The sequence below is a fragment of the Neoarius graeffei genome, chromosome 15, assembly GCF_027579695.1.
Source record: "Neoarius graeffei isolate fNeoGra1 chromosome 15, fNeoGra1.pri, whole genome shotgun sequence".
In the NCBI taxonomy this organism is placed as follows: domain Eukaryota; kingdom Metazoa; phylum Chordata; class Actinopteri; order Siluriformes; family Ariidae; genus Neoarius; species Neoarius graeffei.
The window spans coordinates 54,808,263-55,096,620 of NC_083583.1; the positions used below are offsets into that span (position 1 = coordinate 54,808,263).

Consider the following 288,358-nt stretch of genomic DNA (forward strand, 5'->3'; position numbering starts at 1 on the left):
TTAGGTTAACTGGTGACTCTAAATTGAGCGTAGGTGTGAATGTGAGTGTGAATGGTTGTCTGTGTCTATGTGTCAGCCCTGTGATGACCTGGCGACTTGTCCAGGGTGTACCCCGCCTTTCGCCCGTAGTCAGCTGGGATAGGCTCCAGCTTGCCTGCGACCCTGTAGAAGGATAAAGCGGCTAGAGATAATGAGATGAGATGAGATGAGATACACCATTAACTAAAGCCGCCACATATTAAGCGTGTGCCGTGTCTGTGTTAATCGATGTGTTTATCGGCAGGACCGAAAATACCGAAGAATTCCGAAATCACATCGTGTACGAGTCAGGCTGTCGGTTTTTTCAGTACTGCGCATGCATAGAACACATCTCGTTGAATATTGCGGTAATCACATTATCAAATTCAATAGATGTGGCCACATTATCGCCCATTTAAACACGTGTTTTTGTTGTTGTTTACATCTACATCTGCCAAAGCTACGCTGCGATGTGGAATTTTCTGAAAGGTGTACAGAAACCGCCAGAGACGGGGACAAAGCGACCTCGGTCTGAAGAGGAGAAAAAGGCCGCCGATAAAGCGTACGAGAAGGAGAAACGACAAAGGACTTATAAGCAAACGTGGGAGCAGGGTAGGCCTTGGCTGCGATACGATTTTTATGGAATAATTAATTTTTTCAAGTTGATTCCTGGTCAATATGAAGCTCCTAATGCTTTCTCTCTCATAAATGGTTAAATACAGAAAGCATGTTGGACATATTTTGGGTGCTATAGTCATGATAGTAAGTATATTTGTTTTCAATACTCACACCAAGTTGCCAAGTTTTCCAATATATTATTATTTGTTGATATTATATTATGGTGCCCTGTGTTGTTCTCATTTATGTATTTAACAACAGTATCAAAATACTCGGGTCTTGAAATAAATGCACATTAGTCATGAACAATGGTAACTACTCTCTTTTGGGTTATTTTTGACAGAAGTAAAATTCATACATGAACAAATTTTGGCTAGTTGATTTTCTGTTTGGCGAGTTATTTTGGAAGGGAACTAGTCTGGCTGGCTGGTGAAAAAATATATGAATTTCTAGGGTGTGTGTGTGCGCGTGTGTGTGTGTGTGTATATATATATATATATATATATATATATATATATATATATATATATATATATATATATATAAAACCCAATGGGGCGTGCTGTTCCAGAAAACATCATAACCATCTGTTTCCCCACCAGCCTTTCTTTGTTCCTCTCTCTAAAAGTTAACAAAATGCAGCTTGCTGTGATTGTTACAGAGACACCAGAAAGTGCAAAGCCCTCTCAACCTGAAGGAAATGCAGTGACAGGAAACCCCACCATATCATGATTATACAGTTTTCTTTGTTAAATAAAACACTTTTTTAAATCAGTTTATTATTATTTACTCACCACAGAGGTCCCGGTGATTGAGATGCTACTATAGAGCCGATAATGCATTACAATAAGTGCATTAATATCATCGTGTGATCTGCCTTACAGCTGGCACTACAGTCAGAGCTGCTGTCATCTAAAATGAATCAACACCTTCTGACCAATCACAACAGTTTTGAATTATCCCATATTTTCAGAATGTAATGTATGAAATAATTCCATAAATCTTTTGGAAAGGCTTTGCAATATGAAGGTACTATTTTCATAACTTAAGTTAGAATTATAGTAAAAATAAGATCATTAAAACCATGTTCATTCATCTCATTATCTCTAGCCGCTTTATCCTTCTACAGGGTCGCAGGCAAGCTGGAGCCTATCCCAGCTGACTACGGGCGAAAGGCGGGGTACACCCTGGACAAGTCGCCAGGTCATCACAGGGCTGACACATAGACACAGACAACCATTCACACTCACATTCACACCTACGGTCAATTTAGAGTCACCAGTTAACCTAACCTGCATGTCTTTGGACTGTGGGGGAAACCGGAGCACCCGGAGGAAAACCACGCGGACACGGGGAGAACATGCAAACTCCACACAGAAAGGCCCTCGCCGGACCCGGGGTTCGAACCCAGGACCTTCTTGCTGTGAGGCGACAGCGCTAACCACTACACCACCGTGCCACCCTATGTTCATTCATATGTCAGTGAAATGATATGTGCAGAGCAGCAAGATGCCAGAAGGAAAGAGTTCATTTTCAAACTTCAAGGCCACAACACATGTAATATATTATAGAGAAGGTCAGGAGAGCTGGGCATCTCATACTTACTCCAGTATCTTAAAGAAAGTACACGATATGGCCAAAAGTATGTTGACATCTGACCATCACAGGCATATGTGGTTCTTCCCCAAACTGTTGCCACAAACAGAGTTTGAAGCACACATTTGTACAGGATGTTTTTGTATGCTGTAGCATTACAATTAGCCTGGCCCAAACGTGTTCCAGCATGACAATGCACCAGTGCACAAAGTGAGGTCCATGAAGACATGGTTTGCCAAGGTTAGAGTGGAAGAAATTGAGTGTCCTGCACAGATCCCTGACCTCAACCTCAACCCTACTGAACATCTTTGGGACGAAAAGGAACACTGACTGCACCCATTACATTATTGGCATTTAGCAGACACTCATTCATTGCAACATACACAGAGCAGCCTGGGGAGCAGTTAAGGGTTCAGTGCCTTACTCAAGGACACTTCAGCCATTCCTGCAGGTCCAGGGAATCAAACCAGCAACCTTTTGGTCTCAAAGCTGCTTCTCTAACCTTTAGGTCATGGCTTCCAACATCAGTGCTTGACCTCACTAATGCTCTTGTGGTTAATGACACAAATCGCCACAGCCCAGCCGTCTTCTAAAATGCACTGGAAAGCCTTTTTGGGAGAGTGGAGGCTGATAAAGCATCAGTGAAGCAAACGAAATATTAATGGCCATGGTTTTGGAATGGGATGTTGAACAAGTATATATATGAGTGTCATAGTCAGGTGTCCATTCTTTTAGGCCCACTTTACACGGGGACGGTATAAAACAAAAACGCAAAAGTCCGTTTTCGTTCTCACTTTTTTCCGCGTCTACACGACCGTTTTCAAGGAGGAAATCTGCGTCTATATGGTGACGCATAAATGTCTCCGCTATGTCTGCACGCATGCTCAACATCTTCCGTCTTGTCTGATCTGCACATCTGCGCCGCTGTTCTGTCAAGTTATCCTACCAAGCCTACTACACATGCGCGAAATCCAGGAGGGTAGGAAAATTCAACAGTAGTTTTGTCCCACCGATCAGCTGGGCTGATAGAAAATCGGGGAGAATTTCACGCATTTGCCGATTTTTATGTTTTGTGCGTATTGGTCGAGTCTTTGGTCGAGTCAAATAATTTGTAATGACTTGTTTTGAATAATAAAACGGTCTGTATGCGAACTTGCTAGGATAACTTTACAGAACACCAGTCCGGCTGAGGTACTGTAGTGCTCGAGGGAGGAGCAGGAGCAAACCGAAACTCTTTTTTTTTTTTAAAGATTTTTTTTTCACCTTTATTGGATAGGACAGTGTAGAGACAGGAAATGAGTGGGAGAGATCGGGAAATGACCTCGGGTCGGAACCGAACCCGGGTCCCCGGATTTATGGTATGGCGCCTTATCCACCTGAGCCACGACGCCCCCAAACCGAAACTCTTTTAATCTGCCTTTATTAAGTAACACTCACTCCTGTTTTGGTGAAGAAGAGAAAAGGCAGTGTCCATCTCAGCGAAATAAACCCGTTCGGCTGCTAGTTTTGTTTTCAGTCTCGGGTTTATGGTTTCACGAGCGGTTTGAATAGGCGGCACGCGCGTGCGTGTGTGTGTAACTTGGCGACACCAAACTGAGGAGCTCGAGCCGGGCGGGTGAGCAGGAAAACACATCTACTGCATTAAAACACAGAGCAGCTTGAAGGTCCGTTGGATCGATGTAATCAGACATGCTCTTACTTTTTTACTTACTTTCTTACTTCCCGGGCTGGCATGTACAGTATATGACATATGTATGACGTAAACGCGTACCCGACGTGAGCAGATCCGAGCGGAGTTTTGCGTATTGGGTAGTTTAGACGGATATGCAACGGGGGCCGTTTTTAACTTATCCACTTTGGAGGGTGTTTTCAATTTTATCCGTTTTTCAGCCTCGGAAACGCCGTCCCTGTGTAAACGAAAGGCACTTCTGATAAAATATTTAGTCGTTTTTACCCGACAGCGTCCTCGTGTAAACGGGCCCTTAACCATATAGGGAAAGGGAAGGGGAAAGGTAAAGGGGAGGGGAAGGGAAAGGGGAGGGAAAGGGGAGAGGAGGGGAAAGGGGAGGGGAGAGGGGAGGGAAAGGGGGAGGGGGAAGGGAGAGGAGGGGGAGGGAAAGGGGAGAGGAGGGGAAGGGAGGGGGAGGGGGAGGGGGGGAGGGGGAAGGGGGAGGGGGGGAGGGGGAAGGGAGAGGGGGGGGAGGGGGAAGGGAGAGGAGGGGGAGGGAAAGAGGAGGAGGAGGGGAAGGGAAGGGGAGGGGAGAGGAGGAGGAGGGGAAGGGAAGGGAAGGGAAGGGGAGGGGAGAGGGAGGGGGAGGACAAATATTAATAGGAAAGGAAACAAAACAGAGCAGCCTGGGGAGCAGTTAAGGGTTCAGTGCCTTACTCAAGGACACTTCAGCCATTCCTGCAAGGCCAGGGAATCAAACCAGCAACCTTTTGGTCATGGCTTCCAACATTACTATTGTTTTTAGGGTTTTAGGAAACGTCCTAGTGCTCACGCCATACCAGCAGGTGGCGGTAGTACACCAGGCTGTTTGCCAAACGCCATAAAACTAAAAAAAATAAAATAAAATAATAATAATAATAAATGGGGAGAGGAGAACGAGATAATTGGAATAATTTAGTATCTGTTTATTTATTTATTCATTCGTTTGTTTGTAAAAAGCTAAAATCCGTCTACTCGCTCCTGTACAGTAGATGGCAGTATTCACCAAAAGCCAGTTGCAATTCTCAGACAAAGAAGAAGAAGTAGCAGGATGACGACGCGATGATGAATCTCCGAGCAGGGGCAGGGTTACATGCGGCCGGGTGAGCTCGCGCAGTTACGCTAGAGCGAGTGAAGCAGCGGAGTGCAGCAGCTGAGGCGGCCGTTAGTGTGAGTCCTGTGGGTAAAGCTTTATAAACCTGGGGGTGATTTATAACACTTGTTATATGAAACTTCATTTTGATGTCCAAGTTATTATAAGAGTTAATACGAGTCTTTTTTTTGGTGGCTAACAACGGAGCGCCTCGAGATAAAGGTCGCTAGCCGGCTAGCAAACAATGCTAGCGCTACAGCGGCGGGTTTGTTAGCTCCGTGCCGCGCGCGAGCAGCGTTTATCTGCTGGAGTCTCGCGATAAAGAGCCGCCGAGATCCAGAGCGGAGCGAGACCCTGCAGCCGAGAGCTGGGGTCCGCGTCACAACTAGCCGTGTTTGCTAGAATGTTCCGAGAGTCCGTTCACTCGAGATCAGCTCACAGCAGCCGGTGTTCATTCCGGTACCTTCATTCCCCCCCCCCCCGAACGCATTAAACCCCATCAGGGCTCAGTGGGGTTTGTTATTTAGCTAACTAGCTAGCTGTGGATTAGCCGTGCTAGCTGTGTTTTCACACCTCATGACATGAGTTCATATTGATTTAAAGATCACAGCTAGCTGTCAAAGTTCAACTCTGTAGCAATGTATAGATTGTTTTTGTTTCTTTCTTTTCAACACCCTTTTCTTTGGAAGCCTTCACACAACGTGACTTTCATAATGAGTGTTTTTCTCAAAAGTGTGACTTAATATCTCAACCTCATTATTATAAGAAATCTTTTCATGGTGAAGGAAACAGGCTTCCATACTTTTCAGCTTTGATGATGATGATGATCTTTTGGCTGCTCCCGGATGTTTCGTCTTCAGCATCCTTCTCTACCACACCTGCCACTTTCATGTCCTCTCTCACCACATCCATGTATCTCCTCTTTGGCCCTCGTTGTTTTCATGTGCCTGGCAGCTCCATCCTCAACATTCTCCTTCCAACATGCTCTGCTTCTCTTCTCAGGATGTGCCCATACCATCTGTCTCTTCTCATCTCATTATCTCTAGCCGCTTTATCCTGTTCTACAGGGTCGCAGAGCCTATCCCGCTGACTACGGGCGAAAGGCGGGGTACACCCTGGACAAGTCGCCAGGTCATCACAGGGCTGACACATAGACACAGACAACCATTCATACTCACATTCACACCTACGGTCAATTTAGAGTCACCAGTTAACCTAACCTGCATATCTTTGGACTGTGGGGGAAACCGGAGCACCCGGAGGAAACCCACGGAGAGAACATGCAAACTCCGCACAGAAAGGCCCTCACCAACCACGGGGCTCGAACCCGGACCTTCTTGCTGTGAGGCGACAGCGCTAACCACTACACCACCGTGCTGCCTCTCAACTCTGATGATGATAAATTTTGATTAAAGCTGCAGGGAGTGATGAGTGCCAGCCCTGATCAAACTTGTTGCTGACCCACGATTCGACTCCTCACATCTCCAGGAACAGTGTAGTCAGGATTAGCCTGATGAGCCCACTCGCATTTGGATAAGGGAAATGGCACAGTGAGGATCCTCTTCTTGGACTTCTCAAGTGCCTTCAGTACCATCCAGCCCCTGATGCTTCAGGACAAACTGAACAGGATGCGAGCGGACCCCTGCCTGGTCACCTGGATCTCCAGCTACTTCACCGTCAGGCTGAAGGACATCACGTCTGACACTGTGATTAGCAGCACCAGAGCACCCCAGGGCACGGTGCTGGCCCCTCTTCTCTTCACCCTGTACACTGCAGACTCCTGCTACAACTCAGAGCTGTGTCACATTCAGAAGTTCGCTGAGGACACAGCCATCGTGGGGTGTATCAGGGACGACAGAGAAGAGGAGTATAGGAGCCTGGTGAGGGACTTTGCTGTTTGGTGCAACAGGAACTATCTGCAGCTCAACACCTCGAAGACCAAGGAGCTGGTCATTGACTTTGGGAGGTCCAGACCAAGGTCACGACCAGTTCTGATTGAGGGAGTCGAGGTAGAGGCTGTGGCTGGACAGGACTTGTACAGGAAGGGACAGAGCAGGCTGTACTTCCTGAGGAGGCTGCGGTCCTTTAATATCTGCAGGAAACTCCTGTGGATGTTCTATCAGTCTGTGGTCGCCAGTGCCCTGTTTTACACCGTGGTGTGCTGGGGGGGCACATCCAGGTTGGACAAACTGATCAGGTGGGCCGGCTCTGTGGTCGGCATGAAGCTGGACTCTCTGGTGACGGTGGCAGAGAAGAGGACTATGGACAAACTACTGAACCTCATGAACAATGCCAGTCACCCTCTGCACACCGTCATCAGCAACCAGAGGAGCCTGTTCAGTGACAGAATGCTCCTTCCTAAGTGTAGGACTAACAGACTTAAAAACTCCTTTGTCCCTCACGCCATCAGACTGTACAACTCCTCTCTGGGGGGGGGCAGTAGCCTAGCCTGACGATAAGCAATACTGGACAATGTGCAGTACCTCTCCTGCTGGACTTTTTTCATTTTTAAAAAAAAAATATATTTGTATATGTAAATACTTTAATTTATGTAGAAGTTTTTCTCTATTTTCTATTCTGTTTGTCCTGTAATGATGCTGCTGGAATTTTTAATTTCCTTGAGGGAACCCTCCCAAAGGGATCAATAAAGTTCAATCTAATTATACTGTAATCCACTGTATTGCTGATTTTCAGTTACATTTTTAAGTGTTGTCTCCTTTATCTGTTCATTTGTCTTTCAGTTTTCCCCATAAATACCTGGAGAGGTCCTAACCTCCAACCGACAATGACAGATACAAAGCGTCTTGCTTACTCCGTTATTCAGTTCCTCCACGACCAGCTTACGTCTGGGGGCTTGTCATCAGATGCTCAAGAAAGTTTAGAAGGTACATCTTGAAAGATAGAGGCACAAGTTTGTTTGTTTGTTTGTTTGTTTTTGTTTTCGTAATACGGATGTGTAATTGCTCTTGAAACTGCTTTCCAGTTGCCATCCAGTGTCTGGAGACTGCATTTGGCATCTCAACCGAGGACCAGAGTTTAGCAGTTTGTCAGACTTTGCCAGAATTGTTTGCAGCAGCAACTGTCAAGGTACGCTATATGGATAAAGGTCTGTGGACAAATGACCATCACACCCATATGATAGTGCACTATGAATGCTCTTGTGGCGGAATGGGCAAATCCTCACGGCTACAAAATCTCATCGAAGGCTTTCCCAGAAGACTGGAGGTTGTTATAATGGCAAAGAGGGAATAAATCCGGAATGGCATGTTCACTAAGCGCGTATGGGTGTGATAATCATATATATTCTGATATCCACAAGCTTTTGGTTGTATAGTATACACTAAGCCCTTTTGCAGTATTGCCCAGTTTGTTCAGGTTTACTGATGGTATGAGTTTTGTATGTGATTTTGCAGGTAGCAGATCCACCTCAGGTTAAAGTTACCTCAGCCAATAGTTCCCCTACAGAGGATCAGCTAGCAGAGGCAGAACAACTTAAAAGTGATGGTATGGACATAAAATCCGTTGTTACCTTTTGAATTTTTTTTTTTTAAACTGTGTGCTCAACTGAATGTTGCGTTAAAGCATTACAAAATGGTTTTAAAAAAAACCCCAAGGAAATAGTGTGGTAGATGTTGGGAAATAGACCTTGTATTAGGTGAAAGTTTTGGCAAAACACTTTGGCAAAAGCAATTACCAAATATTATTATATGGCACAAGCTACTTCTGGTAAAATCGTGCGCTCTGATTGGTTCCTTGGCGGGCAGAATTTTCTCCAAATGCCCGTGGGTGATTTACTGACTTTCTTTCCAAGTAGCCGGCTTTCAGCGTTGCAAAAAAGATTAACTTTTTTTTTCGTTTCCGGTTGAGAGTACGTCGTGCGTATTCTGGCTGCCGCTTCTCACCAGAGCTTCTTTTTTTTTTTTGTATTTTTATTTTCTTTTTCTATTTTTATTTATTTTTTGTGTGTGTTTGTGTAGTTTGATGTTTGTTTGAGTGTTTTGTCCGCTGGTTGTGGTGTAGCTCCGGACCCAGTTTTGGGCGTTGGTTCCCTCCAGGCCTTGGTTCGCCGTGGGTGATGCCTGTGCTCCCAGCTATGGACTGCAGTGAGTTCGTTGCTCATTTTACATCGTGGTTGTCCAGCGCTCTGTGCTTTAAAGCTTGGCGTGATGTTCCGAGCGATGTTGCTCGGTGGTGTCGCGGCGGCTGTGCAGGCGGTTTGGGACACACCAGCGCTCTGCGTGGCGGAGCTTCTCTGCTCGCTGTGTGGATCCATGGCGTGGTGCTCGAGCGATGTTGCTGACGGCGTCATGGCGGCGGTGCTGGAGATGTGGGACTTGTTTTCGTGCGCCTTTTGGTGGGACTGTGGCTGCTACACCACGGGAATTACATCCTGACCCCTACTTGGTGGACTTTTTATTTTATTTATTTATTATTTTTATTTTCTTTATTTTTTTTCCTTGTCTATAATTGTAAAGCGTCCTTGGGTTTCTTGAAAGGCGCTATATAAATCTAACTATTATTATTATTATTATTATTATTATTAACTGGAAATCAAAAATGGCCCAAAGACAAACGAATCACCGGGTTATTCAAGAAACGAGCAACGAAGAGCATTCGGAAACCGCTAACAGAAATTCAGTTTTGAAACCGCTAGCCGTTTATTCTGCATGTGTGACTCAACTACGTTTGAAATATAATGTGACTGAAAGCAGCGTCATGCCTCGTTATAATGACCGTCTATTTTAATCCCAGAGGGGGGGAGCCATATAATAAATTCTTTAACCTCATCTGCTCTGTCTTTATGGGAAAATATCAGACCTCGGTCTTTTTGTCCGGGAAAGACCTCGGTCTGATATTTTCCCGTAAAGGCCTCGCGCTCAGTTAATAATAAAGAACAAAATGTATGTGATGCAGGTAATGACCAAATGAAGGTGGAAAACTTCAGTGCAGCAGTGGACTTCTACTCAAAAGCCATTCAGATTAATCCACAGAATGCAGTTTACTATTGCAACAGGTAATGAATGCCTGATGCTTCTTCAAGCCAATGTCAATATTAATGGAGTTATGTTGTGTAGATAAAAGCCCTGTGGTGTTTTGTGGTCTGTAGAGCTGCAGCTTACAGCAAACTCGGGAACTACGCTGGAGCAGTTCAAGATTGTGAGCGTGCAATCGGAATTGATCCAAACTACAGTAAAGCATATGGACGAATGGGGTAAGACGATAAGTAACTAAACATTAACTACATATCTACCGCTGAGCCGTACACCCTTGTTTTTTGTTTTTTTTTAATAATTCTTGCAGTGTTTGCCTTTGTAGTACTTGCCAAGGAAATGCAAGTCATGCCTCAGATAAACTACATATTTGAGTAATCGTGTTCTGTAGCGTTATTAAATCAACTCCGGTAAGCTTGTTTTGGTTTCGGTTAGTCACGGATGTATGATCATACCTTTTTTCAAAATGCGGAGATCTTAAAACGCTTTTCTGTTGAATAACGTTTCAGTCATGTTTTTACTGTAATTTCATAAAGCAGTAACATTTGTAATGTCCTACAAATGTCTCTGGGGAGGAAAAGCTTGGAAACATTGACTGTTTGGAAAGCAAAACGTTCATGTCTGCCAGAGCACAACAGTTTTATAGGCATATTTGTTATGCATTGCCTCGGCCTATGCGTGTCATTACTCACATCTCCCATAAAGCCAGTACGAGATGGGACAGTACCGTCACGTATCTTAATGTGGTGTCACGTATTTTCTTATATTTGCCTTCCGGGTTTTTATATGCTGTTCCGTCCCATGTATAACAAGTGTTCCATCCCGCAGTATCATTTTTGTGACATTTATTTACATGATTTTTTTTTTTTCCCGCGGTGCAGTTTCCATCAAATCCTGCGCTCTGATTGGCTGGCGAGGAGGTCCGTATCCTATGGTACGGACCCCGGTTATGGACCTCTGGCGACTCACTCATTCACAACAACAACAAACATAGTAGAATTTTTTGTCAATATTTATCTTTTTTTTTTTTTTTTTTTAAAGATTATCAAAAATCTTATAAATTTTTGCCAGCATTTCTCAGGAGAATAGCATTAATTTTACAGCATGGATAGCGATAACGACAGTCTTCACAGCGAAAGCGAGTTTTACTACCCTGAGGAAGAAGAAATAAAAGAAAACATTTCAGGAGAAAGCTAAAAACCTCTAAAACTCTTAACGCCGAGCAAAAACATGGCTGAATCCTGAATGACTCCTATTTGTATAAATAGGGGACTACATAGGCGGCAAAATGTAGTTTTTTTTCCTGCCATGGAAGTGCACTTGTATACCGAGGAGGAAGCTATTGGCATTACAGCCGTGAATGAGGATTCAAAATGACGGTTCGGCTCGGTTTTCCCTTTCGGGCGCTCTCGTTTTCTGTTAGAATTTGGAAAAGAAAAAAATAAATATATTATTTACCAGCTTAAGGTTGATCCATATGGTGAAATACCGTGACCTCGGCCTTGAATACTGACCTCGGCCCAGAGGGCCTCGCTCAGTAGTGGTATTTAACAATACGGACCTCCCAGCTGGTAAATAACGTGTGTGTGTGTGTGTTTTTCCAGTTTCAGAGATATTCGTCATGTTCGCCATTTTATTAACCGGTACTTGCGTTAGTCATTCTGCGTTAGTCATCATAGATGAACCTGTCCTGTCACGTATGATAAAGATCAAAGAAAAACAATGTATTGTTTAGTTGTTTTGTTGTCAAAACATATAACTTGACTATTTATTCATCTATTTTACAATTTCTTGCCTCTTCCCCTACTTCTACCTTTTTATTTCTTCAGCTGACATTGTGTACATTACAAGTTCTTATCTTTTTTTTTTTTATCTGTGCTTCTGTTTTATAACCCACGTTTTCACGATCAGTATGAAACCACATTTTAGTCAAGATGGCGCTCGTTCCGCCACACGGGATTTCTTTGTGACGTCACGCCGAGGTATATTCCGTAGTTAGAGTTCCGGGCTTTTAGATCAATTTCAGTTGAAAATATCGTGAATATAACATTAATACAATGTGACGGGATATAATAATACCAGATAATCAAAGAATACATGACAGTGATACGTATGAGTACAAGATGTTAAGTATGAAACCCCTGAATATTTAGAAAATGTAACGTTATTGTAACGTCCCGTTCCGGTTCATACTTTACGTACCGGGTTATGGGAGACACCTCATTATCTGGTACAAGTGAATGAAAATGCACAAATTTGGTCAATTAGCAGTTTTTTGTTTTAATGAATTAAATTGAAATGTCTCTTATGTGCATATTCCCATCTATACCGAGATTGTTAACGACCTTAAAAGTTTTCAGCCTTGTGTTAATCTAGTATATTACTCACAAAATGGTACAGACCGGAGACGGAAATGAAACTTGATCTTCTTTTTCAAATTATGTGGAGGTACTTTTGGAGATGTTAAGTGTAGGCAGTGTAAGCTTGCTGACAGTTCTGGCTTCGTTATTATCATGAAAAAGGAATTAATTGAAAGTTATTTATGAGCTTTTTAGTAAAGTTGTGAGGAAATATTTTCTGGAAGCCAAATCAAATAAAAAAAATCTCATGCCAGGTTTACAAATGTTTCAGTATTGCAGCTTTTCTTTGTACTCTTATGATAAGGTGCTAATCAACTATAAATCGCCAAACGTGCTCATGGCACAACTGATTTACATTTAAAGGCTTTTTTTTTCTTCCCTTATGTACGAAAATAAGTATGTCATTGTCAAACAATCTAACAGTCACTGCCCATGTACTTCCATGCATCCTTTATGTTGGCATGGATGCGAAGCCAGACATCCACTAGAGGGCAGCTCAGTCAATTTTCTGGACACAACAAACACGTTGACTGTGGAGGAGGGTGTAATAACGGCCCTGTTAAGAACTGTTTGTCCCCGTGCCATTTTGAAAATTTCTTTGTGTCTGCCTTGGCTACACTACTCCCATGAGTTCCAGTCATCCAGCTCCGTGAGCTCAATGACACCGGCAAAGCTCACAAAGTATGTAAGTGACAACTAACCGGCGAAACAGCATCTCCTGTGCATAACGTGTCCCTTAGCCATCACATCAGCTTGCACAGGCACACACCAAGTCTTCCTCCTGAAATACACTACCATTTCTTCTGTTCGGATTAAATGGCTAGTCTTAATTTACGAATTGTTTTCTTTCAAAGTCGTTTTGTGAAACTCGTTTCATAGTAATTTCCTTTACGTTTGTGTGTGTGTAATTGATTTCAAATCATTTAAACCTGAGAACCTAATCTCATTCATGCATATATCTCATCTCATTATGTCTAGCTGCTTTATCCTGCTCTACAGGGTCGCAGGCAAGCTGGAGCCTATCCCAGCTGACTACGGGCGAAAGGCGGGGTACACCCTGGACAAGTCGCCAGGTCATCACAGGGCTGACACATAGACACAGACAACCATTCACACTCACATTCACACCTACGGTCAATTTAGAGTCACCAGTTAACCTAACCTGCATGTCTTTGGACTGTGGGGGAAACCGGAGCACCCGGAGGAAACCCACGCGGACACGGGGAGAACATGCAAACTCCGCACAGAAAGGCCCTCGCCGGCCACGGGGCTCGAACCCGGACCTTCTTGCTGTGAGGCGACAGCACTATTTATTTATTTTAGTGGTATGCAAAAGTTTGGGCACTCCTGGTCAAAATTACTGTGAATAGTTAAGCAAGTTGAAGATGAAATCATCTCCAAAAGGTGTGAAGTTAAAGACGACTCATTCCCTTTATACTTTTAAGGAAAAACAATTTTTTACGCTACGTTCACACTGCAAGGCTTAATGCTCAATTTCGATTTTTTTGTGAAATCCGATTTTTTTGTGAGGTCGTTCACATTAACAAATATATGCGACTTGTATGTGATCCTCAGTATGAACGAAAAGCGACCTAAAAGTGTTCCGCATGCGCATTGCAGGATACGACGACGTCACACGCAGTGAGCATGGCCAGTGTTTACGGAAGTAAAACCACCCGGTTGCGGTATGACCCATCCAATCTAGCTTGAATAGCTGCATCCCCCCAAATGGAAATCAGCTCCCTAACCTCTGCGTCCATTGAGAAGATTCAGAACCTTCACAGCCCGAAGCGTCCCTCGCATTGATGTCATGCGCAGGGGCGCAGATACGTTTTTTGAACTGGGAGGGACAAAAAACTGGGGGGGACAAAGCTGCCAGCAAACCAACCCCGATATGCCTGTCAAACTTGTTAGTAACCATAGCAACCAAGCTCGAGCTCGCAACCTGTGCAGTCTGCGCAGCTCAACCAACCGAATATCAGTCTTTGTTTTATGTGAGTTGTTGCAACTATGTATACACTGCCGTGCACCTCAATAAACGGAATGGTAATTAGTCTTTTGATTTTTCCGTGAGGTTTGCCTTATACAAAGAAAGACAGCATAGACGTTTTTTCCTCCCTATAAGTGGGGGGGACCGAACGAGGTGAATTTAAATCTGGGTGGGACGAGTCCCACCCTCTATCTGCGCCCGTGATTATGTGCCATGTTGTTGTAACTTTTTTTGAGAGACCCGCCGCCTACTTCAGCGCAGAATAGTGACGTTTGTGGCTTGTTGATGACGTGTAAGTCGGATGAATGCGACCTGGCGGTTCAGACTGAAGTCGCATATGAAAAGAGCGGATAGGGATCGGAATTAGGACCACATATCCAAACGGCCTGGGTCGGATTTGAAAAAATCGGATCTGTGTCGTTCATATTGTCAATAAAAGATCGGATACAGGTCACATATGGGCGAAAAGATCGGATTTGAGTCACTTCAGCCTGCGGTGTGAACGTAGCCTTATTCTCATCTTTTACATTTTCAAAATGACAAAGGAAAAGGGCCCGAAGCAAATGTTTGGGCATCCCTGCATGGTTAGTACCTAGTAGCACCCACTTTGGCAAGTATAACAGCTTGTAAACGCTTTTTGTAGCCAGCCAAGAGTCTTTCAGTTCTTGTTTGAGGAATTTTCATCCCTTCTTCCTTGCAAAAGTCTTCCAGTTCTGAGAGATTCCTGGGCGGTCTTGCACGCACTGCTCTTTTGAGGTCTATCCACAGATTTTTCAATGATGTTCAGATCAGGGGACTGTGAGGGCCAGGGCAAAACCTTCAGCTTGCACCTCTTGAGGTAGTCTATTGTGGATTTTGAGGCGTGTTTAGGATCATTATCCATTTGTAGAAGCCATCCTCTTTTCAACTTCAGCTATTTTACAGATGGGGCTATGTTTGCTTCCAGAATTTGCTAGAATTTCATTGAATCCGTTCTTCCCTCTACCCGTGAAATGTTCCCGGTGTCATTGGCTGCAACACAACCCCAAAGCATGACTGATCCACCCCCATGCTTAATGGTTGGAGAGGTGTTCTTTTCATGAAATTCTGTGCCCTTTTTTTCTCCAAACATACCTTTACTTGTTGCTACCAGAGTTCCGTTTTAACCTCATCGGTCCACAGGACTTTTTCAAAACGCATCAGGGTTGTTTAGATGTTCTTTTGCAAACTTCTGATGCTGAATTTTGTGGTGAGGACGCAGGAGAGGTTTTCTTCTGATGACTTTTCCATGAAGGCCATATTTGTGCAGGTGTTATTGAACAATGTACCACAACTCCAGAGTCTGCAAAATCTTCCTGAAAGTCTTTTGCAGTCAAGCGGGGTTCTAATTTGTCTTTCCAGCAATCCTACAAGCAGCTCTCTCTGAAATTTTTCCTGGTCTTCCAGACCTTATCTTGACCTCCACTGTTCCTGTTAACTGCCATTTTCTTAATTGCATTTCGAACTGAGGAAATGGCAACCTGAAAACGTTTTGCTATCTTCTTATAGCCTTCTCCTGCTTTGTGGGCCTCAACCATTTTCATTTTCAGAGTGGTAGGAAGCTGCTTAGAAGAACCCATGGCTGCTGATTTTTGGGACTAGGTTAGAGGAGCCTGGGTATTTATAAAGCTTTGAAATTTGCATCGCCTGGCCTTTCCTAACAATGAATGTGAACAAGCCATAACCCTAACAAACTAAGGTCTGAGACCTTGATCAAAGTGATCGGAGTGCTCAAATCTCCTAGGGTTCCCATACTTTTGCAAGTTACTCCTTTCCTTTTTTCACTCTAAAATTGTACACCGGTATTGCTTAAAATGTTGAAAAGTGTGTTTCATCTTTAAAGTGCATATTCTGGACCAATTTCAGGGTTTTTTTTTATATGAAAGTATGTTGCTTTACACACTCATCCAGAAGAGTAATTTTGCACAAGGCCATCTGTCTACAGCAGAAAAAAATAAAATAACAAAACACATCTGGAAAAATCCCAAGGGAGTCTGGAGCCAGATTCGTGACGTCACCTGCGGAAGCGCCAGCAGGCTGCGCGAGCTTTGCATGGTTTCAGTGCACAGCCTGTGTAGACCAAGCGCTCCCATTTCTCTCTCATTGTCCGGTCTTTTGGGAAACGATGAGCACTAATCCCATCAAGATTGGTGTTGCTACACCCTCCTACGATACATCTGTTAACCATTTTAATAATTATGCGATTACGTTGAAGAAATTTGCAGAAAACCACCAGGTCGTTTTCTCATAAACAAACCGGCGCTGACGTAGGATTCAGAGGGAGGCGTCCCGCACGCGATGTCACGAAAATCAGTGTTTCCCAGGAAATCCAAATGCCAAGTTTTTTCAGAGGCGGACCAATTCGCCTCAAATGGCTCGATTTCAACTGAATTTTTCTGGTATTGTGCAAGGTAAAAAAATTGCAGAGAATGCAGAATGTTACAGATATTTGATCAAAGTTTAATATAAAATAGGAGAATTACATTGATCTTGCTCCTGAATTTACCCGTGATATGCACTTTATGCCTTTTTGGAGTTCATTTCCTCTTCAACTTGCTTAACTGTTCACAGTAACAGTAATTTTGACCAGGGGTGCCCAAACTTTTCCATACCACTGTATAACTGCAGTAACTCATGCCAGTTATCTTTTGAATCCTTTAAATTGTCACAGTGAGCGATGTACATAAATTGTGGTGTTCTCGTAGCTCATCTTTCTGAACTAGCTGGATTTTCATAAATACCACATTTTGTGTGAATGCTTCCGTAAACGATTTGTGAATAATTTCACTCCTGTTCAGTTTGAGAAATGAGGCCCACTGTGTTTACTGTCTGTCTGAGGGTAGTGCCAGTGGATTGTTGAATTCTTTTGTGTACAGAGATGTTCATGCTTTTTTTTTTTTTAATATAAAGGTTTCTTTCATTTTCATGACTCGTGTTTTTATATGGTTTATTAATTCTGTGATGCAGTTAATTTCTTGTATTTGTGTTTCATGAGTTGAAGATGTGTCTGTGATAATGTTATAAGATCTGTATTATATTTTCTTGTAATCAGGTTGGCGCTTTCGAGTTTGAACAAACATAACGAGGCTGTGGGCTACTACAAGAAAGCTCTGGAATTGGACCCTGAGAACGAAACATACAAATCAAATTTGAAAATTGCTGAGCAGAAAATGAAAGAAACGCCAAGCCCAGTGAGTTCTCATAAGTGCACATTTACAATCAGTTACTGGGAATCGGAAAGGACTGTTAAATTCACTGCCTTGAGTTTTTCTCTCTCGCAGACAGGAGGGATGGGCGGTGTTGACCTCGCTGGTTTGCTCAGTAATCCCGGTTTCATGAGCATGGTGGGTATTTTTCCCCTCACTGAGAACTACACTGTATAGTCAGAGGTTTGTGAACACCTGTCCTTTACACCCACGTGCTTTTTAAATATCCTGTTCCAGATTTAGTCCCTGCTTTGCTGTTGTAATAACCTCCTCCCTTTTGGGAAGGATTTTCTCATTTTGGAGCATGAGTGTGGGGATTTGGCCTGGGGTGCGTTTGGCGTTCCAGTTCATTCCAAATGTGTTCACTGGGGTTGAGGTCAGGGCTCTGTACAGGCCACTCAAGTTCTTCCATGTCTTACTGAAGCTTGCTTTGTGCTAGAGGTCTGCGCGGGTCGGATTTTTCAGTCCCGCTCCCGCCCATGCCCGCATTGTGCAGTCCCACTCCCGCCCGCGCCCGCAAAGAATTATGATTTTCAGTCCCGCGCCTGCCATATTTTGTCCCGCTCCCGCCCGCAAATCCCGCATGATGCAGACGTTCGCGTTATTTCTCAGGAAAGTTCTTGTCTTGACACAGCGTGATGATGCCTCGCCCCCTACTTTGAGTGGATTTCAGCATAAATATCTACAGCTGATGTTATTATTTACCTTGTTTTGGAATTCAGCATGTACTGTCTCTAATAATAATAATAATAATAATAATAATAATTAGTGCTGTCAAGAGATTAAAATATTTAATCGGGAATCTCACATTTTTATTATATGAGAAACCATTGCAATTCTTTGATCAGCATAAAAAAGTGAATGGGCTTGCTTTGTACCAATGGTGTATGGTTTTTTTTTTTTTTTAATTGCAAAGCAGAGTTAGTAAGAGAAGTGAATTGATTTATTGCTTGAGTTAGTCTACAACTTCAGTCAGAGAGACATGTTACACAGTGACGGTAGGCTTGACTCAATGCTATCCCAGAAATCGTTCCTGTAATATGCAAATTTGGCCGCCTCTGATTGGACAGCCAAATTTGCATATTACAGGAAGGATTTCTGGGATAGCATTGAGTCAAGCCTACCGTTACTGTGAAACCTGTCTCTCTGATTAAAGTTGTAGACTAACGGAAGCATTAAATCACTTCACTCATGGTTCTCTTGCTAGCTGGGTGTGAACTGTGAGTCATTAGAGTGATCCATGGCAAATTTATGATGCTATTTCTCTGGCAATCTGACTCTCTCTGCAAATTTAGGCGTCTTAAAATGTTTTTATTAATGCCAAATAAAATATCCAGCACAAATTATATATGATATACATAAATTAATTTATACATTTCATTTCAAACACATTTTTAGTTAGTAGGACTGCAGCTTATCACCGCTCCTGCCCACGCCGCATATGTGCGCTCCCGCCCGCGCGCGCATATGTGCACTTCCGGTCCCGCCCGCAATTAGCTTTCAAAATTTGTCCCGTGCCGCACTGCTTTGCGGCGGGTCTCGCGGGACTCCCGCGGGAGTGCAGGGCTCTACTTTGTGCACAGGGACGTTGTCATGCTGGAACAGGCTTGGGTTTGGCTAGTTGTAATACTGCAGTTATGGAAAAACACTGTATATATAATTGTCTGCTTGAAACTTTGTGGCAACAATTTTTAGGGAAGACGCACAGCGAGATGTCCACAAACTTTTGACCATATAGTGTACAGTATATCCAACAACTGTTGGAGACAGGTTGATAAAATTACTAATGTGTGTTTTTTGTTTTTCAGGCTTCTAACCTGATGAATAACCCACAAGTACAACAACTGTGCGTATGATTTTTTTTTTTTTTTTTTTAATTTAATGATTTTATCTGTAATGAGCCACTGACTGACACATTGATCATCATCAGAATAGTGGAACAGACGATTAAATAAAATAGTGCTATACTATATCGAATGAGGAAGGCCATTCAGCATTCACGGTCCAGCGCACTGCTTCAGCTCATAAAAAGTGGAATGAGTTAAAAACTGTACTCTCAGATCGTCAGATAAAGTTGTCCACACGTGTAAAGTTTCTAGCCGCTTGTGTTCGTAGTTGCCTCACCTACAGTACTCAGGCATGTTATCTTAATGCCTCACAGCTGGCAAAGTTGGAATCCACACGGATGAATTTTTTCAGAAAACTTGCCCGCAACGGCTTCAAGAGTGTTAATCCTGAGTGTTAAGACTGATGCCCCTTTTCCACCAAAGCAGTTCCAGGGCTGGTTCGGGGCCAGTGCTTAGTTTGGAACTGGGTTTTCTGTTTCCACTGACAAAGAACTGGCTCTGGGGCCAGAAAAACCGGTTCCAGGCTAGCACCAACTCTCTGCTGGGCCAGAGGAAAGAACCGCTTACATCAGCGGGGGGGGGCGGAGTTGTTAAGACCAACAACAATAACAAGACCGTGAAAGATCGCCATTTTTAAGCGACGAGAAGCAGCAGCTGTACAAACGCAAAGTCATCCATTATTATTGTTGTTGCTGCTGCTGCTTCTTCCGTGTTGTTTTTGCTTTGATATTCATGCCAAGGTTTATGCAAACGTAGCGACATAACTGACGTATACAGCGACGTAATGACGTGGCTTCCCTTAGCACCGCGAGCTATGGAAAAGCAAACTGGTTCTCAGCTGGCTCGCAAGTTGAACGAGTTGTGCACCAGCACTGGCCCCGAACCAGCCCTGGAACTGATTTGGTGGAAAAGGGGTATAAGAGGTAGCGGTAGAATCCCAGCTGTAGAGGAGGACGATGTCAACTGGTGCTACAAATACACTAACAACGATATACTCTTCCTCACCCGCTCCTTGTCAATCTGTACGTTCTACCTTACTCAACAGCTGAAGTATATTGCTCATGTTACAAGACTTTCTAATTCTGCGCTGCAAAAACAAATACTGTTCCGTTCTAACAACAAGCCGTACACTCGTAACATCTGGACAATCTATGAAAAATTAACTGGACTTGCCTCAGTCCAACTACAGAGCGAGATGCAGAACAGAGGTTCCTGCTCTTCTTGGATGAGAGAGAGATGCACCGATACCACATTTGTGAAAACCGATACGAGTATGAGTACTATCATTTCAGTACTTGCCGATACCGAGTACTACCGATACTGTTGATGTGTTTAAAATATAATTTTTCAAAAATTGCAGCATTTGAATATTTAATAGGCCTACTTTATCTATTTCCCGTGGATGTTGTTTTCTAACTGGAGTGATCATGCACACGGGTTCACATTGACAATCTCCGCTGCTCCAGAAGCGCAGAGTAGCCTTGAGTCCACGTCACACAGCCAGACAGCGCCTCTTCACGGTAGCGCTTATCTTTTGCAACATTGTTACAATAATGTTGCAAAACCTAAGCGCTGCTGCGCTAGGCCTACTAGGCCTACATAACAATGTTGCAAAAGAAGCGCTACCGTGAAATGAAGAGGCGCTGTCTGCTGGCAGTGTAACGTGGACTACAAGGCTATCTGCGCTTCCGTGTGCAACCTCTCTCGATTGTCGCGCAACATTCACTCCCAGAAAACTACACTCATTGCAAACAGCCTACACAAAGAATTAAATATTTAGCTGCTGCAATTTCTGAAAAAGGCTGCTATTTGGATTAGATTACAATGTCCAACTTTCGAAGTCAAGAAAGACTTGCACTCTTGCAACATGTAAGACCGATTGTTGATGAAGGGAGGAGAGAGCAGTGAGTTACCACATGCAGCGTGATCATTTCACTCCGCTGGTCACTTACCCCCTCTATCATCGGCCTTCCGCAACATTGCGGTCTTGGTTGACTTAAGGGTTGTTCTGGTGGTGCGCTTAAACTACTCCAATTACATTTAGCAACAAGACAAGGGCGTGAAAGGGAGGAGCAGTGACCATCGCAACATCACAGAGAGCGCACAAGATAACAGTGGCGGCCGGCGACGATGTATTATTTAATTTCCATCGCCAGTAATGCAGACTAAAATATGCCCCCCCCCTCCTCTCATGTGCGCACATCCTGCTGTGTGCTGCAGGAGAGTTGAATGCTTCGAGCACGCTCTTGTTCAGTCGCAGAACTTGTTAGGCAGATGCTGTTGCTGTCCATTCGCAACATCGCGTCCCATGCTCGTGGAGCTCCATACCTGTAGATGGGACGTCAATTTCCTTGGTCTTAGCGTTGCCCTCAACTGAAACAAGTTGGAAAACTCAATCAGCCATTTCTTAAAGCTCTCTCTCTCACTCTTAAACTCTCCCGGTTGGACTCGTACTTAAAAACTCTGCCGGTTGGATTCACCTATACAAAAATCCGATTTTCATTTGTTTGTTAGTGAGTAGCCTGTCCTACAAAACCCTTACCTAAGCGAATAGCCAACATTAAAAAAGGACAACGTTGGGGATCTTAGCGTAGGCCTATCTGCGTATGGCAGCGAAAGGGAGTGGAGTGTGGAGAGATGTTTAAAATGACAGTGTTGGGGAAAGATGTTGTGACGGCACTGTTTCATGACTACGCAAACACATCTTCGTCATGGAAAAATGGGTTGTTGTCGAACAATTTTTTTTGTCTTCTGACGAAATTAGCCTACGCTCAATGCTTGAGATTTACAATTTTTTTCCTGGGAGAGGCTTTTTTTCCTCGAACGGACGCTGGCAAAAGGCGCTTCACGGAACACTATCGGCGCATGGTATAGCCTATCATATTATGCTCAAGCCTGAGCTCAACAATGCTTCAGTTTTTTTTTTCTCTTTCGAATGGAACAAAAAGCGCTGCGGGGAACATTGGTATCGGCGCATGGGATCGGCACTGGTATCGGTTCATGGTATCGGCAACTGTTTGACAAGTACGAGTATGAGTATATTAGTGGAGTATCAATGCCGATGCCAGTATCGGTATCGGTGCATGTTTAGGATGAGATCCTGGGCACCCAACCTGCTGTAGCAGCAGATGGGGAACATTGACGATGAATGCTGGAATTGGCTATTACATTGCAATTATGATTAGTGCTATTATTAAAGTGCATATCACGGGTAAATTCAGGAGCAAGACCAATGTAATTCTCCAGTTTTATATTAAACTTTGGTCAAACATCTAACATTCTGCAATTTTTTTTATCTTGCGCGATACCAGAAAAATTCAGTTGAAATCAAGCCATTTAAGGCGAATTGGTCCGCCTCTGAAAAAACTTGGCATTTGGATTTCCCGTGAAACATTGATTTTCGTGATGTCGCGTGCGGGACGCCTCCTTCTGAATCCTACGTCAGCGCTGGTTTGTTTATGAGAAAACGACCTGGTGGTTTTCTGCACATTTCTTCAACGTTATCGCGTAATTATTAAAATGGTTAACAGATGTATCGTAGGAGGGTGTAGCAACACCAATCTTGATGGGATTAGTACTCATCGTTTCCCAAAAGACCGGACAATGAGAGAGAAATGGGAGCGCTTGGTCTACACAGGCTGTGCACTGAAACCGTGCAAAGCTCTCTCAGCTTGCTGGCGCTTCCGCAGGTGACGTCATGAATCTGGCTCCAGACTCCCTTGGGATTTTTCCAGACACATTTTTTATTTTTTTCTGCTGTAGACAGATGGCCTTGTGCAAAATTACCCTTCTGGATGAGTGTGTAAAGGGACATACTTTCATATAAAAAAAGAAAATTGGTCCAAAATATGCACTTTAAATGCTTACATGTGGCTAATGCTCAGGTTTTGATTTTTGTAACGCTGCTCTCTGATCTGTTCAGGGTGTCAGGAATGATGTCTGGATCTTATGGGCCTATGGGTGGCACTGCAGCCCCGACCACAGGACCTCCAAACGACATATCGGGCCTTATTCAAGCGTAAAGCTTACACGCCTCTACTTTTCTGAGCTAACACATTTAAATTGCTGATGTACGGTTTGATGGAGCTTTTCTATTGAGTGAAATGTGTATTTTATTTGCACAGCGGCCAGCAGTTTGCACAGCAAATGCAGCAGCAGAATCCGGAGCTCATCGAGCAATTAAGGAGTCAAATCCGGAGCCGGCCCCCGAGCGCAAGTAATGAAGAGCAATGACACTTGAAGTGGTAAGACTTATTTCTGTTTAAGTGGCTTTTTTTTTCCCCATAGTGCATATTGGCACTCTTGGTTTCAGAAAAAAAAAAATTGTGGTTAATTACAGTAACTGGGTCTCCCACTGAAACGAACGTGTAATTTAATTGAAGGGGTGGACCTTATCAAAAATGGTCAATTTTTTTTCCAACCCTTGCTACATTTACTTTGTGCAGCTTATCAGCACTGAGTCTATTTTAAGGCTTAACCCTTTGGTGACTGACCCCTTGAAAATGGTTCCTCCAGGAACCATGACGTTTCAGTTGTCAAGACAACGGAAAAACTAAAATACAAATACAAGAGCATTTTGTTTTGTGCACAAGAGCATTGTGACGTATCTTTCTGTTTTTGTATTTTAGTTTTTCCGTTGTCTTGACAACTGAAACGTCATCGTTCCTGGAGGAACCATTTTCAAGGGGTCAGTCACCAAAGGGTTAATGAGATTAGAGAATACAGAGCAAGAAATCTGAGACTCCTCAATATAGGCTCTCTCCACGTTCTTCCGGGTCTTGGGTACTCTCATGGACTCGTCTCCTCTTCAGTTCATGCGACAGGTTTTCATTTAGGTTGAGGTCAGGGGACTGAACACTTGTTTCAGTCATCAAACCATTTGTGTGTAGAGTCGGCTGCATCATTGTCCTGCTGGAAGATCCAACCACGCCTAGCTTGTTAGCAGAGACATCCAGATCTTCAATTAAAAGCAACTGGTACTTCAAGTCCGTTGTTCTTTGTGTCGTAACAAAGTTTGCAGGGCTTTTAGAAGGGAACTCGCCCCACATCTAACATTACAGTACGTTCAGACTGAAACGACCCATATCCGATTTGTTGTGAAATCCGATTTTTTTGTTAGGCCGTTCACATTACCAATTATATGAGACTTGTATGCGATCTCCAATATGAACGGAAAACGACCCAAAAGTGTCCCGCATGCGCAAATTGACACGTAATAAGCACATCTACGTAATACGTAAACCAAAAAAAAAGCGCACTCTTCAAGTTTGCAAGTAAAGCATGGAGATGAGGCGAGACCTGGCGATGTGGTTTTTGTGGCGGCGGCAGAACTCCCACAATAATCTGATTAATGTGGGCAGCAGACTAATGAGACCGAAGGTGTCAAATTACTGGAAATTTCCAGAACAATCTTATCTTGTAATACAGGATGGTTTAAGTTATAAATCAGTTATAGAAACTGTTTTATTTAATCAGGCTAACAGATCAACATCCAGGTCCCTACCAAATCCACCATTAGCTTGATCAATTCTATAAAAGTCTATTTAAATTCTGAAAACTGTACAAATGTTGTTGTTTTCCACCAAAGAGGCGGGATTAGCCAACGCAGAATAGTGACGTTTGTCTCTTGTTGATGACGTGTAGGTCGCATGAATGCGACCTGTCCGGTCAGACTGCAGTCGCATGTGAAAATAATGGATATGCATCAGAATTAGGACCACATATCCAAGCGGCCTGGGTCGCATGTGGAAAAAAAAAAAATCAGATCTGTGTCGTTCAGATTGTCAATAACAAATCGGATACAGGTCGCATATGGGCAAAAAAATCGGATATGGGTCGTTTCAGGGTGCAGTCTGAACGTAGTCATAGATCTTCCACCAGCTGTAACAGTGAGTCAATTACCCTGTCCACACTAGGGATTTTGTACCGACCGATACAATACTACTTTCGTACCGCAACACCTGTCCACACTAGCAACTATACCGGTACTGTAGTGGCATAACTGTATCGGTACGAAGCCCACAAATGTATGGGTTTCGTACCGGTACAGTATCGGTACTGTAGCGCTTCGCTGTAGTGTGGACAGATGAAGCGGTTCTGTATCGATACAAATATAATGCGCATGCGCAAAGAACCATTCCTACGTCTTCTGGGTTATTCATACAATACGCACGTGCTTTCCAGCTGTAAATAAAACGTCAAAATGGCTCAAAACGACCGTGGAGCTACATGGAGCAAAGACGAAGTTGTTTGTTGAAACACACGTTTGATGAAACACATTGTTTCATCCGCCATATTCTCGGAAGGAAGTTACTCGGTAACCACGGAAACATTTCGCGCACTCGCATTTCAACTACCATGAAAGAAAACCGCAAACATTTCTTGCTAGTGTGGACAGATGCACTAAACTGTACCGCTATACTTTTGTATCGATACAGTTATACCACTATCGTACCGGTATATATGTGAACACAGCTAATGTTGGCAAAATGCACTTTAAAAAAAAATCTCATCTGACCATAGAACGCAGTCACAGTTCCTGTAGTGTCGAGTGAACTCCAAGTGCTTGGGTTTTTTGGTGTAGGTTATTTTTTTTTTTCTTCCCCGGCATGCCTCTCAGATTGATTGATTGGCATGGAGATGATATCTAATTGTAGATCTGGAGACCCACGTTTGTTGATCCAAAATGGCACTATCTTCTGCAAATCCACTGTGATCCTTGGAGATTTTTTTTTTTGGGGGGGGGTCTCTTTTAACCAGCCTCTTCACTTGGCACAGGGACAGAATCCACTTGCATCCTCTTCCAGTCAGGTTCATTACAGCTCTGGTTGTTTGTAAGCGTCTTAGCTCTTGCCTCAAAGTGGATAACATTTTCTGTTACGTAGCTATTTTTATACCCATAGCCTGATTGATTTTTATTTATTTGAAATGAAGGTTGGCACAAGTATAAATTGGAACATGCTTCAGGTACATAATCATAAATTGTTGAGGAGAGCCAATATTTAGCTGCTTTTTTTTTTTCAAGCTATCTTTTTTCCAAAGGTGCGACTAGTTCTGAAGCGGAGTACATCTATACATGTTTGAATTAATTGACAGGTTTGTCAGACATGTATTATTAAAGGATAAATAATGCACAGTGCTGTTTTTCTCTGTGAACATTTAAATAAATACCCGGATACCTCTGCCTTTGTATCTAAGGAAACTTAATTATATAAATTGGGATAAGCTTAAACCAGTTTTTCATGCTCGATAATATTGAGATCACTAAAGGTCTGGCTGAGTTGACTTGTAGCATTTGCATCAGAGGGTTTGTGGTAAAATACAAATCGCTGGGGGGGGGAGAAGGCTCAGATATCAGTTTATTTAGTAGTCGTTTAAAGGTGTGCTGCTCAGGTGCTATTGACGGATTGGAGAAAGATTAACTTGCATTAGAGAAGTGGAATGAGGAAACTGTGTGGAGGAAAAGGGAACTGACCTTGACCCTGAACATAACATTCCGTCAGTGAAATGAGCGTGTGTGTACCTGTTGTAGGTGCAATAGGCTTATCAAATCAGTCTCATGTAGAGCCAATGATTTTCCGTTTCAAAATCTGGCTTTTTCCGTTTCGGACAATGAAATTCCGTTTCACAATTTCAGTTCAAAATTTGTTTTGTTTGGTTCCAATTTAGTAATTCTGACAGGCATAATTTTACTTGGGTTTCAAAGTATTGCATCTCTAGACACAAATGGTCCTTTGCATGATGAAGTCATTCATGAAAAAAAAATATAATAAAACAATTACACTGACCGTAAGCTGATAAATTGCATTAATAAAAAAAAAATTAAAGTGGGATCATGGATTGAGACAACTCAAAATACTTTACTTGACATACTGATAACAGATAAATCAAGAAACTAGGATCACCGTTAACTAAAAACCCATCTCATATATAATATATGCAGTATAATAGCATATATATAATATTGAGAGTACTGATAAATTAATAGGGATAAATTAATATTCAGTAATACTTACTGAGCCTGTAATGACAATACTCATAACTGACCGTTTAAAAATATTACTCTCTCTCCATCTTTTTTTAGTACACCACAAACTCATGAAACAGTTTCCTAACGAAACACAGAACACACTCTCAAACAGACTAGAATAGTTTAACTTTGATTGTAATGACAGTCCTGAATATTCCTTGCAGATCAATCATTGGGCGCTCTCAGAGTACCTCGAAACACTGCTCGATATCGCCATTATGATGGAGCATCATAAGTTGTTTAGTGTCGGTCTCCGTGAGACTGAATCTTCTGTCATTTAGAAGATGTTTATACATGGAAAAGGAGCGCTCAACGTCCACACTCGCCACTGGCAACCATATTAATTCAGATTATAACCTAATAATGGAATTATAGGCTATAATTAAAAACTAGCCAGAAATTAATGAGTAAGTTCATCAGTTTTACATTATTTAATGTAATGAACTAGGATGCATTCGTTTCTTTTTCGTGGTCGCCATTCTGGTTGCGACCCGGCTCATTGGCTGGCTAGGTGTGCCACAAGCCAATCATCGACAAAGCTGCCTTGACCGGAAAGGCATGTCTGCTTGGGTGTTAGTGGTAGTTACGCAGAAGCCTTCTGCGGCAGTTACACTTTGACACGTGAGCAATGTTGAAAAAATGAATACAAGCGCAGATGTACTAAAAAAAACCATTATTTCCAAAAATTCCGTTTGGCAGTCAAAAATCCGTTTCGCTATAAAAATTCCGTAATTTCCATCCGTTTTCCGTGATCGCAGAAAATCATTGGCCCTACTCATAAAAAGGGATCAGTTTCATAAATTCATTAATCATTAATTCAAGTGTCTAATAATAGTTTATAGCTAAGCTATTAAAATCAGTGGAATAACTTGATGTTGATATAGTTTAGTGAGTATTGTAGCTCTAATGTAATATGTTTACTCTAGATCTGTAACATTCATATAATAACCAAATGGGTGAAGGCAATTAGAATACTTGTTTGGCAGAGGTTGGCACTCCGTGAATGTTGTAGCAATAGACAGGACACAGTTTATTCCAAAGATGCCATTTATTGAAATAGCTGACATGAATTGGCAAACTAATACTAATCAGATATAGCAACAATGGTAGCCAAGGAATAATTCAATATAAATGGTGATAGTGTATACAAATAAGAATCAGTAGTGTATATGATAACTAAAGCACTAATGGTGATCAGAAGTAATAAGCTATATGCACGTTTACAGTGTAGGGGCGAGTGGATGTTAAAATGTGATGGGGAAATCACGTGTGTGAGAGTGAATGGAATGCGCGAGCCTTGTGCTAGGCCTCGCCCAAAGGGGAATGGGCCACAAGGAGAGCGCACGAGGGAGAGAGGGCGAGACAAAGGATCTGTAGTTTAAAAACTAGTCTCGGCTAGGCCTTAAACCCAACTTCTACTCAACCCTTAAGGCCTCTGCATGCTCTTGCGACAAGGCTTTCGCAGACCGTTGTAATTTATCGTTGAGCGGGGAGTAATAGGCGTGCGCGATGTTATTCACTGCCACAACGCAAGGGGGCGCGAAGTCACGAAATCGCTAGGAGTAGTTGGTGGGTGTGGTTAGTGGAGTGTTTATCCTCTGGTTCCTTATAATGACGAGAACTGGAGTCGTATAGATGTACGTACTTCCTCACTTCCTCGATCAACCGCTCTTCGTGCTGCTCCATCTTCGCTCGTGTTTTTAAAAATGGCGGTCGTGAAAACAAACCAAACCGGGAAAGTAGGGAAGCGGAAGTGCGTGTACAGCGGATGTAGAGTGGACCAATCAGAGCCCTCTTGTCTGCAACGCTGTCTGCGAGGCTTCTGCGGTGGTCACAATTTTTGGGAGGTGCGCGCAGAGCGTCTGCGAAGGTGGGGGGGCTACGCAGACACTGTCTGCGACGCTATCTGCGAGGACTGGGTTGTCAGCATAAATTGGCCTTTAGCTACTCCTGAAATCCCAATGTTGAGGAGTGTAGTGTGACAGAGGGCGTTAAAGAGAGAGAGAGAACGCATGCACGATCTAACTAAATACAGATAGTAAATAAAGCAAATTAAACAACACGCGGTCTAAGACTGACTTTCATGTGAATCAAATGTGTACATTTAAACCGTGAATGAATTCAAATAAACAACACTCTTCACATTAACTAGCCACAACTAAGACTAACAATTGCCCAGATACCAGCCTTACTTGAGATTGCTCTTGCTTGGCAACCGAAAGTGCGCCGTCTGTTATCCGAAGACAGCGCGGAGCGCAGGTCCAAGGAGGAAACAGTTCTGTTCTTTTTACTTTTACAGCTCGTCAGCTGAAGATCTTCGGTGTCCCGTCAGTCATCCAATGATCTGGAAGGAATCTTGTTTGTACAACCCCAATTCCAAAAAAGTTGGCACACTGTGTAAAACATAAATCAAAACAGAATGTGAAGATTTGCAAAATCATGGAAACCCTATTATTTCATTGAAAATAATACAAAGACAACATGTCAAATGTTGAAACTGAGAATTTTTATTGTTTTTTGAAAAATATATGCTCATTTTGAATTTGATTTCAGTAACACATTTCAGAAAAGTTGGGACGAGGCAACAAAAGACTGAAAAGGTTATTTAATGCTTAAAAAAAACTAATTTGGTTAATTGGCAACAGGTCAGAAACATGATTTGGGTATAAAAAGAGCATCCCAGAGAGGCGGAGTCTCTCAGAAGTAAAGATGGAGAGGGGTTCACCGCTCTGTGAAAGACTACGTGGGCAAACGGTGCAATAATTTTAAGAATAACGTTCCTCAATGTAAAACTGTAAAGAATTTGGGGATCACATCATCTATGATGCATATCATTAAAAGATTCAGAGAATCTGGAGAAATCTCTGTATGCAAGAGACAAGGCTGAAAACTGACATTGGGTGCCTGTGATCTTCAGGCCCTCAGGAGACACTGCATTAAAAGCAGACACGAGTCTGTAGTGGAAATCACTGTATGGGCTCAGGAACACTTCAGAAAACCATCGTCTGTGAAAACAGAAAACGGCTTTCTGCACATATTAAAATTGCATGGCTCTGTAGTAAAAGAGTCTGGGTGCTAAACTGGCCTGCCTGCAGTCCAGACCCCTCTCGCATATAAAACATTTGGCGCATTATGAAGTGCAAAATATGACAAAGGAGACCCCGAACTGTTGAGCAGCTGAAATTGTATAACGGGCAAGAATGGAACAACATTTCTCTTTCAAAACTGCAGCAACTGGTCTCCTCAGTTCCCAAACATTTACAGAGTGTTGTTAAAAGTAGAGGTGATGCAACACAGTGGTAAACATGCCCCTGTCCCAACTTTTTTGAAATGTGTTGCTGACATCAAATTCAGAATGAGGAGATATTTTTCAAAAAACAATAACATTTCTCAGTTTCAACATTTGATCTGTTGTCTTTGCACTATTTTCAATGAAATATAGGAGTTCCATGATTTGCAAATCATCATATTCAGTTTTTACAGTTTACATAGCGTACCAACTGTTTTGGAATTGGGGTTGTAGTTCGTTGACATTTGAGAAAGGGAGACGGGATCCGGTCGCCTTTTCTCTTTTAAAATACTGCGTGGGCTGCAGTAACTAACCGGTTCAGTTATTATTGCAACTATGCGAAGATCAAATACATTGAACTTCGGCTAAAGGTCCGGTATCAATAGCTCGTTCTTTGTCCTTTGTTCTCCTGTAGCACAGATGCAACGATGTCTCTTTCACACATGGAAACCCACCGCCAGAGAGAAGGAATTTTTGCTGTGTTCACACTTGTACCGGTACGAAAGTGGTATAACTGTATCGATACAAAGTATACCGGTACAGTTTAGTGCATCTGTCCACACTAGTGAGAAATGTTTGCAGTTTTCCTTCACGGAAGTTGAAATGCGCGTGCGCGAAATGTTTCCGTGGTTACCGAGTAACTTCCTTCCGAGAATATGGCGGATGAAACAACGTGTGTGTGCTTTTTGTTGTCAATGTACAGTCTGTATTTCTGGTGGTCATTTATTCAGTCGAATCGTTTAAAACGCGCAAGGCAGTTGAGAAAGAAACAAAGAAAACGAATCTCCGTTCTTCACTATTTTATTCAGCGAAGACATTGATTGAGGTGCGTGACTTTGCGCATGCGCATTATATTTGTATCAATACAGAACCGCTTCATCTGTCCACACTACAGCGAAGCGCTACGGTACCGATACTGTACCGGTACGAAACCCATACATTTGTGGGTTTCGTACCAATACAGTTATACCGCTACAGTACCACTATAGTTGCTAGTGTGGACAGGTGTTGCGGTACGAAAGTAGTTTCGTATCGGTACAAAATCCCTAGTGTGGACAGGGTATATGATTCCGCCGCAGGTTTTAAGCGCAGTCGTGACGTCACTGTATTTGGTATCCAGTATCATCTCTGTATCCAATACCATTACAGGGAGTCAGAAGAGTGGGCGGAGATAGAACATGGCATCGAGTACAGGGATTGGTGTGTTCAATGCTGTACGGTGAAAGGGGGAAGATTACTATGGCTACGGCATGGCAGCCCCCCCTACACTGTGGATGACGAGCGCAAACTAAATTCTGAAGTGTATCCTGACTGCTGAAAGTAGGGCTACATTTAAATTACAGGCCTCATTGTTCAATTCTGATTTTTTTTTTTTCTCTTCTCAGGATGGATTTACACATCTTGACAGTTCACATTGATAATTACAAGTGGCCTGTATGTAATGTGAATGCCTCCGTCCTCCTAAAAGGCACATATGCACACACTGATATGTTTTTGCACGAGTCATCTGCGTCACTGACAACAAAAAAATGTCGTTTGTGAGACGGCTCATGGTACTGTATTAAAACCGACTAACTGGATGCAATAGTATCTAGAGTGCATCATGTTTTGCTCTGGAGGACGGCGAGCAGTTTGTCAGCTGTACGTGATCAGTTCAAGAAGGTGAAAAAAGCCAGACGGCCAGCTTTTTCTGGTTTTGAAGCTATTGTAGCTTTCCTCCATCGTTGTTTTGCCATGCTGCTGAAGAAGACCGCGCTCAGCGCCTGCGTATAGGCAGAAAGCCACATGACTTCTGATCTGGCTGTTCTCATTCATGTCGCATGGCCACAAATCGGACGCATATCCATTTTAGCATCTTGCATAAACGTGACTGATTTGAGAAGATTGGATTTCTGTGTCCACGCGGCCATGAAAACATCAGATCTGTGCCGCATTAAGGCGGAAAATCAGATTTGAATCACTTCAACCTGGTAATGTGAATGTAGCCTCGGTAACCCTGCACCTTGCAGCAGCACAAATACCCAGAGCCAAGACGTGGACTGACCATGGTGATGTGATGTGTACTGACTAAAGACCATCAGGCTCCGTTTGATTTACAAATCTTAGGCAAAGGATTTGAAACTAAGTAACTGTAGATGGTTAATGTTCCAAATATCTCTTGGCTCTATTGAAATAGTTGCACATTCAAGTGGTAATTTGCAGGTATTCAGAATGATGTCATGTTCAACATGCAAAGTAGGGGCGGGGGGGAATAAGCGGACATCACTCTGCTCGTCTCGTTAGCAACAAGTGAGCCTCCTAATTTTGAAGAATGATCTGTTTCTCCTTCCTCAAACATTGACCCATGTAGTCAGTGTTGTAGCTTTAAAGGAACAGTCCACCGTACTTCCATAATGAAATATGTTCTTCTCTGAATTGAGACGAGCTGATCCGTACCTTTCCGAGCTTTGCGCGACCTCCCAGTCAGTCAGACGCGCTGTCACTCCTGTTAGCAATGTAGCTAGGCTCAGCATGGCCAATGGTATTTTTTGGGGCTGTAGTTAGATGCGACCAAACTTTTCCCCGTTTTTCCTGTTTACATAGGTTTATATGACCAGTGACGTGAAATAAGTTCAGTTACACAAATTGAAACGTGGTGATTTTCTATGCTATGGAAAGTCCGCACTATAATGACAGGCGTACTAACACCTTCTGCGCGCTTCGACAGCGCATTGATACCTTCACTCCTCTTCGGGCGGGCGAATGCCCTGGTCTGTCCGCCCTGTCTAAAAAAAAAAAAAAATGGTACAACTCGAGCCCCATGGTAAAATTGGGACTTTGTCATTTTTCTGCATGAGGCCCATGGTAAAACCACACTTCCAGGAGGGGCTGCCATCTGCCTCCCAAGCCGGCCGAGAGCGCTCCTCGTCGGGCACGGCCAGGCGGGCGAATGCCCTGGTCCGTCCGCCCTGTCAAAAAAAAAAAAAAAATGGTACAACTCCGAGTGAAGGTATCAATGCGCTGTCGAAGCGCACAGAAGGTGTTAGTACGCCTGTCATTATAGTGCGGACTTTCCATAGCATAGAAAATCGCCACGTTTCAATTTGTGTAACTGAACTTTGTTTCATGTCACTGGTCATATAAACCTATGTAAACAGGAAAAACGTGGAAGAGTTTGGTCGCATCTAACTACAGCCCCAAAAAATACCATTGGCCATACTGAGCCTAGCTACATTGCTAACAGGAGTGACAGCGCGTCTGACTGGGAGGTCGCGCAAAGCTCGGAGAGGTACGGATCAGCTCGTCTCAATTCAGAGAAGAGCATATTTCATTATGGAAGTACGGTGGACTGTTCCTTTAACAAGAATGTTACTACTCTATGAACACACTATCCATTGCTAATGTGGTAAATGACTATTCTAGCTGCAAATGTCTGGTTTTTGGTGCAATATCTCCATAGGTGTATAGAGGCCCATTTCCAGCAACTCTCACTCCAGTGTTCTAATGGTACAATGTGTTTGCTCATTGCCTCAGAAGGCTAATGGATGATTAGAAAACCCTTGTACAATCATGTTAGCACAGCTGAAAACAGTTGAGCTCTTTAGAGAAGCTATAAAACTCACCTTCCTTTGAGCAGATTGAGTTTCTGGAGCATCACATTTGTGGGGTCGATTAAATGCTCAAAATGGCCAGAAAAATGTCTCGACTATATTTTCTATTCATTTTACAACTTATGGTAGTAAATAAAAGTGTGACTTTTCATGGAAAACACAAAATTGTCTGGGTGACCCCAAACTTTTGAACAGTTTGGGGTATGTATGTTGTTTGATTTTATAGTAGATACTGTGTGTGTGTGTGTGTGTGTGTGTGTGTGTGTGTGTGTGTGTGTGTGTGTGTACAGTATAACTTCTCTAAAGGTAAAAAAGTGATTGTGTAAAAAGCTGAGACTTCAACATTGTTTGTTTATTCAGTTTTGATTTAAACAAGCAGACGTTCTGCAAGTGAACTTTATAGTCTGTGTGCTATATACAGAGCTCTATCAGTTTTGGAAATATTTAATAATAAAAAGTCAAGGGTACATGATTGATTGATTGATTACATTTTTGACTGTGTGCATATCAAAGTCAGGAACATGGGTTCTAGTAAACTGTTTGGGACAAATTGCTGAATGAATGAATTGACATGCAAGAAGTAACTGGGATTAATTGATTGATTAAATAATTACTAAAATACATTTTGTTAAACAAGCATATAATTTGGTTCAAAAACATTCTTCCTGATGATAATTCTTGCTCCTTCTTCTTCTTCTTCCCTCCCCTCCCCTCCCCCAATAGGTAAAGAATCATCGTGAGGGACACAGAGAAGACCGGCTTGCTTTTTCTTTTTACCTTCTTTTTAAGATCTATCATATTTACAAGTCCAGGGACTAAACCAATTTGACATCACAAGGAGCGCATGTGTGTCCAGCTGTCGTCCTCCCTGCATTGCCTGTCTTTGAAGAAACCAATGTAGCCAAAATTTTGAGGTCGTATCTGGCCACCTAGATGCTAAAAAAGCCTGTATGGATGTACAGAAGCATCACCCTGGTTTATTATCATCATTTCTGTGTAACTAATACATGATCATGGATTGTCATAAGTCACTGTTTTTCATGGACTGGATCAACACAGAGCGATTTCCAGTAATTCTGCAGTAACAAGCTGTCTTTGTGAGCAGAAGAGTTTGTAAAAGATATGTACACTGTTGATATGGAAATTAAATGTCAGATTTCAAATAGGATATGATTGTTGAGATTGACTGACTGGGGGTTGGTAAAGATACTGCTGCAATTTCAGAGGTCATATTCTGATCAATTTGGATTAAATGTTGACTCCAGATGTAAGAGGATAGGACGGTCTGGGAGTAGAGGGAGGTGGTGGTGTAATTTCTGCAATCTCTCAAATACAGTGGTGCTTGAAAGTTTGTGAACCCTTAAGAATTTTCTATATTTCTGCATAAATGACCTAAAACATCAGATTTTCACACAAATCCTAAAAGTAGATAAAGAGAACCCAGTTAAACAAATGAGGCAAAAATATTATACTTGGTCATTTATTTATTCAGGAAAATGATCCAATATTACATATGTGAGTGGCAAAAGTACGTGAACCTTTGCTTTCAGTATCTGGTGTGACCCCCTTGTGCAGCAATAACTGCAACTAAACGTTTGCGGTAACTGTTGATCAGTCCTGCACACCGGCTTGGAGGAATTTTAGCCCATTCCTCTGTACAGAACAGCTTCAACTCTGGGATGTTGGTGGGTTTCCTCACATGAACTGCTCGCTTCAGGTCCTTCCACAACATTTCGATTGGATTAAGGTCAGGACTTTGACTTGGCCATTCCAAAACATTAACTTTTTATTCTTCTTTAGCCATTCTTTGGTAGAACTTGTGTGCTTAGGGTCGTTGTCTTGCTGCATGACCCACCTTCTCTTGAGATTCAGTTCATGGACAGATGTCCTGACATTTTCCTTTAGAATTCGCTGGTATAATTCAGAATTCATTGTTCCATCAATGATGGCAAGCCATCCTGGCCCAGATGCAGCAAAACAGGCCCAAACCATGATACTACCACCACCATGTTTCACAGATGGGATAAGGTTCTTAAGCTGGAATGCAGTGTTTTCCTTTTTTCAAACATAACGCTTTTCATTTAAACCACAAAGTTCTATTTTGGTCTCATCCGTCCACAAAACATTTTTCCAATAGCCTTCTGGCTTGTCCACGTGATCTTTAGCAAACTGCAATGTTCTTTTTGGAGAGCAGTGGCTTTCTCCTTGCAACCCTGCCATGCACACCATTGTTGTTCAGTGTTCTCCTGATGGTGGACTCAAACATTAACATTAGCCAATGTGAGAGAGGCCTTCAGTTGCTTAGAAGTTACCCTGGGGTCCTTTGTGACCTCACCGACTATTACACGCCTTGCTCTTGGAGTGATCTTTGTTGGTCGACCACTCCTGGGGAGGGTAACAATGGTCTCGAATTTCCTCCATTTGTACACAATCTGTCTGACTGTGGATTGGCGGAGTCCAAACTCTTTAGAGATGGTTTTGTAACCTTTTCCAGCCTGATGAGCATCAGCAACGCTTTTTCTGAGGTCCTCAGAAATCTCCTTTGTTTGCACCATGATACACTTCCACAAACGTGTTGTGAAGCTCAGATCCCACCTGACTCTAATTTCACCTTCAAATGAACTGCAAATCCTAGAGGTTCACAGTTTTACCACTCACAGATATGTAATACTGGGTCATTTTAATATTTGTGTCTCATTTGTTTAACTGGGTTCTCTTTATCTACTTTTAGGTCATATTTATGCAGAAATATAGAAAATTCTAAAGGGTTCACAAACTTTCAAGCACCACTATAGGTCCCAACAGTGTTGGCTGGGTTGTATATTTGTCTCTGCAGTATGCGCAGTGGACTACAGAGGGCGCAGAAGCCTTTATACCACGCCTCATGAAGTGCACCTATGTAGGGAGCAAGGAGCGGTTTGGTATTCAGCCCTACCAGCGATTAGGAACAGGGCAGGTGATTGAACAAACGGAAGTACCCGAGAAAACGCAGGTAACCGAGCGAGGAAGAAATAATATTAACGTTATTCAGTATAAATGGCTGTTTAGGAGAAAAAGTAAACAGTAAGTTGCTGTGTTTGTAGCTTTGTATAGCTGTGAGCATTAGAGCTCGGTTTGAAAACATGGCTCATGCTGAGAGAGAGAGAGAGAGAGATAGGGGGGATTCTGCTTGTTTATCCTCACCAATACCAGTTTTAAATAAAATAACAGAAATGATGGTGATTAAATAAGTGTGACTTGCTTTCCTGTTTCTTCCTGATCAGTCAGGGATTGAGAAGGTGTGATGGAGGCTGTTCATGTTCCAGCCATGCTCTCACTGTTCTCATAAACTCCCTGCTGCTGCTGCTGCTGTGAATGTGAATCAACATGGAGATGGTTGTAGCTAAGATCCTGTGCCTCTTTGGCATGTTTGGCCTCATGCTGGCTGCCATCCTCATCCCTGTTCGAATGATGCAGTCGGACCTGGACAAAGCTGTGAGGTACAGAAGAGCAGTGGCCTTCAGTAACTCGTTTGGAGGTGGTGTGTTCCTGGCCACCTGCTTCAATGCACTTCTGCCTGCTGTTAGAGATAAGGTGAGTGTCACCAGAGCAGTACTGGGTAACACCCCTGTTTGCTCTCAGAACAACTGCATGGAGTGGATTCCACAAGCTGTCAGAAATATTACCGTGACATTCTGGTCCATCCATGCCCATGTGAATGTATTGCTGCACACAGTGGTGCTTGACACAAGTCCTAAAAGTACAACCCCGATTCCAAAAAAGTTGGGACAAAGTACAAATTGTAAATAAAAACGGAATGCAATAATTTACAGATCTCAAAAACCTATATTGTATTCACAATAGAACATAGACAACATATCAAATGTCAAAAGTGAGACATTTTGAAATTTCATGCCAAATATTGGCTCATTTGAAATTTCATGACAGCAACACATCTCAAAAAAGTTGGGACAGGGGCAATAAGAGGCTGGAAAAGTTAAAAGTACAAAAAAGGAACAGCTGGAGGACCAAATTGCAACTCATTAGGTCAATTGGCAATAGGTCATTAACATGACTGGGTATAAAAAGAGCATCTTGGAGTGGCAGCGGCTCTCAGAAGTAAAGATGGGAAGAGGATCACCAATCCCCCTAATTCTGCGCCGACAAATAGTGGAGCAATATCAGAAAGGAGTTCGACAGTGTAAAATTGCAAAGAGTTTGAACATATCATCATCTACAGTGCATAATATCATCAAAAGATTCAGAGAATCTGGAAGAATCTCTGTGCGTAAGGGTCAAGGCCGGAAAACCATACTGGGTGCCCGTGATCTTCGGGCCCTTAGACGGCACTGCATCACATACAGGCATGCTTCTGTATTGGAAATCACAAAATGGGCTCAGGAATATTTCCAGAGAACATTATCTGTGAACACAATTCACCGTGCCATCCGCCGTTGCCAGCTAAAACTCTATAGTTCAAAGAAGAAGCCATATCTAAACATGATCCAGAAGCGCAGACGTCTTCTCTGGGCCAAGGCTCATTTAAAATGGACTGTGGCAAAGTGGAAAACTGTTCTGTGGTCAGATGAATCAAAATTTGAAGTTCTTTATGGAAATCAGGGACGCCGTGTCATTCGGACTAAAGAGGAGAAGGACGACCCAAGTTGTTATCAGCGCTCAGTTCAGAAGCCTGCATCTCTGATGGTATGGGGTTGCATTAGTGCGTGTGGCATGAGCAGCTTACACATCTGGAAAGACACCATCAATGCTGAAAGGTATATCCAGGTTCTAGAGCAACATATGCTCCCATCCAGACGACGTCTCTTTCAGGGAAGACCTTGCATTTTCCAACATGACAATGCCAAACCACATACTGCATCAATTACAGCATCATGGCTGCGTAGAAGAAGGGTCCGGGTACTGAACTGGCCAGCCTGCAGTCCAGATCTTTCACCCATAGAAAACATTTGGCGCATCATAAAACGGAAGATACGACAAAAAAGACCTAAGGCAGTTGAGCAACTAGAATCCTACATTAGACAAGAATGGGTTAACATTCCTATCCCTAAACTTGAGCAACTTGTCTCCTCAGTCCCCAGACGTTTACAGACTGTTGTAAAGAGAAAAGGGGATGTCTCACAGTGGTAAACATGGCCTTGTCCCAACTTTTTTGAGATGTGTTGTCATGAAATTTAAAATCACCTAATTTTTCTCTTTAAATGATACATTTTCTCAGTTTAAACATTTGATATGTCATCTATGTTCTATTCTGAATAAAATATGGAATTTTGAAACTTCCACATCATTGCATTCCGTTTTTATTTACAATTTGTACTTTGTCCCAACTTTTTTGGAATCGGGGTTGTAGATAAAGAGAGCCCGGTTAAACAAATGAGACACAAATATTAAAATGACCCAGTATTACATATCTGCGAGTGGTAAAACTATGTGAACCTCTAGGATTTGCAGTTCATTTGAAGGTGAAATTAGAGTCAGGTGTGAGTGGGCACTCTGTTTTATTTAAAGAACAGGGATCTGATCTTCACAGCACATGTTTGTGGAAGTGTATCATGACACAAACAAAGGAGATTTCTGAGGACCTCAGAAAAAGCGTTGTTGATGCTCGTCAGGCTGGGAAAGGTTACAAAACCATCCCCCTCCACAGGAGTGGTCGACCAACAAAGATCACTCCAAGAGCAAGGCGTGTAATAGTCAGCGAGGTCACAAAGGACCCCAGGGTAACTTCTAAGCAACTGAAGGCCTCTCTCTCATTGGCTAATGTTCATGAGTCCGCCATTAGGAGAACACTGAACAACAATGGTGTGCATGGCAGGGTTGCAAGGAGAAAGCCACTTCTCTCCAAAAAGAACATTGCTGCTCGTTTGCTGAAGATCACGTGGAAAACCCAGAAGGCTGTTGGAAAAATGTTGCATGGATGGATGAGACCAAAATAGAACTTTTTGGTTTAAACGAAAAGCGTTATGTTTGGAGAAAGGAAAACGCTGCATTCCAGCATAAGAACCTTATCCCATCTATGAAACATGGTGGTGGTAGTATCATGGTTTGGGCCTGTTTTGCTGCATCTGGGCCAGGACGGCTTGCCATCATTGATGGAACAATGAATTCTGAATTATACCAGTGAATTCTAAAGGAAAACGTCAGGACATCTGTCCATGAATTGAATCTCAAGAGAAGGTGGGTCATGCAGCAAGACAGCGACCCTAAGCACACAAGCCGTTCTACCAAAGAATGGTTAAAGAAGAATAAAGTTAATGTTTTGGAATGGCCAAGTCAAAGTCCTGACCTTAATCCAATGGAAATGTTGTGGAAGGACCTGAAGCGAGCAGTTCATGTGAGGAAACCCACCAACATCCCAGAGTTGAAGCTGTTCTGTATGGAGGAATGGGCTAAAATTCCTCCAAGCCGGTGTGCAGGACTGATCAACAGTTACCGCAAACGTTTAGTTGCAGTTATTGCTGCACAAGGGGGTCACACCAGATACTGAAAGCAAAGGTTCACATACTTTTGCCACTCACAGGTATGTAATATTGGATCATTTTCCTCAATAAATAAATGACCAAGTATATTTTTCTCTCACTTGTTTAACTGGGTTCTCTTTATCTACTTGTGTGAAAATCTGATGTTTTAGGTCCTATTTATTCAGAAATATAGAAAATTCTAAAGGGTTCACAAACTTTCAAGCACCACTGTAGTTGCTGTATATTTATGTGGTGAATCTCTTCTACCAAATCCCAAAAGTGATCCACTGGATTCTGTCGAAGCCCATGCATTTTCTCATAATTATGACGTGCATGAGATCCGTCCAACATCTATACCGCGTAGGGAAACTGGAACCAATCCCAGCTGACTTTGGACAAGAGGTGAGGTACACTGTGGGCAGGGCGCTAATCCATCACACAGCTGTCATACAGAACATCCTAAGTCTTAATTATGAAATATTAAGTCACAAATATGAGACGATAAGTAATGAATCTTCTTTCGGCTGTTCCTGTTAGGAGTCATTACAATGGATAATATCCCTCCATCTCGTCCTGCTCACGGTATCTTTTTCTGTCGCACCAACTGTCGTCCTTCACCACATCCATAAATCTCATCTTTGCTCTTCCTCTTTTCCTTCTACCTGGAACTCCGTCTCCAGCATTCGTTTCCCAGTATACCCTGGACCTTTCCTCAGTATGTGTCCAAACCAACTCAATCTCCCCTCCCTCGCTTTGTCTCCAAGCCATCCTATATGTCCTGTCCCTTTTAATATACCTATTTGTCATCCTGTCCAATTTTGTCACTCCCTATGAAAATCTCAGCTCTTCAGTTCAGCCTCCTGTTGGTGCCAAGTTATCAGATAGCAAGTCATAATTGTGAAATCAGGCCATAAATATGGGACACCAAGTTATTATGAAGTCATAAATATCAGATATGAAGTCATAATTGAGTGTCATAAATCTAAGATATTGAGTCACAAATTTGAGATACGAACTCTTATGAAATGGGAAGTCATAATTCTGAACTATAAAGTCCTGATGATAATTATGAAATATCAAGTCATAAATATGGGATGGATAGAGCAAAATTTTTTGGTTCTAAGTTTAAAATGAGATTTATATGGTCATAATTTCATGCTAGTCATGTATCAAGCAAGGCATAATGAGATACCGTGCTGTAATTTTGGAACACTTGGTCATAATTTATAAGAAAGTTAGTTATAACTGCTTGCCTGCGACCCTGTAGAAGGATAAAGCGGCTAGAGATGATATGAGTTATAACTGCATGGTATTAAAGGGCATATTCTGGACCAATTTTTTTTTTTAATATGAAAGTATTTCCCTTTACACACTCATCCAGAAGGGTAATTTTGCACAAGGCCATCTGTCTACAGCAGAAAAAAATAAAATAAAACGCGTCTGGAAAAATCCCAAGGGAGTCTGGAGCCAGATTCGTGACGTCACCTGCGGAAGCGCCAGCAGGCTGCGCGAGCTTTGCACGGTTTCAGTGCACAGCCTGTGTAGACCAAGCGCTCCCATTTCTCGCTCTCTGTCTGGTCTTTTGGAAAACGATGAGTACTAATCCCATCAAGATTGGTGTTGCTACACCCTCCTACGATACATCTGTTAACCATTTTAATAATTACGCGATAACGTTGAAGAAATTTGCAGAAAACCACCAGGTCGTTTTCTCATAAACAAACCAGCGCTGACGCAGGATTCAGAGGGAGGCGTCCCGCACACGACGTCACGAAAATCAATGTTTCCCGGGAAATCCAAATGGCAAGTTTTTTCAGAGGCGAACCAATTCACCTCAAATGGCTTGATTTCAACTGAATTTTTCTGGTATTGCGCAAGGTCAAAAAAAAATTGCAGAGAATGCAGAATGTTACAGATATTTGACCGAAGTTTAATATAAAATAGGAGAATTACATTGATCTTGCTCCTGAATTTAGCCGTGATATGCACTTTAAGTCATGAGTATGAGATACAAACCATAACTTCCAGATGCACGGTCATAATTATGAAAAGTCATAATTTTGTAGTGAGAAGTGGTGATTGTGAGATTTACTGCTTATAAACCGTGCTGTCTAAGAGATCAAACCTGGAGTGTAGGCAGGCCTGTGTACGTACGTACGTACACACACACACCCCGTCCAAAAATACCAGCTTTAGTTGTTTAAATAATTACAGCTTTTTGTGTTCAAGTTTGGTTTTTTCCTTTCCATCTTGTATTTATGACTTGGTATTTTGAAATGAATTATGGCTTAAGTCATGATTGAGCTATCGTATCTCAAAAGTATAAAACAACCATACAACCATATGCAGAATTTATATATATATATATATATTTTTTTTTTTTTTTTTACACTAACTCTGGGAGCTTTAAAGTGCCATTCCACCATTGGATGTATTCTTTGGCATAAAATGCAATATATTTTATGACAACATGACTAGACAGAGAAATCTTTTAGCTTCAAAATGATATATCAAACATAATTTTTTGACAACGACAAGTATATTAATTTTGCGACCAAAGTCACCTACCCTTTTAATTTCCGCGCGGTAGTGAAACGTGATGTCATCGGCAGGTTCCCCTTCTTGTGTACCACGTGTCGGTCTATTTTTAGACCAGGAAACCCCCAAAGTGAGAGTCATTTCTCCTCGTATATGGGGGCCAAAAAAATTGCGAAAAATTGAGTTAATCTTTCAGTTAGCTAGATTTATTGGTATTAGCTAGATTTATTGGTATTATTTTTATCGCGTTCTATCCGCCATTGCTGATAATATGTGCCACGTCACATGGTACACAAGAAGGGGAACCTGCCGATGACATCACGCGCGGAAATTAAAAGGGTAGGTGACTTTGGTCACAAAATTAATATACTTGTCGTTGTCAAATTGTTTGATATATCATTTTGAAGCTAAAAGATTTCTCTATCTAGTGATACCATTTATATATGTTGTCCAAATATATTGTATTTTATGCCAAAGAATACATCCAATGGTGGAATGGCACTTTAACGCTAAACTTTGTCTCTCTGGGGTAATTTCTGTATTTTTGTGTCACTTTCCCTTCACAATGATGAGTCAGAAGATGGTGCTGTTAAATGGATGGCATTCATTCCAGTCAGTTTGACTTCCACAGAGAAAAACAAAAGAAAAGTGTTTGCTAGCAAACAAAAATAAATAAATAAATGGAGCTACGCCTTTTCTCTGTGGCTCACGGCACCACCTCCTACCCAAGCAACAATACTGATAACATTGTACCCACTGTACAACCTGAAACATTGACCCTTTGCTGTCTACTCTGCTGTTTTTGTAGAGCTCCTATACAAAATGCGTAACGGCTGGAACATCTAGTAATATAATCGGTGGTAAACGTCACTGGATGCCGTGAGTGTAATATGTAGGGATGATATTTTGCACAAGGCAAAATATTCGTCCTGGGTGATGGATAGAATCCTATAAACGAAGGTTGTCTGAGTTTGGAAAGAAAATATTTATCTTTTTAAATATTACACTGAAATCATCCAGGTGAACGACATATTCCGACAGTGATGAACTTTTATGTGGTTAACTGTTTCTCAACCAAATTGGTCAAGCAGCGTTCCGGGAGTGATTTATATTTTCTCTAACCGCACTGAGACATTTCATGTGTCTCACTCCTCTGTGTGTCCGTGTTCCCAATGTAAAAATTCCACTTCCTAGTTTGAAACAATTACTATTTAAAAAAATAAAATAAAATTTTAGTGGCATCAGCAGCTGACATGGTAAACAGCTTTTTTTCAGGAATATAACTTTTGGCTTACAGTGGGGCAAAAAAGTATTTAGTCAGTCACCAATTGTGCAAGTTCTCCCACTTAAAAAGATGAGAGGCCTGTAATTTATCATAGGTGAGAGACAAAATGAGGAAAAAAAAAAAATCCAGAAAATCACATTGTCTGATTTTTAAAGAATTTATTTGCAAATTATAGTGGAAAATAAGTATTTGGTCAATAACAAAAGTTCATCTCGATACTTTGTTATATACCCTTTGTTGGCAATGACCGAGTTCAGACGTTTTCTGTAAGTCTTCACAAGGTTTTCACACACTGTTGCTGGTATTTTGGCCCATTCCTCCATGCAGATCTCCTCTAGAGCAGTGATGTTTTGGGGCTGTCGCTGGGCAACACGGACTTTCAACTCCCTCCAAAGATTTTCTATGGGGTTGAGATCTGGAGACTGGCGAGGCCACTCCAGGACCTTGAAATGCTTCTTACAAAGCCACTCCTTCGTTGCCCGGGCGGTGTGTTTGGGATCATTGTCATGCTGAAAGACCCAGCCATGTTTCATCTTCAATGCCCTTGCTGATGGAAGGAGGTTTTCACTCAAAATCTCACGATACATGGCCCCATTCATTCTTTCCTTTATACGGATCACTGTTCTTGTGATCATTTTGACCCCACGGGGTGAGATCTTGCGTGGAGCCCCAGATCGAGGGAGATTCAGTGGTCTTGTATGTCTTCCATTTTCTAATAATTGCTCCCACAGTTGATTTCTTCACACCAAGCTGCTTACCTATTGCAGATTCAGTCTTCCCAGCCTGGTGCAGGTCTACAATTTTGTTTCTGGTGTCCTTTGACAGCTCTTTGGTCTTGGCCATGGTGGAGTTTGGAGTGTGACTGTTTGAGGTTGTGGACAGGTGTCTTTTATACTGATAACGAGTTCAAACAGGTGCCATTAATCCAGGTAACGAGTGGAGGACAGAGGAGCCTCTTAAAGAAGTTGTTACAGGTCTGTGAGAGCCAGAAATCTTGCTTGTTTGTAGGTGACAAATACTTATTTTACCGAGGAATTTACCAATTAATTCATTAAAAATCCTACAATGTGATTTCCTGGATTCTTTCCCTCCATTTTGTCTCTCATAGTTGAAGTGTACCTATGATGAAAATTACAGGCCTCTCTCATCTTTTTAAGTGGGAGAACTTGCACAATTGGTGGCTGACTAAATACTTTTTTGCCCCACTGTAAAATATGAAAGCTCATCAGATGAAGATGAAAAGGAAGAAGGGAAGCCATTTTTACTGGAAGCACCTTTAACCAGGATGTATCCGTCATTGTTGGCTCACTAGCTGGTGTGCTGTAAAGTGAGTGGCTTCTTCACGATCTGTTTCTGCTAGTGGAGCAAAAATAAGCAGAACGTTTGGCCATATGTCCAAAATGTCACTTACCCTGGGTTCTGAAAAATATTCTCCACTTTTTTTCCCTTTGAAAAATAGTCCAATAAATATTCACTTTTTCCAAGTGCCTATTTTTTCCTTAAGGCCCCGTCACACTTATTCGGAATTAGCAGGAATCAAGCAGAACCAGCCGGAATGAAAAATTTTTCAAAATTCGTGCCACATTCGGGCGGGAATTTCAAACTGACCAACATTCTTACAGCTTTGTAAGAATGCCATTCGAATTCTTAGAATGTGCTTCGAACCCGCCTCGAATGATTCTTGCACATTCCGGGTGTATTAGCTTTCGAATGCAGTTCAAATGTAGTTGGAACACAGTAGGAATACCTAGAATGCAGTAAGAATGCACTTCGAATGCCGTACGAGTACAGTTCAATTGCTGCCCAAATACCACCCAAAGTCTGGTTGGAAGGTGCCTCGAATGCAGTCAGAACGCTCCCGGAATAGCCACCGAATATGTTTTGAACGTCTAAGAATTCAAAGAGAATGCAGCTCGAATACTTGGAATGTACTTCAAATATCCCGGAATATACGAAGAATTTTCATTCTAATGGCATTCCGGCTCATTCGAGGGACATTCTGGCAGGATTTGAAGTGGTTTGCCATTTCGATTTTTCCCTCGAACGCGATCGGAGTGTTTCAAATGCTGTTGGAATGCCGTAAGAATATTTAGAATGCAGTTAGAAGACACTTCAAATGCCGTTCGATATTTCTCCTCTTCGAATGCATCTCGAATGTTTTGAGCATGAGCAAAACATTCGGGCCGGCCACAAGAATGGGCCCGAATGTTTAGAATGCACTTTGAATATCCCGGAATATACAAAGAATTTTCATTCTGACGGCATTCCGCCTCTAGTGTGACTATACCCTTAGTTACCAACTTATCAAAGTTGACCTAATATAGATTTATACCAATTAAACTCACAATTCAAATACAGTGGTGCTTGAAAGTTTGTGAATCCTTTAGAGTTTTCTATATTTATGCATAAACATGACCTAAAAGTAGATAGAGAACCCAGTTAAACAAACGAGACAAATATTATACTTGGCCATTTATTTATTGAGGAAAGTAATCAAATATTACATATCTGTGAGTGGCAAAAGTATGTGAACCTCTAGGATTAGCAGTTAATTTGAAGGTGAAAGTAGAGTCAGGTGTTTTCAATCAGTGGGATGACAATCAGGTGTGAGTGGGCACCCTGTTTTATTTAAAGAACAGGGATCTATCAAAGTCTGATCTTCACAACACATGTTTGCGGAAGTGTATCATGGCACGAACAAAGGAGATTTCTGAGGACCTCAGAAAAAGCGTTGTTGATGCTCATCAGGCTGGAAAAGGTTACAAAACCATCTCTAAAGAGTTTGGACTCCACCAATCCACAGTCAGACAGATTGTGTACAAATGGAGGAAATTCAAGACCATTGTTACCCTCCCCAGGAGTGGTCGACCAACAAAGATCACTCCAAGAGCAAGGCGTGTAATAGTCGGCGAGGTCGCAAAGGACCCCAGGGTAACTTCTAAGCACCTGAAGACCTCTCTCACATTGGCTAATGTTAATGTTCATGAGTCCACCATCAGAAGAACACTGAACAACAATGGTGTGCATGGCAGGGTTGCAAGGAGAAAACCACTGCTCTCCAAAAAGAATATTGCTGCTCATCTGCAGTTTGCTAAATATCACGTGGACAAGCCAGAAGGCTATTGGAAAAATGTTTTGTGGACGGATGAAACCAAAATAGAACTTTGTGGTTTAAATGAGAAGCGTTATGTTTGGAGAAAGGAAAACACTGCATTCCAGCATAAGAACTTCATCCCATCTGTGAAACATGGTGGTGGTAGTATCATGGTTTGGGCCTGTTTTGCTGCATCTGGGCCAGGACGGCTTGTCATCATTGACGGAACAATGAATTCTGAATTATACCAGTGAATTCTAAAGGAAAATGTCAGGACATCTGTCCATGAACTGAATCTCAAGAGAAGGTGGGTCATGCAGCAAGACAACGACCCTCAGCACACAAGTCGTTCTACCAAAGAATAGTTAAAGAAGAATAAAGTTAATGTTTTGGAATGGCCAAGTCAAAGTCCTGACCTTAATCCAATCGAAATGTTGTGGAAGGACCTGAAGCGAGCAGTTCATGTGAGAAAACCCACCAACATCCCAGAGTTGAAGCTGTTCTGTACGGAGGAATGGGCTAAAATTCCTCCAAGCCGGTGTGCAGGACTGATCAACAGTTACCAGAAACGTTTAGTTGCAGTTATTGCTGCACAAGGGGGTCACACCAGATACTGAAAGCAAAGGTTCACATACTTTTGCCACTCACAGATGTGTAATATTGGATCATTTTCCTCAATAAATAAATGACCAAGTATAATATTTTTGTCTCATTTGTTTAACTGGGTTCTCTTTATCTACTTTTAGGACTTGTGTGAAAATCTGATGATGTTTTAGGTCATATTTATGCAGAAATATAGAAAATTCTAAAGGGTTCACAAACTTTCAAGCACCATTGTATGTGTACAGATACAGCTAGGTCTCTCCATTACATATAACATTTGGGCTCCACTCCAGCCTCTGATGAGAGAGACTTGATTTTGGGTTCCCTGTACGCCATCAAGCTAAAATAAACCTGTTTAGTTTGAGCTTCCTTAAGGTTATTTTAGCAAAGAGTTAATCGAAAGAGGTATTCGGACTAGCCTGGGCCCGCCCATCCTAAGTGTGACGCAACACGAGGGCCTGTTGCGAGCTTAGTCTGGCCAGGCAAGCTATCTCCAGCATTTCCAAGCTCCCGAAAAATCGGGAGCCAATCAACTTTGAGCATCTCCAACGGCCCTGGGTAGAGGCGTGTTCAAGGCAGTGACGGAGTAGAACTGCGACCGGAAGCCATACATTGTTTACAGAATCATGCTGTATTGAAAGCATTCAACGGGAAGTTCTCATTGAAAACGGAGCAAAGAGCAGCCCTGGAGGTATTTATTGAAAGGAAGGACGTTTTCGCCTTGCTCCCGACCGGCTTCGGTAAGAGTTTAATCTACCAGTTAGCCCCGCTAGTAGCCAAATCAATGGGGCTCAGCGAGAATCCTATCGTCGCGTCACATACATCAGAGGAAAGAGTGATGTAATTGGTTTAAGCTTCGTCACAGCCTTTTCTGGCTTCGACCAGTAGCAAACTGAGGCATTTCAGGGAGGCGGGTCAACCACGCGCTTTGGGAAATGGTTGGGCTGAATATCTTGGCTAGACCAATAGCTCGGAGAGCTTTGCAGTCGCGTTAGCCAGACTATATTCGGACTCCCTTTAGCCTTTATCTAACCAGAAAACTTAATTTACAATTGAACAGAGTCGAGAAGAATCTTGGAACAACCAACAGTGAAGGAATCCGAATTTCCCGTCGATTTACAAACCGAACACAGAATGACGACACGCGTTTTACATCATACGTTAGCCCAGGAGCATTTCTCTTCAAGCTATTGAAAAGGCCAGGGGCTAAGTCAAGTTTTCCTGGGGCTTGTATTTTTTAAGGGAGATTGGCATAGATAGGTTGGGGAGGTCGTATCTAACTTTACAAGAAACCTCATCACCCCCCCCCCTTTTTAAATTACTGATTTTTGCACTGCTCTTTTTAATGTATGTACTTCATTTTCAGTCTTATTATTAAATTAACACCCATAATGTCTCAGGAAACTGACTCGTGCCAGTTGTCTTTAATATCGCTTGTAAAATTAATCATCAGTTTAATAAAAATATCATTTCTCACTCACATCTCTCTCCTTTAGGACCACAAAGATACCAGTTTAAAGCTAAATTATTACATTACAACATTCAAGATCCCAGATGAGATCCAAGTCAGTTTTCTTCTATTAATCTTACTGTTTTTGAGGGTGAAAATACCCGGGTGATGGGGCCTAACAACGCCACAGCGTTAGCCACGGGGACTCAATACGCCATACTGCCCGGAACATAGCTCCCTTCAGTCGCTTGCTGGCTGACAGCACTTTCACTTTGGCGTTTGTTACGGACACTGTCCGACGTGCTCGGGGACAGTCGGGGCTCTGAGCGTGCCTCCCCCATGGCTGTTTCAGCCCTTTAATCATCTTCAGTGCTTGAAGAAGCCCCGCCCTAAAAACTTCATCAGCTTCGACTGCACCATTGTTTGGTTCATGCAGAGATAATTACACCACCACACCATGCCGATTAATTCGCACTGCGATTTGGTCAAAAGCTTGGCACTTATTTGGTCATTGTGTAGTCGATTTTTATTGGTCACATGCTTGTTGTTTACACCAAGATAACTTTTCTTTTAATGATGACATACATTTGTCACGGTGACGACTGCTAGTAGTTTTCTCTTCGTCACTGATGGATTGTTAGTCAATGATGAGCACCAGCAGGAACCCTGCTTACCCGATGTTAATTTCTTGAAATTTCTACAACTATTCACGCTCTCAATCGTGTGGTTATACTCACTATTGACACAGCTGTGATTAGCTCCAGCACTGATATTCTGTTTTGACCACACTCGGTGTTGCTTAATTACAGTACTGAGGGTACAGTGAGTCTGGGAACTTTATCCCATCTGAATAATACTTGTAGTCTCAACATGTTCTGTTTATCTTCAGGTGGAGCAGATCTTAAAACTGCTGAAGATCACCACCGACTACCCATTGGCTGAGACCATGATGATGCTTGGCTTTTTCCTCACCGTATTTGTCGAGCAGGCTGTGCTGACCTTCAGGAAGGAGAAACCATCATTCATCGATCTTGAGACATTTAATACCGGCGGCTCGGAAGCAGGCAGCGACTCGGAGTATGACACACCATTCATCGCTCCAGCGCGGAGCTCGCATCATCACTCACATCACCACTCTCATCACCACAGCCATTTCAACCCAGCAGAACTAACCAGAGCGGGACCACTGCGGCTTGCAAGCCTCGTCCTGGCTCTGTCCGCTCACTCAGTCTTCGAAGGCCTTGCCCTTGGGCTTCAGGAAGATGGTGCTAAATTAGGAAGCCTTTTCCTTGGAGTGGCGATCCACGAGACCCTCGCCGCCATGGCTTTAGGGGTCAGTGTGGCTAAAGCAGGACTGCAGCTTCGGGATGCCAGTAAGCTGGGCATCACAGTCAGCCTTATGATCCCCATCGGCATTGGCCTCGGAATGGGGATCGAGAGCGCCCAGAACCTGGCAGGAAGTATTATTTCTGTAGTGCTCCAAGGTCTGGCAGCAGGCACGTTTCTTTTTATTACTTTCTTTGAAATTCTCTCCCGAGAGCTGGAGGACAAACACGATCGGCTCCTGAAGGTGCTTTTCCTCGTCTTAGGGTATAGTCTACTGGCAGGTCTAGTTTTCATCAAGTGGTGATGGATTTCAGTGGCTCCCAAAGCAGTCGATATCGAACAGGTTTTGCTTTTTGGAGCCGTTAACCCTCCTCACTCCCATAACCAAAGGGCCAGAGTTTCCTGAATGTATTCCTCATCTTAAAGTACTATGCCTATGAAGTCATACACTGGATATCCAGAAGCAGTAGCATATATCCAAAAAATTATAATGAAGTGATTTATTATTGTGAGCGTAGTTGAAGGGTTGCTACTGTAGATTATAAATGGTAGATGTTATGGAGTCATTTGATGCTGGATGGCTTTCTGATAAACATTGGAGATGGACCATAGTCACCATTTGATCTGTTTCCAGACTTGATTAAAAGTTTAGCCTCTGAGACAGATATTCTTGTATCTCTTAAGTGTTAGGCACTAAATAAGAGATGGCGATACTGCAGGGGTTCTCAAGCGTTTTGCAGCCAGGAACCCATTTAACTTTGAAATAAAACTCACTGATCCCCTCAACATAGACTTATGAATAGTTCAACTATCCAAAATATTTGTTTAAAACGTGCAAAATATTAGACTCTGTATTTAAAAATGGGGTATTTATTTACACCAGTGGTTCCCAAACTTTTTTTTTTTTCTCTCAAGCCCCCCCTTTGATGATATAAGAACATTGTAAGCCCCCCACCCCTCACCGTACCCGCTCCCACCCACCCCAAATCTATCGCACCTTTTTTGTTTTGAATAAATTGAATAATATATAAACGCTATGAGTGATTCCACGCTTATGGGTACTGAAATGGGGACATGAACTTTATTTTTAAAAATTCACCTAAAACCATTTCTTTTTTTACCATCAGGTCACAAAACATGTAATCTTTAATGAATGATATGTTAAAAGATAACTTTAATTTTCTGAGATGTAATAAAAACATATTTATACGCCAAAGTCAGAACGTAACAGAAGTGTTGTGGACATATAGATTCTCAGTTTTAACAATGTAGAATTACTTTTTGAAACATAGGAAGGTGATGTTTTAGCAAATATAATTAATAAACGTGTAGTAGAATAAATATACACATTCTTTCAATAAGATTAACATGGTATAGAGCTAGATTGTAATTAATTTGTAACAGACGCGAGATGGACAATCGTAACAGAAGTAATGTAACAGACATCATTTTGGAACTCATAGGCTTGACTTTGGCATATAAATATGTTTTTATTACATCTCAGAAAATTAAAGTTATCTTTTAACATATCATTCATTAAAGATTACATGTTTTGTGACCTGATGGTAAAAAAAGAAATGGTTTTAGGTGAATAAGTTCGTGTCCCCATTTCAGTACCCATAAGCGTGGAATCACTCGTATAAAGATCTTTTCTTTCTAAAATATGTACATATCACTTCACATTTCAGTTTTTATTGTTTGTTATGCTGAAAACTAGCAATACTAACAAACTTTTTAAATTGAACTCTAGTATTCATTCAGACAGTATTACATTCTTGAATGTGTGTTCAGGTAAATTTAACTTCATGTTTTAACATTTAATTGAGGAGCAGTGCAACACCAACAAATTCCAAACTGAAATGAAAACCTGATGTGCACGCTATTTCTGCAGTGACCTGCATCAACATCATTCAAAGTGTTACATATGAATCGGTGACTGGTGCGGGCTTGCTTTGTTTTGCAAATTTTTTTCAAAGCGGGGTTGCTGTTTGGAAATAGCCACTCTCAGGCTACATCCACACGACAACGGCAACGAGATTTTTTTTTTTTTTTTTTAAGTGGGTAAAAAAAATCGCGTCCACATGGGCAACGGATCAGTAAAATATCAGGTACATATGGCAACGCAACGCTTGCTGAAAACGATGCAATACACATGCCACACCTATATGTGCGCTGTAAGACGGTCCCATCGGAGACACCAGAACAATAGAAGAAGTAGGACGCATGCGCATAAACCCCTTCTTCTACCCGGCGTGAAGCACTCACAGGAACAAACACACAACAACAAGAAGATGGCTTAATTTTGCTTCAATAATGCGAATAAACTTGGCAGCGACTGCAGCACTGAAACTACTACTACTCTGGGGACCGCCATTGTTGCTGTTGTTACGAATGATGCGCGCGAGAGTGCTGCTTGTTCTAGTCATGTGGTTGTGACGTCATCGTAAACAAATCCGTTCTACTCATCCAGACGACTTCGCAACGACGCCGTTGCCAGATTTTTCCACTCTGGAAACCGTTCTCAAAAAATATCGTTTTGGGGCACCCAAAACGCCAGTGCCGTGTGGACGCCAGGCCGAAACGATAAACAATTTTATCAGATTCACCTGAATCCGTTGCCGTGTGGACAGGGCCTCAGTTCATGGTCAATGTTCAACTTGGATCTGTATTTGGTCTTGATTGCAGCAACTGCAGAAAACCCTGTTTCACATAAATAGGATGTGGCAAAAAGCAACAGTATGTCCATCGCTCTTTGGCCAGGTAGTGGGTAGTCTTTCTCCCAACCAGTGAAGTGGATGTGAACTGTAATCTCTTTCTTGAGTCAGATGTCATGTCAATGTACTGTTCTTCCTCTGTGGCACTGAGGTCTGCAGGTACAGTTGCTTGAAAGGGGTCTCGTATCCAGTCATATTTTGCAGAATCCTCAGGGAAGTACCTCTGAAAGTGCTTCTGCAGGGCCGAGATATGAGCCTTCATACATGGAAGAATTGTATTTTCCAGCTCATTTTTGTCAAGGTATGCTTTCAGGTTTTCAAATGAGTCCATGTTTCCCTCTGCAAGCCTTCTCTCCCACACTTTTTTTTTTTTTGGTGAAAGAAGTTTTGTCTGTGAGTTGTGGAAGATGAGTGTTGGTGCCTTGCAACTGTAAATTCAGTTCATTTAGCTTCTGAAATAGGTCACTGAGATAGGCAAGCTTTTGTAAGAACTTTTCATCATGAAACTTGCGGGCAAGGCCATGCCCTTCTTCAGTCAAGAAAACTCCAATCTCATCCTTCAGTTCAAAAACCCTGGACAGAACCTTCCCTCGTGAAAGCCATCTACACTCACTGTGCCACAACAGAGCTGTGTGCCGAGATCCCGTTTCTTCACATATTGAAGATAAGAGTCTGGATTTCAGGGGTCTGGTTTTTATGTAGTTGACTGTTGTGATGACATCTGTCAACACCTGAGTTTAGCTCAGGACTTAGCTCTTTGGAGGCAAGTGCCTCTCTGTGAAGCAGGCAGTGTGTCCACTGTGCTTTGGAGGAGACGCGTCTGATGAGAGCTTGCAGTCCGCTGTGTTTACCAGCCATCGCCTGAGCCCCGTCTGTACAAACTCCCACACAGTCCTCCCACTTCAGGTCTGCCTCTTTCAGATATGTGTCAATAATTTGGAAAAGTTCTTCTGCAGTGGCTCTGTTAGGGATATATTTGCAGAAAAGCAAATCCTCTTTCATATCTTCCTCGTCAATATACCTGACGTACGTTATTAACAGACTGTCTTTATTACTGTCCGTTGCCTCATCCATTTGCAGCGCAAAACGACCATCTTTTATCTTTTCAATAAGCTGCTCTGACGTATCTGCAGAGAGGTCACTTGTACGTCTTGAAATAGTGTTTGACAACGGGATAGTTTTCAGTTTACTGGCAGTTGATTCATCAGTTAGAGTTGAAACCATGTCAATAGCTGCGGGTAGTATTAACTCCTCCGCTATGGTGTGCGCTTTTTCGCACTGGGCGACTCTGAAGGCTACCTTGTAAGAAGCGAGTTGTGCTTTCGCAGGGACAGATGCACTTTGGACAAAGTGACTCTGCTGGACACGACAGTTTTCCAGTTTCTTTTTAAAAAAAATCAAGGTGCTTGTTCACATGTTCGGGGTGGTGGGTTTCCAAGTGTCTTCATTTTATTGGGCTTTAGACTGTCGGCCGCTAGTATTTTTAGAGACACAACGCACTGCGGTCTCTCTTCTTGGCCGACCACAGTGCTTGTAAAGCCTAGGGACAGATATTCCTCGTCATATTTTCTTGTTTTTACCTTTTTCTTTTCCGTTGTTGTGGGGGTCGCATCGCTTGTTACATTTGACTTGCCATCTGATTTTCGCTTTGCGCCTGTCACAAACCTGTCCATCTTTACTTCTCACTCTACTTTTCACGTCGTCGTCTTCTACGGTTTCTGCAGAACAAACGTCGCTCGTTGTTCTTGTTTATTTTGTTGCGGTTTGCAAACCCAGTGAAGGTAAGTGCATTACCGCGATTAGCTGGACTGGAGTGTATAGCAGGAGATCCTTTGATGCCCCCCCTAGGGGTCGCGCCCCCCAGTTTGGGAACCACTGATTTACACCATAGAGCTTTTCGGTCCTTAAATTTCCATGAAGAAAACGCCGGTCCAAGTTGAAATTGTGTATCGGCCTGCTTAGTTCTGAGTTACCCATCCAGTTCAAGTCAAACTGGGTAATATACTGTAAACAGGTGGTGCTTGAACGTTTGTGAACCCTTTAGAATTTTCTGGATTTCTGCATAAATATGACAAAACAGCATCAGATTCTCACACAAGTCCTAAAGGTAGAGAACGAGAACCCAATTAAACAGTTGAGACAAAAATATTATACTGTACTTGGTCATTTATTTATTATGGAATATGATCCAATATTACAGATCAGTGAGGGGTAAAGGCCAATTTATGCTGACAACCCAGTCCTCGCAGATAGCGTCGCAGACGGTGTCTGCGTAGCCCCCCCCACCTTCGCAGACGCTCTGCGCGCACCTCCCAAAAATTGTGACCACCGCAGAAGCCTCGCAGACAGTGCCGCAGACAAGAGGGCTCCGATTGGTCCACTCTACATCCGCTGTACACGCACTTCCGCTTCCCTACTTTCCCGGTTTGGTTTGTTTTCACGACCGGCATTTTTAAAAACACGAGCGGAGATGGAGCAGCACGAAGAGCGGTTGATTGAGGAAGTACGTACATCTATACGACTCCAGTTCTAGTCATTCTAAAAAAAAAAAAGTTCTAGTCATTATAAGTAACCGGAGGATAAACACTCCACTAACCACACCCACCAACTACTCCTAGCGACTTCGCGCCCCCTCGCGTTGTGCCGGTGAATAACATCGCGCACGCCTATTACTCCCCGCTCAACAATAAATTACAACTGTCTGCAAAAAGCTATCTGCGAAAGCCTTGTCGCAAGAGCATGCAGAGGCCTTTAGAGTATGTCAGTCTTTGCCTTCAGTATCTGTTGTGACCCCCTTGAGCAGCAATAACTGCAGCTAAACATTTCCAATAACTGTTGATCAGATGATCCTGTACAGCGGCTTGGAGGAATTTCAGCCCATTCCTCTGCAGAACAGCTTCAACTCTGGGATGATGGTGGATTTCCTCATGTTAACTGCTCACACAACCTTTCTACTGGATTAAGGCCAAGACTTTAAAGCAGATACGCAGAACCTTTATTTTTAATTACGTTTCTGAGTGGATAGTTCCATCTTGTATGCTGCGTAAATGGGAATAAAAAAATATATATTTTTTGAGAGTTAAAATCGACTGCCAAGTTGGCATTCGAGCTGAGCCAGCCAGCCCTGAGTGTGTGACATCACAGCAGTAACCGGTTTTAAGGCCGAGGCCTTTGACAGCTATAGACCAAAGCCAGACTCGGCAGGCAAGAGTGGTTGCAATGGCCTCTCCGTTCGGATTTATTGGAGATTCTTCGGATTCCTCAGATAGTAATACATCTGACTGTGATGGTCCTGAAATTGGAGTGTGTACATGCTGCTGCTATACATGTAGAACCGTATCAGCTCAAACCATCGGAAAGTGAATCCTATAGTAACACGTCAGCCACAGAGGCCCCCGCCTTACGAAATAAAGCCAGAGAACAAAACCATCTCAAGAATTGGATGGAATTGAACTGACAGTCTCATGTGACTCTCATTTAAAACAGGATAGGCGTGTTAACTTGTGCAACATGCATGCATTTTCACTGATAAGGCTAATTAAATAATCAGATGAACTGAGACAATCACATTCAAATTAAATAATCTTATACTGGTAACTTAAATACACAATACATATTACATGTATTAATCTAAATGCTGGTAAACAACAAGTGTTATGTAACCAAATGAGTCGCATCTTACCTGTCTGTGTTCTCACTTCTTGAAGGCTGACCTTGTGGCCGATTGTTTTGAAACGATCTGACTTTCAGTTCTTCGTTCATTCGTTCATGTTACTGCTGAGGCGAGCAAATCCAGCAAGGGGAAAAAAAAAGCGGAGGAATCTGACGACTGGTCCACTCATTCTCCATATTCTCCATACTGAGTACTCCGCCATTACTGCTCAGCTCACACTCCGGGAGAACTGGTGCAACTGAATTTACTTTCCTTTTCTTGTAGTTTTCTTTTCCTTTAATTGTTGGTACTGCACCCTCTTTCAGTATGGGCTTATAGCCAACGCTCCTCAAGAGATCAGAGGTTTCGTACGAGTCCTCAGTAAAACGTGCCCGTGAATTTCTTGCAAAACGCGTCCAAATCTTTGCAGTTTGAACATTCTTGGGCCATGAATGCAACATAAATCCACCTTCTGTCATGTTGCTGCATCCGTCAGCAGCACATCTATGTGACGGTGATAAATTAGCTCAAAATGGAGGCTCGGAGTTGCAGTCAGCTCTGTGTTTTAGTATAGCGGAAATGGTGAGGAGACCGATAGACTTCCTGCTGTGATGTCAAGGTCATTCACTCAGACTGCTACCTATATTTATTTTAATCGTAAAAATTACTATATTAGATTTGTTAACGCTTAAAACTATTCCTGTGCCATTCTTAAGGTCTCAAGGCATTTATAAACAAAAAGTGAGGTCATGGTTCTGCGTATCTCCTTTAACTTGTGTTTAGGATTGTTGTCTTGCTGCATGACGAGCTTTCTCTTGAGATTCAGTTCACTGACAGATGTCCTGGATTTTCCTTTAGAATTCATTGTTCAAGCAAAGATGGTAAGCCGTCCTGGCCCAGATGCAGAAAAACGGGACCAAGCCATGATACTACCACCACCATGTTTCACAGATGGGATGAGGTTTTTATGCTGGAATGCAGTGTTTTTCCTCCTCCAAACATGATGCTTCTCATTTAAACCTAAAAGTTCTGTTTTGGTCTCATACAGCCACAAAGGTTTTCCAGTAGACTTCTGGCTTGTTCATGTTATGATTTTTTTTTTTTTAAGCAAACTGAAGGGGGGTATCGGTGTTCGTTTTGGACAGCTCTAGCTTTCTTTCTCCTTTTTGCAACTGTGCTTTACACACCATTGTTGTTCAGTGTTCTCCTCATGGTGGACTCATTTCATTATCTCTAGCCGCTTTATCCTGTTCTACAGGGTCGCAGGCAAGCTGGAGCCTATCCCAGCTGACTACGGGTGAAAGGCGGGGTACACCCTGGACAAGTCGCCAGGTCATCACAGGGCTGACACATAGACACAGACAACCATTCACATTCACACCTACGCTCAATTTAGAGTCACCAGTTAACCTAACCTGCATGTCTTTGGACTGTGGGGGAAACCGGAGCACCCGGAGGAAACCCACGCGGACACGGGGAGAACGTGCAAACTCCGCACAGAAAGGCCCTCGCCGGCCACGGGGCTCGAACCCGGACCTTCTTGCTGTGAGGCGACAGCGCTAACCACTACACCACTGTGCCGCATGGTGGACTCACGAGCATTAAAATTATCCAACGTGTAAGAGAGGCCTTTAGTTTCTTAGAAGTTGCCCTGGGTTCCTTTGTGACCTTGCAGACTATTTCACGTCTTGCTTGTTGTTTTTTGATCGCTCCTGGAGAGGGTAACCATGATCTTGAATTTCCTCCATCGGTCTGACTGTGGATTGGTGGAGTCCAAACTCTTTAGAGATGGTTTTGTAACTTTTCCAGCCTGATGAGCATCAACACCTCTCTTTTTCTTTCTTCAGAAATCATCTCTGTTCATGCAGTGATGCACTTCCACAAATGTGTTGCGAGATCAGATTTTGATAGATCTCTGTTCTTTAAAGGACATGGGACATGAAACATAAATGTACGCTATATCAGTTTCTTTCCATTAAAAATATGAAATAATTGCATCAACAAATACAAAATTATCTATTAAATTCAGCAAAATCGTTATATTCGTGATTATATGGCATTTCTGCTCGAGCTCTGATATGCATATTTTACAACCGGAAGAGCCGCTGTCACGTGATCATGCGTCACAAAAACTTTCGGGTACAGCACAAGCGGGTAGATGAATATGGAGAAGTGTGAATCGTGATGATGACGAATGCGACAAAATAGTTTGTGTCTTGGATGACAAGAAAATTGTTTCGTTTTTAGTGTTTAACGTACATTGAACATCATGGTGTATTGCGACCTCCCAGTCAGTCAGACGCACTGTTACTCCTGTTAGCAATGTAGCTAGGCTCAGCATGGCCAATGGTATTTTTTGGGGCTGTAGTTAGATGCGACCAAACTCTTCCACGTTTTTCCTGTTTACATAGGTTTATATGACCAGTGACATGAAACAAGTTCAGTTACACAAATTGAAACGTAGCGATTTTCTATGCTATGGAAAGTCCGCACTATAATGACAGGCGTACTAACACCTTCTGCGCGCTTCGACAGCGCATTGATACCTTCACTCGGAGTTGTACCATTATTTTTTAGACAGGGCGGACGGACCAGGGCATTCACCCGCCTGGCCGTGCCCGACGAGGAGCGCTCTCGGCCGGCTTGGGAGGCAGACGGCAGCCCCTCCTGGAAGTGTGGTTTTATCATGGGCCTCATGCGGTAAGGATTAGTATTATAATTTTGGGTGTATCAATTATTGATTATCATAATTCTGACTCGTTTCGCCTGTCGTTTTGAATGTTTTCATCTCGGACTCTGGAAGCATTGTATCTCAATCAATCTCGAAAAATATCAGCAAAAAAAAAAAACTAGCTTGCAACGGACTTTAGCTAGATCTATGATGAACTTTCAATGTATGATACAAAAATAATACTTCTTTCAACAGATCATTAGCCTTTGAGCAGAATTGTTTTTAACTTACCAGGATGTGTTGTCCAGCCGACCGCTTTCAGTTTCATGAGGGCTGAATGAACTCTCACTCTCAATCATCTGACCCGTCAGAGTAAAGACAAGATCCATGTTCATGTGAATTTCCAGCTATCGGTTCGAATTGATAGGGTCTAACTTCACATCTCTGTGAAACATCGGGAATGTCACTGTCGATGGTGTCCATTTCGGTAACCTGTTTACATTAGATTCCCAAGCGCTGGCTCCTTAAAGTTTTTGTGACGTCACGGGTCACGTGACCACTTAGCTAATTAACGAATCCTTGTTTTACGCTGATGTATAAAAAAGTTGAATGTGATGATTTTCACATTTTTGACGCCCTGCAGTGATTTAGATGGCATTTCTTATGTCCTTTATACATAATTATACCCAGAAAAAATCCATGTCCCATGTCCTTTAAATAAACCAGGGTGCCCACTCACACCTGATCATTATCCTGTTGATTGAAAACCCCGGACTCTAATTTCACCTTCAGATTCACTGCTAGTCCTAGAAGTTCACATACTTTTGCCTCTCTCTGAGGTGTAATAATTTTGGATTATTCTCCTCAGTAAATAAATGACCAAGTATAATATTTTTGCTTCATTTGTTTAATTGGGTTTTTTAAATCTATTTTAGGACTTGTGTGAAAATCTGATGCCTTGGGGGTCATTTATGCAGAAATATTAAGTACCACTGTAAATAGTGTATGATGATATATGAACCAAATAATACACTTAACAAATTTGATAATGGAGTTTGGGATTTCCACTGCTATAATAAAAAAAAAAAGTTGAACCCTGACTTTGCTTTCCAGACCCCACTTTGAGACTCCGTAGTTTATAAGCATGTTGCATAGGTGTCGGAAAACGCAGTGCCGCAGAAGTCTCTGGGAAGTTTAATTAAAAGTCGGCGCTCAAGTGTAGTTCCACATTTGTTATTTTCTATTTTTGTGCGTCTTCGTGGTTGTGGTCTTGTATTTATAAATGAATCTGTTTTGCTTTAAGATTCTATAATATGACCTTGATTTGTTGTGTAAACTCAGTTCGTTTTAATCGTCATTTTTATTTCTACTGCCATTTTAATTTCACCTGTTAAATGCAGTGTAGTACAATATTTGCCAAGTACATTTCTAGGAAAAAAAGGGTTTGGATGAAAAGCTTTCTAAAGGGAAACCTTCTGTTGTCGGATTTGATATAGAACTATTTAAGGGTTCCTGTAGCAAGTTCGACTTGAGAACTGTCTGCAAAAATGGTCAGCTGAAATATGGCTTGGAGATTAGAACTGCTGGAACAGAACCGTTTGCCATTTTTGTTTGTTTCAACAAAATTGTGAGGAACAACTTCAATTGAGACGTTACTCAACTGACTTTCTCCTCTAGGGCTAATCTAATGATGATTCCCTTTGACTATAACGGTAACCAATGTAAAATTACAGCGGTATCTTTTATAGAAAAGATGGACCAGATCGAAATTCGAATCTAAACTTTTCTAAATCACATGCAGGGTTCTGTAATTTCATCTGCAAAGTGTCGGTGTGTCCGCAGGCTTTCATTACAGCTAAATAGGAGGTACGCTTGATAGCTGATTGGAGACGAAGGTGAACTGATTAAACAAGTGGAATCCTGCAGCTGTATCAGCCCTATGTGGATGAGCTTGAAGACCAATGAATAGACGTGTCGTCCTCATTCATCTTAACAAGCTAAAATTAAACACGTGAAATGTGCCAGGCTTCGTTAAACTATGAAGATGATGTGCATGTACACACCAATCAGCCATAACATTTAAAACCACTGATTGATGTGAATAGCATTTGATTTATTTCATTACAGTAGCACCTGTCAAGGGGTGGGATATATTAGGCAGCAAGAGAAGAGTCAGTTCTTGAAGTCGATGTGTTGGAAGAAGGAAAAATGGGCAAGCGTAAGGATCTGAGCGACTTTAACAAGGGCCAAATCGTGATGGCGAGATGACTGGGTCTGAGCATCTCCAGAATGGCACATCTTGTGGGGTGTTCCCGGTATACAGTGGTTAGTACCTGCCAGAAATGGTCCAAGGAAGGACAACTGGTGAACCAGCGCCAGGGTCATGGGTGTCGAAGGCTCATTGATTGGATTCGCATGGGGCACAAAGGCTAGCCCATATGGTCCAGTCCCACAGAAGAGCTACTGTAGCACAAACTGCTGAAAAAGTTACTGATACTTTTTCATACGAGCTCCATCCGGAACACGGAGAACCAAAACCGTGACATAAATCTCTAGGTCACTCGTAAGGAAATCGATGAATTGTTGTTTTAATAAATTTGGGTACTTTTTTGTGTCGACTTGTAATAAAAGGAACATAACAGGTTGGCTTGAAGATATGAAGTTTATCTTCTCGTATTGAAGAAAAACTCGCATTTTTCATACGAAGTACACCTGAGTGACACATTTCGCTCCAATGATGTCGCTCCCAGGGTTTTCCCGCTGACTGGACGTGCGTTGTCAAAATGGCAAACTGGTTCAAATTGAAATGCTTTTGATTAACTTGCTTTTTTTTTGTGGATGTGTCTATATAATATAAAGAACATTACACGGTGGTGCAAAGATGTGAAGTTTATCTTCTTGTTTTGAAAAATATATCACTCACTCACTTGTGAAATATACATTCACCACTCAAAGATAAAGTTCAGATCTTCACGCCACTGTGTAATATCCTCTATTTATCTCTATATCTGATGTGGTAGTAAAATGTATGCAACATCTTCATAGTTTAATGCATCTCATCAGTGTGTTGCCATGAAAAGCATCTCCGTGCTTACACAGGCAATATTACTTTTTTTTTTTTTTTATATATAAATGTGAAAATGTCCATTGGTGGTGGTGCGTTTTTTTAACATGTTGGGTTTTTTTTTATTTCTTTGTTGTTGCTGCCAAGTCCTGCCTATCTACGAGAGAGATGGTCACACTGGTTTTTCAGTCAATTTGCTTTTTTTTTTCTCTAAAACTAACACTGATTTAGGTCTAAAAACTGTTTTGTGCACAACTCGGTGTCGTGCAGTTGTAGTAGCATTGCTGCTGCCCCTAGAGGCTTCACCACGGTATTACATCCTACCCAGGAATCGGCACCGATATTTCGGTTGTTGGTTCAGAAAACTAAGCAACAGATATAAAAATCCACTTTGATAATTGTTCATAAATTAAAATGATTAATCAGTCATTGCCACAGTAATTGGATATGCTAGATGCAACCTTTTTTCTAAAATCCTCCAAGCATCAAACTTTCCCGGTTCAGAAGTTTTCCCTGGGTTTTCCTAGAATATCATCAATATACGCGATGTGTCATTAATTTCATCAGCATATTAACCTAATGCAATATATACAGTGTTAGTATGAGCTCCATGTTCCAGCAGGGATCTGTTGACAGTAACGGTATTTTAACTTAATGTTGCTCAACTTAAAAATGGACTAGGTGTTACTAATAGTTGATCAGAAAGCTGAGAATTACATGAAGTTTGCTTCAGGTAGCTAAAGCACATTGCGTTAGGCATGTTGTAAATGAAATGGATGGATAAGAGTGTAACTTATGTTGCTTAGAGGTCTCTCTTAAGACACTCTGTACTTTTTAATACATTTTCTACACTTCATTGAAATTATCAATTTCCTGTTTGAATTTCAGGATGTTTTTCGTCTTAACACATCACGTTGCTGGGGTGTATCTCTAAATAAAACATATTTGATAATGAATTAGTGTGTGTTCATGTTGTTCTGTTGGGTTCCCCCCCCCCCCCCCCCAATGGTTGTTTTGTTTTTAGTTTAATATTTAGTTTCAAGGATTTATTTCATGTCTGGAAGTGATTATGATCTGCAGTGTTTAATAAAGATGCACAGCAACAACTGGGATTTAATGGAACGGTATGTAAGGAACAAAACGCCACATGGCATGCTGTTATTGGAAAATAATCAATGACGTGGTGGTGTGATGCAGGCCAACACAGAGAGGTGCTTATTATTTTCTTAAAACAGCACATTTGTGATTTTTTTTTTTAAATTATTGTTTTAAATAGTAATTGCAACTTTGTATTAATTAAAGAAAGGCTACCTTTTTTTAATTCATTTGTAGTTACATTTTGTGTTGCGGAACATCTGTGAAACTGGTTAGTTCTCGCTATGACTTGCATTATAACAGCTATAACACCGGAAAATTTATTTTTCCATCCATCCATTATCCGTAACCGCTTATCCTGTGCAGGGTCGCGAGCAAGCTGGAGCCTATCCCAGCTGACTACGGGCGAAAGGCGGGGTACACCCTGGACAAGTCGCCAGATCATCGCAGGGCTGACACATAGACACAGACAACCATTCACACTCACATTCACACCTACGCTCAATTTAGAGTCACCAGTTAACCTAACCTGCATGTCTTTGGACTGTGGGGGAAACCGGAGCACCCGGAGGAAACCCACGCGGACACGGGGAGAACATGCAAACTCCACACAGAAAGGCCCTCGTCGGCCACGGGGCTGGAACCCAGAACCTTCTTGCTGTGAGGCGACAGCGCTAACCACTACACCACCATGCCGCCCAAATGTAGTATTTTTATTTACAAAAGTGTTGCTACCAGAGAACTTTTTTTTTTCGCTGATCATGACGAAGCTTTTTAAACTGGACACAAATATAATTTCACATTATTTCTAAAATTATGACATAGGAATATTGAGAAACACAAATTTGACACTTGCTGAATGTGTTTAATTATTTGATAGTGCTTACGTAAAAATATTCTGTTGCTAATTTGCACTTAGCATTTGTGAAAGCATGCTTCTCATTGAAGTGTACAACAAATTTAACTTTTTTTTTTAAATATTATGGCCGGGCGGCACGGTGGTGTAGTGGTTAGCGCTGTCGCCTCACAGCAAGAAGGTCCTGGGTTCTCCCTGTGTCTGCGTGGGTTTCCTCCGGGTGCTCCGGTTTCCCCCACAGTCCAAAGACATGCAGGTTAGGTTAACTGGTGACTCTAAATTGACCGTAGGTGTGAATGTGAGTGTGAATGGTTGTCTGTGTCTATGTGTCAGCCCTGTGATGACCTGGCGACTTGTCCAGGGTGTACCCCGCCTTTCGCCCATAGTCAGCTGGGATAGGCTCCAGCTTGCCTGCGACCCTGTAGAAGGATAAAGCGGCTAGAGATAATGAGATGAGATGAAATATTATGGCCCCTGGCCCGACTTTAGTCAGCAGGGGCATTATGATTTCGCTATGTCTGTCCATCTGTCTGTCCGGAACACTCACACAACTTTTTTACTGTTAAAATTGACCTACGTGCACCAAATTTAATTGTGGGGTCTATCTGGGGGTGACCGAGCATAAGTTTGAACAGTGGCGAGATTGACATATTTGACCTACTTTTAACTAGGTCAAAGGTCAGGAAATATGAACTCATAACTTTTGGGATGTTTTTATCCATCGTCACCTACCAAAGGTGATTCAAGATTCATGCAACTTTAAACTGGGTCATAGATTTGAAAATATGAACTTGCATAACTTTTTAGTGCATCATTCTGGATGTGACCTCCAAATATTCAGGAAGTTTTCCTAAAGTAACAATTAGATTCTCTATCAAACTGCTCAGCCAGGGGCATCTGTGTTCCTTTGAACACGCATTTAGTTGGATCCTAGTTTCACCGCTACTGTTTTTCCATCATTGCAATGACCTGAGATCTTTCACCAGGTTCATCACTGACTGCACCAAGATTTGTACAGAACAGAAGTCCTCTAAATGTGAATGCAGAAACTGAGTCTTTAGTAATATGTTGAACCCCATGGTTTTGTATGCTTAAAAGATTTGGTCAACCAGTTTGGTGTTCCAAAGTTCCTAAGACAATTTTGCAGAAACATTCTTGAAAGCCTTCCATGTGTTTCTGTCCATCCTGCAAGAAGTTCTTCAATCTGCTGGTCATTTATGACTTGTTTGGTTTCTGGACCAAAAAAAAAAAAAAATCTTTCCTTTATCGTGGCATCAGTTTTAGAAAACCTTTATCTCAGCTACTGAATTCCTTCACTTTCCTAGTTTAATACTTTCATGAAAAAAAAATTACTCAGCCCAAGTTTTATATAAAGTGAGAGGCTATGTGGTGGATTACTGTGGGTCCTTCAGAGGTCAACAATTATTTAATGTTTTTTGCACATCAAGAGACGTTTCCACACCAGCCTTGCAACCAGACACTTAGTATTTCTGGTACAGCTCGTCAACAAACAGCCAAGAACCACCTAGAAAGACGCGATTTGACTGTTGACCAACTACAGACCAGCGCTTTAACACACAAACAAAAGTGTCTTGTTTGCTCACCACTGGCTACTTCAAACAAACCTCTTGATTAATCATTAATAAAAGCTTCTGTTATGTTTTCCCCTCAATGTAGTGACTATCAATTGCTAAAATACTTATTTTGTACAAATTTTTTATTTTCCTGCTGGAAATTGGCCCATGGAAGTGCAGAGAACCAATCAAATTCCAGCCTTCAACATTCTGAAGCTTGTGGCCAGAAAAGTGGACCAAACCTCTAGCTACTGAGATCACAGTCCTGGGGGGGGGGGGGGGTCTGGCCAATCTTTAGGTCCTGAAGTCACCCAACATGCAGATACAGAGTGATTATAGTATGCTGAGGTCCAGCAGGCTCTCAGCTTCCTTCCCAGTCTCTGTGGGATGATTGCCAATTATTGTCAATATAAACGGCTTTCTCACATATGGCCCTTTTCCACTACCCTTTTTCAGCTCGCTTCAGCCCGACACAGCTCGCGTTTCGACTACCTCCGAACAGCACGACTCGGCTCACTTCAGCCCTGCTTAGCACCCAAAACTCGCACGGTTTTGGAGTGGGGTTGAAGCGAGCCAAACCGAGCTGAGTGAGGCTGGGGGCGTGAGCAGACACTCCCCGTGCACTGATTGGTGAGGGGGAGTGTCCTCACATGCCCACACACGCCCCGCGAGCACGCTGGGATCTGTCAACACCGTAAACCCGGAAGAAGAATAATTAGAATTTCTGAAGCCTTATGCGCCTCGCCTCATCTATACGCTCTTGCCAGTATCTGTTGGCATTGTCGGTGACAACAAGCCACAGCACCAAGACCAGCAACACTAACAACTCCGTGTCCTCCATGTTTATTGTTTACTATCCGGGTCGTGAGACTACCGCTTAAAAGATCACTGATGTCACTGTTTGCGCCGCTAACGACATCACGTAACGTCCACCCACTTTCGCTAACTCCACCCAATGTGTCCACCCACTTCCAGCCAGCATGGTTCAGCGCGGTTGTAGTCGAAATGCAACTCCAATAGCCCCACTCAGCCCGACTCAGCCACGTTTGTAGTGGAAAAGCGGCAATAGTTGTCTTCTACGTGGAACAAGGTTTCAGTCAAATGCTGACCCCCATCTAACAAATAATCAGTAGGAATGCTGGATCAGTAATTACTTATTTGTGAAATTTTTGGACCATAAGGATCATAATTTTTGCAGCTATAATAGTAATTAGTAATTAACCGCAAGTTGGCCTAGTGGTTAGCGTGTCCGCCTCTCCATCGGGAGATCACAAGTTCTACTCACGGTCAGGTCATACCAAAGACCATCATAAAAATGGTACCTTCTGGCAAGGCATGCTGCAATACAGATGCGAGTGGGGAGTCAAACTCTCACGGTTACCAGAGGACTAGCCCCCCACTGTAACCCTAGCTATGTAATTTTTGTATCTGCATGTTGGGCGAGAGGCCGAGGGCTACGGAAATGGAGATCGGCGCCACATGGTGTGGGAAGGACTTTGATTTTGAATCAGTAATTGGAAAGTTGAAGCTGTTTGTGAAGTGAGTGGACCCCTGAGCACTCTCAGATTTCCCCACAATCAAAGGTTAAATGTGCTGTAGGGTTTGACACTGCTCACAGCCAAATGCCATGGCATGGCAGACAGTAAACAGGTGATAGATTACAACCACTGAGCTGTAATCCTCTTAGGACTGTGTTCTCCCAGCTGTATGGCGCCACGTTTGTCTAATCCTGTAGTAGAGAAGTTTGCTTACAACACTACAGCATGGAGGAGTTCCTGATCCCCGAGGATGCTCACTTCGAGCACGGCTTCTTCTCTCCGATCGGCTCTGGGCAAAACAGACTGGACAGTGTCAAGAACTTGCTGCGTGGTGCCTTCACCATATACATCAAGGACTATGTGAAACGGAATGGGCTGCTGATTCTGTCTGTACTCGGAGTGTTTACAGGATGCATTCTTGGCTACATACTCAGGGGATATGAACTCTCCACGCAGGTATGTCAAGAAATTAAAATGTTCCAGACCTACTACTATACGACAGCTACACACAAGGAAATGGATAACTAAAGTCTTCATAGATATTACACTTAATGCTGAGTGAATTTTACAGTGATTAGCATTTTACTATGGCATGAAGAAGCTGTTCAGCTGTTTACTGATGTTTGCACCTTGTCTTTCCTCTTCTTGGTAAGCAAAGTTACCAAGCCTGGGTGACAAAAGCTGCCCAAAAACCAGCTCAATGTCAAAACTTGAATTTCTTTTTCAAACCCAAGAGGTCTACTCTGCTTTTATCATAACTATTACTAACTATTTGCAATTTACAAAGCCACTTAATACAGTACATATTTAAGATGCATGACCAACAAGTGAGACATTTTATCTATTTCTAGTTATGTTTAATATTGTGGAAAGTCTACAAATGAAGTTCCTATTATCACTTACATTCCAGGCATTTAGCAGGCACTCTTACCCAGAGTGACATACGTACAACATTCCCAAAGCAGCCTGGGGAGCAGTTGGGAGTTAGGCGCCTTGCTCAAGGGCACTTCAACCATTCCTGCTGGTCCAAGGAATTGAACCAGCAATCTTTTGGTCCCGAAGCTGCTTCTCTAACCTTTAGGCCATGGCTTCCCCATTACAACTGGAAACTGTTCTTCCCTCGCCAGCCTTTCTTTTTCTCTCTTGACATTAATAAGATATTAAAGTGTATCTTTACAATGCACTGATGTGGCACAGTGGTGTAGTGGGTAGCACTGTTGCTTCCCAGCAAGAAGGTTCTGGGCTTGAGGCCAGTGGTTGATGGGGGCCTTTCTGTGTGGAGTTTGTATGTTCTCCCCATGTCTGTGTGGGTTTCCTCTGGGTGCTCCAGTTTCCCCCACAGTCCAAAGTCATGGGGTTAGGTTAACTGGCTACTCTAAATTGCCCATAGGTGTGAATAGTTGATAGGAATAAGCTGCTATAATAATCCAGTGGAAGGCAATGGGAAGCCACTATTGTAATTCTTCCCTAGTAATGGACATGCCATCAGGCAGACCGCTAAAGAAGAGAACAAAGCACTGAGGCTGGAGATTCCATCCAAAAATGTTAAAGATTGTGCTACATCAACAATTAATTGTATAATTTCCAAACAGGACCAATTTTATATCAACCTAGAAACTATTTTATTTGACCAAAACATCTTTCTGTTTTTGAAGGCAAAGATTTATCTTTCGTTCCCTGGCGAACTCCTGATGAGAATGCTAAAAATGCTCATTCTTCCCCTGATCACCTCAAGGTAATGTTTGTTTAAAATGGCATCGTATCAGGACTGGTTTTACACTGATAATTAATTTACACTGATTTGAACCTGTCCCTATTTACTGTAGTTTAATGTCAGGCCTGTCATCAATGGAATCCAAGGCTTGTTGTGATATGGGCTTGCTAACTGTGACCTATTACCTGTGGACCACCTTTATTGCTGTGGTGGTTGGCATTGTACTGGTGGTGATCATCAAACCAGGCTTTGCAACTGACATGGAGAGCACCAGGCTGGGAGGAGGTCCCGTGATGACCTCAGCAGACGCTCTGCTCGACCTCATCAGGTATAGTATACTGAGTGACCTGAAAAGTTCAGCTTTGTTTCTAAAAGTAGGGGGTTTTTTTCATCAGGGAGCAACATACAATTCCCTCCACAATTATTGGCACCACTTGTAAAGATTAGTAAATGGGTTAGGAAAAAAACATTGTCTCATGAAGTCGCTTCATCTCATGCTGAAAAAATGAGACAAATCCAAACTTTAATTGAAATAAATTTATTCAGAGGAAAACAAATTGCTCATCAATAAATAATTTTCAACAAAAACACGTGCCACTATTATTGTCCCCTCTACATTTTATACTTTGTACGACGACCTTTGCCAGTAAAACAGCACTGAGTGTCCCCTATAACATGATGACTGGGTCGTCACTGGATCTTCCAACAGGACAATGATCCGAAGCATAATTATGTCCAAATCAACACAAAAATGGTTAGCTGACCAAAGACTCAAGCTTCTGCCATGGCCATCTCAGTCCCCTGACCTGAACCCCAGTGATATACCCCAGTTGGACATACAGAGCAGGGCATCTGAGACCATTCCTCTTTACACAATCTCTCCAGATCAGCCAGGGTCCTTGGCCCTCTCTTGTGCTTTCTCCTCTTCAGCTCAGCCCACAGGTTTTCACTGGGGTTCAGGTCAGGGGACTGAAATGGCCATAGCAGAAGCTTGAGTCTTTGGTCAGCTAACCATTTTTGTGTTGATTTGGACATATGCTTCACATCATTATCCTGCTGGAAGATCCAATGATGACCATCATTTCCTGGCAAAGGAAGACAGATTTTGTTTAAAATGTCCTGGTATTACATGGAGTCCACGATGCCATGTACCCTAACAAGGTTTCCAGGGCCTTTGGAGGAAAAACAGTCCCAAAACATCACAGAATCGCCACCATATTTTACAGCTGGGATCGGGTTCTTTTCATTATAGCCATCCTTCTTTTTACACCAACCCCACCTTGAGTGTTTATTGCCAAAAAGCTCCATTTTTGTTACATCAGACTATAGAACATGGTTCCAGTCAAAGTTGTAGTAGTGTTTTGTCAAACTTCAGGTGCTTATATTTGTGGTTAACTGACAGAAAAAGCTTTTTTTTTTTCCCCCTGGCCCCTTCCAAATAATCTGTTGGCATGGAGGTGGCATCTGATTGTGGTTTTGGAGACTTGGAAACCCCAAGATTTTACTTTTTCTTGTAATTCACCAACAGTGATCCTTGGGATTTTTTTTTTTGCCTCTCTTACCATCCTCCTCACTGTATGTGGGGCAAAATAAACTTGGGTCCTCTTCCAGGCAAGTTTGTAACAGTTCCAGTTGGTGTCCACTTATTATTATTATTATTATTATTATTATTATTATTGCCCTAACAGTAAAAATGGGCATTTTCAGGTGAGTAGCTATTTTTTATAACATTCCCTGACTTATTACATTACAGGTATTTAGCAGATGCTCTTATCCAGAACAATGTACAAGTGCAAAAGTCAGGTACAAGAATTGCTGAACTTCTAGACAAGAAAGTTCTAATGCTAACTGAATAAGTGACAGAATAACACTTAGTGTAATATTTTGTTGAAGTACCAACAAGGAAACCAAGCCAACCATACTAATGAGCTGACAAAGTACAACTATCCATCCATTATCTGTAGCCGCTTATCCTGTCCTACAGGGTCGCAGGCAAGCTGGATCCTATCCCAGCTGACTATGGGCGAGAGGCGGGGTACACCCTGGACAAGTCGCCAGGTCATCGCAGGGCTGACACAGAGACAAACAACCATTCATATTCACATTCACACCTACGGTCAATTTAGAACCACCAATTTTTTTTTTTCCGGTTGAGAGTACGTCGTGCGCGTTCTGGCTGCCGCTTCTCACCGGAGTTCTTATTTTATTTCTTTTTCTATTTTTTTCTTTCCTGTGTGATTGTGTAGTTTGGTGTTTGTTTGAGTGTTTTGTCCGCCGGTTGTGGTGTAGCTCCGGACCCAGTTTGGGGCGTCGGTTCCCTCCAGGCCTTGGTTCGCTGTGGGTGATGCCTGTGCTCCCAGCTGTGGACTGCAGTGAGCCTGTTGCTCAATTTACATCGTGGTTGTCCAGCGCTCTGTGCTTTCACGCTTGGCGTGATGTTCCGAGCGATGTTGCTCGGTGGTGTCGCGGCGGCTGTGCAGGCGGTTTGGGACACACCAGCGCTCTGCGTGGCGGAGCTTCTCTGCTTGCTGTGTGGATCCACGGCGTGGTGTTCGAGTGATGTTGCTGATGGCATCACGGCGGCGGTGCTGGAGATGTGGGACTTGTTTTCGTGCGCCTTTTGGTGGGACTGTGGCTGCTACACCACGGGAATTACATCCTGACCCCTACTTTTTATTTATTATTTATTTATTTTTCTTGTCTATAATTGTAAAGCGTCCTTGGGTTTTTTGAAAGGCGCTATATAAATTTAACATTATTATTATTATTATTATTATTATTATTATTATTAATTAACCTAACCTGCATGTCTTTGGACTGTGGGGGAAACCAGAGCACCCAGAGGAAACCCAAAGTACAACTAAAAAGAGAAAAATAAAACTCCAATGGCTAACCCCAGGCTAGACAGTACACAGCCTGGGTTGGTCGAGACCGCTATGCAATTACACAATGGGCAGGGAAGAAGGGGAGAGGTGCAACCTGAAGAGGTGGATCTTCAGTCTGTGCTTGAAGGTGGTCAGGGAGTCAGCAGTTCTGACCTTGATGGGAAGGTCATTCCACCAATGGGGATCCAGGACAGACAGCAGTCTTGAGCGGGCTTGGCACAAATGGAGAGGAGGAGGGGCCAGGCAACCAGTAGCAGCAGAGCATAGGGATCTGGCTGGCATGTGGGGTCGGATCAGTCTCTAGAGGCATGCTGGACCTGACCCCTTGACAGCCTGGTAAGCTAGCACCAACATTTTAAATTCAATGTGAGCTGCAACAGGTAGCCAGTGAAGGGCAGCGAGCAGAGGGGTGACATGGGAAGAATGAAGGAGGTTGTAGACCAGACAAACTGCAGCATTCTGGATGAACTGCAGGGGTCTGATGGCAGATGCTGGAAGGACCAGGAGTTGAGTAAGTGGTGAGGAAGGGGCGGATCCTTCAGATGTTGTTAAGGAAAAATCTGTATGTCCGGGTCGCTGCAGTGATGTTTGCTGAGGAGGAGAGTCTGTCGTCAAACACCACCCCAGGTTCTTTGCACTGGGTGAAGGTGACAGAGATGTCCCCCAGAGAGATGACGAAGTTCAGAGGTAGAGAGGATGGAGCGGGAATGTAAATCACCTCCATCTTGCTTGGGTTGAGTTTCAGGTGATGGTTCTCCATCTAGCTCTGGATATCATGCAGGCAAGCAGAGATGCGAGTGGACAGCTGTGTGTCAGGAGGAGGAAAAGAGAGAAACAATTGAGTGTCATTTGCACAGAAGTGGTAGGATAGACCATGAGCAGAGATAATTGGGCCGAGAGACTGGGTGTAGAGGGAGAAGAGAAGTGGACCAAACACTGAACCTTGAGGGACACCAGTGGTAAGTGGGCATGGTGCCAATACTGGACCAGACCAGATAACCTGGAAGGAGCAACCGGAGAGGTAGGACTTGAACCAGTCCAGGGCTGTCGCGCAGATCCCCAGAGCTGATAAGGATGGCAGAAGGATGGGGTAAAATTCATCAGAAAGGTCGAAGAGAATCAGGACAGAGGAGAGGGAGGCGGTGTGTGCTGCATGAATTGCATCACTGATGGAGAGACAGTCTCGGTTGGGTGTCCAACTTGGAATCCAGACTGGTGAGGATTCAGGAGGTTGTTCTGAGAGAGAAAAGAGGAGAGTTGGTTAGCAACAGCACATTCAAGCATCTTTGATAGGAAGGGGAGAAGAGAAACCAGGTGGTAGTTCTGGATGACAGAGGGGTCTAGGGTGGTTTTTTTCAGCAAAGAGATGATTTGTGTGTTCTCTTGTCTTTCCCATGTTGATTGATGAATAAGGGAATTTGGCCTCTGTGTCACCTCATATTTGTTCCCCAGTTAATCAGGAAGTGATGGATTACAGCTCGAAAGTTACGACACACTTCAATCAACTCACAAATGTACAATTTAAATGGGAAACAGGCTTCAGTTACATTGTGTTCACTAGAATTCCCAGGGGTGCCAATAATAGTGGTGTATGTGTGTTTGTTGAAAATAATTATTTCTTTAGGGATTTGTTTTTCCTCTGAATAAATTTATTCCAATTAAAGGTTAGATTTCTCTCGTTTTTTCAGTGAGATGAAACTGCTTCACCAAAAAGTGGATTTTTTTTCTAACCCTTTTTACAAGAGGTGCCAATAATTGTGGCGGGCACTGTATGTGCCAACAGGATGTCTGTATTTCACTCATAAATTCATGCAGGCAAAACACTGAGGCTAAGCACCAGGGAGATATGGACACAGCATACTCTAGCTAGCTAACATCAGAGGCCAACGCAGGCACAATAGACATTTTCTCATCAATGTACACTATATGGCCAAACATATGTAGACACCTGAACATCATATCCATATGTGGGTCTTCCCAGTTGTCTAGAATGTATGACGGCATATTACAGTTTCCTTTCACTGAAACTAAGAAGCCCAAACCTGTTCCAGCATGACAATGCCCCTGTGTACAACACGAACTCCATTGAAGACATGGTGTGCCAAAGTTGGAATGGAAGAACTCGAGTGTCCTGCACAGAACCCTGACCTCAACCCCACTGAACACCTTTGGGATGAACTGGAACATCGACTGAACAACAGGCCTCGTCACGAAACATCACGGCCTGACCTCAGTGATGCTCTTGAGGCTGAATGAGCACATATCCCCATAGCCACACTCCAAAATCTATTGGAAAGCCTTCCCAGAAGAATGGAGGCTATTATCACAGCAAAGGGGGACTACATCTGGAGTGGGATGTTCAACAAGCACATATGGGTGTGATGACTACGTGCATACAAACCTTTGGCTGTATAAAGAGGCCTAAAATAGTTATACCATTCATCTTATGATATAATATCACATGACCCTTGAAATTGGTGCATTGGATAAATAAGGGTTCTTAGCCAAAATGGGTTCTATATTCCCTTTCTGGCAGGAAAACACCCTGTTGAAGGGTTCTACACAGAACTAACTGTAAAACCCTTGAGTTTTAAATTCTCCATTTTTTTTCTCCTCCTAATCCTTATGACAAATCTGTTAAAAATCCTCTAACAGGTCATTTCCTAATCTCCGTACATCTATCTTTTCAACTAATTCCTGGGATGCTTCTAGATCTGCAGAGTCCATGTCATCCTTTCCTACACAATCCAATTAAAGCAGAAGGGTGGTTGAGTTATTTTTAGTAATCTGTACAGAGAACTGTTACAGGTTTAGGTAAATGATGGTGATGGCTGCAGAGGATCCTCTCATGATGACCAAGTTGGCTTGATGTTTAACTCATGCCAGTATGCTAACCAATAACTTCTATGCTTTACTATACAATTCTGTGTTTGTCTGAACTAACTGTAAGATGTGTTCTTTCCCTTCATTTGTAGATAGGTTTTGATCTGTCTGTACTGAAGGAGGTTGAATTGACAAAGTATGATCTAGAAACGTAGACCTCTGGCACCTAAGAGTTTCTGCCTCACGGATCAGTCCTGGAGCAAACAGTCACCGATACAGACACAGCTGCTCAGAGATGTTTCTCAATTTATTGTAGGACAAACATGAGTATACACCGATCAGCCATAACATTAAAACCACTGACCGGTGAAGTGAATAACATTGATTATCTCGTTACACTGGCGCCTGTCTAAGGGTGGGATATATTAGGCAGCAAGAGAACAGTCAGTTCTTGAAGTTGATGTGTTGGAAGCCGGAAAAATGGGCAAGCGTAAGGATCTGAGCGGCTTTGACAAGGGCCAAATTGTGATGGCTGGGTCTGAGCATCTCCAAAATGGTACATCAGTACGCAGTGGTTAGTACCTACCAAAAGTGGTCCAAGGAAGGACAACCGGAAAACCAGCGATAGGGTCATGGGTGTCAAAGGCTAGGCCATATGGTCCAATCCCATGGAAGAACTACTGTAGCACAAACTGCTGAAAAAGTTAATGCCGACACCTTTCTATTTTAGTCAGCATTAATTTTTTCAGAAGTTTGTGCTACAGTAGCTCTTCTGTGTGATTGGACCATATGGGCTAGCCTTCAACACCCATGACACTATCGCTGGTTCACTGGTTGTCCTTCCTTGGAAACAAAATGAAGCAGAGAGCAGAATGTGTGAGCGAAGATAAATCTCAAGGATTTAACGAACCAAAACAAGTAGCAATCAGACCAGCCTGTACCAGCTTCAAGCATACCAAACATACAGTGAGGTCCATATATATTTGGACACTGACACAAGTTTTGTTTTTTTACCTGTTTACTGAAACATATTCAAGTTATAGTTATATAATGGACATGGACATAAAGTACAGACTTTCAGCTTTCATTTGAGGGTATCCACATTAAAATTGGATGAAGGGTTTAGGAGTTTCAGCTCCTTAACATGTGCCACCCTGTTTTTAAAGGGACCAAAAGTAATTGGACAATTGACTCAGGCTATTTCATGGGCAGGTGTGGGCAATTCCTTCATTATGTCATTCTCAATTAAGCAGATAAAAGGCCTGGAGTTGATTTGAGGTGTGGTGTGTAGGTGCAATTGGTAATTGAGTGATCAATCTCATTAAATCTGAAGATCTCATTAAGTCATTAAATCAGTCTCATTAAATAATACCATTAATTTTGATGCTTAATAATAAATTACCAAACAGCTAAGTTATGGTATATTCCAAATTATTATGATCACTTACCGTATTACATAACTCGTATGCACCTTGGAATTCTTTGAGGTTGGGTACTTCAAAAATATCGGAACAACAAATAAACACACAGTTTCAATAATTAATTGAATTTATTATAAAGATAAAAATGGATAATAGCAGTTGGAATCATTATACACAAATATGATATGGTGTGTGTGTCTGTGTATGTATATATATATATATATATATATATATATATATATATATATATATATATATATGTGTATACTGTGTGTGTGTGTATATATATGTATATATATATATATATATATATATATATATATATATATATATATATATATATATATACTGTGTGTGTATGTATGTATATATATATATATATATATATATATATATATATATATACACACACACACATATATAATGTGTGTGAGGCCTTAGTGTTTCTAAGTACAGCAAGAGAGTTAGCTTTGGTTGCTAATTGAGATGTGTTGGCCACGTGTGGAGACACAGATTAGCCTTGTGTCGCTAGCTAAGACAAAGGAACGCTAGCTAGCATGTGTTTGTGTGTGAGCCTGTGGCCTAAGCAAAAAGGTTAGCCTAGCTTGCTAACGAGACAAAGGAATTAGCCGTGTGTTTAGCTAAGGTGGGTTGTGAGGCCTGTAGCCACGTGTTTCTTTTTTTTTTATGATTCACTGTTTTTTATTTAAGAACAAGATCCCAAGATGGGAGACAGTAACATTACAAAGTCAGTGATCAACACCCACCCCCAACCCCCCACCCCAACCTTAGATACACATCACATGACCCAATAAGTCATAAATGAAATAAAAGAAAGAGTTGACTAACAATAGTCAAAGCATGATATTTACCTTATGCTATAATGACATCAAATATCAAAATGGAAGAAGGAAAAAAAAAAAGGGCATGTGAGATATTTCATTGTGCATGATTTGCCAATAAGTCTGTAACCCCCTCTGCCGTTTTTTCCCACATTTGTATTGTTGAGACTCTTGCCCCATGGATTCTTGCCGTGGATAATTCCATCATTATAACATCTTGAAAATACAACAGCCACTTTTTAATAGGAAGTTTGTGTGGGGGAAGCCACCTCTGAACAATGAGTTTTTTCGCTGCTGTTAGGCCTGCAAGCCACACTTTCCGCTGTCTCTCTGTACATTCAAACTGTGAGTCATCATTCAGTAACAACAAGCTTGGTAGTAAAGGAATATCTAATTCTAATAATTCAGACAAAATAAAAGTTACCTCTTTCCAAAAGAACTGAACTTCCTCACAATCCCAAACCATATGTTTATATGTACCTGGAATATCTTTATTACATAGACTACAGCATAGACTCTTCGTGTGCTTCACATGGAACCTATCAATGGGTGTCCAGTATACCCTGTGACAAAACTTGAAATGAATCAGCTGATGATTAGGGTTCTTTGATGCACTGAAAATATTATCCCATACCCCTTTCCAATCTATAGAGTCTGTCTCTAAATCGCTTTCCCACTTAGCTTCTATTGAAATGGTAAAGTAGGACAATTCTAAGAGCCATCTATATGAAAAGGTGACAAATCCTCTGCAGGGAGAGATCAGTAATTTATAAATAACCGGGTGAATTTGCACATTTGAATCCCATGGTACCCCATAGGCACGTAATGCTGACCGCAACTGAAGATAGAGGAAAAATGAAGATTTAGGAATATCAAAAAGTTGACAAAGATTTTGAAAACTCATCAGTCCATCCCTGTTATATATATCACCCAGTGTATGAATACCACAAGAAACCCATGACTGAGATTGAAAAGGCATCTTTCCAGAAGTCAGACCATGATTATTCCAGAGAGGAGTGTGTGTGTTTGCTTTCTTGTCATATCTAACCTGTTTTTCTATTCTTCTGAAATTTCTAATTGTATACTGTATTATAGGACCAAAGTCAATATGTTTAGTTTTAGACAAAGTGGAGAATAACACATCTTGGAGTCTTATAGGATGCACTAGGCCTTCTTCAATCTCCCTCCAAGAGGTTAGTGACGATGAATCTAACCAAATTTTCACCGGACGCAACTGGAAAGCTTGATGATATAATTTGAAATTTGGCAGTGAGAGTCCCCCATCAGACTTGTAACGTTGTAAAGTGGAGAAACGTATTCTGGGGTGTTTCCCATCCCATATAAACCTGCGTAAAAGCGCATCTACTCTTTTCCAATAGTTAGTCGGAGGTGGCAGTGGAAGCATCATGCTAATAAAATTTATTCGAGGCAGGACATTCATTTTTATTACAGAGATTCTAGTTTGTAAGGAACCTGACATTTTGCTCCAAGTGGCCAGATCCCGCTGTACATCTTTGAGTATTTTTTCATAGTTACATTTTATCAGTTCAGGGAGTGATGTCTTAACATTTATACCTAAATAAGTTAGCTCTAATTTTACAGGAATCACTGAGGGTATTGTAACGTTCTTGGCCATGTTATTGAGTGGCATTAAAGCAGACTTGTCCCAGTTGATTTTATAACCAGATATAGCCTCAAATTCATCAAATACGGGGAGTAAACCATTGAGTGATTTCTGCAAATCTAACATATATAGGATAATATCATCCGCAAACAAGGATATCACATGCCTTGACCCCTTGATTTGGATAGGTGTAATAATCTGATATTGTCTGAAATACTGTGCTAACGGTTCAATGGACAGAAGAAATAAAGCAGGAGAAAGAGGTGAGCCTTGACGTGTACCTCTAGAAACTGAAAATGGATCAGAGTGTAGGCCATTTGTGCATACCATCGCTGAGGGGTTTCTGTATAGAACTTTAACCATATCAATAAACTTTGATCCCAACCCAAATTTATCCATAACTACCCACAAATAATCCCAACTGATTGTGTCAAACGCTTTAGCTGCGTCTAGTGACAGAGCTGCACATGGGGAATCCGCCTCATGAGAATGATCAATAATATGGAGCAAACGACGTATATTATCTGCAGCTAATCGTCCCTTCATAAACCCTGTCTGATCAAAATGTATGAGCTTTCCCATATAATTATCCAATCTTGAGGCTAATATTTTGGAGTATAACTTGAGATCAGAGTTTATTAAAGAAATAGGCCTATAATTGCCACATTCAGTATGATCTTTGCCTTTCTTTGGTAGCAGAGATATGAGTGCGGAATTCATATGGTCATGAAAATAACCCTGGTCCACCGCTGCATGTATGGCCTCCAACAATACTGGGCCTAGGCTGTCCCAAAACTGTAGTAACAACTCTGGAGGTATACCGTCCGGCCCAGGTGTTTTTCCCCTGGTCAGACTTTTCACAGCTTTAAGGAGCTCTTCTAGAGAAATAGGTTTACCCAATTCTTCAGAGTCTAAATGTTCCAAACAAGGGATATTTATGGCATCCAAAAACTTATGGCATCTGTCCAATTCAAACGTTCCAGTAGAAGAATACAAGTCCTGATAAAACGACTTAAATAATTTATTTATTTTTTTCGGCTCAAAAACTAGTTCCCTTTCAGGAGATCTAATAGAATTTATGGATGTATATTTCTCACATTGTTTTAATTTCAATGCAAGAAGTTTGCTAGGCCTGCTTCCATGAAAATAGTATTTCTGTCTAACCCTATGAATGAGGAATTCTGCTTTTCTTTGTAATAAATCATTCAGTTCATGTTTAGCTGCTGTTAATCTGTGTTCTACTGACCGACTATAGGTTTTTTTAAGTTGACCTTCAAGTATATCGCATTGTTGTTCCAACATTTTTACTCTCTGGGTTCTGACTTTATTTAAGTGAGATGAGAAGGAGATACAGAAACTCCTTATAAATCCTTTTGTAGCCATTCAAACAAATATAGGATCAGAAACAGAGTCTCTGTTAATGGCTAAAAAGTCAAGTAGTCCTGTTTTAAATTCAGTGAGAAATGTTTCGTTTTGTAAAAGACTAGTGTTAAATCTCCACCTTGGTGATTTTGTAACTTTGATCCCCACATCAATTGCGACTTGAACAGGGTTATGATCAGATATTGTCATTGGTAAAATGGAACATGAATGTACAGCTGTGTTAAGAGAATGTGATAGGAAAACATGGTCAATTCTGGAAAAAATTTTGTGGCTAGAGGAGAAAAAGGTGTAATCTCTGACATCTGGGTGGTGTGAACGCCATGCGTCAAAAAGATTGAGGTTAGTCAAAAATGCATTAAGGTCACTAGATGCCTGATGTTGTGCGGCAGACACTAGATGAGAAGACCTATCTATTTTAACATCAAGCACTGCATTCATATCACCTGCAACAATCAGCTCATACTCTGAGAATGGTAATAGAGTAGCTGAGAGCCAGGGGAAAAATGAGGCATCATACACGGAAGGCGCATATACAGATACAAAAGCGATTTTCTTCCCTTGGACTAAAGTACAGATTAAGGATAAACGGCCCAGGCCCAAGTCACTCTGACAAGTCATAGTTTTCTCAATAACTACGTCTAAATTTCGTCTAACTATAATCATTGAACCCTTCGTTTTAGATACAGCACTCGAGGAAACAGCGATTCTGTATGTCTTATCTTGCATGCGCGAAACATCTTCTATCTTCAGGTGAGACTCCGTAATGCATGCAATGTCTACATTATGCCTTCGCAGGAAGTCTAAACATTTCACACGCTTTGTTTTGGTATTGAGACCTTTAACGTTCCAACATAATAATGATAACTTAACCATTGTCGTCCGATATTAATCTTGTGTCCCTTACAAGTACGTAATAATTTGAGTCATTGACCCTGTATCTAAGGTTATCTCCCCCCCGTACCCTGACACCCCCCCATCCCACCCACCGTTGTCTAGCACAGACCCGTGTAAACCACATAATGCAGTCAAAATCCCCAGCTCACTTTCCCCATAAACAAAAGCATTCGTAAGATGGGCCCCCTTACTAAATACTATTCATCGCTAAAACAAAATATCCAAACTGGATAAAGTGCAAAGGAATAAGAAGCAAACAAGAAAAAAAAAAAAAAAAACCTCAATGTGGATTTTCGTTTAACAAGTCAGAGCTAACTTACCGTGAACTTGATCAACCATCGCTAGTAAACTGAACTGAAAAGCTCCCACATAAAAGGGTGAATATATCATGCATACAGATGTGCTTACGAATCATTGTAGACATGTCCAACTTTAGCAATTTTCGGTAGCAGTATGTCACAAAAAGTCCAAGTTCTCAAATCAGTCAATATCAGCCGGTGCGTCTTCCTCCGTGTTAGCATTCATATCCTCCGTGTTAGCATTCATATCCTCCGTGTTAGCATTCATATCCTCCGTGTTAGCATTAATGCTGTCTCCATTCAATGCAGGGAATGTTAGCTTCCTTCTTGAAGAGTTGGTGATGTTCGCTCGGTCGGGCAGCCCATTGCTGAACTTCTCCGCCTCTTGTACTGTCTCGAACGACAGCTCCTGACCTCGGTAGGAAACTCGTAAGGTAGCGGGGTAAATCAGGAAAGTAGATAGTCCTTTCGCCCACAGCTCTTTCCGCACAGCTTTAAACGCTGCCCTCTTATCGCTAGTGGACTTACTGTAGTCGGCGAAGAACAGTAGCTCCCTGCCCTCATCCCTGATGGGAGCGCCGCTGTTCTTAGCCTGCCTAGCGCCCTGCAGAATGGCCTGACGGTCCTGGTAGTTTAGAACTTTGAATATGAGAGTCTGAGGACGATTGGGTTTCTTGGGCGTGTTGGAGTAGATTCGATGTGCTCTTTCAATCTGTACAACTTTTGTTCCAAGAGAGGGGATCCATTTAGGCAGCATTTCCTGCAGGAATCTGATGGCATCTCCTCCCTCTCTGTTCGCTCCTAAATTCACTAGCCTCACGTTGTTCCGTCTACCATGATCATCTAACTCTGCCAGCTTGTCTTGAAGCTTTTCCACATCTGTTTTGACGGCAATAAAATCTCGTTTCAGCCCCCGAGTTTCTGACTGAATGCGGTCCACTTTCTCACCCAGACCTTTCATCGCTGTCATATGTTCTACCAAGTCCTTTTGTAATGCATTGACTGAGTCTTTCACACTACCAAGTGCGGCATGAAGCACCCTCTCCACCATAGCCTCAAGTTTACCTTGTTGTTGCTCAAGTGCTAGCAAGATGGCGTCATTACTGCTACCATCCGTGGCAGGCTTCAAACGTTTCCCTCTGGGAGAAGCACTCGGAGACGAAAACTGAGTCTGACTCTTCGACATATTGTAGACTGTTATACCTATGCCGTCGATAAATGTTAAATTGGAAAACAAAGAGCCCGAGAAATTAACGGAGTTTGGGGATTTGTGAAGAGCTCAGAGTTATCTGACCATCGCGCTCGTCGGTCCCACGTGACCCCCCGTAGCCACGTGTTTCTAAGTAACAAAGGACTAGCCGGTAGCTAACCCACTAGCTCATAACACTACTAAATCCACTGAAATCTTGATGAGGTCAAAATGTGTAATAAGGAAATTGAGGATGTTAGTAAGGAATAGAGAAGAGCATGCAAAAGCCTATCTATTAAACAATTGAGAGATCAGAACAAATAGAACAATTATGGAACACAAAAATCAGTGTGCACACTTAAGCAGTTCCTGAGTTTAAATTCACACTGCTTAATAAAAAAACCCCTAATTCCTAAGACTAGTTTTTATGCCCCAAAATTGCCAGTCTTACTCAGTATCTTGCCACTACGCAAGATTATGAAATGTTCCGAGACTTTTGGAGTTTCACCGTTGTGGAGCACGTGAGTCGATTCCGTGGAAAGCAGAGGATTTCTTGGTCCGAACGCTTCTTAGTTCGTGATGAAAAGAAGTCTCTGATCAATGTGCACAGCGCTTTTAATTAGAAGGAATTCCGGTCGCTTCTAACTTTTAATTAAAACTGCTTTGGGTGGCAGTTTGGTAACGTTACTGATAGACAAACAAAAACCGGTTGTAACTCATCTGAGTTAGATCGCGCGATTCTGGATTTACCTGGGCCAGTGGTAAACAAAAGAAAATGCGCTAAATTCTGTTTCTTGCAAGAAAGACGTCTTTTCTTGTTTTTTCTGGTGCAGGCACGCCCGGATCACTGCACAGGCTTCATATGGCTTCAGCCTAGGGGCCCCCACGCCCCCCGCCTCACAGGGGGGCCCCTAATTGGTCAAAAGAAAAAGAAAACCTTCATATTCATTGGCTCAAAATTAATATTTAAATAAACGGACGCTGATTGGGTGAGGCAAATCCGCCTTCCATATATAAACGTTAGACGTCATGCACGACATCACTCCACAGTTGAACAGTGAATATGTGTGACAGAAAATACGAGAGCGGTGCTCAAAAGCACAAGGCGCAACGTCAAAAAGCCCAACGTGACAAAGCTCTATTGAGCAATATACCAAAACTAACAGGGTTTTTAAAACCTAATGAAACCCACCTGGCAAGTGCAAGTCATCATGACACTAGCGTTTCTTGCGATAATTGACCATCTCGTTGCAGAACTAGATCGGAGATATGATTCCTACAAAACAATTAACCAAACATTCGGATTTTTGAATAACATCGTGTCCATGCCCTTGCCAGATCTCCGCAGGGATGCCTGTGAGCTCCAGAAACTATATTCTGGTGATGTGGAAGCAGATTTTGTGGAAGAGCTTGTGCAGTTTAGACAGTTTGTTAGTGAAATGCAGAACCAGGGCACCTCTACTAGATCTCTTCTGCAAGTTTTGAGAACGAGGAACTTGCTGCCGGTGTTCCCAAATGTTGACATTGCCCTACGACTCTTTCTGACTTTGCCTGTGACTAATGCCAGTGGAGAGCGGTCTTTTTCTAAACTGGGATTGGTTAAAAGTAGACTGAGATCCACCATGGGCCAATGCAGATTGAATCACCTGTCTCTAATGTCTCTTGAAAGTGACATTCTGCGTTCATTGAATTTTTCAAGTCTAATTGATGACTTTTCTACAAGAAAAGCTAGGAGGACAAACTTTTAAGAATGATACTGGTTGTTGATCATTAGTTTGCTTACTTTGTCTTTATTGCCTTTCATTATAGCCTCTTCATCGTGTACTTGTTCAGTTGCCTAAAAGGCCTACAGGCACATTCAATTGACAGTTGCATAAGTTGTGACAAGTTGTTGTCAATCTAAACCTTATAGTTTTTGGTGTTCTGTTTTTGCTGGCCCAGCTGTACAAAGTTTAATAATGAAAAAAAAAAAAAAAACTTTAAAATGTAGAAAATAGACAGTTCTTTACAGGTAGATGGGATAAGATGGTGGTGGCTGGGGGGCCTACAGCAACTTGTAGCCTAAGGGCCCCTGGCCATGTTAATCAGGCCCTGGGTGCAGGGTATCTCTTTGTGTCTGGATGGCTTGAAATCCAAGACGAGAGAGAGAGCCTCTTTGTCAGTGTGATCCGAGTCACATCCACGCCAAAAGAGAAAGAAGGAAGCGTTGCTCAGTTGCTTATAGCTTCATGGAGGATGTGACATAAGAAATCCCGCCCAGGCGTGACGTAGGTCAACGCGGAAGTTGGCTGATGGGAAATATAGTTCTTAAAGGGACTGTACCTACAGGTGCTTGCATTTGGAAGATTTTGCTGTGAAGAAAACATGTGGTCAAAGGAGCTCTCCATGCAGGTGAAACAAGCCATCCTTAAGCTGCGAAAACAGAAAAAAACCCATCCGAGAAATTGCTACAATATTAGGAGTGGCAAAATCTACAGTTTGGTACATCCTGAGAAAGAAACAAAGCACTGGTGAACTCATCAATGCAAAAAGACCTGGACGCCTACAGAAGACAACAGTGGTGGATGATCGCAGAATAATTTCCATGGTGAAGAGAAACCCCTTCACAACAGCCAACCAAGTGAACAACACTCTCCAGGAGGTAGGCGTATCAATATCCAAATCTACCATAAAGAGAAGACTGTATGAAAGTAAATACAGAGGGTTCACTGCACGGTGCAAGCCACTCATAAGCCTCAAGAATAAAAAGGCTAGATTGGACTTTGCTAAAAAAAAAAACATCTAAAAAAGCCAGCACAGTTCTGGAAGAACATTCTTTGGACAGATGAAACTAAGATCCTCTACCAGAATGATGGCAAGAAAAAAGTATGGTGAAGGCGTGGTACAGCTCATGATCCAAAGCATACCACATCATCTGTAAAACACAGTGGAGGCAGTGTGATGGCTTGGGCATGCATGGCTGCCAGTGGCACTGGGTCACTAGTGTTTATTGATGATGTGACACAGGACAGAAGCAGCCGGATGAATTCTGAGGTATTCAGAGACGTACTGTGTGCTCAAATCCAGCCAAATGCAGCCAAACTGATTGGTTGGCGTTTCATAATACAGATGGACAATGACCCAAAACATAAAGCCAAAGCAACCCAGGAGTTTATCAAAGCAAAGAAGTGGAATATTCTTGAATGGCCAAGTCAGTCACCTGATCTCAACCCAATTGAGCATGCATTTCACTTGTTAAATACTAAACTTCAGACAGAAAGGCCCACAAACAAACAGCAACTGAAAACCGGTGCAGTAAAGGCCTGGCAGAGCATTAAAAAGGAGGAAACACAGCGTCTGGTGACGTCCATGAGTTCAAGACTTCAGGCAGTCATTGCCAACAAAGGGTTTTCAACCAAGTATTAGAAATGAACATTTTATTTACAATTATTTAATTTGTCCAATTACTTTTGAGCCCCTGAAATGAAGGGATTGTGTTTAAAAAATGCTTTAGTTCCTCACATTTTTATGCAATCATTTTGTTCAACCCACTGAATTAAAGCTGAAAGTCTGAACTTCAACTGCATCTGAATTGTTTTGTTCAAAATTCATTGTGGTAATGTACAGAACCAAAATTAGAAAAATGTTGCCTCTGTCCAAATATTTATGGACCTAACTGGATATTCCTATCACTCGTTAAACCCCTAATTAGTGTTTATTTCTCTTGCTTTAGGAACATGATTCCTTCGAACCTCATAGAGGCCACATTTCAGCAGGTGAGTGAGTCTTCATTTTGGTCTAAGCAATCTACTTCAAAGTGAAGTAAACTGAAATAATGCTCACACTTTCAATCATGTTTTTGAAAAAGCCAATACTTTCTACTATGGCCACTGTTTCGATTTCAAATGCAGACCTCTCCATCTTTGTTCTCTTCGTTTGCAGTACAAGACAGATCTTGTTCCTATTCTTAAAACACAAGACAGCAACAAGCAGCACAACTTTGTTTACCTGACGCCAGATGACGATCATCCTAAAGGTCACACAGTGTTACTGGATCTCACTCCACCTCCTGATATTCACTACAAGATATATCCTGGAAGCAGCCACCAAATGAACGTGCTGGGGATTGTCATCTTCTCAGCCATTATGGGTGAGACATTTGAGACAAATACCAAATAAACACAAGTGCTTAGGAGAAAAGCAGATTACAAAAATGAACAGATGCCCATGCTTTCAGGGCTCCTGCTTGGCAAAATGGGTGAGCGAGGTGCACCTTTAATAAACGTCTGCCAGTGTATCAATGAGTGCGTCATGAAGATCATCAATGCGGCAGTGTGGTAAGAGAAGCAAAGAAATGTGTGTTTATAAATCGTATTGCTATCCGTAGTGCCGTGTTTTAGTCAAGACCAAGTCATGACCAAGGCCAGAGTGTATCAAGACCAAGATTTTAAGGGGTTGAGACCAAGTCAAGACCCAGGCAGAGCGATACCAAGTCAAGGCCATGATCAGACCAGTGCGAGGCCCACACTGCATGACACACTTATGATAAAATATAGAATATGCAAATCATAGGCACTTCTCAACTTTTATTACAGAAGATTTGGCTGACACATCCTCCCGCTCCGAGACAGCCACAGCTTCTTTTCCTGTTTTCCACATTCACTTTCTTGGAGTGCCTGTGAAGGGGAGTGGGGAGAGGTGACAGCCATGAACAGTGCCAAAAATTTCAACCTTGCAATAACTCACATTTTTGGTTGCGTTTGAAGCAGGAAATTTTACATCTAAATCACAGTAACGATGTTGACAAATAAACCAGACGATGCATAGGCAGTTTAGTGAAATCCCTGCATTGTGGTCTTGACTGGTCTTGAAATAAAATCCTGAGTCCTTTATATCTCAGACCAAGACAAGACCTTGTAAAATCGGTCGATTCCAAGACAAGACCGAGACCTTCAAAAAGTGGACTTGAGACCGGTCTGATCTCAAGTACAGTGGTGCTTGAAAGTTTGTGAACCCTTTAGAATTTTCTACATTTCTGCATAAATATGACCTAAAACATCATCAGATTTTCACACAAGTCCTAAAAGTAGATAAAGAGAACCCAGTTAAACAAATGAGACAAAAATATTATACTTGGTCATTTATTTATTGAGGAAAATGATCCAATATTACATATCTGAGCCCTGTGATGACCTGGCGACTTGTCCAGGGTGTACCCCGCCTTTCGCCCGTAGTCAGCTGGGATAGGCTCCAGCTTGCCTGCAACCCTGTAGAAGGACAAAGCGGCTAGAGATAATGAGATGAGATTACATATCTGTGAGTGGCAAAAGTATGTGAAACTCAAGGATTAGCGGTTAATTTGAAGGTGAAAGTAGAGTCAGGTGTTTTCAGTCAATGGAATGACAGTCAGGTGTGAGTGGGCACCCTGTTTTATTTAAAGAACAGGGATGTATCAACGTCTGATCTTCACAACATGTTTGTGGAAGTGTATCATGGCATGAACAAAGGAGATTTCTGAGGAAATCAGAAAAAGCGTTGTTGATGCTAATCAGGCTGGAAAAGGTTAAAAACCATCTCTAAAGAGTTTGGACTCCACCAATCCACAGTCAGACAGATTGTGTACAAATAGAGGAAATTCAAGACCATTGTTACCCTCCCCAGGAGTGGTCGACCAACAAAGATCACTCCAAGAGCAAGGCGTGTAATAGTCGGCGAGGTCACAAAGGACCCCAGGGTAACTTCTAAGCAACTGAAGGCCTCTCTCACATTGGCTAATGTTCAGGAGTCCAGCATCAGGAGAACATTGAACAACAGTGGTGTGCATGGCAGGGTTGCAAGGAGAAAGCCACTGCTCTCCAAAAAGAACATCGCTGCTCGTCTGCAGTTTGCTAAAGATCACGTGGACAAGCCAGAAGGCTATTGGAAAAATGTTTTGTGGACAGATGAGACCAAAATAAAACTTTTTGGTTTAAATGAAAAGCGTTATGTTTGGAGAAAGGAAAACACTGCATTCCAACATAAGAATCTTATTCCATCTGTGAAACATGGTGGTGGTAGTATCATGTTTTGGGCCTGTTTTGCTGCATCTGGGCCAGGACGGCTTGCCATCATTGATGGAACAATGAATTCTGAATTATACCAGCAAATTCTACAGGAAAATGTCAGGACATCTGTCCATGAACTGAATCTCAAGAGAAGGTGGGTCATGCAGCAAAACAACGACCCTAAGCACACAAGTCATTCTACCAAAGAATGGCTAAAGAAGAATAAAGTTAATGTTTTGGAATGGCCAAGTCAAAGTCCTGACCTTAATCCAATCGAAATGCTATGGAAGGACCTGAAGCGAGCAGTTCATGTGAGGGAACCCACCAACATCCCAGAGTTGAAGCTGTTCTGTACGGAGGAATGGGCTAAAATTCCTCCAAGCCGGTGTGCAGGACTGATCAACAGTTACCAGAAACTTTTAGTTGCAGTTATTGCTGCACAAGGGGGTCACACCAGATACTGAAAGCAAAGGTTCACATACTTTTGCCACTCGCAGATATGTAATATTGGATCATTTTCCTCAATAAATAAATGACCAAGTATAATATTTTTTGTCTCATTTGTTTAACTGGGTTCTCTTTATCTACTTTTAGGACTTGTGTGAAAATCTGATGTTGTTTTAGGTCATATTTATGCAGAAATGTAGAAAATTCTGAAGGGTTCACAAACTTTCCAGCGCCACTGTACTACCATTTCCACCTACTTCCTTTATCACAAGGAACATTATAACATTTGATGGTGGAGTAAACATTGGCCTACAGAGAACAAATTTTAAAAAGATTAAATTAAATAAAAAATCATAACGTGTTTGTGATTTGGGATTCGACCACCCAACTGGCCACTAGCTCAGAACCTGCTCCTGGTTTGTCTCATTTTCTTCGTAAGGTATTTCCCGTTTGGGATCATCTTTCTGGTGGCTGCGAGGATCCTGGACATGAGTGACCCCTCCACACTGGGGAAGAAGCTCGGCTGGTACACGGTGACCGTTCTGACTGGACTGTTCATCCACGGCTTCATTCTTCTTCCACTATTTTATTTCCTCTTAACACGCAAGAACCCCTTCACGTACATCAGAGGACTGCTGCAAGCTATGGTCATTGCCTTAGCCACTTCCTCAAGGTTAGGAAGAACATTAAACAATTAATTCTATTCACGATTGATCAATGTCCCACTGACTCAAATTTTAAATGACCTTATACAGGCATACCATATTATCATCTTGGTTGTTAGTAATAATGATAATAATATTAACTGAAAAAAGGCAATCCCTTTGTATGATTGTGAAACCTCCTCATGGAAGGTGTGTATGTATAAGAGATGAAGATAATCTCAAATTATAAGAATAACAAATTAACTCATTAAGTGGCTGGTTTTCATCACCAATTTGAAATTTTACTTTTGAGAAGTGTCAATTCATGGCTTTGTGTAATATAATTCTCACCAGTTCTGCCACGCTGCCCATTACCATGAAGTGCTTGCTGGAGAACTGTCATGTAGAAAGACAGATCGCACGCTTTGTCTTGCCCGTGGGTGCCACCATCAACATGGACGGCACTGCCCTCTATGAAGCGGTGGCAGCCATCTTCATCGCTCAAGTCAACGAGTATGACCTTGATTTTGGACAGATGGTGACAATAAGGTAAACATACTCCTACCTTGTTTTGTGGCCAATAACATCACATGGATTTCCATAAGCACACAGGAATTCGAACTTGCCCTTAACTCAGGGTTGTCTCATTTCATCTAGTATACAGCTTTTTCCTTTTTTAAGTAGTCAGCAAAACAAAATGCACATCATTACATGTTTCTATCAACCACTGCCATATGATTAACTCTGAAAGGGTGCTACAAGATTATGTAAGCAAAAAAGCACCAGTGTGAGATGTGTCCAAAATGGGAATCAAGAGTGCTGTAGGACACTGTTTTTCTAGGGTTCTTTGAATAGTTAGTACGTTCTGTTAGGGAAACCCTGCTGTACAGACTTTTTCAGGGTTCCCTCATACCCCTTTTTGACCAACAGGGAACGGATTCTTTGAACCTTGGTGCCAGCTAGCAAACCTGCTCATGTTTTGACCAGTTTTGTGCAGAACCATTGTAATCAAGGATGTGTCATGAATGCAGGGTGTTGCACAATGCACAACCATTTTTTTCTGAAGATGTAACCTTTTCCCCATTACATTCTCTGTTGCTGCGCTCGGGTTCCATTCCAAACTAATGACACGCCCACCATGATTTGTGTCATGGTGGAAAAACCAGGTACATTTTTTTTTTCCTAGCTGGGAATCAATTTTTCAGGCTCCGAACTGATTTATTTTTGGTCGAAATGCTCTGAACAGTTCAAAATTTGGTGCGTGAACAAGATCAAAACCCGTTTCCTGTTGGTCAGAAAGGTTGAAAAGTCCCTCCAGTCAAAGGGACTACCCAAGAACCCTTAAAGCAGATATGCAGAACCTTTTTATTTTTAAATAAATTTGAGTCTATCGTATCTCCATCCTTGACTCTTGTATGCTGCAGAAATGGGAATAAAAAATATATACTTTTGAGAGTTAAAATCGACCACAAAGTTGGCATTCAAGCTGCCTCACTGAGCCAGCCAGCCCTGAGTGCGTGACGTCACAGCGGGAACCGGTTTTAAGGCCGAGGCCTTTGACAGCTACAGACCAAAGTCATATCAATAAAAATTTATGGTGAAAGTAAGAAATCCCGTTACCGACTTGCTCAACTACGACTGATCTGACTTCATTGATTGTGGGTTGACTCTCATTAAAACAGGATGGGGGTTATAGCTTGTGCAACATACATGTACATGCATGCATTTTCAAATAATCAGATGAACTGAGACAATCACATTCTGAAGCAAATTAAATAATCTTATACCGCTAACTTAAACACACAATACAAGTTACATGCATTAATCTAAATGCAGGGAAACAACATTTTTGTTGTTTTATATCCAAATGAGAGTCGGAGCTGACCTGTCTGTGTTCTCGCTTCTTGAAGGCCGACCTTGTGGCCGATTGTTTTGAAACAATCTGACTTTCAGTTGTTTGTTCAGTTCTCCATTCATTCACTTCTTCCCCATAAGGGCGAGATGGCAGCGATATTCAGTTTAGAAATCAGACGGCTGCTCCACTCATTCTCTATTTTGTCCATACCAAGGACTCCGCCATTACTGCTCGGCTCAGGCAATTACTAAAACCCGGGACGTCACTGGTTTTAGTAACAACTGTGGAGAGGTCACTGCTCGAGTAATGTATCCCATCCCGTTCCATCCCAGGTTTTAGCAACAACTGAACTTTCCTTTTTAAAAAATAAATAAATAAATAAAATACTTTATTTTATTTATTTACTATTTATTTATTTATTTAACTAAATACTTTAGTTTTCTTTTTCTTTAATTGTTGGTACTGCACCCTTTTTCAATACGGGCTTATAGCCAACACTCCTCAACAGATCAGAGGTCTCATACGAGTCTTCAGTAAAATGTGTAGAGGAGAGACCACTTCGTAGCCACCCAATGGGCCCGTGAACTTCTTGCAAAAAGCATCCAAATCTTTGCAGTTTGAACATTCTTGGGCCATGAATGCAACGTAAATCCACCTTCTGTCGTGTTGCTGCACTCACCAGCAACACATCTACGTGGCATGGCGATAAATTAGCTCAAAATGGAGGATCGGAGTTGCAGTCAGCTGTGTTTTAGTATCACGGAAATGGTGATGAGACCGATAGCCTTCCTGCTGTGACGTCACTCAGACCGCTACCTATATAAATCACTTTAATCATAAAAATTACAATATTAGATTTATTGTTAACGCTTAAAACTATTCCTGTGCCATTCTTGAGGTCTCAAGGCGTTTATAAACGAAAGTGAGGCCATGGTTCTGCGTATCTGCTTTAAGCTTCTAGATTTTACTTCTGATGAAAATCATACTGTAGTTGCAACTTTTCTAGTTGCCTTGGCAACCACTTACTGGATCTGGCTATATCCAAAACCACATACTACTGCACTAAATAGTAGGCTTGAAGCATTATTTTGACTTTTCCACCATAGTCAAGCATATCAAAACTGGAGAAAGGTGTTTTTTCAGACGTCTATGTCGAATGTACAAATGTGCTTAAAAGCAGGTTCTGCTCTGCCTGAGAAAGTTGCACATTTCAGTTTGTATTTGATACCAAACAAAGCAAATGTTCTTATTCTTAACCACGCCGAAAAGTCCAGCTTGGTCTAAACTGGAGCTGCTAGAGCATGTTTTCCATCTTCCTAGTTAGCTATCCAAACCGATCAATAAACGTTTTGGGGTTTTCTCAAGAAGAACTTGTCTGCAATGTATCGTTAGTTAGTTGTAATTCAGAAACGGTTTCCTTCCTACCAGCTGGCAAACAGTAAACTGGTCTACCAGTTTAACCAGCTTGCATTTTGGCAGCGGACAACGCTGGAATTTTCAGCAGGAACCGAAGTCAAATTCTGCATGTACTGTATGATTTACTCTCAGCTTCATTTGTACTATTTGATTAGACCTTCTTGTGCCCTGTTCAGAATATTCTCATAATTGTACACTACCGTTCAAAAGTTTGGGGTCACCCAGACAATTTTGTGTTTTCCATGAAAAGTCACACTTTTATTTACCACCATAAGTTGTAAAATGAATAGAAAATATAGTCAAGACATTTTTCTGGCTATTTTGAGCATTTAATCGACCCCACAAATGTGATGCTCCAGAAACTCAATCTGCTCAAAGGAAGGTCAGTTTTATAGCTTCTCTAAAGAGCTCAACTGTTTTCAGCTGTGCTAACATGATTGTACAAGGGTTTTCTAATCATCCATTAGCCTTCTGAGGCAATGAGCAAACACATTGTACCATTAGAACACTGGAGTGAGAGTTGCTGGAAATGGGCCTCTATACACCTATGGAGATATTGCACCAAAAACCACACATTTGCAGCTAGAATAGTCATTTACCACATTAGCAATGTATAGAGTGGATTTCTGATTAGTTTAAAGTGATCTTCATTGAAAAGAACAGTGCTTTTCTTTCAAAAATAAGCACATTTCAAAGTGACCCCAAACTTTTGAACGGTAGTGTAGCTGGTAGAGATGTAATTTTCCACTGAAAAGCTCTCTGCGTTATACACTCACGGGCCATTTTAATAGGAATTTGTTCTTGATTCTAAGATTCCTGTTCTTGGCTGTAGGACTGGAACCCAGTGTGCTCTTCTGCTGTTGCATGCTGAGATGCTTTTCTGCTCACTATGGTTGTAAAGAGTGATTATATGAGCTGCTATATCCTTCCTGGCAGCTCGGACCTCTCTTATCAACAAGGCGTTCATTTCCACTCTCAGAACTGTCACTCATTCAGTGTTTTTAGGTGTTTTTTTTTTGCACCATTGTTGTGTGTGAAACCCCCAGGAGATCAGCAGTTTCTGAAACGCTCAAACCAGTCCATCTGGCTCAAACCAATACCCATGCCACAGTGAAAGAAAGTCACACTTTGAGATCACAATTTTTCCCGTTCTGATGTTTGAACATTGACTGAAGCGCTTGATTTGTATCTGCATGATTTGACGCATTGTGCTGCTGTCAAGGGATCGGCTGATTAGAGAACTGCATCAAACAGCAGGTGCATGGGTGTTCCGAATAAAGTGGCCGGTGAGTGTATATTAAATGTAATTATCCGTGGACGGAGCTTTTTTTTTACTGATATTTGTTGTTCACTGGACAGCATAACGGCCACCGCTGCAAGCATTGGTGCTGCAGGGATCCCTCAGGCTGGCCTTGTAACCATGGTGATAGTGCTGACATCTGTAGGATTGCCACCAGATGACGTCACACTGGTTGTAGCCATCGACTGGATTCTGCAAGTTGAACATATATTCTCTATCCTTAGTGATGTAAAATTAGAAAGTTGGACCGTGATAGTAAGCCAGGATGTTTTAATAATGTGATGATAAAAAAGCGTTTTGACGATGAACAACAAAAATGAGAACAAAAACTTAAAATAGAGCCTTAGAAATGCTCTAATATTTTTTTTGTTTATCAGCTACAGTATACTACTCATATTTAACAATTATTCCATGAAATCTGGTCATACATGAGCTGATAGCTGATGAGGCGCGTAGCACTGAGCACCAAGACTGCGCCAGAAGGTGCGACAGTCAAGTGTTCACCCGCTGTGTGACCACAACTTTTAGCTCACGTGTAGATCACCATCAAAATGCCTCATTTTCATGGCAAAGCATCGCGAGCTGTAGTGTGACCGTAGCTTAACGAGGCAGATGTGACATCGGACGCAACCCAGCACTCGTACCCTACCGCGAGTAAAAAAAAAAAAAAAATGAACTTCAACGTGAAGAAAAATTCGCGGCCCACTAGATGGCGCGGCCCAGTGGTTGACAAACACTGCTATAAGCTATGTATGACGAGATTGAGTAGAATAACTGTTTGTCTCTCCACATTCACTACAACAAAATGAGAAACGGAGCATTTTTATTTTTTGCGAATTTGATAAACTTCTATACGAGGCACGGTGGTGTAGTGGTTAGCGCTGTCCCCTCACAGCAAGAAGGTCCGGGTTCGAGCCCTGTGCCCGGCGAGGGCCTTTCTGTGCGGAGTTTGCATGTTCTCCCCGTGTCCGCGTGGGTTTCCTCCGGGTGCTCCGGTTTCCCCCACAGTCCAAAGACATGCAGGTTAGGTTAACTGGTGACTCTAAATTGAGCGTAGGTGTGAATGTGAGTGTGAATGGTTGTCTGTGTCTATGTGTCAGCCCTGTGATGACCTGGCGACTTGTCCAGGGTGTACCCCGCCTTTCACCCGTAGTCAGCTGGGATAGGCTCCAGCTTGCCTGCGACCCTGTAGAACAGGATAAAGTGGCTAGAGATAAGATGAGATGGGTATTCTCCATCGTGTTTTATTATCAGGACTGTATAAATGTACGCGCTCTGGACGAGACTGTTCTGTGTTGTTGCTTTTTCTTTTCAAAGGGACCGATTTCGAACAATGATTAACGTACTAGGAGACTCCCTGGCGGCTGGAATCATTGGGCATTTGTGTCGGAAAAACTTCACCACTGATAAAGGGGTATGAAAAACCTCATTGCAGTCTAGTGCATCCAAACACAACTGCAGATTATAACACATTTAAATATTTCGACATTTAATATCTAGCTTGCTGCCAGAATAATGTGTATAAATCCTACATAAGACGGACAACTGGCTGGTTTTGGCATTTATCTTTCTCCCACCCCGCAGGGATCGGCCAGTGGATCATGCCAGAATAGAGATCATGGCCGAAACATGGAGAACGCCCATTTGACTGAGGTGCCACTGCTTGCAGGAAAGGACTGTGTGTATGAGGTGGTTGGAGACACGGTTATTGAGCGGCCCACCGTCTACTACAACATCTGTCAAGTTTAACCTCGCGAGTGCCTTACAACCAGCACATTTTGGAGACAAGTCTCTACAGTTGTGACTCTACTGGTAGTTAACCGAGCAAGCAGATCAAAATTACAGACAAAGAACAAAAGGCCCGACTGCATAAATCCCGGCATTGCACACTTTATAAGAGTGATGTTCCAGCAAAAATACGCATTGCATGTATTGCCTTAAAATTGACTTCATTTTGTGACCGTCATTTTTGTACATCTAAGAGTTCCAGACCTCTGTCTGTAGTAATTACATTACGAGCAATTTGCACAGAGATAGAAGTGTCTTTATGATGTACATATTGTTGCCACACTAAAAATATGCATACGACATCCATGCAAAAAATGACTTGTACCTCGTTTTAATAGACACGTCGTTTTGACATGAGCTCATCTGGCCAACAGGTGACAAGCTTATGCCATCATATGTTGTCCGTCGTCCACATTTTATGAAAATCGCCTCTTCTTTTTCACTTCTACACTGATTTTTATTCTTTTTGGCAGGAAGGTAGGTCTGCCTGGGGTGCATATACTGTAGCTTCTACCCAAGTTTGCAATTAATAATGAAGATATGGAGTAATTAAGCTCTAACAAATAATTTACATGCAAATGGTTTCTTCTCCCTCAATTCTTCACTGATTTTGATTCTTTCTGGCAGGAAGGTAGGGCTACCTCGGGTGGGTGCATATGACTTCTACCCAGATTTGCTTCATTACAATTACAGTACAGCACAGATATCATAAACACTGATATTGTAAAGTTATGGATAATGTAAAGTGATTTTCATTTCCCGGCATAAAGTCCATTAAATATAAAACTTTTGGCTTATCATAAATTTTAGGTATAAAGTCATTTTGATGTCCCCAGGGGCCATAAATTACACTTATCATAAAGTTTTCCTGTCAAGCACCCCAGAAGCCTGCAAAGTTATCTTAACTCAGAGCCCCCACTGTGGATTCAGTACAGAACTAGAAGACTTTGTCAATGCTGACAAGAACGTGGAGAGAACATCCAAACTCACAGATGAAGAGATTGTGACAGAAGTTCAGAGCAAGCCAGAAGAAATATCTGAAGAAACATCTGACAAGCCATCATATGCCAGTGCCATGGCAGGTCTCAATCAACTTCGAAGGTACATGGTGGCCCTCCCTGGACGACCCCTTCCCAAGATGCAGGAATATTTGAAGGATTTGTTAGCTATTGAAAATGATCTTGATGTCAATCACCATGTGATCAGTGTCAAACAAACCACAATCAAAGATTTCTTCTGATGTATTGGTGTTACTATTAAATATAATGCATGTGTTTGCAAATAAAGATTGAATTTGAAAGTGTGTTTCTTTGCTCTCTATTAACAAGTGACTTTAGGCTTATCATAAAGTTCTGATATAAAGTTTTTTCCAATATCCCAAGGACTTTACGATATCAGTGTTGTACTGTATTAATGAAGTTATGAGCTAATTAAGCCTTAATGAGCAGTTCAACAAAAATAGCTGCTTCTTGGTCAATTCCTTGCTGTTTTGGGTTCTTTCTGGCAAATAGGTCAGTATTCCAAGGGTGGATATAGCTTTGTTTGCAACATTTATTGCACAAGGTGACCCACTTCAGATTGGTCCTTCTGGACTAGGCGGGGCCAGAGTGAGCTACTCTGTCACTGACAGTCTCGTTAAGTGCCTGTGGACAAGCAAATTGAGACTGATTATTAGTACATGACATTCCCCCATAGCATGTACACTCCCTGGCCACTTTATACAGGTTCCGGACCCTGAACAAAACACAACACCCGCTCATTCATGCAGTTATCCACTCGGCTAATCATGTAGCACAATACACAAGATCATGCAAAGACAGGTCAACAGCAATTAATGTTCACATTAAACAGATGGGACTGTTTATTTCAGAAACTGCCGATCCCTTGGGCCATTATTAAAAAATGTTTCCGAGTGCCGTTTGTGCGGTTGAAATTTTTTTTTTTTAACGCCGGTTTTGAGACATTTTTTTCGGTTTCGTAAATCTAAAATCGAACTTGACATTTACGCATTCCGCGCAGAATATAGAATCGAATCAGCTCTGCGCACGTGCCGTGCGGCACAAAAAATTGGCAGCCACCATGAAGGAAGGAGATCCGGAGTTTTCAAACATTTGCTTAAGTGTGAAATCGCAAAATGGTATTCTAGCGGACAACAAAATAGTAAAGGTTCAGAAAAACAAATCAGTGATCATTTTAATAGTGTAATTTCATCCGAACTAGGCCTCACGGTCGATTTAGAACTACAAAAAGTCTGTGTGTCGGACCATCACAAACAGTTACTGGAAAATTCGTTTGATCTTGATCCATCTGAGACGTTACAAACAGCTTTTGAGTTTTATGTGAAATTCATTACCTACTTTGTTAATGACCCTGACAGATCTGTAGGAGAACCTAAGGTGGGGTTTAGACGTATCAGCGGATCATCAGATTAACGTTTTTAAAAACGATTAGCGTGCACACAGCAACGCCAATACACGGATACGCTAATCACATGACTAATTCGGCATGCAAGTTGAAATGTGTCAGTGCGGCTCATCGCGTCCTCCTCAGCGACTGCGCTCCAAATCACTCCGCCCTGAACAGCGAGTGCCCTCTGGAGGGTGCGCACTCCGGCCCTGCGCAGCTCACAGAGCGCGCGAGTGTAGTGGACGAGCAGTGATTCAGGACTGAGCCGCTGTGCGCAAGTCACTTACCACTTGCAAGTGGAAGGATGGCAAGCCTAAAGACCATCATAACTACACAATGGGCAGTATTTGCATCAGTATTTGCAGTATTTTCATACTTTTACACTCTTTAATGAAAGGTGATACAAGGCGGAAGTCCGCGCCGTTTTTCAGCAGTCGCGTCACATGACCAACGCCAGCGAATCAGGAAGGTGGATGTCACAGTGACGTTGTCCAATGACGACGCCAGCTAGAGCTCAGCACAGCGTATCCGCATATTCTCAATGTTTACACAGCACCGGAGCTGACACGATCTGGATTGAATACGTGGACCGTGGCGGATTCCCATTTCCTGGCGTTTCCAGGCGTTTTAATGTAAACGGACAGTGCATCCGCGAAGAAAACGAGACAGATAATGTAAACTTGGCCTAATAGATCTTAATATTTTATTAAATGTGTCTGCTTTTGTAATAAAAAAAAAAGTACTGAAAGAAAAAGCAAACAGCATCGTGATTTCTTATCCATCTATCTATCCATCTATATAAAAAAAATCCCTCCCTCCCTACTGAAAATTTTTTTGCTCACCCGGTGAACAGATTTTTTTTTTTTTTTTTTTTAAGGATGGCCTTGGGATTTTTCCATGCACAAGTCTATAGTTTGGTAGAAAAAACAGACATCCAGAATCCAGCAATTCTGCAGATGGAAACAGTTTGTTGATGAGCAGGCAGAGGAAAATGGCCAGAATGGTTCAAACTGACAGGAAAGCTACGGTAACTTAAGTAACCACTCTTTGCAAATGTGGTGAGCAGAAAAGCATCTCAGATCACACAGTGCATTGAAGCGCGAGGCAGCAGGGCTACAAACAGCAGAAGACCACGTTGTGTTCCTCTCCAGAATCTGCGACTACAATTTGCATGGGCTCACTGAACCTGGGCAGGTGGAGATCAGAAAAAGACCAAGCGAGGGTTTTCAACTATCTAGTTTGGAAACTTGACCTGAATCTACATGATTTTATACTGAAAGTCATGAGCATGTTGTCTAGATCTGTGCTAGGAACACAAGAACTTGCCCAAAACCTCTAACGCTATTATGTGTTCTTTTACACTAGAGATTAGTTTTATCGAGAAAGGGCCGGTCCAACCAAGCAGGACAAAGCACACACCTGATAATGCTCAGGCATTAAAGATAAACTGTGTGAACAGGAGGAATCAGACGGGGCTGTTGATCAGAATAGCAGGAATGAGAAACCTGTAGTCACACCAACCCCGAGGATTATCCAGATAATAGAATAGGATCAGTTTTACACATTTTTCAACTTGAATTTTTTTTAAAGATTTTTTTGGGGCTTTTTTTCACCTTTATTGGATAGGACAGTCTAGAGACAGGAAATGAGCGGGAGAGAGACGGGGAGGGATCGGGAAATGACCTCGGGTCGGAATCGAACCCGGGTCCCCGGATTTATGGTATGGCGTCTTAGTTGACTGAACCACAGCGCCCCCTCAACTTGAATTTTAAGCTTGGCCAGTACCTGGTTTCAGCAAAAAACACTTTCTAGATTGTCTCTATTACTGAAGAGAAACCAGAAACTGACAGGATATAATGGAATTTTTACCAGTGTAAATTCAGATAGAGATATTAGTACACTGGGTCTTCTTGTACAAGGTGAAAAAGGGGCATAATCTTTCCAGATGCTTGCATGTGCAATCTAGAAGCTTAAGGCCAAGTTTACATTAGACCGTATCTGTCTCGTTTTCTTCGCGGATGCACTGTCCGTTTACATTAAAACGCCGGGAAACGGGAATCCGCCAGGGTCCACGTATTCAATCCAGATCGTGTCTGGTCCGGTGCTGTGTAAACATTGAGAATACGCGGATACGCTGTGCTGAGCTCTAGCTGGCGTCGTCATTGGACGACGTCACGGTGACATCCACCTTCCTGATTCGCTGGCGTTGGTCATGTGACACGACTGCTGAAAAACGGCGCGGACTTCCGCCTTGTATCACCTTTCATTAAAGAGTATAAAAGTATGAAAATACTGCAAATACTGATGCAAATACTGCCCATTGTGTAGTTATGATGGTCTTTAGGCTTGCCATCCTTCCACTTGCAAGTGGTAAGTGACTTGCGCACAGCTGCTCAGTCCCGAATCACTGCTCGTGCGCTTCACTCGCGCGCTCTGAACTGCGCAGGGCCGGAGAGGGCACTCGCTGTTCAGGGCGGAGTGATTTGGAGCGCAGCCGCTGAGGAGGAAGCGATGAGCCGCACTGCCACATTTCAACTTACGTGCCGAATTAGTCATGTGATTAGCGTATCCGTGTATTGGCGTTGCTGTGTGCACGCTAATCGTTTTTAAAAACGTTAATCTGATGATCCGCTGATACGGTCTAATGTAAACCCCACCTAAGGGTTCTTCGGTAGTCTCCCAGTCTGGAGGGACTTTTTGACCAACAGGGAATGGGTTCTTTCCTGGTTTTTGCACCACATTTTGAACCATTCAGAGCATTTCAACCAAAAATAAATTGGTTCAGGGACATGAAAAGTTGGTTTCTAGCTGGAACCAAAAAGATATCTGGTTTTTCCAGTGCAAACCGTGACCTCAGTAGGCGTCATTAGGTTGGAAAGTTTGCGTCCACCATTAGCAGCTGGTCCATGCTTGTTTTTTGAAGGAAGACACATCTGCAATAAGAGTGCGCGCAGGTACTCCCCCATCTTGCTACTACTGTTTACTTCCATCGTGCATTGTCTTCTGTCGAGGACGCATCCTTGATTACAATGATTCCACTCAAAACTGGTAGAAACGCAGGCTGGTTCACTAGCTGGCACCATGGTACAAAGAATCTTGAACAGAACCAGCTCAAGAACCCATTCCCTGTTGGCTGAAAATGGTATCAGAATATATTTGGGATTCTTTTAAAAAATAAATAAAAAACCCACACCATTACTGTACTTCATTAAAATGTCAAACAATGGAATTTTCAGTAATAAAACACATTACCGGTCAGACAGGTGGCAACAAGCAAGAGCTGCAGATTTAATCAAATTGAAAGCAAGTAACAAGCGCTTATGTCTAGTTAGATAGAGTTGCTTAGCCTGAAGTACATTACTGACACTTTAGCCGTTCAATGACGTTACAAAAACACTACAAAACAAATGGAGAAAATTTCCAAAATTAGGTCATTTACAACAAATGGTGTTTATTTGTAAATACATAAAAAGATCTATACCACAAGAGCTCAGAGCATACTTCTGATGAAGTAGACAGATGTGAAACACACTGCGTGAGGTCAAAGCTACAGCTAAGCAACATCAAATGAACATGCATATGATGGAAAAATAAACATAGAAATGAATTCAACACCTACACTAGACAGGCGTCACTGTCTACTGTGATCGTAAACAAAAAAATAAAAAAAAATAATAATACATCAATAAATGTTTAATATTCTGTATACTATTCAGGGTTATTCATTATACTAAGCTGAATTGCACACCAAGCATGGCAAAATATGTACAGTTTGTAAGTTGCAGACTACGTTACAAAACAAGTAGAAAAACAAGGAATTACTGACAATAAAAGAACGGCTTCCCCCCCCCACCAAACTACATAAATGCTAAAACAGCTTGTGTGAGGACAAGTGCTGTCATACATTCTCAATGAAACGGTGACCAATTCCACTTTGGGAGAGTTGCCTTACACTTGATTAAAAAAAAAAAAAAAAAAAAATTGACCCAGAAAAGTTGTGTTTATAGTAACACAAGCGGTTTTTCATAAAAAAAAAAAATTGGGAATCCCAAACAAAATCAATACATTCACTGCAAAATAAACTACTACGGCAAAAAGTCTTCAAACAGATTTGCATAAAATCAGGAAAATAAGGCGTACTCCCTCCAGCTTCTTTGGTCCTTCAAACTTAAATCACTTCAGATAGATTACTTGTGGGATACATGGGTGGTTGAATGAATATTTACAAAAAGGTCTGCACGCGCTCCGTTTCTAAAACGAGTCACATTAGCAAAGCAAATTGAATGATTCGAGATCTTAAAATGGTGGAATCGTGTTTATATTCAGAATAAAATTATGGAGCCGCAGAGATGCGACCTCAACCGTCATCTGGGTCAATCAGCCAGAGTTGTCTTGCTGACTCAAGGACGCAACCACCACAAATTAAAAATTCAATCGCAGCAAACGCGACACTATGAAACGGTGATGGGAAATACAATACATACTGCAATATGACCCAATGTAACATCTACTCAGAGTTTGATGCTTCGTAGCATCATACTGATTAACTAATGATGAGAAACACTACCAAAACTATTTAAACATATGAAGATGTGAGTGAGTGTTAGGCCATGTAGCCCACTCTTCTGAGCAGGTTAGTTTAATTCAATACTACCAACCTATTTATTTGAACAAAGTTACATTAGTAATTTTTGTTTTTTTATTCTGATAATCATGGATGTAGGAGGGAAAGGACAAAAAACAGTTCTTAGAACCCAAAAGTAATACTTTGTCCTTTTACTTGTGAGACTTGGTGGTCTTGAAGGAGACTTGCAAGACCTTGTCCCCCAGACGGTATCCGTTTAGGCTGGCGATTGCCATGGCTGCCTCTTCGTAATTGGTCATCGTAACAAAGCCAAAGCCTCGGCATTTGTTGGTGTTGAAGTCGCGGATGACTTTAACGTTGGTGACTGCGCCGAATGGCCCGAACATCTGCCACAGTAGGCCTTCATCACAATCTTGACCCAGATTATAAATGAAAATACACCAGCCGGAGGTCGAGTTCCCGGCCACGTTCATGCTAGAAACACTACTCATGTGGTCGACACTCATTGGTGAGAACCTGGAGAAAAATTATATACAAAGTTCACAAACTCTTACATGTAAACACCTTCCTTTCAAAGTCATGACCCGTCGTGATAAGTTCTCATCCGCAGTGTCCCTTCCAGCACAGTTTTCATCTGGATAACGATAACGTAACCATGCGAGCAAGCAACTGATGTAACCACTTGAATGCCTCAGATAAAAATTCTGTGGTGACTTGTTACTAGAGGGCCACAGATCAGTTCAGAAAATCATGACAACTGTTATGGGATAGAGCTGAACATCAGGGCCGCAATCCTCTGGAACCCAATAAAATAGTTGTCAGCGGACGGTTTTATGTCCACGTTAATTACCATGGCAGTGTAGTGGGTGTGGCAGATTCATCTTCAGTCAATGTTTTGTTGTGGTCAGGGTCACGGAGGTTAAAATGTCCAATTTGTTGAGATTCTGGGAAACAGAACTGACGAAATTCACTAGAAAACACTAATAAATACTGGACTACCAAATAACTGCACGAGTTGTGATGGGGTCATGATTGTGACTTTTTGCAGGATGGGGCAAGTGTGGGATTTTATTGGGGGTGGGAGACACCTCACGCACAGGTGTATGGAGTCAGCACTCACCTGAACCTCTGCGTCTGGTGATGCACTGGGCCTCCAAAGCGTCGAGACTGCGTGTGATAGAACTGGGACAGCAGCTGAGAGTTCTTTGCCTGGTTGGGATTCGCTGCAAACTTCACTGTGATGGGCTCAGATGCTCCAGGGGGCTTCTGACCATTCAGGCCTTTGATGGCATCTTCTGCTTCCATTCTTTTGTCAAACCGAATGAAGGCGACGCCACGCGACAAGCCTAGAATGGGAAACGGTCTCATCAGTCCAGATGTTTGGGGGGGAGGAAGAGCCAAAGTAGTAGGAACCAAAAAATGAGGCACACTACCATTACCTGAAGCCTGGTCAACCAACACCCTCGAGTTTATGATGCGTCCATACTGGGTAAACAAATCTTCCACATCTTTCTGTGTCATGGTCTTGGGCAGGCCACTAATGTAAAGATTGGCATCTTTTATTGTGTCAGAGCTTGGCCTGGCAAAAGAGACCTAATCAAGGGAGAAAAAAAAAAAAAGTATTTAAGAAACCCATAAACGCTAAAAAAATAAATAAATAAATACTCGTTTATAAAAATGCAACAAAGGTCAATCAGAGGCAACAAACATCCCAATAAATGAAATATATATATAAAAAAAATTATCACACAGCTGATAGTTTTACAAAAAAGATTAAAGAGGAAAAAAATGACAGTTTTTCCATGGATGACAGCTTTACAGGCTAGATCTAAAAAAAAAAAAAAAATTTAAATAAAATCAAAAAGTTCGAATTGAGAAAGGGACAATTTCCACATCAAGCAATCCCTTTAGAGAAAATAAACTAAGTCAAGAGGGATTGCTGTGCAGGGCTTTGGTTCGGCACAATGTCATACTCAAGCAAATGACCACTCCAGCCTCCCTCACCTAAACAAAATCTTAAGAAGAAAAGAAAAAAAAACAACAAAAAAAAAAACACAAAACACACCCACACATTCAAGAGTTGGAGGCAATACATCAGTCTTCAGATTAAATGGGGAGAGGAAAAAAAAACCAAACAAAACTTCAGTATAATTCTGTACCGAAAATAAAACCATGCCAGATTAATAAGGAAAGCCAATTGTCAAAAATCATAGGGGTCAAATACTGATAACTTGGCGGGGAGGGAAAAAAAAAAAAAAAAAAAGCCACAAAAAAAAAAGAAAAAAAATACCCCGACAAGTAAAAACAAAAGCAGTAAATGAAAGAGAAAAAAAAAAAAACACTCGTACCTCTGTAAAAGTGCATTTCTGATTGAGAAACACACTGGACAGTATTGGGATTTTTCCTCTGCTGCCTAGCAAACTACTGGAACAACATGTCATATCTATCAATTTACACATGGATACAAAAACAGCTCTTTGCACGTTACCTTGATAGTTTTAGACTGTAGTCTCAGCCCATTGAGAGTACTGATTGCCCTTTCTGCATCACTAGGGTTAATATAGTTAACAAATCCGTACCCTAAACTGTGGCCTAGAGAAAAAAAAAAGGAAAAAACAAAATAAAAACAACAAACGATTGTCCACATCCTGCAGACTAAATCAGCCTTCAGAAAGGAAATAAAAAACAAAAAGGTTACAATGCAGAATCTTGGAGGGGAAAAAAATGACATGACTTTCACAACAGCTATTAGACCTCAAATAAAACTTACATTGGATATAGATTTTTTTTTTTTTAAATCAAATTCTTATCACACAAGAAAAATATTGAACAGCTTCAATAATTTAAAATAAAACACAGGTCAGTCATTTTACATTTTCAAATTAAAAACAAAAAATTTCACATCACAAGCTCAAAATAAAAATCTTAAAATTACATATAATGTTACCTTATTTATGGTTAGCCATACAGACATATGAAGAAGAAAAGAAAAGAAAAAAAAAAAAAAGTGAAGGGCTTCAAACCATACCATACACAAAACTGGCATACAAGAGACCCAAGAACCAATTGAACAGCTTTACATTAAATGTTCCCAGAGTCAACCAGTTAAAACAAAATGTGAAAATGTTTGATTTAAAAGGTAAAAGAAAGGAGTCCACTTAAAACAAGTTCTTTACAACATGGAAAAAAAAAAATAATGGACACTCAGTGGTAAGGTTATTCTTAAAGTATTTGATGCAGGGGGGGGGAAGAAAAAAAAAATCAAAAGAAGGGAAACTCTACTAGTTCATTCTGCAAGACTTACCTCCCATTTTGTCCCGAATAAGTTTGGCAGACTCCACCTCACCGATGCTGCTGAACAGACTGCGCAGCTCATCCTGCGACATGTTCTGCGGCAGGTAATTGACTATGAGGTTCGTTTTAGCATCTTTTGGCTCATCTCCCATGTGGCTCTCAAAACCGTTCGAGATGTCATAAGCGTCCTGTTCAACACAAAGGAGAAAAACATCCACCTAACCATTCAAAACGCATTTTGATTCATGTCAACAAAGCGGTCTTCAAGAAGTGGGGCGTGTCAGTTCTGCAGCGTGTGTTTGGGCAACCTTTACACAGCCACATTTAACCCTTAGGGGCTCTGCATGCTCTTGCGACAAGGCTTTCACAGATAGCTTTTCGCAGACGGTTGTAATTTATCGTTGAGCGGGGAGTAATAGGCGTGCGCAATGTTATTCACCGCCACAACGCAAGGGGGCACGAAGTCACGAAATCGCTAGGAGTAGTTGGTGGGTGTGGTTAGTGGAGTGTTTATCCTCCAGTTACTTATAATGACTAGAACTGGAGTCGTATAGATGTACGTACTTCCTCGATCAACCGCTCTTCGTGCTGCTCCATCTTCGCTCGTGTTTTTAAAAATGGCGGTCGTGAAAACAAACCAAACCGGGAAAGTAGGGAAGCGGAAGTGCATGTACAGCGGATGTAGAGTGGACCTGGAGTGGACCAATCAGAGCCCTCGTCTGCGAGGCTTCTGCGGTGGTCACAATTTTTGGAAGGTGCGCGCAGAGCGTCTGCGAAGGTGGGAGGCTACGCAGACGCCATCTGCGAGGACTGCGTTGTCAGCATAAATTGGCCTTTGTGTGCTGTGACCAATGACGGGCATCAAACAGTGTCACCAAGTGGCAGCACGGTGGTGTAGTGGTTAGCACGGTCGCCTCACAGCAAGAAGGTCCTGGGTTCGAGCCCAGTGGCTGGCGAGGGCCTTTCCATGCGGAGTTTGCATGTTCTCCCCGTGTCTGCTCTGGGTTCCCCCCACAGTCCAAAGACATGCAGTTAGGTTAACATGGGGCGGCCTTGGGCTGAAGTGCCCTTGAGCAAGGTACCGAACCCCTGACTGCTCCCCGGGCGCTCTAGTGTGGCCACCCACTGCTCTGTGTGTGTGTTCACTGCTTCAGATGGGTTGAATGAAGAGGATGAATCTCACTGTGCATGTGACAAAGGTTTCTTCAAGTGTGCTATCAGGCCTCCAGACTGTCACCATTTTTGGAGACAGTGCAACCAAAATTCGGATTTTTAAAAAATTGTATATGTGGAGATTTACGTTTTTAGGAAGTCTTTCCTAAAGACTTCTTAACGAAAAGTCTGTTACATTAACAGCATTTGACGGACGCGCTTATCCAGAGCAACATACAACATACCTGGAGCAGGTGGGGGTGAGGTGCCTTGCTCAAGGGCACTTCAGCCATGCCTACTGGTCCAGCGAATCAAACCAGCAACCTTTTAAGGCCAATTTATGCCGACAACCCAGCCCTCGCAGATGGCGTCTGCGTAGCCCCCCCACCTTCGCAGACGCTCTGCGCGCACCTCCCAAAAATTGTGACCACCGCAGAAGCCTCGCAGACAAGAGGGCTCTGATTGGTCCACTCTACATCCACTGTACACGCACTTCCGCTTCCCTACTTTCCCGGTTTGTTTTGTTTTCACGACCGGCATTTTTAAAAACACGAGCGAAGATGGAGCAGCACAAAGAGCGGTTGATTGAGGAAGTACGTACATCTATACGACTCCAGTTCTAGTCATTATAAGTAACCGGAGGATAAACACTCCACTAACCACACCCACCAACTACTCCTAGCGACTTCGCACCCCCTTGCGTTGTGGCGGTGAATAACATCGCGCACGCCTATTACTCCCCGCTCAACGATAAATTACAACGGTCTGCGAAAAGCTATCTGCGAAAGCCTTGTCGCAAGAGCATGCAGAGGCCCTTAGTCCTAGAGCTGCTTCTCTAACCATTAGGCCATGGTATTCCCCTCCGAGACATGCTTTGGTTTCATGTCAAGCGAAATCGAGGTGTTGAATTCTCAACTTCATGCAAACAAGAGCCAGACAAGAACCAATCAGCTCAACATGTTTGGCACGGTGGTGTAGTGGTCAGCACTGTCACCTCACAGCAAGGTGGTTCCAGGTTTGAGCCCAGTGGCCGGCGAGGGCCTTTCTGTGTGGAGTTTGCATGTTCTCCCCCGTGTCTGCGTGGGTTTCCTCCGGGTGCTCCGGTTTCCCCCACAGTCCAAAGACATGTGGTTAGGTTAATGGGGGGGGGGGGGAGAGGGGCCTTGGGCTGAAGTGCCCTTGAGCAAGGTACCGAACCCCTAACTGCTCTGGGTGTGTGCACTGCTTCAGATGGGTTAAATGCAGAGGATGAATTTGACTGTGCATGTGACAAATAAAAGCTTCTTCATGGCATTCTAGAGAGGTGGGAATACCAAAATTTGACTAAGATGGTGGTTAAACGTAGCATGAAAACAGCACAGCAGGTTGATTTAAGTGGTACATCTGAACGTTGTGCTGGTCTCCAAACACTTTCAGCAAGCAAGTGCTTCCTCCAGTGCTACTAGTGGGGGCAAAAAAAAAAAAAAGTCTGGAGCCTTGGCTAGGAGTGTACGCAAGGGAAACTGGGAGACGCAAGGCTTGAAAGCTAAGCTGTGTGTGAATTATTACCCCAAAAAAGTGATACCTATTAGTGAAAATTAACAGAATCATGGCTACTATAGTCTTCTATACTAATAGAGCGTCCTGTAACAATGAATTTAATAAATATACATAGGTTTTCCCTACAAAGCTGGCGCATATATATATATATAATAAAAAAAAACAGCCAATTTATTTTTTTCCTCACCATTGCACTTACCTTCATGCTGGCACCCTTGCTAAGCTGCTGCAAATCTCTGTCGTTACCCTGGTTCTGCACCTCACAAACCTACAGCCCAAAAAAAAAAAAAAAAAAAAACCAACATGAAAATCATAACATGCATATAAAAAGAAATAAGGAGCACAGTAAGAACTGGCCTCTCATTCCACACCATGAGAATAAGGCCCAATCCCAATTCTAATTTCTACCCCTACCCCTCCCCCTTCCCCTTGAAACTGAGCTACAAGGGATAGGGCTTGAAATTCAACCCTTACGTATTGGGATAGCCCTTCAACGATCGCATACGTCATCGCGTACCTCCGTCAGCGTTTACGTTAGCAAAACGCGACCAAATGCGTCATTGGCTGCGACCAGCCGCTACAGTCAGAGCCAGAGGCAGAACCAGAAATCTCTGCTGGCAGGGTGTGATTTGTTAACTAACACCACTGAATGGGATATCTTTGGCGCTTCGTGCACCACATCCGACAGAATGAGGTGTCAGAACACTCATGTAAACAATAAAAGCGAGAATAACAGAACAAAATGTACGCAGTCAAGCAACCGAAAACAATACTCACTCCCAAAGCTTTTTAGCAGCAGCTTGGATTTCAGAAATCGCTGCTCATTCTCAGCTCGAAAGCGAATCAAGCGGCGTGTTTCCTCTGGATAACAACTTAAAACACGTAAATAATGGAGAAAATACATTTATGACAATCTTTCGCCGCAGGAACCGCCATCTTTCTGAAATCCGCATGAAATCTCGCTGAAATTCGCATGGCATTGTGGGAAATCACTCAAACCCCTTCGTTCGGAGTCAGCTCCAGGAAAATCTCTGTTTGGAGGGGTACAGAAGCCCTACCCCTTCCCGTTAACTGGGATTGGGATACCCCTACCCCTTCACGTGAACACGCAAAATGGAGGGGAAGGGCCAAGGGGTTGGTCCAAGGGGCGAAATGGGATTCGGCCTAAGACTCCGCCACTTGACAGGTTAAGTTCACCTTGTACCTCCACCATCAGGTAACCCTACAATATATATGCGCACTTTATAAACAAACAACTACTGACTGGAGCCCATCTGCTCCTAAGGCCAATTTGCCAGACTTCGCGGACCTTACGCGTTCAGGGGTGGACGGAATCACCCCACAGGACACCACTGACCAGATGTTCGCCCACTAAACACACACATGCACTTTGCACCAGATTTTTAACCCCATGGATGCAAACGGTGCGCCTTTTAGCGGATGCCTAGTCTGGCTAACGCGACTTCAAAGCTCTGCGAGCATTTGGTCTGGCAAAGATATTAAGCCCGACCATTTCCCAAAGCGTGTGGTTGACCCGCCTCCCTGAAATGCCTCAGTTTGCTACTGGTCGAAGCCAGAAAAGGCTGTGACGAAGCTTAAACCAATCACATCACTCTTTCCTCTGACGTATGTGACGCGACAGAAACTGCTTGAGTAACAGGAAGAAGATAAATACCTCCAGGGCGGCTCTTTGCTCCGTTTTCAATGAGAACTTCCCGTTGAATGCTTTCAATACAGCATCTACCGCTGTGTCAAAGGCTTGCCGCTGCTCCATGTTCGTAATGTTTCTAGTGAATGCAGCGCTTCCGGTATAGATTCTATAAACAATCTATGGCTTCCGGTCGCAGTTCTACTACGTCACTGCCTTGAACACGCCTCTACCCAGGGCCGTTGGAGATGCTCAAAGTTGATTGGCTCCTGATTTTTCGGGAGCTTGGAAGAGCTGGAGATAGCTTGCCTTGCCAGACTAAGCTCGCAACAGGCCCTCGTGTTGCATCACACTTAGGATGGGCGGGCCCAGGCTAGCAGATGCCACCTTTTTCACGGCTGTCTGGGGGACTTGTGTGAATCGTGCAGATCCGATGAGGTTTTTTTTTTTGGCGCGTTGAAATGTCTGATTATAATTTCATCAAAGTAAATTCTGTATTAAAATTACTAAATGAGCAAATGCCGTTACAGTCCATGAAACATAGGAAGTATAAGTATGAAAAGAAAACAGTAAATCAGAAAGCTGCGCACGTAAAGCCAATTGGCTGTGCGCCATCATCTGCTGCTGGCTGCACTTCACTGCACGCGCAAGGATTTCCATCAGTCCAACGCAAGTTACGTAATTGGCTTTACGTGCGCAGCTTTCTGATTTACTGTTTTCTTCTCATACTTGTACTTCCTATGTTTCATGGACTGTAACGGCATTTGCTCATTTAGTAATTTTAATACAGAACTTACTTTGATGAAATTATAATCAGACACTCCAATGCCCCCCCCCCAAAAAAACCCTCATCGGATCTGCGCGATTCACACAAGTCTCCCAGACAGCCGTGAAAAAGGCGGCATCCGCCAAAAGGCACGCCGTTTGCATCCATGAACCCACATCATCAGCTGACTGGGGGACACATCTTTAATCTGATTTCACACTGAAATAACGTACACATTCAGGCTGAATCTCAAATGGCTTCCTCTTCATTATTACAGTTGTACTGTGTCATGGTTAGTCACAGTGTGTGTGAGATTGGCTGGTGAGGTTACCACCGACTTTCAAAATACACACTAAATGCATTCAAGTTTACTACCACGTGCACAATCAAGTTCCTTGCTCTCTCGGGTCTCATTCCTGTTACCACCCGACGATCCGGAAAAACGTCCCGACTCTGTCCTTCTGGACATAAATCTATACTACAGAAACTTGCTTCTCTGTTCAGGAATGTGACCACTCAAACCCTTTTGCTGTGTAATCTGATACCGTTAAAAACATGTCGCCACTCCCAGTGGGCCCGAAACAAAGATGTATTTTTGGCACCATCAAGATTAGCAGGATTTTAGGGGAAAAAGCAAAAAACAAGCTGAATTACCCACTGTTGTTGCCAAACTCATCAGCATGACCGTTTTAGTTTAATCTGGATACACATGTATATACTTTTCTCGTCTCGTTTTTTCTCGTCTTCTTCCGCTTTATCCGGGGCCGGGTCGCGGAGGCAGCAGTCTAAGCATGGAAGCCCAAACTTCTCTCTCCCCAGACACCTCGGTCAGCTCCTCGGGAAGAACACCGAGGCGTTCCCAGGCCAGCCGAGAGACATAGTCCCTCCAGTGTGTCCTGGGTCTTCCCCGGGGCGACATGCCTGGAACACCTCCCCAGGGAGGCGTCCAGGAGGCATCCGAAAAAGATGCCCGAGCCACCTCAGCTGGTTCCTCTCGATGTGGAGGAGCAGCGGCTCTACTCCGAGCTCCTCCCAAGTGACTGTGCTTCTCACCCTCTCTCTAAGGGAGCGCCCAGCCACCCTGCGAAGGAAACTCATTTCGGCCGCTTGTATCCGCGATCTTGTTCTTTCGGTCATTACCTAAAGCTCATGACCATAGGTCATATACTTTTCTATGCAAAGAAAAAATGTTTGACTGCTGCTACTTGCTGTATTTAGTTTCACAGTGTGTGCATCAGTGACCCTCCACCAGATATCAAACACTTCATGAATTACAAAAGGGGAAAAAAAAAAAAAAAACCCTGCATGCTTTCGAAGAGGCACTCGGCCATGCACTTTGTGATCACAAATTGTATTTTCAGACTGTTGCTGGAACTTTGGCCTGGCCCAGACTGAAATATGAGCCAGACTGAAATACGAGCCAGACTGACTTTTCTAGTCCAGTGCCTTTCTGACTGCTTGGATGTCATGTTATGAATGGCGCGTGATCACATGACCAGACAATGCAAACATCTGGCATTTGTAGAAAATACAACTTATAAGAATCCTGCTGCTCTTGCGGTAACTGCATTGCTGTTTGGATGCGAGTTTTATTACCGAGGAGACCTGGGTAAAAATGTTTTAGACATCACCCTGATGAACAAATCCAAGCCACAGAGGGCTGAGCATAGATTTTTATTGAGAGAAAAGTCTCTCAAACAATATCATGCTTTCGTCTAAACCGGGGAACAGGGGCGCTGCGCCCTCTTACTCTCGGCGTGCGCCCCCTTACCAAAATGCCAATTGTGACTTGGGGTTCACTCAGGCCTTGCACTTATATGCTACTGCACAACATGCAATCTTTAGGGGTGTTCACACGGCAACTTTTACTCCGGTGTAGCACCGGGGCTGCCCCAGTAGAGCGTTCACACAGTACAAAGTTATAGCGGTGTAGCCCCTGAAAGCTGCTTAAACCGGTGCAAATCTAACCCTGCTCGGGAGGTGGTTTAAGAAATTTACTCCGGAGTAAATGCTAGTTTGCGGGGCAGCACCGATATAAAATGGGACGTCTGAACGCTACAGGGGTAGACTCGCTACGCGTGAGGAGAGTTGATTACATACGGGCATTGCATAACTTGCATCCTGGTATTTTGCGCTTCCAAAATGGCGAATATCAACAACAACAGAACTGCGTGTCTTCCAGTGTTGCCAGATTTGGCAGTTTTAAGTGCATTTTGGCGGATTTGAACATATTTTGGGCTGGAAAACGTCAGCAATATCTGGCAACACTGGTGTCTTCATCCACGTTGTTTTCCCGGCGCTTGGTGATGCCATGACAACCGGGAAAAAGAAGTACATTTTCACGCATGCGCATATTTCATTTCCGCATTATTACTATCGGAAATGATAGTAATAATGATAGGAAATGATAGTAATAAAGTTTTTGCTACTATAACACGGTCGCAGAAACTGCCGTGTGACCGCAAGTGGGGCTGCACCGGTGCTAACACGCTTCTCTCTAGTAAGCAGGGTTGTGACGTGTGAACGCTGCGCAAAATTTACACCGGTGTAAGATATATCGCAACAAAATACATCGGTGCAGCATCGATGCAAATATGTGCCGTGTGAACACCCTATTTCTCAAAACGATCTTTCCTCCGTGAAAACATCCCAGCAACACCACGTGACAATGTGTCTGATCATCAAATACGTTATAATTACTCCAAAAATATTCCAATCATAGTAGATACACCACCAGACGGTGCAAAAACGATCCAAATTGGCGTTTTCCAGACCGAGGCGCCATGTTGTTTAGCTGTAGCAGCTGCTCTCGCGAGATTTGACACAGGTTACATACAAGGTCAGCTGACTTGTAGAGCGAGATTTCTTGAGACTGAATGACCTTTCACCCACCAGCGCGGGAGCTTTTGACAGAAGTTGTTCGCGAGTTGTTTTTGTTGACACTTGGACACTTAAAGATGTCATCCAGCGGCACGAAACGGAAGAAAGCCAAAGACTGTCTGGGGCAGAAGACGACGACTTCTTTTTTTCTGTCACAAAGCGGATAAAGATATGCTTCCGATGGCGAGATCGCAACAATCGAGGGATCAGTCTGTGCCGCTGGTTCCGTGCCCTCATTGAAGGATGCGCTGACCGAGCGCTGTGACAGTGGCGTGGCGTCGCGGAATCCGTGACGAATGAAGACCAGATATGTTGCTCTGATGAAGGCACCGAGTGTTCAGTGGAAAAGCAAAATGAGAAAAAGGCCGAGTTCCAGGAAAAGTTCAAGTTTTTTTTTTTAAAGCGCACTTACATTTTTTGTATGGTATCAAACTTTGTGATTTGGGTTGGATTCCAACTTTACAATGTTTACTTTTTTAGTTTCCTTTTAAAGAAAAGGATTTTGCTCTGGAATTATTCATTTTGAACAACTAACCCTATTCTAGTATAAGAAAACAGATTTCTCTGGTGAATGTTTAATACTTGAAGTTTGATTCATTTGAATTTTCTCATTTTCTTCCGCTTATCCGGGGCCGGGTCGTGGAGGCAGCAGTCTGAGCATGGAAGCCCAAGCTTCCCGCTCCCCAGACACCTCGGCCAGCTCCTCGGGAAGAACACCGAGGCGTTCCCAGGCCAGCCGAGAGAATTTGAATTATAAATTTCATTTGAATTATAAATTTGAATCATGAGGAATTAGTATTATGCAGGCTTTCGTCTAAACGGGGGAACAGGTTTCCCGCCATGGTGAGCGCCCTCATTAAATTTTTCTAGAAAAAACCCTGAATATACATTTCTAAAAACAACAATTCATGGAGTCATTCCTTTTTAAATGCAAGCATTCACAAAAATATTTCAGAACAGTTTTCAGGATTTGGCTTGTGTATTTTAAATGGTTAGTCGATTGATTCCTCAACATGGAACAGTGATTTTTTTTTTTAAGCCTAGATTATCACACCATGAAAATTTCAACTCACTAGAGCGATGGCCACAGTTAGACACCTTTTCAGATTTACCAATTAAAAAAAAAAAATTTTTTTTTACAAAGCTGAGTTTCAGTTACAACAGTTATTATTGGTTAATTAATCAACCGGAAGACCCGCCTCACCCTTTGATCTTGTCATCTGGTGACACAGCACATTACCCGAGATGGAATTTTTTTTTAGCGTGATCAGCAATTTACAGAAAACCCGAACGTCATCATCGCAGGTAAGTGTGGTGGAAAGATCATGGACATGTTTTTACTGATCAAATTCACCGATATTTCATGATGATCTTGTCGAAACCTACTTTGTTTCTGACTCTTTCATTCGACAGCCGCCATTTTGTATCTAAACGCGCGTTTGAGAAGTCACGTCAGGTGTCGATAATAGTGATCACTTTCACTGGTGTCCACCATTATCGACACCCTGTGGAATTAAGGGACATTTACAGCTGTTATGGATCCATCTTTGTGTAACACTGTTGAAGTAGATGAAGTATTTAAAATAAAAATAAATAAATAAGAAGTGCTGTGATTTAAAATAAATTTCTGATTCATAACAGAATGGAATGTTTATAGAGGATTTAGAATCTGATTGTAATAAATAGAATTAGACCAAAATTAAATGGCCTAGCATATAAAAAAAAATGCTTGAAATATTCAGATTTTTCTATTCCATTCAGAAAATATTTTATTTTTGCAGTTGGTTGTAAATATCTAACCACATATTACAATATCAGTGGACATTTATATTTTGGTTCGAGGAATGACATGCGACCTTCGACCTGGATTTTCATGGGGTTATAATGTCAATTTCCTGTTGATATTTACTGGTAAACTAGAAATTAATACAAACGGTTAACAAAATGTGATCTACGAAAATACTTAGAAAGTGGAACAAAAAGATGACAGGTTAAACATTCAGTTCATTTCTTTACAAACATTAGAATTACTTCCTCATTTACGTAAACACCAACAAACATTTATACAAAAATATTTTGTACCAAAGACAAGTCTGTGTAAAACAAATAAAAATATTAAATAAAAAACATGTTTTGTTAACTTAATACCACATACCGATTATATACATTTTTAAATAAATAATCCGGATGTTGCTAATCGTGGAACGGTGTCACGTGATCTGATACACTAAGTAATCAGGAATCAACTTTTTTCCCAGTGGAAATTTGAGTAATTATTCATGCACAATTTACACATTGAAAGTCTTTCTATTTTTGCAACGGCCAAAAGATCGTTAAGGTGTTGATAATAGACCATTTGCACATGACCCTCTCTGATGTAGCTGTGTCTGCCATCTTTGTGGACCAACACATGGGTAGCAACTAGGGACGTTAACCGATGGCCGTTTGACCGGTGGTTGACCGAATAAACGTTAACCGGTTAATTTTTTTTTTTTGGTTGTCGGTGAAAAAAAAAAAAAATCATTTTGAAGCTGCCGATTTTGGAGCAGAGAACCTGGAATTCTGTGTTTGTAAACGCTTGGGGCATGCCATGCGGTGTAAGGACGACAGTTGACAAATCAGAAACCCCCATTCAGTCATGTCCCGCCCCAGTTAAAGACAGCTGACAAATCAGAAACCCCCATTCAGTCATGTCCCGCCCCAGTTAAAGACAGCTGACAAATCAGAAACACCCATTCAGTCATGTCCCGCCCCAGTTAAAGACAGCTGACAAATCAGAAACACCCATTCAGTCATGTCCCGCCCCAGTTAAAGACAGCTGACAAATCAGAAGCACCCATTCAGTCATGTCCCGCCCCAGTTAAAGACAGCTGACAAATCAGAAACACCCATTCAGTCATGTCCCGCCCCAGTTAAAGACAGCTGACAAATCAGAAACCCCCATTCAGTCATGTCCCGCCCAAGTTAAAGACAGCTGACAAATCAGAAACACCCATTCAGTCATGTCCCGCCCCAGTTAAAGACAGCTGACAAATCAGAAGCACCCATTCAGTCATGTCCCGCCCCAGTTAAAGACAGCTGACAAATCAGAAGCACCCATTCAGTCATGTCCCGCCCCAGTTAAAGACAGCTGACAAATCAGAAGCACCCATTCAGTCATGTCCCGCCCCAGTTAAAGACAGCTGACAAATCAGAAGCACCCATTCAGTCATGTCCCGCCCCAGTTAAAGACAGCTGACAAATCAGAAGCACCCATTCAGTCATGTCCCGCCCCAGTTAAAGACAGCTGACAAATCAGAAGCACCCATTCAGTCATGTCCCGCCCCAGTTAAAGACAGCTGACAAATCAGAAGCACCCATTCAGTCATGTCCCGCCCCAGTTAAACACAGCTGCCACCAGTGTTGCCAGATTGGGCGGTTTTAAGTGGATCCTGAACATATTTTGGGCTGGAAAACGTCAGCAATATCTGGCAACATTGGCTGCCACTCGGCGAAAGAAAAAAAGTGTAGACACAGGGTTTTTAGCTTACAAATTACTATTCTGTTTTTTTTTTTTTTAATTATTATTAGAAGGCACATGGAGTTTAGTCCTGCCTTGGCCAGTGCATTCTGAAAGTATGTTTCGGTCTGTAGCCAACAATGCATGTTATTGCAGATCATCTCTCTCCACACAAACTAAAGGCGCAGATGCCGACTTTTTCATGGACTGTAACGGCATTTGCTTATGTAGTAATTTTAATACAGAATTTACTCTGATGAAATTATTCAGACACTCCAACGCCCCCCCCCCCAAAAAAAATCGGATCTGCACGAGCCGTGAAAAAGGCGCGCCGTTTGCATCCCTGTTTAAACTCATAGGTTAACCGACTTTAACCGGCTAATGAGGCTCGGTGGTCGGTCAAGATTTTTTTTAGTTTTCGCCATCCCTAGTAGCAACAAGTACCTTAATATGAAATGCCGCGAGTTTGCGCAGTTATTGGCTGCTCGAACAATTCTGCTAAGGCTGGAGTCAGATTGGTTAGTTTACCCACTGTTAAAACGCTATAAGGACCCCAAATGGAAGATCTAACCTGTAGACGACAGACAGTGGCTTGCAAATCTGAACAGATTGGACATAAGAGACACCAGATACAAGTATGTACGAGTATGTGCAGACCATTTCATGAAAGGAGAGTTTATATTTCTACCGTTAATGTGAACCATATATACACGTGTGTGTGTGTGTGTATATATATATATATATATATATATATATAAAAAAAAAAAATAATACGACATACATATAAGTGCTACTCCAATTTATACTGCAGTTACAAATGCAGAGCACAAAGCCTCAGGAAAATGTTGCCTTAGAAGACGTCAATAATTAGGTTGTTGGGTTTTTTTTTTATTGGTTTGTGTTTTGTGTAACATTTGCCCACTAGATCCTTACAGTAAACTTGCGCTACACAGTAAATGATAGCGTACATCAGTTGGCACCAGTGACGAAGCTAGAAGTTATCGCCAGGTAATTCACTTTGCTACATCCGTATCTTCATACTCTACAAGATTGCTGTACGGATCGACCTGCAAACATTCTTTTACCTTTTCCCTGTATCTCACCTTGTCACCATTACTCAATTCGTGATATATTTGTGAAAAATAACAGCTCACCAATGTACTCTCTTTGGCCGCCATGGATGCTATACCACAAAGATGGCGGACACAAAATCAGAGAGTATCATGGGAGATTCGTGACGCAAGTGCAAACGGTCCATAGTAGCCACCACTACATTAACGGGCACATCTTGGATAGTATTTAGGAGCAAGATCAATCTAATTCTCCTTTTTTATATTAAACTTTGAACAAATAAATATCGGTCACATTTTGCGCAATTTTTTTACCTTGCGCAATACCAGAAAAATTCAGTTGAAATCAAGCCATTTGAGGTGAATTGGTCCGCCTCTGAAAAAATTTGCCATTTGGATTTCCCGGGAAACACTGATTTGCGTGACGTCACGTGCGGGACGCCTCCTTCTGAATCCTACGTCAGCGCTGGTTTGTTTATGAGAAAACGACCTGGTGGTTTTCTGCAAATTTCTTCAACGTTATCACGTAATTATTAAAATGGTTAACAGATGTATCGTAGGAGGGTGTAGCAACACCAATCTTGATGGGATTAGTACTCATCGTTTCCCAAAAGACCGGACAATGAGAGAGAAATGGGAGCGCTTCGTGCGAGGCACCCGGAAAAACTGGCAACATGCAACAGCATCATATACAGGGCTCGCTACATAAAGCCCGACGACTTTGAGAACTATTTGCAGTGGGAAATGGGCTTCAAGAAGTAACTTGATCTATAAAAAGATGCAGTTCCATCTGTTAGAATGCCCAAAGCAACACCACCTCCATTTGTGTCAGCGTCACCAAAGGAGCCAGCCGTGTTCGTCTCCCCTGACAGAAGGCGAAGTGCCGCATCCACTGAGGCCCTCGAAGCCGACGACCAAGCAGAGCCGAGAAAAAGACCAAGAAAATCGGCAATTCACAAGCTGACTGGAGCCAGGGTAAGAAATGAGAGAGACTATACTCTAAATTAGGTGTTCCTGCGTTTGTCTCTCAGCCTGCTGGCGGACCTGCACGTGACGTCACGAATCTGGATCAATCTGGCTCCAGACTCCCTTGGGATTTTTCCAGGCGCATTTTGTTTCATTTCTGCTGTAGACAGATGGCCTTGTGCAAAATTACCCTTCTGAATGAGTGTGGAAAGGGACATACTTTCATATTAAAAAAAACAAAAAACAAAACTAAATTGGTCAAGGATATGCCCTTTAAGGGATGACTTAATGGCATTATAAACTATTAATTACAAAGACTGATCTATAGATAATTTGATTTAATTTGACATTCCTCAGTGTAGAAAGATAACCCCCACAGATACACTTTTTACTCACCTTTAGATACCTTATGTGTCCCCTTCTAACAGCCATGTATACACCAAACACAACCAAATTTTCAATCTGGGAACAACAGACACGGGATAGGAGTCAGTCAGTGCAAATTACAGAATTTGTAAATACACACAACGCAAAAACAGGCACTTAAGCTGTGACTAGCTTTTGTTTTCGGAGGTAAAACGAAACATCAGCAGGCTCATTTTATTTATTTATAGGAAATGAGAGACAGCGAGACTTCATAGCCTGTTAATAGGTCCAATATTTCAGCCCGAAATTAATTCTAGAAATTCAACTTATTTGTAATAAATTGTCAAATATACAGGGGTGCTGAAAAGTTTGTGAACCCTTTAGAATTTTCTATATTTCTGCATAAATATGACCTAAAACATCATCAGATTTTCACACAAGTCCTAAAAGTAGAGAAAGAGAACCCAGTTAAACAAATGAGACAAAAATATTATACTTGGTCATTTATTTATTGAGGAAAATGATGCAATATTACATATCTACGAGTGGCAAAAGGATGTGAACCTTTGCTTTCAGTATCTGGTGTGACCCCCTTGTGCAGCAATAACTGCAACTAAACGTTTCCGGTAACTGTTGATCAGTCCTGCACACCGGCTTGGAGGAATTTTAGTCCATTCCTCCGTACAGAACAGCTTCAACTCTGGGATGTTGGTGGGTTTCCTCACATGAACTGCTCGCTTCAGGTCCTTCCACAACATTTCCATTGGATTAAGGTCAGGACTTTGACTTGGCCATTCCAAAACATAAACTTTATTCTTCTTTAACCATTCTTTGGTAGAACGACTTGTGTGTTTAGGGTCGTTGTCTTGCTGCATGACCCACCTTCTCTTGAGATTCAGTTCATGGACAGATGTCCTGACATTTTCCTTTAGAATTCGCTGGTATAATTCAGAATTCATTGTTCCATCAATGATGGCAAGCCATCCTGGCCCAGATGCAGCAAAACAGGCCCGAACCATGATACTACCACCACCATGTTTCACAGATGGGATAAGGTTCTTATGCTGGAATTCAGTGTTTTCCTTTCTCCAAACATAACGCTTCTCATTTAAACCACAAAGTTCTATTTTGGTCTCATCCATCCACAAAACATTTTTTCCAATAGCCTTCTAGTTTGTCCACGTGTTTTTTAGCAAACTGCAATGTTCTTTTTGGAGAGCAGTGGCTTTCTCCTTGGACCCTGCCATGTACACCATTGTTGTTCAATGTTCTCCTGATGGTGTGACTCATGAACATTAACATTAGCCAATGTGAGAGAGGCCTTCAGTTGCTTAGAAGTTATCCTGGGGTCCTTTGTGACCTCACCGACTATTACACGCCTTGCTCTTGGAGTGATCTTTGTTGGTCGACCACTCCTGGGGAGGGTAACAATGGTCTCGAATTTCCTCCATTTGTACACAATCAATCTGACTGTGTATTGCTGGAGTCCAAACTCCTTAGAGATGGTTTTGTAACCTTTTCCAGCCTGATGAGCATCAACAACGCTTGTTCGTGCCATGATACACTTCCACAAACATGTGCTGTGAAGATCAGATCCCTGTTCTTTAAATAAAACAGAGTACCCACTCACACCTGACTCTCATCTCACTGCTAATCCTAGAGGTTCACATACTTTTGCCACTCACAGATATGTAACATCGGATCATTTTCCTCAATAAATAAATGACCAAGTATAATATTTTTGTCTCATTTGTTTAACTGGGTTCTCTTTATCTACTTTTAGGACTTGTGTGAAAATCTGATGTTGTAGTAGGGCTGGGCGATTTTACGATTACGATGTTATTCACGATATAAAATCTCTACGATTAGAAATTAGACACGTACGATATGCCTACGCCTTCAATAAAATTACTTCATCCTAAGTTTTGACAGACACGCGAATAGCCAATCATAACTAAACAGTACCGCACGTAACCAATCAGTTGGAAGAGAGCCACGTCAAGTTAGGTTGCGTGCACACACAAACGTGTAGCAGCAACGCACAGCATGGCTGTGGTGAAGTTTGCAGGAGCGCGGCATTTCTCCAACAAAGCGTGAAACAAAGCGATTATAAAAATGAGCGAGAAGCCGACTGACCGGAGTTCTGAACAGGAAAGTCAGAGCACTGCCCTGGAGGACATCGTTGAAAAGAAGGGCCAGAGATCTTCGGTTGTGTGGAGGTATTTTGGATATTTAAAATCGGACATACAACAAAGTGTTACACAAAACCTTAAACACACTGACGTACAGGATTGCACTTTTTTTCTCCTTGCAGCATAAGGTTTACACGTCAGTATGTCTTTTATGTTTATTTGAAAGCTGCTAGAATTTGCACAAATGATTAACAATGGTATATAGTTTTTATTTTTCAGTTTCAATTTATTCATTTGAACAAAAAGAACAAAAGAATGTGCATCCAGTTTGTTTTGGTTCTGTGAAACGTGAAGGCTTGTTAAGCTATTTTCGTTAATTAGGAAGGAACTACTAATTTGTAATGTTCATATTTTGAGCAGAAAATTAAAGAAAATACAAAAATGGTGATTTGATTTATATCGTTATCGAAAATTTTGATAAAATATATCGTGATATAATTTTTTTTCTCATATCGCCCAGCCCTATGTTGTAGGTCATATTTATGCAGAAATATAGAAAATTCTAAAGGGTTCACAAACTTTCAAGCACCAGTGTAAATAAAGGCGAACCCAGTACCCTGATAGATAAACACACGTTATGCGGCTAGCTTAAAAAAAAAACGCTAACGACAACTCATCAGACTTTCCTTTGTATCTATTAGAGTTATTTGAGAAATAAAACGACTTGATTGTGTGGTGGTTTTTCCCCTTTCCTTATTTTAATAACACGGCATTAAACGCTTTTCGGATTAGCAGTGTTTAGCGACCGAGCTACATGTAGCCACCTCCGCTAACAACCCCAGGAGTAACCTGAGCAGACTAAATGTTACCTCGCTCAAAAAATAAAATAAAATAAAACAAAACACACACACAGACAGACAGCAAATAATTACACTAAACTAACACAAGTTACTCAGAGCAAACCGACAGCAGCTGTGATTTCATTCACACTCATTATCTAATGTTTAAATATAACCGGACCGCTTAGCATTAGCTTAGCATTTTCCGTTAGCATTGCGGACTGGGCCTCACGTGCAAGCCCAGCCTCTCGGCGCGCGCACCAGCTAACAAACACAATAAAACGAATATTTTTCGCTTAAGTGGCAGATCTGCATTATTATTAAAATAATAATAATAATCATAATAATCAACATATCTTACTTCCCCAACGCTCACTACCGCGCACTCTGCTCAACAGACCTACACTACAGCAGTGCAAACGAATGGAGCTTCTTCTCGCGCGCGCTCAACAATACCAGCCCCACTACCGGATGTAGTGAAGAGATCAGCGTGCCGCTCTGCGCATGCCCACTTCACTCAGGCCCAACCCAAATGGCTTCCTATTGGACACAGAGTGCACTACATTTAGTGCGCGAGAACCGTTATTAAATACGGCCTGTAGGCTAGCTATATATAAAGTAGAGAGTTATTTGGGATTCGGCCATAGCTCTAGATTTCCAAATGGCTCTCGGCGCCATGTTGTCATGCTCTGGCAATGTAACTGAGCGTGGTAGTGGTACAATACGTCAGTGTCGACAATACATGCTCGACAACGCTAGAAATCAATTAAAGATGATAATAATAATTATTATTATTATCATCATAATTAGTAGTAGTAGTAATTCATTCATTCATTCATTTTTAGGAACAGCTTAACCCTGGTTAAGGTACCCACAAGGCAGGGATACACCCTAAATAGGGCATCACACTGATTCATCTCATCTCATTTCATTATCTCTAGCCGCTTTATCCTGTTCTACAGGGTCGCAGGCAAGCTGGAGCCTATCCCAGCTGACTACGGGCGAAAGGCGGGGTACACCCTGGACAAGTCGCCAGGTCATCACAGGGCTGACACATAGACACAGGCAACCATTCACACTCACATTCACACCTACGGTCAATTTAGAGTCACCAGTTAACCTAACCTGCATGTCTTTGGACTGTGGGGGAAACCCACGCGGACAACATGCAAACTCCACACAGAAAGGCCCTCGTCGGCCACGGGGCTCGAACCCGGACCTTCTTGCTGTGAAGCGACAGCGCTAACCACTACACCACCGTGCCGCCTTCTTCCTTGTTTATTTATTGTTATTACTACTTTCCATAAATAGAAAGTACGGTGGTGTAGTGGTTAGCGCTGTCGCCTCACAGCAAGAAGGTTCGGGTTCGAGCCCCGTGGCCAGTGAGGGCCTTTCTGTGTGGAGTTTGCATGTTCTCCCCGTGTCCGCATGGGTTTCCTCCGGGTGCTCCAGTTTCCCCCACAGTCCAAAGACATGCAGGTTAGGTTAACTGGTGACTCTAAATTGACCGTAGGTGTGAATGTGAGTGTGAATGGTTGTCTGTGTCTATGTGTCAGGCCTGTGATGACCTGGCGACTTGTCCAGGGTGTACCCCGCCTTTCGCCCGTAGTCAGCTGGGATAGGCTCCAGCTTGCCTGCGACCCTGTAGAACAGGATAAAGCGGCGAGAGACAATGAGATGAGATGAGACACAGTTATGCAAAGATATGAAGTTTATCTCTGGGCGGCATGGTGGTGTAGTGGTTAGCACTGTCACCTCACAGCAAGAAGGCGCTGGGTTTGAGCCCAGCGGCCGACAAGGGCCTTTCTGTGTGGAGTTTGCATGTTCTCTCCGTGTCTGCGTGCTCCAGTTTCCCCGATAGTCCAAAGACATGCAGGTTAGGCTAATTGGTGGCTCTAAATTGACCGTAGGTGTGAATGTGAGTGTGAATGGTTGTTTGTCTCTGTGTCAGCCCTGTGATGATCTGGCGACTTGTCCAGGATGTACCCCGCCTCTCACTCATAGTCAGCTGGGATAGGGTCCAGCTTGCCTGCGACCCTGTAGGACAGGATAAAGCAGCTACAGATAATGGATGGATGAAGTTTATCTTTAAATGGTGAATGGATATATCGTGAGTGAGCAAAGTGATATATTTTTCAACACGAGAAGATAAACTTCATATCTTCACTTCACCGTGTGATGTTCTTTATATTATATGGACACATCGACCTACACACACACACACACAAAAAAAAAAATTAAAAGAATTTGAATTTTGAACCAGTTCACCATTTTGACAACACACATCTAGGGAGTAGGAAAACACTGGGAGTGACGTCACTGGAGTGAAATATCGGGAAATATGTCACTCAGATCCGTAGTGTATTTCATATGAAAATAAGAGTTTTTCAACACGAGAAGATAAACTTCATATCTTCAAGCCAACGTGTGATTTTCTTTTTATTATATAGACACATTCACAAACAAAAAGTACCCAAATTTATCAAAACAATTCATCGATTTCTTCATGACTGACATATCAAGATTTATGTCACGGTTTTGGATCTGCATCCAAGATGCAGCTCGTATGAAAAATATGAGTGGTTTATTTCCCAGTAAAACACGCGTGTCCATATAATGTATAAAATTATTTTATTGTTCATTTAAACAATATAATTTATGTGTAAATATGTCAGTACCATTACATAACCTGTGAGGGACTAGTGTTCCCATCCTGAGCGTACACTCATGTTTTTCAGCACAATACCCTAAAGCTATACAGAACCTTCATTCCAAGACTTCAATACTCATATACTGTACTGTATATTCTTAGGATAGACTGCCTTCATAGCAGAAAATATTCAAACGAGCCCCTGGACCACAAGAAGCAAAGCATCAGTGATGCACCACTGCAATGTGCAATCAGGTTTCATTGAAAGGTAACCACCATTTCTCCATCAAACATCCTGATGGTGTGCTTGGTGTAAGAACATGTGTGAATTCTGAAGGCGATTCTGAAACCCAGTTTCTGGAGACTGAGAGAAGAAAATGCATTTAAATGTTCTTTACAGGTGCTAATATATATGGGGCGGCATGGTGGTGTAGGTTAGTGCTGTTGCCTCATAGCAAGAAGGTCTGGGTTCGAGCCCCGTGGCCGGCGAGGGCCTTTCTGTGTGGAGTTTGCATGTTCTCCCCGTGTCCGCGTGGGTTTCCTCCAGGTGCTCCGGTTTCCCCCACAGTCCAAAGACATGCAGGTTAGGTTAACTGGTGACTCTAAATTGACTGTAGGTGTGAATGTGAGTGTGAATGGTTGTCTGTGTCTATGTGTCAGCCCTGTGATGACCTGGCGACTTGTCCAGGGTGTACCCCGCCTTTCGCCCGTAGTCAGCTGGGATAGGCTCCAGCTTGCCTGCGACCCTGTAGAACAGGATAAAGCGGCGAGAGACAATGAGATGAGATGAGACACAGTTATGCAAAGATATGAAGTTTATCTCTGGGCGGCATGGTGGTGTAGTGGTTAGCACTGTCACCTCACAGCAAGAAGGCGCTGGGTTTGAGCCCAGCGGCCGACAAGGGCCTTTCTGTGTGGAGTTTGCATGTTCTCTCCGTGTCTGCGTGCTCCAGTTTCCCCGATAGTCCAAAGACATGCAGGTTAGGCTAATTGGTGGCTCTAAATTGACCGTAGGTGTGAATGTGAGTGTGAATGGTTGTTTGTCTCTGTGTCAGCCCTGTGATGATCTGGCGACTTGTCCAGGATGTACCCCGCCTCTCACTCATAGTCAGCTGGGATAGGGTCCAGCTTGCCTGCGACCCTGTAGGACAGGATAAAGCAGCTACAGATAATGGATGGATGAAGTTTATCTTTAAATGGTGAATGGATATATCGTGAGTGAGCAAAGTGATATATTTTTCAACACGAGAAGATAAACTTCATATCTTCACTTCACCGTGTGATGTTCTTTATATTATATGGACACATCGACCTACACACACACACACACAAAAAAAAAAATTAAAAGAATTTGAATTTTGAACCAGTTCACCATTTTGACAACACACATCTAGGGAGTAGGAAAACACTGGGAGTGACGTCACTGGAGTGAAATATCGGGAAATATGTCACTCAGATCCGTAGTGTATTTCATATGAAAATAAGAGTTTTTCAACACGAGAAGATAAACTTCATATCTTCAAGCCAACGTGTGATTTTCTTTTTATTATATAGACACATTCACAAACAAAAAGTACCCAAATTTATCAAAACAATTCATCGATTTCTTCATGACTGACATATCAAGATTTATGTCACGGTTTTGGATCTGCATCCAAGATGCAGCTCGTATGAAAAATATGAGTGGTTTATTTCCCAGTAAAACACGCGTGTCCATATAATGTATAAAATTATTTTATTGTTCATTTAAACAATATAATTTATGTGTAAATATGTCAGTACCATTACATAACCTGTGAGGGACTAGTGTTCCCATCCTGAGCGTACACTCATGTTTTTCAGCACAATACCCTAAAGCTATACAGAACCTTCATTCCAAGACTTCAATACTCATATACTGTACTGTATATTCTTAGGATAGACTGCCTTCATAGCAGAAAATATTCAAACGAGCCCCTGGACCACAAGAAGCAAAGCATCAGTGATGCACCACTGCAATGTGCAATCAGGTTTCATTGAAAGGTAACCACCATTTCTCCATCAAACATCCTGATGGTGTGCTTGGTGTAAGAACATGTGTGAATTCTGAAGGCGATTCTGAAACCCAGTTTCTGGAGACTGAGAGAAGAAAATGCATTTAAATGTTCTTTACAGGTGCTAATATATATGGGGCGGCATGGTGGTGTAGGTTAGTGCTGTTGCCTCATAGCAAGAAGGTCTGGGTTCGAGCCCCGTGGCCGGCGAGGGCCTTTCTGTGTGGAGTTTGCATGTTCTCCCCGTGTCCGCGTGGGTTTCCTCCAGGTGCTCCGGTTTCCCCCACAGTCCAAAGACATGCAGGTTAGGTTAACTGGTGACTCTAAATTGACTGTAGGTGTGAATGTGAGTGTGAATGGTTGTCTGTGTCTATGTGTCAGCCCTGTGATGACCTGGCGACTTGTCCAGGGTGTACCCCGCCTTTCGCCCGTAGTCAGCTGGGATAGGCTCCAGCTTGCCTGCGACCCTGTAGAACAGGATAAAGCGGCTAGAGATAATGAGATGAGATATATGGGGCGACATGGTGGCGTAGTGGTTAGCACTGTTGCCTCACAGCAAGAAGGTCCAGGTTCGAGCCCCTTGGCCGGCGAGGGCCTTTCTGTGCTGAGTTTGTATGTTCTCCCCGTGTCCGCCTGGGTTTCCTCCGGGTGCTCCGGTTTCCCCCACAGTCCAAAGACATGCAGGTTAGGTTAACTGGTGACTCCAAATTGACCGTAGGTGTGAATGTGAGTGTGAATGGTTGTCTGTGTCTATGTGTCAGCCCTGTGATGACCTGGCGACTTGTCCAGGGTGTACCCCGCCTTTCGCCCGTAGTCAGCTGGGATAGGCTCCAGCTTGCCTGCGACCATGTAGAACAGGATAAAGCGGCTACAGATAATGAGATGAGATGATATATGCTTCATATCGCTCAATATTTATGCTCCATATCAATATTTTAAAAATAAACCTTCATCTCATCTCATTATCTCATCTCATTATCTCTAGCCGCTTTATCCTGTTCTACAGGGTTGCAGGCAAGCTGGAGCCTATCCCAGCTGACTACGGGCGAAAGGCGGGGTACACCCTGGACAAGTCGCCAGGTCATCACAGGGCTGACACAGAGACACACACAACCATTCACACTCACACCTACGGTCAATTTAGAGTCACCAGTTAACCTAACCTGCATGTCTTTGGACTGTGGGGGAAACCGGAGCACCCGGAGGAAACCCATGCGGACACGGGGAGAACATGCAAACTCCGCACAGAAAGGCCCTCGCCGGCCACGGGGCTCGAACCCGGACCTTCTTGCTGTGAGGCGATAGCGTTAACCACTACACCACCGTGCCGGCCTGAAGAGTAACAATAACTCTGAAATTATTGGTATATATAATATATTTTGCATTTACTGATTTATTTTGCTTGCTATTGGATCTAAAAGCTCACCTTTGAGAATTATTGTGAATCAATTAACAACTTTGAGGTAACCAAAAGGGTGAAAAAAGAAGCAAAAAAAAAAAAAATCAGCTTTACAACCCCTTGATGTCTTATAATTCAAAGTTCCACATTCCACACAAACACATGAACGATATTAACTCAATTTATTAGTCATGAAAACACAATTCCCAATCAAACACAAATACCATCTACATTGGCTTGTAGGCTATTTATTGAAGTCAGCCTATCTAAGTTATGTATATTAATTGTAAAATATCACACATAATCATATAGATGTATTTTAGCGATGGCAATTTGCCGGGCATGTCAGCAGTATGTACAAAGCTCCTGTTTATGCAACAGAATAATATGGTATTGGGTGAATGGTTACATAATTCAGACACACACACACACACACACACGCACGCACGCATTTCAAAAAGGTCTCGATCTCACCCGGAAACAAGAGGTGTAACTCCTATTTTGGGGCATAACTGTATACTATGAAGCCTTATATCACTCTCCACAAAAACTCAAATGCAAGAAGCAATCAAAGAAAAACGGAGAGGAAAGCTTGGAACCGGTGTGCTGTTGCTCCAGGACAATACGTCCGTCCACACAGCACAGGAGGCAGTGGCAGAAGCAGCCAAATGTGGCACCTTACTCACCCGACCTGGCACCATCTGACTTCTACCTGTTTTCCAAACTGAAATCCCACTTGTGTGGTCACCATTTTCAGAGTGATGATGAAGTCATCCATGCTGTTGAGGAGCATCTGAAGGCTCAAGATTTGACCTTCTTCTGTGAAGGGATGGCGAAGCTTGAACCAAGCGCATTGAAGTTACAGGAGACTATGTTGAAAAAAATAACGCAAGACCAATCTTTCCGCTGTGACGCTTTTTGGGTGAGGCCGAGAACTTTTTGAAGTACCCTCGTATATATTTGCAGTTCAGTGCATTTTCACAGAATCAGATCAATTTACTGCAACAAATGTCAGGTTTATATTCTTCCACTATACCAATAAGATCATTTCTGTCATTGCTTAACATCAAGACATTTTACCTTTTCCCAGATTAGTGTTTGGGAGGTTGTAAGCCCCTGCACAGAAAGAGGTAGAAAGTGTGGTTGTGACATACATCTGGAAAGAAAGCAATGTGAATCTTCATGTCAAAAAGAAATGGAACAGAATATAAACACAGCTGCAACATGAGTGGAGCGAAAGGCTTAACATAATTTACACAATTACAAACTCGCAAGATTATGCAGCGGTGTTCTGTACATTCTGTAGAGTTTTACTGTTGTACAATCTGAGGTTATAAGTAAATAGATCGAGCAGAAAGGTTTTCGAAAATGTCATCACTTCCATTCAGTATCATATTTCCTTTAGAGGAAAATCATTATGGTTCAGGAAAAGAAATAGTCAGAATTCAGATGAATACAATATCAGAAAGGATGTTACTCTGGACCGCTATAGAGCGCTCAACGAGCAAATTATTGGAAGGATGATTTCATATTTATGTACAGTATGTGTCTACTTTAAAACAATATGTACAATACAAACCTTCAGTCTTAGGTCCGGTCATTCAAAAAAAAAAAGATATACTTTTACAATATTAATTTCACAAACAAGCCCTGTGATGACCTGGCGACTTGTCCAGGGTGTACCCCGCCTTTCGCCCATAGTCAGCTGGGATAGGCTCCAGCTTGCCTGCGACCCTGTAGAACAGGATAAAGCGGCTAGAGATAATGAGATTAGATGAGACAAACCTTCAGTCTTAGGTCCGGTCATTCAAAAAAAAAAAGATATACTTTTACAATATTAATTTCACAAACAAGCCCTGTGATGACCTGGCGACTTGTCCAGGATGTACCCCGCCTTTCGTCCGTAGTCAGCTGGGATAGGCTCCAGCTTGCCTGCGACCCTGTAGAACAGGATAAAGCGGCTAGAGATAATGAGATGAGATGAGATGAGATTTCATATTTATGTACAGTATGTGTCTACTTTAAAACAATATGTACAATACAAACCTTCAGTCTTAGGTCCGGTCATTCAAAAAAAAAAAAGATATACTTTTACAATATTAATTTCACAAATAAGCCCTGTGATGACCTGGCGACTTGTCCAGGGTGTACCCCGCCTTTCGCCCGTAGTCAGCTGGGATAGGCTCCAGCTTGCCTGCGACCCTGTAGAACAGGATAAAGCGGCTAGAGATAATGAGATGAGATGAGATTTCACAAACACGTTATTCTTTTTACCTCAGTGCTAGTTAAATGAATATAACCATGATCATTCGGCTATTCATTTGTTTGCACATTCTATAAAAAATACAGAAATAAACTCCAAGATAAGAAATGCACTTTCATGTACATGGGTACTAGCATGCAAACTGGACAAGCTCTTAAGTCTATCAGTAACATAGAATTAGGGGGAATCTGAAAGTTTACATTTTCAGAAAGAGTTCGCTGTTTTGGACAGGCAAAAGATCAATGTTAAAATTTGCAAACGGAAAAGAAAAATTACAAAGGTCTTTTGTTTTTAGGCCGCTGTCTGTTACATTGTGCCTTTTCTCTACAGTATCAACTACAATCTACCCACAAATGTGTCATCCTCATAATAATGACATTCATTCTAACACAGTTTGTGTCAACAGTGAAGCTTTTCCAAATCATTTCAAATGTCTAGTTTTATTAAGTCAAGTAAACTGGACTTGTAGTATAATTTAAGACGTATAACCACTTATCTGAGAGGCTTCATCGGTTCTACAGAGTATTGAATTGACAGTTTGTGCAGGATAACAGTTCAGGTCATGATTCCAGATTCCTTTGGATCACCTGCACTCATTGACACTCTGCTGTACTGCTTGCAGTCTCGACAAAGCCATTGCTCATGCTTTTAGGGCTGGGTGGACTAGCAAGGACCGGCAAGGGCTCATGTTTAACCCCAGGATCTACCGAGCAACTTTTCTTTGGTGCCCTGGGCCGGACTACTGGAGCCATGGCCATGACCGAGGTCTTTCTCAGCCCCTCTGCCTTTAGGGGTGGCCTGGTGGGCATGATTCCCATGGTCAGAGTGGACGATTTGGGGCTCAGAGGGGTGTGGATAGGGGATCTTTCATCATGTGATGCCTCCTTCTCCTTGGTCTTGTCCATGCCTTCTTCAACAGGCATGGATTCACTTTGGGTGTCCATGGGTGCTTCTTTTGCCAAGCTGCATTGTCGTGAGTTCTTGTCAGAGCTGGGGATCTCGCAGCTGTCAGTGCGGCGCCTTGAGCCCTCATGCATGCGGCTTGTTGCCACCACAGCTTTCATGGCAGCCTAAAGAAATAAAGGATATTGTGTGGACTTAAATATTCAGCAATTATTCAAAAGAGTTTATAGGGATTTTTTTTAAGGTGGAATGGTCTTTGAAACCAGCCTCAAACTGCACAGCTTTAAAAAAAAAATTAACTCAAACGATTTTTTTGTAATGATGTACTATGCACTAGTGGTGAGATAATTTACATTACATTAATGCAGTTGGTTCGATTATCAAGGCCCTCATGTAATGAGCTCATGGGTGAGTAATCATTACATTAATGGCATTTAGCAGATGCTCTTATCCAGAGCGACGTACAACATACCCAGAGCAGCCTGGGGGCTAGATGCCTTGCTCATGGGCAGTTCAGCCATTCCTGCTGATCCAGGGACTCAAACTGGCAATCTTTTGGTCCCAAAGCTGCTTCTCTAATCATTAGGCTATGGCTTCCTCATGAGTGCCCCTATCATCTCCCTCATTATCTCAAATGTTCATGGGGAAAGGATTGGTGCAATTACAAAAAGCAAAGTTGATAGCCTTGACAAGTCCACCAACAATAAGGTGGTCGAAACATGTTACTTGGTGCACAGGCTTCTGTGAAGGGCTAGCAGGCCCCTTTAAGCTGTGTAGAGTTATTTTTGCACCTAGTGGTCAGTATGGGAACTCTAACAAACACTAATAGAAGCCCATTAAATCTGACCCATGCTCAGGAGACAAGCAGGACGGTTTCCCTGAGTCTAATTTTAAACTGCCAAGATCTTGTTTTATACCAAGTAATTTGAATTAAATCTAATACATTTCTGTAAACAAAGGCACAGTCTAAGTCTGTCATGTCAAGACAGGCAGGTGGACGGATGTAATTACAGGGAGTGTTTATTTAAAAACAGGCAGGGAAACAGTTCGAAAACAGAAGACAAAGGCAGGGTCGTGAAACAGGCAACGGTCGAGTGAGGCACAATCAGAGTCAGAGGTAAGGTGAAGAGCAAAATAACACTGAAGAACTAATGTGAGTCAAAAACCAGGACAGCAATACAAGGTGCAAGGCTTGGTAATGTGAGACACGAGGTACAGTGTGTATACTTCACAAAGTCTCTGTGTTTAGAGAGTCCTTATCAGCATGCGCTGTGATTGTGCTCTAATCCGGAACAGGTACATGGCAGTTAGTCCTAATGGCACTGCGTGCACATTGTGCACTCTGAGCGCCAACGCATGTGGACGTGACAAAGTCCATAGTGTGTCTATGATGTACAGAAGCTATTCTATTGCGAGATATTGCAAAGATTGGGAGAGGGAAAGTGGGATTATGGAGTGGATAATGTCCGTATATCAGAAATGCCTGTGTACCACAGTGTCCTTGTTTTATCAGCAAAGGCTGAGGCAAAGAAGAAAAACGTGTCTGTTTTCTAGTGCCAATATTTTTGGGGCAGTTTCAAGTCTTTTGTGTGGATTTTGAGATGTAGTTGGGAAACACACCTGCTCTATTAATGTCTTCCTGCCCACCAAATTCTATGGTCATTAGCTGCACATTTATTTACATAATGAGCTTAAATATTTGACTAGATAGACGATGTTCATTTAAAAATGTGCACTGATTTATTCAACAGGTAAAGTGGTCACTGACTCCTTGCTCTAGACAATCACACTGAGGTTTTCCTTTTACAATCATTCATCGAATATACAGTGCCTTGCAAAAGTATTCATCCCCCTTGGTGTTTGTCTAGTTTTGTTGCATTAGAAGCTGGAATTAAAATGGATTTTGGGGGTGGGTTAGCTCCATTTGATTTACACAACATGCCTACAACTTTAAAGGTGCAAATTATCGTTTTATTGTGACACAAACAATAATTAAGATGAAAAAACCCCCACAAATCTGGAGTGTGCATCGGTATTCATCCCTTTTTGTATGAAACCCCTAAGTCAGAGCTGGTCCAATCAATTCACTTCATAAGTCACATAATTAGTTGATTAAGATCCACCCGTGTGCAATCAAAGTGTCACATGACCTGTCACATGATGTCTGTATAAATCAACCTGTTCTGGAAGGACCCTGACTCTGCAACACGACTAAGCAAGCAACATGAGAACCAAGGAGCCTCCAAACAGGCCAGAGACAAAGTTGTGGAGAAGTATAGATCAGGGTTGGGTTATAAAAAAATATCCCAAACTCTGAATATCCCAGGGAACACCATTAAATCCATTATAGCAAAATGGAAAGAATGTCACCACTACAAACCTGACAAGAGAAGGCCGCCCACCAAAACTCACAGACCGGGCAAGGAGGGCATTAATCAGAGATGCAACAAAGACACCAAAGATAACACTGAAGGAGCTGCAAAGATCCACAGTGGAGATGAGAGTATCTGTCCATAGGACCACTTTAAGACGTACACTCCACAGAGTGGGGCTTTATGGAAGAGTGGCCAGAAAAAAGTAATTGCTTAAGAAAACACATTTGGAGTTTGCCGAACAGCATGTGGCAGACTCCCCAAACACATGGAAGATGATTCTCTGGTCAGATGAGACTAAAATTGATCTTTTTGGCCATCATGGGAAACGCCATGTGTGGCACAAACCCAACACCCTGAGAACACCATTCCTACAGTGAAGCCTGGTGGTGGCAGCATCATGCTGTGGGGAAGTTTTTCATCTGCAGGGACAGGAAAGCTGGTCAGGACTGAAGGAAAGATGGATGGCACTAAATACAGGGCAATTCTGGAGGAAAACCTGTTTGAGTCGGCCAGAGATCTAGCAGGACAATGACCCTAAACATACTGCTAAAACTACACTGGAGTGGTTTAAAAGGAAACATTTAAATGTCTTGGAATGGCCTAATCAAAGCCCAGACCTCAATCCAACTGAGAATCTGTGGCATAACTTGAAGATTGCTGTACACCAATGCAACCCATCTAACTTGAAGGAGTTGGAGCAGTTTTCCCTTGAGGAATGGGCAAAAATCCCAGTTGCTAGATGTGCTAAGCTAATAGAGACATACCCCAAGAGCTGTACTGTAATTGCAGCAAAAGGTGGCTCTACAAAGCATTGACTTTGGGGGGGTGAATACCTATGCACACTCCAGATTTCTGTTTTTTTTTATCTTAATTATTGTTTGTGTCACAATAAAACAACAATGTGCACCTTTAAAGTGGTAGACATCTTGTGTAAATCAAATGGTGCTAATCCCCCCAAAATCCATTTTATTTCCAGCTTGTAATGCGACAAAACAGGACAAACACCAAGGGGGATGAATACTTTTGCAAGACACTGTATATGACCAAGTGAGGCAGAATCCAATCTAAACTTATAACTGAGCAGTTGACAGTTAAAGCCTTTTGAATGTACAGTACAGTAGGTCACTAAGATAGATCCTGAACTGCGGAGCTATAGTACCTCTGTCCACTAATGCAATTCATAAAATTTTTGACTTATGCATCTATTCGCTGTAATTGGCAGTAATGTTACTCCAGGAAAATGTCCCAATACAAACCAGAATGCAGGAAAAAAACTACACAGAGCTCTAGCTAACCTTCAGTTTGCGGCGAGCATTAAACTCCTGCAGCTTCCTCTGCGTGGTGTCCATGTGGGAGAAGCGTGCTGCTTTGCCAAGCACCCATGGATGCCCCAGCGCCTGTTGCACACTCAGACGCTTATGAGGGTCCAGAACTATAAGCTTACTAACCTGTACGAGTAAAAAACAAAGAAATACATGGTCTTTCTACAATTCTGTTAAAAAGATTGATGCAGAATCTCATCTCATTCTCATCTCATTATCTGTAGCCGCTTTATCCTTCTACAGGGTCGCAGGCAAGCTGGAGCCTATCCCAGCTGACTACGGGCGAAAGGCGGGGTACACCCTGGACAAGTCGCCAGGTCATCACAGGGCTGACACATAGACACAGACAACCATTCACACTCACATTCACACCTACGCTCAATTTAGAGCCACCAGTTAACCTAACCTGCATGTCTTTGGACTGTGGGGGAAACCGGAGCACCCGGAGGAAACCCACGCGGACACGGGGAGAACATGCAAACTCCACACAGAAAGGCCCTCGCCGGCCACGGGGCTCGAACCCGGACCTTCTTGCTGTGAGGCGACAGCGCTAACCACTACACCACCGTGCCACCCCTGATGCAGAATCTGTCCAACCGAATATGAAGGGCTGTGGTATATCAGGATGTACAGAATACAGTACCAGGCAAAAGTTTGGGCACGCATTCATTCATCAAATTTTCTCTATTTTGACTATTTTCTACATTGTAGAACAATACTGAAGACATCAAAAATATGAAATAACATGTGGAGCATGTATGGAATTATGTTGTAAATGAAAAAAGTGTTAAACAAACAAAATATGGTTCATATTTTTGATTCTTCACAGTATCCAGCGTTGACCTTGATGACGCTTTGTACACTATTGGCATTATCTTAACCAGCTTCATGAGGTCGTCACCTGGAATGCTTTTCAACTAACAGATGTGCCTCGTCAAAAATTAATTAGTGCAATTTCATGCCTTCTTAATGTGTTTCAGATCAAACAGTAAACAGTAAATAATAAAAATACAGTAAATAGCCCTATTCAACACCTGTAGTAATCCATATTATGTCAAGAACCGCTCAACTAAGTAAAGAGAAACGACATCCATCATTACTTTAAGACATGAAGAAGTGTCTTTTAATTAATGAAAATAAAGAAAAAGACCCCATTGAATTAGAACGTGTGTCCAATTTTTTTGACTAGTACTGTATATCTATTTTACATTTTCAAAGGGAATGACATATAAGTAAAGAATAATAGGCAAGAGATCATGGTGTTAGATAAAAATACACCCCCCACCCCACCCCCAAAAGCATCCTTGTTAAGTATCCTCATATGCCCAGTCATTTCCCAACTCACAAAATATTTATTCAGTAAACAACAGCAACATAAGCCTTAGATCATGTAAAACGTTCTCCATATGCATTATAAGGCAAGTAAGTAAATTATTGGCTTGGATGCTGTTTGTAAGTTTTTAAAATGTGCGAAAAAAGGGATTACTCGTATTTATAGCAATTATATAACTTTCCCATTTCCTTATGGCCTTCTGTTACGCAACAGCTGCTCCACAGACAGTGTGCCACAGGCCTGGAATAAACTTCAGCTCAAAACTGGATTCTGAAATAAATGAATAAATGGGGGTGGCACGGTGGTGTAGTGGTTAGCGTTGTCGCCTCACAGCAAGAAGGTCCGGGTTCGAGCCCCGTGGCCAGCGAGGGCCTTTCTGTGCGGAGTTTGCATGTTCTCCCCGTGTCCGCGTGGGTTTCCTCCGGGTGCTCCGGTTTCCCCCACAGTCCAAAGACATGCAGGTTAGGTTAACTGGTGACTCTAAATTGAGCGTAGGTGTGAATGTGAGTGTGAATGGTTGTCTGTGTCTATGTGTCAGCCCTGTGATGACCTGGCGACTTGTCCAGGGTGTACCCCGCCTTTCGCCCGTAGTCAGCTGGGATAGGCTCCAGCTTGCCTGCGACCCTGTAGAACAGGATAAAGTGGCTACAGATGATGAGATGAGATGAGTGATTAAACCAGCATCTTGTCTCGAACCCAAAGCCTGACAGTCAGTGAGTTGGATCTCACCAAATCCTTTGCATTGAAGGACACTTCATCCCACCAGGGGGAGACAAACTCATAGTCACAGTTGAGGATGCGGCTGTACATGTACTGGTCTCCTCTCGGATCGAAAAACGGTTCAAACCCACACAGTCTGCAGGAGTAGAAGAGAAAACAAAATGGCAGATTTAGTGCAAATGTCACTTTACGCCACAGGCTGCACTCCAGGTGGATATGATGTAATGTGTTTATTCACAGAGCCTGCTTAGTTGTTTACTCACAGTATATACAGGATCACTCCCACGGACCACATGTCTACCTCTGGGCCGTAACTGTTGCCTCTGAGGATTTCAGGAGCTGGTGGAAGATGAGAAGAGAAACAGGAAATACTCCTACTGCCCAATCTGTTTTCTAACAGCGGGTGTTATTTTGAATGACTGATACATTATTGAGTTTTTAATTCTTTATGTAAAATGTAAAAAAATCAGGAAAAGCAATGTGCAACTACACACAAGAACTAGTACTATCAAGTAACACACACACACACAAAATCAACTTTCATAATTAAATAATAATAATAATAATAATTTTTAAATAATCAACTGATATAACAGTCACAATCATAGCACATATGAGATATTGTATCAGTTCAGAATAGTGCATATATATAAGCACACAGCTCAGATGATTTTATTATTTTATATATATATATATATATATATATATATATATATATATATATATATATATATATATATATATATAAAACAGTTATTCCACGAAATCAAGTCGTACATGAGCTGATAGCCAACAAGGCGCATAGCACTGAGTTGGCTAGAAACCATGTATGATGAGATTGAGTGGAATAACTGTTTTATTCTATCCACATTCACTGGATTTTGAGAAACAGAGCATTTTTATTTTTATTTTTTGCAAATTCGAAAAAACAAAAGCTTGAAACAAAACGTCTGACAAAATAATTTCCGCTTAGAATGTAAACAAACCGGCGAAATGACAGGAGCAATTTGTGAAAAATGCTATTATAATAATTCTTGAAAAATAAAGAAAGATATGTTCTTACCATCAAATACTTTCATTCCATATTTTCTTGCTTTTTTTGTAATTTTTTGGGTTTTGCTTTCATCCTCGCTTGGTTTAGCAACACGCTCCGCCATTTTCTTCTTCCTCTTCTTTAGGGTTTTTTTGGCGGTTGGCAAACCAACTTAAAGGTGCATTACAGCCACCAACTGAGCTGGAGTGTGGAGCAGGTGATGGGGGCGCGGGGGGGGGGGGATGACTATATTCTTTTAGCTATTTCTTTTTCTTTTAAATATTTGTTTATTTTCAACATTTTCAATATTTTAACAAAGTGATGTATCTGACTTGATGCGCACCGCCATTTTGTTTTTCTCTACTCACGGTATATTAGCTGATAGCCTAGTAGTAGAGTAGCCAATCAGAGCACGCAATTGCTCATATCCAGTGAATGTGGATAGAAAGAAGTCATCATCAAGTGAATACATCCCTTACTTTGTTTAATTGCATTTTTATTGGTTACCAGCTGCTACTGTATGGTGAGAGACAGGATTAACCAATCAGGATTTCTCATTTTGTGTTTGAAAGCTACCAGCCAGCGTCTCCCTGAGCACAGGGATATCATTTCCCCCTATTTTCAATGAATAATTTTAACCCTTTTTTCCCAGTGGAACTGTCATAAAGGCATTTTCTGGTAAAATTATTAATATGGAAAGATTGTCAGGCAGTAGATCAAGCCACAATGATTAAATCACAAATTTTGAATACCACAACCACCACTACTACTGACTAGCATCCAACCAAACTGCAAGTGTGTGTAACATTTAGAAATCTGAATGTACAGACCATGCGGTGCTTTTATTTGGTATATTTCCACACCTACTCTCTGAAATTAATCCCTGGCTATGCAACCGGCCCTAATATTGATCCATTTTTTTTCCATTTTATTTCGTTTTCAAGCTCGTCTGGGTGATCACAGGAACTCACCGCAGTAACCAGGAGTGCCACACACCGTCTTCATCGTTACTTGCTCATCTATTATCTTGGAGAGACCAAAGTCGGCTGTGGACAAGTTGCAGAGAACATGTCAGCGATTAAACCCTTTGGTGACTGACCCCTTGAAAATGGTTCCTCCAGGAACCATGACGTTTCAGTTGTCAAGACAACGGAAAAACTAAAATACAAATACAAATACAAGAGCATTTTGTTTTGTGCACAAGAGCATTGTGACGTATCTTTCTGTTTTTGTATTTTAGTTTTTCCGTTGTCTTGACAACTGAAACGTCATCGTTCCTGGAGGAACCATTTTCAAGGGGTCAGTCACCAAAGGGTTAAAGCATCTTCTCATGCATTGTGTTCAAAAAAATTACCAGTCTACCCTTTTCTATTTACTGATTTATTTACAGGTTTATTTACAAATTTACAGGTGCAGTACCATGTTAGTATTATCCTTTTCTGAAAGAAATAAGAAACCAAATTAGGATTTGTATTTGGTTACCTATCTTGAGAGGAGCATCTATTGACAGATCAGCATATAACAGATTTTCTGGTTTGAGGTCCCTGTGAACGACCCCGTTTTCATGCAAGTACTGCAATGAAGAAAGAAAGAAAGAAAGAAAGAAAGAAAGAAAGAAAGAAAGAACATTGCACCCTCAATACTACATTGAAACAGAATTGTGATCACATTTCAAACAATCGTTCAAGTAATGGCTGCCATTCATGTACAGTTAGAACATTGTAAGCCAGTTAAACTAGGGTTAAGTACAATTAGATAATGTACAGTTGTAGTCAAAAGTTTACATACAGTGGCATGAATGGCATGGCAATATTAATATGAATATTGGATATGAATGTCATGGCAATATTTGGGTTTTCAGTAATTTCTTTGAACTGTTCTTTTTCTGTGGCAGATTGTACAGCATACAGCTTTAATTAAAAAAAAACACTAGAATTTGGTGCACAAGTTTTAATTTTCTTTGGGTTTTCTGAAATCAACACAGGGTCAAAATTATACATACAGGTTCAAAAATTTACATACGCTCACTTAGATTATGAATTCAGAGGTGCCGAAACTTCCAAAATGTCTCCTATCTTGCCAAGGCCAAGGTCTCTTAACTTCCTGTTAGTGATCATGATTGACTACAGCTGGTAGCTTCTCTGTGCCTTCATAAAAAGGGTTTGTTTACAGTACTCATTGGATTGACCAACATGCAGTAAAATGGGAAAGTCCAAGGAGCTCAGTGCAGATCTGAGAAAGAGGATCACAGATGTACATAACTCCAGAATGTCTCTTGGAGCCATTTCTAAACCACTGCAAATTCCAAGATCAGTTCAAACAATTGTGTCCAAGTTATTGTGAGGTGGAGTCACTTTGCCAAGCCACTTTGCTTCAAGAAAACCCAAACTGTCACCCTCAGCTGAAAGGAAATTCGTTTGGATGGTCAGGAACAACCTGGGAACCACCATGGCACAGCCCTACCATGAACTGGAAGCTGATGGATCACTGTCTACAGTTCAGATCACCATGGACTAAGAGGCTGCTATCCAAGAAATAACCCCCTGCTCCAAAATTGACAACTTCAAGCTTAACTAAAGTTTGAAGCTGACCACATGGACAAAGAAAAAGCCTTCTGGAGGAAAGCTGTATGGTCAGATGAGACAAAGATTGAGTTGTTTGGCCACAATGACCACCATGTACAGAGGGACACTGTACCAGCTGGTGGTGGTGGTAGGATCATCATGCCCTGGGGCTGTTTTGCTGCCAGTGGAACTGGTTCATTGCACAAAGTGGATGAAATAATGAAGAAGGAGGATTACGTCAGAATTCTTCAGCATAAACCATCAGAAACTTGAAAACGACTTGGGACTTGGGAGTTACAACAGGACAATGAACCCAAACACGCATCAGAGCTGGTTGTGGAGGATAAAGCAGGCTAACATTAAGCTTAAAGCAAGTCGTGACTTCAACCCTATTGAAAATATATGGACCGTGCTTATAAGTCGAGTCCATGCCAAGAAAAAAAAATTAATTGAACTCTACCAATTCTACCATGAAGGGTCACAAAATATCCAACCAGAATTCTGCCAGAAGTTTGTTCATGGTAAACAGAAATGTTGGGTCAAGGTGAATCTTGTGAAGAGACATTTTATCCAAATATTAGGTGTGCTGTGTGTATATTTTTTGACTCTGTATGTATAATTTTGACCCTGTGTTGATTTCAGAAAACCCAAATAAAATTAAAACTTGTGCACCAAATTCTAGTGTTTTTTTTTAATTAAAGCTGTATGCTGTACAATCTGCCACAGAAAAAGAACAGTTCAAAGAAATTACTGAAAACCCAAATATTGCCATGACATTCATATCCAAGATGACGTCACTGTATGTAAACTTCTGACCACAACTGTATGTGTGCATTGTGGATGCATCACATACAGATTAAAAATGTTTAAGAAGAAGAAGAAGCCTTTATTTTTGTCACATGTACACAAGCACAGTGAAATTCCTCCTCTGCATTTAACCCATCTGAAGCAGTGAACACACATGCATATACATGCGAGCAATGAGCACACACACACAGAGCAGTGGGCAGCTATGCTATAGCGCCTGGGGAGCAGTTGGGGTTTAGGTGCCTCGCTCAAGGGCACTTCAGCTATGATACAGAGGGAAGGGAAAGTGCTGTTCATTCACTCAACTCCCCTCACATTTTACCTGCTGGACCTAGGAATCAAACCAATGACCCTTCAGGTCATGGCTGCCCCTGTTAATTGTTGATATGGTGTTAATATTGTGAAGTTTTCTGTGATGTAAGATTTACGTAGCAGTTTTGGACAGAATCTCCAGAGGCAAAGCCATAACTCATCTCATCTCATTATCTCTAGCCGCTTTATCCTGTTCTACAGGGTCGCAGGCAAGCTGGAGCCTATCCCAGCTGACTACGGGCGAAAGGCGGGGTACACCCTGGACAAGTCGCCAGGTCATCACAGGGCTGACACATAGACACAAACAACCATTCACACTCACACCTACGGTCAATTTAGAGTCACCAGTTAACCTAACCTGCATGTCTTTGGACTGTGGGGGAAACCGGAGCACCCGGAGGAAACCCACGCGGACAACATGCAAACTCCGCACAGAAAGGCCCTCGCCGGCCACGGGGCTCGAACCCGGACCTTCTTGCTGTGAGGCGACAGCGCTAACCACTACACCACCGTGCTGCCCCAAAGCCATAACTATTATCCATAATTTTCCAACATTGGAACATGTTCAATATGGAGGGCTTTTGAATCATTACAGTACTGCACTGTCCTTTAAACTTCATTCCTCTCAGGTTGCTATAACAACCATTACTGCACTGTGACTTTAGAAATTATACTAAATTTCATTCTAGTCACAGCTACGGAACTTAAGGTTACTTCAGTATCTTATTGTCATGTTAGATTTTTTATTTTATTTTTTTGTGATTGCAGTATTTATGCTCTACTGCCCCTCTGTGTACTCACCCCCACTGTTTCACATCCCCCCTTCCTGCCTGCTTCTTATTCCTGTTGCACTTTATTTATTTCCTGTCAACACTGTGTAGGTCATGCATGCGTCTTGCATCTCAGATCCAGGAGAAATGTTATTTCGTCCCACTGTATACTGCGCACTGTATATGGCTATGATGACAATAACTCGATGACTACTTGACATGACCTTGACTTGACTTATTAATCTATTTAAAAAAATAGGCTGGTGATTCAGCAGATGTTCCATAACACTGAATGCAACTATAAATGGATTAAAAAAAACGTTGGTGTTGTTCTACTAAATAAAAATGCTTGGTTTTGGCAAATTGCTATGACATACAGTGGTGCTTGAAAGTTTGTGAACCCTTTAGAATTTTCTATATTTCTGCATAAATATGACCTAAAACATCATCAGATTTTCACACAAGTCCTAAAAGTAGATAAAGAGAACCCAGTTAAACAAATGAGACAAAAATAGGATACTTTGTCATTTATTTATGGAGGAAAATGATCCAATATTACATATCAGTGAGTGGCAAAAGTATGTGAACCTTTGCTTTCAGTATCTGGTGTGACCCCCTTGTGCAGCAATAACTGCAACTAAACATTTCCGGTAACTGTTGATCAGTCCTGCACACCGGCTTGGGGGAATTTTAGCCCATTCCTCCGTACAGAACAGCTTCAACTCTGGGATGTTGGTGGGTTTCCTCACATGAACTGCTCGCTTCAGGTCCTTCCACAACATTTCGATTGGATTAAGGTCAGGACTTTGACTTGGCCATTCCAAAACATTTATTTTATTCTTCTTTAACCATTCTTTGGTAGAACGACTTGTGTGCTTAGGGTCATTGTCTTGCTGCATGACCCACCTTCTCTTGAGATTCAGTTCATGGACAGATGTCCTGACATTTTCCTTTAGAATTCGCTGGTATAATTCAGAATTCATTGTTCCATCAATGATGGTAAGCCATCCTGGCCCAGATGCTGCAAAACAGGCCCAAACCATGATACTACCACCACCATGTTTCACAGATGGGATAAGGTTCTTATGCTGGAATGTAGTGTTTTCCTTTCTCCAAACATAATGCTTCTCATTTAAAGCAAAAAGTTCTATTTTGGTCTCATCCGTCCACAAAATATTTTTCTAATAGACCTCTGGCTTGTCCACATGATCTTTAGGAAACTGCAGACAAGCAGCAATGTTCTTTTTGGAGAGCAGTGGCTTTCTCCTTGCAACCCTGCCATGCACACCATTGTTGTTCAGTGTTCTCCTGATGATGGACTCATGAACATTAACATTAGCCAATGTGAGAGAGGCCTTCAGTTGCTTAGAAGTTACCCTGGGGTCCTTTGTGACCTCGCCGACTATTACACGCCTTGTTCTTGGAGTGATCTTTGTTGGTCGACCACTCTTGGGGAGGGTAACAATGGTCTTGAATTTCCTCCATTTGTACACAATCTGTCTGACTGTGGATTCGTGGAGTCCAAGCTCTTTAGAGATGGTTTTGTAACCTTTTCCAGCCTGATGAGCATCAACAACGCTCTTTCTGAAGTCCTCAGAAATCTCCTTTGTTTGTGCCATGATACACTTCAACAAACGTGTGTTGTGAAGATCAGACTTTGATAGATCCCTGTTCTTTAAATAAAACCCACTCACACCTGATTGTCATCCCATTAATTGAAAATACCTGACTCTAATTTCACCTTCAAATTAACTGCTAATCCTAGAGGTTCACATACTTTTGCCACTCACAGATACATAATATTGGATCATTTTCCTCAATAAATAAATGACCAAGTATAATATTTTTGTTTCATTTGTTTAAATGGGTTCTCTTTATCTACTTTTAGGACTTGTGTGAAAATCTGATGATGTTTTAGGTCATATTTATGCAGAAATATAGGAAATTCTAAAGGGTTCACAAACTTTCAAGCACCACTGTAAGGGGGAAAAAAACCTTTGTTGTTATTGGAAGAACATCTAGTATATCACATTATTTGACTTTCCATTCATAACAAAGCATTATATATGATTACAGAGAGAAAATTGCATATTCTAAGACAACTAGATGGACAATTTGTTCAAGTTTGTTAAGGTTGCTTGCAATTTTACTCATTGAACGCCAACGAAACTGCTCATTGCTCATTTTAAATCCTGCAAATTGTTCACAAGAGCAAGTTGCAGCATCACGGGATGCAGTAATAATAAATAGGAAGTGTGTGGTATCAGTGGCAGACTAATGAGCACCATTGTGGAACGATCCTTCGTTATTTTGGAAGGTCTGAATCCTTGAATAGACTGAGAGCACAGTGCGAGCATGGAGAATTCGAGTGGAACCTATGGGATTTAACTTAATCAGGCCACGGGCTGGCCAGATTAATTGAAATGGAAAAAGCCTGCCATCGTCTGAAAGAGCTGTAGCAGATGGGCTTTTTTCCCCCCTTCACATTTTAGGCCACGCTGAACTGCTCTGAATCTGAGCTTTCTGTATAATTTGGCAGAGTTGCACTAATCTGTGATTTGCTGTTTCAATTTCACTCATTAGTTGCTTAATGCTTATTACACGCCACGCTGACAGTGCGCGTTCGAGCATGAGCGTATCTGCCCTGGCCCATTGATGTCTGGATTAAGGTTGAGCTGAAACCTGGGAGCTTGTTAACGCAGCTGTGGAGGTGTCACACTCGGCACTGCACTTTCACATCTGCCTATGAAACTTCACAAAAGATTCACTGTGTCATGTCTCATCATGTCCTGTCGTGTGTCCAATTCTCTGTCTGTCCGTGCATCATCGTGGTATTAAGTGCAGAGCAGCTTCATGTAATGTCTTGAATTTGAAATTAAAGAAGCAAAGTCGTGCTTCAAATTCAGGCGCCGGGGGGGATTCACAGTGCCAATATTTGTTGCACTCCACACAGAGCCAGAGCACCTCCAGTACCTCCATTAGTGCTGGAAAGGATGATGTATGTGCCTTGATCAGTCCGTTAGAACCATTCATCTTCCTGCGAGTTTTCCTAACATTCTGGCGACACATAAATCCAAGTCATGGTGTACGGGTGTCTAGAAGCCTCAAGCTAAAGTGCTGGTATGACTCATGCCATACCAAGAGCTGTGTTAATTAAGTTAAGTTGGTGTGTGAAAGAGAAAATGCCACTTCTTTAAAGGAGAACTGAAGGCAAATTTTTTATGATCAAAATTCTATTTATCTCATTTTATTAAATACAGGAATGCATTTTTGATCGCTATTTTGTCGCTGCTATAGCAAGTTACGATCGTTTGAAATATGCTCTGTAATACATCAGTCCATATGTCAAAGCGATGGCCGTAAACGAGGTTCGCTGAGACCTGTGCGAGACATCGTAGGACGGAAGTAAAACGTACAGCGCAAATCAAAGTGACCGACATCCGCCAACGTCGTCAAAAGACGCGCGCGCCCTCTTTCGAATGCTGATGTAATTGAACTGGAAGTTTTGTTTGTTTTGATAGCAATCAGGAAAGTCTGAAAAAAGTAGGCAGTAATCGTCATTTAAACTTGTTTTTGTGCAATAGTTCGTTTGGAAAACAGTTTTCAAAATGGCGGCACTGACACCTGGCTGACACGTCACGTTTCGAAGTCTCGCACAAGTCTCGTGAAGATCGCGCGGATAAGCGACGCCTGCCGTCGAACAAACGAACTAAATTCAACACGGCTAAAAACTGAACAGGTCAATAAGTCATACCTGCCAACACTCCCGTATTTCCCCGGAGTCTCCCGTATTTCAGAACAATCTCCCGGCCCCCTCCCGGATTGGCATTTCTCCCGTAATTCTCCCGTAATTTTGAAGGTCTCCCGTGACTCTCCCGTTATTTTGAACGTCAAATAAAATATATTATAAACGTGAATAGCGCGTTTCGCCTATGTCTCCGGTTGCCAGAGATCAGTACGAAAAGTAATCCAGTCTTCCCTGATAAACACCCTGCAATTTCAACTATCTCTGGCAACACACATACACATCTTCCTGAGCTTGCGTAGTTGATCTCTGCGCAGATCATCGAGCTCGCAGGACCGGGAAAAACAAAATGTCTGAAGGTGGGGGTCCAGCGGCCAAGAAGAAGTACTCATGTAAATTTAATGCAGAATGGACAGCGCAATTTCCGACGGTGATTACTTAATTTTTTAATAAATGTTGGAATGTGGATCAATACTGTGTTCAGAGTATTCACTTTATATACAGTGTGTGTGTATATATGTGCATTATATATATATTAGTGCTGTTAAAAATGTCGCGTTATTAACGTGTTAACTTGACTCAATTTTAACGGCGATAATTTTTTTATCGCGAGATTAACGCTCTGTGACATGATGTAGGTTTTTCATAAGCTTTTGACACTGCCAGGGACTTGGAACAGAGACTTTGCTTAGAAAAACGATAGCAGCTAGACTGTAATGCCACGCCCTGCACAGCCAGAGTCCTCTGCCCTCCCCCGAAGAGCCACGGTGCTCGGCTTAGGTTTGGTTTTCCCATCGGCGGCTCCAGCCCCACTTTGCAGTGGCTGTGACAAGACGTGTTATGCTCTGCAATAAAAAAAAAAAACATTGGTACAACCAGTGTTTGAACTATGCCGATATTTTCGGGGGGGTCCCTTTTTTTCCCTTGGGGGGGGGCTTGCGCTTGTCTCAGAGCGCGGATCTCCATCGCGCGCTCACTTTGGATATGCAAATGCTTCCCGTTACACACGATTGCTATGTCAATAAACATCATTTTGCCAATATTTTAGAGACCCCCCAACATTTCCCAAATCATGTTTTCAAGGGATCTCATGTCTGTTTCAGGGGATCTCGGATCCCCCGAGTACCCCCGTAGTTCGAACGGTGAGCAAGCCCATTCACTTTTTTATGCTGATAAGAGAATTACATGGTTTTTCATGTGACAAAAATGTGCGATTAAATTGCGATTAATCGCGAGTTAACTATGACAGTCGCGACATTAATCGCGATTAAATATTTTAATCGCTTGACAGCACTAATATATATATCTCCAAAAAAATCTCCCTTATTTTGCTACTGCAATGTTGGCAGGTATGCAATAAGTATAATATTTAATTGCAATTAGTTGCCAATACGAGTCACGATACAAGGTTACTAAAACCGAAAACGTAATTGAATAACACGTTAATTAAGAAATAAGGCAAGTTTAAAAATGACTTCAGTTCTCCTTTAACATGGTCTGAAAATAGACTGCAATCATGCTAGGTGAAAAAAAAACCCACACAAAAACAAAACGACGTGATTTTGCTTTGTGTACGTCTCACTCACATCACACAGTTCACCAACCGAAATCTGACACTCGTCACTCTTCTGTCTGTATGGAACAATGTACAGTACAAAGTCACTGATAATAACTTGGATGGAAGTTTCAGAAAATGACAGGGTGTTAATTTGACATGCCAGAGGATCGTCATGCTTTCATAGCACCCTGAGTGGGAAGGTTAAAAATGTGAGTCAGAGAGATACAACACTTGAACACTTGGTGTTTGTGATAAACGCAGAATAAATGAATCTGCTTTCGTACGGAGTGTATGTGTCATTTTGCAATGCTTTTACATTCTCTTACAGCCTTCAGCATATAACAGGCTAAAATCAGCAAAAGCAGCACCAGCCATGCATAATAATAGGCCTTCCTATGGAATCTAAGTTCCGATCTAACACAAAGTGACGAAGATTACAGCTGGGAGCAAAGTCTTATGCAAAATAAAACAGACGTATTTCCACCACCGTGCTGTTTCACTGACTTTAGCATGCACCCTGCTCACAAGCTGTCGCAGATCAGGCATCCCGGTTTCATCCCGATCAGGAGATTAAAACGGACAGAAGCAACGGCAATGGATTTTTCTTTTCTTTTTTCTCACTCGGAGAAGATTATTTCGCATTCTGCTGGGTGCCATGCATATCTGCTGACCTCTCACTTCTGACTGTGTCATATCCTATGTGTTAGTAGTTTCACACCACAGAACAGTAAACTCCCACCGGTCTCAGACCAAGCAAACAACACGAATTAATATTCATCTCAGGATGAGAACATTTTAGAAACACCGAAAGTATTTTGTCTACGAAGTGGCAGTTCGCAACATCTTTACTTCTACATGCTATCGCTTTTAACACGCCTTGTTTTTAGATCTCTGATTCTGTACAGAAGCATAACCAACAACCTAATACACTATTTTAAGCATTTACTTCTACTCTAAACATGATTAGATTATTTAGGAAGGTTTGTATTCGATGATTCTTTCTTTTAAACTGAGCTAGACACTACTGAGTTTGTTCTAGTTTTAGCCCTGAAGTGCAAGACTCCAGCACAGTTTGCCATTCTCTTTCTCTGACAAAGTACTAAAGTAGAGCAAGAAACTGTGCTGTCCTTCGCTCCTCCAGGACTGAAGTTGAACCCCATAGGTAGGTTCTTATATATTTCATATCAGAGGGGAACCGTCAGGGCCTTCTAGGCCTTCAGAGACGGCCCAAACATACACTACCGTTCAAAAGTTTGGGGTCACCCAGACAATTTTGTGTTTTCCATGAAAAGTCACACTTTTATTTACCACCATAAGTTGTAAAATGAATAGAAAATATAGTCATTTTTCTGGCCATTTTGAGCATTTAATTGACCCCACAAATGTGATGCTCCAGAAACTCAATCTGCTCAAAGGAAGGTCAGTTTTATAGCTTCTCTAAAGAGCTAAACTGTTTTCAGCTGTGCTAACATGATTGTACAAGGGTTTTCTAATCATCCATTAGCCTTCTGAGGCAATGAGCAAACACATTGTACCATTAGAACACTGGAGTGAGAGTTGCTGGAAATGGGCCTCTATACACCTATGGAGATCTCATCTCATTATCTGTAGCCGCTTTATCCTGTTCTACAGGGTCGCAGGCAAGCTGGAGCCTATCCCAGCTGACTACGGGCGAAAGGCGGGGTACACCCTGGACAAGTCGCCAGGTCATCACAGGGCTGACACATAGACACAGACAACCATTCACACTCACATTCACACCTACGGTCAATTTAGAGTCACCAGTTAACCTAACCTGCATGTCTTTGGACTGTGGGGGAAACCGGAGCACCCGGAGGAAACCCACACGGACACGGGGAGAACATGCAAACTCCACACAGAAAGGCCCTCGCCGGCCCCGGGGCTCGAACCCAGGACCTTCTTGCTGTGAGGCGACAGCGCTAACCACTACACCACCGTGCCGCCCACCTATGGAGATATTGCACCAAAAACCAGACATTTGCAGCTAGAATAGTCATTTACCACATTAGCAATGTATAGAGTGCATTTCTGATTAGTTTAAAGTGATCTTCATTGAAAAGAACAGTGCTTTTCTTTCAAAAATAGGGACATTTCAAAGTGACCCCAAACTTTTGAACGGTAGTGTATCAGCATTTCAAACGTTATATTTCATTTCTTACATTCTTTCCTAATTTCATTATCATTATTCTCTTCTAATTTGGCCTCATTTTCTATCAGTTTTGCTTCAGAAATGAAAGGGTTACTGTCCGGAAAACATTAAAATTGAGTTATCCAATGAATTTTTTTTGTTTGTTGTCTAGGCTGAGAAGAGTTTAGAGCTGCTCACTCATTGGTTAGGACTTCACTGCCGGGACAGAAGGCCATGGCACTGTGTGTTTATGTAGGAATTAACCAATCAGATTTTGATTTATAGTGGGCGGGACCAAAAATGTATCGCCCTAGGCCTTCTCGAAGGCAAATGTGAACTGAAACACAACTCGGCGCTGTCAGCACAGCAGTGAAGTCACCTTCCAGCCGGTGTAGCGTTCATCAGTAGTGTTAGCGAATGCTAATAAAGCGGTCAAACCAGTGCTATCGAGAGCAAGTAGCACAGGCTAACGGCTAAGAAACTACGATTTCTGTCTCCAGACTCTTCTTCCATGCTGCATGCTCGTTACAGTATTTTTCACTCAGACTTAAGTATTCATTTCCCTGTGTAATTTACTTAGTTACTTTTAAAATCAACATTGACACCTACATACAACGGAGCGACCTGGCAGCCTGATGCTAATCCCTTGCAAAATCCTTTGCCCTGTTGTGTTTTTGGTATGTCTGGCTGAGCTCAAGTCCCAGCTCTAATAGTAACAGTTTGCCACTGTTTCAAATCTAGTGCACATAGTATAAAGGTGAGTTTTAATGCAAAGGATAATAAACATGCTAAGTGTCTTTGTATCTTTTTGGCTGCTTATATACAGTATACATAAGCAATGTATTAAGTAAACTTGGGCATTGTTCACTGTTTTATTCTTCAATCACAATTTTTTTTTACTAAAAAATAAATGTTATGTACAGTGGTGCTTGAAAGTTTGTGAACCCTTTAGAATTTTCTATATTTCTGCATAAATATGACCTAAAACATCATCAGATTTTCACACAAGTCCTAAAAGTAGATAAAGAGAACCCAGTTAAACAAATGAGATAAAAATATTATACTTGGTCATTTATTTATTAGGAAGATGATCCAATATTACATATCTGTGAGTGGCAAAAGTATATGAACCTTTGTTTCAGTATCTGGTGTGACCCCCTTGTGCAGCAATAACTGCAACTAAACGTTTCCGGTAACTGTTGATCAGTCCTGCACACCGGCTTGGAGGAATTTTAGCCCATTCCTCCGTACAGAACAGCTTCAACTCTGGGATGTTGGTGGGTTTCCTCACATGAACTGCTCGCTTCAGGTCCTTCCACAACATTTCGATTGGATTAAGGTCAGGACTTTGACTCGGCCATTCCAAAACATTAACTTTATTCTTCTTTAACCATTCTTTGGTAGAACGACTTGTGTGCTTAGGGTTGTTGTCTTGCTGCATGACCCACCTTCTCTTGAGACAGTTCATGGACAGATGTCCTGACATTTTCCTTTAGAATTTGCTGGTATAATTCAGAATTCATTGTTCCATCAATGATGGCAAGCCATCCTGGCCCAGATGCAGCAAAACAGGCCCAAACCATAATACTACCACCACCATGTTTCACAGATGGGATAAGGTTCTTATGCTGGAATGCAGTGTTTTCCTTTCTCCAAACATAACGCTTCTCATTTAAACTAAAAAGTTCTATTTTGGTCTCATCCGTCCACAAAACATTTTTCCAATAGCCTTCTGGCTTGTCCACATGATCTTTATCAAACTACAGACGAGCAGCAATGCTCTTTTTGGAGAGCAGTGGCTTTCTCCTTGCAACCCTGCCATGCACGCCATTGTTATTCAGTGTTCTCCTGATGGTGGACTCACGAACATTAACATTAGCCAATGTGAGAGAGGCTTTCAGTTGCTTAGAACAGCCTTTCTCGGTGCCGTCTGGCTTCGTTAGGGGTGCCGTCAAAAAATTATATATTCTAACATTGAAATGAATAAAATGAATTAAAATTCCAAAAAATTTTAATTCCCATGTCACAACGTTACTGCCGGGGTCAGCGTATGGTCAGCGTGACTGCGTATATTTTATATGGGGGTGCTTTGAGAAATTGCATACTTCTGAAGGGTGCTGTGACTGAAAAAATGTTGAGAAACGCTGACTTAGAAGTTACCCTGGGGTCCTTTGTGACCTCGCTGACTATTACATGCCTTGCTCTTGGAGTGATCTTTGTTGGTCGACCACTCCTGGGGAGGGTAACAATGGTCTTGAATTTCCTCCATTTGTACACAATCTGTCTGACTGTGGATTGGTGGAGTCCAAACTCTTTAGAGATGGTTTTGTAACCTTTTCCAGCCTGATGAGCATCAACAACACTTTTTCTGAGCTCCTCAGAAATCTCCTTTGTTCGTGCCATGATACACTTCCACAAACATGTGTTGTGAAGATCAGACTTTGATAGATCCCTGTTCTTTAAATAAAACAGGGTGCCCACTCACACCTGATCGTCATCCCATTGACTGAAAACACCTGCCTCTAATTTCACCTTCAAATTAACTGCTAATCCTAGAGGTTCACATACTTTTGCCACTCACAGATATGTAACATTGGATCATTTTCCTCAATAAATAAATGACCAAGTATAATATTTTTGTCTCATTTGTTTAACTGGGTTCTCTTTATCTACTTTTAGGACTTGTGTGAAAATCTGATGATGTTTTAGGTCATATTTATGCAGAAATATAGAAAATTCTAAAGGGTTCACAAACTTTCAAGCACCACTGTAGCATAAACACCTACATTTTAGTCTCACGTGAATTTTACTCTATGTATACTCTAATTATACCGTAATTATTTCTCAGGATAATGTACGTATTGTCCAAAACAAGCATCACAACAAAGACACCTGAACAGATGGCTGTGGAAACCAAATTATATTCTATAACCTCTATAATCAATTTGCACATCAAGTATCGGTGGCTAGCCTGTTTGTTCCGAAGGCATATAATAGGATCCAATTACTGCTCACTAGATTTCCATCAAAACAAGCCTCGACATGACTATAAAGTGCATTTAGCTCTCAGGGCATTCCATGGAAAATAAAGTTTTCTTCTGATACCATCTGTGTGTCTAGCAGGGTGAGAGAAGTACAGCTGAGACATGTAAAATGGCCGACATGGAAGGAGAGAGGACGCTTTCATCTCCCTTTTGCTCAGATAGCAACTAAATAGTTGCTCAGTAATGATCCGTAGCTAATTATCATATGCATGTACACATTTCTTTGAATAAAAATATTATCTGACGCTTGTATAATATTTAATTATGTATAATTGTAATTAAGATTTTAACATCTCTCGAGGGATACGCAAAGCAAGTACCTGTAAAATATGAAAATAAAAGGTAGTACAAGTGTAAATATTCATTCATTCATTCTCTATAGTGCTTATCCATTGTGGGTCATGGGGAACCTGGAGCTAATCCAAGCTGACATTGGGATAGAGGTGGGTTCCACCCTGGATGGGTCGCTAATATTTCAGTTGACTTACAGTAACCTGCACGTCTTTGGACTGTGGGATGAAACCAGAGCCCAAACAGGCATGAGGAGAACATACAAACTCCACACAGACCAGCAGGTTCATACCCAGAACCATCTTGCTGTGAGGCGACAGTGTTAATCACTGCACCACCAAGTGAAACTCATCTCATCTCATCTCATCTCATCTCATCTCATCTCATCTCATCTCATCTCATTATCTGTAGCCGTTTTATCCTGTTCTACAGGGTCGCAGGCAAGCTGGAGCCTATCCCAGCTGACTACGGGCGAAAGGCGGGGTACACCCTGGACAAGTCGCCAGGTCATCACAGCACTGACACATAGACACAGACAACCATTCACACTCACATTCACACCTACGCTCAATTTAGAGTCACCAGTTAACCTAACCTGCATGTCTTTGGACTGTGGGGGAAACCGGAGCACCCGGAGGAAACCCACACGGACACGGGGAGAACATGCAAACTCCGCACAGAAAGGCCCTCGCCGGCCACGGGGCTCGAACCCGGACCTTCTTGCTGCGAGGCGGCAGCGCTAACCACTACACCACCGTGCCGCCCCCAAGTGAAACTATGAAAATAAATAAAAGTACACAATAAACCTGGGCCTTACCGCCACTGCCTCGAGGATTTGCTTGATTACATGAGCAGCGTCTCGCTCACTGTAGTAGCCCCTCTCCACAATCCTGACAATAAAAAAAACAACCCAAACATTCAGCTAATGAGTTTGAAAATACATGGACTCTGTTCATACATCCAGCCCTTGTTTGATCATGAATGATTCAGCCCTAAATCACTCTAATAAAAGACTGTATTCCAAAATAATTAAAAATCAAATTGCACGACCAGTCAAATACAAAAATACTGTACATTACTCCGAAAGGACAGATAATGTGTTCGAAACGCATCGAGACAAACAGGAAGTGGGCAATACTCGTTTTTTTATTTGAAAGCTCGTTGGAAAAGTTCTCAGGGTATCTGGGTGAATAGAAAGCTGTGTATCAGGACAGGAATTGCTAAGGATGCAACAAAAAATGGTGTGCGACGTGTGTGCAGGTATGAGTGTGCGATCATGTGACGCTTGCGGGACAAAGACGCTCATTCATTTGAACATACACTGTTCATTCATTTATCCTTAGTAACTGCCTGGTCAAGGCGGCAGTGGTTTAAATTAAGCTGCGAGTTTGTTCATGTTTTTCCGAATCATGGGCATCTCGAAGTTGAGACTAATTGTGAACTTGAGTGATGTAGCTGAGTTTGAGGAACTTTCAGAGGCAGAATCCTCAGATGATGCGGACAGTGCTGGAATTTTTACTTCTGTTTTTTTTTTTCCTTTTTCTCACAGTGTTTTCCAGTCTTTAGACCACACCCACTTTGAGTTTAAATCCAAATCTAGATATACATATGGATATTTGGAGCATGAAACAGATCCAGATCCAGATCCAGATCGTCGCTATATCAGAGTCTTTTTTCCTGTTGGCCAAGAAGAGTTACAGCACAGCAGATAAATATGACCCACTGCGTAGCCAATGGAAGGGTTTCATTCACTACCCAGGTTTTTTTTTTTTTTTAATCTGTTGAGTGCTGTTTTTTCTGCCTACACTGAAAAAAAAAACCAAGAAAGCTCAAGCAAACCACTCGTCCATATGGAGTCAGTTTGCAGATAAAATTTATACTGATTACTCAAAAAGTCATATCTGGAAATGAAAAGAAGGAATGACCTTTAGTTATATATTACCCTAAATTAGGATTCAACCACCACACGACTGAAAAACCTTATCAAGAAAAGTCTCTGAATTGAAAGACCCTTGCTTCTACTTCTCTACGCTTTGAAGTCAGTAATCCGCTGGCAAATGCACATGCTGTTTCCATTAATGGTTTTAATAAATACAGGGTTTTAAATAGAACTTCAGTGAACGCACACCTGTCAAAAAGTTCCCCGCCAGTGACGAGCTCCAGGATTAGAGAGATTTCTGTTTCCGTCTCGAAGATCTCTTTCAGGCGAATCTGTAAGCCACACAGAGAGAAACAACGGAGAGAAACGATGCTGCAAATTACATTCTATGTGAAAAAGAATGCAATATTGGTCTGGCAAAATTCTGGATATATAAAATCACGCAACCTAATATTATTTAGAAATGCATGTATAGCCAATAACTCTTCCCAATGACTCTTATAGCAGAAAAGAAAAACACCCAAATTCTTACAATGTTTGGATGGGAAAGACGCAGCAGAACCCCGATTTCTGTTCTTACAATTTTCTTGTCGATCTGCAACAATATGACAGTGCTAAATTGTATAAAATATCGTTCTTGACTTTATAACTAATGGCTAACTTTCTACTAAAACAGCATTCTGACTTACAGTCTTCTTCAGGACCTTGGCTGCAAAAGGCTTCTCAGTTTGCTTCTCTTCACAGCGATACACAACTGATGTGGCCCCTCTAGAGAAAAAACAAAGGAAAAATCAATGAAGTCATCAATGCTAAATAGACGACACTCAGCGCTGGAGCCAAGATGGAGATGCAATTCCGAATCTTGGAAACTGGAGTAGCACAAACGTGTAACTGATGAGGAATCAGTGGGGTATTGTATTTGATAGCATGCCACCAAGAAAGAGCTTTGATTTGAATCACCACACAGCTGTCCAGGCCAATCCTGCTCAAGCTGTGAGTGCCCTTCTTCCAAACTGATGGCCTACTTATAAGTTCTGAGTTCTGTCAGAATATATTTGAAGCTGTAACAAGACGCAGAGTGACAGTTCAATATCTTTGTACGTTCATTTATTCATTCTTCTACAGTAACTGCTTTACCTTGGATCTGGAGCTTATTCCTAGTGGGAAGTTGGAATATACATGGATGGGATGACATACCGTTGCAGGGAACTATGCACACACACATACACACACACATGATTACGAGCACTAAACCACAGCTTTTATGTCACCAAGCCATGTTTTTGGGAGGTAGGAGGAAACCGAAGAACATAAAACCATACAAGTTCAAGAGACCCTGGGACTATAAGGCAATAACACTACCTGCTGTGCCAATACTAGTATTTGGTATATTTAGATAACGGTCTAGTTTTAAATATATATACACTGTATGATGAACAATTAATAGAGTAAATGATCCTATCCTGCATCAATTTTCTAATAAACAAATAGCAAGGTTATAAACCTAACCCATGTTTCATCCAGTTTCTTAGATTAGATCAAACACATCAAGCATCAAGCAGTGTTTTGTTTTTTTTCTCACCAAAACGAAGCTGGGATTCACACGCCACCTGGTATGTGAGAGGAGGTGCTGGAGGTCTTTCTTGGGTTCTGTGAAATCGTTAATGCTTAATTGTCAGTGGATGACTTATTGAGATCACAAGGCTGAACACACAGGGAGCCTGAGCACCACTCCGTCTGCTTAAATGTGATTAAACACACCGGCACCTCAGGCTTCAAGAAAGCCGATCTTAAATGTCATTAGGCACTGAGAACGAAGCATTAACACCACCATCATAAGAGCATATGTGTGTGTGTGTGAGGTGTCTGGGGTCAGAGGTTATACTGTATGAATGCAGAGAGCTGGGCCACATCACCTGATTCCCCCCCCTTCATCCTCCTCCTCATCTTAATCCACCCATCTATTTCTGTTTTTCTTCTTAGACCACAGACTGCCCTTAATAATCAGTATAACAACATCCAACAACATCCAGCTTTGAAAGTCCTGTTTCTTCTTGGACCAATAACCAGAGGAACATTTGGAATCATAAATGTGAGATAATAATGCCATCTCACCTGACCTAATTACAACTATTATACGAGAACCAGACATCTTTACGAAGAACACAGCAGAAACCCAGTGTTGAAGACACACACACACACACACACACACAGCACAGGATTCTCATCTCATCTCATCTCATCTCATCTCATCTCATCTCATCTCATCTCATCTCATCTCATCTCATTATCTCTAGCCGCTTTATCCTGTTCTACAGGGTCGCAGGCAAGCTGGAGCCTATCCCAGCTGACTACGGGCGAAAGGCGGGGTACACCCTGGACAAGTCGCCAGGTCATCACAGGGCTGACACATAGACACAAACAACCATTCACACTCACATTCACACCTACGGTCAATTTAGAGCCACCAGTTAACCTAACCTGCATGTCTTTGGACTGTGGGGGAAACCGGAGCACCCAGAGGAAACCCACGCGGACACGGGAAGAACAAGCAAACTCCGCACAGAAAGGCCCTCGCCGGCCACGGGGCTCGAACCCGGACCTTCTTGCTGTGAGGCGACAGCGCTAACCACTACACCTTACACTACATATTAAATGCTTACAAAATTCACATAGATTTAAATTTACAGAAAGGTCTTTTCTTCTTCTTTTTGGTTACAGACTTGGACGACAGACAGTAGATGTTCTCCACCACAGTAATGGGGCACGGGATGGGGTGAGGTGGGGTGGGAGGCTGTAAGCGAGGTAGAAAATAACGGATCAGGATAATTATCCAATAGTATAGCCGACTTGCCTCCCCAGTTCTGGGCCCATGGTGTAGAACTCATCCAAGGAAACATCTCGACGTGAGCCGTCCACCCAGTAGTCTACAGATCCAGCGCTGAGGCGAGAGCTCGGCATTGTTGCACCTCCAGAACCTCTGTGTTTTCCTCTAGCAGAGATGGGCCCTACAGATCAGAGGGAGCCTCATCGCATCATAGATACTGACATATGATGTGCTTCCAAAGTCTTTCAGCGAACCAGTTTAAGAATGAGCTACAGGGAACTAAAATGGGTTCAAGCTTCCCATTTCCAGTAAAGTGCGCCCATCCAGCTTCAGTCCAGGCAAACCATTACTATGGCTACCGCATGGGTTTATACTAAACCTAAACAAATTCGGACGACCCAGAAATATAGCGCATCACGCGGAGACTGAATCACGGGAAATGCGTCGCGTTACGCGTTGCGCTGATGATCGCAGCATCTTACAGAGCCCGGGTTCCATCCTCCAACGGGCCTGCTGGTGTAAACAATCCCATATGGCTTCTCTGGATCCTGAACATCTCAAATCCAACGCAAGAAGTCACACTTGAGATCATCCATCCGTGCAGCGATGAACAGCGGCACCTGATTGCGCGCAGCGTCTTCTGTCTTTTGGGGACGAACGCGCGGAATCGAACCGATACGCGTCAAAGCTGCTCCAAGACCGAGGCGTGTAAATGTATTCCACCTGCCGGAAAGAACATGGTGAAGATGCAGGAGTGTGTATCGAGTGGATGTGTTTATCTTCACCGTTTCGTCGTTGGGTTGGGGAGGTGGCAGCCAGGATGCTGTGACAACGCAAAGAGGAGGAGGGAGGGATGGAGGAGGGAGGGAGGGATGGAGGGGAGTCTGTCAGCGAAACCTGGGCTTTCCACCAATCCACTGCTACCACTGAGCAGTGTTGCAATCACAGTCCAACTCAAATTAATTATGGATTTCTGACTAAGAGCCCAGTACTGAAGATTACCTGGTAAGGATACAGTTAATGTCATACTCTTAGAAATAAAGATGTAGCGCTGTTGCCTCACAGCAAGAAGGTCCGGGTTCGAGCCCCGTGCCCGGCGAGGGCCTTTCTGTGCGGAGTTTGCATGTTCTCCCCGTGTCCGCGTGGGTTTCCTCCGGGTGCTCCGGTTTCCCCCACAGTCCAAAGACATGCAGGTTAGGTTAACTGGTGACTCTAAATTGAGCGTAGGTGTGAATGTGAGTGTGAATGGTTGTCTGTGTCTATGTGTCAGCCCTGTGATGACCTGGCGACTTGTCCAGGGTGTACCCCGCCTCTCGCCCGTAGTCAGCTGGGATACACTGTAAAAAAAAAATCCCGTTGTTTTTACGGAAAAAAACTGGCAGCTGGAGTCACCAGAAAAAATCCGTAAAATATACAGCAAAACGGTAATTGCTTTTACAGCACAGCATGTACATTTTACAGTTTAAAGTAGCAAATATAACAGAAGTCCAGTGTTTTATATGCTGGATTTAACTGTAAAATGTACAAGCTGTACCGTAAAAGCAATTACCATTCTGCTGTATATTTTACGGATTTTTTCTGGTGACTCCAGCTGCCAGGTTTTTTTCGTAAAAACAACGGGATTTTTTTTTACAGTGTATGCTGGTTTCAATGATCTACTAGACAGATATTTTTTTTTGGGGGGGGGGGGGGGGGGCTTTTTTCACCTTTATTGGATAGGACAGTGTAGAGACAGGAAATGAGCTAGAGAGAGACTGGGAAACGACCTTGGGTCAGAATCGAACCCGGGTCCCCAGATTCATGGTATGGCACCTTAGTCAACTGAGTCACGACAGTGGCTGTTTTTGTTTGTTTTTTAACAGGGCAATTATGTAATTTTAACTATCACATTCTGTTTTAGTATTACAGTTTGTCTGTGTTTAAACTACAACAATTTGTAAATTCTACAAAAAAATATGATCAATTCAACATATTCTTACTGTTATATTAACAGTGGTATTTGGTGAGGAGTTTTACAGTATATTGATGTAAATTACACACTGCTTCATTGTTTTTGTATTTACAGTTTTTTTATGTCATGATTTTACATAAATTCACTGTTAATTCTACGGACGTTTTTTACAGTGTAGGCTCCAGCTTGCCCGTGACCCTGCACAGGATAAATGATTACAGATGATGGATGGATAATAATAATAATAATCTCATCTCATCTCATTATCTCTAGCCGCTTTATCCTGTTCTACAGGGTCGCAGGCAAGCTGGAGCCTATCCCAGCTGACTACGGGCGAAAGGCGGGGTACACCCTGGACAAGTCGCCAGGTCATCACAGGGCTGACACATAGACACAGACAACCATTCACACTCACATTCACACCTACGGTCAATTTAGAGTCACCAGTTAACCTAACCTGCATGTCTTTGGACTGTGGGGGAAACCGGAGCACCCGGAGGAAACCCACGCGGACACGGGGAGAACATGCAAACTCTGCACAGAAAGGCCCTCGCCGGCCACGGGGCTCGAACCCGGACCTTCTTGCTGTGAGGCGACAGCGCTAACCACTACACCACCGTGCCGCTTGGGACAAAGTACAAATTGTAAATAAAAACGGAATGCAATAATTTACAAATCTCAAAAACTGATATTGTATTCACAATAGAACATAGACAACATATCACATGTCGAAAGTGAGACATTTTGAAATTGTACGCCAAATATTGGCTCATTTGAAATTTCCTGACAGCAACACATTTCAAAAAAGTTGGGACAGGGGCAATAAGAGGCTGGAAAAGTTAAAGGTACAAAAAAGGAACAGCTGGAGGACCAAATTGCAACTCATTAGGTCAATTGGCAATAGGTCATTAACATGACTGGGTATAAAAAGAGCATCTTGGAGTGGCAGCGGCTCTCAGAAATAAAGATGGGAAGAGGCTCACCAATCCCCCTAATTCTGCGCCGACAAATAGTGGAGCAATATCAGAAAGGAGTTCGACAGTGTAAAATTGCAAAGAGTTTGAACATATCATCATTAACACTACGTTCACACTGCAAGGCTTAATGCTCAATTCCGATTTTTTTGTGAAATCCGATTTTTTTGTGAGGTCGTTCACATTAACAAATATATGCGACTTGTATGTGATCCTCAGTATGAACGAAAAGCGACCTAAAAATGTTCCGCATGCGCATTGCAGGATACGACGACGTCACACGCAGTGAGCATGGCCAGTGTTTACGGAAGTAACCTAAAGTTTCCTGTGTATGACAGTAGCCAGCATGGAGTACCTGGTGATGATGCAGTTGTTGTTGCGACGGAGCCAGAACATGCACAATAGCCTGATGTTAAGGAGGAGGTTGAGAAGGAAGAGGGCAAGGGTTTTGGCTCAGGCGTTCTGCGGGGTAGTGACTGCAACCTCCGTTCAAAGGAACGTGTGGGTGCGGAGTCGCATTGATGTCATGCGCCATGTTGTTGTAACTTTTTTTGAGAGACCCGCCGCCTACTTCAGCGCAGAATAGTGACGTTTGTGGCTTGTTGATGACGTGTAAGTCGGATGAATGCGACCTGGCGGTTCAGACTGAAGTCGCATATGAAAAGATCGGATAGGAATCGGAATTAGGACCACATATCCAAACGGCCTGGGTCGGATTTAAAAAAATCGGATCTGTGTCGTTCATATTGTCAATAAAAGATCGGATACAGGTCACATATGGGCGAAAAAATCGGATTTGAGTCACTTCAGCCTGCAGTGTGAACGTAGTGCTACAGTGCATAATATCATCAAACGATTCAGAGAATCTGGAAGAATCTCTGTGCGTAAGGGTCAAGGCCGGAAAACCATACCGGGTGCCCGTGATGTTCGGGCCCTTAGACGGCACTGCATCACATACAGGCATGCTTCTGTATTGGAAATCACAAAATGGGCTCAGGAATATTTCCAGAGAACATTATCTGTGAACACAATTCACCGTGCCATCCACCGTTGCCAGCTAAAACTCTATAGTTCAAAGAAGAAGCCGTATCTAAACATGATCCAGAAGCGCAGACGTCTTCTCTGGGCCAAGGCTCATTTAAAATGGACTGTGGCAAAGTGGAAAACTGTTCTGTGGTCAGACAAATCAAAATTTGAAGGTCTTCATGGAAATCAGGGACGCCGTGTCATTCCGACTAAAGAGGAGAAGGACGACCCAAGTTGTTATCAGCGCTCAGTTCAGAAGCCTGCATCTCTGATGGTATGGGGTTGCATTAGTGCGTGTGGCATGGGCAGCTTACACATCTGGAAAGACACCATCAATGCTGAAAGGTATATCCAGGTTCTAGAGCAACATATGCTCCCATCCAGACGACGTCTCTTTCAGGGAAGACCTTGCATTTTCCAACATGACAATGCCAAACCACATACTGCATCAATTACAGCATCATGGCTGCGTAGAAGAAGGGTCGGGGTACTGAACTGGCCAGCCTGCAGTCCAGATCTTTCACCCATAGAAAACATTTGGTGCATCATAAAACGGAAGATACGACAAAAAAGACCTAAGACAGTTGAGCAACTAGAATCCTACATTAGACAAGAATGGGTTAACATTCCTATCCCTAAACTTGAGCAACTTGTCTCCTCAGTCCCCAGACGTTTACAGACTGTTGTAAAGAGAAAAGGGGATGTCTCACAGTGGTAAACATGGCCTTGTCCCAACTTTTTTGAGATGTGTTGTTGTCATGAAATTTAAAATCACCTAATTTTTCTCTTTAAATTATACATTTTCTCAGTTTAAACATTTGATATGTCATCTATGTTCTATTCTGAATAAAATATAAAATTTTGAAACTTCCACATCATTGCATTCCGTTTTTATTTACAATTTGTACTTTGTCCCAACTTTTTTGGAATCGGGGTTGTAATAATAATAATAATAATAATAATAATAATAATAATTAACAGTTATTCCATGAAATCGAGTTGTACATGAGCTGATAGCTGACGAGGCACGTAGCACTGAGTTGGCTATAAGCCATGTACGACGAGATTGAGTGGAATAGCTGTTTATGTAAAATGTCTGACAAAATAATTTCCGCTTAACAAAACAGCAAAATGACAACAGCAGTTTGTGAAAATGCTATAATAATAATTCTTGAAAAATAAAAAAGATACATTCTTACCATCAAATACTTTTATTCCATATTTTATTGCTTTTTTGTTGTTTTTTTTCTTGGGTTTTGTTTTTGAGTAGAGTTTTTATTTTGTCGGTTGGTTCAGCAACACGCTCCGCCAGTTTGTTTTTTTCTACTCATGGTATATGAGCTGATAGCCTAGTAGTAGAGCAGCCAATCAGAGCACACGATTGCTCATATCCAGTGAATGTGGATAGAATAGTAATAAATACACTTAACACATGATGCAGTGGGGGCGGCACGGTGGTGTAGTGGTTAGCGCTGTCGCCTCACAGCAAGAAGGTCCTGGGTTCGAGCCCCATGGCCGGCGAGGGCCTTTCTGTGTGGAGTTTGCATGTTCTCCCCGTGTCCGCGTGGGTTTCCTCCGGGTGCTCCGGTTTCCCCCACAGTCCAAAGACATGCAGGTTAGGTTAATTGGTGACTCTAAATTGACCGTAGGTGTGAATGTGAGTGTGAATGGTTGTCTGTGTCTATGTGTCAGCCCTGTGATGACCTGGCGACTTGTCCAGGGTGTACCCCGCCTTTCGCCCGTAGTCAGCTGGGATAGGCTCCAGCTTGCCTGCGACCCTGTAGAAGGATAAAGCGGCTAGAGATAATGAGATGAGATGAGACATGATGCAGTTCATTGATACAACTGTCAAAGTGTTGTGCTTACAAGTAAAGAAAATATGTTTAGCCTTTATCATATTCTACACAAGCATGACTTACCCTTTTGTCACAACTGACTGACTAAAAAGCATTTTTAATGTCATGTTTGGGTATTTGGGACATTAAGTTTGGACACATATTTTCATTACTTTAGGATTTCGCTTTCATCCTTATTTATACATTTAAAATATATGTAGCATAGATATTCATGGATTCAATAAATGACAATTCAGTAACAAGATTTGAGAAATCAAACAAACAAACAAACAAACAAACAAACAAACATTCTCATATTGTGTGAACACATTAGATGGAATCTAAATAAAATGACAAGGTATTTAGATGTTGGTCAAAGTAACATTCTATAATTATTTCTTATTTCTTACTTAACAGCAATAACAAGGTTTAGGAAATCTGCAATATTTTCAAAATTCATAACCACTCTTGCCTTATGGCACACTCCTGCCTCATTGCTGGTACTACATTCAAAATATCTGAAATGTTTCATGACACATTTTTGTTTATATTAGTGCTGTCGAAAATGTCGCGTTATTAACGCGTTAACTTGACTCAATTTTAACGGCGATAATTTTTTTATCGCGAGATTAACGCTCTGTGACATGATGCCACGCCCCGCACAGCCAGAGTCCTCTGCCCTCCCCCGAAGAGCCACGGTGCTCGGCTTACGTTTCGTTTTCCCATCGGCAGCTCCAGCCCCACTTTGCAGTGGCTGTGACAAGACGTGTTATGCTCTGCAATAAAAAAAAACATTGGTACAACCAGTGTTCGAACTATGCCGATATTTTTGGGGGGTCCCTTTTTTTTCCCTTGGGGGTGCTTGCGCTTGTCTCAGAGCGCGGATCTCCATAGCGCGCTCACTTCGGATATGCAAATGCTTCCCGTTACACACGATTGCTATGTCAATAAACATCATTTTGGCAATATTTTAGAGACCCCCCAACATTTCCCAAATCATGTTTTCAAGGGATCTCATGTCTGTTTCAGGGGATCTCGGATCCCCCGAGTACCCCCGTAGTTCGAACGGTGAGCAAGCCCATTCACTTTTTTATGCTGATAAGAGAATTACATGGTTTTTCATGTGACAAAAATGTGCGATTAAATTGTGATTAATCGCGAGTTAACTATGACAGTCGCGACATTAATCACGATTAAATAGTTTAATCGCTTGACAGCACTAGTTTATATCCCTCATCAAAAAATTCCTGTGCAGGGATTGACCAAGGATGGCTCATGTGACATAAAATAGTTCCACCATTGATTAAGCAATGTATCTCATGACGTCAAAAATACTTAAAAAATGCATATGGTGTGAGTCAGTTATGGTATATCCTAGATATACCATGAACTGATGTCACAATTTCAAGCTATATGGCCAACAGCTGTGGCTCCACAAGCATTTCTGTATGTGTAGATCTACGTATAATGATCATGCCTAATGAGGCAGAGTTATACCTCTAATATTTTTTTCAGGTTTTTTCTAATTCTTTGTAGTTAACACTTTTAGTTTGGAATTTTTTGATGATGGGTATAAATCAAATATACCATACACTAAGAGGCACTGATAATTATTGATTCTCTTTGGTGACTGGCATAGTACTATTTTCTTCATGGCTGCGCCCCTCACAAAATAGTACTATACCAGTCACTTCAGAGAATCCACAATTTCAGCTGGAGCCTCTCAGTGCATGGTATATTCGATTAATATTCTGTTTCATTCTCTAGGCTGTACAAACTGTAAACAGTCAATGTAACCAAAATGACAAATGAGTTCACGGACTAATCTGTGGTGGGTTTCCCAAAAGCCTCTTAGCACTAAGCGCATCTTAACTAGGAGAAAGCATGTTCATTGTGCTGCTTGGTCTACCATTTCATGATGATCTTTGTGTTTCGATGCTTTTGGGAAACTCGGCACTGAATTATTATTTACTTACTATTAACGTGTTGGTTATACAGGATGTCAGTATCCAGACTAGCTTGAAATGACATTAAACTATATTTAAACCTCTGTATCCTGATAGACAATATAGGTGAGATATTTTGGGAGAGTAAGAATTTGTCTCATCTCATCTCATCATCTCTAGCCGCTTTATCCTGTTCTACAGGGTCGCAGGCAAGCTGGAGCCTATCCCAGCTGACTACGGGCGAAAGGCGGGGTACACCCTGGACAAGTCGCCAGGTCATCACAGGGCTGACACATAGACACGGACAACCATTCACACTCACATTCACACCTACAGTCAATTTAGAGTCACCAGTTACCCTAACCTGCATGTCTTTGGACTGTGGGGGAAACCGGAGCACCCGGAGGAAACCCACACGGACACGGGGAGAACATGCAAACTCCGCACAGAAAGGCCCTCGCCGGCCACGGGGCTCGAACCCGGACCTTCTTGCTGTGAGGCGACAGCGCTAACCACTACACCACCGTGCCGCCCATAAGAATTTGTTAGATTGTTAAATTGAGTGATTTCAGCACCACAGACAGTTCCTATTTCTCCAGTGGTGGGACTCTACCACTCTGAGGATCTTTGATGATCATCTTCTTCTTCTTCTTCTTCCACCTTTTCTCACTTCTGTGTGTAGTCAGTGTGGATAGGTTGAGCTGATAGGGTTAAGGGCCTTGCTCAAGGGCCCAATTTGGTGGTGTTGGGACTCAAACCCTCCTCTGATCAGTAACCCAGAGCTTTAACCCAATGATCCACCACCACCCCTCAATCACTGATGATCTTTAATGGCACATTTTGTAAGCTATACAAGCAAAATATGGTGTACTTTGTTATGGATATAAAATCAGGTGATATTCACATCAAACGTATTAAGCAACAATAAAAAATGGCTTCATCGAGACAATCATTGTTTTGTGGTAAATGCCCCATTGAACATGCACAGAAGTGCACTTTAATGACGAGATTGAATTAATCTCAGTCCAGTGGCTTTCCACGCCCTACACAAGCGTGCACATATGGTTAGAAACATCGACTTACTTAACATGAAGAGGAAAGGCATGTTGCAATTCTGTGTTATTGACTACTTCTATTCAGTGACAAGAAATGGCTACAGTTGAGTACACCTTCTTCCAGACACTGTAATTTAGAGCTGTAAGCTGTAAGACTAGATCATGATGGCTATGAGGCATTAGGGCATTAGGATTTTGCCCATGCAATGATTTAGATATGACAGACAGTGAGAGAAATATGATCAGTCAAGGCTGCTGTAAAATGGCAGAAGTTGGGTACTGATGATGTACCAATATACCAGGGTTTCCCAAGCAGGGGTTTGTGAAATGTCAGTGCCACATGCATTTGAATAATCTATAAAATATTAAAAACAATGACTATTTAGATTCACAGGTGATAGTAGATTATTGAATTTCTCAGGGGTCATGACGTGATAATATGTAGCTCTTAGCATGTGGAAGTTGAACATAAAACACAGTATTAGCTAGCTAATGCATTCTTCACAGCTAAAAATGTCTTCATCTATTAAAATGGATTTTGAAAGTGGGAAGTGTTCATCGAAGAGTATTATCGTAACAAGACCTAACCTGTTCCAAAGTATGTCATATGTTTGGTGCAGCTTTTGAACAAAAAAAAACTTGAAGCCAGCTTTCTTAACCCTTTGATGCAAAACATGGGTCAAAAGTGACCCGGCTAAGTTTTTATCTTCTATATCTTTGCAGTAAATTAATTCCATCATTCAGTATTCAAGGTATTCCTCAATTAATTTGTTTTTGATCATCATACATCCTTATTTTATTTTTTCCTTTCTTACTTTTTGAATAAAAACCCTTTTTGTATCACTACCCTTCTAATGCACAACATGGGTCAAAAACGACCTGCATTCATTTTCCAGGTTATTTCATGTATGGCTGAGTGTTTCTATGATATACTTTTGAAATAAATTCATTTTGTCATTTACCGTACTTTTCCAAATATGCAGTAAATATCTTTTTGTTTAGCACAAATCATCATTTTTATTTTTCCTTTCTTAAGTTATGAACAAGCACAGCTTTTGTAATTCTACATCAAGTTTACACACATGGGTCAGAAACGACCCGCATGCATTTACTCCAGCGTTTGGTGGGAACTGTGAATTGTGCTCGTGTCAGACAGTTCACAGCTCAGCACAGCGCCCTTTGCCCATCTAATACATGGAAGTAATGTTTTTCAATTGTTCTAACTAGTGCTGTCAAGCGATTAAAATATTTAATCGCGATTAATGTCGCGACTGTCATAGTTAACTCGCGATTAATCGTAATTTAATCGCACATTTTTGTCACACGAAAAAACATTGTAATTCTCTTACCAGCATAAAAAAGCGAATGGGCTTGTTTTGTACCAATGTTTTTCTTATTGCAAAACATAACACGTCTTGACACAGCCACTGCAAACTGAAACCTAAGCTGAGCACCGTGGCTCTTCGTCCCGAGACTAACAAGAGAACCATGAGTGAAGTGATCTACTGCTTGAGTTAGTCTATCAGAGAGACAGGTTACACAGTGACGGTAGGCTTGACATGCTTGATTATAATATAAAGTACACTATTATATTAACTTTAAGTTGTTCGTTGATAAATATTGCATTGAGTCTGATCTTTACTGTTTCAGCTCACTTAACACATTTTGTACTTTTACACTTTCTGCCTGTTGATGCGTCGCGCTGTCCAATCAGAGGCGGCCAAATTTGCATATTACAGGAACGATTTCTGGGATAGCATTGAGTTTACAGTTCAGAGGGATCTGGCTTCTTTAGACGCTGTCTTCTTAAAACTGAATAAATATTTAAAAAGAGCCAAATGAGCCAGTCTTTTGAACGGCTCTTTTCAAAGAACGGATCACAAAGATGCGGATCCCATCAAAGAGCCATAAATCCCATCTCTACTAGCGCGCCCTGCCCGCGCTGGTTCTTTGGGGGAGCAGGGCAGAGGACTCTGGCTGTGCGGGGCGTGGCATTACAGTCTAGCTGCTATCGGTTTTCTAAGCAAAGTCTCTGTTCCAAGTTCCTGGCAGTTTCAAAAGCTTATGAAAAACCTACATCATGTCACAGAGCGTTAATCTCGCGATAAAAAAATTATCGCCGTTAAAATTGAGTCAAGTTAACGCGTTAATAACGTGACATTTTTGACAGCACTAGTTCTAACATTACCTTAGAAAAAAATTGATTATGTTTAGGTTACCTTGAGAGTGAGTAGATTACTTATCAGAAAGTTACAAGTAATTACTATTAGCTACCGAGCTGTTGACATATTCTACTTTAGTTAGCTAATTTTATTATAGTTGGCTTAGCTAACTACATAGTTAATAAATAAATAACTGGCCCCATTCACTGCTAAAGTAATTACTTGAAACAAATTATTATTATAGTATTAAGACATTTAATTTTAAATCACACTTGGATGACCCATGTGTAGTAATATAAAAAGTATTTTTGTTCATAAAGTAGGAAAGAAAAAATTAAATTAATGATTTGTGGTAATTAAAAACAAGATATTTAAAGAATACTTGGAATATTCAATCATAAAATAAACTGATTTCAAAAGATAGAGCAAAGAAAAACTCAGTCAGCATGGAATAAGCTGGAAAATGAATGCGGGTCATTTTTGACCCATGTTGTGCATTAGAAGGGGTGTGCATATGTTTTGCATCAAAGGGTTAAAATACATTTGAAAACAAAACATCGAAAACTGACCACAGAACCGGTTGAACATTTCAAGGTAAGGTTGAACAGCCTAAAACAGCAGCAGAAGCAGATGAGTTTTAAAAAAAGTTAGCTTTTTTCTTTTTAAAAAAAAACACTTGCCAGAAATGTGAGACTTACGTACATACTGTAACATCTTACAACAGGACTTGTTAGAACAAGTGTTGTTAAAGGGGAACTGAAGTCATTTTTAAACTTGCTTTATTTCTTAATTAACGTGTTATTCAATTACGTTTTCAGTTTTAGCAACCTTATATCGTGACTTGTATTGGCAACTAATTGCAATTAAATACTAGAAAAGCACTCGGAGAGCGCAGACCTCCACCAAGAATACTTTTAAAAAATCCGGGATCCAGAAGGTGATCCGGATCACCGCCAAAATTTAATGGATTGTTACTTGTGCCCAGTCACACCTCTGGAAAAAATTTCAAGCAATCCGTTCACAACTTTTTCCGTAATGTTGCTAACAGACAAACAAACAAACCAACGCTACCGAAAACATAACCTCCTTGGCGGCGGTAATAATTATACTTACTGGCCTATTCGGCTTTTAGCCATATTGAATTTAGTTCATTTGGTCCACGGCAGGCGTCGTGCGATCTTCACGAGACTTGTGCGAGACTTCAAAATGTGAAGTGTCAGCCAGGTGTCAGTGCTGCCATTTTGAAAACTGTTTTCCAAACGAAACATTGCACAAAAACAAGTGTAAATGACGATTACTGCCTACTTTTTTCAAACTTTCCTGATTGCTATCAAAACAAACAAAACTTCCGGCATGATTACGTCAGCATTCGAAAGAGGGCGCGCGCGTCTTTTGACAACGTTGGCAGATGTTGGTCGCTTTGATTTGCGCTGTACGTTTTACTTCCGTCCTACGATGTCTCGCACAGGTCTCAGCGAATCTCATTTACGGCCATCGCTTTGACATATGGACTGATATATTACAGAGCATATTTCAAACACTCATAACTTGCTATAGCAGCGACAAAATAGCGATCAAAAATGCGTTCTTATATTTAATAAAATGAGATAAATAGAATTTTGATAATAAAAAATTTGCCTTCAGTTCCCCTTTAAGGTTGATCATTTTGATTTTAAGGGCTCTTCATGCTTTCAGCACACTGTTTAAAAATATTGCCATCACATTTGATGTAAAATTAAAGCTAGACGGCCTTTCGATTTCATAAAATCGCTGAAATTTAGTTTCCTCTGAAATTTGGTCATTGTGATATATGTTTATTTCTGTAATATCTCACAAAATATTAGGCCATTCTGTGGCTGGGAAGTTATTTAATTTGAAGGGAATTTGAAGGGCAAATAACGTGCATGAAATTGCTCACTTCGCGCAGTCAAGCAGACAGATGAAGTCCGTGTGCGCATGCGCAGGTTTACCTTTGTCTTCTTCATCTTTTGGGTTTTATGGCAGCTGGCATCCACAGTGTTGCATTACCACCATCTACAGGTTTACCTTTGACGGTGCACTGACAGTTCCATCATTCTGTCGCTAAATGAACAGCTGATCACACCAAGGTGCTCGCTGACCGCCGATATTTATTAGTTTGGTCCTGTGTTTCCTTTCCTTCGCAACATAACATCTTTTCTTCTCGTTTTCCATTACTGTAGTTTGTCTTTCACATTTCATTCACACTCACATCCTCCATTTTTCTCTCCTGTTTCAAATTTGTATCCCACAATGACTTGCGCGAACGGGGAAAGCCCACCACGTGAAGAATGACATAGTATCTTGTATTGTGTCATGGTGAAGCAGGAAAAAATAGCAGAGAATTTAGGGTCACGTGGCCCTAAATACATTAATTGTTCTATTAAAAAAAACTAATACAATTGGAAGTCCATGATTCAAGTTCAGTTGCTTTCAATCCACTAAACAAAAATAATTAGGTGTCAGGGAAAATTCTTTTTATGACCTACACTTGAAAAATCTGAAAGGCAGTCTACCTTTAAATTGATTAATTATATCTGGTTTTGAAATAACACAAATAGTGTATATTTGTGATTTATTTATGCAATTTCCTTCATAACAATGTTTATTAAAGACCTACGCTTTTTATTTGAAACACCATTTAGGATTACTACATTGTTTCTACTTAAGGACACTGTTGTATTCATAAAATCACAAATGATGTTGAGATGTGTAAAAGAGATCTGGAAGTGGGTGGATGCACACCCCCTGCCTTTGAGAGCTGTGTAAGTACAAAGCTGATAAAATCAGACAGAGGATGTGCTGTCTCACAGTAAGCCGATACTTGGGGATTGGAAAATCCACAAGAAGATGGTTCAGTTCATTTGAAACACCTACAGCAAAGCAGAAGTTGATCTGTTTTTCCTAGTGTGGTTCACAAGCAGGGCAGAGATATCGGCTTTGTGCCAGGATGCTTAGCTGTCGACTGGCTAAACTGTATGCCTTCCCAGCACTGACACTGTTATAGATGACACTGCAGCACACTGAACAGACAATGCAATTAGAGTTGCTGATAGCCCCATTCTGGCTGAACGGACCATGCTCCATTTGTTGTTGACATAACTGAAGGGCTCTCCATGCCCACTACCCATCAGACCAGCTCTACTGTCCCAGATCCACTGAACTCTTCACTGCAGAACAGCAGACTTTGAACACCTTCAAATTATACGTATATCCCAGCAAATGGGATGTTTACAATGGATCAGACACACTCTTGCAAGTGCGCAACATACTGGTTGTATGCAAGCAAGTAGAACGTGTCTAATTTTGGACTAGACTCTTTAAGGCTATACCCTAAAGTCTATGGAAGTGCATAAACTAATCACGCCATTTCTGAAGGGTGCTTATGGCCCTTTTCCACTACCCTTTTTCAGCTTACTTCAGCTCGCTTCAGCTCACTTCAGCCCGACACGGCTCGCGTTTCGACTACCAAAAACCAGCACGACTCAGCTCGCTTCAGCCCTGCTTAGCCCCTAAAACTCGCACCGTTTTGGAGTGGGGCTGAAGCGAGCCAAACCGTGCCGAGTGAGGTTGGGGGCGTGAGCAGACACTCCCCTGTGCACTGATTGGTGAGGAGGCGTGTCCTCACATGCCCACACACGCCCCGCGAGCACGCTGGGATCTGTAAACACCGCAAACCCGGAAGAAGAATAATTACGAATTACGAGAATTTCTGAAGCCTTATGCGCCTCGCCTCATCTATACGCTCTTGCCAGTATCTGTTGGCGTTGTCGGTGACAACAAGCCACAGCACCAAGACCAGCAACACTAACGACACCATGTCCTCCATGTTTATTGTTTACTATTCGGGTCGTGAGACTACCGCTTAAAAGCTCACTAGTGGCATACAGAGCATCGTGGACGAGTTCGCGGAGCGCAAGGCTCGTCGTATGCCCTTCAAATAATGCGCGCAGTAGGCTATTGATGTTTTATTATGAGCCATGTACAGTATGTCGCCTAATGTTTTTTTGTTTCTGAGTTACATGTTCGTTTGAAGGACTTAATGTACAAAATAACATAGTTGCACCCCGTAGTGTTGAAATTGGTAAACACAGTGCATTCAGTGAGGTTTGCACCGCCCTCCTTTTATTTCTGACTCTTCCTGTCAGCGTTGCAACCTCTGAGCGCTCATTCGTATGCCCTTCAAATAATGTGCGCAGTATAGGCTATTGATGTTTTATTATGAGCCATGTACAGTATCCTAATGTTTTTTGTTTCTGAGTTACATGTTCGTTTGAAGGACTTGATGTACTAAATAACATAGTTGCACCCGGTAGTGTTGAAATTGGTAAACACCGCAGTTGCGGACATTTTGTAGCCTAAAATGATGTTATGATAAGCTTTAATAAAGGGCCCGGTCATTTGCCCCGCCCCCGGCCCGGCTCTGACTTGTTCCGCCACTGTCACTGATGTCACTGTTTGTGCTGCTTAACGACATCACGTGACGTCCACCCACTTTCGCTAACTCCACCCAATGTGTCCACCCACTTCCAGCCAGCACGGTTCAGCGCGGTTGTAGTCGAAATGCAACTCCAACAGCCCCGCTCAGCTCGACTCAGCTCGACTCAGCACGGCACGGCTCAGCCGCGTTTGTAGTGGAAAAGCGGCATTAGTGTCTCTGACATTCATGCAAAACACTGATGCCATAGTGAGATCTGGAATTGGTACTTGTCATATGAACCAACAGAAGATGCAGACATAAGGCTTTTGCGTAAGACATGGTTACGGCCAGACGAGTAGGTGACTTGCAGAGGTGGACAAAGTACCCAACTTCATTACTTAAAGGGCATATTCTGGACCAATTTCATTTTTTTTTATATGAAAGACTGTCCCTTTACACTCATCCAGAAGGGTAATTTTGCACAAGGCCATCTGTCTACAGCAGAAAAAAAATAAAATAACAAAACACGTCTGGAAAAATCCCAAGGGAGTCTGGAGCCAGATTTGTGACATCACCTGCGGAAGCGCCAGCAGGCTGCGCGAGCTTTGCACGGTTTCAGTGCACAGCCTGTGTAGACCAAGCGCTCCCATTTCTCTCTCATTGTCCGGTCTTTTGGAAAACGATGAGTACTAATCCCATCAAGATTGGTGTTGCTACACCCTCCTACGATACATCTGTTAACCATTTTAATAATTACATGATAATGTTGAAGAAATTTGCAGAAAACCACCAGGTCGTTTTCTCATAAACAAACCAGCGCTGACGTAGGATTCAGAGGGAGGCGTCCCACAGATGACGTCACGAAAATCAATGTTTCCCGGGAAATCCAAATGCCAAGTTTTTTCAGAGGCGGACCAATTCGCCTCAAATGGCTTGATTTCAACTGGTTTTTTCTGGTATTGCGCAAGGTAAAAAAATAGCAGAGAATGTAGAATGTTACAGATATTTAACCAAAGTTTAATATAAAATAGGAGAATTACATTGATCTTGCTCCTGAACTTACCTGTGATATGCACTTTAAGTCAGAGTACAGATACCATTGATCAAATGTTACTCCGATATAAGTGAAAGTTGTACAGTCAAATTTTTTACTTAAGTTAAAGTGCTTAAAGTAAAAATACTTAAGTATTAAAAGTACATTTTCTGTCAACATATTGTTGTATTATTGCCACAATGGTTACAAAACCTAATGTCGTTACCAAGGACAGAAATGTGAATTCACAAAATGAACCCATGCTGTGCCATCATGGTGGTTTAACGTTAAGCTAGCTAGTCAGTGAAACTTCACCTGACATGCTAGCAAACTCTTTTCAAACTTGAAATCATATTGGGTAGCTAACGCTACTAGAAAAGAAAGATTTCTACATTCTGTTTGTTTGGCAAGATTATACTAAAACATATTTCTGAAAGGACTTCAGATAAGTTAACGTTATTCATGTTAGCGTAACTCTGTTTTTACATGCTAACTAACAGTGTCCAAGTTAACTAGCTATGCGTTAACGTTAGCCGTGGACAAGGCTATGACAACTTGGCAGGCAAATCCATAGAAAGTCATTCGACTAACCAGACTGCATAGCTACGTTTGCAATGTTATCGCTAGCTCTGAAAGCACAGACAGCTTCATTGCAAGCTTTCTCTTGGAACAAAACGTTTATATACCTCAATATGCTTTCGCAGGTTGGATGGTGAGTTTTTGTAGGCTGTGATGTGGTTCATTTTCGGCAAACAAAGCAAACATTTAAAACGAAACGTATCTTTAATCCTTTCAGAAAACTGAAACATGGGTTCTCGATATGGTCATGAGCACGTGCATTCCCCAGAAGAACCGCCTCCTTCCATTCTGCCATCAGAATCCAGTCGATGGACGTGACGTGACCCTAGTGATTACTGATCAGCTCTCAGTGTCATCTGTGAAAAAAACAACCACATTTTAGAAAAGAAAAGAAAAGAAAAAAAAACATCCACTTTCAAAGCCGCTTCATAGTAACGAGTAACAAGGACCTTGATAGAAATGTAGTGGAGCATACATGTCAACCTTTGGTCAATCAAACCTGTATAACCAACCTCCAAAATCCGTATTTCCCTTATAAAATCCGTATAAGATGCAAATTAAAATAATTTACCTAAAATTTGAATGATAATTAACAATGATATATCCAAGTTACTTTTTATTCAATATTAATAACAATAAACCTTCAGAATGAATACAAAGCTCCAATGTTCGACAAAAACACAAAGTGTCACTCTAATGTTCTGAATTGTACTCCATGACAGCTTTTTTTAGCACTCTGCACCAATACCTCACGAGGCTGCATGTCACAGCAAGTGTCTGTGTTGATCTTGCCGGAGTGCCCATTCAGAATCTTTTCAGTCGCTAGTGAAAGTCGCTCAGGTGGAAATACACGTTTCAAACAAAATGTTACTTCCCGGTTGGCGGGATTCTCGCAATGCGGTGTGCGCATGATCAAAAGTGGAACGAAGTCTCGCTACCACAAGATAACGCGCGATTTCACAAGACTCTTTACTGGCTGTTTGTGCTTTCTGTGGTGTACAGTACGTTTGTAAATGTTATGCACTCTTTTATCATCGTGGGAATTGATTATAGCTCTAAATAAATATTGAAGTTTTTTTTAAAGAATCCGTATAACTTTATTTGTACGACCGTATACTACGTTTATTGAATCAAATCCCTATAAAATACGGACATTCCGTATAGGTTGACATGTATGGTGGAGTGGAGTGAAAAGTATGATATTTGTCTTTCAAATGTAGTGAAGTTAAAGTCATAAGTTTCCAAAAAAAAAAGATACTCAAGTAAAGTACAGATACTCAAAAAGTGTACATAAGTACAGCACTCAAGTAAATGGACTTCGTTACTGTCCACCTCTGGTGAATTGCATGCATTACTGATTGGCATGTAGTGTCATATTGATATTGTAGTATATCAATAATCCTGACTGTCAGCTGACAGGTGACTAACCAACTGTTTGTATGCTTTGGGGAGAACCATAAAGGAGGCTCCAGTGTCTAAAGACAAGTTAGACTATTGGGGAAAGGAACTGATTACTCAGGCATACTTCAAAGCAGGTCAAGAAAGCATAGCCACACTGTCGCTGTTTCCTAGGCAGCACTAAAAGGACCGACATGTGCAAACATTTGTGAAGAGGTTACAGTGGTGCTTGAAAGTTTGTGAACCCTTTAGAATTTTCTATATTTCTGCATAAATATGACCTCAGACAACATCAGATTTTCACACAAGTCCTAAAAGTAGATAAAGAGAACCCAGTTAAACAAATGAGACAAAAATATTATACTCGGTCATTTATGTATTGAGGAAAATGATCCAATATTACATATCTGTGAGTGGCAAAAGTATGTGAACCTCTAGGATTAGCAGTTAATCTGAAGGTGAAATTAGAGTCAAGTGTTTTCAATCAATGGGTTAACAATCAGGTGTGAATGGGCACCCTGTTTTATTTAAAGAACAGGGATCTATCAAAGTCTGATCTTCACAACACATGTTTGTGGAAGTGTATCATGGCACGAACAAAGGAGATTTCTGAGGACCTCAGAAAAAGTGCTGTTGATGCTCATCAGGCTGGAAAAGGTTACAAAACCATCTCTAAAGAGTTTGGACTCCACCAATCCACAGTCAGACAGATTGTGTACAAATGGAGGAAATTCAAGACCATTGTTACCCTCCTCAGGAGTGGTTGACCAACAAAGATCACTCCAAGAGCAAGGTGTGTAATAGTCAGCGAGGTCACAAAGGACCCCAGGGTAACTTCTAAGCAACTGAAGGCCTCTCTCACATTGGATAATGTTAATGTTCATGAGTCCACCATCAGGAGAACACTGAACAACAATGGTGTGCATGGCAGAGTTCCAAGGAGAAAGCCACTGCTCTCCAAAAAGAATATTGCTGCTCGTCTGCAGTTTGCTAAAAATCATGTGGACAAGCCAGAAGGCTATTAAAAAAATGTTTTGTGGATGGATGAGACCAAAATAGAACTTTGTGGTTTAAATGAGAAGCGTTATGTTTGGAGAAAGGAAAACACTACATTCCAGCATAAGAACCTTATCCCATCTGTGAAACATGGTGGTGGTAGTATCATGGTTTGGGCCTGTTTTGCTGCATCTGGGCCAGGATGGCTTGCCATCATTGATGGAACAATGAATTCTGAATTATACCAGCGAATTCTAAAGGAAAATGTCAGGACATCTGTCCATGAACTGAAACTCAAGAGAAGGTGGATCATGCAGCAAGACAACGACCCTAAGCACACAAGTCGTTCTACCAAAGAATGGTTAAAGAATAAAGTTAATGTTTTGGAATGGCCAAGTCAAAGTCCTGACCTTAATCTAATCGAAATATTGTGGAAGGACCTGAAGCGAGCAGTTCATGTGAGGAAACCCATCAACATCCCAGAGGTGAAGCTGTTCTGTATGGAGGAATGGGCTAAAATTCCTCCAAGCCGGTGTGCAGGACTGATCAACAGTTACCGGAAAGATTTAGTTGCAGTTATTGCTGCACAAGGGGGTCACACCAGATACTGAAAGCAAAGGTTCACATCCTTTTGCCACTCACAGATATGTAATATTGGATCACTTTCCTCAATAAATAAATGACCAAATATATTTTTGTCTCCTTTGTTTAACTGGGTTCTCTTTATCTACTTTTAGGACTTGTGTGAAAATCTGATGATGTTTTAGGTCATAGTTATGCAGAAATATAGAAAATTCTAAAGGGTTCACAAACTTTCAAGCACCACTGTACGTGAAGTTCACCATCTATCTGTGCCAGATTTCAGACTATGATCTGCGGTGAATCTGAGTGGCCCTCAGTGCCAGTAGAATACAATAGAGTCTGAGCAATTCTTTACTTCCAAAGAGTACAACATCTGCATGTTGAATGATTCCCATCCTCAATAGAGAACGATAGCTGCACAAGGCTTGAGTCAAACTTGAGTCATACCCAATAGCTGAAAGAACTATATCACTCACTCACTCACTTCTTCCAGCTTGTCCAACTTATGTGTGTGGGGTTGCTGCCATGTGGACCCTATTGATCCACGCCATCTTAATTAGAGCATAGTTTTACGCCGGATGCCCTTTCTGCCACAACCCTCCCATTTCTGGGCTTGGGAAACAACCAGTCACACATATTCATCAAAAGTCAAAGTCCCTCTCATGCCAGAATCTGGTCTTCCCAGGCAGTCTCCTGTCCCAGTACTAACCAACTGTTTAAGGCGTATGGGTGCAGTGCCAATCTCCATTTCCATAGCCCTCAGCCTCTCACCTATACAGTACAGCGGAGGGCTGGTCCTCTGGAAATCGCAAGAGTTTGATTTCCCCTCTTCACATCTGTATTGCAGCGTGCTTTGCCAGATGGTAGTAGGTACCATTTTTATGATGGTCTTTGGTATGACCTGACCATGAGTAGAACTGGCAATCTCCCAATTGAGAGGTGGACACACTAACCACTAGGCCACCTCGTGGTACAAATAGTCTTCCCAGTTACCGGAAAGATTTAGTTGCAGTTATTGCTGCACAAGGGGGTCACACCAGATACTGAAAGCAAAGGTTCACATCCTTTTGCCACTCACAGATATGTAATACTGGATCACGTTCCTCAATAAATAAATGACCAAATATATTTTTGTCTCCTTTGTTTAACTGGGTTCTCTTTATCTACTTTTAGGACTTGTGTGAAAATCTGATGATGTTTTAGGTCATAGTTATGCAGAAATATAGAAAATTCTAAAGGGTTCACAAACTTTCAAGCACCACTGTACGTGAAGTTCACCATCTATCTGTGCCAGATTTCAGACTATGATCTGCGGTGAATCTGAGTGGCCCTCAGTGCCAGTAGAATACAATAGAGTCTGAGCAATTCTTTACTTCCAAAGAGTACAACATCTGCATGTTGAATGATTCCCATCCTCAATAGAGAACGATAGCTGCACAAGGCTTGAGTCAAACTTGAGTCATACCCAATAGCTGAAAGAACTATATCACTCACTCACTCACTTCTTCCAGCTTGTCCAACTTATGTGTGTGGGGTTGCTGCCATGTGGACCCTATTGATCCACGCCATCTTAATTAGAGCATAGTTTTACGCCGGATGCCCTTTCTGCCACAACCCTCCCATTTCTGGGCTTGGGAAACAACCAGTCACACATATTCATCAAAAGTCAAAGTCCCTCTCATGCCAGAATCTGGTCTTCCCAGGCAGTCTCCTGTCCCAGTACTAACCAACTGTTTAAGGCATATGGGTGCAGCGCCAATCTCCATTTCCATAGCCCTCAGCCTCTCACCTATACAGCTAGGGTTACAGTGGAGGGCTGGTCCTCTGGAAATTGCAAGAGTTTGACTTCCCCTCTTCACATCTGTATTGCAGCGTGCTTTGCCAGATGGTAGTAGGTACCATTTTTATGATGGTCTTTGGTATGACCTGACCATGAGTAGAACTGGCAATCTCCCAATTGAGAGGTGGACACACTAACCACTAGGCCAACTCGCGGTACAAATAGTCATACCTATGGACAATTTAGAGTAGCCAGTTAACCTAACTCTTAACAGTGTTAAGTGTTAACTCTTAACAGTGTTAACAGTTAAACTAACTCTTTGGACTGTGGGGGAAACCGGAGCACCTGGAGGAAACCCATGCGGACACAGGGAGAACATGCAAACTCCACACAGAAAGGCCCTCGTCAGCCGCTGGGTTTGAACCCAGAACCTTCTTACTGTGAGGCAAGCCTAAAGAACTATATCAACCCTGGTGATTTTACATATTTTTTTGATTGAAATGAAAAGAAGTTTCATTTGCAGAACACAAACTATATTTTTTAAAATAGGGTTCTTTCCTGCAAATATTAATATACAGTTATTTTTTCACTGGTTCAAGACTTTCAGATTTGACAACATGTTTACACATTGTAAGATGAGTGAAGTCGACCAAACCTGGTTTATATACTGACTTTTTACAACTCCCACTGAGGACAGCCTACATAAGTCATCTACAGCTAAAAGTTTATTCAATGATGAGATTTCAAGTCTGATCTTGATTTCGATCTTTCTCTCTCTCTCTCTCTCTGTATCTCAAACTACATGTTACTCTTAACTCCTTCTCCATTGCAGACCTGCCTGATCCAACCCGATGCCCTACTTCTGCCTGGAGATGAGATTTTGTCACCTGAATATCACTCACCGCTGCTGAGGATGGCTTCACAAGGACAGCTTAAAGATCTCCATGAGATTACTGTGAATGCTACCACACAAAACCCAAAAAGATGGCTGTGGATGTTCCTCCTTGGGTAGCTTAGGACCGCAGTTTCTTCGAACAGTTTTGCACTCGAGTTTCCATCATTGAACAGTTAATAACCTCAGTTTGATCGCATGGACTTTAAGTTAAAACTATAAAAAATTCAGAAATGACTCTGATGCTCAAACTTATAGGTTGCTCCTAAGTTACTAATTTATACAAATAACACTTCTTGGCTACATAACATACAGTAGAAAGGAAACTATTTATAATCACAGGGTCATTCAGATGAGAATGGGTTCCCTTTTGAGTTCGGTTCCTCTCAAGGTTTCTTCCTCGTGTCATTTTAGGGAATTTTTCCTTGCCACTGTTGCATCTGGCTTGCTCATTAGAGAGTGCAGAGACTTGGGACGAGGGAGACTTGGGACAATTTGTATTCTCATAAATTACACTACTGTTCAAAAGTTTGGGGTCACTTTGAAATGTCCTTATTTTTGAAAGAAAAGCACTGTTCTTTTCAATGAAGATCACTTTAAACTAATCAGAAATCCACTCTATACATTGCTAATGTGGTAAATGACTATTCTAGCTGCAAATGTCTGGTTTTTGGTGCAATATCTCCATAGGTGTATAGAGGCCCATTTCCAGCAACTCTCACTCCAGTGTTCTAATGGTACAATGTGTTTGCTCATTGCCTCAGAAGGCTAATGGATGATTAGAAAACCCTTGTACAATCATGTTAGCACAGCTGAAAACAGTTTAGCTTTTTAGAGAAACTATAAAACTGACTGTAGTAGTTCAATACTGGTGGGTGGAGCACAGAGGACAGCAGGACAGAGATCAGGTTCAACTTAGCGTTTATTGTCACACTTTTCAGTCTAACAATTTACTCAAACAGACACACACACATGACGAGTGTCTCGTTCAGGGTTGAGATCCTCTGCTCTCTGCTCTCCCTCCTTATATAGGGCGCAGTCACTGGGAAGACACACAAACAGGTTAATTGCTCTCAGGTGTAGTGACTCTGCCACTTACCTTCCCTGACTCCGCCCTCCTGTCACAGACCGGCGCTTGACCATGCCCCCGCTGCCACATACCCCCACCGCTCGACTCAGGCCGGGCGGCCGTCCGGCCTGCAGCCGACTCCCCCCCCCCCGATGGGAGAGGAAGTCCGCCACGACCATCTGCGCCCCCGGACTGTGGACCACCTTGAAATTAAAGGGTTGGCGTGCCGGATACCAATGGGTGATCCGCGCGTTGGCATCTTTCATGCGGTGGAGCCACTGGAGGGGCGCGTGGTCCGAACAGAGGGTGAAAGGGTGCCCCAGCAGGTAGTACCGGAGGGCAAGGACCGCCCACTTGATGGCCAGACACTCTTTCTCTATGGTGCTGTAGCGCCCCTCACGCACCGACAGCTTCCTGCTGATATACAGGACAGGGCGGTCCTCCCCCTCCACCTCCTGGGACAAAACTGCCCCCAGCCCTCTGTCCGATGCATTGGTCTGCAACATATAGGGGAGAGAAAAGTCAGGGGAGTGTAGAAGTGGCCCCCCACACAGTGCAGCCTTTACCTCCGAAAAAGCCCGCTGGCATTGCTCCGTCCACTGGACCGGATCTGGTGCCCCCTTTTTAGTGAGATCAGTCAGCGGGCTGGTGACGTCCGAATAATTAGGTATAAACCTACGATAATAGCCAGCCAGCCCCAGGAACTGTCTCACCCCCTTTTTGGTCTTGGGCCTCGGGCAGGCCGCAATTGCTGCGGTCTTGTTAATTTGGAGACGCACCTGCCCGTTGCCCAAGTGGAAGCCCAGATACCATACTTCCACCCGCCCAATCGCACACTTCTTTGGGTTGGCTGTGAGCCCCGCTCGCCTCAGCGACCTAAGGACGGCCCTTAGGTGTTCAAGGTGCCTCGGCCAGTCATTACTATATATGATAATATCGTCAAGATAGGTGGCCGCATAGGCAGCGTGGGGGCAGAGGACCCTGTCCATCAGCTGCTGAAACGTAGCGGGCACCCCAAACAGCCCAAACGGGTGTGACGAATTGGTGTAAGCCAAACGGTGTGGAAAAGGCCGTTTTTTCTCGGGATAGTGGAGTCAAGGGGATCTGCCAATATCCCTTCGTCAAATCCAGTGTCGAATAAAAGCGAGCCGTGCCTAGTCAATCGAGCAACTCATCAATACGAGGCATTGGGTACGCGTCGAATTTAGACACCGCGTTGACTTTTCTATAGTCCACACAGAACCGGACCGACCCATCGGCCTTGGGTACCAAGACCACCGGGCTGCTCCAGTCACTGTGGGACTCCTCGACGATGCTCATTTCGAGCATGGTCTCAAGTTCTTCCCGAACCACCTTTTTTTTTGTGTTCGGGTAGCCTGTAAGGGTGGCTACGCACTACCACCCCCGGGGGCGTCTCTATGTGGTGCTCTATGAGGTTATTGCGACCGGGCAGGGGCGAGAACACATCCGAAAACTCGGCCTGCAACTGGGCGACCTCCGTGAGTTGGGTCGGGGAGAGGTGGTCTCCACAGGGGACCGGAGAGGTATGTGATGCCAATGCCCCCTTTTGAACCTCCGGCCCCAGCTCCGCCTTCTCCGGAACCACCGACACCAACGCCATGGGGACCTCCTCATTCCAGAGTTTAAGCAGATTGAGGTGGTAAATCTGTAGCGCCCCACCCCTGTCCGTTCGCCTCACCTCATAGTCGACGTCCCCGACTCGCCGTGTGACCTCAAAGGGTCCTTGCCACTTGGCGATCAATTTGGAGCTCGACGTGGGCAACAGCACGAGTACTTTATCTCCCGGTGTGAACTCCCTAAGGCGCGTACCCTTGTTGTACAGGTGGGCTTGCCGTTCTTGGGCCTGCCGCAAATTCTCCTGGGTTAGGTGGGTGAGCGTGTGGAGTTTTGCGCGCAGGTCCATAACGTATTGAATTTCGTTCTTACTTTGTGAAGGTCCCTCCTCCCAATTTTCCCACAGCACGTCTAGAATGCCGCGCGGCTTACGCCCATATAATAATTCGAACGGGGAGAACCCCGTGGAGGCTTGGGGGACCTCTCGCACTGAGAACAACAAGGGCTCAAGCCACTTATCCCAATTATGTGCGTCCTCACTTACGAATTTTTAAATATTTTTGAGGGTGCGATTGAACCGTTCCACTAAACCGTCCGTTTGGGAGTGATACACGCTGGTGCGGATCGGCTTAATCCCCAATAACCCATACAGTTCGCGCAGTGTCCGTGACATAAATGTGGTACCTTGATCAGTCAGAATCTCTTTCAGGATTCCAACTCAGGAGATAACGCGGAAGAGCGCCTCCGCAATACTGCGTGCTGAGATATTGTGCAGAGGCACTGCTTCCAGGTATCGCGTTGCATAGTCCACCAGGACTAATATAAAGCGGTACCCTCGTGCTGACCGATCTAATGGCCCGACGAGATCCATCCCAATTCTTTCAAACGGAGTCTCGATTAACGATAGAGGGCGCAAAGGCGCTTTTGGAATGGCCGCTGGATTTACTAACTGGCATTCGTGGCACGCCGTACACCACCTACGGACATTGCCGCGAATCCCTGGCCAATAGAATCGGGCCATTATTCGGGCTAGTGTCTTATCCTGCCCTAGGTGTCCAGCCATGGGATTAAAGTGAGCCACCTGGAATACCAATTCCCGGCGGCTCTTTGGAATTAAAAGCTGCGTGACTCGCTCTTTCGTCTGAGTGTCCTGCATCACTCGGTATAATCTATCCTTCATGATCGCGAAGTAGGGGAAGAACGGGGTGGCGTTCGGTGGGAGCGTTTGACCATCGATTACTCTCACTTGGTCAAACGCATGTCGCAGAGTCTCGTCTCGCGATTGTTCTAATGGGAAATCCGCGAGGGATTCCCTGAGAGAGAGAGGAGGAGCCTGGGGCTCCTCACTCTGCCGCGGAGATGACGTAGACGACTCTGTGACAGCTGCTCCCGCCAAAGCGACCCCGGGACCTCCCCCTGCTAAATGGCAGGACCCACTCTCTACTAAGCGTGTCATTAAATCCCGAAATCCCGGCCAATCGGTCCCCAAAATTAAGGAGTGGGTAAGACGAGGATTAACCGCCGCCTTCACTATAGATTTTTCCTCTCGGAAAAAAATGTGGACTGACACCAAAGGGTAACTGTGAACATCCCCGTGCACACACAACACCTTCACCCCCTGTGCTCCCCCCAATGCCTCGTTTTGCACCAGGCTTTGATGAATTGAGGTCTGATTACAACCAGAATCCACCAACACCTGATATGTATCCCCTTGGATACTCACCGGTATGCGATACGCTCCGGCCTGATTGAGGGCGGCTTCCGGCGCGTCGGGGATCTGAACCACCGCGCCCACCTCCATTGCCATGCACTGCTGTTGGAGGTGGCCCGGTTCCCCGCAGCGCCAGCAAACCGGCCCGGGCTTCCTCTCTGCACCGGTGTTCTGGGGCTCACTCACCTGAGGGGGGGAGAGACAGACACAGAAGGGAGAAACGGGAGGGCACCGTGGGTGCGGCGGGCTGGCTGGGGTGGTGCCGGCCCCCGCCTCCGCGGTGGGGGAATGGGGCGAGGACGGGACACAGGAGGAGGAGAGAGAGAGAGAGAAGAGGAGAGAAGACAAGAGGCTGTCTGCTGTCCTGCCGCCGGAACAGCTGCCAAATGGTCCTCCGCCAGCTCGATGGCCTGATCCAGCAACGCCGGGCGGTGGCACTGGACCCACTCCGCGGTTCCTGCTGGCAAGCGCGCGACGAACTGCTCCAGCACCACCTGATCGATGATCTCCTCGGCGTTGCGGTTGTTGGCCCTCAGCCACCGCCAGCAGGCATCCTGGAGTTGCTGGCCAAACGCGAACGTCCGGCCGACTTCCTCCAAGTGCAAGGCGCGGAAGCGCTGGCGCTGCTGTTCTGGGGTGCGCCCCACACGCTGGAGGATGGCCCAACGGAGGTCCGCGTAGGCCAGCCGGCGGTCGGCGGGGAGCTGTAGCGCGGCCAGCTGCGCCTCTCCCGTTAGCAGAGGGAGGAGGCGCGACGCGCGCTGCTCCATCGGCCACCCCGAGGCCTCTGCGACTTGTTCAAAGAGCGTGATGAATGCCTCAGAGTCGTCCTGCGGACCCATCTTGGTTACGGTGAGGGGGGATGGGCCCGTGGTGGGAGTGCTGGTGGACTCCGCCGATGCGAGGAGGTGCCGGAACACCTCCCGATCCTCTTGCTGGGCCAGCACCAGGGCCTCAAAGCGCCATTCTTGTTCCTTGAGGAGGGTGACGAGCGCCTGGTGCTGGCTTTGCTGGGCCGTGGCGAGGGTGTGGACCAGGTCGGCGAACGGGGAGGACTCCATGGGGCTGATCGGCTGCTGTACTCCACAATCTCCCGGGTTTCGGCACCACTGTAGTCGTTCAATACTGGTGGGTGGAGCACAGAGGATGGCAGGACAGAGATCAGGTTCAACTTAGCGTTTATGGAGCACTTGCATGTGACGTCACAGCCGATCCAGATTGTGACAGACGCCATCTTGTCGGTCAAACGCCATATTCCGCCTTCTACTTCTACTTCTGGTTCTAGTTCTGCTTTTACTTCTACCTTTTCTTCTGGAAAACCCTACTATATACAATTCTACTACAACGGCTGCGGCTACAAGCTCTCCCTACCTGTGCACGTTTTTTATGTTTTTTGTGTGTATTTTTGCGTGTTGTTCGTCTGTACTGGACTTCAATATCCACTACAACCGTATGGACTTACTGGACATTGGTTTCCAGCAGAAAATGACGGTTTGTAGCGATTTCCATCGCATGCACAACATTCCGGACGAGGAAAAAAAAAAAACATTCCGGACGAGATAGTGAGACCAGCGGGGTCTCCGTGGATTGTTATCGGAAGCAAAGCGAAGGAGGCGGTGCCAGGAGCGGAAGCAAAAGCGAGGCTGCAGAGCCGGCCTGTTGACTAAGCTCAGAAAACAGCCACTCAAACCTCCACTGCTAAGCCTCTACCTCTCCAACGCCAGATCCATGTAAACAAGACGGACGATTTGGAATTACAACTGGAATTACCGTATTCTATTCTATAATCGGCTGGTCAGTGCTATACTCAATACTTAAGTGACTTACCCATCCAATGAGGATTCTTGTTTACAAGATGCCACATCTGAGTCGCTGACAAATCCTGAATTTCTGTAGAGAAAACTGTCCAGAGATTTATAGGCACGCAGTGCTTCACCACTGAACAGCGAGGGAAAGTTAATGAGGTAATTATACACGTCCGGGTATTCCGCTGGCAGTTCAAAATCCGGTAGTGAAAACTCCGTCCGGTAAGCCATAAGGGTCACTAATCTGTAGATCGTTTATTTTAGACATATATCTAGTTATCTGTTCATTAGAAAAATGAGCCGTGTAGTCCGTCGGTTGAAATTGATCCATTCTGTACACGAGTGCAGCAGTATTCAGTGGTGTTTTTGACCGACAAGATGGAGGTTGTGTACTTTCCGGTCACGTGACTGCAAGATCTCTATTGTCACACTTTTCAGTCTAACAATTTACTCAAACAGACACACACACATGACGAGTGTCTCATTCAGGGTTGAGCTCCTGTGCTCTCTGCCCTCCCTCCTTATATAGGGCGCGGTCACTGGGAAGACACACAAACAGGTTAATTGCTCTCAGGTGTAGTGACTCTGCCACTTACCTTCCCTGACTCCGCCCTCTTGTCACAGACCGGCGCTTGACCACGCCCCCGCTGCCACACTGACCTTCCTTTGAGCAGATTGAGTTTCTGGAGCATCACATTTGTGGGGTCGATTAAATGCTCAAAATGGCCAGAAAAATGTCTTGACTATATTTTCTATTCATTTTACAACTTATGGTGGTAAATAAAAGTGTGACTTTTCATGGAAAACACAAAATTGTCTGGGTGACCCCAAACTTTTGAACGGTAGTGTAATTTCAACCAATCAAGTTTAACATGACATCATAAGTTAGATGTTGCCTCTTAGAGTAACCAGCTTCCTTTGGAGCCATGAAGCTGGACACTGCAGTAAGGTTTGTGCAGTTCAATATTTTTGTCAACCTAAACTTGTATTTTCTACTTCGCCTCCACTTCCATACTATGGTGTAATATACGCTGGTGAATTGGGGATTTGTTAGGAATTAAAGTTTGCAGCCTCGAGTTACTATATGTACTATTATTTATTAAACTTAAATTCTGGGGAAAAAACATTTAAGGATTTTCTTTTTTTTCAAAATGGCAAATGGGAGAATTGGGACAGTTCATCGTGTTACAGGACTCTTCTTGTGGTTTACAAACAAAATAGTTAAAAAAATTTTTGTTAAAAATTTGGGCGTGTACCTGCATGAGAATTAAACTTATTTCATTCCTTCTTGGGAATGGAACTGTTTTGTCTCATCAAGTTTTGGGTAAACTGATATTTTTCTATAGCTGTACCAGTACTGTGTGTTCATACAGTTCATATATTACAAGTTTTGATCATAAATAAAAATTAAACATGTAGGTCTAGGTATTTTATTTTTGTTCCATGTCTCGCCACAAAAAAGTGAAGTCTGAAGGCCAGTATATGTGACAAGCTGAGAAATTAATGTTGTGGTAAGAGGGTATAGTAAATACTCTGTAATGCAATATGAAAGTGACTGATACCTGCAAAGAACTTCATACTTTTCTGCAAAGTTCTGCAAAGAACTTCAAGTTTTTCAAAAGCTGAAAATTTGTCCCAAGTCTCCCTGCTCTCCCCTACATATTTCTGTAAAGCTGCTTTATGACAATGTCCATTGTTAAAAGCGCTATACAAATAAAATTGAATTGAATTGACTGAGTAAATATTTAGAATGTAGTAGATTTTATATTTTATTTGAGCAAGAATTGTACAAGTAACAGAGAAGGTTTATGACAGGCATGGATATGAAGTGAATGAGAGTTAACATGGTGTCATAAACAGCACAAAACCTATGAGTCACTGACTGGAGTTATATTGGGAAATGTTATTGGTGTGTGTGGGTCAGAAATTACTACCAATGAAAGGTCAGTTAGGTCCGAACTGTTTCGAAATGGAGCTAGATAAGTGAAAAAAAAAGTAACCATAAATCCACATGAAGCGTGTCAATAATAAGACAACTTACAAAGGAAAGAGAAGAAGGCTAATTTCCCATACTAATCATATACTCATAATGGTTTATAATGTAGAAATATATATGTTTTATTGTACAATATAAGACAAGAGGGGTCAATGATGAAATAAAATTAAATAAATACAAAATAAAATTATTTAAAAAGAGGAAGGGGGGGTTGTCACTGTAATATCTACTTAATACATAAGACATATTTTCTGATTGTTGAGTAATAACTTCATCTCATCTCATTATCTCTAGCCGCTTTATCCTTCTACAGGGTCGCAGGCAAGCTGGAGCCTATCCCAGCTGACTATGGGCGAAAGGCGGGGTACACCCTGGACAAGTCGCCAGGTCATCACAGGGCTGACACATAGACACAGACAACCATTCACACTCGCACCTACGGTCAATTTAGAGTCACCAGTTAACCTAACCTGCATGTCTTTGGACTGTGGGGGAAACCAGAGCACCCGGAGGAAACCCACACGGACACGGGGAGAACATGCAAACTCCACACAGAAAGGCCCTCGCCGGCCACGGGGCTCGAACCCAGGACCTTCTTGCTGTGAGGCAACAGCGCTAACCACTACACCACCGTGCTGCCGAGTAATAACTTATAGGTGTAATATATTTTATTTCATTAACATTAAATTTTGTCCAAAAAGCCCAAGCTTCTTTTAAAAAAATAAAATTGGACTCCCCCTCCACCAAATGTTCTACATTAAGTAGCCTATAAAATATTTTGCTAAGATATTGCTTAAATATATTGTTTGTGGATTTTTTTCTTTAAAAAATTGGCCACCGCTATCAATGTTGTATTCATACTGGATGATGACTGGTGACCTGCAAACACCTTACTGTACCAAGTTTAACTGATGCAAGTTTATTTCAAACAAAAAAGCTGCAAAATTAAAAACTAGCAGGGCACACAGTAGAGTGTATACCACCGCTAAGCCACATATTATCATCAAAATCAAATCACTTGAAGCTAGGATAATACTAAAGCTGTGCACCAAATTTCATCCAAATCCGTTCACTACTTTTTGGGTTACATCGGGAACAGACAAAAAAGTCCTGGATCCATATACTGTACATATCTGGATTTGCATCAAAGTCTAAATTGTTCCTTAGCCCATGGCTCACCTTTCCTCAAAATTTCATCAAAATCTGTTGACTACTTTTTGAGTTATGTTGGAAACAGGCAAATAAACAAACACGGGGCGTAGCTAGGATTTTTCGGGGGGGGGGGGGGGGGGGGGTGTCACACACTGACTGGCAGCCTGAGTACATTACACCACCGTTCAAAAGTTTGGGGTCACCCAGACAATTTTGTGTTTTCCATGAAAAGTCACACTTTTATTTCCCACCATAAGTTGTAAAATGAATAGAAAATATAGTCAAGACATTTTTCTGGCCATTTTGAGCCTTTAATCGACCCCACAAATGTGATGCTCCAGAAACTCAATCTGCTCAAAGGAAGGTCAGTTTTATAGCTTCTCTAAAGAGCTCAACTGTTTTCAGCTGTGCTAACATGATTGTACAAGGGTTTTCTAATCATCCATTAGCCTTCTGAGGCAATGAGCAAACACATTGTACCATTAGAACACTGGAGTGAGAGTTGCTGGAAATGGGCCTCTATACACCTATGGAGATATTGCACCAAAAACCAGACATTTGCAGCTAGAATAGTCATTTACCACATTAGCAATGTATAGAGTGGATTTCTGATTAGTTTAAAGTGATCTTCATTGAAAAGAACAGTGCTTTTCTTTCAAAAATAAGGACATTTCAAAGTGACCCCAAACTTTTGAACGGTAGTGTGTGTAACAAAAAATAGTTACCATTGCTAGTTTTAGGTAGCTTAGAAACCGGCTCTTCCATTATTGCTGTTTCTTCCACGTTTTCTAGAAACAGCACACTAAAACTTAGCTTCGAAGACACAAAATGCAACTTTGATGGAAAAAATATATATAATAAATTGCTTACCTCTCTTCACATCGAAAGAAGGAGGAAAGTTTCGGTTGTTTTGACATGGCGAATTATTAACACAAGAGGAAATACTCGTAATTCACAACTAAAGAGACCGCAGCTACACTGGTAGCTTGACCATGCTTTCTAGTGCGATCGTGTTGTGCTTGTGCAGAACTGTATCAGTCCTGTGCGCCTTGGCCCATGTACCTGAAGGCGCGCCTCTGCGTGCGCGCCTAAAGAGCTCCAGCACGTGCGCTGTTAACAAAGAACACCTGTCTTTAATCAATGAACTATGTTTGGGCTTAAGGACTGCGCCCATGCAAGGACAATGCGAAGTATTACGCCGCATCTAGTGTGCCTTACTGAGCCTTGTTTCCTGTCCCTGTTCTTGTTGACCTCCTGGTTTTTCGACTCCTGTTTCTCGTCTCTTGATCTTGTATAGTTTTGCCTCTGATATTCTGTCCGAGCCTCGATTGACCTCCTGCCTGTTTCCTCGATTACGACTTTGCCTGCTGTTTCGGACTGTTTGCCTGTTGTGTGCATTTCACACACTTTATGCTCATATCGCACTGCGTATTATTTAACAGATTTGCACTTACATCCGCCTCTCCCGCACACACTCTGACAAACTGGGTTTTCGCGTCCAAACCACAGGAAGTCCATATAAGGTTATCGAAACCCTAATGAGGCTGAGGTGACAATCTAGTTTTTTAAAAAAACAGTGGGCGCTTTTCTAATATTCTTATGCGGCTATTGAAAAAAATGTATGGTCCGACAAAGGGGAGGGGGGTCACAGGCACCCCAGGACTCCCCCTAGCTACGCCCCTGAAACAGAGGCAAAAACACAACCTCCTCCAACAAAGTTGGCAGGGGTAATAAAGAACTTAAGACAGAGCTTAAGAATGCTGAGGTCCTGATCTTAAACCTACAGTAAGGCTCTTGGGGCTAAAATCAGAAAAAAGGAGCAGCCATTTTTGGGCGGCATGGTGGTGTAGTGGTTAGCACTGTCACCTCACAGCAAGAAGGTTCTGGGTTCAAACAAGGGGCCGACGAGGGGCCTTTCTGTGTGGAGTTTGCATGTTCTCCCCGTGTTTGTGTGGGTTTCCTCCATGTGCTCCAGTTTCCCCCACAGTCCAAAGACATGCAGCTAGGCTAACTGGCTACTATAATTGTCTATTATTCAAGCTTGGAGAGGGATGAGCTCTACCAAGTTTTAAACGCCTTAGACACACCAATGATGGACTGTTAAAATTATGGGGTGCCAAGTGTCACTGGGCCCATTTCGTGGACAAAATGCATTTCGTCCATCACGAAATGCATTTCGTTCACCACAGAATGCATTTCGTCATCACGAAATGCATTTCGTCATCACAGAATGAATTTCGTCCATCACGAAATGCATTTCGTCCATCACGAAATGCATTTCGTCCACAGAATGCAGTATGGTAGATCACGAAATGAATTTCGTCAATCACAGAATGACTTTCGTACATCACGAAATGCATTCCGTCCACACAAGACCTTTGATTGTGCCATTTTTCCAAATTATCTTTTATGACCTGTTTGCACATTTTGCGTGACCAGTAGGCTACACAAGGTAGCAGTGTTGTACAAGGTTTATACATGTCTATGGGCCTACCCCATCCCCGTTTATGTAGCTCGGGCACAAGCGTTGCACTCTGGGATATGGCCGCCACGTGGCCAGTGCACCGAACGTAAACAAACCATTCATTGAGCATAGTAAAAGACACAGGAGCAGAGGACAAGAATCAGAGTTCGAGAGAGAAAGAAATAAAGACAAGTTATATTAAAATCAGGCGGCACGGTGGTGTAGTGGTTAGCGCTGTCGCCTCACACCAAGAAGGTCCGGGTTCGAGCCCCGTGGCCAGCGAGGGCCTTTCTGTGTGGAGTTTGCATGTTCTCCCCGTGTCCGCGTGGGTTTCCTCCGGGTGCTCCGGTTTCCCCCACAGTCCAAAGACATGCAGGTTAGGTTAACTGGTGACTCTAAATTGACCGTAGGTGTGAACGTGAGTGTGAATGGTTGTCTGTGTCTATGTGTCAGCCCTGTGATGACCTGGCGACTTGTCCAGGGTGTACCCCGCCTTTCGCCCGTAGTCAGCTGGGATAGGCTCCAGCTTGCCTGCGACCCTGTAGAACAGGATAAAGCGGCTAGAGATAATGAGATGAGATGAGATGTTAAAATCAAGGAAAGGATGTGGGATTTACCGGGACACACTGAAGAAGGAGGCCAGGGACTGATATGGATTTGTTCAGGAGATGCAGGTCATTAAACCCACAAAAAACACCGTCCATACTGCATTCCGTGGACGAAATGCATTCTGTGACGGACGAAATTCATTTCGTGATCTACCATACTGCATTCTGTGGACGAAATGCATTTCGTGATGGACGAAATGCATTTCGTCGATCACGGAATGCATTTCGTCCATCACGAAATGCATTTTGTGATGACGAAATGCATTCTGTGATGGACGAAATGCATTTCGTCCACGAAATGGGCCCGGTGACACTTGGCACCCCATATAAAATGTCATCAGTGGTGCCCCTGTGGCCCTTGCTGGCTATGGGGAAAAGAAGAAGCTGTCATTTTTACTCCAGCCAGAAGGTGGCAGCAAAGAATAAGGCATTCAAATGCTTTCCAACCCTGCTTCTGTTCTGATTCTTGAACTCATATACAATTTAGACAGCAAAGTATACTATTTGGTTTAGATGATACAGCCATCTTAAACCATGAAAACTCACACACAACAGTATATTTACAAGCAACTATAACCCTTCTTTAAGCTCAATTTCTCAGAACTAACATTTTTGAAATTCATGCTATTTGTACAGCTGTTTTGGATATCAGATTTTGGAGAAAGGAGGGACGGAAACATGTTCCCAATTATGTCTACGACACAGTCTTCTGCTCTCACCCACCAAAAATGTTCGAGTTAACAGGATTTCACAGCTTCCTGAAGCCACCCTGGAAAATACTGATACCTCTAAATTACTTCGATGTATTATTAAAGAGCATTACTGATTTGATTTCCACAGGCTATCAAATCCACTCATACATTCAGTGTGGTAGGCCACAATGAGTATATTTTCAGAGGTTCGTAAGTGTCTCAAATTGCACAGGCTAATTTGACAGAGCAGCTCGTTCTTAGCGATTGTACAAGCTTGGGAAAATGAGGATGAGATCCATTAGCAGCACTGAGGGATACTGTGTTTAAAAATGGCACAAAGAGCATACATACAGTGGTGCTTGAAAGTCTGTGAACCCTTTAGAATTTTCTATATTTCTGCATAAATATGACCTAAAACATGATCAGATTTTCACACAAGTCCTAAAAGTAGATAAAGAGAACCCAGTTAAACAAATGAGACAAAAATATTATACTCGGTCGTTTATTTATTGAGGAAAATGATCCAATGTTACATATCTGTGAGTGGCAAAAGTATGTGAACCTCTAGGATTAGCAGTTAATTTGAAGGTGAAATTAGAGTCAGGTGTTTTCAATCAATGGGACGACAATCAGGTGTGAGTGGGCACCCTGTTTTATTTAAAGAGGTTCACATACTTTTGCCACTCACAGATATGTAATATTGGATCATTTTCCTCAATAAATAAACGACCGAGTATAATGTTTTTGTCTCGTTTGTTTAACTGGGTTCTCTTTATCTACTTTTAAGACTTGTGTGAAAATCTGATGCTGTTTTAGGTCATATTTATGCAGAAATATCGAAAATTCTAAAGGGTTCACAAACTTTCAAGCACTGCTGTATACCAATAAATTCTGTATCAAGTTACTTCTGTTAATATACATTAGCTCATGCTGATGAGAAATAAGTAATGGAAAAATGTGGTGTCTATATCGGAGATCGCTTCATGTTTATGCCGAAGAAAAATGATTCATCACCCTTCAGCTGATGCTATCCTACATTTAAACGCTTGCATTGGGCAGCACGGTGGTGTAGTGGTTAGCACTGTTGCCTCACAGCAAGAAGGTTCGGAGTTCGAGCCCAGCGGCCGACAGGGGCCTTTCTGTGTGGAGTTTACATGTTCTCCCCGTGTCTGCGTGGGTTTCCTCCGGGTGCTCCGGTTTCCCCCACAGTCCAAAGACATGCAGGTTAGGTTAACTGGTGACTCTAAATTGAGCGTAGGTGTGAATGTGAGTGTGAATGGTTGTCTGTGTCTATGTGTCAGCCCTGTGATGACCTGGCGACTTGTCCAGGGTGTACCCCGCCTTTCGCCCGTAGTCAGCTGGGATAGGCTCCAGCTTGCCTGCGACCCTGCACAGGATAAGCGGCTACAGATAATGGATGGATGGATGGATAAATGCTTGCATGATGTCTCACAAAACTTTGATCTTTTGTGTATTTTGACACTTTTCCCCACCAAAATCAGAATGCCCTTGGTCAGTGGGTACATTATAAATACAGTGGCACACCATGCATGCAGCAGACAGATTATTTTCTTCCAAGGGAGTCCTGTCTTAATGCTGAGCATGGCAGTTTAACAGGAATAGAGTTGGCAAAGGGAGCGGATGAATACACAGACTTATCCTGCCTGAATATTTCCTTTATTTAATGCAAGCCCAAGATGAGACAAACACGAGGCAGAACACAGTAGAATGTATTAATGATACACTGTATAGATATACAGTTAGATGGAAAGTTTCAGTATACAGGACCAGTCAAAAGTTTAGACACACCTTCTAATTCAATAGTTTTTCTTTATTTTTATAAATTAAAAGTCACTTCATGTCTTAAAGTAATGATGGATGTCGTTTCTCTTTACTTAGTTGAGCGGTTCTTGACATAATATGGATTACTACAGTTGTAGAATAGGGCCATTTACTGTATTTTTATTATTTATTATTTACTATTTGATCTCAAATGCGGGGGCATGGTGGTGTAGTGGTTAGTGCTGTCGCCTCACAGCAAGAAGGTCTGGGTTCGAGCCCTGTGGCCGGCGAGGGCCTTTCTGTGCGGAGTTTGCATGTTCTCCCCGTGTCCGCGTGGGTTTCCTCCGGGTGCTCCGGTTTCCCCCACAGTCCAAAGACATGCAGGTTAGGTTAACTGGTGACTCTAAATTGACCGTAGGTGTGAATGTGAGTGTGAATGGTTGTCTGTGTCTATGTGTCAGCCCTGTGATGACCTGGCGACTTGTCCAGGGTGTACCCCGCCTTTCGCCCGTAGTCAGCTGGGATAGGCTCCAGCTTGCCTGCGACCCTGTAGAACAGGATAAAGCGGCTACAGATAATGAGATGAGAATGAGATCTCAAACGCATTAAGAAGGAAAGAAATTGCACTAATTAACTTTTGACAAGGCACCTGTTAATTGAAAAGCATTCCAGGTGACGACCTCATGAACTGGTAACGCCAATAGTGTGCAAAGCATCATCAAGGTAAACAGTGGATACTTTGAAGAATCTAAAATATGAAACATATTTTGTTCTTATTCAAACACTTTTTTTTACCACATACATAATAAAATAACATAAATAACATAAATATACATAATAAAATAACATTAATATACTTAATACAATAGCATAAATAACATCTGGAACATAATATATGTTCCAGATGTTATTTCATAATTTTTGATATCTTCAGTATTGTTGTACAATGTAGAAAATACAGTGGTGCTTGAAAGTTTGTGAACCCTTTAGAATTTTCTATATTTCTGCATAAATATGACCTAAAACATCATCAGATTTTCACACAAGTCTGAAAAGTAGATAAAGAGAACCCAGTTAAACAAATGAGACAAAAATATTATACTTGGTCATTTATTTATTGAGGAGAATGATCCAATATTACATATCTGTGAGTGGCAAAAGTATGTGAACCTCTAGGATTAGCAGTTAATTTGAAGGTGAAATTAGAGTCAGGTGTTTTCAATCAATGGGATGACAATCAGGTGTGAGTGGGCACCCTGTTTTATTTAAAGAACAGGGATCTATCAAAGTCTGATCTTCACAACACATGTTTGTGGAAGTGTATCATGGCACGAACAAAGGAGATTTCTGAGGACCTCAGAAAAAGCGTTGTTGATGCTCATCAGGCTGGAAAAGGTTACAAAACCATCTCTAAAGAGTTTGGACTCCACCAATCCACAGTCAGACAGATTGTGTACAAATGGAGGAAATTCAAGACCATTGTTACCCTCCCCAGGAGTGGTCGACCAACAAAGATCACTCCAAGAGCAAGGTGTGTAATAGTTGGCGAGGTCACAAAGGACCCCAGGGTAACTTCTAAGCAACTGAAGGCCTCTCTCACATTGGCTAATGTTCATGAGTCCAAAATCAGGAGAACACTGAACAACAGTGGTGTGCATGGCAGGGTTGCAAGGAGAAAGCCACTGCTCTCCAAAAATATTGTTGCTGCTCATCTGTAGTTTGCTAAAGATCATGTGGACAAGCCAGAAGGCTATTGGAAAAATGTTTTGTGGATGGATGAGACCAAAATAGAACTTTTTGGTTTAAATGTGAAGTGTTATGTTTGGAGAAAGTAAAACACTGCATTCCAGCATAAGAACCTTATCCCATCTGTGAAACATGGTGGTGGTAGTATCATGGTTTGGGCCTGTTTTGCTGCATCTGGGCCAGGACGGCTTGCCATCATTGATGGAACAATGAATTCTGAATTATACCAGCGAATTCTAAAGGAAAATGTCAGGACATCTGTCCATGAACTGAATCTCAACAACGACCCTAAGCACACAAGTCGTTCTACCAAAGAATGGTTAAAGAAGAATAAAGTTAATGTTTTGGAATGGCCGAGTCAAAGTCCTGACCTTAATCCAGTTGAAATGTTGTGGAAGGACCTGAAGCGAGCAATTCATGTAAGGAAACCCACCAACATCCCAGAGTTGAAGCTGTTCTGTACGGAGGAATGGGCTAAAATTCCTCCAAGCCGATGTGCAGGACTGATCAACAGTTACCGGAAACATTTAGTTGCAGTTATTGCTGCACAAGGGGGTCACACCAGATACTGAAAGCAAAGGTTCACATCCTTTTGCCACTCACAGGTATGTAATATTGGATCATTTTCCTCAATAAATAAATGACCGAGTATAATATTTTTGTCTCATTTGTTTAACTGGGTTATTTTTATCTACTTTTAAGACTTAAAATCTGATGTTGTTTTAGGTCATATTTATGCAGAAATATAGAAAAGTCTAAAGGGTTCACAAACTTTCAAGCACCACTGTAGTCACAATACAGAAAACCCTGTGAATGAGTAGGGGTGTATAAACTTTTGACTGATACTGTATATAGACAATACTGAATATATCATGCACATCTTTTTGCCAAATAATCTCTTGAGCAATATTATGAAATGTTTGAAAATTATGTAAATAATAATAATAATAATAATAATAATAATAATAATAATAATAATAATGTGTTGCCAGGAAAAGCAAACCTTGCCCGGTAGCACTTATGATGAATACGAAGGAAGATATCATGAAAAAAAAAAAAGGTACCCTATGGGTCCATGTGGCTCCTGCTTATAAATAAAATAGTTTTCTGATCCCATGTCCATACAGTAAATATAGCATATATATTTACCCTATGAGGCAGTAGCCACAAAAATGAAGCGTAATCCAAAAATGAACAATTTTAAAAATCACGGAAGTAAAATATACCAAGTGTCTGTACTTTATATCATTCTACTTTTACCTCTCACAGTTTTCAAAACTGAAACCTCCAAACCGAGGCTGACATACACACGCTGTCTCCATGACCCAAACTCTTATTTCCCGGAAATGGCCCGGCGCTAGAGCTCAGTGGAACGCACTTTCCCTCTGTAATAAGCATAAACATGTCTGAAAGGGATTTCTTTAATCTAGTCCATTTATTTCAAATGGTGAACTGAATTGTATACACTCACCGGCCATTTTAATTGGAACACATGTATGCGCATGCGCAGTGCATGATTGTTACACTCTTACATTCTTACAGCATGATGACGTAGTGGCTAGCGCCTCTCTATGAGCCAGTAGACACAACAAAAACCATTTTGACCTTTTTGGTGACCTTGACTGGATGACCCTCAAAATGTTGGGGGTTCTATTTGAGACCAACGCCCATCTATCCTGAAAGTTTCATGAAGATTGATCCAGCCGTTTTCCTGTAATATTGTTAACAAAAAAAAAAAAGCCCACTGAAAAAAATACCTCACCCCCTGGTGGGCTCTGTCCCAGATAAGGTAATAATAATAATAAAAATAAAAATAATAATAATAACTGATGTATGCATATACATGCGCCTTTCATTTTAAGGTCATTCATTCATTCATCTGTAGTTCCCTTTTAATGGAAACCAGCTCGCTCACTCACTCACACACACACACATTCTGGGATTATTTATTTATTTATTTATTTATTTATTTGGGAGGTGGAAAGAAACTGAACAACCCAGTGGAAATCCACATAAACAAAACACACCCATTTATACACAGTAACCTGAGCTCAGGATCAAACCCAGGACCCTGCAGTACCACCCTCTTTGATACATGCATATTCAATAAACAGGAATCTATTTAGGCGGCACGGTGGTGTAGTGGTTAGCACTGTCGCCTCACAGCAAGAAGGTCCGGGTTTGAGCCCCGTGGCCGGCGAGGGCTTTTCTGTGTGGAGTTTGCATGTTCTCCCCGTGTCTGCGCGGGTTTCCTCTGGGTGCTCCGGTTTCCCCCACAGTCCAAAGACATGCAGGTTAGGTTAACTGGTGACTCTAAGGCTACATCCACACGACAACGGCAACGAGATGTTATTTAAAAATATATCGCGTCCAAATGGGCAACGATCAGTAAAATATCAGGTCCATATGGCAACGCAACGCTTGCTGAAAACGATGCAATACACATGCCACACCTCTAGGGGCGCTGTAAGACGGTCCCTTCGGAGACACCAGAAGAATAGAAGAAGTAAGGACGCATGCGCATAAACTATTATGCGCGAGACTTCATATTAGCCACAAAGTCAGGAAAATCTGTTCGTAAAATTACATTATAATGACCAAATACAATGAAAAGTATTTTTCCAGTCTCACCTGTGAAAGGTAATCCCATGTGATCTCGTTTGGACAGCAAACCTGTTGGTACAGTTAAACGCAGCTAATCTTTATTCTCCGCTTTGACCTATCCAATATGGCGGCGAGGATGACGTATGATTCTACGCGGAAGGCGGCGTCTTTAATGGTCCGGAATAAATTGAATGCTACACGTTGATGGATTAATTTGCTCTTCTACGCCCTTTTTGAGGACTGTATTGTAGGACTAAAACCAACATCTGAAGAGGTGAGATCGCTCCTTTTTTTCCCTATTTTTGCTGGCGGGATTGACTCTGCCCTAAGGGCAGAGTCTCTCTCTCTCTCTCTCTCTCTCTCTCTCACTTTTTACCATTACACAATAAATATTCACAGTGAAAATATTTTGTAAGCGCGTTTCATGAACCAAGTTATAGGAATTGTTGACAACTCGCATCGAGTTCGTTACACTTCTACCCAGCGTGAAGCACTCACAGTCATGTGGTTGTGACGTCATCGTAAACAAATCTGTTCTACTCATCCAGACGACTTTACAACGGCAACGTTGCCAGATCTTTCCACTCTGGAACCCATTCTCAAAAAGATTGCGTTTTGGGTACCCAAAACGCCGGTGCCATGTGGACACCAGGCCTAAACGATAAGCAATTGTATTGGAGTCACCTGAATCCGTTGCCGTGTGGACAGGGCCTAAATTGACCGTAGGTGTGAATGTGAGTGTGAATGGTTGTTTGTCTATGTGTCAGCCCTGTGATGACCTGGTAACTTGTCCAGGGTGTACCCCGCCTTTCGCCCGTAGTCAGCTGGGATAGGCTCCAGCTTGCCTGCGACCCTGCACAGGATAAGCAGATACAGGAATATATTTATTTATTACAGTAAACACTAGTCTTGATGGAATTATGGAGCATTAATAATGTTTTTTTTCAGTAATCATTGGTCATATGGACCAGCAGCCAAACAATTCATGTGGAACATGAACACATATTTATGATCTAAGAAACTTATTATGATCTCACTTTAATTGAAATAAATAGCTAATAAAAAAATCATTAAAATCGTATTATGGTGTTAGAATCACAACACGATGTTGTACGCATCAATCTTGAGCGCAAGCACTGCAAACGCTATCCGATCCACTGATGAAATAACCCTTAACCTGAACACAAACTACTGTGTGTGACCACAATCACTAACTGAATAGAACTGACCAACTGGGTGAATTGTGTGAGTTCTATGTATCAGCTCTAGCATTTTGTAACCCCCCCCCCTTCATGTTTTGTGTTCTTGTGCCACTTTGCATGGGGAAATAAGAAAAGCAAAAGCTAATTAAAACTCACAAGTGTTTCATGTTTTATTTCTGCATTATTTAGGCTCATTGGTTGGTGAATAATGAACAACGCAAAGCAGGGAAATCAATTTTCCAGCTACAGGAGCAGAATAAACAGAGCTAGTGTGTTAAACGAAATTAACAGCAATCACACCTGAGACTTGTGGATAATGGGCGTCAGGGCCCATTAAAAACGCACCGCGCTGAGCCGCCACCACCAAAGGAGCCACTACACCAGATGCAGAATGAAGTCCTTTTTCATCCTCCTGAAAAACAGATGCCACATCTCATTCACTGCTTCAACTTGAGCTTCGTGCTGCACAAAAAACCCAGGACAATGAAGGGAAGTCGTTATTGTTACAATGTCTTGTGGCAAAAATAGAAGAAAGTCTTTCTTCTCCATCACAGACCACAATAACGTATGCTCTCAAATCCTTTTGTTTCACTGGTACAGCATTATTCACATAATGTGGCTTGTGGATGTGTATTGCACAAATTGAAAACAGACCTCAACGCCAATGGTTTTAACTGATAATGTAGGACCAGTGTAGAATTTTCTGTCGTAATTTCCTTTTACAATTCATGTCTCAACCTCCTTGCCCAACATGTGGGCCAAACGGGGCTCATCTCTATACCTGTCTCTGCGATTCAAGGCCAGTCAGCATCCAAAAAGCGTCCATGCTGACAGAATCATTTGAGTAATGCTCGAGCGGTCTGAGTACAGCACAAGCGAAATGATTAGAAAAGAAAAGGGAAAGAAATAAGAGGGAATCAATTTGGTCAGTGAAATTGTTTATGTATCTTCATGCGACAGGCAGTCTCACTAAAAATGTTTGTGTAGCGCTGTTCAGGGGCCTCTGAGAAGCCTGGCGAGCCCAAGCTAAATTTGCATTTATATAGTTTCAGCATCAAAATCACATAACACATTTATATCTTCATTACGAGCTTAATAAGGGCAGGTTATCAATGCAGATCTGGAATATTAATAGCATCTTCCACAGCTAAGATTGGAGCAGGGACTACCTCCTCCACCTTCTGGATGAAAAAAACATATTTTGCGGCTTATATACAATCCCTTGCATAAATGCTTACCCTGTGAACGTTTGTAGTGTTACAACCTGGAAATGAAATCAAGTTAATTAGGAATCTACACCAAATAACCCATACTATTGAAGTAGGGTGAAAACCAATATAGTTTGCATAGTTATTTATGAAAAAGAACACAAACGATTGTATTCACGTAGAACTGGGATGGAGGTTTACGTTCCAACAGGACAATAGCCCTAAGCATATTGTCAAAACCAAGAGCCTGAAAGTGTTCAAATGACCCAGTCAAAGCCCAGACCTCAGTCTGATCGAGACTCTGTGGCCAGACTTGAAAATTACTATTCACCAACGACCTCCATTCAATCTGACAGAGCTTGAGCAAGAAGCCAATAAGAGTGGGTGAAAATATCAGTATCCAGATGTGCAAAGCCGATAGAGACATATTCCAGAAGACTTGCAGCAGTTATGGGTGGTTCTGCCAAGCATTGAACTTGAGAGGCGAATATACATTTTTTTTTGTTTAATCAAACTTTGTATCGCCATTTAAATACATTGTTCCTTGAATTGTTAGTCATTCTGTAAATCCAATGATAAAAATCCCAGTAAGGTCCATTTTAGTTTCAGGATGTAACAGTACAAAATGTGTAACAGTTGGTGGTGGTGGGGGGGGAATACTTATGCATTGCAAACGTATACACTCATCTCATTATCTCTAGCCGCTTTATCCTTCTACAGGGTCGCAGGCAAGCTGGAACCTATCCCAGCTGACTACGGGCGAAAGGCGGGGTACACCCTGGACAAGTCGCCAGGTCATCACAGGGCTGACACATAGACACAGACAACCATTCACACTCACATTCACACCTACGCTCAATTTAGAGTCACCAGTTAACCTAACCTGCATGTCTTTGGACTGTGGGGGAAACCGGAGCACCCGGAGGAAACCCACGCGGACACGGGGAGAACATGCAAACTCCGCACAGAAAGGCCCTCGCTGGCCCTGGGGCTCGAACCCAGGACCTTCTTGCTGTGAGGCAACAGCGCTAACCACTACACCACCGTGCCGCCTAACGTATACACTGTTAGTGATAATTCAAACACTACAGTGGAGTCCAAAGGTCTGAAGCCAGTCGTGAAAATGCTTCTATTTTGTACTCTTTTCTAATTTAATACAATAAACTCCTCATCTCATCTCGTTATCTCTAGCCGCTTTATCCTTCTACAGGGTCGCAGGCAAGCTGGAGCCTATCCCAGCTGACTACGGGTGAAAGGCGGGGTACACCCATGACAAGTCGCCAGGTCATCACAGGGCTGACACATAGACACAGACAACCATTCACACTCACATTCACACCTACGGTCAATTTAGAGTCACCAGTTAACCTAACCTGCATGTCTTTGGACTGTGGGGGAAACCGGAGCACCCGGAGGAAACCCACGCGGACACGGGGAGAACATGCAAACTCCACACAGAAAGGCCCTCGCCGGCCCCGGGGCTCGAACCCAGGACCTTCTTGCTGTGAGGCGACAGCGCTAACCACTACACCACCGTGCCGCCCACAATAAACTCCTACTTGAGTAAAAAGAAGAAAATTTGAAATATTTACATGAATTTCAGACTTTATTTGGTTTATCTCTTTCGTGCTTTAATGACAATGCGGACTTGAGCTGAAACAGACTCCACAAGTTTCTGCAAAACCTTATGATCCACTTTAGATCAAATCCATTGGAGTATCATCTGATCACATGCTTCAATAGAAGAGATTAGACGTGAGGAAAACCTGACCTTTTGTACAAAGCAGTTAACATGATCATTATCACACATTTGCTTACACATACACACACTGATATATATATATATATATATATATATATATATATATATATATATATATATATATATATATATATTGTGTGTGTGTGTGTGTGTGTGTGTGTGTGTGTGTGTGTGTGTGTGTGTTCGAAATACCCGTCTGCAGTCTGCATTTTGCAGAATGATAAATTTGCAGAAGAAAAATTAAACAACCTGCAATTTTGCAGAATGAAAAAATCAGGCTCGGGATTCAATGGTTCTCAATTTAGCAAACTAGCGGCATTGTAAATAAACTGAAACCTGCGCCGCGCGAACCTGACGGCGTTTTCCAGGTCAAAGTTGAGCAATATTTACATAATACCGACGAAAGGTGACGACAACCAAATAAGGGCAGTTGCCATTTTCCGATGTAAGATTTCGTCACTTTTAATACCCACAGGGAGGACCCGACAACTACCTCGACAGTGTTCGGCAGTTTCCGCCATGCATCTCCCAGAATTCAATGCAGCACAACAAACATGGCTCCCAAGAAGAGGATTGTTTCTTCGGGGCAAGAGTCCAACAAAAACGCCAAGAAAACAAGAACAATTTTGTTGTATCTTGGCAAAACCAGCAGCCAGCGTGACTCCAACAGCGACAGATCACGCGTCCGCGAGGGTGACAAAAATGAAGACGGTCGCTGTTATAGTTGCATACATATACAGTATATTGGTAAATTGTATAGGTTTGGATATATTGTATTGTTGAATCATGCAAAATTATACTGATATTATATCCCTTTTGAAGACAGCAACAGTATTTTACCTTTATTCATAGATACTTTTGAATATTTTGTTTTCTCATACCAAGCTACACGAATACATGTTTTGTGTACATGTTCTATTTTTTTTTTTTTACTAGTGCTGTGTTGCCTGTGGTGCAGACTAGCACAAAGTAAAACAGTTGCCCTGTAAGACAAAGCTCATAGGTTCAGTTCTGTAGCTCTCAGTAGTTCTGTAGCTCTCAGTTCTGCCATGATTAGTTTGTACCCAGTTCTCTGTTGTTAGTTTAGAGCAGTGAAGCCCCTGCAGTCGTTCTCAGTTCAGTCCATGACCTTGCACTTTAGAAGCCAGGCAAACACCATGAACCCAAACGTCTTTCCATTTGCCAGTTGGGTTTTATTCCTAAATGGCATCAATTCTTTGCATCATCGTAAGATGTAACAGAGTGTAGAATTGAAACCTTGCTTTCAATTTAAAACTACAGGTTGCAGATGCAAACACTGTGAATGAAGTACATTTTGGGTAACAATCTATTGTTCAAGCTAGAAACTTAATCTTGACAAAATGTAACATGACGTCTCTCATCTCATCTCATCATCTCTAGCCGCTTTATCCTGTTCTACAGGGTCGCAGGCAAGCTGGAGCCTATCCCAGCTGACTATGGGCGAAAGGCGGGGTACACCCTGGACAAGTCGCCAGGTCATCACAGGGCTGACACATAGACACAGACAACCATTCACACTCACATTCACACCTACGGTCAATTTAGAGTCACCAGTTAGCCTCACCTGCATGTCTTTGGACTGTGGGGGAAACCGGAGCACCCGGAGGAAACCCACGCTGACACGGGGAGAACATGCAAACTCCGTAACATGACGTGTAACATGAAAATGAATGTTTTGTTTCTTGAAGAACATTTGTGTTCTATTTTTTATTGTGGTGATACTAATAAAGGTATGTTGTGTGGAAGGATAATGTGTGGGTGTGATAACTAGTACATTTATGAATTAGTTGGTATACTTCAAGTTGTAGTAGCCCGTAGTGTCAGGGCGAGGGGGATGAAAGACCTGTGGGAGGCATCATGGAATGATAACTTTGCTGCAGAGAAGGATCTGTGAAGACTGAAATTAAAAATAGAGTGAGAGAATAAAGAATTACAGTAATGCTACGGGTTGTAAAGCTAGATATGATGTAAATATAGGCATTATTAGGTTGAGAAGGGTGTAGTATGGAGGCTTGTGTATTTGCAGAAAATATTTCCAAATTGCAGAACAAAATTTTGACATTCTGCAATATTGCAGAACACTGGAAAAAAGTATTTTGACCACTCTCTATCTATCTATCTATCTATCTATCTATCTATCTATCTATCTATCTATCTATCTATCTATCTATCTATCTATCTATCTATCTATCTACACACTACCGTTCAAAAGTTTGGGGTCACTTTGAAATGTCCTTATTTTTGAAAGAAAAGCACTGTTCTTTTCAATGAAGATCACTTTAAACTAATCAGAAATCCACTCTATACATTGCTAATGTGGTAAATGACTATTCTAGCTGCAAATGTCTGGTTTTTGGTGCAATATCTCCATAGGTGTATAGAGGCCCATTTCCAGCAACTCTCACTCCAGTGTTCTAATGGTACAATGTGTTTGCTCATTGCCTCAGAAGGCTAATGGATGATTAGAAAACCCTTGTACAATCATGTTAGCACAGCTGAAAACAGTTGAGCTCTTTAGAGAAGCTATAAAACTGACCTTCCTTTGAGCAGATTGAGTTTCTGGAGCATCACATTTGTGGGGTCGATTAAAGGCTCAAAATGGCCAGAAAAATGTCTTGACTATATTTTCTATTCATTTTACAACTTATGGTGGTAAATAAAAGTGTGACTTTTCATGGAAAACACAAAATTGTCTGGGTGACCCCAAACTTTTGAACAGTAGTGTATATATATATATATAGGGCGGCATGGTGGTGTGGTGGTTAGCACTGTCGCCTCACAGCAAGAAGGTCTGGGTTTGAGCCCCGTGGCTGGCCAGGGCCTTTCTGTGTGGAGTTTGCATGTTCTCCCCATGTCCGCGTGGGTTTCCTCCGGGTGCTCCGGTTTCCCCCACAGTCCAAAGACATGCAGGTTAGGTTAACTGGTGACTCTAAATTGACCGTAGGTGTGAATGTGAGTGTGAATGGTTGTCTGTGTCTATGTGCCAGCCCTGTGATGACCTGGTAACTTGTCCAGGGTGTACCCCGCCTTTCACCCGTAGTCAGCTGGATAGGCTCCAGCTTGCCTGCAACCCTGTAGAACAGGATAAAGCGGCTAGAGATAATGAGATGAGAACATAGATGACATATCATATGTTTAAACTGAGAAAATGTATGATTTAAAGAGAAAAATTAGGTGATTTTAAATTTCATGACAGCAACACATCTCAAAAAAGTTGGGACAGGGGCAATAAGAGGCTGGAAAAGTTAAAGGTACAAAAAAGGAACAGCTGGAGGACCAAATTGCAACTCATTAGGTCAACTGGCAATAGGTCATTAACATGACTGGGTATAAAAAGAGCATCTTGGAGTGGCAGCGGCTCTCAGAAGTAAAGATGGGACGAGGATCACCAATCCCCCTAATTCTGCGCCAACAAATAGTGGAGCAATATCAGAAAGGAGTTCGACAGTGTAAAATTGCAAAGAGTTTGACCATCTACAGTGCATAATATCATCAAAAGATTCAGAGAATCTGGAAGAATCTCTGTGCGTAAGGGTCAAGGCCGGAAAACCATACTGGGTGCCCGTGATCTTCGGGCCCTTAGACGGCACTGCATCACATACAGGCATGTTTCTGTATTGGAAATCACAAAATGGGCTCAGGAATATTTCCAGAGAACATTATCTGTGAACACAATTCACCGTGCCATCTGCCGTTGCCAGCTAAAACTCTGTAGTTCAGAGGAGAAGCCATATCTAAACATGATCCAGAAGCGCAGACATCTTCTCTGGGCCAAGGCTCATTTAAAATGGACTGTGGCAAAGCGGAAAACTGTTCTGTGGTCAGACGAATCAAAATTTGAAGTTCTTTATGGAAATCAGGGATGCCGTGTCATTCGGACTAAAGAGGAGAAGGATGACCCAAGTTGTTATCAGCGCTCAGTTCAGAAGCCTGCATCTCTGATGGTATGGGGTTGCATTAGTGCGTGTGGCATGGGCAGCTTACACATCTGGAAAGACACCATCAATGCTGAAAGGTATATCCAGGTTCTAGAGCAACATATGCGCCCATCCAGACGACGTCTCTTTCAGGGAAGACCTTGCATTTTCCAACATGACAATGCCAAACCACATACTGCATCAATTACAGCATCATGGCTGCGTAGAAGAAGGGTCCGGGTACTGAACTGGCCAGCCTGCAGTCCAGATCTTTCACCCATAGAAAACATTTGGCGCATCATAAAACGGAAGATACGACAAAAAAGACCTAAGACAGTTGAGCAACTAGAATCCTACATTAGACAAGAATGGGTTAACATTCCTATCCCTAAACTTGAGCAACTTGTCTCCTCAGTCCCCAGACGTTTACAGACTGTTGTAAAGAGAAAAGGGGATGTCTCACAGTGGTAAACATGGCCTTGTCCCAACTTTTTTGAGATGTGTTGTTGTCATGAAATTTAAAATCACCTAATTTTTCTCTTTAAATGATACATTTTCTCAGTTTAAACATTTGATATGTCATCTATGTTCTATTCTGAATAAAATATGGAATTTTGAAACTTCCACATCATTGCATTCCGTTTTTATTTACAATTTGTACTTTGTCCCAACTTTTTTGGAATCGGGGTTGTAGTATCTTGAATTGGGTCATGGTGAAACAGGAAACAATAGCAGAGATTTAGGGCCACATGGCCCTAAATCCATTAATTGTATTTAAAAAAAAAAAAAAACCCTAATAAGATTGGAAGTTTGTGATTCAAATTCAGTAAACTCTCTGAGCTCAATGCAGAGCCACAATGCTTTCTGTGCATTGTCATCTTGGTGTGACGCAGTTCCATAGTAATGCTAATTAGTTAAAGCTCCATAATATTTACCTCAAGAGGGAGGAAAACGGTCCCAAAGTGGAGAAAAGTGACCCTCAGGATATCAAAATGATCACATCACGTCCATACGATATTGTTCTTGTGAGACATAGGAAAATGCCATGTACAATAAAAAATTTGAAAATTTCAGATGACTTTGCAGTCAGAACCTTTAAATAAGTCTATTCACCAATATTAGGATTGCATTTTGTTTGGAAAACAGGTCCTGATCTTCCAAACTCAGGGACATGTACAGTGGTGCTTGAAAGTTTGTGAACCCTGTAGAATTTTCTATATTTCTGCATAAATATGACCTAAAACATCATCAGATTTTCACACAAGTCCTAAAAGTAGATAAAGAGAACCCAGTTAAACAAATGAGACAAAAATATTATACTTGGTCATTTATTTATCGAGGAAAATGATCCAATATTACATATCTGTGAGTGGCAGAAGTATGTGAACCTCTAGGATTAGCAGTTAATTTGAAGGTGAAATTAGAGTCAGGTGTTTTCAGTCAATGGGATGACAATCAGGTGTGAGTGGGCACCCTGTTTTATTTAAAGGACAGGGATCTATCAAAGTCTGATCTTCAACACATATTTATGGAAGTGTATCATGGCACGAACAAAGGAGATTTCTGAGGACCTCAGAAAAAGCATTGTTGATGCTCATCAGGCTGGAAAAGGTTACAAAACCATCTCTAAAGAGTCTGGACTCCACCAATCCACAGTCAGACAGATTGTGTACAAATGGAGGAAATTCAAGACCATTGTTACCCTCCCCAGGAGTGGTCGACCAACAAAGATCACTCCAAGAGCAAGGCATGTAATAGTCTGTGAGGTCACAAAGGACCCCAGGGTAACTTCTAACAACTGGAGGCCTCTCTCACATTGCCTAAAGCTAATGTTCATGAGTCCACCATCAGGAGAACACTGAACAACAATGGTGTGCATGGCAGGGTTGCAAGGAGAAAGCCACTGCTCTCCCAAAAGAACATTGCTGCTCACCTGCAGTTTGCTAAAGATCACATGGACAAGCCAGAAGGCTATTGGAAAAATATTTTGTGGACGGATGAGACCAAAATAGAACTTTTTAGTTTAAATGAGAAGCGTTATGTTTGGAGAAAGGAAAACACTGCATTCCAGCATAAGAACCTTATCCCATTTGTGAAACATGGTGGTGGTAGTATCATGGTTTGGGCCTGTTTTGCTGCATCTGGGCCAGGACGACTTGCCAACATTGATGGAACATTGATGGAACTGAATTATACCAGTGAATTCTAAAGGAAAATGTCAGGGCATCTGTCCATGAACTGAATCTCAAAAGAAGGTGGGCATGCAGCAAGACAGCGACCCTAAGCACACAAGTCGTTCTACCAAAGAATGGTTAAAGAAGAATAAAGTTAATGTTTTGGAATGGCCAAGTCAAAGTCCTGACCTTAATCCAATGGAAATGTTGTGGAAGGACCTGAAGCGAGCAGTTCATGTGAGGAAACCCACCAACATCCCAGAGTTGAAGCTGTTCTGTACGGAGGAATGGGCTAAAATTCCTCCAAGCCGGTGTGCAGGACTGATCAACAGTTACCGCAAACGTTTAGTTGCAGTTATTGCTGCACAAGGGGGTCACACCAGATACTGAAAGCAAAGGTTCACATCCTTTTGCCACTCACAGATATGCAACATTGGATGACTTTCCTCAATTAATAAATGACCAAGTATAATATTTTTGTCTCATTTGTTTAACTGGGTTCTCTTTATCTACTTTTAAGACTTGTGTGAAAATCTGATGATGTTTTAGGTCATATTTATGCAGAAATATAGAAAATTCTAAAGGGTTCATAAACTTTCAAGCACCACTGTATGATCCTAATGTGAAACAGGGCCACCGGCATTCCAAGCTAACCATTCTCTGGGAAAACTGCATGAGAGGACCAAGGCCAAATATGAAGACCTGGTGAGTGAATGCCAGAGGCAGGGATTGGTGCACAGTGTGTGCCCATTGAGGTGGGCTGCAGGGCTCTCAGGATATTTGGCATCATAAGACTGTACACCAGGTACGCCATCGGGAACATCAAAGAGGCAGCATGGTCTTGAGATGGCTTTGGATCAAGAGGAGTGACCTGTGGAACACTTGAATACATCACATCCTGTCAGAAAGAGCAAGGAAATCTGAACTGAAATCAATAAAGGGGCAAATCCTTGAATACCAAGCATGAAGGAACAGCATGCTCGTTTCTAAGACAGCAGATGGATGGAGGCAAACTTGTAAAATACACACACATCTGGGTCGAGGAACAATATTTGTTTAATTTGGAGCAATGTTGAGGTTCATGCATTGCATACATAATGCATTATTTCCACTAATGCATACAGTGCATCACTTTATAACACCACACTCACATTCCTCAGGGTTCCTTATACATTTTGCATTGCATTTTTCACATTGCATGGCTGGTATGAAAACAAATTTGCCACTATCCTCAAGGCAGAGAAACCAACAGGCACTGATAAATGAAACAATAAAGATGAAAACCTAATCCTACTATATTGAAATGTCGGCCATCACCATTTGGTAGGGCTAATTTTCCCATTGCTCCCCCTCGAATGCTAATACAGTGAGGATAGATATAAATGCATAAGCATTTATTCCTTCTAGGGGGCATTTGTTTGACAGATCCGCTGTCTTGTTTCCTCATCCCCTAGAGTTTTACCAAAGGCAAAAACATCATTAAAAGCCTAGTGAGGTGCAGGCTTTAGCTTTAATAATGACACGAGAAGCCCCTAGACAGATCACCTCTTATTCAACATCACATCAATACGCACCTGAGGGAGGCAAATCCAATAAGGTCATAACCCTGGATATTTTACCCCAAACCAGAAGTCTAATAGACTGAGACCTAATCAAGCAAAAAAAAAAAAGAAAGAAAGAAAGAAAAGGAAGCATATTCCCCTCTGGTCCTTTTATAATATGATAAGGACTGAAGAAATGATCAAGTTTCAGTGTTGATTTTGATATTACTCTTTTATTGAATGCATTTTGTACATTCGGAGTTTCTAAACCATTCTGAAGATATTTTCTTTAGGCAAGCATATTAAGAATATTAATATTAAGAATGCTTTTGGTACTTTCGACTGTGACAGGTGACAGAATATATTCACCCAGATGAATGATAAATGAACTTGAAACTAATCCAAGACTGAAATCTCTTATAGAAAGGTCATATGAACTTCAAATGGGAATAATCACACGATTGATATGTAAATTAAAGCTAGGGTAGGCAACGTCAGTGTTGTAGTCGAGTCACTTAACCTCAAGTCTGAGTCCAGTCTCGAGTCCCCAGTGTTCAAGTCCGAATCAAGTCCAAGTCATTAAAGAAAATTTTGAGTCAAGTCTGAGTCGAATCCGCTATTGATCCGAGTCGAGTCCAAGTTGAGTCCGAGAACAAGACTCCAACCGCACCATTTAACGGTGGCTGTTTCAGCTCCATTAACATTAGTTTGTTCATGACGTATGGACAGGTGAATGTGCTTCTCTTTGTCAGGGAGTGTGAAGTATTCTGTCAGAGATGGTTGGGAGATGGTCGGATGTAAGTCCAGAAGGTGTGTTTATTAATACAAGTGAAGACAGGTAAACAATCCAGAACGGCAGGCAAAATTGTAAAACAGTGAACCAGACAATAGGTCGAGCGAGGCACAAACAGGCTATTGTAGACTCGGCAGAATCAAAGACAAGAAACAGAAAATCAAGGATCAGGAAACCAAACAAAGAAATAAGGCTCAGTAATGTATCAGCAACGCAACTCAATACTTCGCAAAGTAAGTGCATTTTCACAGTTTTTATATCGGTGTGCTGATTGCGCCTTAATCCTGTGCAGGTGCGAGTCGTTTATGGTGCGTGCGTGAGAGTCCGCTTGGCGCACGCGCTGTCCGGAGCGCGCCTGAGTGTCTAACTGATGCACGCACCAATGCGCACAGGTGCGACACTCTTACACGAAATTAGTACAAAATTAATGTTGGCTGTGGCATCATTGGGATTTGAATGCTGAGTTCATGACCAAGTGAGAACTGGGAACCTACTTCCTACTAGGAAACGTGTTTGAATGACTATCCAACTTGAGTTTTTCAAGAGTTCTGGCTGCATGACGTCACTTCAACACGGCAGCGCTCCTAGTGAAAAGTAAGAACAAGAAATAGCAGTGTGATTCAGGCTTGTAGTACTCGAGTCTGACTCGTGCCCTAATTTTAAGGACTCGTGACTTGACTTGGACTTGAGCACTGATGACTCGGACTTGTACATTAATTGCATTCAGAGTCCTAAATTGGAGACGAGGACTCGGATTTTTTCTTTATTTTTTGTAACATGCCATAATAATTTGGCACAAGATATTAATATCTACATTAATTTTGTACTAATTTCATGCAAGAGTGTTACACCTGTGTGCCTTGGCACGTGCATCAGATAGACTCTCGGGCGCGTTCCGGACAGTGCGTGTGCCAAGCGGACTCTTGTCCGCGCGCCGTAAACGACTCGCACCTGCACAGGATTAAAGCGCAATCAGTGTGCCTATATAAAAACTATGAAAACATGCTTACTTTGCGAAGTATTGAGTTGCGTTGCTGACACATTACCGGACCTTATTTCCTTGCTTGTTTTCCTGTTTCTCATCTTTGATTCTGCCGAGTCTACAATAGCCTGTTTGTGCCTCGCTCGACCTATAGAGGATGTGCAGTCACGTGACCCGTCCGTGTGTACTCCGCCATATTGGACGGCTTCAGGATTGTTTACCTTGCGCGAGCATAATGGATCCAGGAAGTAATCCCCAAGAAAATTCGGAAAATACCCCATCTACATTGCGCGATAACTTGTCTAAGTTTGTTCAGCATCTTGAAGGTGACGTGAGGCAGCGTTACGTGGAAAAGTGTTCCAGGTTGGGGATTGCAGATCCGTACAACTTGCCGCAATCCTTGTTCAGGGAAATTCGGAGCTGCGGTGCCGGCAATTTGCCCGATCTGGCCTACCACGACATTTACAATTTTCTTGTTAATCGTGAATCGTGTTACACTGGCAAAGCCCTCAAAGCTTACAAGAGCCTGGAAGATTATAAATATTTTGTTGCGGGATGGGAATCCCAATTATACCTCTGGAAGGTTCCGAAGAAGAATGTCTACTCGATAACCTCACGGGTAAGTGGCATTAAGACGTTTATCACAAAGAGACTATGCAGGATGTTTTATCGTAAGAATGTTCGAAATCTAAACTCAGTTCCAGATATGAGAAGAAAACAGTAAATCAGAAAGCTGTGCACATTTGCGCAGCTTCCGCGCAAATGTGCGCAGCTTTCTGATTTACTGTTTTCTTCTCATACTTCCTATGTTTCATGGACTGTAACGGCATTTGCTTATTTAGTAATTTTAATACAGAATTTACTCTGATGAAATTATTCAGACACTCCAATGGCCCCCCTAAAAAAAAAATCGGATCTGCACGATTCAGCCGTGAAAAAGGCGGCATCCGCCAAAAGGCGCGCCGTTTGCATCCCTGTTTAAACTCATAGGTTAACCGACTTTAACCGGCTAATGAGGCTCGGTGGTCAGTCAAGATTTTTTTTAGTTTTCGCCATCCCTACTATGGATTGGCCTTTCAAAGGCATATATGAGCCAAAAAGATAAAACATTGTCATAGACTAGGCCAGGGTAGTAGGGCTAGGCATAGCCATTTTAAACGTTACAGATCAAGCGGACTGACGGCCACAAACACTGTACTGTCTAGTTTCTAAGTATGCAGTTATCATTCAATCCGAAAATCAACTTAACAGATGTACTAGGAGTATTGAATTAGAAGATTACACCTACCTGATATGAAGTGCTCACTACAAATTCGGCTGGTAGAACTGGGGTACCAGTTTTCTCTTCGCACAGCGGACACCCATTTTGCGCGTCTCTCCTCGTCTGCGGGGAATCTATAAAATGACAGGCCCTCCTTTTGGCCCTGTCTATTGGTACAACCAAATGCTGAACAAGATATAACCATTCTCGAAAGATCTACTCCCACACACTTGATAATTAGAACGGGTTCGTCTAAGTTCTATGCGCGGTCATGCCGTCCAAGATGGCAGATAAACAAATATCATGTGACCTCGTCTCGTGATGTCACGTGCACGCTCTCTATTGCCTGTTTCACCGTTTTACGATTTTGCCTGCCATTCTGGATTGTTCACCTGTCTTCATTTGTATTAATAAACACACCTTCTGGGGTGGCACGGTGGTGTAGTGGTTAGCGCTGTCGCCTCACAGCAAGAAGGTCCTGGGTTCGAGCCCCGGGGCCGGCGAGGGCCTTTCTGTGTAGAGTTTGCATGTTCTCCCCGTGTCCGCGTGGGTTTCCTCCGGGCGCTCCGGTTTCCCCCACAGTCCAAAGACATGCAGGTTAGGTTAACTGGTGACTCTAAATTGACCGTAGGTGTGAATGTGGGTGTGAATGGTTGTCTGTGTCTATGTGTCAGCCCTGTGATGACCTGGCGACTTGTCCAGGGTGTACCCCGCCTTTCGCCCGTAGTCAGCTGGGATAGGCTCCAGCTTGCCTGCAACCCTGTAGAAGGATAAAGCGGCTAGAGATAATGAGATGAGATGAGAACACACCTTCTGCACTTACATCTGTCTCCCAACCATCTCTGACAGAATACGTCACACTCCCTGATAAAGAGAAGCACATTCGCCTGTCCATACATCACATTCAGGAACAAACTAATGTTAATGGTGCTGAAACAGCCACCATCAAATGGTACGGGTGGAGTCTTGTTCTCAACTCGGATCAATAGTGGACTCGGCTCGAAATTTTCTTTAATGACTTGGCCTTGAGGGCGGCACGGTGGTGTAGTGGTTAGCGCTGTCGCCTCACAGCAAGAAGGTCCTGGGTTTGAGCCCCGGGGCCGGCGAGGGCCTTTCTGTGTGGAGTTTGCATGTTCTCCCCGTGTCCGCATGGGTTTCCTCCGGGTGCTCCGGTTTCCCCCACAGTCCAAAGACATGCAGGTTAGGTTAACTGGTGACTCTAAATTGACCGTAGGTGTGAATGTGAGTGTGAATGGTTGTCTGTGTCTATGTGTCAGCCCTGTGATGACCTGGCGACTTGTCCAGGGTGTACCCCGCCTTTCGCCCGTAGTCAGCTGGGATAGGCTCCAGCTTGCCTGCGACCCTGTAGAAGGATAAAGCGGCTAGAGATAATGAGATGAGAGATGAGACTTGGCCTTGACTCGAACTTGAACACTGGGGACTCGAGACCGGACTCGGACTCGAGGTTTAGTGACTCGACTAGAACATTGGTGTGATTTAAGGTTTTTAAGCATACTTTTGTGTTTCTGTTTAGATTTGAAATCACTAACTACTGGGTGATACTCTGATAATTGAATGGTTTTTAATTAAAAACTACTCATTCATGTCAAGACCAAACAATTCATTAATTTCAGTTGTTGTAGAAGGCTTACAGTGAATTTTCATTTTATTTCTGATGTCAGATGGTTGAGTTCGCATGAACACTCTAATGTAGGAAGTAGGACGTTGGAAATTTTAGATTTCCCAGTTGTTCTGAGTGCCTCTGTATCATGGCTGAAGGGCCCTTGAGCGAGGCACCTAACCCCCAATTGCTCCCTGGGTGCTGTAGCATAGCTGCCCACTGCTCTGGGTATTTGTGCGTGTGTGCTCATTGCTCCCTTGTGTGTGCATGTGTGTGTGTTCACTGCTTCAGATGGATTAAATGCAGAGGAGGAATCTGACTGTGCTTGAGTGTACATGTAACAAATAAAGCTTTCTTCTTCTGTTTATCAGAAATTATGATTTCTCAAAGAGCTGATCATTTGAACATAATTTCATTCACATGATTAATTTACTGTATTTTCACATATTCATTTTCCAGATATGTTTCAGATGTGTTTCTCTGAATCACATGAATGATTCTTTCGCACATAGTATTCACAGCATGTCACATTAAATTCACACTGCAATTGCACTGCTTAGCATGTTGAAATGTGTTATACATGGTCATAATTTCCAATCTGATCACACATTATTCATTTAATCACATGTAGAAAAACATATGACCACATGCCAAATGTACATGATTTTTCTGTAAGGGAACTACAAGGCTGACGGATCTATTAAGGATTATTTATTAATAATTCAGACACTTGCATAGCGATACTGATCAGGAAGTCGACGTTGTTTTCTTACAATCTAACAGTCTTGTCTGGATGTTTGTAGAGTGCATGTTTGTCTCATACTCTTTCTCTGATCGTGTCATGTTTTTGTCTACAGGTCAGAATATTTACGAAGCCGTAAATCCTTTCAGATTCACAGGTTACTTAATTTATTATTTACCTACTGTAAGTGCTGTCTTGTCTAGCACTTAGCTGCCTGCTAGACACCATGGATGGGAAAGGGTGTGCTTTCGGCTTAGGTACAGCGAATGTCTGTAAAGCGTCCCATTTCAGACAGAAAATAAAGCAATAAAAGCTGATTTGAATTGTTCAGTACTCAATATAACTGTTTTGTTCACCAGACCATTATATTTAATAGTTATTCCATGAAATCCAGTCGTACATGAGCTGATAGCAGACGAGGTGCGTGGCGCTGAGTCGGCTATAAGCCATGTATGACGAGATTGAGTGGAATAACTGTTTTATTCTATCCACATTCATTGGATTTTGAGAAACATCCATCAATTATCTGTAACTGCTTATCCTGTGTAGGGTCACGGGCAAGATGGAGCCTAGCCCAGCTGACTATGGGTGAGAGGCGGGGTACACCCTGGACACCAGATCATTGCAGGTCTGACACATAGAGACAAACAACCAGTCACACTCACATTCACACCTACGGTCAATTTAGCGCCACCAGTTAACCCAACCTGCATGTCTTTGGATTGTGGGGGAAACCGGAGCACCCGGAGGAAACCCACTCGGACACGGGGAGAACATGCAAACTCCGCACAGAAAGGCCCTCGTCGGCTGCTGGGCTCGAACCCAGAACCTTCTTGCTGTGAGGCAACAGTGCTAACCACTACACCACCGTGCCGCACCATTTTGAGAAACAGAGCATTTTTATTTTTAGCAAATTCAATAAATAAATAAACACTTTATACAAAACGTCCGACAAAATAATTTCCGCTTCGAATGTAAACAAACCGATGAAATGACAGTAGCAATTTGCGAAAAATCCTATATTAATAATTCTTGAAAAATAAAAATGATACCTTCTTACTATCAAATACTTTCATTCCATATTTTGTTGCTTTTTTTGTCTTTTTTGGGGTTTTGTTTTCGAGTAGTTTTTATTTCGTCCTCGGTAGGTTCAGCAACACGCACCGCCATTTTGTTTTTCTTCTTCTTTAGGTTTTTTTTTGGTGGTTGGCAAACCAACTTAAAGGTGCATTACTGCCACCAACTGGGCTGGAGTGTGGAACAGAAGATAGTGGGGGAAAAACAACCAATGTTCTTTTAGCTATTTTTATTTCTTTGAAATACTTGATAACAAAGTTATACATCTGACCTGATGTGACCCGCCATTTTGTTTTTCTCTACTCACGGTATATGAGCTGATAGCCTAGTAGTAGAGTAGCCAACCAGAGCATGTGATTGCTTACTGTATATCCAGTAAATGTGGGTAGAATAAATAATATTAGACTAGGTTGTATTCCTCAAATTAGGAACAGATTTTCAATAGACATCTTTAAAATACAAGTGTTTAAATGAATTGAGGAGATAAATGGATAGGAGCCTGCCTGTCTATCTTATTTTGTCCACTGCACAAAGCTGGTTTTCTGGAAAAATTCAACTTTCTGAATTGAAAGCAGAAACGTTTTCATACATATTGAGTAGGGTGAGAACTTCTGCCGGTAGATGCTTTGTAATGCAACTGGCAAACATCATATAATCACCCCTACTTTGCATGAGTGCTTGAGGGAAAATGGTGTATCAAATGAAGAGCTCTGGCCCCATATAACAGTTAGGTCACGTCCCTTTTCTCTTCCCAATCCTCTGGCTCTTTCCCCCTCTAGGTTTGTACAGATTTATATTGATTGCCACATTTAGCTGAGTTCTTAGGTTGCCTTTTAACATTGTTCTAACTCTTTACCCCAAGAGATACTTTATGCCACTGAATAGTTTCACCGTATTCATGCCACATCCTTCTGCATTTACAGTGGTATTGATTTTTTGGGAAGGCACTCATAATGGAATGAGCGTGTTCGAAAGAGGAACTCATTTCCAATTTAACTGATTACTTCCAATAGAAGCAGACAGCTTTGCATTGGCATGTTTACTAAGTGAAAGAAGGCCACACTTGTTCATTTTGCCAAGCTGTAAAATGCTGTTTGATGAAATTGTGGTGAGGTCTGCGAATGAGTGCACTCAACAGATAATAAAATGTTTGCCTGTATGCCATGCCACTGAAGTATTTAAAATGAAAACGTTTCAAGAGGCTTTTTTTCCCCCTCCTCTATAATACAAACAGATAAGATACCTCACACCATTACTGCAAAAACGTTCAAGGACAACCCGAGTCAGTGATATGATTTCCAAAAAGACCAAAAACTCCATTCACTGCCTTTCTGTAGCTGATTCAAAACATCTGTTTGGAGTGTATGTCTTTTAGCTGAAGTAGGGCAGTGTCCCTGCGCAGGCTCGAGTAATTACACTACATCTGCTGTAGGCAGGAGATTATCATCACCCTAACACTAGACAAACGGAGTTAAATGGAAAAAAAAAGTATTTTGGCTGCAACCTCAGCCATTGTGGGAAAACTCTTCTTGGATGGTTTCCAAATGGAGCGGTTTGGCAGCAGAATTATTGTACAGACTTGCTTCCTTCTGATGCCTTTGAAGGGGCCTTAGGCATTCATTAGACAGGCCGAAATCCAAGGGTGATCAGAGTCAAACACATAAAAAACACTAGGAGACAAATATCCTTTATGGTAAGTATAGAGGAGACATAAAGTGAGAGCGTGCAGATAATGTGGACATCTGCTTTAAGTCAGCAGGGCTGTCATAGTCGCTCAAGGAATCTGCAGGCGGAGCCGGAGCTCAGTGGAGAGTAAAGGCCCATGCTGTATGGATGAGTGGAAAAAGATATTGTGGAAACACTCTTTGTTTTATCTGAAGACATCAAGCATGACTTGAATTCATCAAAGCAACACGTTTATTATTCTCTAGCTGTAGTGTAGCTGCATAAATTCTAGTTTGTACGTTAATCAGCAGAACATGAAATTAATTTATAAAAAAACATGTACATACTGTACATTTACAAATAGATTTGCAATACATTTAAATAAATTTACAATCTCAGCAATTTATTGAAAAACTTAGAAATTCTTACAAATTTCAAAATTTCTTGGGTGTAAATTTTTTTTTTTCTAATTTGCATTAACAGATAAATTTGTCTTTGTGAAAATAATAAAGAAATTAGGAAATTGATATTGGGTTTTACATGCATTACTATTTCGGAGTGGTGAGACAATAATCCACTCCTTATCTATCCACTTATCCATCAGGGCCGTGAGGAAAGCTGGAACCAATTCCCGCTGACTTTGGCCAAGTTTACATTAGACCGTATCTGTCTCGTTTTCTTCGCGGATGCACTGTCTGTTTACATTAAAACGCCTGGAAACGCCGGGAAACGGGAATCCGCCAGCGTCCACGTATTCAATCCAGATCGTGTCTGGTCCGGTGCTGTGTAAACATTGAGAATACGCGGATACGCTGTGCTGAGCTCTAGCTGGCGTCGTCATTGGACAACGTCACTGTGACATCCACCTTCCTGATTCGCTGTCGTTGGTCATGTGACGCGACTGCTGAAAAACGGCGCGGACTTCCGCCTTGTATCACCTTTCATTAAAGAGTATAAAAGTATGAAAATACTGCAAATACTGATATTTGCAAATACTGCCCATTGTGTAGTTATGATTGTCTTTAGGCTTGCCATCCTTCCACTTGCAAGTGGTAAGTGATATGCGCTGGGATCACACACACAGCGGCTCAGTCCCGAATCACTGCTTGTGCACTTCACTCGCGCGCTCTGTGAGCTGCGCAGGGCCGGAGTGCGCACCCTCCAGAGGGCACTTGCTGTTCAGGGCGGAGTGATTTGGAGCGCAGGATGCCTGCGGAGCCGAGCGTATCCGTGTATTGGTGTTGCTGTGTGCACGCGAATCGTGTATTGGTGTTGCTGTGTGCACACTAATCGTTTTAAAAACGTTAATCTGATGATCCGCTGATACGGTCTAATGTAAATCCCACCTTTGTGTGAGAGGTGGGGTTTACTCAGGGCAGGTCAGCAATCTATCACAGGGCTAATACAACTGTTCACACTCACATTCACAATGATGGGCAATTTAGGCTACATCCACACGACAACGGCAACGAGATGTTATTTAAAAAATAATGGGCAACGATCAGTAAGATATCAGGTCCATATGGCAACGCAACGCTTGCTGAAAACGATGCAATACACATGCCACACCTCTAGGGGCGCTGTAAGACGGTCCCTTCAGAGACACCAGAACAATAGAAGAAGTAAGGACGCATGCGCATAAACTATTATGCGCGAGACTTCATATTAGCCACAAAGTCAGGAAAATCTGTTCGTAAAATTACGTTATAATGACCAAATACAATGAAAAGTATTTTTCCAGTCTCACCTGTGAAAGGTAATCCCATGTGATCTCGTTTGGACGGTAAACCTGTTGGTACAGTTAAATGCAGCACATGAATGAGGCATCTTTATTCTCCACTTTGACCTATCCAATATGGCGGCGAGGATGACATATGATTCTACGCGGAAGGCGGCGTCTTTAATGGTCCGGAATAAATTGAATGCTACACGTTGATGGATTCATTTGTTGTTCTACGCCTTTTTTGAGTAATGTATTGTAGGACTTAAACCAACATCTGAAGAGGTGAGATCGCTCCTTTTTTTCCCTATTTTTGCTGGCGGGATTGACTCTGCCCTAAGGGCTATTTTCTCTCTCTCTCTCTCTCTCTCTCTCTCTCTCTCACTTTGCACCATTACACAATAAATATTCACAGTGAAAATATTTTGTAAGCGCGTTTCATGAACCAAGTTATAGGATTTGTTGACAACTCGCATCAAGTTCGTTACACTTCTACTCGGCGTGAAGCACTGACAGTAATGTGGTTGTGACGTCATCATAAACAAATCCGTTCTACTCATCCAGACGACTTCGCAACAGCAACGTTGCCAGATCTTTCCACTCTGGAACCCGTTCTCAAAAGATTGCGTTTTGGGCACCCAAAACGCCGGTGCCGTGTGGACGCCAGGCCGAAACGATAAACAATTGTATCGGATTCACCTGAATCCGTTGCCGTGTGGACAGGGCCTTAGTGTATCCATTTGACCTAATTAACATGTCTTTGGCCTCTGAAAGGAAACCGGAGCACCTGGAGGAAACCCACATTGCCCCTTTTCCACCAAAGCAGTTCCAGGGCTGGTTTGGGGCCAGTGCTTAGTTTGGAACCGGGTTTTCTGTTTCCACCGACAAAGAACTGGCTCTGGGGCCAGAAAAACCGGTTCCAGGCTAGCACCAACTCTCTGCTGGGCTAGAGGAAAGAACCGCTTACATCAGCGGGGGGGCGGAGTTGTTAAGACCGACAACAATAACAAGACCGTGAAAGATTGCCATTTTTAAGCGACGAGAAGCAGCAGCTGTACAAACGCGAAGTCATCCATTATTATTATTGTTGTTGTTGTTGCTGCTGCTTCTTCCGCATTGTTTTTGCTTTGATATTCGCGCCAAGGTTTATGCAAACGTAGCGACGTAACTGACGTATACAGCGACGTAATGATGTATACAATGACGTAACTGACGTATACAGCGACGTAATGTCGTGTCTTCTCTTAGCACTGCAAGCGATGGAAAAGCAAGCTGGTTCTCATCTGGCTTGCAAGTTGAACGAGTTGTGAACCAGCACCAGTACTGGCCCCAAACCAGCCCTGGAACTGATTTGGTGGAAAAGGGGTATATGGGTGAGAGGTGGGGTACACCCTGGACAAGTCACCAGGTCATCGCAGGGCTGACACATAGACACAGACAACCATTCACACTCATATTCACACCTACGGACAATTTAGAGTCACCAGTTAACCTAACCTGCATGTCTTTGGACTGTGGGGGAAACCGGAGCACCCGGAGGAAACCCACACAGACAGGGGGAGAACATGCAAACTCCACACAGAAAGGCCCCAGTCGGTCACAAGGTTCGAACCCAGAACCTTCTTGCTATGAGGTGACAGTGCTAACCACTACACCACCATGCCACCCAATGGTGGACATATTTATTACAATTCATAATTCCCATTTTGTCACACTTAGAATGTTTGCATACGTTATATTATATCCCTCATTAAAAAAATTCCCGTGCAGGGATTGGCTAAGGATGGCTCATGTGACATAAAATAGCTCCACCATTGATTAAGCAACGTATCTCATGATGTCAAAAATAAAAAAAATAAAAATAAAAAATGGATATGGTGTGAGTCAGCCATGGCATATCCTGACATTACAATTTCAATCTATACGGCTGACTCGAGTCATAGCTACGTATGTCTCCGTGAGGATTTCTGTGTTTGTAGATCTATGTATCATGATCGTGCCCAGCGAGGCAGGTGATACCATTGTACATTGCACATGTGCAGGTCAAAGGTCACTCTGATGTAAACAGCAAACATGGCTGCCTCCAGTGAGTTTATGGCGAGATTCAATCTTAACACTTTTAGTTTGGAGTTTTTTGATGAGGGATATAAATCAAATATACCATAATGTTTTGTGGATGGATAAGACCAAAATAGAACTTTTTGGTTTAAATGAGAAGCATTACGTTTGGAGAAAGTCTTACTGCATTCCAGCATAAGAACCATTTGTGAAACATGGTGGTGGTAGTATCATGGTTTGGGCCTGTTTTGCTGCATCTGGGACAATGATGGAACAATGAATTCTGAATCATACCAGTGAATTCTAAAGGAAAATGTCAGGACATCTGACCATGAAGTGAATCTCAAGAGAAGGTGGGTCATGCAGCAAGACAACGACCCTAAGCACACAAGTCGTTCTACCAAAGAATGGTTAAAGAAGAATAAAGTTAATGTTTTGGAATGGCCAAGTCAAAGTCCTGACCTTAATCCAATCGAAATGTTGTGGAAGGACCCGAAGTGAGCAGGTCATGTGAGGAAACCCACCAACATCCCAGAGTTGAAGCTGTTCTGTATGGAGGAATGGGCTAAAATTCCTCCAAGCCGGTGTGCAGGACTGATCAACAGTTACCGGAAACGTTTAGTTGCAGTTATTGCTGCACAAGGAGGTCACACCAGATACTGAAAGCAAAGGTTTACATACTTTTGCCACTCACCGATATGTAATATTGGATCATTTTCCTCAATAAATAAATGACCAAGTATAATATTTGTGTCTCATTTGTTTAACTGGGTTCTCTTTATCTACTTTTAGGACTTGTGTGGAAATCTGATGATGTTTTAGGTCATATTTATGCAGAAATATAGGAAATTCTAAAGGGTTCACAAACTTTCCAGCACCACTGTACATCTATTAGCTTTACTGAATATAAATATGAGTGTTTAAGAGGTTAACAATATGCAGTGGAAATGCTACCAACCAGACATTATGTAATTAACAATAGCATTTTGATACTGTAGTCCTGAGACAGATTGTGACATAACCCTACATATTGCATTTCTCAGCTCCATTCTGGAATGAACTACATTTGCCAAACCACTTATCTTCCAAAGGGGACAATCACAGGATGAAAGGTTTCAGGGTGTGGACCGCAATTCCCGCCGGTGTACGCACGTCACATGACCAGCCTCTAACCAAGAATATTTATGTTTATGTAATTCCGTCAGTGCATTGCACGCAACTGCTTGTCACCCACAATGCCCTCGCAAAGTTTTCCCACACAAGAAAAAGATCGACTCAAATTCTCCCCACACCCATGCCCGTGATTTTTCTTAGCCAGCCGACACGTTCATAAGGTTCTGCTTTTGTTTTTGTAACTTTCTCAACTCCCTGCTATCTGTTGAAAAGGCCTTATGATATCCTCCCACTGTAATAACACTCGATGGATTAAAGGGGGCTGCACATCAAACCAAGTGGAGAGGCAGATTCTGTTTCTTTTCTTGGATGAGCTGGTTTTTTTTCCCCCTGTCTCCAGATTAGATCCTAGGGTCCAGGAGATGACTAGGCATGTTTGATGAAACTCAGCAGCTTTGTTCTACAAGTAGCTAAAAGTCCTAGCATGCTGTTCTGGCCCATTCCAGTGAAGTGATGTGAGCGCTGAATCCAGGAGGCCAGATGTCACATGGTCAGGTGCCTGGGTGGAGGTGGGAGAAAGACTCCTGTCAGAGTTTTGTCTGCATGAAAGCACTTTAGCAGCTCCACAGAACCCACCATCCTCTCTTTCCACTTCACCAAACTGTCCGGGGGATTCGCGCATGTAGGGGTCCAGAAGTGAAAATTGTATTCCGCTGCAATGCGTTCTGCCAACCGAAACGGGACACTCGCTTGACACTAAAATCTATTGACCAAGACGGCTTGTTTTTCCCCACAGACATTGTCTTTTTTATTACATTTTTGTCCCAAATAAGGTCATGGCTTTATGCCACTGTGTATCATTGTTGTCACACAACAGTGAAAGGCCTCTTGGAAGACATGCAAATGGAACATTTTCTTTGTTTTATTTTGCTTTTTTTTTCAAGGCAAAATTAATTTTCTTTGCTTTCATATTCTTCTTTGTTATCTAATTTCTGTTCGGCTTAAAAACAAAAACAAAACACACACTCGGATCCTTTCAGTGACATAATTATTCATTCAAATTTAAATTTTATTTGCAACACACACAACAATACATAGTACAATGTGCACTGAAACACTAAAGTTAATGCAGTTAAGTAATATAAATCTCACTCTAACCGTAATTTCAGTCACCAAAAGAAAACCTTTATAATTGGGTAATTTGAGGGCAGCACGGTGGTGTATTGGTTAGCATAGTCACCTCACAGCCAGAAAGTTCTGGGTTCGAGCCCAGTGGCCGGCGAGGGCCTTTCTGTGTGGAGTTTGCATGTTCTCCCCGTGTCCGCGTGGGTTTCCTCCGGGTGCTCCAGTTTCCCCCACAGTCCAAAGACATGCAGGTTAGGTTAACTGGTGACTCTAAATTGACCGTAGGTGTGAATGTGAGTGTGAATGGTTGTCTGTGTCTATGTGTCAGCCCTGTGATGACCTGGCGACTTGTCCAGGGTGTACCCCGCCTTTCGCCCGTAGTCAGCTGGGATAGGCTCCAGCTTGCCTGCGACCCTGTAGAACAGGATAAAGCGGCTAGAGATAATGAGATGAGATGGGAGACTCAAGTATTAAGTATTCAGAGCATTCAGACTTACAGTGGTGCTGGAAAGTTTGTGAACCCTTTAGAATTTTCTATATTTCTGCATAAATATGACCTAAAACATCATCAGATTTTCACACAAGTCTTAAAAGTAGATAAAGAGAACCCAGTTAAACAAATGAGACACAAATATTATACTTGGTCATTTATTTATTGAGGAAAATGATCCAATATTACATATCTGTGAGTGGCAAAAGGATGTGACCCTCTAGGATTAGCAGTTAATTTGAAGGTGAAATTAGAGTCAAGTGTTTTCAATCAATGGGATGACGATCAGGTGTGAGTGGGCACCCTGTTTTATTTAAAGAACAGGGATCTATTAAAGTCTGATCTTCACAACACATGTTTGTGGAAGTGTATCATGGCACAAACAAAGGAGATTTCTGAGGACCTCAGAAAAAGCGTTGTTGATGCTCATCAGGCTGGAAAAGGTTCCAAAACCATCTCTAAAGAGTTTGGACTCCACCAATCCACAGTCAGACAGATAATGTACAAATGGAGGTGATTCAAGACCATTGTTACCCTCCCCAGGAGTGGTCGACCAACAAAGATCACTCCAAGAGAAAGGCATGCAATAGTCAGTGAGGTCACAAAGGACCCCAGGGTAACTTCTAAGCAACTGAAGGCCTCTCTCACACTGGCTAATGTTAATGTTCATGAGTCCACCATCAGGAGAACACTGAACAACAATAGTGTGCATGGCAGGGTTGCAAGGAGAAAGCCACTGCTCTCTGAAAAGAACATCGCTGCTCATCTGCACTTTCCTAAAGATCACATGGACAAGCCAGAAGGCCATTGGAAAAATGTTTTGCGGATGGATGAGACCAAAATAGAAATTTTGGTTTAAGTGAGAAGCGTTATGTTTGGAGAAAGGAAAACCCTGCATTCCAGCATAAGAACCTTATCCCATCTGTGAAACATGGTGGTGGTAGTATCATGGTTTGGGCCTGTTTTGCTGCATCTGGGCCAGGATGGCTTGCCATCATTGATGGAACAACGAATTCTGAATTATACCAGCGAATTCTAAAGGAAAATGTCAGGACATCTGTCCATGAACTGAATCTCAAGAGAAGGTGGGTCATGCAGCAAGACAACGACCCTAAGCACACAAGTCGTTCTCCCAAAGAATGGTTAAAGAAGAATAAAGTGAATGTTTTGGAATGGCCGAGTCAAAGTCCTGACCTTAATCCAATCGAAATGTTATGGAAGGACCTGAAGCGAGCAGTTCATACGAGGAAACCCACCAACATCCCAGAGTTGAAGCTGTTCTGTACGGAGGAATGGGCTAAAATTCCTCCAAGCCGGTGTGCAGGACTGATCAACAGTTACCGCAAATGTTTACTTGCAGTTATTGCTGCACAAGGGGGTCACACCAGATACTGAAAGCAAAGGTTCACATACTTTTGCCACTCACAGATATGTAATATTGGATCATTTTCCTCAATAAATAAATGACCAAGTATAATATTTTTTGTCTCATGTGTTTAACTGGGTTCTCTTTATCTGCTTTTCGGACTTGTGTGAAAATCTGATGATGTTTTAGGTCATATTTATGCAGAAATATAGAAAATTCTAAAGGGTTCACAAACTTTCAAGCACCACTGTAAACTGCCTTTTCTGTTATGGCAGCGTTGGAAGACATCACTACTTAATTAACTCCTTAAATATCACATCTTTAATGAAGAAACTTCTTAATGTTGTGATATATTTTTATTTAATGTAGATAAGGTAAACCTAACTGAGTCAAAAAAATTGATTTGATTGATTTTTTTTCTTAAAAAAACCAAGTATAAACAATGTCAATTTGAATCTAGCTGTAATTTTAAGACATTTTGAATGTACAATTTAACCCACTTTAACTGGAATCCGTGGGTGGAAAGTTCAGAAATAAAAAGCTCTAATGGCTCCAGCGGATAAAAGCTTGATGTGCCTGTGGTTAATAGCTGCATTATGTTCTTAGAATAAGTCCATTTTTCTTTCACACAGGGGAATGTACCTGGCTGCAGAAAGTTTGAGAACCCTGTCATTCGTGAATGTTATTTGGATTGAAAGGTTTTTGTGATTCAGGTTTGTGACTATTTAAGACACCCAGCTTAATAACACCTAGTGAGATTTCTCATTGCTATTTTGTGTGGACTTGTACATGGAGGTCAAACTGCATGAAGGCTCAAAGACCGTTCTCAAGTGAAAATATTAACATCTGCGTATGTGTATAGCCACATAAATACTGTACCAGTCTGAAATACAATCTGTTGCCTTAACATTGTGTTCTGCTGTATCTTTTTACCAAGTATGGCTTTATAGACCTACAGTGGCATCCAAAAGTCTGAAACTGATATTGAAAATACGTCAATTTAGCATTTTATTTTAAATTGAAGACAATTTTTTATTACGAATTATATTATCATGAGTGAAAAGTAGAATCTCAGAAATATTTACAGAAATATGATGAGCATTATATCATAATCACTGACATCATCATCATCTTCATCATCATCACTGCCGTTCGACACGTCTACAAAAGGAGACTGTCCCGGTTTGAGAGCTTCAGCAGCCTTTTGTAGGACACTGTGTGCAGAGGGTTATGGGCTCAGGTGCACAGTCCAAGGCCACTTGGCTGCTACTAGAACCTTGATTCCATGGCAAGACCCAAGTCAGGATGATGGAGGCACTAAAAAGTTGCAAGCTGGTACCGTAGATGGCGGTTGACTGCATAGGAGTTCATCCACCCTTTGCATATTTGTTCTTCTGGGTGTCTACCCACCCACCTACACTAAGGGCAAACAAGTAGGTTGAGCCAGTTTAGTCGCCAGCCACCTGACCATGAAAACAGGTAGCACCAGGTTACATGTTTACTGGTAGCAGTCAGTTTGACTCAGTCATCTGGTCTAACTGATCAAGATGTCTAAGACTACGTTCAGACTGCACCCTGAAACGACCCATATCCGATTTTTTTGCCCATATGCGACCTGTATCCGATTTGTTATTGACAATCTGAACGACACAGATCCGATTTTTTTCACATGCGACCCAGGCCGCTTGGATATGTGGTCCTAATTCTGATGCATATCTGTTATTTTCACATGCGACTGCAGTCTGACCGGACAGGTCGCATTCATGCGACCTACACGTCATCAACAAGAGACAAACATCACTATTCTGCCTTGGCTAATCCCGCCTCTTTGGTGGAAAACAACAACATTTGTACAGTTTTCAGAATTTAAATAGACTTTTATAGAATTGATCAAGCTAATGGTGGATTTGGTAGGGACCTGGATGCTAAACCATCCTGTATTACAAGATTATAAGATTGTTCTGGAAATTTCCAGTAATTTGACACCTTCGGTCTCATTAGTCTGCTGCCCACATTAATCAGATTATTGTGTGAGTTCTGCCGCCGCCACAAAAACCACATCGCCAGGTCTCGCCTCATCTCCATGCTTTACTTGCAAACTTTAAGAGTGTGCTTTTTTTTTGTTTACGTATTACGTAGATGTGCTTATTACATGTCAATTTGCGCATGCGGGACTTTTTTGGGTCGTTTTCCGTTCATATTGGAGATCGCATACAAGTCTCATATAATTGGTAATGTGAACGGCCTAACAAAAAAATCGGATTTCACAACAAATCGGATATGGGTCGTTTCAGGTTGCAGTCTGAACGTAGTGTCTGTAATCAAGCTGCCTGGTCTGATGAAATTTGCTTAAATTTCAGTTATGACCTAGATATAGTGCTGAATATTAGATATTGGGTATTGACCATTCAAGGTATACTTGAATGTATTCTTTCTCTGTGTTCATTTCATCTCATCTCATCTCATCTCTAGCCGCTTTATCCTGTTCTACAGGGTCGCAGGCAAGCTGGAGCCTATCCCAGCTGACTACGGGCGAAAGGCGGGGTACACCCTGGACAAGTCGCCAGGTCATCACAGGGCTGACACATATACACAGACAACCATTCACACTCACATTCACACCTACGGTCAATTTAGAGTCACCAGTTAACCTAACCTGCATGTCTTTGGACTGTGGGGGAAACCGGAGCACCCGGAGGAAACCCACACGGACACGGGGAGAACATGCAAACTCCACACAGAAAGGCCCTCACCGGCCACGGGGCTCGAACCCGGACCTTCTTGCTGTGAGGCGACAGCGCTAACCACTACACCACCGTGCCTCCCTCTCTGTGTTCAGTTATTCAAAATTTGAAAAACTCTCTGTTCATTCTCAGTTTTGACTTTAAAAAGTGGTCGTTTAATGTGGTCTCAGACTTTTGGACTCCACTGTACATTTAGATGCAGAGGCTGAGATATCTTAGTGTGTCAGTTAAAAAAAATGTAAACGAAAGGTTTTCAAACATTTCCAAACCCAAGGATTAAGTGTTTTAAAATAATGTTTGTATGTTATTAAGGAAAGTTACAGTATCAGGTATTAAGTTACATCAGTAAAGATGTCTGGGATCTGAAAACAGGGTTGGGTTGTGGTTTCTCCGCCCAGCTGAGATAGTTTTGGATCAAGGTTGTGGATGGAAAAAGAAAAAGCAAGTCCATGTGTGACCTTTTTTGTGAAAATTCTTTTGTAAGTAGAAGTGATGCATAGTCTCTTGTAAGATACATTGCAATGATTGGCAGAGGCAAGGAAGGATTATGGAGTTGATAATATACGTACACTCACCGGCCACTTTATTAGGAACACCCGTCTACCTGCTGTTTGATGCAGTTGTCGAATCAGCCGATCCCTTGACAGCAGCACAACGCATCAAATCATGCAGATACAAATCAAGCGCTTCAGTTAATGTTCACGTCATTCAAACGTCAGAATGGGAAAAATTGTGATCTCAAAGTGTGACTTTCTTTCACTGTGGCATGGGTGTTGGATTGAGCCACATGGACTGGTTTGAGTATTTCAGAAGCTGCTGATCTCCTGGGGGTTTCACACAACAGTCTCTCGAGTTTACACAGACAGAATGGTGCGAAAAACAAAAAACATTGAGTGAGCGATAGTTCTGTGGGTGGAAACAAACACCTTGTTGATAAGAGAGGGTCAGAGGGAAAACGACCAGATTTGAGGTGGTTCGAACTGCCAGGAAGGATATAGCAACTCATATACCGTATTTTTCGGGCGATCAGGCGCACCGGATTATAAGGCGCACTGTGAATTAATGTGTCTATATTCACACATAAGGTGCACCGGATTGTAAGGTGCATTAAGCAAAACAACACAGTCCGGTAAATCAAACTTTATTCTACTCAGTTGTAACAACAAATACCGTTACAGAAAAATACACTCACTTATTGATTCATTCCTATTCCACAAATCCATTGAATTCTTCATCTTCAGTGTCTGAGTTAAACAGCTGTGCGATTTGGGCATCAAGCATGCCCGGATCCCTCTCGTCATTATCCGAGTCAGTCTCGTTGCTGTTACCGGTACTTGGCTGTTCAGTGATGATTCCAGCTTTCGTGAAAGCTCAGACGACAGTTGCGACCGACACCTCAGCCCACGCATCAGCAATCCATTGGCAGATAGTGGCGTAACTAGCCCGGCGTTGTCTCCCTGTCTTGGTAAAGGTGTGTTGACCTTCTATCATCCAATGCTCCCACGCGGCTCGCAATTTTGCTTTGAACGCCCTGTTGACACCAATATCTAGCGGTTGGAGTTCTTTGGTTAATCTTCCCGGAATGACGGCAAGCTCCGAATTAGTTTGCTTCACTTGTTTTTTGACAGTGTCGGTGAGATGGGCGCGCATGGAGTCGTAAATTAACAGGGACGGTGATGTGTGGAAAAAGCCATCCGGTCTCTTGATGTAAACTTCTCTCAGCCACTCTCTCATTTTCTCCTCGTCCATCCAGCCCTTTGGGTTAGCCTTGACGATGACTCCGGCCGGAAATTTTTCTTTTGGCAAAGTCTTCCTCTTGAAAATGACCATGGGTGGTAGTTTCTGGCCATTAGCCTGGCAACCGAGAACTACAGTGAAGGATGCCTTCTCGTTCCCTGTGGTACGTATAGATACTGTACTGGTCCCCGTTTTCTCGACAGTACGGTTCACGGGGATGTCAAAAGTGAGGGGGACCTCGTTCATGTTGGTGATGTGGTCTGGCTGGATCTCCTTTTCAGTGATTTTATTCTTGCAGTAAGTGCGGAAGATGGCCAGCGTTTCTTTGTAATCCTTTGGCAGTTGCTGCGAGACGGTAGTTCTCGTGCAGATGGAGAGATGATGCCATTTCATAAAACGGAAGCACCAAGAAGGACCTCCACGAAAGTCGTTGATCTTCATGCCATGTGCTATCGCTGTTGCCTTGAGTTGAATGGAGACTGTAGAGACACTTCTTCCTGCTGTTCTCTGTTCAATAACCCACTTTTCAATTTTGTCCTCTAACTGTGGCCATCTCGCTTTGTTCCCGCGGAAGCTCCGTTTGGTCTTCTTTACTTGGCGCAATTCATCTTCTTGCTTCCTCCACTTCTGTACCATTGATTCATTGATGTTGAATTCTTTCGCGGCTGCTCTATTCCCATGTTCTGCTGCGTAGCTGAGAGCTTGGAGTTTGAAACCCGCTTCGTAAGCATGCCTCTTAACAGGTGCCATTTTGGGGGTCCTTTTACATACACACAAATGTACTGTAATATAATGTTGAAGCACAGAACGTCTCATCTCATCTCATTATCTGTAGCCGCTTTATCCTGTTCTACAGGGTCGCAGGCAAGCTGGAGCCTATCCCAGCTGACTATGGGCGAAAGGTGGGGTACACCCTGGACAAGTCGCCAAGTCATCACAGGGCTGACACATAGACACAGACAACCATTCACACTCACATTCACACCTACGGTCAATTTAGAGTCACCAGTTAACCTAACCTGCATGTCTTTGGACTGTGGGGGAAACCGGAGCACCCGGAGGAAACCCACGCGGACACGGGGAGAACATGCAAACTCCACACAGAAAGGCCCTCGCCGGCCACGGGGCTCGAACCCGGACCTTCTTGCTGTGAGGCGACAGCGCTAACCACTACACCACCGTGCCGCCCCAGCACAGTACGTATTGCATATAAAGAGTGGCGGGAGTAAGTGTACTAAATACTGCTCTCTGATTGGTTTATTGTTGCTAGCACGTACTCCGGGCCCGGGCTGCCCGCTCAGGTAGTGTGACAGCGTACCGTAATGCTCCGAATATCCATTGAGCGGAGTGGCTTCGTTGCTTACCAAAGTCGTACTTGCACATTTCAACAGATTTTCGAGCGCATTGTACCACATAAAATCGGTCAGTAAGCACAACAAGTAATCATACATAAGGCGCGCTGGATTATAAGGCCCACTGTCAATTTTTGAGAAAATTTATGGATTTTAAGTGCGCCTTATAGTCCCAAAAATACGGTAATCACTCTGTACAACCGTGGTGAGCAGAAAAGCATCTCAGCATGCAACAGCAGAAGAGCACATCAGTTTCCGCTCCTCCAGCCAAGAACAGGAATCTTAGAATCAAGAACCAGTTCCTATTAAAGTGGCCAGTGAGCATATGTACCAGGTGATAATAAAAAGGCATGCTGGAGATACTGTGAATCAGAAACGCATGTACAGTATGGTGAACTTGTTTCCCAGGCAATGGCTAAAAAAAGATGAAAAACACATTTCCCTCTTCTAATCCTCAAATATGCTGGGTAAATTATTCTGGTCTTTTGTGCAGCTTTGAAAGATGTATAATTGAACTAGTAATGTTACTGAGAGATTTTGCTGGCAATGCTGGAAGCAAGCGAGAATCTGCAAAACAACTGCAGCAGGTTCTGCAAGATTCCTGAAACAACCCACCTATGGGTTTAATATTTCCTATAAAACTGCATGACAGTGTAGTTTCAAAGGAGGAATACTGTTTTCAAGACAACGGGGGGTCACAGCAAATGTGGATTTGTTACCTTTTTTCATTATTTAAAAAAATGTTTCCTTTCATTTGCTTTGAAAGCATCATCATTTTAGAGAATTTCTTTACTTAACAATTATTACCGAAGATGAAGTCAGGGGCGTCAGAAGCATTTTTAATGTGTGTGTGTGTGTGTGTGTGGGGGGGGGGGGGGGGGGGGGGGGGGAACACATTGGTGGGGGGGTCCTCCCCCAGAAAATTTTTAATTAATTAGATGCCATTTCCTGCATTCTGGTGTATTTTTAATAGGTTGTTAAACACCTAATTTTATCTACAAAAGTCACTTAATTCAATGACTATTTTCGAGACTCAACAATAAGTCCTCATTCAACTAGTCCATATATTCATCAGCCTGTTTTTAAACCCACTGCTCTGCTGAAGATAATGAGATGAATGTGACACAATTTATCACCAACAATGACTTTATGGGTGCATTTTACTTTTTATTTTGTGTTTCCTTTTTTATTTAGTTTTACATGTAACACAGGGCGGCACGGTGGTGTAGTGGTTAGCGCTGTCGCCTCACAGCAAGAAGGTCCGGGTTCAAGCCCCGTGGCCGGCGAGGGCCTTTCTGTGTGGAGTTTGCATGTTCTCCCCGTGTCCGTGTGGGTTTCCTCCGGGTGCTCCGGTTTTCCCCACAGTCCAAAGACATGCAGGTTAGGTTAACTGGTGACTCTAAATTGACCGTAGGTGTGAATGTGAGTGTGAATGGTTGTCTGTGTTTATGTGTCAGCCCTGTGATGACCTGGCGACTTGTCCAGGGTGCACCCCGCCTTTCGCCCGTAGTCAGCTGGGATAGGCTCCAGCTTGCCTGCGACCCTGTAGGACAGGATAAAGCAGCTAGAGATAATGAGATGAGATGAGATGTAACACAACATGCCACTGGGCCAAGCAATAAAGACACAACTGTATGTTTAAAAATAAGAATATTCATAATTTCACACAATGACCAGGCATGACATGGCATCATGCAAACTTCATAACACAAAATCACACAACGGTGACACATAAATAACTTCACACAATGAACAGGTGCAATTTTGTTCACCACCAACAGTGACTTTAGTGGGTGCGTTTGACTTTTTTCCGATTTAGTGATACTCATAACAAAAATGGCATGGCATCATGCAGTCTTCATAACACAAAATTACACTGGGTCAAGCAATGACACATAAAAGAGAACTTCACACAATGAACAAGTGCAGTTTTGTCAACCTACATGCAATGGTGGTACTACAGTAGCATTTACAGATTAGTATAACAAATAGATTTATAGATATAACTCCTTCTTACATTGGTGCCACCACAATTTCTACCACTTCATAACTTTTATCCCCCTTTCCTTCACAATCCACCTGGAATAACATCCATCTCTCTCCATTGCTTTCCTCTCTACTATTCCTTCCCCATACACTGATTTCCCATCTTACTTTCCAGAAAACTGGCAAAGACCAGACAAAACAAGTTCTTCAAATCACAACAGGGAATCAGTAAATATCATCAGAGCAGACTTGCCCTCATTCTTGGCATTACAGTAAGGCAGGCCTACTGGGTTTGAATTAAATGATAGCCAACATTAAGCTAGCTGATACATCTCCTAACATTGACTAGACAGCTAACTGCACTAACATTTCCATTGGGACAAAAAAACCCTGTCCTGTGGGGAAATTTTGACTGACTTTCCGCTTCTTTGTAAAGAATGTCCTTATGTCCATTGTGTCTGGGGAGGAGCAAATACTGCAAACAATTCATCATCAACCAAGAATACCCCATTAGGCTAAGCTTATTTCACTGTTTAGTTGAACATTAATTTAACGTGGCCTAGGGTTAATTTTGAGGGCATATACTGTAACAAAAGAATAAGGTTTTAGCAAAAGCTAAACATTGTGAGGTGGCAATGGGGCTGACGTCACCTCCTCCACTGCACCTTGCACCAAAATTTCTCTGCTCGCGCTGAGATTCACTTCACTTGCACGTGGTGAGTTGTTGTAGGTAACGCCCGGAAAACCCGGAGTGGATTTTCAGTGGTCTGTGTATTCTCTTATCGATCAAGTGGAATGGATTCTTTCACGAAGCAATAGAAACGGCGCTGGGTGAACTAACATCTCATCTCATTATCTCTAGCCGCTTTATCCTGGGTGAGCTAATATTTTATGTTAAATGTGGGGGGGGGGGGGGGGGGGGGGGGGGTCCGAACGGAGAATTATGAAATGTGAGGGTGACACATCCCCTTCACATTCAATGGTGGCGACGCCCATGTATCAGTGAATAATAATATATTATTCAATCCACATTCACTAGATATGAGCAATTGTGCGCTCTGATTGGCTACTCTACTACTAGGCTATCAGTTCATATACCATACTGTGAGTAGAGAAAAACAAAATGGTGGAGCGTGTTGCTGAACCAACCGAGGATGAAAAAACAAAACTACTCGAAAACAAAACCCCCAAAATACAAAATGACAAGTCAAGTCAAGTTTATTTGGAGAGCGGTTTTAACAATAGACATTGTTGCAAATTAAATTTACAGAATTTTAATGACTTTAAACATGAGCTAATTTTATCCCTAATCTATCCTGAATGAGCAAGTCTGTGACTACAGTGGCAAGGAAAAACTCCCTCAGACGACACGAGGAAGAAACCTCGAGAGGAAACAGACTCAAAAGGGAACCCATCCTCATTTGGGTGCAAGAAAATATGGAATGAAAGTATTTGATGGTAAGAATATCCATCCATTATCTGTAGCCACTTATCGTGTTCTACAGGGTCGCTGGAGCCTATCCCAGCTGACTATGGGCGAGAGGCAGGGTACACGCTGGACAAGTCGCCAGGTCATCACAGGGCTGACACAGAGACAAACAACCATTCACACTCACATTCACACCTACGGTCAATTTAGAGCCACCAATTAGCCTAACCTGCATGTCTTTGGACTGTGGGGGAAACCGGAGCACCCGGAGGAAACCCACACAAACACGGGGAGAACATGCAAACTCTGCACAGAAAGGCCCTCGTCAGCTGCTGGACTCGAACCCAGGACCTTCTTGCTGTGAGGCGACAGTGCTAACCACTACACCACCGTGCCGCCCATGGTAAGAACATATCATTTTTTATTTTTCAATAATTATCATCGCATTTTTCAGAAATTGCTCCTGTCATTTCGCCGATTTGTTTACACTCTAAGCGGAAATTATTTTGTCGGACGTTTTTGTATAAATCTTTTATTTATCAAATTTGCAAAAAATAAAAATGCTCTGTTTCTCAAAACCCAGTGAATGCGGATAGAATACAACAGTTATTCCACTCAATCTTGTTGTACACGGCTCGGTGCTATGCGCCTCATCGGCTATCAGCTCATGTACGACTTGATTTTGTGGAATAACTGTTAATTATTCACTGATATTCACTGAGCCTGAGGCGGATAATTGTTTTAATATAAATACACAGGTGATTATTTTGAAAAAAAATTTTTTTAATCGTATTAAAAAATTATTTATTTCAAACTTCAAAAGCGGTGTGCAAATGTAATAAGGCACAGAGTTGTCTCGACTCACATAAAATACTCATCTCATCTCATTATCTCTAGCCGCTTTATCCTGTTCTACAGGGTCGCAGGCAAGCTGGAGCCTATCCCAGCTGACTACGGGCGAAAGGCGGGGTACACCCTGGACAAGTCGCCAGGTCATCACAGGGCTGACACATAGACACAGACAACCATTCACACTCACATTCACACCTACGGTCAATTTAGAGTCACCAGTTAACCTAACCTGCATGTCTTTGGACTGTGGGGGAAACCGGAGCACCCGGAGGAAACCCACGCGGACACGGGGAGAACATGCAAACTCCACACAGAAAGGCCCTCGCCGGCCCCAGGGCTTGAACCCAGGACCTTCTTGCTGTGAGGCGACAGCACTAACCACTACACCACCGTGCCGCCCACATAAAATACTTTGTTTTGAAATCGATAAAATAAATCACAATCCCACCTTACCTTTGAATAGTTTCAGACCAAACTTCGGAGCATCTTTAGTGGTTTAAGGAACAGCATTTTCTTTCATCATTTGTAATTCTTCCTCACTTATGCTGACAAAGCGATTGGGCGCCATTTTTGCCAAATCGCTCGAGATGATTCTTGAGAAATAGTCCGAATCTCTCGACCAATCAGCTCTGTATTTATACTAAAAACAGTTAACCATTTTGTTCAGTACTGTAACAACTTACCTAAAATCAAAGATATGGAGTTTTTTTTCTTTATGGTTACAAAAACGCTTTATTTCACTTTTACATGAAAAGGACCTGAGCATAATCTTTATAACCTTTAAAAAGGAAAATGAAAGAATTTAAGAAAAATGTAACTCAAAAGAACATAAGAAGTGGAACCTATAGGCATCAATAACCACTCAAACTGTCTATAACATGGTCTTTCAGTTAACATTACAGGTGTTATGGATTTATAATGGATTATAGATTTACAATGGGAGTACAGTAGATCCCTGCAGCAGCTCTTGCCTGTAGAATACACTTAACTGGTGGAAGCTGCTGGCTGTCTTGCCCAAGATGCGCTGCAGGCCTGTGTGGTGTTTGCCCCAGCCTTCCCAGCCCATGTATTTTGCATTATGCATAGTCTACATTGCATCAATAATTCAAAACATACATCCAGATTTGCTCAAGCCTTTGGGAGTGCAGCCCCTACTCCTTTCTGAACATCCAGGGTGCAGCCTTGATCACACCTTTTCTGTGTGTGTTTATGTTCTTAGTACATATTTGAATGGCACTATGGAAACCATCATAAGCATGTGGAATGTTTTTAGGTTATGGAATTGTATATGGTAAAATAAGTCAGGAGGGTATTCTATAACTCTGTAACGGATATAAAAAAAAAGTATGTGAAAAACATATTCAGGTAATATTCTACCAAGAGATTTGACTAGATCAGGTTTTGCATTTGTGATTCATCCTGTCAGCATTATAATTGAACTCGGTGGTTCCTGGGGTGCCGATATTTTGCCAATTAGCCAAACAAAGTAAACAGCATAAAAAGGCAAAAAAAAAAAAAAGGGGGGGATTTAAAACAAAATATTAACGGGGGCCATTATAATAGTGCGTCTGATGTGTATCTGACAGACAGAAATCGGGCCATACGCAAGACTGCACACTGTTCAAAATGCAATGGCTACTTTCGCAAATAGATAAACCAATTAAAAATCACACAAAAGACAGGATCAGAGAGAAAATGAAGGTGTGTGTGTGTGTGTACTTGTACTTGCTACATATTGAGGACCGGAGCATGTTTTTTACCAACAGAGTTTGGACACTTGGATAATGAGGACATTTTGGCTGGTCCTCACTTTTTCAAAGGGCTATTTAAGGGTTAAGGATTACCGTAGTTTTAGGGTTCGGGTTAGAATTAGGTTTAGGTTAGGGTTTGGCTAAGGGGTGGGATTAAGGTAAAGGGCGGGGTTAAAGATTTAATTGTGATGGTTAAGGTTAGGGTAAGGGGTTAGGGAATGCATGATATCAATGAGAGTCCCCACAAAGACAGAAGTACAAGAATGTGTGTGTGTGTGTGTGTGTGTGTGTGTGTGTGTGTACCTCTTTGACTCCCATTTTTTGACATGCATTACCAGGAAGCCGTAAGCACCTGACACCTGCATCGGGCCATGTAGGACGGATTAGCGATGCAGGGAAAGATGCGCCATGTACTGTTTGACCGCTGCTCTAGGGATAAGACCTGATTATCAATGAGCACCGATTTGACCCCTCCTCCCATACACACACATACACACACACACACACAGTGCCCGCAGGCCTATGCCTGAGCCCAATGCTGTGTGTCAGAGCTTGTTAGAACAATCTGAGCCATGCAAGAAGAAGACAGATCGGGGAGAATGGTGAAGTGGGCCTCCATCACAGTCAAAGCTTCCCCTAGTGAACAGAAGACACTCCTCCCCTTCAGTACACACACACGCCCGAGTACAGCGGCACAGGCTTGGAGGTGAGGCTTAATTGACAGGTTAATGGGAGAGGAAACACATTGCAGGGTCAACTGCATCATTAGGACAACTCGCTGGTAATTGTGCACTGCGGCAAGACCTAGCAGTTGACACCTGGGTTAGAGTGCAGTTATTCTTAAAAACCGCATTGCTAGAGGCTCTATTCTGACAGGCTTGATGCTGAATCAGAGCGGCTGAGCTCGCAGAAACACACAAATCATTCTGCACACACATACACACACACACACACACTGTAGTAATACTAAAACTTTCCTGAAGGGTTTGTCAAGTTTTTTACATTCTATGCATATATACACACAGCTTAATACTTAAATGCACGGCTGTTTCCTCAAACATTCATGCACAATTTGGGTGGTCAGTGCCGTGGCACTCGAACACGAATGAATCTATTTAAAAATGTTTAATAACAGATTTAATAAAATACTATATTTTACGGGTAACACAGTGGTGCAGTGGTTAGCACTGTCAGCTCACAGCAAGAAGGTTCTGGGTACCGGGGACTTTCTATGTAGCATTTGCATGTTCTCCTTGTGCCTGTGTGGGTTTCCTTGAGGTGCTCTGGTTTCCACCCGCAGTCCAAAGATATGTGGATTAGGTCATCTGGCTACTCTAAATTGTCCATAAGTGTGAATGTGAGTGTGAATGGTTGTTTGTCTCTGTGTAGCCAACCTGCCCAGGGTGAACCCCACCTCTCGCACAAGGTCACCTGGGACTGGCTCCAGGTTTCCCCATGACTTAGATGGATAAGCAGTATAGAAGGATGGATGGATGGACTATATGTTAATACAGTGCCTTGCAAAAGTATTCATCCCCCTTGTTGTTTGTCCTGTTTTGTTGCATTACAAGCTGGAATTAAAATGGATTTTTGGGGGGGTTAGGACCATTTGATTTACACAACATGTCTACCACTTTAAAGGTGCACATTGTTTTTTTTTTATTGCAACACAAACAATAATTAAGATGAAAAAACAAATCTGGAGTGTGCATAAGTATTCCCCCAAGTCAATACTTTGTAGAGTCACCTTTTGCTACAATTACAGCTGCAAGTCTCTTGGGGTATGTCTCTATTAGCTTAGCACATCTAGCCGCTGGGATTTTTGCTCATTCCTCAAGGCAAAACTGCTCCAACTCCTTCAAGTTAGATGGGTTGCATTGGTGTACAGCAATCTTCAAGTTATCCCACAGATTCTCAATTGGATTGAGGTCTGGGCTTTGACTAGGCCACTCCAAGACATTTAAATGTTTCCCTTTAAACCATTCCAGTGTAGCTTTAGCAGTATGTTTAGGGTCATTGCCCTGCTAGACCGTGAACCTTCATCCTAGTCAAGTCAATCAAGTCAAGTTTATTTGTATAGCTCTTTTAACAATAAACATTGTCGCAAAGCAGCTTTACAGAATTTGAACGACTTAAAACATGAGCTAATTTGTCCCTAATCTATCCCCAATGAGCAAGCCTGTGGCGACGGTGGCAAGGAAAAACTCCCTCAGACGACATGAGGAAGAAACCTCGAGAGGAACCAGACTCAAAAGGGAACCCATCCTCATTTGGGCAACAACAGACAGCATGACTATAACATTAACAGTTTTAACATGAAGACAGTTTCGTTGATGTTATAACTCTTCATTGATGGAAACTTGAGTGCAAAACTGTTCATGACAACTGCAGTCCTAAAGTTAGCAAGTCAACTGTAGTCCTCAGCCATAAAAGCGTTACTGTAAGAGTCCTGTAAGGCTCGCAGAGACGAGAGTCTTGACATCAGGCATAATACACAACAATGGCATGTTAATATGGTTAAAAACTATCATGACCTGCTCTGGCTGGATGCTTGATTGGGTGATGGGAGCACACTCCTCAGCAATGATGAGATGCAGATGGGACCCTTAGGGCTGGCCAAGACAATTCAGTTACATTTCACCGGGTCTGGGACATGCGACAGAATGTCTGACGGCCGATTCCCTGCAGGCTACAATAGCCAGTCAAGGTCTCCACCCTCTCCACCAAAAGATTTCCTGTTGACTCCATGTAACTCAGAGGGACAGATTTGGGGGGGGGGGAAAGAAAATGCAGGTTGTTAGGTATGCCCAATGGTCACCTGAATAAGTAGGAACAGTATACATATTGCACTGAGTACAAGCAGGGACTCCGGCAACTAACTATGACAGCATAACTAAAAGGGGAGAGCCAGAAGGTAACACAGGCATGAGGGAGCCCCGGGACATAAAGCAGCCAGCCACTACACCGTCAACAAACTTGAGTGAGCAAGCGAGTGGAGACTGACAGCATCCATACATCCCAGTTTACCAAAACACTCTATGTCTGAGGACCCTCTAGATCTACACCTTTACCTCATAAACACCATTAACAAAAGGCTTGACTAAACAGATATGTTTTCAGCCTAGACTTAAATGCTGAGAAAGTGACTGATTCCCGAACATTACTTGGAAGGCTGTTCCATAACTGTGGAGCTTTGTAAGAAAAGGCTCTGCCCCCTGATGTAGCCTTCACTATATGAGGCACCAGCAGATAGCCTGCACCCTTTGATCTAAGTAGGCGTGGCGGGTCATAGAGGAGCAGAAGTTCACTCAGGTACTGTGGTGCGAGACCATTTAGTGCTTTAAAGGTCAATAGTAGTATTTTATAATCAATACGAAATTTGATTGGGAGCCAATGCAGTGTGGATAAGACAGGCGTGATGTGGTCATATTTTCTAGTTCTAGTAAGGACTCTTGCTGCTGCATTTTGAACTAACTGGAGCTTATTTATGCACTTATTGGAACATCCAGACAGTAAGGCATTATAATAATCCAACCTGGAGGTAACGAAAGCATGGACTAGTTTTTCCGCATCATGTAATGACATTAAATTTCTTATCTTTGCAATATTTCTGAGATGAAAGAAAGCTATCTGGGTGATGTTATCAATGTGAGTTTCAAATGAAAGACTGGGGTCAATAATCACTCTGAGGTCTTTTACTACTGCACGTGAAGAAACAGAAAGGCCATCCAGGGTTACTGTGTAATCAGAAAACTTACTTCTAGCTGTATGTGGTCCTAGTACAAGTACTTCAGTCTTGTCAGAGTTAAGCAGAAGGAAATTAATAAGCATCCAGTGTCTAATGTCCTTAACACATTCCTCAATTCTATAAAGCTGGTGTCTCTCATCAGGTTTTGCAGAGACATACAACTGTGTGTCATCAGCATAACAGTGGAAACTAATACAATGTTTACGAATAATATCACCCAGAGGTAACATATATAAAGAAAAAAGCAGTGGACCCAAGACAGAACCTTGTGGAACACCAAACTTTACCTCAGTACGTCTAGAAATATCACCATTTAAATCAACATACTGATAACGATCAGTTAAATAAGACCTGAGCCAGGAGAGGGCCGTTCCCTTAACTCCCACAACATTTTCTAGTCTATCCAGAAGAATGGAATGATCAATGGTATCAAATGCTGCACTAAGGTCAAGCAACACAAGTAGCGAGATACAGCCCTGATCAGACGCCAACAGTAGGCCGTTTACTACTTTAACCAGAGCTGTCTCTGTGCTATGATGAGGTCTAAATCCTGACTGATACATTTCATGGATGTTATTCCTATGTAAATATGAGCATAATTGCTGTGCCACAGCTTTTTCAAGGATCTTGGAGATAAAGGGGAGGTTTGATATTGGCCGATAATTGGACAGCTGACAGGGATCAAGGTCAGGTTTTTTAATCAGGGGTTTGATAACTGCTAGTTTAAAGGATTTGGGTACATAGCCAATCGTAAGAGAAGAATTTCTTATTTTTAGAAGCGGTTAAATTACTTCAGGTATTATCTGTTTGAATAGACGTGTAGGTAAGGGATCTAGTATGCAAGTTGAGGCTTTTGATGCAGAGATTAATGAAAGTAATTCAGTTTCTTTAAGGGGAGTTAAACATTCTAACTGATGATCTGATACAGTTATATAGTTAACTACAAGGTCACTTTCATTGTCTCATCTCATTATCTCTAGCCGCTTTATCCTGTTCTACAGGGTCGCAGGCAAGCTGGAGCCTATCCCAGCTGACTACAGGCAAAAGGCGGGGTACACCCTGGACAAGTTGCCAGGTCATCACAGGGCTGACACACAGACACAGACAACTATTCACACTCACATTCACACCTACGGTCAATTTAGAGTCACCAGTTAACCTAACCTGCATGTCTTTGGACTGTGGGGGAAACCGGAGCACCCGGAGGAAACCCACGTGGACACGGGGAGAACATGCAAACTCCGCACAGAAAGGCCCTTGCCGGCCACAGGGCTCGAACCCGGACCTTCTTGCTGTGAGGCGACAGCGCTAACCACTACACCACCGTGCCGCCCCACTTTCATTGTCTGACCTTAAATTAGTAGTTTGAATTTTTTGTCGGATATTCTCAATTTTGTCATTAAAAAAAATTAATGAAGTCGTTGCTACTACCTACTGCATGTGTCTATAGTGGACTTATTCCTGGTTAATTTTGCTACAGTATTAAATAGGAATCTAGAATCCTAGTCTCAAACCTCTGGCCGACTCAAACAGGTTTTCCTCCAGAATTGCCCTGTATTTAGTGCCACCTATCTTTCTTTCTGTCCTGACCAGCTTTCCTGTCCCTGCAGATGAAAAACATCCCCACAGCATGATGCTGCCACCACCAGGCTTCACTGTAGGAATGGTGTTCTCAGGATGTTGGGTTTGTGCCACACATGGCGTTTCCCATGATGGCCAAAAAGTTCAATTTTAGTTTCATTTAACCAGAGAATCTCCTTCCATGTGTTTGGGGAGTCTGCCACATGCTGTTGGACAAACTCCAAACGTGATTTTTTAAGCAATGACTTTTTTCTGGCCACTCTTCCATAAAGCCCCACTCTGTGGAGTGTATGGCTTAAAGTGGTCCAATGGACAGATACTCCCATCTCCACTGTGGATCTTTGCAGCTCCCTCAGCATTATAGTTGGTGTCTTTGTTGCATCTCTGATTAATGCCCTCCTTGCCTGGTCTGTGAGTTTTGGTGGGTGGCCTTCTCTTGTCAGGTTTGTAGTGGTGCCATATTTTTTCCATTTTGCTATAATGGATTTAATGGTGCTCTCTGGGATATTCAAAGTTTGGGATTTTTTTATGACCCAACCCTGATCTATACTAGGTCTGTCGCGATATTCAATATACCGACATATCATACAGTAAATGAAAATGAACTCGGTAATTTTTTTTACCGCGATTTTGGCATTTACGCGCTGTACATCTACACAGGGGGGGCGGCACGGTGGTGTATTGGTTAGCACTGTCGCCTCACAGCAAGAAGGTCCGGGTTCGAGCCCCGTGGCCAGCGAGGGCCTTTCTGTGCGGAGTTTGCATGTTCTCCCCGTGTCCGTGTGGGTTTCCTCCGGGTGCTCCGGTTTCCCCCACAGTCCAAAGACATGCAGGTTAGGTTAACTGGTGACTCTAAATTGACCGTAGGTGTGAATGTGAGTGTGAATGGTTGTCTATGTCTATGTGTCAGCCCTGTGATGACCTGGCGATTTGTCCAGGGTGTACCCCGCCTTTCGCCCGTAGTCAGCTGGGATAGGCTCCAGCTTGTCTGCGACCCTGTAGAACAGGATAAAGCGGCTAGAGATAATGAGATGAGATGAGACATCTACATAGGGAAGTCGCAAGAGTATTAGCTTGACCCATTGACTGAATAAAACACCGCGCTTTTTTCTATCATCTCACGCGGCTCTCGGTCAGAGGCGGGGCCTCCCAGCATGCAACAGTTATCCAGCCAGGGTATCCACTGAATGGGGAAAAGACAACAACACGTTGCTCCATTGTACAGACCATAGGCGTATAATTGGGTATGGACGGTATGGACGTATCCCTACCAATATTTCTGATGGGGGGGGGAATCACGCTCCGTGCGCGGTACACAAATGGTTACTGTAGGTTTCCACTGGGTGAAACCATGCAAAATTCGCTCATGAATATCCGCTCTGGGGGCGTGGTCGCAAAACCAGCAAGTGTGTTGGCTACTATGTCAATTAGCAAGTGCGTTTGCAGTACAGTGACTGGCTGTAGCTAGCAAGCTAGCAAACTGTCCTTGAGGAATGTAATGTTAGATTAGCTCATAAAATTAATCAGTTAACAACAGTTTGTGTTCAGTGTGTAAAAATGACAACATATAAATATGACCGTTTTCTAAGTTTGTGTGGCATATAAATAACAATCCGACTTGATACCGACAACCGGTGTTCATTAAGGTCACAAAGACATTAGCACAATTTGATATGATTTAATAATGTTGGCTAATATTCCACCTAGTCTTGCTTGTGAAGTGCCTGCAAACTTTAGCAGCCCGCTAACCCTTAATTTGAAGTGCTTCAGTTAAGACCTGCAGAGCCCTGACCAAGTTCGTGTAACATGACACATGTAAACAACAACCCAGTGGTGATGTGGACATTAAAAGGTGTCTGGGTCATGAACAATCAAATAAAACATTTTCACGTAATAAGCATAACAGCCTCCATCTTCTTGATCAGAAATTTTTGGTTCCTCCCGCCTCTCTTTTGAAAACGTCACATACCAAGTACATACATACGCTGAACTGATTGGTTTTCAAGGGGGTTTCATTTGAAAGCGGTCAGCTAAAAACTTCTCTGTAGAACCCTGTCACTCCCCCCTCTCCCTCCCTCTCCGCTCTGGGCTCAAGAAGACAGCAATAATGTAACAACAACCAATCAGAATTCAGATACATTCTGTTGCCAAGTAAAATTGTCACCTTTCAACGTGTCAAAGTTCTAGAGCCCTCGTCCTGTTTTACCGTTAGATCAATCACATATCAGCTTAAGCTAGCATTCTAAAGCTAGTTAAAGATCACACAGAAGAGAGCCGACTCCCCCTGCCAGCCTCATGGAACACAGTGTTTAAGGCTCCGGATGTGTTTTACTTCCATTTATGAGGGAAAGGAACATACTCCCTCCCGACAATCAATGCGTTATTCGCTTGTAAAACACATTTGCAAATTGGTAGAATGAGTTAATCATCACATGCAAGATTTGCAATTAATCAAATGAATTGCATATTATTATTATTATTATTATTATTATTATTCATGAATTACTACAGTTCTGAAATTCAAATTTTAAAAGTCTGGACTTTGGAGAGATTATGGATACTCTTTTGGTGGAACACAATGGAGCAAAATATTGTGACCCTCTAATGTTGACCTGAAGTTGGCGCCACTGGGAGTTGGCATTGGGTTTACGTCCCCACCAATGTTAATACCAAACCTACGCCCTTGCCTACATGTTATCTCGTTCTAATTGTTGTTAGTTTTATCCAAATGACAGCTGGCAACACGTCGTTACTTTGCACTTTTTGTTTATCTGGGTACTAATCTTTGAGAAACTGGATTGGCAGAATGTTGTCTGTGAAGAAAAGAACGTCTTTTTATTACCCGGTGCCAAGTTAATATTTACTTAAGTGCAATTTTCAAGAGCCATAGATTGTATTTTATTTATTCTTTTTGTTGTGAGTGGTTTTGTTTGATTGTTGCTTTATTTCTTTAGGTTATTTATTTATCTTTTTTTACATTCCACTGTTGCATTGAATAAGTTGACTTAATTAAAAAGTTTACTGTTCTTTGAAAGGGTGTATTTGTATGATCATTATTATTTTACTAGTGGCATAAAATTGTCTTGAAAAGACATCAACAATAATATCGTTTATTGCAATAATTTCTGAGACAATATATTGTCCAACAAAATTTGTTATTGTGACAGGCCTCATCTATACTTCTCCACAACTTTGTCTCTGACCTGTTTGGAGGCTCCTTGGTTTTCATGTTGCTTGCTTAGTCGTGTTGCAGAGTCAAGGTCCTTCCAGAACAGGTTGATTTATACAGACATCATGTGACAGAACATGTGACACTTTGATTGCACACATGTGGATCTTAATCAACTAATTCTGTGACTTATGAAGTGAATTGGCTCGACCAGCTCTTATTTAGGGGTTTCATACGAAAGGGGGTGAATACTTATGCACACTCCAGATTTCTGTTTTTTCATCTTAATTATTGTTTGTGTCACAATAAAAAAAAACAAAACAATGTGCACCTTTAAAGTTGTAGGCATGTTGTGTAAATCAAATGGTGCAAACCCTCCAAAAATCCATTTTAATTCCAGCTTGTAATGCGACAAAACAGGACAAACACCAAGGGGGATGAATACTTTTGCAAGGCACTGTATTTTGCACCGAACACACTGTGCTCCAAATGACATATTTTGTGTTTATTATAATCTTCATGTCTTATTTCAGTACAGAGTTGGAGACACCTAGTTATGGGCTGTGCACTTGTGGCAATCTGTCCCACTAGAGACAAAGATGTCACACTGGATTTTTCAACACTTATGGACACAGGTTGATCCATTGGGGTCAGATCTGGAAGGGGTTAGGTGGCAAAGATTTCCATGTCCCCTCACGCATGTCCATCCATCTCAGAAAGCATGCCAGTAAGTGATTTAGCTAAGATAATTTGCCCTAGATGTGAATACGTGTGTGAATAATGTGGATACATAATGCCATGTGGTGGACTGGTGTCCCATTGAAGGTGTATTCCCACCTTATGCCCAGTGTTCCCAGGAAGTGTTCTGGATTCATAGAGCCAGGGTTCCTGATTCAGTTCTGAGCTCAGGTAACTGTCTTTGTAGAGTTGGTGGATTGGCTATACCAAAATTGCCAGTAGATGGATTGGCTATACCAAAATTGCCCCTAGGTGTGAATTAATGTGCGAATGTGTATGCATGGTGCCCTGAGGTGGACTGGCCTCCCATCCAGGCTGTATTTCCCAGTGCTAGGCTCTGGATCTACCACAACCCTGACCAGGATAAACCACTTACTGAAGATGAATGAATGAATGAATGAATGAATGAAAGCTACTCTAAAAGTATTATATTTTCATAATCAAACATTAAAACACTTATATATTCTGTGATTTATTCTGCGATCAATTCAGTGCGTCATAATTTTTTTTAAATAATTAGTCTACATAAAGATTTTCTGTAACAACTTTCTGGAATTAGGCTCAATCAAAAATCACACATTTATTCTATGACCTGCTAGGAATTTCTGACATCTGTAACAAAGCAAACTTTGTAAGGATTCGGTTGAACCTAAAGTGTGTTACAGGATCATTTTATCAAGGCAGACCTTCATCTCACTATAGACTCACACTGGCTAGTTTCCAATATGGCAGACTCATTGATACATCACAGGAGCAAGCAACAGCAATATATCAATTAGCAAGCTAATGGGGCATCTAGTGTTCTACAGAATCTGTGGGAAAAAAATACAAATGGGAAATGAGGTCATAAATCAGTGTCAACTTGAACTATATATATATATATATATAAAAGAGTTAAGCCTCAAAATGTCAAAAAGGTTTTATTTCAGTTTGCATTTATTTGTCTTTGGAACATTTTGTGGCCCCTGTGATCTAATCAAAGACTCCATCCTATGACTAATTCCTGTATTCTGAGATAGGTTCAGGATAAATCTGATTTACATGAGCAAAATGGCTATCATTTTATCTAGCAGCCTGATAAGACCTGCATGCATTCCTTCTATTCCAAACAATTGAAAGGAAACGCTATTAGTGAAATATTGCCAATAACGACAGCAGCTATAAAAGCTGCATTTACCGTTGCTTAAATTCCACTCACCATTAAAGGTTTATGGCTTATGTGCTTATGGTAACATTATCTAAATTGAATTGAAAAGTAATGGAGCACAGAGAGCAGGCTAAAACATCAGTCACTTGGGTTTTCAGTGTTCGGATGCTAAATACCACATACTTATACTTACCACCCAATTACTTGACGTAAAATGGTGGAAGTGGTCTTATCAGCAAATAGTGGTCAGGCTGTTCAAAACAATAAATGTAAAGAGGAAGCAAAACTTTAAGATACTTTCTTGAAATAGTTCAGCTTGAGTTTTAGTGGACTTCTCTTTTTTTGAAGACGGTGTTGCATCGGACATGCAAGTCGATGGTGTGCTCAGTGGCTGAAGGCGTGGAAAAGGACCGAGGCATAATGCATTCCAATAATGACACAGGCTGCTGCCTCCACTCCTCTCGATCAATGATTCCTAAGGGATCTTCCACTTTCCTGTGATCTCTCTGTGAACAAAACCTTGGGCTGAAAAGGTCTCAGGTGCTGGACTGTCCTGTCTCAGACCTTTTTTTTTTATGCTAAGGACTAATGAGCAATACTAAGTGGAAGTGTCACGTTGTGGCGCATTGTGTTGTAGTAGTGTTATCTGTGTAAATAATACCGCAATGTAAGGAATATCACACTTGGGAGTGTGCTGGTGTGAAACATCTCATTGGAGGTTTTTCTTTGTTAAATAACGACACATTAAAAAAAACCCTGTTTATTATTAGTTTTAGATTATCAGAGGTGTCTGCCATACCATACATTTGTGGTCAGAAGTTTACATACAGTGACATGAATGTCATCCTGGATATGAATGTCATGGCAATATTTGGGCTTTCAGTAATTTCTTTGAACTGTCCTTTTTCAGTGGCAGAATGTATGGCATACATCTTTAATAATAAAAAAAAACACTTGAATTTGGTGCACAAGTTTTACTTTTCTTTGGGTTTTCTGAAATCAACACAGGGTCAAAATTATACATGCAGGGTCAAAAATTTACACACGCTCACTTAAATTATTAATTCAGAGGTGCTGAAACTTCCAAAATGTCTTTTATCTTGCCAAGGCTGAGGTCTCTTAACTTCCTGTTAGTGATCATGATTGACTACAGCTGGTAGCTTCTCTGTGCCTTCATAAAAAGGGTTTGTTTACAGCACTCATTGGATTGACCAACACACAGTAAAATGGGAAAGTCCATGGAACTCAGTGCAGATCTGAGAAAGAGGATCGTCAGATATACACAACTCCAGAATGTCTCTTGGAGCCATTTCTAAACAACTTCAGATTCCAAGATCAGTTCAAACAATTGTGTCCAAGTTATTGTGAGGTGACTTTGCCAAGTCACTTAATGTCAAGAAAACCCAAACTGTCACCCTCCCCTGAAAGGAAATTGGTTTGGATGGTCAGGAACAACCTGGGAACCACCATGGCACAGCCCTGCCATGAACTGGAAGCTGATGGATCACTATTCTTTAAATTCGTTTCTTAAGACAAGGATTTTTTAAGATGTTACCTTGACAGTTTCGGCGATAAACTTCCGCCTTCTTCAGAAACAGTCACCAGATGTTGAGTGGTGACGTGCCTTATCAGCTGATGTTACTCTAAGGAGGCGTGAACGTCCCGCCCAATTTGACAGGTAGTTCACGCCTCCTGCTGTCAGGTCGCTCCTCCAGGACGGCGCTCCAGGTGTGTGACAGCGTATACGCTCCCTCATCCCGGTTCATCGTTTTCTGCGCACGCTTTCGTATCTCCACTGCCTCTAAAATCCAACGCTGGAATCTATTTTCTTCAGCGCGAATGACTCTGGCCTCTTCCCAATTCATTATATGATTTTGTCGTTTACAGTGGTCTGAAATGGCTGATTTTAAGTTTTCTTGGTGTGCTTTTTCTTTTTCGGATCTTGTGAGTCTTTTTGTTGTTTCTTTTTCACATTCTATTTGGTGTTCTTTTTTGCGAGTATGGAAGCATCTGCCCGTTTCGCCAATATAAACTTTATTACATGAACGGCAAGGGATTTCATGTATGACGTTGCATTTATTGTCCAGTTGTATTTTATCTTTGGGGTGAACTAGCAGCTGTCGGAGGTTCTTGTATGGTTTGACCGGGGTGTTGATGTGGCATTTCTTCATGGATCGTTGGATGCGTTCTGTAACTCCTTTTATGTATGGTAGTGTGACAAAGCCTCGGTTTGTTTTTTCTGTGTTTTTCCTTGTTTGTTTGTTTTTTTCCTTTGTTTGTGTCTGTAATTTCCCTTTTCGGATTGCCCACGGTGGATATTGGCAGTTTTTTAATGCCTGTTGAATCTGTTGTTCCTCCTCCTGTCTGTCTTTCTCCTCCGTGATGTTCTGTGTTCGGTCGTATAGTGTTCTGATTACTGACATTTTGTGTGCGATGGGATGTTCAGATGTCCAGAGTAGATATTGGTCGGTATGTGTAGGTTTTCTGTATGTTGTGATTTTAATGTTCCCTTCTTCTGTGCGGTGTATTTTTAGGTCCAGAAAAGCTATTGTCTTATCCGTTTCCTCTTCGTGTGTGAATTTGATGTTGCCTGTCTTGTCTATGGAGTTTAGATGATCTGTGAATTGTTGTGTGTGACCTGTTTTGGTTATTTCAAGAATGTCATCAACGTATCTTTTCCAGAAGATAGGTTTGCAGTCATCCGGTGCTGTTTCTATGGCTCGGGTTTCCAGATCCTCCATAAAAAAGTTGCATAGAGTGGCAGATAACAGACTGTTTTGAAGAAGGCGGAAGTTTATCGCCGAAACTGTCAAGGTAACATCTTAAAAAATCCTTGTCTTAAGAAACGAATTTAAAGAATAGTTTCAATAGGTAGACATAATGAACTTTCACTACTGATGGATCACTGTCTACAGTTCAGATCACCATGGACTAAGAGGCTGCTATCCAAGAAATAACCCCCTGCTCCAAAATTGATAACTTCAAGCTTAACTAAAGTTTGAAGCTGACCACACGGACAAAGAAAAAGCCTTCTGGAGGAAAGCTGTATGGTCAGATGAGACAAAGATTGAGTTGTTTGGCCACAATGACCACCATGTATAGAGAGACACTGTAACCAGCTGGTGGTGGTGGTAGGATCATCATGCTCTGGGGCTGTTTTGCTGCCAGTGGAACTGGTTCATTGCACAAAGTGGATGGAATAATGAAGAAGAAAGACTACCTCAGAATTCTTCAGCATAAACCATCAGAAACTTGAACACGGCTTGGGACTTGGGAGTTACAACAGGACAATGAACCCAAACACGCATCAGAGCTGGTTGTGGAGGATAAAGCAGGCTAACATTAAGCTTAAAACAAGCCCTGACTTCAGCCCTGTTGAAAATATGGACCGTGCTTATAAGTCGAGTCCATGCCAAGAGAAAAAAACAAATTTAATTGAACTCTACCAATTCTACCATGAAGAGTCGTGAAATATCTAACCAGAATTCTGCCAGAAGCTTGTTCATGGTAAACAGAAATGTTTGGTCAAGGTGAATCTTGCGAAAATACATTTTATCCAAATATTAAGTGCGCTTTATGTATATTTTTGACCCTGTATGTATAATTTTGACCCTGTGTTGATTTCAGAAAACCCAAATAAAATTAAAACTTGCGCACCAAATTCTAGTGTTTTTTTTAAATTAAAGATGTATGCTGTACAATCATTCTGCCACAAAGAACAGTTCAAAGAAATTACTGAAAGCACAAATATTGCCATGACATTCATATCCAAGGTGACATTCATGTCACTCTATGTAAACTTCTGACCACAACTGTATGTGTCCCTGTAAATGACTTATTCTTGAAGAAACAATATCATATTAGAACGGGTGGATTAATTTAAACATGGTTTGAATTACAGCCAGCACTACTGTCAGAGCTGCTGTCAGAGAAATGTACCGTAATCAACACCCTCTGACAAATCAAATTCAAGTATTCAACAATGCTGTGGTGGAACTAGTTTTAATAACAGAGTCCAAAACATTGATATGCCAGTTTTTTTGTACTAAAAGCCATGGAGATTTGAGTGACTTGGGGTTTGAAAATAATACACCAATCTTAAAATATCCTGTACTGAACAGTAGATGCAGTGGGTAATGTTACTGCCACACAGCTCCAGGGTCCATGGAGTTTTGCATGTTCTCCCTGTGGATGAGTGGATTTCCATCAGGTTCTGCGGTTTCCTCCTTCCCACCTCCCAAAACATTCCAGTAGCTGGATTTGTGAGACTAAATTGCCTCTAGGTACTGTATGAATGAGTGTGTGAGTGTGTGCATGGTGTCCTGCACGAATGAATGAATGAATGAATGAATGAATGAAGAGTAGATTCAGAGGGATAGAACTGTAGCTGTACTCCTGCATGGGAGGAGTAGAGCAAAATAAGTCACACACAAAAAAAATGATAGAATTAAATCCATGTATCACAGTATTCATGGACAGCACAGTTCTCTTTCTACTGATTAATGCTGTAAAACATCCATCAATCCATTATCCTGTGCAGGGTCACAGGCAAGCTGGAGCCTATCCCAGCTGACTACGGGCGAAAGGCGGGGTACACCCTGGACAAGTCACCAGGTCATCACAGGGCTGACACATAGACACAGACAACCATTCACACTCACATTCACACCTATGGTCAATTTAGAGCCACCAGTTAACCTAACCTGCATGTCTTTGGACTGTGGGGGAAACCGGAGCACCCGGAGGAAACCCACGCGGACACGGGGAGAACATGCAAACTGCGCACAGAAAGGCCCTCGCCGGCCACAGGGCTCGAACCCGGACATTCTTGCTGTGAGGCAACAGCGCTAACCACTACACCACCATGCCGCCCAAAATTAGACATATTAAGCAGAAATAATGCACTGGATCACACTGACCCTACTCAGAACAGATAATGTAAGTTAAAAGAAATATCAATATTTGCATCGGAAAAGCTCTCCATCTTCAGTTTTGATGTTCAAGTGACATTTCTAGGAGGTTCATTTACAATCCCAAATCAGAAAAATTTGGGATGGTATGTTGAAATTGAATTTAAAACTGAAAACAATGATTTGTAAATAATCTTTGGCCTGTATTGCATTCAAAACAATTCAACAGCACATTATGTGAGGTTTTACCTCATGAATTTTTTTTTTCAAAATGAACACATTTCAATTTTGATTCTTGCAACACTTTAAAAAAAAAAGTTGGGGCAGTTAAGCATTTACCACTTTAAAATGTTTCCATTCCTTCTCACAACACTTAAAAGATGTTTAGGGACTGAAGACACAAGTGATAAAGCGTTTCAGTTGTTATTTTGTCCCATTCTTCCTGCAAACAGGCCTTAAAGTGCATATCACGGGTAAATTCAGGAGCAAGATCAATATAATTCTCCTATTTTATATTAAACTTTGGTCAAATATCTGTAACATTTTGCATTTTGTGCATTTTTTTTACCTTGCGCAATACCAGAAAAATTCATTTGAAATCAAGCCATTTGAGGCGAATTGGTCCGCCTCTGAAAAAACTTGGCATTTGGGTTTCCCGGCAAACATTGATTTTCGTGACGTCGTGTGCGGGACGCCTCCCTCTGAATCCTACGCCAGCGCTGGTTTGTTTATGAGAAAGCAACCTGGTGGTTTTCTGCAAATTTCTTCAACGTTATCACGTAATTATTAAAATGGTTAACAGATGTATCGTAGGAGGGTGTAGCAACATTACATTCTTCATCCAAAGATGAAGTAACATTGCGCTCAGGTGACAATTCCATATTTCAATGCAAAATCGCTAGCTGCTAAACTTGGTCTACACAGGCTGTGCACTGAAACCGTGCAAGCTCTCACAGCCTGCTGGCGCTTCCGCAGGTGACGTCACGAATCTGGCTCCAGACTCCCTTGGGAGTTTTCCAGATGCGTTTTGTTATTTTATTTTTTTCTGCTGTAGACAGATGGCCTTGTGCAAAATTATCCTTCTGGATGAGTGTGTAAAAGGACATTCTTTCATCTCATCTCTCATCTCATTATCTGTAGCCGCTTTATCCTGTTCTACAGGGTCGCAGGCAAGCTGGAGCCTATCCCAGCTGACTACGGGCGAAAGGCGGGGTACACCCTGGACAAGTCGCCAGGTCATCACAGGGCTGACACATAGACAACCATTCATACTCACATTCACACCTACGGTCAATTTAGAGTCACCAGTTAACCTAACCTGCATGTCTTTGGACTGTGGGGGAAACCGGAGCACCCGGAGGAAACCCACGTGGACACGGGGAGAACATGCAAACTCCACACAGAAAGGCCCTCGCCAGCCACGGGGCTTGAACCCGGACCTTCTTGCTGTGAGGCGATAGCGCTAACCACTACACCACCCTGCCGCCCGACATTCTTTCATATAAAAAAAAAAAAAGAATTTGGTCCAGGATATGCACTTTAAGGTGTGCAACAGTACGGGGTTGACATTGTCATATTTTTCATTTCAAATTTCTCCACACATTCTCTATTGGGGACAGGTCAGCATTGCAGGCAGGTCAGTCCAGCACCCGCAGCCTCTTCGTCCACAGTCATGCCTTTGGAATGTGGTTTTGCATTGTTTTGTTGAAATATCCCTGGAAAAGATGTCATCTTTAAGGCAGCATATGTTGCTCCAAAATCTCCAAGTACTTTTCTGCATTAATGCTGCCATCACAGAAGTGTAAGTTACCTTTACCAAGGGCACCGACACAACCCCATACCATGACAGACCCTGGCTTTTGGATTTTTACTGGTAACAGTCTGGATGGTCCACTTGTCTTTGGTCTGGAGCACACAGTGTTTTGTTTTTTTTAAAAAAGACCTGGGATACTGATTCATCTGACCACAATACATGTTTCTACTGTGTGATGATCCATCCCAGATGCCTCTGAGCCCAGAGAAGTTGACAGCGCTTCTGGACACAGTTAACATAAAGGTTCCTTTTTGCACAGTAAAGTTTTAACTGGCATTTGTGGATGTAACTCTGTATTGTAGCTTGACAAAGGTTTGCCAAAGTAATCCCAAGCCCGTGTGGTTCTATCAGCTATAGATGAATGATGGTTCTTGATGCAGTGCCACTGGATGGGTCAGCAATCGCAGGTGTTCAGCTTAGGCTTGTGCCCTTACCCTTTACACACTGAAATTTCTCCAGATCCTTCTTCAAAGAAAGATACAAAGGGATTTGGATATTATGTACCGTACCAGATAGGGTGAAATATCCAAATCCCTTCATATCTTCCTTAGAGGAACATTGTTTTTAAACATTTCAATAATTTTCTCATGCATTTGTTGCAAACTGGACATCCGTGACCCATCTTTCCTCCTCAAAGACAAGGCCTTTCTTTGATACTGATTTTGTATCAAATCATGATTACAATCACCTGTTGACATCACCTGTTTCACATCACTTCATTGTTTAATTGTTTTATCTCATTACTAGGCCTAAATTGCCCCGTCCCAACTTTTTTTTTTTTGGAATGTACTGCAGGACTGAAACACAGGAAGGGATGTATAAGAAATGAGATGAAGTCATCCAGACAAAAGATAAAATATCTTGGGTTCATACTGTCTGCAATGAAATACAAGTCAAAGTGAATTTAGAAATCACTGCTTTCTTTTTTATTTGCATTCTCCATACGTCCCAACTTTTTCTGATTTGTAGTTGTAGCTTATTAGATGAATGACTCCTCTTTATGTGCACTTAACTCTCTGAATGCAATCCATTCTGCACGAGTCCTGCAGGTAGAATGAAATGCAATGTGATTTTAAGAAAAATCCTTGTTGCTACATGTCAGGCCAGCACTATCATACTCCAGCTCCTCTGTGATAATACAGTGTTTGGAAAACAGCAATCACTGGCACTCCTCCATCTTCCTGTGTGCTGTGTATAACAGAATCATTTCCTGTCAGCTCCGTTTATCTGAACCAAAATGATATAGAGTCCCACTCTTCCAGCAAGCGGCCTCTTTTTTTTCCACCACCAAGGTTCTTCTTTTTTTTTCTCAAACCACTCACAACCCATAAAAGCTCAACAGGGTTTTATTCAGACACTAATTCTGTCCATGTTAAAAGAGGGTCACAAGTGTGCATTACAGGAAAGTATGCATAATAGAGTTACAAAATGTTTTTCTTATTACAATAGATGAGAGATAAAGATCTGGAATGAAAACAATATTTGAGTCTAAAATTTGTTAAATAAATTAGACCTTGTGTTTGTTTTTGTGGGGCTGTGCTTTTGTTGCCATTCCTGAGAGCTACTGTTTCACTGTTTTGAAAGGGATAGTTTGTTTTTGGCCTTCTGGTATATTTTCATATACTCACGTTGTTGAATTATTCCAAAACAAAATTATTCCTTAAAGTTTTTTTTTTAATTCTTTTTCCCTCATGAGATCGAAATTCAGCTTTGAGCAGGCCACATCAATACAGCTTCATCCACCAGGAGGGAAAATGCTAAAAATGCTAACGCCTTGCCAACAGGCCATCTTCGTTTTAGCATTAGCACTACACAGGAATGCTGGGAGACAGGAAGCAACCTGCAGGGCGATGTGGAGACCTGATTGACAGTTTGAAGCATCCCAAACCATGGGGGCCTTACACCTGTCAGTCAAATTTGGGGAAAATGAGTAACACACAGAGACACACACAGAGAGAGAGAGAGAGATATCTGGCACATTCCATGGTGTGTTTTAATAGGATTGCTTCCCCATGCCTGAGGATCTAATATTCACCTATTGCGTGCCAATCCACTATTCACTTGCACAGACATCAATGGTAATATTTGGAAGTCACCCATGGAGGCATTGTGATTCCCTTTCTGCAAGCAGGTTTGTATTTTTAAAAAAAGTTATTCCCTGCACACACATTTAAGTAGGGTAGATAATGTAGAGCTGACTCTTTACGTAACATCCTGTGTATCATTGTAGTGACTTATTTCTATTGCACGGCTTAGGCCAGTCTGTAAACGAATCTGTGATGTGAGTATATATATTTCACTATAATAATAACAGCTGACACTAATAGAGGATTGTAAAGGATTATAGAGTATGGTATAGGTTTGGTCTGCATATGATGTTCAATTGAAAGCTGAGAAAAACCTTGTAAGGAACTGGGCCTGAATATGCCCGAGAACATAGCCTTATTTGCGCCCCAATAGAAATTATGACATGCGTTGCATTTAATTTAAAGACTCTTACATAAAAATGTCCGAAGAGGACATAGTTGGATGATTTTGTTTGATTTTACAACCCCAAAATTTTATTCCAGAACCACATGAGAATAAAAGAAACTTATTTCCCTGAAAATCTCAGCCATTTAAATGATTACTTTGATACTAAGCCCAACTCTGAAGACTGTCTTCTTCATTAAGACTACCCAGAGGACAGCTTAACACCTCTCTACTTCTTTGCTTGATCATGTATTTATATCCTGACATACAGACATATAATTTTCCAGCCTTGTTTTATTTCCTTCTGACTTTAAATCTCCTCTTGTTCCTTTGTAGGCCTGATGCAGTGTTATTACAGCTCCCACGAGACAAGTCTCAATATTCTTTAATGTAAACACTCTTGCAGCTGCAAAAAAAAGAGCATAAGGCGAGACTGGGATCAAAAGATAACATCAGTTGAGACTCCCCCCACTACCAAACCCCTGCTGAAACCAGGCTGTAACTGAAGTCAAGGTGGAACATTTAAAGTCAGAATCCCTGCAGAGAGCAGGGCAGTGAAAAAGCGGGACTGCCTTCCTATAGAAGAGGACTGGCGGGCCTAATCTAGTGAGAAAGCTGGCAGGATCCTCCATGGTGGTCCCAGCAAGAGCCGTCTCCGATGGGAACACGACCCAGGCGACCGAGACGCCACCGCTGTCTTCCCCTGGCTCGATTTTCACTCCTGCCTCGGACTTCTCAATAATTCAGAACAAAAAACCCTCTCTTGAGAGATTATAAAAGCAAAAGCGCTAGTTCCTAAATTACAACTGGGCTTAAAGATGATTGCATATGACATGTTCCAGAGAGTTATGAGTATTTTTTTCTCTTTCTGCAACTAATTCTCAAGGAGTGTGAAACTGCTCAAGAACTTACCATGTTACTTGTTTGTACAAGTGGGTTAAGCGGTGTGGTGTAACACAATCTAACAAGGTAACCACCGAATACTGTAGCTAACAGTAAGGGAGTTTGTTTTCAGAGCCAGATGTGAGGGGCAGGTTTGGAGGTGATTGTGTCAATGAAGGGACCTTGACTTTAAAATTCAATTTTTGGCATCATAGATGACAATGAAGTCATGAAGTCTTGACAGCCGTCAAATTGGATCAAGATGGAAGCTTACAACTCTTCCTGAAAAGACTTGCTTTGGAATAAGATACATCCCATAGCTCAGAAACAGGAATTATCAGGATAAATCATTCTAGAGTTCCTGTAGTGTATTGTATCATGTTATATACTCTATATTGTCAAAGCTTTATTATGTAGGAAACATGCCAAAAGAAGGTCTAAAGCAAGTAGTCATAACTTGGGATTGCCTGTCATGGCATCACAAGTACTTGAAAAGATATGAATCGTAATTTTTTACAAGCACATCTGAAGCCCATTCGTATGTCTCTTATCTCTAATGGCAGATCCATATGGGCTGAAATGACCTAAAGCCAATGCTCAGGCTTACATAAGACTGACTAAGCTTTGTGTGCACTCTCTACATGAGCAGAGTGTTTCCCATCAGTCTTTGACAGCATTCTGAGCAAGGACGTGGAGCCTGGTTTGGGTGTTCAGCCTCAACAAAAAGGCAACTGTGCAGGCGGTGAAATTAGGCCCAACGGAAATGGCTTCACTCAGCACCTGGGCACTGCAGGACTGTTCGTCCACACCGTGTGGTGCGATCAAAGCATGCTTCATGAGTGAGACACAATAAAAATAAATACTAGCTCACACCAAGCCTAGAGGGGGAGAAGGTTGGCTGGACACTGAGTGAAAACAGAGGTGGGTACATGGAGTATGGTCCTATTTCCCTGAAGGCTGCAGAACTGTCACCTATAGAGGGCTGAGACTGGGAGGAGAATGTGGCCATGTGGTTGGAGCCATGAGATCAGAGGATAGTGAGGTCAAAGGGCATCAGTAGTCAAAAACTAAAACAGTACTGCACTGGAAATGCAGAGTTTTACTTGGGAATCTTTAGACCCACTATGATTCAATGCGAGATCAATTCTTGATTCTATACATGAAGGCTTGTTTGTGTTTTCTTTAAAGCATAAAGTAAAAATAAAATAAAATAGTGTACCTTGGTTCCAGTGTGTGCAACCATGATGTTAGGTTGCTAATCTTTTGGGATTTGTCCTGGTAATTTGGTCAAATTACCAAAGGTAATTGGCCCTTTCTGTATTGCATATATTCCCAGAATACTTTATCTTGGTGGGACAGAGCTTGTGCACTACCTGCTTGCTTTTTGTCCATTTTGTTCTTGCAATTAATAAAATGCACAGTGTGTCCCCATGGACACTTTCAAAGTGGGTGGTCCAGGTCTGAGTTTGCCAATTTTCACATCTGCTAGCTAGCATGCTCACTTACCTATGTCTTTAAATTTCATCACCCTTGGTCAACAATTCTTGCTCTTCCATTTTGGATGCTGTCACTGTGGAAAGGTTGAACCATTAGGGTTAGGGTTGCCATAGGGCTCAGTAATGGCAGCTTGGTGGAGCTGGGGCTCAATCCACCAACCCTCTGATCAGTAACTCACAGCTTACCCCACTGAGCTACCGCTGCCCCAACCACTGGTCTAGAATTGTTGCCCAGAAATACTGTATACTTTGTCCAAAAAAGAAAAAAACCTGACTATGGAGCTTCACATCAATGCAGAACTGTCTAGACTGAGAAACAAATAATTACATGCACCTAAGAACTGTCGAAAGCCACCCCCCAACACACACACACACACACACACACACACACACACACACACACACACCCCTATTATGTATAGTGTCCAAATTTATGGACAGTCCATTTATGACTCTTTTGAAAATTAACTGTAAATTAACATAAACCTCTAGAGCTCTCTAGTTGTTCCAATCTTTACAAAGTTACTACATTACAAAAGGAAAGTAAAATGCTTTCTTTGTTGCCAGACTCCACTAATCACCTTAGCTGCTGCTGATGATGATCTCATCTCATTATCTCTAGCCGCTTTATCCTGTTCTACAGGGTCGCAGGCAAGCTGGAGCCTATCCCAGCTGACTACGGGCGAAAGGCGGGGTACACCCTGGACAAGTCGCCAGGTCATCACAGGGCTGACACATAGACACAGACAACCATTCACACTCACATTCACACCTACGGTCAATTTAGAGTCCCCAGTTAACCTAACCTGCATGTCTTTGGACTGTGGGGGAAACCGGAGCACCCGGAGGAAACCCACGCAGACACGGGGAGAACATGCAAACTCCGCACAGAAAGGCCCTCACCGGCCACGGGGCTCGAACCCGGACCTTCTTGTTGTGAGGCGGCAGCGCTAACCACTACACCACCATGCCACCCATGATGATGATGATGATGATTATTTCAAGCATACTGTTTTCACCTTTTTTACTCATGGACAATCCATTTATGTTTTAATATAAATAATATTTAGACAAACTCAAAATTCACACATCATGCAATTTTAAGAAAAAAGGTATAAAATATAAAATAATCTGGATATGCATATAAATAATTTATACATTAAAATGTTAAATAAAAAATCATGTTTGTTACTGAAACTGGACAATTTTCAATGTTTCAATATACAATGTGTTTTGGCTTTAAGAGGGTGTGGTCCAACTTTAGGGGGATCACATTCCTCAGCCTCCCTGGGAAGGTCTGTGCCAGGGTACTGGAAAGGAGGATTCATCTGTTAGTCAAACCTCAGATTCAGGAGGAACAATGCAGTTTTCAGCTTGGCTGTGGAACACTGGACCAGCTCTTTACCCTCTCAAGGATACTGGAGGGTTCATGGGAGTTTGCCCAACCAGTCCACATGTGCTTTGTGGACTTGGAAAAGGCATATGTCCCTTAGGGAGTCTTGTGGAAGGTGCTCCAGAAGTATGGGGTACCGGGCCCATTGATACAGGCCATTAGGTCCCTGTATAAGCGGAGCAAGAGCTTGATTCACATTGCTGGTAGTAAGTCAGACTTGTTCTTTGTGGGTGTTGGACTCTGCCAGGGCTGCCCTTTGTCACTGGTTCTGTTCATAATTTTTATGAGAGGATTTTTGGCACAATCAGGAGGTGGAAGATGTCTGGTTTGGGGGTGTCGGGATTATGTCATTGCTTTTTGATTGTGCCATGTGGTCTTCTTGGCTTCATCAAGCTGTGACCTCCAGCATGCCCTGAGACAATTTGCAGCCAAGTGTGAAATGACTGGGATGAGAATCAACACCTCCAAATCAGAGGCCATGGTCCTCAGCCCGAAAAGGTTGGAAGAGCTTCTTCAGGTTGGGGGTAGGGTCACTGCCTGAAGTGGAAGAGTTTAAGTATCTCAGGATCTTGCTCACAAACAAGGGAATAAAGGAACGGGAGATTGACAGGTGCATTGGTGCAACGTCAGCAATCATGCGGACTCTCTACTGATCTGTTGTGGTGAAAAGAGAGCTGAGCCAAAAGGCAAAGCTATCAGTTTACTGGTCAGTCTATGTTCCTACCCTAACCTATGGTCACAAGCTCTGGGTAATGACTGAAAGAACGAGATCATGGATACAAGCAGCTTCCTCCACAGGATGTCTGGGCTCAGTCTTAGAGATAGGATGAGGAGCATGGACTTTTGGGAGGAGCTCAGAGTACAGCCAGGAGTCAGCAGAGGTGGTTCAGGCATCTGTCTAGGATGCCTCCTGGACACCTCCTAGGGGAGGTATTTTGGGCATGTTCAACCTGGAGGAGACCCCAGGGCAGACCCAGGACACATTGCAGGGATTATATTTCTCAGGTGTCCTGGGAATGCCTTGGCATCCCCCTGAGGAGCTGAAGGAGGTGGCTGGGGACAGGGAGCTTTGGGCATCACTTCTGAGACTGCTACCACTGTGACCCAGATTGGATAAGCGGTAGAAAATGAATGGATGGATGGATGGATGATTTTTGTGAAATACTCAGACCAACCCGTCTGTCACCAACAACCACATCACAGTCAAAGTCACTGAGATCACATTGTTGTTGTTTTTTTCCCACATTCTGATGATTTAATGAAGTGCTTGACCTGTATCCGCATGATTTTATGCATGACTGGCTGATTGGTTAATTCCACAAATGAGCAGTTGTACAGGTATTCCTAAAAAAAAAAAAGTGGCCAGTGAGTCTATATAGTCTTTAAATCTCTCTACTTTGAATAGGGTACTGATGGCAACCAACAGATATGGTATATTACTGATGGTTCCTGTAGCACTTTGCATTTTTTCTTTGTATGTAAAATTATGCAAAATTTGAACTTGTCATACTGTGTGTTGTCAAGTAATCACAAAACTTGAAAAAAGACTTTTATTATATGCAAAAGAAGAGCATTTGCAAGTATGTGTTGCCCAATTTGCATATGGATGTGATATCTGGTTTTTAAACATGTGACTGGTTTTTGCAAACTAATATATTGTCATATTTCAAATTACAAAATAATAAGCAATATTACACAGATAACCCAAAGAGAGTATGAAAATTTGCCAGGCGATCAATATTTTCTTCAAGACAACATTTCTCTATGGTGGAAAGTTTCTAACATCATCATACATTCCTTGGCTTGTGGCCAAGAATTCAGATTTGCAACTAGATTATTGTGTGAATATTCTGATGATTGTATTAAAGAAACGTATGAAGCTCTGAACAGAAAGAGGCTTATTTCCTCCACAAATTTAACATAATGCCAGAAAGAATGAAAAAATTCCACTTGTGTCGGCATAAATATTAATTTTGTGCTGAAATTTGCATTTATCTTTGATCATATTTATTTTGCTCTCTTTTTTTTTTGGTCCTTAGCCACTTGGCTCATGTCACTGAAGCCAATGAAAGATTAATGGTAGGCCTCAGAGCCTCCATAACAGTGCAGGAGAGCTTAGCGTAGCTATCTGTTCTTCTCCACTGCAGGATAAGGACAAAATGCAGAACGGCTGGGTTATTATAATTATTATTATTATTCATTGACATATACTTGAGACTCCAGATTCACAGCTCTTCCTTAAGCTGTGCATGTGAGATGAAATCTTCCATGCTGTGGTTTTTGGGACATTGGGTCAAACTAGAAGCCATGTGTAAAGCAGTTGTATGCTTACGCTATCAGGACTGACTCATTTGCAGTTTGTAATGTGAACAAAAGCACACAGACCCCCAAATACAAGCCTCTTAAAGTCCAGTCTGCTCAGAGTAGCAAGTTTGAGATAAACACTTTCCAAGAATGAATTAAAAGACCCTCTGTCTCATTTTGCTCCTGTTCTCAGCCAAATGATTCTCCACAGGCCAGATGAAGGGATATTCTTGTTTTCCACAGCAGAACACTCACTTCTTACTTTTTCTGCTTCCCACACTGTTGCCCTAATCCTGTACGTCAGATATCTGACACACACACTGCAGAAAGGAGATCTTATTCTTTCTTACAGTATTACCCTGGATGGAAAGATGCACTATTACAAGCCAAATGCAATTAGCATAACTAAGTTACATGTTCCGTTCTTCCATCCACTCTTTATTGTGTTAGTGTGCTGTGGGGCTTTTCTGATACTCCTCGATTATTAACATTAAATTTCACAACACTATTACATTATGCTGTTGTCCTTGTTAGAATAGCAGGAAACTCTAATCCAAGATAAACAATAAATAAATTGACAGATCAGATACATCTTTCCAGCTAGATACCAATAGATAGATAGATAGATAGATCATTCCTTTGGACAATGTTGGACATTTAAGCGTATCTATCTATCTATCTATCTATCTATCTATCTATCTATCTATCTATCTATCTATCTATCTATCTATCTATCTATCTATCTATCTATCTATCTATCTATCATCCTTTCATCTATATAATAAACTGCAAAGTTTGTTGGTTTGTTTGCTTGTTTCTCTTGAGCTAACGGCACCAATTCGCAACAGATTTTCACCAAATTTGGCAAGTAGGTCCGGGGATGACCCAGAATTTTGCAGATATAAACAAAATTCATGTATGGACCCCAGGGAGGTCCCTGGGGGGCACAAAATCCACCCACCCCCTCTGTCAATGCCTTTCACGTTACATTTATCAACACAAACTCTCCACAGATCTTCACTAAACTTGGCATGTAGGTACAGGAGATAGCCACAATTTGGCAGCACTCAGAAAGTCCATATTTAGGCCCCTAGGGGGTTCCCGGGTGGTGGATGTTTGGATTTTTGTTGTCTTGGGTTAACATCACTATTTCTCAACAGATCTTCACCAAATTTGACATGGAAGTCTGGGGACAATGCAGAATTTTGCAAAACCCAGGCAACGCCGGGTAACCTGCTAGTGTTTAATAAAAAGAGACAACAAGGATAGATAGATAGATAGATAGATAGATAGATAGATAGATAGATAGATAGATAGATAGATAGATAGATAGATACCTGTAGATCAATCATGCCCTTGGACAATCTTGGACATTTAAACGTGTGTGTGTGTGTATCTTTATTTTTTCATGGTTAATATAAGGAGATTAGATAGATAGATAGATAGATAGATAGATAGATAGATAGATAGATAGATAGATAGATAGATAGATAGATAGATACCTGTAGATCAATCATGCCCTTGGACAATCTTGGACATTTAAGCTTGTGTGTGTGTATGTGTGTGTGTATCTTTATTTTTTCATGTTTAATATAAGGAGATTACAAGGACAGATAGATAGATAGATAGATAGATAGATAGATAGATAGATAGATAGATAGATAGATAGATAGATAGATAGATAGATAGATAGATAGATCATTCCCTTGGACAATCTTGGACATTTAAGGGTGTGTGTGTGTGTGTGTGTGTGTGTGTGTGTGTGTGTGTGTGTGTGTGTGTGTGTGCATCTTTATTTTTTCATGTTTAATATAAGGAGATTACAAGGATAGATAGATAGATAGATAGATAGATAGATAGATAGATAGATAGATAGATAGATAGATAGATAGATAGATAGATAGATCATTCCCTTGGACAATCTTGGACATTTAAGGGTGTGTGTGTGTGTGTGTGTGTGTGTGTGTGTGTGTGTGTGTGTGTGTGTGTGTGCATCTTTATTTTTTCATGTTTAATATAAGGAGATTACAAGGATAGATAGATAGATAGATAGATAGATAGATAGATAGATAGATAGATAGATAGATAGATAGATACCTGTAGATCAATCATGCCCTTGGACAATCTTGGACATTTAAGCGTGTGTGTGTGTGTGTGTGTGTATCTTTATTTTTTCATGTTTAATATAAGGAGATTACAAGGACAGACAGACAGACAGACAGATAGATAGATAGATAGATAGATAGATAGATAGATAGATAGATAGATAGATAGATTCATTTTACCCATAGACTCACCGTAATTCACTGTACGATATGCACTCCATTAGGATTAATTACAGGTAATAAGTCGCTTTTTTTCTGTGCCACTCTCTCCATATACACAGGGATAAATCATTACATCCAAAACATTACAGGAGCTCACAAGAGTCCAGCAGATAACATAAAGTGCAATTAGACCTGTAACTGATAAATTGCATTTTTCTCACTCTCTCTGTTGACTTCAATCACTTCTAAGAGTGTTGAAAGACATGAGCTCCTGCTTTAAAGGTGTTTGAATTACAGAACGTTTGCCACCCCTGAACCCTGAGTAAAGTAGCACCTACATTCATCTCTCAGCTAGGGAGGATTACGACACCCCGCTGCCGCGCTCCCTACTGAACATAAATTGGATATTTAACGTTCAGCATCAAGGTCAAACAAGCCTGTCTTCTGAAGCTTGCTGTCTCACAAGTGTGCTGCCTTGAAAGAGCTTAAAATCCAGTGATAGATTGAAGACATTTTCTCTTATTTCTAAGAAAATTTAATCTATGCTGTGTGTGGTTATTGCAACAGCTTCTAAATGTAATATCTTTCAAGAGGATTTCTCTCAAACATGATGTATGGCGTAATAACAGACCACTGATGGGGACACAAGGTAGATATCAACTTAAAAAAAAGCAAGAGTGTATTTGAAATGCTAAAAAACATATCACTGAAGTGCCTATGAAACACATCATCATTTTCCCCCCAAAATGTCACCATCAAGCAGTTTAAATTGAATTAGAATGGCTTTGTAATGTGTATTATTAGGAAAGCATATACAGCCCTCCTGCCATTAATTTATCCACCATGTCAGCTTAGTTATCCACAAAGGCAATACATGTGTAAATGGATCCTGAAGGACATGTGACAGTATGATGGGTTTGATGAATGCATGAGTCACTGAGGTTACTGATGGGGTTCCTACAGTCACACAATCTAATTAATAAAACAGTATTAAAGCCAGATCACCTCGAGGGTCAACATTCCAAAGCTATTTAATGAAAAAAAAAATCAAGACCTAAGGAACAAAAGCATGTTAAACTATATAGGTCAGGTTTGAAGAAAAAAAAAAACATTTCAAATAGTGTGTATAGGTTTTAAAGGGGATATAGGGCTAAACAGGGTTCATTTTTCAAAGATTCGGTATTGATTCATGGTTTTTTCCCCATTAATTAATTCATTCATCTTTACTAACCACATTATCCAGGGAACATTGAGCGAGCAGCAGGAAACCTTCTCCCCAGATGAAATGCCATCTCAGGACAGTCTGCACACATACATTCACATGGGGCAATTTTACTGTACCAATTTTGCATGTTTTTGTAGTGTGAAGAAACCAGTGACCCTGGAGGAAACTCATAAAAAATATGCAAAACTCCAAATAGACAGTAAGCTTATGGACAATAAGAGACCCTGGAGCTGGGAGACGGCAATGCTACCCATTATACTACCATGCCACCCTTTTGCTAGACAATAACTTTTAATATTGTTTAACACCCAAAACCCCCTCTTCACCCCAATGCATGGTATCATTTTCTTTTTTGGGGTTACTCATCAGAAGGTTGGGGGTTCAAACCCCAACATTGTCAAGCTGCCACTGTTGGGCCCTTGAACAAGGCCCTTAACTCTGTCTGCTCCAGGAGTGCTGTAACATGGCTGACCCTGTGCCTTGACCCCAACTTCCTAATAAGCTGGGATATCAGCAAACTGCAATGTAGAATATATATGACAAAGTGTGAGTGTATATATATATATATATATATATATATATATATATATATATATATATATATATATATTGTGGCAGTGGGGGCGTGGCCAAGCATCGGTCTGTGAATGGGGGGCAGAGTCAGGGAAGGTAAGTGGCAGAATCACTGCACCTGATGTGAATTAACCTGTGTTTGTGTGCCTCCCCCAGTGACCGCGCCCTTTAAAAGGAGAGAGAGGGCAGAGAAAGGGAGCTCCCCCCCCCCCCCAACCTGGATGCTTGTGTGCGTGTGTGAGAGTGAATAGAAAAGCTGAAAAGCTAAATAAAAGAGTTTTTGAGAACTCAGTTCTGGCCTGCCGTGCTTCTGTGCTCCACCTGCCTAGAACCCTTGCTACAGTGGTGCTGAAACCTGGGACTCGGAGTACAGAAGAGAACAGCCCCATTGAGTCCTCCCCCTTCAAGGACCTGGTCCATGCCCTCGCCACGGCCCAACAGAGCCAGCACCAGGCGCTGGTTGCCCTCCGGAAGGAGCAACAACAACGGTTTGAAGCCCTGGTGCTGGCGCAGCAGGAAGATCGCCAGGCGTCCTGGCACCTGCTCGTGTTGGCAGGGTCCACCATCACCACCGGTGTGGACCCTCCCCACCTCACCCTAATGAAGATGGGTCCGCAGGACGACCCCGAAGCCTTCCTCGCTCTTTTTGAGCAGGCAGCAGAGGCATGGGGTTGGCCGGTGGAACAGCGCGCGGCGCGCCTCCTCCCCCTGCTAACGGGCGAGGCGCAGCTGGCCGCGCTACAGCTCCCTGCCAACAGCCGGCTGGTCTATGCCAACCTCCGCAGGGCCATCCTCCAACGTGTGGGGCGCACACAGGAACAGCAGCAGCAGCGCTTCCACGTGCTGCGCTTGGAGAAGGTCGGCCGGCCGTTCACGTTTGGCCAGCAGCTCCGGGACACCTGCCGGCGGTGGCTGAGGGCCGACAACCATGATGCCGAGGGAATCATCGACCTGGTGGCACTGGAACAATTTGTTGCCCGACTTCCGGGAGGAACCGCGGAGTGGGTCCAGTGCCATCACCCGGCATCCCTGGATTGGGCCATCGAGCTGGCGGAGAACCATATGGCGGCTGTTCCGGTGGCAGGACAGCGTGTCTTCTCTTCTCCCCTCTCTTCTCTCTTTCCCTCTCCCCCTGTTCCTCGTCCTCACCCCATTCCCCCACCGCGGAGGCGGGGGCCGGCTCCACCCCAGCTGGCCCGCCGCACCCGCGGCTCCCTACTGTTTCCTACTTCCGGGTCTGTGTCTTCCCCCCCTCAGGTGAGTGAACTCCGGAATACCGGTGCAGAGGGAGAGCCTGGGCCGGTATGCTGGTGCTGCGGGGAGCAGGGGCACCTCTAGCATCAGTGCTCGGCAATGGAGGTGGGCGCAGTTGTCCGGATCCCCGACGCACCAGAGACTGCCCTCGATTGGGCCAGACCGTATCACATACCGGTGAGTATCCAAGGGGATACGTATCAGGCTTTGGTGGACACCGGCTGTAATCAGACCTCAATCCACCAAAGCCTTGTGCAAGACGAGGCATTGGGGAGAGCACAATTGGTGAAGGTGTTGTTGTGTGAAGGTAGCTGTGAGCACCCTTTAGTGTTGGTCCACATTCTATTTTGAGGGGAGAAATTTAGAGTAAAGGCGGCGGTTAATCCTCGCCTTACCCACTTGATAATTTTGGGGACTGATTGGCCGGGATTTGGGGAATTAATGACTCATTTAGTGAAGAGTCAGGCCTGCCATAGTTTAGCAGGGGGAGGTCCTGGTGTGGCATTGGCAGGAGCAGCTGTCACAGAGCCGTCTACGTCATCACCACGTCAGAGCGAGGAGCAGCAGGCTCCTCCTCCCTCTCTCGGGGAATCCCTCGCGGATTTCCCGATAGAGCAGTCACGAGACGAGACTGCGGCATGCATTTGACCAAGTGAGAGTAATCGATGGTCAAACGCTCCAGCCAAACGCCACCCCGTCCTTCCCCTATTTCTCCATGGAAGGATAGATTATACCGAGTGACGCAGGACACTCAGACTAAAGAACCGATAACTCAGCTTTTGATCCCAAAGAGCTGCTGGGAACTTATATTCCAGGTGGCTCACTTTAATCCCATGGCCGGACACTTGGGGCAGGATAAGACACTAGCCCGAATAATGGCCCGGTTCTATTGGCCAGGGATTCACGGAGATGTCCGTAGGTGGTGTACGGCGTGCTGCAAATGCCAGTTAGTAAATCCAGCGGCCATTCCAAAAGCGCCTTTGTGCCCTCTGCCATTAATTGAGACCCCGTTCACAAGAATTGGGATGGATCTTGTCGGGCCATTAGATTGGTCAACACGAGGATATTGCTTTATTTTAGTTCTGGTGGACTATGCAATGCGATATCCGGAAGCAGTGCCTCTTCGCAATATCTCAGCACGCAGTTTTGCGGAAGTACTCTTCCGCATCATCTCCCGAGTCGGAATCCCCAAAGAGATTCTGACTGATCAAGGCACTATGTTTATGTCATGCACACTGCGCGAACTGTATGGGTTACTGGGAATTAAGCCTATCCGCACCAGCGTTTATCACCCACAAACGGATGGCTTAGTCGAATGGTTCAATCGCACCCTCAAAAACATAATTTAAAAATTTGTGAGGACGCACGCAACTGGGATAAATGGCTCGAGCCCCTGTTATTCACAGTACGAGAGGTCCCACAAGCCTCCACCGGGTTCTCCCCGTTTGAATTATTATACAGGCGTAAGCCGCATGGCATTCTACATGTGCTGCATGAAAATTGGGAGGAGGGACCTTCAACAAGTAAAAATGAAATTCAGTACATTATCAACCTGTGCGCCAAACTCCACACCCTCATGCACTTAACCCAGGATAATTTGCAGCAGGCCCAAGAATGTCAAGTCCGTCTGTATGACGGGGCATGCGCCTTAGGGAGTTCACACTGGGAGACTCGTGTTTTTGCCCACGTAGAGCTCCAAATTGATCACCAGGTGGCAAGGACCCTTTGAGGTCACATGGCGAGTCGGGACGTCGACTATGAGGTGAGGCGAACGGACAGGGGCAGGGCATTACAGATTTACCACCTCAATCTGTTAAAACTTTGGAACGAGGAGGTCCCCGTGGCGTTGGTGTCGGTGGTTCCAGAGAAGGCGGAGCTGGGGCCGGAGGTTCAAAAGGGAAAATTGACATCGCCCACCGCTCCGGTCCCCTGTGGAGACCACCTCTCTCTGACCCAACTCACGGAGGTCGCCAAGTTGCAGACAGAATTTTCTAACGTGTTCTTGCCCCTGCCCGGCCGCACCCACCTCATAGAACACCACATTGAGACGCTCCAGGGGGTAATAGTGTGCAGCCGCCCTTACAGACTGCCTGAACACAAAAAAAAAGTGGTTTGGGAAGAACTCGAGGCCATGCTCGAAATGGGCATTGTCGAGGAGTCCCACAGTGACTGGAGCAGCCCGGTGGTCTTGGTTTCCAAGGCCGACAGGTCGGTCCGGTTCTGTGTGGACTATAGAAAAGTCAATGCGGTGTCTAAATTCGACGCGTACCCAATGCCTCATATTGACGAGTTGCTCGATCGACTAGGCATGGCTCATTTTTATTCAACACTGGATTTGACAAAGGGATATTGGCAGATCCCCTTGACTCCGCTATCCCAAGAGAAAACGGCCTTTTCCACACTGTTTGGCTTACACCAGTTCGTCACACTTCCTTTCGGGCTGTTTGGGGTGCCTGCTATGTTCCAGCGGCTTATGGATAGGGTCCTCCGCCCTCACGCCACCTACGCAGCCGCATACTTGGACGATATAATTATTTATAGTAATGACTGGCCGCGGCACTTAGACCACCTAAGGGCCGTCCTTAGGTCGCTGAGGCGAGCGGGTCTCACAGCCAATCCGAAGAAGTGTGCGACTGGGTGGGTGGAAGTATGGTATCTGGGCTGATCTCACTAAAACAGGGGCTCCAGATCCGGTCCAGTGGACGGAGCAATGCCAGCGGGCTTTCTCTGAGGTAAAGGCTGCACTGTGTGGGGGGCCACTGTTACACTCCCCTGACTTTTGTCTCCTCTTTGTTTTGCAGACGGACACGTCAGACAGAGGGCTAGGGGCTGTTCTGTCCCAAGAGATGGAGAGGGAGGACCGTCCAGTGCTGTACATCAGCCGGAAGCTGTCGGTGCGTGAGGGCAAGTATAGCACCATAGAAAAGGAGTGCCTCACCATCAAGTGGGCAGTCCTCTCCCTCCGCTACTACCTGCTGGGGCGCCCTTTCACCCTCTGTTCGGACCACGCGCCCCTGCAGTGGCTCCACTGCATGAAGGATGCCAACGCGCGGATTACCCGTTAGTATCTGGCACTCCAGCCGTTTAAGTTCGAGGTGGTCCACAGGCCGGGGGCGCAGATGGTTGTGGCGGATTTCCTCTCCCGTCGGGGGGGAGTCAGCTGCAGGCCAGATGGCTCCCCAGCCTGAGTCGGGTGGTGGGGGTATGTGGCAGCGGGGGCATGGCCAAGCGTCAGTCTGTGAATGGAGGGCGGAGTCAGGGAAGGTAAGTGGCAGAATCACTGCACCTGATGTGAATTAACCTGTGTTTGTGTGTCTCCCCCAATGACTGTGCCCTTTAAAAGGAGAGAGAAGGCAGAGAAAGGGAGCTCTCCCCCCCAACCTGGACGCTTGTGTGCATGTGTGAGAGTGAATAGAAAAGCTGAAAAGCTAAATAAAAGAGTTTTTGAGAACTCAGTTCTGGCCTGCCGTGCTTCTGTGCTCCACCTGCCTAGAACCCTTGCTACATATTTTATATATATATATATATATATATATATATATATATATATATATATATATATATATATATATATATATATATACATACACAGTGAGAGTAAAAAGTATTTGATCCCTTGCTGATTTTGTTGGTTTGCCCACTAATAAAGACATGATCATTCTATACTTTTAATGGTAAATGTATTATAACATGGAGAGACAAAATATCAAAAATAAAATCCAGAAAATACCTTTAAAGAATATATATTAATTGATTTGTATTTCATTGAGGGAAATAAGTATTTGATCCCCTAGTATGCATTAGGAGTTCTGGCTTTCACAGACCAGTTAGACACTCCCAATCAACTTGTTACCTGAATTGAAGACACCTGTTCTAACTAATCACCTGTATGGCTAGGCTGACACTTGCACGATTCCGTGGCATGCATTGGCACGACTCGAGTCGTGCCAGTGCACAAACTAGTCGTAAACTGGCGTGAAGTGTGCGTAAACCCGTCGTGACTGCGTGCCATGTCGGGACGAGAATTTTGAAATGTTCAAAATTTTGGTCACGACAAAATTTCGCGACCGGGTCGTGAATTATGTGCAAACTGTTCGTGATCTCGTCGTGAACTCGTCGGGACGATGCGGGAGGATGCGTGCCAGTGCGTGGAAGTGCACACCATGCCACGACTGTCACGAACTGCCACGAATAGTTCACGAACAGCTCACGTCGAGTTCACGAGTAGTTCACGACATGTTCACGAATTGGTGCGCGTCGCAGCGTGGCTGTGCCTTCCCACTGACACGGTCACGCATTGATGGCACAAGCAGTTCACGACTAGTTTACGCACTTCACGAACAGTTTGCGCATGGCACGAGCAGTTCACGACAAGTTCACGAGCAGTTCACGAGCAGTTCATGACTACTGCGCGACAGTGGCGCTCGTGTCGGTGCGGGGGTATATATAGGGCTTCCCGGACACTTCTCGCCATTCACAATTTTTTTTCTTGCTTTTTTCTTTAATGTCTTTTATTTTCTATTCCTTCATGACTTTTTTTTGGGGGGGAGTTTCGTTTCTTTTATTTCAAAAATGGAACAACTGTGGATGCAGCTCATGAAGCTACTACCATTCTTTCTTGCCAAGGGACAGCACCAGCAGGGGACATGTAGTAATGTGACAGGTAGTCTCGCTGATCCTTTGCATCCTTCTGGGTATGATGGCCGGTTAGAGGCAGCAGCCCCTGCAGGTGTCGGTCAGTCCTCCATCCACCAGGGATCAGATCATGTGTGTCCGGATCTTCGCGGTCCACTTCTGAAATTGCGTGTGGGTATCTGATGAGGATGAGGTTGTGCATGACACAGGCGTGCCCAAGTCGGCACGACACCGTCCGAATTGCGCAAACTCGTTGTGCCAATGCGGGAAGTGCGTAAACTATGCGCAAACTATGCGTGAACTCGTCGTGCCAGTTCGTGAATGTGGATGGGCACGCATTCGTGAACTCGTCGTGAACTATGCGTGAACTAGTTGTGAACAGTGCGGGAGCCTCCCAGTTCGTGCCCCAAAATGGCACGACTTGCCACGACAAAATCGTGGCCAAAAGTCATGCAAGTGTCAGCCTAGGGTATGAAAGACACCTGTTCACAGAATCAGACAATCAGACAGATTCCAAACTCTCCAACATGGGTAAGACCAAAGAACTCTCTCAGGACCTCAGAGACAGGATTGTTGACCTGCACAAATCTGGAATGGGCTACAAAAATATTAGCAAGATGCTGGGTATTAAAGTAACAACCACTGGTGCAATTGTGAGAAAATTTAAGAAGTATAATATGACCATCAATAGACCTCGGTCTGGTACTCCACAGAAGATTTCACCTCGTGGGGTGGCAATGATCATGAGAACTGTGAGAAATCGGCCTGCAACCACACAGCGGGAGTTAGTGAATGATCTCAAGGCAGCTGGGACCACAGTCATCAGGAAAACAATTGGCAACACTTTGCGCCGCAATGGATTAAAATCCTGCAGTGCCCGAAAGGTACCCCTGCTTAAGAAGTCACATGTGGAGGCCCGCCTAAAGTATGCCAATGATCACCTCAAAAATGTACAAAGTGATTGGGAGAAGGTTCTGTGGTCAGACGAGACCAAAACTGAACTATTTGGCCTAAACTCTACTCATGTGTGGAGGGAGAAAAATGCTGCCTATGACCCCAGGAACACTGTGCCCACCGTCAAGCATGGAGGTGGAAGCATTATGTTTTGGGGGTGTTTCTCTGCCAAGGGCACAGGGCTACTTCACCGCATCAGTGGGAAGATGGATGGAGCCATGTACCGTGCAGTCCTGAGGGACAACCTCCTCCCCTCTGCCAGGAAGTTGAAAATGGGCCGTGGTTGGGTCTTCCAACATGACAACGACCCGAAGCATACAGCAAAGGCAACAAAGGAGTGGCTCAAGAAGAACCACATTAAGGTCATGGAGTGGCCCAGCCAGTCTCCGGACCTCAATCCAATCGAAAATCTATGGAGGGACCTGAAGGTCCGAGTTGCCAAGCGACAGCCCACCAACCTTAATGATTTAGAGAGGATCTGCAAAGAAGAGTGGGCCAAAATTCCCCCTGATATGTGTGCTAACCTTGTGGTTAACTACGACAAACGTCTGTCCGCTGTGCTTGCAAACAAAGGCTTTGCCACCAAGTATTAAGTGCTTTTGGCTAGAGGGATCAAATACTTATTTCCCTCAATGAAATACAAATCAATTAAAATATATTCTTTTAAGTTATTTTCTGGATTTTCGTTTTGATATTCTGTCTCTCCATGTTAGAATACATCTACCATTAAAAGTATAGAATGATCATGTCTTTATTAGTGGGCAAACCAACAAAATCAGCAAGGGATCAAATACTTTTTACTCTCACTTTATATATATATATATATATATATATATATATATATATATATATATATATATATATATATATATATACAGTTATTCGGCGAAATTGAGTTGTACATGAGCTGATAGCCAACGAGGCGCGTAGGCCTGGAAGTTTGAGGGTCTTGTGCAGTACGGTATCTTAGCTGTTCCTAGGACTGCACTTTTCTGGAAAGAGATCTTGGCTGTTGTTCCTGGGATCTGTTGGAACCACTCTCCCAGGTTGGGGGTCACTGGACAGAGGGCTCCTATCACCATGGGTAATAATAATAATAATAATAATAATAATACATTTCAATTTACAGTATATAGCGCCTTTCACAAACCCAAGGACACTTTACAGAGGAGTTACACAAAAAAAGGTACCACTGCTGTTTTCATCTTCCACATCTTTTCTAGCTTTTCTTTCAGCCCTTGCTACTTCAAGCTTCTCAAATTCCTTTTTCTTGATGTTATTGTCACTTGCTATTGCAACATCTATCACCACAGCCTTGTTCTCCCGTTTGTCCACCACTACCATGTCCAGTTGGTCACCCATTACCAGTTTGCCCATCTGTATCTGGAAGTCCCACAGGACCTTAGCTTGGTCATTCTCAACCACCTTCGGAGGTGTGTCCCACTTTGACCTTGGGACTTCCAGTCCATACTCAGCACAGATGTTTCTGTACACTATGCCAGCCACTTGGTTATGGCATTCTATGTACAATCTTCCTGCTAGCATCTTACACCCTGCTGTTATGAACTGGACTGTCTCTGGGGCATCTTTGCACAGTCTGCACCTGGGGTCCTGCCTTGTGTGGTAGACCCTGGCCTCTATTGAGCTTTTGCTTAGGGCTTGTTCTTGTGCAGCTATGATTAGTGCCTCTGTGCAGTTTTCCAGTCCAGCTTTATCCAGCCACTGGTAGAATTTTTGAATATCAGCCACTTCTTCTATCTGCCGGTGGTACATCCTGTGCAGTGGTTTGCCTTTCCATGCTGGTTCCTCTTGCACTTCCTTCTCAGGTTTCTGCTGCCTGAGGTATTCACTAAGCACTTCATCATTCGAGGCCATCTCCCTGATGTACTCATGGATCTTTGCTCACTAGTCCTCAGCCTCCTTCATTCCTCTTAGCATGCAGCCTCAGGATGCTGGACTTGGGGTGAAACCCTCCATGCATTTTCAGGAGTTTCCTTGGCCTGATGTCAGTGGCCTCTATCTCCTCCTTAGGCCAGCTTATTATGCCAGTATGGTATCTGATGGCCAGCAGAGTGTAGGTGTTGATGGCCCACACTTTGTTCTTCCCATTCAGCTGATTTCTCAGGACTTGCCTTACCCTCTGTAGGTATTTGGCTGTTGCTGCTTTCCTAGAAGCCTCTTCATGGTTGCCATTTGCCTGTGGGATTTCAAGGTACTTGTAGCTGACTTCCATGTCTCCTATTATGCCATCTGGTAGCACCACCCCCTCAGTTCTGACTGCTTTCCCTCTCCTTGTTACCATCCGGGCACACTTATCTAGTCTGAATGACATTCTGATGTCATTGCTGTAGATCCTGGTGGTGTGGATTAGTGACTCGATGTTTTGCTCAGACCTGGCATACAGTTTGATGTCATCCATGTAGAGGAGATTGCTCCATTTTGCAGTCTGATGGTTGCTCCATTTCGCAGTCTGTATCCATAGCTGTTCTTGGTGATGATCTGGCTGAGGGGATTCAGTCCTATGCAGAACAGTAGCGGGGACAGGGCATCTCCTTCTTATATGCCGCACTTGATGGTGACCTGTGTTATTGGCTTGAAGTTGGCTCCTAGGGCTATTTTCCACAGCCTCATTGAGTTCTTGATGAAGGTTCTGAGAGTCCTGTTGATGTTGTACAGTTTCAAGCATGCCAAGATCCATGTGTGGGACATAGAGTCATAGGCTTTCTTGTAGTCAATCCAGGTGGTGCACAGATTGGTATGCCTGGTTCTGCAGTCTCGAGCTACTGCACTGCCTACCAGTAGCTGATGGTTTGCTCCTCTGGTGTTCCTACCAATTCCTTTCTGGGCCTCGCTCATGTATTGAGTCATGTGCCTACTCATCTTATCTGCTATGATGCCTGACAGGAGCTTCCATGTTGTGCAGAGGCAAGTGGTAGTTGGATGGAACTTCTCCCTTCTGTGGGTCCTTCAGGATCAGGACTGTCCAGCCTTCAGTCAGCCATTCCAGGTGAGTCCCATCCATGAGCAGTGCTGCCAAGCGCTCATGTAGTGAGGTTAGCTTCTTGAGCCAGCAGGCATGAACCATATCCGGGCCTGGTGCTGTCCAGGTCTTCATTTTCAAGACTCTTACTTGGATGTCTGCCATAGTGATGATTACTGAGTCTTGTTCAGGTAGATTGCTGTATTTGGCTCTCAAGTCTATTAACCACTGAGCACTGTTGTTATGCAAATTTTCTTTCTCCCATATCCCTTTCCAGTATTGTTTAGTTTCCAGCCTTGGTGGATCTGGAACCATGTTGTTATTACCCTGCTACTGGGTGTACACCTTTGATGGTTGAGTGGAGAACATCTTATTTATTCTCCTGGCTTCAGCTTTGCTTGTGTACCTCCTCAGATGGGTAGCCAGGGCTGTGAGTCTTTGTTTGGCAGTCTCTAGAGTCTCAGGTATGGACAGCTTGCTGTATTTCTTAGATAGCCCTTTCCTTGTCATACTGTTCTGGAGTTCTGATAGCTGGCTAACTTCTTTTCTGGCTACCTTGATCTTAGCCTCTAACCTTCTCTTCCATGGTGGCTGTTGCACCTTATGGTTTGTGTCCATCTTATGGTCAAGCATTTCCAGGATCACTGTTGCTGTGATGTATGTCAACTTTCTGGTCTCAGCTTCCTCTTAGTGCTCTCTTAGACATCTCTTGCTGCTTTTTTCTCTTACATTGTGCAATGAAGGTGAAAAGATTACATTTTCTATATCTCTCAGCTCAGCCATGGCGCCTGTGGTGTGATGACATTTGATCCAGCCTTGGACAGTGAAGTGATCTGGTTCCTTGACAAAACAAAACAAAACAAACATTATTTTAACAAGTCTTTTTTTTTTTTTTCTTGTAAAATTTTGGCTTTGTAAACTGAGAATTTCTCAGGGTTTTTTTTTCTTGTAAATCTCTAACTTTTTAAACTGGGAATTTCTAACTTTTAAATCTCGGAATTTGAGAAGGGTCTTTCTCTTGCAAATTTATGACTTTATAATCTCAGAGAATATCTGATTTTTTTTTCTCAAAATGTATGACATTTAATCTTGGAAATTCTGAGTTTTTTTGTTCTCAGAATCCCCGCCCACCAGCTTTTTTTTCTTTTTAAACCTACAATGGCCCTAATACACCATCACAGATTCCAGACGGAAGGATTTTAAAAAGAAAACCCTGACTTCTGAGACATGATCTGGCAACCCGGTTAAAAATACATGCTTTTTAATCAGTAGGTAAAGTGTTTAACAGTTTTGACAAACATGCTGACAATGTAGAGCAAACACTGTGAGAGCTGTAAAAGATATATAGACTTTATATAATCAGTGTTAACCAGTTAAAGATGTTGAGTGAATTACAATTTTTTTTTAATTCCACATTGATTTGGCCTTTACATACATTCCTGTGGTTAATACCAGATTTTCTAGGTGTAGGACTGTTGCTAAGAAGACTATGGAAGGCATTAGCTAATTTTTCTAATTTTTCTACAGTTGTTTGAGTTATATGATTTATACAATATTTTCCATATTGAATCGCCTTCACCTTCTTAGAACCTTAAAGAATCCTTAAGTGTTGCTGCAGGATGACAGAAATATCTTCTTTTTTTTGGTCACAGTGTCCCAATGTCATTTAAAAAAATGAAGATAACAGCTTGACATGACAAGTTGCGTTCTTACAGAATCTCTTTTGAATACTTGTGCAAAACAACAAAACACACACAAAAAAAACCCCTCATGTATGCATTAAAAGGAGCCGCCTCAGTTGGTCAAAATGATGAGTCAGAGTGGCACAACTGCAAGATGAGACTAGCCAAGCAGCCAGCAAGGTGCAAAAAGAAGAAATAAACTAGAGTTGTCAATGAATGTCCTCTGTTTTAGGTGAATTGGCTAAACTAAGCAGAAAGCATGTCATTACCCTGCCCCTGTAATTCACATTATACAGTGTTTGTGTTGCACTTCAGAAAGAAAATGAATGGTTTTTGGATTCCAAGCACAAGAACAAAAAAAAAGAGGCAACCCCCACCATCCTGAACTCTCCTGACAGCGTTCAATCCAACTTCAAAGTATAATTGACCTTTTCATCTGTCCCTGTAGAAACGGAATAGCATGGAGGAAAGACGGATCGGACGATTAATTGGGTTCCCTTTAAAGTCTGGCCTTGTCCTTGCTGAGGGCTCGTCTGTACATCTGTGGACCATTATTGCCAAGCTGCGTTTCAGAGGTTGACATTGAGGCGCCACGGCGCTGCCTGACAAGCCCAGGACATTTCTACATGTCCCCCATTATATGATAGATCCCACAGGCACCAGACTGGAGGCCATAGTGAATTGTGTATGCATATGAAAGAAGACAGGAGGGTTTCTGTAAGTTTGGGTAAATTTAAACATCTTTGAGATTGTAAGACATAAGTCAGGCCCCCTTGATTTACTGCTAATATACATTTTAAAATAAAATGGCTTGGATGACTGAAAACCTTTACAGGCCAAACTTGGAGTGCTTGGTTTTTTTTTCCCTATCCAACTCAATTTTCCATCCTACTCAACACATTTAGCAAGTCGGACTTTTAGGATTTGTCACACAAATGGGGTGTAACACTATGCTGCTATCTCTACCTGTATCTGTTTCTGTTCAGTGCTCAGAAAAAAAATTAATGTCTGTATTTGGAGTCAAACAAAGTGGGTGTGGCCTAAACCAGATTTTTATTTTAATTTAATTAGAATTATGCTCCTGGAAACACTGGAAAACCCTCCAGGAAAAAAAAAAGAAGTAGAAATGTCAGCACTGTCAGCATGATGTGCAAATTCCTGCTCTGACAGTTCCTCCATCACAGCTACATCACTCGAGTGGAAAACTGCATGGGACTTTTTAAATCCTGCTCATGCAGTAATTATTATCTTTGCACCTGCTTGTGATATTTTCCAGTGGTTCTATTTAACATGATATCAATAAACTGGAAGTCTAATTGAAATCACCACAACCTTGATGAGGCAGTTATATAGAATGAATTAATGCTGGAATTTTTAATGAACATAGATGGGTCTTTCTTTGTCAAATGACACCGGATCCTCACTCACATCCTCGCACAAAGCTCATATGACAAAAAAGTCCCATCCACGTTCAGATGCACACCTCTTACAGTGGTGCTTGAAAGTTTGTGAACCCTTTAGAATTTTCTATATTTCTGCATAAATATGACCTAAAACATCATCCGATTTTCACACAAGTCCTAAAAGTAGATAAAGAGAACCCAGTTAAACAAATGAGACAAAAAATATTATACTTGGTTATTTATTCATTGAGGAAAATGATCCAATATTACATATCTGTGAGTGGCGAAAGTATATGAACCTTTGCATCCAGTATCTGGTGTGACCCCCTTGTGCAGCAATAACTGCAACTAAATGTTTCCGGTAACTGTTGATCAGTCCTGCACACCGGCTTGGAGGAATTTTACCCCATTCCTCCGTACAGAACAGCTTCAACTCTGGGATGTTGGTGGGTTTCCTCACATGAACTGCTCGCTTCAGGTCCTTCCACAGCATTTCGATTGGATTAAGGTCAGGACTTTGACTTGGCCATTCCAAAACATTAACTTTATTCTTCTTTAACCATTCTTTGGTAGAATGACTTGTGAGCTTAGGGTCGTTGTCTTGCTGCATGACCCACCTTCTCTTGAGATTCAGTTCATGGACAGATGTCCTGACATTTTCCTTTAGAATTCACTGGTATAATTCAGAATTCATTGTTCCATCAATGATGGCAAGCTTGCCTGGCCCAGATGCAGCAAAACAGGCCCAAACCATGATGCTACCACCACCATGTTTCACAGATGGAATAAGGTTCTTATGCTGGAATGCAGTCTTTTCCTTTCTCCAAACATAACACTTCTCAGTTAAACCAAAATGTTCTATTTTGGTCTCATCTGTCCACAAAACATTTTTCCAACGGCCTTCTGGCTTGTCCACATGATCTTCAGCAAACTGAAGATGAGCAGCAATGTTCTTTTTGGCTCTCCAAAAAGAGCATTGCTGCTCATCTTCTGTTTGCTGAAGATGAGCAGAAAGAAAATGAAGAAAGTGGCTTTCTCCTTGCAACCCTGCCATACACACCATTGTTGTTCAATGTTCTCCTGATGGTGGACTCATGAACATTAACATTAGCCAATGTGAGAGAGGCCTTCAGTTGCTTAGAAGTTACCCTGGGGTCCTTTGTGACCTTGCTGATTATTACATGCCTTGCTTTTGGAGTGATCTTTGTTGGTTGACCGTTCCTGAGGAGGGTAACAATGGTCTTGAATTTCCTCCATTTGTACACAATCTGTCTGACTGTGGATTGGTGGAGTCCAAACTCTTTAGAGATGGTTTTGTAACCTTTTCCAGCCTGATGAGCATCAACAACGCTTTTTCTGAGGTCCTCAGAAATCTCCTTTGTTCGTGCCATGATGCACTTCCACAAACGCGTGTTGTGAAGATCAGACTTTGATAGATCCCTGTTCTTTAAATAAAACAGGGTGCCCACTCACACCTGATTGTCATCCCATTGATTGAAAACACCTGACTCTAATTTCACCTTCAAATTAACAGCTAATCCTAGAGTTTCACATACTTTTGCCACTCACAGATATGTAATATTGGATTATTTTCTTCAATAAATAAATGATAAAGTCTAATATTTTTGTCTCATTTGTTTAACTGGGTTCTCTTTATCTACTTTTAGGACTTGTGTGAAAATCTGATGATGTTTTAGGTCATATTTATGCAGAAATATAGAAAATTCTAAAGGGTTCACAAACTTTCAAGCACCACTGTATTTGCATCTGTGTGGGCAAGCTTTTTTTTTTTTACAAAAAAAATGGTGCTAGTGTTATTCGTATCTGTAGTGGTATCTGTTTTAAACACAGATCTGTTTCCTGTTCTTTTTTTCCATTGTCTGGAAGACCATAAAGTGTTTGTAGTGAAGTTTTGAAACTGTGAATGTTTTTTTTTTATTATTTTATTCATCTAACAGGTATCCAATCCTACTCAAATCAAATGTCATTGCTCCATCTCATCTATAGTTTTGCTTATTGCTTCAGACTGCCACTGGGATTACTCACACTCATACACTCCTTAAGCAGAATTCTCCAGTAATCCCTGGCCATTTCTAGGCCAACCTTCTTTTCATTCCATAATCCTCTCATTTTACCTCTCCTGCCTAACAGGAATCACACTCATTCTTTACTCTACACAACCTCCAGTGCCCATGCCCTGTGCAAACACAGCATCTGGCCCAGTTTCCTGTCCGTACCAGTGGGTTTGTCTTTCACCAAGGTTAGTAATCGGCCTAAAACGTGATCTGTTCACAGTCTGTTAATTCTCTTCATCAGCCTGAAGTGGTCTTGTGAGGGAGGTAGTGGTGGTGGGGGGTTATCTCTGGAGCTTTCATCAGCCTGCGAAACATGATGAACGAAAATGACTTTGACTGATCCACCTCCACACACACACACATTGAGGTGTTGATTTCAGTTCTGGTTGTGCATACGTGTACAGGTGCTCTGGGTTGCACACTCGTCCATCTGCTCCTGTTCAGAATGTTAATAAGAGCACGTCCATTGGATACCACCGAAGCACAAGGAGATTCAGTTTTTTTGGTGGGATGAGAGGGAATTGGGGAAAAAAGGAATGGAGAAAAAAAGTCATCTTCATGTAAAGCACATGCAATTTCCACAGACTGCCTGAAGGCATGCACTCTGGTTTTTGGTCACATTTTGACAGAGTTACCACTTCAAACATTCACTCAGTCAAGATTGTAGGAGAGAATATATGATGGAGGGGGGAAAAAAGCTATTGTCTCATGAGTCTGTAACAAATTAGACCTATTAAATGAATTTCCTACTGCTCATGGAGTTGGTTTCAGAGGGCAAAGGATGAGAGAAGAGGTCAAATTATCATTGTGTATCATATTGCAGGCTCGGGCATTAATGTTCGCCAAGCAAAACCTTCCCGACTTCAGACTCCATGTACTGCAATCAGTACTGAGATTTCATCTGCAAAGCGCACAATATTCACTTCACAGTATCTCCTGAACAATTACAAGAAAAAAAGAGAAACAGCAACAACAAAAAATAACCTGACTCACTGCAATTACAGTCTCAAATTGGATTTTAAAGCAGGGAAAATATCAGGCTTTGCTAATGGGCCATTTCTACCAGCTGTGGTAAATGTGCACAGCATCTTGGAAATGTGTGTCTCTCCAAGCCGTCCAGATTGTGCTGAACAAGTAAAGAAACACAGCACTGAAATGGTGAGAATGGTCATGAATATTTAAGCACTTCACATTAGCAATTAGCAACAGATTACACAGGGGTGAGTCAGTCTGCGATTCTATTAGCAGGCTGTTTGCAGTGGACACGGCTCACAGCGTGGACATAAACAACTTGTTAAACACACATTAGTGATAAAGTGAAGACATTTCTTCAAGATTCCTTAACTTAAATGTACGTCAGATGTAATTGCCAATCCTGGGCTAATATTTGAAGAGTTTGGTTACAAAACGCTATAGACCCTTTTCACGTGACGTCACGACAAACGCGGCGGCCATTTTGGACATGTACTACCAGTAGTTTACCACAGCCAGCATTGAGGAACGGCAGCAAAGAAAGTGTTTATTTTCAGCAAGACTTCCATCATGCCACTATATTGTTGTGCACCTGGATGTAGTAACCATCAACACACAAGGCAAGGGTTATCATTTTATCGGATCCCGACGGAGAAGATGGATAGCGGCCATTAACAGGAAAGATTGGCAGCCCTCGGCATACCAACGCTTGTGTAGTGACCACTTTGTTGGAGGTAAGACGAATAAAATTAGCCAGAAAAGGCATTACATTGCTGTTAACATTCTGTGGCGGCGAGTGTGTAACCAAATAGGCTAAAATAACCCATTGTAACCTCTTTGTTCTTCTGTAGTAGCTATTAGCTAATGACATTAGCTAGCGTTGTGTTCCTTTGCTGTTGGTAGACTGTAGGACAGATCAGAGGCAGTGTCCTACAAACAGCGCTTAATTTGAGGGGGAGCAAGCCGGAGCGCGCTCCGGAACCTCGGGCGTTGGCTCCGGCAGCTATTTACACTGGATTCAGTGATCCGACACCTCTTTTGACTATGTAACAAAAAAAAAAAACCAAATAATTAAATAAAAAAATGCAAGTTTATTTAGTGTTAATGTCTGATTTTGATATCTGTCTTGTTGGTGATTTCTCTCATGAAACGACATCCACAAAATATCTGCAGATGAACTTAATTTGCAGTGTTATTACAAAACATGC

The 288,358-nt window shown here is 42.4% G+C and overlaps 4 protein-coding genes across 7 annotated transcripts; 2 read left to right on the forward strand and 2 right to left on the reverse strand.

Annotated features, from left to right (window-relative positions):
• The first annotated feature begins 4,990 nt into the window (after positions 1 to 4,990).
• On the forward strand, positions 4,991 to 35,521 carry sgta (small glutamine rich tetratricopeptide repeat co-chaperone alpha). Of its 2 annotated transcripts, none has more exons than XM_060941656.1 (12): positions 4,991 to 5,119; positions 7,775 to 7,918; positions 8,017 to 8,120; positions 8,447 to 8,537; positions 9,948 to 10,047; positions 10,141 to 10,245; positions 17,445 to 17,583; positions 17,674 to 17,736; positions 19,407 to 19,444; positions 23,368 to 23,463; positions 23,570 to 23,689; positions 35,077 to 35,521. In XM_060941656.1, the coding sequence occupies exons 2-11, from the start codon at positions 7,819 to 7,821 to the stop codon at positions 23,676 to 23,678; spliced, it is 945 nt and encodes a 314-aa protein (XP_060797639.1). In that variant the 5' UTR covers positions 4,991 to 5,119; positions 7,775 to 7,818; the 3' UTR covers positions 23,679 to 23,689; positions 35,077 to 35,521. The 2 variants fall into 2 exon arrangements, with proteins under 2 accessions (XP_060797639.1, XP_060797638.1); XM_060941655.1 differs by having other exon boundaries at positions 4,991 to 5,110.
• A 1,603-nt stretch (positions 35,522 to 37,124) lies between these two features.
• Positions 37,125 to 97,058, forward strand: slc1a8a (solute carrier family 1 member 8a). Of its 2 annotated transcripts, XM_060941657.1 has the most exons (12): positions 37,125 to 37,345; positions 37,617 to 37,926; positions 69,927 to 70,006; positions 70,098 to 70,313; positions 87,058 to 87,100; positions 87,267 to 87,474; positions 87,562 to 87,661; positions 90,255 to 90,488; positions 90,814 to 91,008; positions 95,090 to 95,224; positions 96,348 to 96,444; positions 96,615 to 97,058. In XM_060941657.1, exons 2-12 carry the CDS (start codon positions 37,720 to 37,722, stop codon positions 96,777 to 96,779), a joined length of 1,680 nt encoding a protein of 559 aa, XP_060797640.1. In that variant the 5' UTR covers positions 37,125 to 37,345; positions 37,617 to 37,719; the 3' UTR covers positions 96,780 to 97,058. The 2 variants fall into 2 exon arrangements, with proteins under 2 accessions (XP_060797640.1, XP_060797641.1); XM_060941658.1 differs by lacking the exons at positions 69,927 to 70,006; positions 70,098 to 70,313; positions 87,058 to 87,100; ... (5 more) ...; positions 96,348 to 96,444; positions 96,615 to 97,058 and adding an exon at positions 50,671 to 52,223.
• Positions 97,059 to 102,655: 5,597 nt separating this feature from the next.
• On the reverse strand, positions 102,656 to 124,418 carry elavl1b (ELAV like RNA binding protein 1b). Of its 2 annotated transcripts, XM_060941659.1 has the most exons (8): positions 124,322 to 124,418; positions 121,020 to 121,085; positions 109,994 to 110,062; positions 107,114 to 107,291; positions 106,298 to 106,401; positions 105,249 to 105,402; positions 104,930 to 105,155; positions 102,656 to 104,325 (listed from the first exon to the last, which is right to left on the reverse strand). In XM_060941659.1, the coding sequence occupies exons 2-8, from the start codon at positions 121,053 to 121,055 to the stop codon at positions 104,001 to 104,003; spliced, it is 1,092 nt and encodes a 363-aa protein (XP_060797642.1). In that variant the 5' UTR covers positions 121,056 to 121,085; positions 124,322 to 124,418; the 3' UTR covers positions 102,656 to 104,000. The 2 variants fall into 2 exon arrangements, with proteins under 2 accessions (XP_060797642.1, XP_060797643.1); XM_060941660.1 differs by lacking the exons at positions 106,298 to 106,401; positions 109,994 to 110,062; positions 121,020 to 121,085; positions 124,322 to 124,418 and having other exon boundaries at positions 107,114 to 107,268.
• An 8,480-nt stretch (positions 124,419 to 132,898) lies between these two features.
• On the reverse strand, positions 132,899 to 160,071 carry si:ch73-60h1.1 (calcium/calmodulin-dependent protein kinase type IV). The gene is made up of 11 exons (XM_060940586.1): positions 159,965 to 160,071; positions 157,800 to 157,878; positions 157,643 to 157,705; positions 157,360 to 157,442; positions 156,049 to 156,121; positions 141,474 to 141,564; positions 140,963 to 141,037; positions 139,222 to 139,297; positions 138,968 to 139,094; positions 136,879 to 137,031; positions 132,899 to 133,375 (listed from the first exon to the last, which is right to left on the reverse strand). Exons 1-11 carry the CDS (start codon positions 160,069 to 160,071, stop codon positions 132,899 to 132,901), a joined length of 1,404 nt encoding a protein of 467 aa, XP_060796569.1.
• Between the last annotated feature and the right edge of the window lie 128,287 nt (positions 160,072 to 288,358).

Coding starts and splice junctions, on each gene's coding strand:
- sgta (XM_060941656.1), top strand. CDS start 7,819: ATGACAGATACAAAGCGTCTTGCTTACTCCGTTATTCAGTTCCTCCAC. Junction 10,246..17,444: donor AAAGCATATGGACGAATGGG/GTAAGACGATAA, acceptor TCTTGTAATCAG/GTTGGCGCTTTCGAGTTTGA. Junction 19,445..23,367: donor AACCCACAAGTACAACAACT/GTGCGTATGATT, acceptor TGATCTGTTCAG/GGTGTCAGGAATGATGTCTG.
- slc1a8a (XM_060941657.1), top strand. CDS start 37,720: ATGGAGATGGTTGTAGCTAAGATCCTGTGCCTCTTTGGCATGTTTGGC. Junction 37,927..69,926: donor TGCCTGCTGTTAGAGATAAG/GTGAGTGTCACC, acceptor CTGTTTTTGAAG/GCAAAGATTTATCTTTCGTT. Junction 96,445..96,614: donor ACTTCACCACTGATAAAGGG/GTATGAAAAACC, acceptor CCCACCCCGCAG/GGATCGGCCAGTGGATCATG.
- elavl1b (XM_060941659.1), bottom strand. CDS start 121,055: ATGGCTGTTAGAAGGGGACACATAAGGTATCTAAAG. Junction 106,402..107,113: donor TATTCGGGACAAAATGGGAG/GTAAGTCTTGCA, acceptor TTTTTTCTCTAG/GCCACAGTTTAGGGTACGGA. Junction 105,403..106,297: donor TACAGTCTAAAACTATCAAG/GTAACGTGCAAA, acceptor TCCCTTGATTAG/GTCTCTTTTGCCAGGCCAAG.
- si:ch73-60h1.1 (XM_060940586.1), bottom strand. CDS start 160,071: ATGCCGAGCTCTCGCCTCAGCGCTGGATCTGTAGACTACTGGGTGGAC. Junction 157,879..159,964: donor ATGGGCCCAGAACTGGGGAG/GCAAGTCGGCTA, acceptor TTTTTTCTCTAG/AGGGGCCACATCAGTTGTGT. Junction 156,122..157,359: donor GGCGGGGAACTTTTTGACAG/GTGTGCGTTCAC, acceptor TTTTATTGTCAG/GATTGTGGAGAGGGGCTACT.